Here is a 288,358-nt window from a genome sequence, read left to right as displayed (position 1 = left end):
AAATCAAATCCCTTATGATTATACAGTGGAAGTGAGAAAGAGATTTAAGGGCCTAGATCTGATAGATAGAGTCCCTGATGAACTATGGACAGATGTTCGTGACATTGTACAGGAGACAGGGATCAAGACCATCCCCATGGAAAAGAAAGGCAAAAAAGCAAAATGGCTGTCTGGGGAGGCCTTACAAATAGCTGTGAAAAGAAGAGAAGCCAAAAGCAAAGGAGAAAAGGAAAGATATAAGCATCTGAATGCAGAGTTCCAAAGAATAGCAAGAAGAGATAAGAAAGCCTTCTTCAGGGATCAATGCAAAGAAATAGAGGAAAAGAACAGAATGGGAAAGACTAGAGATCTCTTCAAGAAAATTAGAGATACCAAGGGAATATTTCATGCAAAGATGGGCTCGATAAAGGACAGAAATGGTATGGACCTAACAGAAGCAGAAGATATTAAGAAGAAGTGGCAAGAATACACAGAAGAACTGTACAAAAAAGATCTTCACGACCAAGATAATCACGATGGTGTGATCACTCATCTAGAGCCAGACATCCTGGAATGTGAAGTCAAGTGGGCCTTAGAAAGCATCACTACGAACAAAGCTAGTGGAGGTGATGGAATTCCAGTTGAGCTATTTCAAATCCTGAAAGATGATGCTGTGAAAGTGTTGCACTCAATATGCCAGCAAATTTGGAAAACTCAGCAGTGGCCACAGGACTGGAAAAGGTCAGTTTTCATTCCAATCCCAAAGAAAGGCAATGCCAAAGAATGGTCAAACTACTACATAATTGCACTCATCTCACATGCTAGTAAAGTAATGCTCAAAATTCTCCAAGCCAGGCTTCAACAATATGTGAACCATGAACTTCCTGATGTTCAAGCTGGTTTTAGAAAAGGCAGAGGAACCAGAGATCAAATTGCCAACATCTGCTGGATCATCGAAAAGGCAAGAGAGTTCCAGAAAAACATCTATTTCTGCTTTATTGACTATGCCAAAGACTTTGACTGTGTGGATCACAATAAACTGTGGAAAATTCTGAAAGAGATGGGAATACCAGGCCACCTGACCTGCGTCTTGAGAAACTTGTATGCAGGTCAGGAAGCAACAGTTAGAACTGGACATGGAACAACAGAATGTTTCCAAATAGGAAAAGGGGTGCGTCAAGGCTGTATACTGTCACCCTGCTTATTTAACTTATATGCAGAGTACATCATGAGAAACGCTAGACAGGAAGAAACACAAGTTGGAATCAAGATTGCCGGGAGAAATGTCAATAAGCTCAGATATGCAGATGCCACCACCCTTATGGCAAAAAGTGAAGAGGAACTAAAAAGCCTCTTGATGAAAGTGAAAGAGGAGAGTGAAAAAGTTGGCTTAAAGCTCAGCATTCAGAAAACGAATATTATGGCATCCAGTCCCATCACTTCATGGGAAATAGATGGGGAAACAGTAGAAACAGTGTCAGGCTTTATTTTTTTGGGCTCTAAAATCACTGCAGATGGTGACTGTAGCCATGAAATTAAAAGATGCTTACTCCTTGGAAGGAAAGTTATGACCAACCTAGGTAGCATATTGAAAAGTAGAGACGTTACTTTGCTGACTAAGGTCCATATAGTCAAGGCTATGGTTTTTCCTGTGGTCATGTATGGATGTGAGAGTTGGACTGTGAAGAAGGCTGGGCGCTGAAGAATTGATGCGTTTGAACGGTGGTGTTGGAGAAGACTCTTGAGAGTCCCTTGGACCACAAGGAGATCCAAGCAGTCCATTCTGAAGGAGATCAGCCCTGGGATTTCTTTGGAAGGAATGATGCTAAAGCTGAAACTCCAGTACTTTGGCCACCTCACGCGAAGAGCTGACTCATTGGAAAAGACTCTGATGCTGGGAGGGATTGAGGGCAGGAGGAGAAGGGAACGACCGAGGATGAGATGGCTGGATGGCATCACTGACTCGATGAACGTGAATCTGAATGAACTCCAGGAGATGGTGTTGGACAAGGAGGCCTGGAGTGCTGCAATTCATGGCATCGCAAGGAGTTGGACACGACTGAGCGACTGAACTGAACAGAACTAAAGACCTATAATCTAATAGAACCTGAGGACATGGGAAGGAGAAGCACAAATTCTGCAACATTTCTGTTACTGGGTATCTTGGTGACAGAAACCATTCCTACCCCGCCTTCTTGGGTTCCAGACCTCCTGTATTTTAGCTGTTTGGGCACATAGCTTCATATATTGGTCACTGATTCAATGCATGCGCTGCATTCTATAAGAATGACTCTCAACCATGCAGGATGTTGTCCCCAGACTAATCCTAGCTCTTGGATAATAATCCTGAAAGGTATAGTGTGAGCAAGGAAGCCAAGCACATACACATACACATATTCGTGTAACGATGAACAGTTGCCTCCTCTGTGGCATGAGGTATGGGGGGAGATCTGATGTAATAAATGCCACAAAGTGCCTGGCTGTGTCCTTGAGGATTGATTCTCTTCCCAGGGCTTCATACTGGTCTTTGCTGCTGATGAGGCAGAACCTCTGCAGAAGCAGTAGTTATGTCAGTTTGGTGAGAAGGAGTCAATGCTATTAGGGCCACATATGATTTCTAGTGGGGCTTCTTAGGTGGTGCAGTGGTAAAGAATCCACCTTCCAATGCAGGAGAAATGAGATATGGGTTTGATCACTGGATTGAGAAAATCCCCTGGAGGAGGAAATGATAACCCATTCCAGTATTCTTGCCTGGGCAACCCCATGGCAGGCTACAGCCCAGGGGGTTCCAAAGAGTCACACGTGACTGATCACACATGCACCAACTACCAATGGTCTCTATTCCTACCAAGGCTACTATGTTTACGGGATCATTTCACTAGCATTGAGGTGTCCAGAATAGAAGCCGGCTGACATTGCCTGAGGAGAATCCTGTCTACCTGGTTTTAGGAGCCTCCTCAGTGATAGATGCTCCCTGGCAGACACTAATGTGAGGCAGAAAGATGTGCACATTTATTTCTACTCCTTTAGATATTTTTTTGACTTTTCCTCAAATCTCTTTACACTAAATATTATAATCTTGCTCATTCTAGGCCCCTGATGTATCAGCCAAGTAATTCTCCACTGCACAAGCAAAGATCCTTATGTCAGGGTAGTTCTCCCTCCATACACCAAGTACCTACTTGCTGCTCTGAGAACTGCGAGAGTTTCTCCTTACCACCGTCTCTCAGGGATAACTGTGAACGGGATGTAGTGCAAAAGCAGGCCATTTGCACCTCTACCAACATACTGAGTCAAGATACCTTTAAAACAGACTCAGAATTTTTCCTCCTCTACCACTTGGTCACAGAGAACATCCCATGAGGCCATGGGTGTGGGCTGATAGAGACTCACCAAGGCAACAGAGGGTAGTGACGCGGGAATCTGAACTCTTTTTATGAAATTTACTTGTGTCTTCTAGACTTTCTCAGGCCCCATCCTGTAAGTCTCATTTCTATCATACTATCAGTGGCTGCTGTGCAAGCTCACCTTGTCACTTAGATGACTTGACATTTCTAGCTGCAGTCACTTGACGTCACATAGCCACATTTTCAGTCTCTACCAGGACCCTGGAATATATCGGAAACTGTTTTTCCAATAGTGGGCAGTTCCCTGTAGCAGCAGTCATGCCTCGACTCAGAATCTCAGAGCTCTCAGTCACCACACTCTTGTTAGACATCTCTAGCACCACTGAATCTGTTGGGTCATATAGTCCTAGATACAAGGAGGCTTGCACCCCTGCCTGAACCTGCTGTAGAGCCTTCTCTTGCTGTGGACCCTTGTACTTGTAATTTGGAAAATTTTCTGGGTCACTCAAAAATGGTTTGGAACAGGATATCCCTCATGGTTCCTGCTGCCTCCAAAATGGAAAGAGACCAAATTTTGCTGTGCTTCATTCTCAATGTTAGGAATGCAGAGTTCAGTAACTGAGTATATCCATCCTAGTTATGCACTCAGGTACTGGGACTGTGACCACAAGATGACCTGCAGGCCCACTGGGGATGCCTTGTAGCAGGACTGCATATATCCCCTGGCTTCCTCAAACTCCCACTTTACTGATGGGGCCATGATGGCATTTAGGTTCCCTGTTATCAGTGTCACCCTAGATTCTGTATCTAACAGCCTTTGAAAGATCTGAGTGAATGGTCATAGGTTTTTCGGGGAGAAGAATTGAAGAGTTAATATGTACATAGATACAATGGAGTCGCAGGGACTTTCCTCAAGAGGGATGAGACTTTCCCCTTAGGCAGTGGGCTCAAGGTCTGAGAGCTCTTTCAGATATGGAAACTTAACAAAGGATTATGATTTTCTACTATGCCTGCTGATCCCAGCTTGCTGCTCACCTGCTTTTTTTTTTCTGAATATGAAAGTCAAGTCAAACTTTTGCAGACTGCCTATCTATCTTATCCCTAGGAACACAAAGAGCATCCAGCAATTATTCCAAATCCCTGGGTCCAGGCACCCTGGTTACCCATCTAATCTTATTGCCTATTACAATAATTATGCCTTTGATGTTTAAGCAAGCTACTTGGCCTCTAATATCAAGGAATTTTTTCATTCTCATTGACTCTAGAGACTCCGTTTCTGTGGCAGCATTTTATTCTAGGAACTCTGGTTCATAGACAACAATGACACTGAGCTTTAAAAAATACTAGTGCATTTCCTTTTGTCCTAGTGAAGGGAGTATTCTGAGAAACATAGTCAAATAGTGGTCTCACGCAAAAATCTTATTCTAATATGCCTATCTTGTTCTAATATGCCTATCTCCTTGAGCCTTCTGATCTTTTTCTTTATGCTCTGATGGCAGTTCTGGCATCTCTGCATTGTCTTATCCAGGCTTCAAACTATCATCTTGGCAGTGTTGGGACAAGCTCCGGGTACAATTAAAAGGATGTTAAGCCTTGTGTCATGCTGTACATTCCAATACACTCTCCCCTATTCATCCTTCTATCCCACTCACTATTCAGTTTAACACACTTTTAAAAATTCTTTTTATTCATTTAATTTATGTGGCTGTACCAGGTCTTAGTTGTGGTATGCGGGATCTAGTACCCTGACCAAGGATTGAACCCGGGCCCCCTGCATTGGAAGCGTGGCGTCTTAGCCCCTGGACCACCAGGGGAGTCCCACTTTAACATTTTCTAATCTGTTCCCACAGACCTTTCCCTCATTCCCATGAGTACCTACTAACCAGATACTGTAACACTTAGTTATTTCTTCCCATAGCAGATACTGTACTTCCCTCTTACAGTATTCTAGCTCCTGACTCACATTATCCGTCTGAAAGCAACTGGAGGAGTCAGAGGAGGGTACCCCAAGGAGGGTAGCATCATCTGGCAAGGCCTTTATCTTGGGGAGGTGTCTATCCTCTCAAGGCAAGACGAAGACTGCTGTTCTAGCGAGGAGGAAGAGACTGGCTTCCACAGCCTCCATGACTCAAGAGCATCCAGGGTTCAAAGTGCACACACATTTTCTTACAATTGCTTTCCTTCCAAGTGTTGAGGTCCTGGTCTTTCTCTGCCAAAGCTGTCACTTAAGCAGGGACCTTTAACCTAGGAGAACCTCACGCGCAGACAGAAACCCCCACTCTGTCACTCTGAAGATTAAACTCTGAACCTGGCTTTTACTGCTGTCTGCCCTTTTGCCACAGGGTCTCTTAACTGTCTGTCATGGGGGACTCTGATTTTCATGAAATGCCATGAGTCCATGGTTGGCTGAAATGAACTTCCCTCTCTTCCTGTAAAGCTTTCTTTACGGCTTCTAAAGCAGTTTGGATGGGTTTCCCAGGTGGCGCCAGCGGTAAAAAAAATCCGCCTGCCAATGCAGGAGACTTAAGAGAGGCGGGTTTGATCCTTGGGTCGGGAAGACCCTGGGGAGGAGGAAATGGCAAGGCATTCCAGTATTCTTGCCTGGAGAATCCCATGGACAGAGGATCCTGGCGGGCTACAGTCCGCAGGATCACAAAGAGTAGGACACAACTGAAGTGAATTGGCACGCACAAGGCAATTTGGGCTTCCCAGGTGGCACTAGTCGTAAAGAATCTACCCATCAACACCGGAGACTTAAGAGACACAGGTTCAGTCCCAGGAAGAGACTATGGGCTATGGTTCATAGGGCCACAGAGTTGGACATGACTGAAGAGATTTAGCAAGGCAGTTTATGAAAGCCAGCCAATTTCACTCCATGTTTGATTACCATTGCCCCTTTTCGTTCCAGTATTAGAGATACTGGATGAGCAAAGCTCCCTATTCTGTATCCTATCCACCACACTTGAGAGTTTGGTGCTTATGCCAGAGGTATGGTGAGGTGGCTTAGTCGCTAAGTTGTGTCCAACTCTTGCGACCCCGTGGACTGTAGCCCGCCAGGCTCCTCTGTCCTTGGGATCCTCCAGGCAAGAATACTGGAGTGGGTTGTCATTTCCTTCTCCAGGGGATCTTCCCAACCCAGGGATCGAACCTGGGTCTCCTGCATTGCAGGCAGACTCTACCGACTGAGCTAGAAGGGAAGATGATGCCAGAGGTATGGACATTACAATTACCACCAGCATGGAGTTTTTATTTCCATTTAACTGGTGAATAAATCATTTTCAGAATACTATCTTGAGGCCTGCTTTCTAGGGTTTTATCTGGTGTTAATGTCAGCTTGGGGTCCCTCAAGAGCAGACCCTGAAGTAAGGACTTGAGTTTAGGTAATTAATTTTCTGGATGACTCCAGAAAATAGGAGTATGAACATATTGAGAGAAGGAAGATGAAGAAATCAGTGAATGAGAGAAAATATTTACAAACCATCTGTCTCATAAGAAGTTAATATCCAAAATACATACAAACTCTTACAACTAATTTTTAAAAAAAGAAGCAAAAACAAACCAATTCAATTTTAAACATGGCTGAGGTTATGAATAGACATGTTTACAGATAAGACATATAGGTGGACAACAGGCGCATGAAGAATTACTCAACATCACTAATCATCAGGGAAATATAAATCAAAACCACAATGAGGTATCACCCGACACCTCTTAGGTTCACTATTTTCAGAAAAACAAGAGATAATGGATGGTCCAGGATGTGGAGAAAAGGGAACCCTCCTGGTGCAACCACTGTGGAAAACAGTACAGAGTTCCCTCAAAAAATTATATATATATATAAATGTATTTATATATTATAAATATATATATATATATATAAAATATGGAACTACCATGTTGTTGCTGTTTAGCCGCTCAGTTGTGTCCGACTCTTGTGACCTCATGGACTGCAGCCCGCCAGGCTCCTCTGTGCATGGGATTCTCCAGGCAAGAATACTGGAATGGGATGCCATCTCCTTCTCCCGAACTTTTTTTGGGGTGTTAGTAGTAAAAGGTCTTGTAGGTCTTCACAGAACCATTCAACTTCAGCTTCTTCAGTGTTACTGGTTGGGGCATAGACTTGGATTACTGTGATATTGAATGGTTTGCCTTGGAAATGAACAGAGATCATTCTGTCATTTTTGAGATTGCATCCAAGTACTGCATTTCGGACACTTTTGTTGACCATGATGGCTACTCCATTTCTTCTGAGGGATTCCTGCCCATGGTAGTAGATATAACGGTCATCTGAGTTGAATTCACCCATTCCAGTTCATTTTAGTTCGCTGATTCCTAGAATGTCGACGTTCACGCTTGCCATCTCCTGTTTGACCACTTCCAATTTGCCCTGATTCATGGACCTGACATTCCAGGTTCCTATACAATATTGCTCTTTACAGCATCAGACCTTGCTTCTCTTACCAGTCATATCCACAGCTGGGTGTTGTTTTTGCTTTGGCTCCATCCCTTCATTCTTTCTGGAGTTATTTCTCCACTGATCTCCAGTAGCATATTGGGCACCTACTGACCTGGGGAGTTCCTCTTTCAGTATCCTATCATTTTGCCTTTTCATACTGTTCATGGGGTTCTCAAGACAAGAATACTGAAGTGGTTTGCCATTCCCTTCTCCAGTGGACCACATTCTGTCAGACCTCTCCACCATGACCCACCCGTCTTGGGTTGCCCCGTGGGCATGGCTTAGTTTCATTGAGTTAGACAAGGCTGTGGTCCTAGTGTGATTAGATTGACTAGTTTTCTGTGAGTGTGGTTTCAATGTGTCTGCCCTCTGATCCTTCTTGCCACACCTACCATCTTCCTTGGGTTTCTCTTACCTTGGGCGTGGGGTATCTCTTCACAGCTGCTCCAGCAAAGCACAGCCGCTGCTCCTTACCTTGGATGAGGGGTATCTCCTCCTGCCACCCTTCCTGACCTTCAACGTGGGATGGCTCCATTTGGAACTAACACCCAAAAAAGATGTCCTTTTCATTATAGCGGACTGGAATGCAAAAGCAGGAAGTCAAGAAACACCTGGAGTAACAGGCAAATTTGGCCTTGGAATGCGGAATGAAGCAGGGCAAAGACTAATAGAGTTTTGCCAAGAAAATGCACTGGTCATAGCAAACACCCTCTTCCAACAACACAAGAGAAGACTCTACACATGGACATCACCAGATGGTCAACACCAAAATCAGATTGATTATATTCTCTGCAGCAAAAGATGGAGAAGCTCTATACAGTCAGCAAAAACAAGACCGGGAGCTGACTGTGGCTCAGCTCATGAACTCCTTATTACCAAATTCAGACTCAAATTGAAGAAAGTAGGGAAAACCACTAGACCATTCAGGTATGACCTAAATCAAATCCCTTATGATTATACAGTGGAAGTGAGAAATAGATTTAAGGGCCTAGATCTGATAGATAGAGTGCCTGATGAACTATGGACGGATGTTCGTGACATTGTACAGGAGACAGGGATCAAGACCATCGCTGTGGAAAAGAAAGGCAAAAAAGCAAAATGGCTGTCTGGGGAGGCCTTACAAATAGCTGTGAAAAGAAGAGAAGCCAAAAGCAAAGGAGAAAAGGAAAGATATAAGCATCTGAATGCAGAGTTCCAAAGAATAGCAAGAAGAGATAAGAAAGCCTTCTTCAGGGATCAATGCAAAGAAATAGAGGAAAAGAACAGAATGGGAAAGACTCGAGATCTCTTCAAGAAAATTAGAGATACCAAGGGAATATTTCATGCAAAGATGGGCTCGATAAAGGACAGAAATGGTATGGACCTAACAGAAGCAGAAGATATTAAGAAGAAGTGGCAAGAATACACAGAAGAACTGTACAAAAAAGATCTTCACGACCAAGATAATCACGATGGTGTGATCACTCATCTAGAGCCAGACATCCTGGAATGTGAAGTCAAGTGGGCCTTAGAAAGCATCACTACGAACAAAGCTAGTGGAGGTGATGGAATTCCAGTTGAGCTATTTCAAATCCTGAAAGATGATGCTGTGAAAGTGTTGCACTCAATATGCCAGCAAATTTGGAAAACTCAGCAGTGGCCACAGGACTGGAAAAGGTCAGTTTTCATTCCAATCCCTAAAAAAGGCAATGCCAAAGAATGGTCAAACTACTACATAATTGCACTCATCTCACACGCTAGTAAAGTAATGCTCAAAATTCTCCAAGCCAGGCTTCAACAATATGTGAACCATGAACTTCCTGATGTTCAAGCTGGTTTTAGAAAAGGCAGAGGAACCAGAGATCAAATTGCCAACATCTGCTGGATCATCGAAAAGGCAAGAGAGTTCCAGAAAAACATCTATTTCTGCTTTATTGACTATGCCAAAGCCTTTGACTGTGTGGATCACAAGAAACTGTGGAAAATTCTGAAAGAAATGGGAATACCAGACCACCTGATCTGCCTCTTGAGAAACTTGTATGCAGGTCAGGAAGCAACAGTTAGAACTAGACATGGAACAGCAGACTGGTTCCAAATAGGAAAAGGAGTACATCAGGCTGTATATTGTCATCCTGCTATTTAACTTATATGCAGAATACATCATGAGAAATGCTGGACTGGAAGAAACACAAGCTGGAATCAAGATTGCCACGAGAAATAACAATAACCTCAGATATTCAGATGACACCACCCTTATGGCAGAAAGTGAAGAGAAACTAAAAGCCTCTTGATGAAAATGAAAGAGGAGAGTGAAAAAGGTGGCTTAAAGCTCAAGGTTCAGAAAACGAAGATCATGGCATCTGGTCCCATCACTTCATGGGAAATAGATGGGGAAACAGTGGAAACAGTGTCAGACTTTATTTTGGGGGGACTCCAAAATCACTGCAGATGGTGACTGCAGCCATGAAATTAAGAGACGCTTATTCCTTGGAAGAAAAGTTATGACCAACCTGGACAGTATAATCAAAAGCAGAGACATTACTTTGCCGACTAAGGTCCTTCTAGTCAAGGCTATGGTTTTTCCAGTGGTCATGTATGGATGTGAGAATTGGACTGTGAAGAAAGCTGAGCACCGAAGAATTGATGCTTTTGAACTGTGGTGTTGGAGAAGACTCTTGAGAGTCCCTTGGACTGCAAGGAGATCCAACCAGTCTATTCTAAAGGAGATCAGTCCTGGGTGTTCTTTGGAAGGAATGATGCTAAAGCTGAAGCTCCAGTACTTTGGCCCCCTCATGCGAACAGTTGACTCATTAGAAAAGACTTTGATGCTGGGAGGGATTGGGGGCAGGAGGAGAAGGGGACGACAGAGGATGAGATGGTGGGATGGCATCACTGACCCAATGGATGCGAGTCTGAGTGAACTCCGGGATTTGGTGATGGACAGGGAGGCCTGCTGTGCTGCGATTCATGGGGTCGCAAAGAATCGGACACGACTGAGCCACTGAACTGAACTGAACTCTCCCGAACTAGCATATGATCCAGCAATTCTAATTCTGGGAATTTACCCAAATAAAACAAAAACACAAACTTCAAAAGCGATTTGCACCCCCGCATTCACTGCAGGATTATTTACAATAGCCAAGACATGGAAACAATCTAAGTGTGCATTAAAGGAGGAACAGATGAAGAAAATATGACATAATACTATTTCATCTTAAAAAGGGAAATGAAATCTTGCCATTTGTAACAACATGGATGGACCTTGCTGCTGCTGTTGCTGCTGCTAAGTTGCTTCAATTGTGTCCGACTCTGTGGGACCCCATTCCCCTGTCCCTGGGATTCTCCAGGCAAGAACACTGGAGTGGGTTGCCTTTTCCTTCTCCAGTGCATGAAAATGAAAAGTGAAAGTGAAGTCGCTCAGTCATGTCCAACTCTTAGCGAGCCCATGGACTGCAGCCCACCAGGCTCCTCTGTCCATGGGATCCTCCAGGCAAGAGTACTGGAGTGGGGTGCCATTCCCTTCTCTGGGATGGACCTTGAGCACATTATATTAAGTAAAATAAGTGAGGCATAGAAAGCCAAATATATGATCTCACATACACTTAAATTCAAACAACCAAGCCAAAAAATACAGAAAACAGACTGGAGATTTCCAGAGGTGAGGGACTGAGGTGGGCAAAATGGGTGAAGGAGATGAAAAGTACAAACTTCCAGTTATAAAATAAGTAAGTCGTGAAAATGTAATGTGCGACTTAGTGACTACAGTTATTAATATTATTTGTATTACATGTTTGAAAGTTGCTGAGAGAAATAAAATGGAATAAATTATTGATCCATGATACAACATAGGTGAAATCATGGAATAATTATGCTGAGTGAAAGAAGCCAAACAGTGTGTTTTTTATGACTCCATTTACATAAAATTATGGCAGATGCCCAGCAACAGAGACAGAAAATAGATCAATGGCAGCCTTTGCAGAGGGTAGGGGATGTGATACAGAGAAGCCGCAGGAGGGAGGGTATTATAAAGGAGCGAGAGGTAACTTTTGTGGGTAATGGATATGTTTATTATCTTGACTGAGAAAAGTTCGTTTGTATTTTTCTGTACCATCAGCGTGTATGCCCCTTCTGATTAAATACAATTGGCTTCTCAAGTCCATATTTCTCTAAGACCTCTGACACGCTATTAAGTGAGAGAATTTTTTTAGGTCTTGTTACCAAACAAAAAACCTCTAAGAATCTTAACATACTAGTAGCACTTAGGTGTTAAAAGGCACATAGAATAACTCAATTTTATATATTACATTAATTCTCAGCAGAAAAAGCTAAAGTTATATATCAAATCTTATATCCCCTACTAACTTTTATTGTAATATACTTGGAATAAGTTAATATATTTTTTAAAAGCACAGCATGTTCTTTATCTCAAAGTCTTTTTTTTACAATTTTCCTGTACTCTAAAATCAAGTCAGTAAAATAAGCCAAGTCTATAATTTTATACTCAGCTTTAACTCTTAATAACCGCAGTGAGTACTTTGTCATAGACAAGGATTCTAGAAAAGCAATAATGTGAATAATGTGAATGTGAATTGGAGGACTATAGAAAACATCAAAAGGTCGATCTCCCATTCTGTAAGCGTACAAGACATGTCATAAGTTTCCTTGAATCATCTTAAGATACCCCATTCCATAATCATCAATATTGTATATACACCTGGTCAGTTGAGTCACTCAGTCATGTTCAACTATTTTCGAACCCATGAATCGCAGCACGCCAGGCCTCCCTGTCCATCACCAGCTCTTGGAGTTCACCCAAACTCATGTGCATCGAGTCGGTGATACCATCCAACCATCTCATCCTCTGTCGTACCCTTCTCCTCCTGCCCCCAGTCCCTCCCAGCATCAGAGTCTTTTCCAATGAGTCAACTCTTTGCATCAGGTGGCCAAAGTATTGGAGTTTCAGCCTCAACATCAGTCCTTCCAATAAACACCCAAGACTGGTCTCCTTTAGGATGGACTGGTTGGATCTCCTTGCAGTCCAAGGGACTCTCAAGAGTCTTTTTCAACACCACAGTTCAAAAGCATCTATATTTCGGTGCTCAGCTTTCTTCAGAGTCCAACTCTCACATCCATACATGACCAGTGGAAAAACCATAGCCTTGACTAGACAGACCTTTGTTGGCAAAGTAATATCTCTGCCTTTGAGTATGCTATCTAGGTTGGTCATAACTTTTCTTCCAAGGAGCAAGCGTCTTTTAATTTCATGGCTGCAGTCACCATCTAAAGTGATTTTGGAGCCCAACAAAATAAAGTCTGACACTGTTTCCACTGTTACCCCTTCTATTTGCCATGAAGTGATGGGACTGGATGCCATAATCTTAGTTTTCTGAATGTTGAGCTTTAAGCCAACTTTTTCACTCTCCTCTTTCACTTTCATCAAGAGGCTTTAGTTCCTCTTCACTTTCTGCCATAAGGGTGGTGTCATCTGCATATCTGAGGTTATTGATATTTCTCGTGGCAATCTTGATTCCAGCTTGTGTTTCTTCCAGCCCTGCATTTCTCATGATGTACTCTGCATAGAAGTTAAATAAGCAGGGTGACAATATACAGCCTTGACGTACTCCTTCTCCTATTTGGAACCAGTCTGTTGTTCCATGTCCACTTCTAACTGTTGCTTCCTGACCTGTATACAGGTTTCTTAGGAGACAGGTCAGGTGGCCTGGTATTCCCATCTCTTTCAGAATTTTCCACAGTTTATTGTGATCCACACAGTCAAAGGTTTTGGCATAGTCAATAAAGTATGTTTTTCTGGAACTCTCTTGCCTTTTCGATGATCCAGCAAATGTTGGCAATTTGGTCTCTGGTTCCTCTGCCTTTTCTAAAACCAGCTTGAACATCAGGAAGTTCATGGTTCACGTATTGCTGAAGACTGCCTTGGAGAATTTTGAGCATTACTTTACTAGCATGTGAGATGACTGCAATTGTGCGGTAGTTTGAGCATTCTTTGGCCTTGCCTTTCTTTGGGATTGGAATGAAAACTGACCTTTTCCAGTCCTGTGGCTACTGCTGAGTTTTCCAAATTTGCTGGCATATTGAGTGCAGCACTTTCACAGCATCATCTTTCAGGATTTGAAATAGCTCTACTGGAATTCCATCACCTCCTCTAGCTTTCTCATAGTGATGGTTTCTAAGCCCCCCTTGACTTCACATTCCAGGATGTCTGGCTCTAGGTGAGTGATCACACCATCATAATTATCTACATTGTGAAGATCTTTTTTGTACAGTTCTTCTGTGTAATCTTGCCATCTCTTCTTAATATCTTCTGCTTCTGTTAGGTCCATACCATTTCTGTCCTTTATCGAGCCTATCTTTGCATGAAATGTTCCCTTGGTATCTCTAATTTTCTTGAAGAGATCTCTAGTCTTTCCCATTCTGTTCTTTTCCTCTATTTCTTTTCATTGATCACTGAGGAGGGCTTTCTTATCTCTTCTTGCTATTCTTTGGAACTCTGCATTCAGATGCTTATATCTTTCCTTTTCTCCTTTGCTTTTCGCTTCTCTTCTTTTCACGGCTATTTGTAAGGCCTTCCCAGACAGCCATTTTGCTTTTTTACTTTTCTTTTCCATGGGGATGGTCTTGATCCCTGTCTCCTATACAATGGCATGAACCTCATTCCATAGTTCATCAGGCACTCTGTCTATCAGATCTAGTCCCTTAAATCTATTTCTCACTTCCACTGTATAGTCATAAGGGATTTGATTTAGGTCATACCTGAATGGTCTAGCGGTTTTCCCTACTTTCTTCAATTTAAGTCTGAATTTGGCAATAAGGAGTTCCTGATCTGAGGCACAGTCAGCTCCCAGTCTTGTTTATGCTGACTGTATAGAGCTTCTCCATCTTTGGCTGCAAAGAATATAATCAATCTGATTTTGGTGTTGACCATCTGGTGATGTCCATGTGTAGAGTCTTCTCTTGTGTTGTTGGAAGAGGGTGTTTGCTATGACCAGTGTGTTCTCTTGGCAGAACTCTATTAGCCTTTGCCCTGCTTCATTCTGCATTTCAAGGCCAAATTTGCCTGGTACTCCAGGTGTTTCTTGACTTCCTACTTTTGCATTCCAGTCCGCTATAATGAAAAGGACATCTTTTTTGGGTGTTAGTTCTAAAAGGTCTTGTAGGTCTTCATAGAACCATTCAACTTCAGCTTGTTCAGCATTACTGGTTGGGGCATAGACTTGGATTACTGTAATATTGAATGGTTTGCCTTGGAGATGAACAGAGATCATTCTGTCATTTTTGAGATTGCATCCAAGTACTGTATTTTGGACTCTTTTGTTGACCATGATGGTTACTCCATTTCTTCTAAGGGATTCCTGCCCGCAGTAGTAGATATAATGGTCATCTGAGTTAAATTCACCCATTCCAGTCCATTTTAGTCCGCTGATTCCTAGAATGTCGATGTTCACTCTTGCCACCTCCTGTTTGACCACTTCCAATTTGTGTTGATTCATGGACCTAACATTCCAGGTTCCTACACAATATTGCTCTTTACAGCATTGGACTTTACTTCCATCACCAGTCACACCCGTAACTGGGTATTGTTTTTGCTTTGGCTCCATCTCTTCATTCTTTCTGGAGTTATTTCTCCACTGATCTCCTGTAGCATATTGGACACCTACCAACTTGGGGAGTTCCTCTTTCAGTATCCTATCATTTTGCCTTTTCATACTCTTCATGGGGTTCTCAAGGCAAGAATACACCTGGCGTATCTCAGCAAATATTACATTGGTAAATTAACTACTACTGGGCTTAAAGAGAGACTAGGTAGAATTCAGTAACTCTTCATAAAGGTAAGTTTGATGGATCATATCACCTGACATTGGGTATACTAAAAGACTTGTCAACTATTAATGTCTATAAGGTGGAACAAGTGTAAAAAGTTCTCATTGTGAAAGGTCAGTAAGTTAAACAGTGAAAGGCCTGGTTATCATCCAGAAACCTACAGTGTGTTATTATTTCCTAGTGGTGTTAAGAGCCTAATTCAACTATCAGGACAACATGGTTTTACTGAGGAACATATGGTGAAATAAATGATGTTTATTCTGAAATAGTAATTCTTAATGAAATAAATTATGCTTATTACACTGTTTCCCAGGTGGTACTAGTGATAAAGAATCTGCCTGCCCGTGCAGGAGGTGTAAGAGACATAGGTTCTCTCCATGGGTCAGAAAGATCCCCTGGAAGAGGGCATGGCAACGCCCAGAATACTCCAGTATTCTTGCCTAGACAATCCCATGGACAGAGGAGCCTGGTGGGCTATGGTCCACAGGATCTCAAAGAGTCAGACATGACTGAGTGACTTAGCACAAGCACAACACTGTTTATAAAAGGAAAGAAAGTTGCTAAGAGAGTAATTCTTAGCAGTTTCAAGACAAAAAAATAAATAACATCTGAGAACAAGTGTTAACCAGACTTACTATCTTGATAATGTTACAGTATATACAAACAGGGAATGATTTTACACACCTGAAACTAATATAGCTTATGTCAACTATACCTCAGTAGAAAGAAAGAAAGAGAGAGAGAGAGGGAGGGAGAAAGGAAGAAAGGATAAGGGGCTGCGTAAAGTCAGTGAAAGGTGTATTATTGAGCTGATCACCACTGAGCAAAACAGAGCTCTAGCCTCTGCGCCTCTGCGGAGCCTCTAGTCAATGAGAGGTTGAAACACTTACCCCCCCTCCCCTGCCCCGGCTTCCATGCCCCTTTGGTTGAAGTATGCCTGAGGCGCATTCCTTCCTTACATTTTGAGCTTATCCTGCTCACAGCTATGTAAGCTCTTACTGCTTCAGAGAAAGACTTGAAAAAGGAAGTCAGAGAGATAAAGCGGGCCCTTGGGATGGGACTCTGTCAGCGCGCTTGAGAACATCCACTTCTCCTGTTAGGAAAATCAAAGGTGGGCTGAGTGGGGGTGGCGCAGTTTCCTAAGAGCTTCTACTTCAGCACCAAAGCCAGCCCCATACACCAATAGGTGGTCTCCTTGAATTAATATTTCCATTTTATGGCCCTATTTAATCTTACCAGAGTAACCCTTGTCTCCTCAAGGGCACTGAGTGAGAGAAGAAATGATCTATGTACATTTTATAAAGTTAGTGCTGAAGTTAGGAAAGATCCTTGCTCCTAGGAGTTGAGTGATTGTGTGACTTCCTGTCATGTGTGTGTGTGTGTGTGTGTGTGTGTGTGTGTTAGCCTGTGTTAAGATATTGGAGGAAGTGAAAGTGAAAGTTGCTCAGTCGTGTCCTACTCTTTGTGACCCCATGGACTATACAGTCCATGGAATTCTCCAGGCCAGAATACTGGAGTGGCTAGCCTTTCCTTTCTCCAGGGGGTTTTCCTAATCCAGGGATAGAACCCAAGTCTCTTTATCAGGTCCCCAATCCTTTACCAGCTGAGCCACAAGGGAAGCCCAAGAATACTGGAGTGGGTAGCCTATCCCTTCTCCAGCACATCTTCCCTACCCAGGAATCAAACCTGGGTCTCCTGCATTGCAGGCAGATTCTTTACCAACTGAGCTATGAGGGAGAATTAAGCAGATTATCAGCTGTCCAATCTCTTGCTCCAAAATCCAGTGTCCAGAACATAGAACTCTGGTTCACCTTGCATGACAATATCTGGGGCGGCCTCTTCCAGAGAAGATACTAAAACACATAGATGAGAAATAATACAGGTTTTTCTATTCTTTGGTGACCTTCTGGCCTATCTTCCATCCTCCCAGAGAATGCAAGAAAAGGAAGAAGAATAGTGCTTACGGTTATCATTAGTACTGTGCCTGAATCTAGGCTGAGATTCGGTGTGGGGGAGAGAGCACTTTGGGTAAATGTTTGGATACATGTCCCTCCTCCCCACTTGCTCTTCTCGAGTCGTGGCCTGTCCTTGGCATTATCTATGTGGGCTGGTCTCCAGGCAGCACATTCAAGTTCAGAACTTAGAGACAAAGCTGTACCTATTGGCACATAGTGCTTGAAGCTCTCCCCACCCCCCCACCCCCCACCCCATCTCATTTGAAGATAAATCTTCAAATCATTAAAATGTGTCACCCTGAGGGGATAAGGAATGGGGTTAAGAAGAAGGAATGAGGCGGGTACAAAGAGTAGAGGCCGTAATGAGAAGAGTCCAGATTTAGAAATTTTATATCTAAAGGAATATTTGGGTCAGAACAGCGACATTATCTTCCATCCTTTCCAGCCAGCGGTTCACGCTGCTCTGTCTCACCTCTGCCCCATGACGGATTTTATTCACAACTTGAAACGTACTACTTCCTTTTTCAAAAATGCTTCCTCACTTAAGGAAAGGAGCTTAGTTTTCAGTTCTCCACCTCTTTTCTTCTTTCTTTTTCCTGTCCTACTCTCCAGTGTCTCAGACCAGCTTTATAAAAAGAGCAGTTAAAAGCAAAGACAGAACAAAACGAGAGGCATCACCAAGGAACGCCTGTAAAACAAGTTTCACTCGTCTACACCAAACTTAGAAAATGGAAAACCGAGAGGTCTTCCTTTTAGTTTCACCCTGGAGCAGATTCTGCAATAAGGATTTGGGGACAAGGAGTTTGGAGAAGGCAATGGCACCCCACTCCAGTACTCTTGCCTGGAAAATTCCATGGATGATGGAGCCGGGTGGGCTGCCGTCCATGGGGTCACACAGAGTTGGACATAACTGAAGTAACTTAGCTAGCTAGCTAGCTACAAGGAGTTTATTTGAAGGGTGATCGCAGGCAGCAGGGTGATGGAGGCGGGCAGTGAAACAGCAAATGGAAGGAGATAGCGCAGAACGGTGGACGCTTCCGCAAAGGCTACTGGGGTGAGCAAATGGCCTTCACTGCCACTGTGGCCTCCCTGGGGGATTCTGTAAAACACAGCTGAAATAGTCCCACAAAGGACAAGGAAGTAGAAGTATTTTCTCCTCAAGATCCACTCAGTAATGGTTGAAGACCTGGGAGCCCTCAGGAATCGCTAGAGGTAAGCAAATTGTCTGCCTGAACACAGCTGGCCTCCTGGTGGGCTGAGGGGATGTGAGCAGGGCACTGATGTCAGAGTTGTATGTTTTTATTTTTTGACTGAGTCTTTAGGGTTTTCTATACATAAGACCGTGTCATGTGCAGAAAGAAACAATTTTATATATTCTTTATCTCTGATTTGGATAATTTCATTTCTTTTCTCACCTGATTGCTCTGGTTAGAACATTCAGTATTATGTTGAATAGGAGTCATGAGAATAGGCAAAGTGAAGTGAAAGTGAATTCACTCAGTCGTGTCCGACTCTGCAACCCCATGGATTGTAGCCTACGATGTTCCTCCATCCATGGAATTTTCCAGGCAAGAGAACTGGAGTGGGTTGCCATTTCCTTCTCCAGGGCATCTTCCCGACCCAGGGATTGAACCTGGGTCTCCAGCATTGCAAGCAGACTACTTTACCATCTGAGCCCCCAGGGAAGCTTGAGAGTAGGTAAACCTCTGAATTTTAGAGGTAGCTTTCAAGCTTTCACTACTTGGTGTGTTAGCTGTGGCTGTAAGTATCGTTAGTTTTAAAAGATTAATTTGAGTTAGCAAATATTCTAGATGCCATAGAAAGAGAAATGAGGAAAGGATTGGCTCTCAGGATGTGGAATCTTTATGATAAGACTTAAACCTCTTGAGGGCAAGGATGATGTCTTAGATTTGTATTCCCGTAGTTCAGCATAGTTCCTGATAAACAAAAGGTTTTCAAGTAAATAATCTAAAAAACTGGAAACATTTAATAACACACAGTAAGTATCCAAATGGTATCTCACAGAGAGTATTCCTACAAAGATTCCAAGAATGGGATCTAAACTTTTCAAAGTTTCAAGATGCTAAAATTCACCAGGACTTTCATTATTTTGTTATTTAAATTTGTCCATACTTTCAAAATTGTGAACTCCATTTTATTCACATGTAAAAAGTATATAGCTCTCCACTCAATTGTGAAGTGCACACTTCTTCCAAAAGAGCACTATGGAAAAAAGGGAAAAGAATAACTTCAGGGTGCAGAAACTGACAAACACTGCCTTAGCCAGATGATCAAAATGAACGTCAATGGTAATAAATCATTTTAATAGCACACACCCTTGATTATAGGGCTTCCCTGGTGGCTTAGACAGTAAAGAATTTGCCTGCAATGCAGGAGACTCAGGTTCAATCCTTGGGTCTAGAAGATCCCCTGGAGAAGGGAATGGCAACCCACTCCAGTATTCTTGCCTGGAGAATTCCATGGACAGAGGAGTCCATGGGGTCACAAAGAGTCGGACACCACTGAGCAACTAACACACACCCTTGACATAATGTGATGAAGCGGCACTTTAGTTCTGTGATCTTTCTCTTTAAAATTTATAAGCCCAGGCTGATTGTAAGAAAAGCATAAGGTGAATCTCAATAGAGAGATGTTCTTCAAAATATTTACAAGCATACCTCAAAACTGTCAAGGTCATAAAAAACAAGGGAAGTCTGAGAAATTGTCACAGCCAAGAAGAGCCTAAGGAGACACAGCTATTAAATGTAACTTGGTATCCTGAATGAAATCCTGGAACGGAATACTGACAGTAGGTAAAAAAACCGAGGAAAACTGAATAAAGAATAGACTTTAGTTGATTATGGATGTGCATGTTCAGTCATGTCCGACTCTTTGCAACCCTATGGACTGTAGCCCACCAGGCTCCTCTGTCCATGGGATTGTCCAGGCAAGAATACTGGAGTGGGTTGCCATTTCCTTCTCCAGGGGATCTTCCCAACCAAGGGATCGACCTCTTGTCTCCTATACATTAATTTAAAATGTTAATAACAGAGGAAACTGGGCGGGGAATATTGGGGACTCTCTGTACTGTCTTCAAATTTTTCAGGTATATCTGAAATAGTTCAAAAAATAAAATTAATTTTAAAAATATATGGACTACATTTAAAATGGATAACCAATAAGGACCTATTGTATATCACAGGGAACTCTAATCAATGTTATGTGCCAGCCTGGATGGGAGGGAAGCCTGGGGGAGAATGGATACATATGTATGTGTGGCTGTGTCACTCTGCTGTCAACCGAAAACTACAAAAACATTGTTAATTGGCTATACTCCAATATACACTAAAAACTTTAAAAATAAATGATCTTTAAAATATATATGTATATGCTACAAATAGTCAAAACAGAAATATTAACTTTCTAGTTTCCTGTTTTTTACATTTCATACAAAACTGTTTTTGCCCTTCCAATAATAGAAATACACATAGAAGCATATTCACATCACAGAAATTCATAATAATCTGTACTTTGACAGTAAGTAGCAAATACATTTACTGCCAAGATGTAAAGTAAGTTAGTCGGCAAACATTAGTTTTAATTAACTATGTGTAAGGAGATCCGGGTTCAATTCCTGGGTCTGGAAGATCCCCTGGAGAAGAAAATGTAACCCACTCCAGTATTCTTGCCTGGAGAATCCCCTGCACAGAGGAGCCTGGAAGGCTACAATTTATGGGGTCACACGAGTTGGATACGACTTAGCGACTTAACTACTACTAACTAACCTAAAGACATCATGAACAGCCAAGTGTTAGTAAGTTACCAGTTTTATGTTTAAAGAAATTGTATCACCATCCATGGTTAGAGAATCGTCTTGGCAAGCTTTTTATAAACTGTCATTTGTGAACTGGATATTACCATGAAGACAGATGCTATTAAAAAATCAAACATTTATTTTATAAAAGAATATGTTACACAATAATTTGTATAGCAATTACCCAGAATGTTACCTTTTTCTTCTCATCTGTTTCAGTCTTGTGGTTTTTAAAGTAGGAAGCCAAGTACTGACCATGCTATTAGGTTATTTTCTTATTTCAACTTTTATAATTAGAGGCCATATGAACTATTCAGAGTAAAGTCAGTATATCTACTTAATTGCTTGGCTCCCACCTTAGCTTTAAAACTAATTAACTGGATGAACTTTGGCAAATTATTTACACTTTTTGTGTCTCAGTTTCCTCATCTCTAAAATTGTTGGCTAGTATAATTTCATATGACACAAACTTGTCATGATAATAAGCAAAGTAATAGGCATGAAAACTATATGGTACATAAGTTATCTTTCAGAGTACTAAAAGTTCTTTGTAAATAGAAACACTCAGTGAAAAAAAATTCTCTGAAGTTATGGGAATGGGAAAGATTCTGTAAGGAGAAAGATTGGTAACTGGGAGTAACTTGTTTCAAAAATGGGGGAAAAGCCTCCTATATATTTGTTATACTAATTTATTCAGGTTACTCACTTATATTCCTCTCACAGCTCTCAAGGGAATATCAAACTTTGGGGCTAAATCCATTATCTTACACTTGTAATAAAAGATAATTAATAAAAATAATTAATTGAAAATACTACTTAATGTATAGTAAACATTAAATGTATAAACTGCATATGAAAAAGAATTTCTGCATGATCTCAATTTGCTAAAGCCCTTAACTTCTCTCACGGATACTCATGTTCAAACTACTTTCCTAGGTTGTCATGGTTTATTAATATTAACCTGAATATGAACTCAAGGTTTCTGAAGCAGAACAGACTAATATTTGCTTACAGCAAAAAACTGTACCAGTTCCCTTTTGTCCCAGTTCTTAGCCATACAACAATGTGATGAGAGATGGACCTGGTATCATCACACACATATCAGAGTTTGTAATATGGTTAAGAACTCAGAGAATACAAATCTGGGTGTTTACCTAAAGAGGGACAGCTCTTTCCCCTCCTCTTCTGAAAGGTAAGGACAAAAACCATTTTTCCCTTGAGAAGGATCCTAGGTTGCTGCTCTTACCCTTTGAAATAGAAATAAATCTCACCAGGAGAAGATAAGACTAGCATCTCTGTGGAGGGTTTTATAGCAATTTTATAGCTTCCCCGAAAGGGTTGTCCTGAAATATGAAATGATAAGTATCCCATTCGTGCAGGCTATAAGGATAAAGTTGATGGGCATATTTTTAAAAAGAAAACCAGAGGCGGAATTTCTGTGGTAAGAAGAATGATTGACTAGAGAATCTTCAAGTTTTTCTTGTTTTTGAGTTTATGGTAAAAGTAAAAAAGGCATTGATTCTTTCCTGCTATTCATAGTCTGAGGAAATTGAAGACGTTCAATAAGTAGCAATATTCTTTATAAATATCAACTGAACTGGGAGAAAAAAGGTCAGTCAGGTTAGGGTCTCCAGAGAGCAGAATCAGGAGAGAGTGAGGTCCAGAATCTATGTTTCAATGAGCTCTTCATATCATTCTATATTCTAAAGTTTGAGAAGCACTAGCAATAATGATACGACAGTCACAATGATTTTTCATGCAGAATTTTGCATGATTACCATAATATTCCTTTTCTTATTTTTGGTTAATATAGGGGACGGACTTCAATTTATTGGGCTCCCAAATCACTGCAGATGGTGACTGCAGCGTTACAGTTAAAAGATGCTTGCTCCTTGAAAGAAAATCTATGACCAACCTAAAAAGCAGAGACACTACTTTGCCAGCAAAGATCTATCCAGTCAAAGCTATGGTTTTTCCAGTAGTCATGTATGGATGTGAGTTGGACCATAAAGAAAGCTGAGTGCTGAAGAATTGATGCTTTTGAACTGTGGTGTTGGAAAAGACTCTTGGACTGCAAGGAGACCAAATCAGGCAGTCTTAAAGGAAATCAGTCCTGAATATTCATTGGAAGGGCTGATACTGAAGCTCCAATATTTTGAGTCAGTTCTTGGCCTGATGCGAAGAACTGACTCATTTGAAAAGAACCTGATGCTGGGAAAGATTGAGGGCAGGAGGAGGAGGGGACTGCAGAGGATGAGATGGTTGGATGGCATCTCCCACTCAATGGACATGATTTTGAGCACGCTCTGGGAGTTGGTGATGGACAGGGAAGTCTGGTGTGCTGCAGTCCGTGGGATCACACACAGTCAGACTCGAATGAGCAACTGAACTGAACTGATAGGTAGCTCATCCAGATCTTTTGATGCCTTGGTATAGGATGGGTGAATTTGCCTTGACACCCTTACTAGTTACTTTTTTGTCAAATAAGGATGTGGTAGTGGGAGGAACTGGAGGACTTGCCTAGAGCAGAGTAGAACCATTTATAGCCAGGGACCGAAGGTCTCTACTGTCTACTGAAATGCTGTACTCTTGAGATTGTTTCCTTGGATTTTTGTTAGGACTCCATTTACCTTTTCAAATGGTATGAAAGAAAGCCTCTCAGTCGTGCCTGACTCTTTTCGACCCCATGGATTGTAGCCTGCCAGACTGCTCTATCCATGGAATTCTCCAGGCAAGATTCGCCAGGCAAGAACTCTGGAGTGGGTTGCCATGCACTCCTCCAGGGGATCTTCCTGACCCAGGGATTGAACCCAGGTCTCCTACATTGCAGGCAGATTCTTTATTGTCTGAGCCACTGCTTCTCTTCAAATTGCAAAAACTAGCTAGTTTTCCAGCCCCTCACCATGGATTGGAAAGGACAATGTCCTCTGTTGGTTAGGTTGGTTTCTATTTTGGAAGGAATCAACCAGGACTTCATGGATGGTTTGATGGAGAATGAAGAGAGCTGCTGGTCCATGAGCTGAGGTTCAGCACAAACTTGGGCACCTTGGGATGCTGCTAGGTTATCCAGTGATCAAGGGTTTGAATGGAGCTGGGAATGATAGAACCGATAATCTCTGTTTTTCAGGAGATAGGATTGCATCCTCCTAGTCCCCTTCAAAGCTTTTCCTTCCTAGCTTTTGAGGGCACCCATGAATTGATGCAACACTACAAATCTAAATCTATTTTCACCAATTTTCCTCTCCATCCCACAGAGAAGTTGACTGTGTTCATACCGCTTTGCCTTTCCTTCCCTTTTATTTGGGAAGTTCTTTTTTTTTTTTTTTTTTTCCTAACTGCTCCTTTCACAGTTGCTCCCCCTTTGCCATCCCTTCCATAAAACCTTGAATATTGTTGGTCTTATATTGTCAATTTCTGTAGCACTTATCCCCTGAACCATGTAATTTAACCATTAATTACATGTTGTACCAGATTGCTTGCTCTCGCATTAACATGTCTCAGATTTTTTTTTCTCCAACTAAATTATAAGTATCATGAGACTTTTCACATCTCTCACTTTACAAGTGCAAAACCCTGCTCTTAGCATAGAAAAGAAATTCAGGTCCCAGATTTAGATCTGGTTTTAGCACGTGAGCCTCCACTAGTTCTCCAATTTAATTCTACCAGATGCTCTGATTCTGGAATATTTTCTCTAAACTCTCTTATCTTGCTTTGTAAATGACTCCTCCTCTTTCTCTCTCTTGGATGTTGATAAATGTTCATTTCACAGGATGGATGTGTTAGCTACATACATAGACCACCACATGTTCTTATAAAATACGATAGATTATTGATGGGAACAACATTATCTTGGCCTTATGGCATTTCACAAATGAGTTGTTATAGCATGTGGTAAAATCCGGTAAGTTGAACTCTTTAATGAATAGGGACTCCCACATTCATGAGGATTTTTACGAGAAATATTAAGAAACTCAACTCTACATTTATTGTTTAAAAATGTCATTCTCTCCTACTATTTCCATGGCTAAATGCCACTCCTTCATTTATCTACAGGTCTCCTAACTTGTTACTTTTAATGTTGCACAATGTTGGCCTTAGCCAATTATTTCTAGAGGCGTATCTGCTAAGTCACTTCAGTCATGTCCGACTCTGTGCGACCCCATAGACGGCAGCCCACCAGGCTCCCCTGTCCCTGGGATTCTCCAGGCAAGAACGCTGGAGTGGGTTACCATTTCCTTCTCCAGTGCATGAAAGTGAAAAGTGAAAGTGAAGTCGCTCAGTCGTGTCTGACCCTCAGTGACCCCATGGACTGCAGCCTTCCAGGCTCCTTCATCCATGGGATTTTCCAGGCAAGAGTACTGGAGTGGGGTGGCATTAACTCATCTACCCATCTCAGAATGTCTATCCATCTGACTAAGAGGTTGGGTCTGCTTCACTGGCATAAACTTGACGACGATGATTAAAACAAATAGGGGAATATTTTTCTCACATAACAGGAAGTAGGAAGTCCTCCTGGAAAGCAAGAATCCAGCTAGGGTAGCCCAGGGATGGTTACCACCTCACCTGGGTCATCATCTCCAGGCGCCTTTTCCTACTTTGAAATATCAAGCATGTGCCTTTTGTTTTCCTAATAGTCTCATGGTTACAGTACACCTGCCCCGCATTTTGTTCCCATCCAACTCTGAGGTAGGAAGCCAACAAATCAAGCAAAAATAAAACAATAAAGGAAACAAGGAAAACAATCAGAAAGGAGGAAGAGCCTATATCAAGAAAATAAAACTTTTGATCTGCAGTAGATCTGAGGCTACATGTCAAGGATAGAACTATGTCATGTGGCCTCCTCTGGCTGTAGTGGAGATAAGGAATTATAGGTTTTTTTAGTTGGGTACACTGTCAGCTGGGGTTTTTATTATTAGGGAAGAAGGTGAGAAGGATATTGGATAAGCAACAAGCACTGTCTATCACAGAAGAGCCAGAGGCAATCACTCATGAACGATTTAACCTACTTTCAAAGTTCCAAGACATTGTGGCAAGGAGATTATCATGTGTGTGTGGTTGGCTGAGACATTTCAGGCAAGATTGTTGAAAGCTCTGAGCAGAATCTCAGCCCTTCAGATACTGCTTGCACTGATTCATTAGTCTTCGACATTTCTCAATTAAAGGACGCCTTATTAGTTAAACCCAAATAAATGCCTCAAGAGTTCCTTATATTGAATGCAGGAGACTAGAGAAAAATATTCATTCTACTCTGAAGCGTCAAAAATTAACAGGAAAAAAACAGCTGTCCTTTTGGCACTCATTGTGCTTAGTTTATTGATGTTTGCTGCCACCTGCAGTTTAAACTTGATATTCACTGTAAGGCATATTGACCCAGGAAGTAAAAAGAAAGAATTAGACTAAGTATCTGCCACTGCTGCAGGGGTGTGTTTGTGTGGGTGTGGGTGTAGGTGTGGGTGTGGGTGTAGGTGTGGGTGTGGGTGTGTGTGTGGATGGGTGTGTGGGTGTGTGTTTTCATTCGACTGTTTGCCTTTAGTTGAGTGATTATTTGATATTTAAGTGTAAATTAACTCATCAGCTATATCACTTATACCTGGCTTCATGCTCAACAGATTAGAAGCCTAAATGGATTAAGTGAAGTCGCTCAGTCGTGTCCGACCCTTTGCAACCCCATGGACTGTAGCCTACCAGGCTCCTCCATCCATGGGATTTTCCAGGCGAGAATACTGGAGTGGGTTGTCATTTCCTTCTCCAGGAGATCTTCCCAACCCAGGGGCTGAACTCGGGTCTCCCACATTGCAGGCAGACGCGTTACCATCTGAGCCACCAGGGAAGTCAAGTGGATTAAGGCAAAGTGATTTCTCAAAAAGGCACAAAGATCTGAAATGTCAGTGAAGCTGAATGGTGGTATACGCTGCTTTGCTAAGAAAATTATGCAGTCCCTAACAGAATTTAGCTCTATTTATTATCCTTTCTAAGTAGACTGTCACTTTTTACTGTGACTTTTTTTTCTTTGACAGTTAATTGACCATTCTCTAGTAGGACTATTGCTCTTCTGTATTGGGTTGTGGATCATTAAAGAAACACCAGATGGGCAGCGCTCCTGTATGGAAACACCCAGGCTCAGTGGTCAGAGAAGCGGGGGAAGTCTCCTAAGGGCACGTCCTGCATGAAGAGGGCTTCCGGGGGAGTTCAGGCATTGCCGGAAGATAGAGCTCCTTTGTTAAACCTATGCTATTTACATTGATAAGTTGATTACTGTTCACCCTGTTTGCCAGATGCATAGCTGTTTTGGCCACATAATCTTTGGTAAGACAGACTGGCATTTAGGAAATAAATCTAGGCAGTTATTTTTTTAAACTGTAGAGAAATATATCTGGAAACACTGTTCCTCCCTATTCTAGTTTTAATTCTGTCTGAGTCACCCATTTTTTGTGGGTTTTCACTATAGTTGTAATATGCAGGTGTAGATGTTCTGACAAACATTTACAAAGCACACCCCAAAGCATGAGGTTGAGGTGAAGTGAAGATTGCTCAGTCGTGTCTGACTCTTTGCAACCCCATGGACTATAGCCTGCCAGGCTCTTCTGTCCACGGAATTCTCCAGGCCAGAGTACTGGAATGGGTTGCCATTTCCTTCTCCAGGGCTTCTTCCCAAACCAGGTATCGAACCCAAGTCTCCGGCACTGCAGGCAGGTTCTTTACCATCTCAGCCACCGGGGAACCCCAAGGCATGTTCACTATCAATTGCTGTTTATGGAACCCCATGTCACTGATAAGTAAAATTGGTCTTGAAATTTTTCGTTTTATTTCTTTTATAAATTGAAAATGTTCTTGGCTATTCATAGCCTTAGCTATTCAGTGTTTATGGAATTAAAGATGACAGTCAAATAAAATTTTAATTAAAAAGATTCTTGCTTTTTCATTCGTTTGGTTTAATTGCCTGGCCAATGAACAAGTTAGCAGTCATGTACAGATGTGAGAGCTGGACTGTAAAGAAGGCTGAGTGCTGAAGAATTGATGCTTTTGAACTGCGGTGCTGGAGAAGACTCATGAGAGTCCCTTGGACAGCAAAGAGATCAAATCAGTCAATCCTAAAAGAAATCAACCCTGAATATTCATTGGAAGGACTGATGCTGAAGCTCCAATATTTGACCATCTGATGCAAGGAGCCAATTCATTGAAAAAGCCCCTGATGCTGGGAAAGATTGAGGGCAGGAGGAGAAGAGGGTGACAGAGGATAAGATGGTTGGATAGCATTACTGACTCAATGGACATGAGTTTGAGGAAACTCTGGGAGATAGTGAAGAATAGGGAAGCCTGCTGTGCTGCAGTCCATGGGGTCGCAAAGAGTTGGACACGACTTAGCAACTGAACAACAATAAAAATGGACGAGTTAAATTCTGGCAGAGTTTCTATTACTCCCGTTCTTAGCCACTTGCTTAAAGACTTTTTATCTATGTGTATTAATGATGCAAAGAACTTTACAGTATCAAAATTCATCTTATAAGTTCAACAACTTTTATTGACTGGCAAAATTTTATGAAATTTTTGGATTAAGTTATGCTGGAGCTTATGATAACAACTCTTGAATTTTAAAAGCAAGACAAAAATGATTATACCTAGCCGATTGGCTTCAACTTTGTGCTAGTGATTGCAATTATAATAAAAAAACCTACATTTACTTATGAAATTTTACCTGGGGGTGTAAAAACACCTCATAGTCTATTAGAAAGATGATAGTTTTATATGCTATTAAAATGAGTCATGCTGAAATTATTGCTTACAAGGGGTCCATCTAAATGATAATGGGTACAAAATGCAGGTTACGCTCTGACAGTAGAGGTCTTATTTCCATCTGGCAAATCTAATGATACTTGAAAGATGTTAAGTCATGAACAAACTAATAGCCCAATTAGAACATCAAATAATCCATGACCCTAATGGTTTATTTTATCTTACACCTTTAAAGTACTTTCGGTAACAATTACTAATCTCTATGTTCCAAAAAGATATAACCTCAGGACCTCTATAGTACTGAAGTTGTTTTTAGCTCTCTTGGTGTTATGTATCTGAGGACTATTCATACCTAATTTTGCATAAAAATTCCTGGGATTCATAGCTCTCTAGAAATCCTATTCTGTTAGGCATAGAAAAGAGTATTAAATGAAGTGGAGTTAATTTTACTAATGCTTTGAAAGGTATGATTTATAAATGATTCTTTATAAACATTGCTGTGACTTGATATTCAGAAATTTTAATTCATACACAGGCCATAACATTTATTAATATTTTCTTAGGATAAACCTTCAGAAAATTTGCATACACACCTGGTCTAAGAATTGAGCCAGCTTTATTCTATCATTCAGTCAGTCAGAAAATGTATGGTTGACAATTACTGTTGTGGCCATCTATAAGGAAGTGATAATACAGGAAATATTTCCTTCAGGCGTATTCTCTTACATTCATTGAAGAGCTAGTTATACACTTAGATGGACACACCAATTTGCTCATCAGTGTTGGGGATTTTTGCATTTTCTGGCATAACAAATACATGTCTACAACTTTGCACCCACAATTGGCAAGCTACTTTTGAATGCTCAGATTTGGGTCTAATTCTACAGGGTGTCCATTAGTCAATATTCTGTGATGAGGAATTTTCAGAGTCTTGTTCATAGCACGTGCCACAGGGAAAAAGCAAACATCAAGCCAACAAGTGGGAGATTTTCCCCAGGAGTATGTAGCTCGCGGGAAGTTTGACAGTGGAAGTCAGGATGCTATCTTGAAGAGTTTCTGAGTGGTGAGAGAACCATTCAGGGTCCCAACAAGAAATGGATGGCACACTCAAATTAGGGTAATTTGAGAGAGGTCCACTTACAAAGAGATGGTTCCAGAAACAGAGGTGGAGTAGGGAAATTATTACAATAGTGCGGGAACCTGGGACCGCTAACTGGGACTGTCCCCAGCCCTATGTCTGAGGGCCCATGATGAGGAAGAGGTTACTAGGAGCTGGAAGGGAAAGCGTGATGGAGTTCAGGTCACCTCTGTCTCGGGACACATCAGCCCAGAGTGGCCTCCTGGGATGGAGACAGGGAAGGAACTATCTCTGTGTCACTCTCCTCCCACCTCTGATCTCTTGTTGGGCTCTCTTTTAGCAAGAACCAATAAAACCCCCTGGGTTTCCCAGGTGGCTCAGTGGTAAAGAACCCGCCTGCCAAGCAGGAGACACTGGTTCGATCCCTGGGTCGGGAAGATCGCTTGGAGAAGGAAATGGCAACCCACTCCAGTATTCTTGCCTGGGAAATCCCATGGACAGAGCATCCTAGGGGACTACTATCCATGGGGTCACCAAACAGTTGGACAAGACTCAGTGACTAAATGACAACAATAAAAATCCCTATTGGTCAGCCTCCTGGGGCAGAGAGTGATAACAGATAACAGGGGGAGAGTGGCTTTTTGGGCAAAGTGAATGTTCTTCCACCCAGAAGCAAGATGTCTGATAGCCCTCCTTTTTCAATCACTGATGGTATTTAAAAATTTATGAAAATACCATAGGGGTAGAAAATTTTTCTGTTCTGACCTTTCTCTCTGAACCTCAACCTGCTTTTTCCTCTCCTGAACCGAGTAAAACCAGTTGCTTTAAAATCAGACCCTCTGAGGATACAAAGCATAAACCCCTCATTTTCTATGCTTCCCAGACTGAACCTGAACTATTAGCCATATTCAAACATTTTCCCAAAGTCACTGAGGATCCCCACGGATTTGCTGAGGAATCTAGTATAGTCATTTAAACTTATCAACCTGGGTTCTCTGACTTTTATCAGCTAGTTCATGTGCTTCTCTGTGAAGGCCAGGCCCAGTGGTGGATGAAAGCTGCTAACCGGGATGATCTTGAGAAGTCTTTAGAATTACATCTTGGATACAAAGGAATCCCTGCTGTTTACTGTTTGATGTAATCATATTATCTATGATCAGGTATGGAGAACAGCAGGTGACTGCATCTGACAGTTTATAAGGCTTTCCCAAATCCAGTTGATTGGAATAATATTCAGGCTTTTATTAAAAACCCCAGTGAGCTCATGCATGATCATTAAAGCCAGCTCCAAACTGTCTTTAAAGAAAACTCTTTTTTGTATGTTGAATCCACTTGAGATCATTAGCAGGCTGAACCGAGATCTTTTTCTTCTAGTTAAAAAGGCCAGGATGGAATAGGAAACTATGTCCTGTCCAGATTTAATTTAGCAGACCAGCTCACCTACACCCTAGAAGATTAGACCAAAAGGAAGATTACTAAAGTCTTTAATTTTCAACTGCAAAAAATGGAGGTCCCTAAACCAAACCAAAACCCTCTTAGTCTCTGCCATTATTGCAGAAATCCAGGGCACTGGAGGAAAGATGGTTATAGGCTTAAGTGCTCCAGATGCCTTCAGACTTTTCAATGTCCTCCTGACTCCCCAGTGATGAGACTCTGAAGAACTATAGGGGTTTTTCCCAATCCTTCCCCTTAAACAACTTGGAGAAACCACTCTCCAGATTGGGAATGAATCTTTCTCTGCCTTTATTGGCACTGGAGGTATACCTTTGGTGCTCAACCCTGCTGTTATGAAAGTCCCTGCCTCCGAGTGCTAAATAAAATGGTTCAAATAGTACGGGGTCTCAAACTTGGACAAGTTATTGTTTCTAAACCTTTGGTTTAGGCCCTCTAAGACGTTCTTACCCCTTTCTCTTTAGTTCTTCCACCTCTTATTTATGTATTGGGGAGAAATTTCTTAGAAAAACGTCATGCTGAGATATCTTTCTCCCAAAATGGGGAAATAATTCTAGGATTTGATAGTAGCAACCAAAACAGCCAAACAGGCAAAGCAAATAACCCTTCAACATCCCCTCTTTCCTCTGCCTCTGAACACATTAGAGCTAATTTTAGGAACACTAATCATTTGTCCCCATTGGATCAGCTACCACATTCCTTATCAACAAAATCTGTAACTGATATTGATAGAGCGTACCTTCTTCTGAAGTCCAAATAGATCCCTCAAAGCCTCTCCCCAGAATTAATCAATACCTTACAAATAAAGGCTTCCCTGGTGGCTCAGACGGTTAAGAATCTGCCTGCAATGCAGGAGATCTGGGTTCAATACCTGGGTTGGGAAGATCCCCTGGAGAAGGAAATGGCAACCCACTCCAGTATTCTTGCCTGAAGAATCCTGTGGACAGAGGAGCCTGGCAGGCTACAGTCCATGGGGTCCTGAAGAGTCAATTAACACTTTCACTTTCACTTCACTATAAATTAAGAAGTCCTGCAAGGCATTAATCTGATAATGAAAGACTAAGACCCAGGACTTCCTTATCCTCTTCACTAGTCCCTCCCATAACCCTATTTTGCCAGTGAAGAAACCTAACATCTAAGGATGGATATTTGTCCAGGACCTCTGAACCATAAACAGTATTGCTATCCCTCATCAACCTTTTGTTCTCAGTCTCAGTTTATTAGCCTTCGTCACGCTGAAAGCAAATTGTTCACCGTGACTGATTTATGTAGCTCTTTCTTTAGTATCCCTGTGATAAAGCTGGTCAGTATCTGCTCGCCTTTATTTGGGAAAGAAGATAGACCTGGAAGTGATATCCCAGAGTTTTACCAAAGGCTGTTCTTAACTCTCACCTTGAAAGCAGATTTAGATAATATCATCCATGTGACCTGTTGCCATTTCAGTGTAGAGAGTAGACTAGTTTTCTGTTGCCGTGTAACAAGTTGCTGTTAACTTAAAGGCTTACAAGAACAATCTCTGATAGGCTCACAGTTCTACAGATCAGAAATTGGCATGCCATGGTTATGTTCTCTGCTCAGCGTCTTCCTAGACTGAAATTAATGTGTCAGCCAGGGCTGTGATGCTTATCTAAGGCTTGCAGTCATCTTCCAAACTTATTCAGGTTATTGGCAGAATACAGTGGCTTGTGGTTGTCTGTCTGAGGTTGCTACCTTTTGCTGGTGGCATTGCTCAGCTGCCAGGGACTGCCTATTTGAAAGTCACTTATTTGGGACCCTTGGAGATTATCCTTAGTGAGCTTGACCTAGTCAGATAAGTTACTGAAGGTATTTGACTTTTTCTGGAAAGAGATCCAAAGCGTGAGGGAGATGTGATGGAAGGGAGGGTCTCCGCTGCTGAGTGTGTCAATAGGGAGGAGTCATGTGGCAGGGAACAGTGGGCAGATGTTCGCAGTCACAGTTCTGAGAGGTGGAAGGGAAAGGCTGACGAGGAGGGGAGATGAGCATGCAGTGTGGAATTTTTCCTTACCTCATCCATCCATCCATTCCACAGATAGTCATGTAAGACCACCTACTTTGTGCCAAACACACAGAAGGGCAGCTAGAGAGAATCAAGCGGACAGCCTCTCTGCTTCCTGTCCAGCCAGAGAGACAGAGGCAAGTGGATGCAAGATGGTAAATGTTACTGAGCGGGGACCACAAGATGCCAAGAGGGAGAGAGCAGGAGTCCTCTTTAGGAACTAATGCTTGAGGATTCGGTATCAGCTAAGAGAAGAGGGTGGAAGAGCAACAGAGTGGGAAAGGTGGAGACCTTACTTCCTTCAGGAAAGGAAAAGAGCGCCGATGAAAGGTGGAAGCTTTAATGACTAAAGGCGCATTTAAGGAACTATACTTAGCCCACTATGATCTGAATTGTCTCAGCCCACCATACAAATCATGCTAATGAGTTTGAATTTTTTCTCCTAAGCACAATGGGAAGACACTGCAAGGACTTAAGCAAGAGTAACTTGAAGAGATTGGCACTTAAGTGATATTAATATCAGCCAGGCTGTAGTGTGAAAAATTTATTGAAGAGGGTGGCCGTAGCAGAGTCATTGAGATGACTGCAGATGGGTGGGACCAGGAGAGGGAGGAGAGGAGAAGGCAGATTTGGAAGAGATGCATAGTGCTTGGTTGGACTTGTGTGATGATTTGTATGTTATCAAGTATAGGAGTTGTAGGATTAAATGTGACTGCGTGAACTTGAATTCACAGTTGCCCCTTTATACTACTCAAGATGTGTCTTTTCTGTTATCAAGATCTTTAGGTTGCAACAAGACAGCATGTCTTCCATCCACCTTTGGAATACTTGTTCCATCGGTTTGGAATATTGCACTGGAAATACGTTTTTAAGCAGGACAGAGAAGATCTGGATTGCCATGCCTTTTATTTCCTTGTCTGCTCAATGAGAGGACTGAATTGTAAACCTCAAAGGCTGACTCTAGGACTGACACCCCTGAACTGGGCTCACTCTTGTTTCCACCCAGGCTAGCCAGAGTTTCTGGCTGTAGTAATAGCAGAATTGGCAGTACCCCGAGAACAGTGCATATCTGGATCAAGGGCTGCTTTTGAACTTTTGTACTCCTCCAGTCCCAGGAGTAACGTAAAGAGAGTAGCCAGAAACAGTCAGGTCTACAGATTTAGCTTCATAGCTTGATACCTCTGAAAGTTGCCCAGTGTGTCACACAGGAGGGTCATCCATCTGAGCACATGGGAATATTTAATCACTGTCAATTTCCCTTTAATGTCTCCTCTCTCAGTAGGAGAAGGTGCATTGAGTACAGTGAATGACATGAATTGCGCATAAAATTTATATTTTATGCATATATATATGTAAATTCCATACTGCATTTATAAACTTCACTTTGCTCTGTCCTCAGAGATTCCAATCAGCCGTGGAGTTCTATGCCTGGGCAGAAATGCCTGAATGCACACTGCTGAAGATGGCAAGGGGAGAATTCTGTCTGCAGCTAAAACTACCAGTGCCAACCTGGGCTCTCCCAGCAAAACCTGCTGTGAGGCAGAGATGATGGAGATTTCCACTCTTTTAAGACCCAGACTCATTTCACTGGATGCACATTGCCTTTTTGTGAATGGATCTCATACTTTGTCTTTCTGTGTATTTTAATCTAATTTAACTCTCCTAATGGCTTAGATGGAGAAGGAAATGGTAACCCACTCCATTATTCTTGCCTGGAGAATCCCAGGGACGGAGGGGCCTGGTGGGCTGCTGTCTATGGGGTCTCACAGAGTCAGACAGGACTGAAGCGACTTAGCAGCAAGGGCTTAGATGAATTGTAGAATGTGCGTTTTATTTTAATCCACTAGAGGGAGCCAGAGGGATTTAGACAACGGCACAAAGGGGACAATCAAGCTGCTTAAGGTCTAAGAAATTTAGACGTTTAAACATTTAGAGAAATATCCAGGGTTTCTCAAAGCGGGCTTACTGTCAGTATTACTGGGAGGTGCTTTATGTTTTTGCTTCTTAACTTGTTTGCGTTAAAAAATAGACTAAGAATTTTAGATTTACAGCAAAGCTGATCTAGAGGGGAGTTTTAAAAATATGTAGATTTCCAGACCCTGTCTGAGATCTATAACATCAGAAGCTTTGGGGTGAGGAATCGCTACTGTAAGGGTTGGTAGAATGTCCGGCTTATAAAAAAAATGTATGCAAACTTAAAACCAAGCACAGGGGCAGAAGCGCACTGAACTTTATGTAGCATACACAGCAGGATATAGGAACAAAGACTCACAAAGATTTAAATATCAAAAAAATAGAGAGATTAAAAACTTAGAAGCTATCAATATTTAAACTATGGGTCGTATATTTCTCTAATTTCAACTGTTATTAATAAATATAATCTATGTGACTTACATAGAGTCAAAGGAAAATCTGAGAACTACCATTAGGATAAGTTTTCCAAGCTCCAAGATGAGATTTTTAGGGACCCCCAAATCAGTAAAGAGTATACTGTTTCGGAAATAAGCATTTCATGAAAGACTGCCCGATTCCTGCGGCTCTTACCCAGGGAGTAGAAATAACTGCTCTAGGTCCGATTGCTACCAGACCCAGATGTCCCCACAGTGTCCAGCGCAATCTGTCACACTGGCCCCGACACAAGCAGCTTAAAAAATTAAAGAAAGAAAAGAGGGCACGTGGATTAACAGAGAGAAGTTAACAAATTCTGTCCCCATAGAAAGAAATTTAAAATAAAATGAAAGTAATCGGATTGATGTATAGAAAAGTGTGTTAGAAAACCCAAGTGGTATGATGAAAATTAGCAATCCAGCCCCTTTGGATGCTGCTGGCCCTGTGGATATTTATAGATTCGTTTAAATCAACATCAAATAGCCAGAATCCTTATGATAAGAATTGGTCTTTATAACCGGTGTCTGAAACCTAACTTGAATATCAAATAAAAACTCAGAGCAATGCTTTAACCAACCCCACCAAGGTCCAGCTAACTAGGTTTTCTTTTTTCTTATCTCAATTTATTTATTTGGCCACACCACCTGGCATGTAGGATCTTAGTTCCCAAACCAGAGATTGAATCCACAGCCCCTGCAGGGGAAGGGCAGTCTTCACCGTTGGACCTCCAGGTCATCCCCCTAACTGGGTGTCTACTACAATCTCAGGGTCAGAAGTGCCCTCCTGATGATGAAGCCTTTCCAATGTCAAGAAGTAAAAGGGCACACCTCTTTTTGCCTCTATGTAAAAACAGAGATTCTGAGCACAGTCAAACTTGAAATATTTTTCCTCAAAGATTAAATACGACAGTAATTTTAAAAGGAAAAATGGCAAGGCTCAATTGGCCCAACAGACCCTGATAAGTGTGGAAACAAGATTCTTCCCGAGAAACCTGGGCAGGTTGGCTACTATCTTAAGAGGGCTTCGTTATTTTTTCTTCAAAGGTTTCTTTCCTCTGTAAGGAGGGCCCTCATACTTTTATAACTGAATCTACTCAATCATAAAGTGTAACAGAATTATATTTTATGTTATTGATGTATTTCAACACAGAAATAAAGGGATGTTATGTGATGGAGAAGGAGGTTATGTGTTGGAGAACAATTTAGTAATGTACAGTCAACTCTGAGTAAATCATGCAAATGAATAAAACTCTTTTTAGCTAACTTGATTGTATATCCTTCCTCTATATAATCATGTTCCATTTTGAAAATAAAATTTTAAAGGAATATTTTTGTGGATAAAAAAATTTTTTTGGAAAAATCTTTTGTTTTAAAATAGTGAATAACAGGGAATTCAGGGAACTATGATCCTGCATGCTCTGAGGTATGACTAAAAAACAAAAATGAAAAATGAATGAAAAATTCCTCCTGGATTTTAATGAGATTGAATATAAGACTATGTGCCATTTTCCTCATAATAAAACATAAATACATTTATACTGTTATTCACTCCCTTGATTGCAGAATCATTTTCAGTCCCCTGTCTGCCCTTACCAGCTAAATATTGTTCTCCTATCAGCCTTTGGTTAAAAATGAAATATATCTTACAATAAGTTAGTTGGCTGCAAAACTTGGCAATTCCTACTAGGCTGGCTTGGCTAGAGAACGAGCTCTTGTTTGAGGTTCTGATATAGAGTCTGGCCTTCAAGATCATTAAAATTGTCAGCTGGTCTGCAACAGCTGCCTAGGTCCCAGGTTCAACACCCACACACCAAATCCACATTGTTGAAGAGACAGGTAATTTTAATAGTAAATACCATTATTCTTTTCATTTGCAAATTTCTTATTCAATCTCTGATTTTTTAAAAAATGTCAACCACTTTTCATTCCTACCTTAGTTATGCCGCCCCTGAGAGGCATATTTAATGGATCACAGTTGTTTTTCCCTCAGAATGGGGATGTAGACTTGTAACCCATCTAGCACAGTGATCCATAGTTTCCTTTACTGGAAGTTGGCACTTGTGGTGAAATCTATTTACTACCCTGGCTTTAAGTTACATCTTTCAGAAACATTAGGTTCCAATTAGCTTTTCCCTTGGTGGTAAGGATCTTAGAGGAGGAGTTCAACTGGGACACAGATGCTCATACAATGCTCCTTTCATTTTAATCAACACAGTGTTGAAAATATCAGGGGACCAAAAGTCAAACCTGGCAAGACAGACTTTGTTCATAAATATTACTGGCCAGGAGCTTCTCACTGGGTTGAGAAACTGGGTGACATGTATGATTATGCTTGTTTCTGCTCAATTGTGGATATTTTTGATCCACAATTATCTTGAATGAGTGGAGATCAGAAGATCAGAAACTCATCAGAAGTTTGCAAATTAATAAAGTCTCAGGAGGGAACCTGTATTCAAGGGAGAAATCTTGGCAAGTATTTGGCACAAAAGTCAACTCTGATTGGTTGTTGCCAACTGCATTCTAAAACTCAGTTCCTATACAGGCTTTTTCACATGAGTTTTAACTGATTCCAAATTGTTTTAGTAATTTATTCTGAATTATCTTAATTGATTAAAAGTTAGATAATGCGGTAAATGTTAGATAATGTGGTAGATTAGCTATAACTTTCCTATATGAAACAGTCAAATCTTAGTTTTTCAAAGTCTCTCTTCCTTCCTACCTGCATTGGTAAACTGACATTAAAGTAAGAAAACCCCAAACCTCCCAAACAGAAGAGAAAAGAAGAATTCTGAAAGCTAAGGAAGTTCAAAACAATCTTCACTCTGAGACTGTCAGACCTTTGAGACTTTGAGATCTGTTTGATCAGGGCAGAGAGTAGAGGGCAGTAAATGAAACCTAGCATCTGCTCCAAGTGGAAAACTTGATATGAGGCACTCATACACAGCTGAGTCCCCAGGGAGCTTCACCCTCAGTCTTAGAGTGAATGAGTGAAACTCCTTGCATCAAAGGGGGAGGTGAGAAAATATGTGCCTCTTGACTTTGGCACCAAGGGAAGGGCAAGGAATAACTGGAGAATTCATAACCCTAGACTGTTCTTGAGTGGCTGTGTGTTTTTAATTCATTCTGCTCATGTGGCCACAGAAAGCCTTATGTGTAGGATGTAATCTAATGTGGTTTCAGGCTGGTGGTGCCCCTGGATAACTGGCAGAAACAAATGGCCTCTGGAGAGACTCAGGCTACGAAGAAATACAAATGGAAAGTTGCCACGAAATGATCCTCATTAGAGCCCCAACAAATTGATGCTTTCAAACTGTGCTGCTAGAGAAGACTCTTGAGAGTCCTTTATATAGTAAGGAGATCAAACCAGTCAATCCTAAAGGAAATCAGTCCTGAATATTCATCGGAAGGACTAACGCTGAAGCTGAAGCTCCAATACTTTGGCCACCTGATGCAAAGAGCTTACTCATTGGAAAATACTCTGATGCTGGGAAAGGTTAAAGGCAGGAGGAAAGGGGACGACAGAGGATGAGATGTTTGGATGGCATCACTGATTCAAAGGACACGAGTTTAAGCAAACTCCAGGAGATGGTGAAGGACAGGGAAGCCTTGTGTGGTGTTGTCCATGGTGTTGCAAAGAGTTGGACATGACTGAGCAACAGAACAACAAGAGGAAACTCTGAAATTTCCATTTTTGCTGAGAAGAAGGAAGGTCTGAGATGCAAGAAAGAATGGGGAGCTAAAATATTGCTAAATATGTAGATAGATGCAAACAAGATTGCCGGGAGAAATATCAATAAACTCAGATATGCAGATGACACCACCCTTATGGCAGAAAGTGAAGAAGAACTAAAGAGCCTCTTGATGAAAGTGAAAGAGGAGAGTGAAAAAGTTGGCTTAAATCTCAACATTCAGAAAACGAAGATCATGGCATCTGGTCCCATCACTTCATGGGAAATAGATGGGGTAACAGTGGAAACAGTGTCAGACTTTATTTTGTTGGGCTCCAAAATCACTGCAGATGGCGATTGCAGCCATGAAATTAAAACCTGCTCACTCCTTGGAAGGAAAGTTATGACCAACCTAGACAGCATATTAAAAACCAGAGACATTACTTTGTTAACAAAGGTCCGTCTAGTCAAGGCTATGGTTTTTCCAGTAGTCATGTATGGATGTGAGAGTTGGACTATAAAGAAAGCTGAGTACAGAAGAATTGATGCTTTTGAACTGTGGTGTTGGAGAAGACTCTTGAGAGTCCCTTGGACTGCAAGGAGATCCAACCAGTCTATCCTAAAGAAAATCAGTCATGGGTGTTCATTGGAAGGACTGATGTTGAAGCTGAAACTACAATATTTTGGCCACCTGATGCAAAGAGCTGATGTTGGGAAAGATTGAAAGCAGGAGGAGAAGGGGACAACAGAGGATGAGATGGTTGTATGGGATCACTGACTCAGTGGACATAAGTCTGGGTAAACTCCAGGAGTTGGCGATGGACAGGGAGTCCTGGAGTGCTGTGGTTCATGGGGTCGAAAAGAGTCAGACACGACTGAGCGACTGAACTGAACTGTATAAGACAATATTTTTTCCCACAGATAAAACATTAAGATTAACTAAAAGACTACATAGACAGCAATAAACTTATAAGGTTGGGTCAGGATATACGGGTAGGAGAGTTAAAAGTTTTTTAAGGTTCTTATGTCTTTCAGGAAGGGAATAAAGATATTAACTATAATTTTTAGGTATGTGAATTAAAATAGCTTGAATTGCCTTTAAATGGCTAGAAATAGTATAACTCTTAAAGAAACAGAGAAGGAAAAATGGGATGGTAAAGATATAGCAATTTTAATCAGTTTAAAAGAAGGCAAGAAAGCTAGGAAGGAAAAAAGAAACAGAAATTTAAGACAAAGAGAAAGTACATGATTCAGTGCTAGAAATAAATGCAAATATGTGAAAGTCCCTGATGCTGGGAAAGAGAAGGCAAAAGAAGAAGGGCGTAGCAGAGAATGAGATGGTTAGATATCACCATTGACCCAATGGACATGAATTTGAGCAAACTCTGTGGTACAGTGAAGGAGAGGGAGCCTGGCGTGCTGCACCTCATGGGGTCACAAAGAGTCAGACATTACTTAGTGACCGAACAACAACAACAATATAAATAATTACAACCACTCTCTAGTGAAAGGCAAGTTTTTTCAAAATAAATAAAATTTTGCTGTATGGTCTCTATAAGAGCTATACATAAACATAAAAAAAACACAGAAAGATTGGAAGTCAAAGGATTGAAAAGATACTCAGGAAACAGCTAAATGAAAACTGGCATAGCAAAATTATTACTAGACGAAGTATAATTAAGGGTTAAAGTCACTTTATGATGGGAAAAGTTAAATTGCTCAGGATGATGCAAGTCAAAACTTGTATGTACTTAATGAAGTCTCAAATTATATAAACCAAATATAGACCTGTGAAGATAAATTGGTAAGTCCGCAAGCATACTTGGAAATATTAACTCTCTCATAGTAATAAATCTCTCTCGTGTGTGTATACTCAGTCATGTCCAACTCTTTGTGACCCCATGGGCTGTAACCCACCAGGGTCCTCTGTCCGTGGAATTTTCCATGCAAAAATACTGGAGTGGGTTGCCGTTTCCTACTCCAAGGAATCTTCGACCCAGGGATCGAACACAGGTTTCCTGCATTGCAGGTGGATTCTTTACCACTGGGCGACAGGGAATCTCCAATATCTCTCATAGTAAATAATAAGGCTGACAATATCTGTGAAGATAAAAGATGATTCAAAGAGAAAAATAAAACTTAACCCCCAAAGTGGAACATGCACATCTTTTTGAAGCACAGAAGAAACAGTATGAAAACTGACACTTTGAAAACTGGTATTAAGTTTCCACACCCATCAGTGTAAAACCTCAAGTCAAAGGACTGGTGTCATACCGATCACTTCTCTAACACGAGGCAACTAAATTAGAGATAAGAAAATCCTACAATGTACCCCAATGTTCATCGCAGCACTGTTTATAATAGCCAGGACATGGAAACAACCTAGATGTCCATCAGCAGATGAATGGATAAGAAAGCTGTGGTACATATACACAATGGAGTATTACTCAGCCGTTAAAAAGAATTCATTTGAATCAGTTCTGATGAGATGGATGAAACTGGAGCCGATTATACAGAGTGAAGTAAGCCAGAAAGAAAAACACCAATACAGTATACTAACACATATATATGGAATTTAGGAAGATGGCAATGACGACCCTGTATGCAAGACAGGGAAAGAGACACAGATGTGTATAACGGACTTTTGGACTCAGAGGGAGAGGGAGAGGGTGGGATGATTTGGGAGAATGCCATTCTAACATGTATACTATCATGTGAATTGAATCGCCAGTCTATGTCTGACGCAGGATGCAGCATGCTTGGGGCTGGTGCATGGGGATGACCCAGGAAGATGTTATGGGGAGGGAGGTGGGAGGGGGGTTCATGTTTGGGAATGCATGTAAGAATTAAGGATTTTAAAATTTTAAAAAATAAAAAACTAAAATATTTAAAAAAAAAAAAAAAAAAAAAGAAAATCCTACATATTTAGCTCTTCAAAAAACCACTCATGTCTAAGGGTCAAAGAAAAGATCATAGAGATTAGAAAATGTTAAGCTCTGAACAATGATAAAAGTACTGCCCATCAATTTTGGGGGGATTCAAATAAAGTGGTATTTAGGGGAAATTTATATTAAGAAGAATCTGGGTTCAAAATTAGTAAGTTAAATATCTATCTTAGGAAGTTAAAAAAAGAACAAGAGAATAAAGTGAAAGAAAAAAGTAATGCAATTTGAGAAGAAAATGATGAAATAGAAAAATAAACAAACATACAACAGAGAAATCATCATAGTCTTAAAACTGATTTTTTGAAAAAGAATACAAAAAAAAAAAAAAACTCGGGGAAATTAAGGAAAAAAGGGAGGGTAGTCTCAAAATAAATGTCATGAACAAAAAAAATGCTATGACTAAAGATGTCAAAGTTATGAGAAGAGTAAATTATTTTACAAACTGGATGAAAATATTTCTTATAGAAATACAAATTGTAAAATCTATTTCAAGAAGAATTAGAGAACCTGAACAGTCTTATAACCATTAAAGAAACGAAATAGTTAAAAACCTTTGCAAAGAGCAATTTTGATCTTCAGATAATTCCAGTCTTCTCCAACCCTTTCAGAGACCAGAAACGGAGGGAAATACTCCCCAACTTATTTTATGAAGCCAACATTATCTTGATGTCAAATCTAGACAAAAACATTACAAGCAAAATGGAAGCCCAGAAAACCCTGAAATGAGCCAATCTCAATCACGACCACAAATAAAAATTCTGAACAAAATGTATATTAGCAAATTGGATCTGAAAATGCACAAAGATAGCACATTATGATCAATTTGCCTTCATCCCACAAATGTAATTATCAGTTTGCTTTTAAGTTGTCTATGGCCTCATAAACAATAGAGAAAAATCAGATGATGATTCCAATTGATGCAGAAAAAACATTAGAAAAACTTGATATTCACTTAGATTAGAAAAATTGGAAAACTGAAAATAATCACTGTCATAGCTTGAGTTTCTCAGGAAGAAGTGTCTGAGATGGAGGTTAACATGGAGGAAACTGATTCGGGAGTATTCCCAAGGTTAGGATCTTTGAAAGAGAAAGCAGGAAGTAAGACGGGGCAGAGAAGGGCTGCAGTGTAGACTCAGGGAAAGCTTCACCCAACCCTAAAGAGAGTGCTGAAATGAGGGTAGCCCTTTGGAGTTGGTTTGACTTGGGGTGATAGGTGGGCCTTTACACCTTGTGTCAACCAGCCACCCGAGGTGAGCTACCCCAGGAAGTGGGTGTGATGTGGGCAGGTTGACTCTCTTTAGCCGAAGAAGGCTGACAGTCAAGGGCTATTTGCCAGTAGCACCGCCAGCTGCTGGAAGAATTACTTCAGCTCAGAAAAGAGGGACCGCAGAGGCACATCACAGAGTCTGTTACAGGCATGTACAAAAAGCCTACATCCGATGCCACAGTTAATGTTAAAATGTGGAAAGCATTCCCTTCAAGATGAGAAACAAGACAAGGAAGTCCATTATTACCACTTCTGTTTAGCACTGTCTGGTGAGACAGGATAAACAGAAGGTTTAAGGATTAAAATGGAAATAAAATGAATATTGTTGTAGCCACATATTCCGGGAGACAAACTCACTCAGAAGGACAATGCAGATGGAGTCCAGTTTATTACGCTGGCGGGCCCAAGACAGAGTCTCCTCTTAGCCAAGGACCCTGACCAGTTTTTGTGAAAACCTTATATACCCTAAGTGTAGCTGCTCAAACCCACCTCCCCCGATTCCTTGAAACTAGTCTGGACAAGGTAAAAGAGAGGTATGATCAAAGTCAGCCCATGGTTCATGGGTCACAAGACTAGACAAACAGTGGACATTTATCAACAGGCCTGTGGTCATATCCCGATAAACATAATGGAATTTACCACTTTGTTTGGTTAGAGAGATAATTAGCATATTCTTTTAGGTGAGTCCAAGTCCTAAGGCTCTTTTATCAGAGGGTCTGGTTTTCCATTGGTGTGCCACTTCTATAGACACCGGGCGCAAAGTTCAGAGTCCATTGGGAGGGTGACCCTGCACGTAGCCTGATGTTCACAGCCTGGCCTAAGACGGAGTCCAGCTCTGTCTGTTTCCTCCTTCAATATGATTTGCAGGTGATATGATTGTCTGAAGAAAACAACCTACAAATGAATTATAACAATAAAAAGCTAGTCAGCACTGCTGGATGCAAAGCAAATGTATATAAATGTGTATACATATATGTGTTGATGCCATTTTTATAGATAATTATTTAGAAAACCTTATTCATAAATGGCATTTACAATGGCATAGAAATAGAGTAACTTGAAATAAATCTAACAAAAATGTGTGATACTGAAGAATATGTTAAATAAATATATGATGTTTATGGCTAGTACTCTGTTCTATAAAGATTTCAAATCTTCCCCAATTGATCGATAGATATGAAACTCCAATAAGCAAAAATACTACCATGTTGTTTGTGGAATTTGACAAGCTGATATGAAAATTTACAGGGAAGCATAAAAGACCAAGGAAAATGAAAAGTGAAAAGACTTGCATTACTGGATAAAGTGACTTGTTATCAGATTACATTATTAAGAATAGGATGTTGATGCAGGGATAAATTGACAAGTGAAACCGAGTAGAACAGAGACCAGAAGGAAATCCCCATATATGCACAAATAGAAAAGGGATTTTCACAGATCACTGGGAAAGAGTAGACTATTTTGTTAATGGCTTAAGGATGATTAGGTTCCCATATACTTTTAAAAACCTGAAAATTGATTCTAATCTTATATCATAAGGTCAACTTAGGTGTTAAAGACAATGGAAAAGGCACAACCATACAGTTTTAGACATAGTGTATAGGGACTATCTTAAAAATCTTTAGTAAGTAAAGTTTCTTAAAGAAGACACAAAAGTACAAATTATGCAGCAAAAGATGAATACACTCAAGTACATTAAAAATGAGAGTTCAGATAGTCAAAAGACACAATAAACAACCCCAAAATTAGAAAATTAAAAAAACCCAAAACTAGGAGATAATATTTGCAACCTTTATTATTAACAAAAAATTAGTATCTGAAACATATATATAAACTTTGAAAAACATAAGGAAAGACAAACCAACACAAAAATGGAGAAAACACATGAGCCAGATACTTAAACAGAAAAGGAATACAAAAAGTTCAGAACCATAGAAAATGTGTTAAGCTCAGTAACAGCATATTGAAAATCAGAGACATTAGTTTGTCAGCAAAGGTCAATCTAGTCAAGGCTATGGTTTTTCCAGTAGTCATGTATGGGTGTGAGAGTTGGACTATAAGGTAAACTGAGTGCTGAAGAATTGATGCTTTTGAACTGTGGTGTTGGAGAAGACTCTTGAGAGTCCCTTGGACTGCAAGGAGATCCAACCAGTCCATCCTAAAGGAAATCAGTCCTGGGTGTTCATTGGTAGGACTGATGTTGAAGCTGAAACTACAATACTTTGGCCACTGATGCGAAGAGCTGACTCATTTGAAAAGACCCTGATGCTGGGAAAGATTGAGGGCAGGAGAAGAAGGGGATGGCAGAGGATGAGATGGCTGGATGGCATCACTAACTCAATGGACGTGAGTTTGGATGGACTCTGGGAGTTGGTGATGGACAGGGAGGCCTGGCATGCTGCAGTTCATGGGGTTGCAAAGAGTCGGACGTGACTGAGTGAATGAACTGAGCTGAATAGGGAAATACAAATCAAAACCAAAATAAGCCATGTGAGTTACATTTTCCTTTGCCTCTAAACTTAGTAAACACTTATTATCTCAAAGTTTCTGTGGGTGAGGAATTTGAGAGTGGCTTAGCTAGGTGATACTTGCTTAGGATGTGTCATGAGGTCAGACTCAAGAAGTTAATGAGACAAGGATATCATACAGCCAGGGAATATAGCCAATATTTTATAATAACCATGAATGGAGTGCAACCTTAAAAAGTTATGAATCACTGTGTTGTACATCCAAAACTTACACAACATTGTAGATTAACCATATGCCAATTTTAAAAAGAGAGGAGCATTTAAAAAAGATTTAAATGATCCTCATAAAATTGCCAAACATGACTGTTTGTTGGCAAAAAAAAAAAAAAAAAAAAAAAGAGTAACTTTTAGATGGATTGATATCTACCTAGGACTTGTTCATCAAACCCACCTGTCTGAGTATTGTGACCTGATTGGGGTTTTCTTTAAGTCACTCCTGAAGCATTGTGATGGCTTTGTCTAACATTAATAGATTTTTAAAAATGATATGTCTTGAGGTATGGCTATGAATAAAGGGGAGAATCTGTTGCTATTGCAAACCAATTACGGAAGTAACTTAAAAAGAAAATCTAAATTGTAACTATGTTTCTATTTGTGTAAAATACTGTCCTTACCTTTCAGTCTGTAGTTGATGTGCACAGACACAGCAGTGGCTCTCGGGTTGCTGTTCTGCTATCTTCCTGTCTCATTTAGTCCCTCCATGTGTATATGAACTTCAATGATATAATGGGGCATTTATCAGAGATTGCTATGTGCAATACTGTATTTAGTGTTTCTATTTTAATTTTTCTAGGATGTTAATTTATGTGAAAATAAAATGCATAATAAAAGAAAAAAAAAAGAAAGTAGCTGAGCTGTAGTCTTCTAAAGGCTTGACTGGGACTAGAAGGTCTACTTCCAAGATGGCTCACACACATGGCTAGCAAACTGATGTTGGCTGTTGCCATGGGGAGAAACTGCTTGAGCATCCTTACAATATGGCAGCTGGCTTCTCTCAGAGAAAATGATCTAAAAGAAAGGGAAGCCAAACAGTGATTTCCTTTGTGATCTTTCCTCAGAAATCATAATCCCCCATTTTTTGCAATATCTTGGTGTTTACAGAGATCAGCTGTATTTATCGTGGGAGTACAGTGTATCAGGAGGAGAATATTGAGAGTCAAGATTCATTGAGAACCGTCTTAGGTACAAGTAACTATGGTTACCATTGCACATTTAACAGACTGACAAAATTTTAAGTCTATCACTCTCTGTCATAAAAAAGACACAGTTATGCTCACTAGGATCACATGGGGAAGATTCAAGACTGAAAAGTTAATCATGTCCTGTGTGTCCCCTATCCTCTTATCCTACTGGTGAGAGAGAAGAACTAGGGCCATTGAGCCATGCTGTCTCTCTCAGTCCAAGGGTTTAGAGCATCAAAGACTGTCACCTGCTCGCACATGGGAATATAAACTGGCACAAACATGTCAAAAATATTTGGATTTCCTAGGAGAGTTGAACTTCTGTGCAACCTGTGATCTAGCAATTCCATTCCCAGTATGTACTTTAAAGACAGTTTTGCACATATGCAATAGAAAAACATGTTCACAGAAGTCTACTTTTAAGACCAGACATTTATAAAGAATCCATAAAAGGATAAACAAATTATGGTTACTTATCAAGCAGAAAATGATATAGTAATAAGTGAAGAGGAACTAAAGACCCTCTTGATGAAAGTGAAAGAGGAGAGTGAAAAAGTTGGCCTAAAGCTCAACATTCAGAAAACTAAGATCATGGCATCACTTCATGGGAAATAGATGGGGAAACAGTGGAAACAGTGTCAGACTTTATTTTGGGGGGCTCCAAAATCACTGCAGATGGTGATTGCAGCCATGAAATTAAAAGATGCTTACTCCTTGGATGCAAAGTTATGACCAACCTAGATAGCATATTCAAAAGTAGTAACAATACTTTGTCAACAAAGTTCCGTCTAGTCAAGGCTATGGTTTTTCCAGTGGTCATGTATGGATGTGAGAGTTGGACTGTGAAGAAAGCTGAGTGTCGAAGAATTGATGCTTTTGAACTGTGGTGTTGGAGAAGACTCTTGAGAGTCTCTTGGACTGCAAGGAGATCCAACCAGTCCATTCTAAGGGAGATCAGTCCTGGGTGTTCATTGGAAGGACTGATGCTAAAGCTGAAACTCCAATACTTTGGCACCTCATGTGAAGAGTTGATTCATTGGAAAAGACCCTGATGCAAGGAGCGATTGGGGGCAGGAGGAGAAGAGGATGACAGAGGATGAGATGGCTGGATGGCATCACCGACTTGTTGGACATGAGTCTGAGTGAACTCCGGGAGTTGGTGATGGACAGGGAGGCCTGGCTTGCTGTGATTCATGGGGTTGCAAAGAGTCAGACATGACTGAGTGACTGAACTGAACTGAATTTAAAATGAATGAACTAAGGTACATGCTTCAATTTTAAGTAATCTAAAAACAATATTGAACAAAAGATACAAGTCATAAGGAATATGCTCAATATATTCTTTAGAGACCATACATATGAGATGAAACTATCAAGAGAACAAGAGAATGAATGGACAATATAAAATATAGACTGGTGGCTACTTCTGTGGGAAGGGGATCAGGAAGTAATTCAAAAGGGGGTTTTGGTATTGTCCCACCTCTCAAAGGCCATGGTTCTTTAAATTCTACTGATACATTTTATACAGTCCTTTTGTAAAAAGGACATGTTTCACAATAAAAATGCAAATTAAAGTGTTCTTAAAAAATAATTTTAAATGTCAGGGCTATTTCAGTGAGCAAACAAATTGTTCTTAAATATTCATCATTACACATCAAGCATCTCCCCATCCTCCATGCCTCTTTATCAAAAGAGAAAAGTATAAATGCATCAAGCCCTTCAAGGAGGACCAAGTTTCCTCAATTCGCAAATGTTACCACAAAAGTCATGGTAATTTGCCCCCAGAGCTCCCTCTGATTCATTGTCTGGCTCCACATCTTTGATGTGGGTTTTCAGGAGAACACTGAAATAGACTGAGAATAATAAGCCCAAATTCAACTTCATGCAAAAGAAAAATTAGAATTTGACTAAAATTGATGTCCTAGGTGGATTCTTTTATTCCTCAGGTCTGTGACATCACAGCATTTTAATTTTAAAATGTATATACATATGTGACTTGGACTTCCCTGGTGGCTTAGTGGGTAAGAATCTGCCTGCCAGTGCAGGGGATGAGTTCAGTCCTTGGTCTGAGAAGATTCCACGTGCCTCGGAGCAACTAAGTCCCTGTGTGACACCTACTGAGCCGAAGTGCTGCAGCTACTGAAACCCAAGTGCCTAGATCCTGTACTCTGCAACAACAGAACCCACCACAGTGAGAAGCCCAAGCAGAGCCACAAAGAGTAGCCCCCACTCACTGCAACTAGAGAAAGCCCACGCACAGCAGTGAAGACCCAGCACAGCCAGAGATAAGAGGAAAAAAAGAAAAAAAAAAAAAAAACCAAGCATATATGACCCTCTTTATTCTCACTGTTTTGTAAATACTTCAGAATAAACATTTCATCAACTCCAGATGAGTTACCCAGATGGCCCTAAATATTAGGGTACTCTTGTTCATTAAAAAAAAAATCAGAAGAATATTTCCAGAAACATAGTACATTTTTCTATAGTACGTTAATCACTAAACTCTTTTTTTAAAATAACATTCTTTCCAAACCATGAGTAGCTTTCAAAGTGTATGCATTTTAGTTGCATAATTATACAAAAATAATTCACTGGCATTCAGATAAGATCAACAGCACAGATTTGACAGACCCACGTATCTGTCAGAGTTTCATGGTTGCAAGCAACCAAAACCAATGCTGACTGGTTAAAACTAGAAAGTAATTTATTGTGAGGATATGGGGTGTCACCAAAGTGAAGACATAATTGACCAAGCAGACTTTGGAAATGGCAGGATTCAGTGTAGCTCCAAGAATCTAGACAGCAGAAACTATTAGGCAGTATTTTTCCCTAGGTACTGTCATCAAAACAGATTAGCTCCAGGTCTTCTCTGGTGGTTCAGTGGTGAAGAATCCACCTGTCAATGCAGGAGACACAGGCTCAATTCCTGATCTGGGAAGATCTCACATGCAGCGGGGCAACTAAGCCCGTGCACCAAAGCTACTGAAGCTGTGCTCTAGAGCCCACTTGCCTCAGTTACTGAAGCCCACGCACCCTGCAGCCCGTGCTCTGCAACGAGAAGGCACCACAGTGAGTAGCTCGTGCACAGCAGCTAGAGAGTAGCCCAGGGAGCAACGAAGACCCAGCACCGCCAAAAATAAATAACACAATTAAAAAAAAATTTAGCTCCAATATATTTCAGTCCTTATGTCACTGTGCTCAATTTTCACATTTCTGTGATAATCTGGTCTGGGCCACGTCTTGGCCGTAGAAAGTATGGCATAATTGACAATTCTGCTCAGGCTGCTGCAGTCAAAAGTTTGGGGTGGTAGTGGGAAAAGATTCAGTAGTTCCCAAAGTAAAATCAGGTGCTGTTACTAAAAGAATGGGGGGTACTGATGCTGAGCTGGCAAACAGCAGATATCTACTATAACCCTCTTAACAGAAATTAATTTTGCTGTAATCTTCTTATCCGGAACCACTGCACAATTTAAATTAATGCTATAAACATTTGTGCGTTGTCTTAGTCTGCTTGGACTGCCACAAAAAATAAATAAATAAATCCAATAGATAGGGTGGCTCGCACAACAGAATTACATTTTCTCACAGTTTTGGAGGTGAGAAGTCTGAGATCAGGGTGCCAGCATGGTTGGCTTCTGCGGAGAGAGCTCTTCCTGCTTGCAAATGGTCACCTGTCCTCACATGGTCCTTCCTGTCTCTTTATCTTCAGGCTACCAATCCTATCAGGTTAGAACCCCACCCTGATGACCTCATGCAACCTTGTCTTGTTTTTTTCCATTGACTTGGAAAGTTTCAGTTCATTTTAGCAGTTACTATTTAGGAGTGTTTGCGAAATGATTCTGTTATTAAAAAGTTGTGAACCTACGATATGATGGGTACCATGGGGTTGTGCAAATAAGTAGAAAGTAGATAATTATGTCTTAATAGTCCTATCTCCAAATACAGTCATACTGAGGGTTGGGGCTTCAACATATAAATTTTATGGAGACACAGCAGTTTTTTTTTGGCGGATACCACTATGGGATTCACGATTTGCTAACTCACTTTGATAGTCTTCTTGTCCTCATGCACAAATTTGATTGTAAATTCTGGTGAACTCTTGCTGTTTTCTAAGTAATCTGTCAGAGGTTTGTGGGAAACCCTGCTTCTGCTCTTCCTAGACTAGGAAACACTGTGCTCAAAGCCAGAGGCTCGTGCCTACCGTCCATATGCCAGACTGACTTGTCTGAGTCCTTTTCTGTACTTCCGCTCTGGAGCACTCTCTGCACTGGTCTGGGTATCACTTTCCTGTTTTTTTTGCGAGGCCATGTGGAGTCGTGGAAAGGTGTGGAAGTCGGAACACCTGTGTCTGTTCCTAGCTCCAGCACTTCAAGCTGTGTGACTTTAGGGAAATCACTTACCTTCAGGAAATTCATCTGTGCCACAAAGGTGCCTTGCTTTCCTACTTGCAAATCTGCAGCTAGGTGTTGAGAAGTCAGAGATACATGCTATGAAGGAAAATGTGGGATGCTGTGAGAGCGTGTGGGCGGGGTGAGGAGCGAACAATGAATCTGGTGGTGTAGGTTGCAGAAGGCTTCCTGGAAATGATAACAAAAATGCAGGATGAGCAGGAGTTACCTAGGAGCAGGCTGGGGGCAGTGTGGGGGAGGGAACACTTAAGACTCAGGGACCAGCCTGAGTACAGCCCCTGAGGCCGGAGGGACTGGGCACGCTGAACTTCTGACTGGTCAGAGAGAGACTCGGCAGGAGTGATGTCTGGTGAGCCTGGGCAGGCATGCAGGGGCAAGAGTAGGGAGCTGCCAGGCTGCTGGAGATTCTGTTCTCTATTCCAGTGCCTGGTGGGAAGCGGGGAGAGTAAAGGACACTCCAGCGTGTTTTCAAAAAATCCCTTAGTCTAGAATATGGCCAAGTATTGAGAGAGGAGCATGGACGTCCCTGGTGGATCAGACGATAAAGAATCTGCCTGCAAAGCAACAGACCAGGCTCTATCCCTGAGTTGGGAAGATCCCTTGGAGAAGGGAATGGCAACCCACTCCAGTACTCTTGCTTGGAGAATCCCATAGACAAAGGAGCTTGGCAGGCTTCAGTCCATGCAGTCGCAAAGAGTTGGATGCGACTGAGAGGCTAACGCTAAGAGGTGGCTGAGGCAAGATTAGTGAAGCAGCTGGGGAGGATGGTGGTTTGGAAAAGAATGGGGAGAGTAGAGATAAACATACTAGTCAATTCTTTCCATGTTCAATATATACATGTTTAGCTGCACCGGGTCTTAGCTGAAGCATGTGGGATCTAGTTCCCTGACTAGGGATTGAACCGTGACCCCCTGCATTGGAAGCTTGGAATCTTGACCACTGGGAAGTCTCAACCTGTGAAGTCATTTCTAAACAAGGTTACTGTTTAAGTTACCTGCGGATTACATAATTCTACCTGATTGGCCTAGAGTGATGTTTACTGAGTAATACATTCAGCATATATTGAACTAGACACTTCTCTGGATGCTGAGGACATAGCAGTGAACAAAACACAGAATTTGACCTCTTACAGCTTTTTTGCTAGTAAAATGGCTTGCATTCTACTGAGGTTGTTATAGAGTCCAGACAAGATATGTAAACTACCCAAATGTGAATGGTTACCTTGGGATCTCCAGTTCACAGATTTCTAGAGAATACTGGTTTTCAGCTTTTCCCCAGTATTAGTTTACTATGGTTGCTGTAACAAATTACCACAAACTCAGAGGCGTAAAACACCACGCCTTCGTTACCTTCAGTTCTGGAGGTCAGAAACCTGAAATGCATCTCAGTGGCTCCATCTGAAGATCCTTCACTTAATTACACTTGAGAAGTCCCTTCTATCACATAAGGTGCTGGGGGTCAGCACGTGGACACCTTTGGCAGTGATCATTATTCTGCTGACCCCACTCCCCAGTGCAGTTGCAGTCTGCCCAAGTCATGACGTGGAATCACGTTTTCTCATCTCTCTTTTTGGTGACGTCCCCAGGGTGTTATGGAACAGTAAAGGGAATCACAGGGACAGCCACGCTGGTTCAGTCCCTTTTTCCTGTGTCTGAGAGGTTTAGAGAATCGTGGAGGTTCCCTCTTTACAAGAGGATCTAGTGTCAAAACCCCAGGCCTTGCCCGTGCAGCTGGGGAGGAGGGCTGAGCGGGTGGTTCCTAGTTATCTCCGCTGCCTTGCTGCTCTCAGACTATTCCTGACAGTATCCGGAAATCTTTAACTGTGAGCGGTCTCTCAAGCACAATGTCCTTCCTACAGGGTTACTAGTGGGGGAAAACAACACTCTCAAGAATGTACCCTGATGGTGGCTCAGGTGGTAAAGAATCTGCGTGCAAGGCAGAAGACCCAGGTTCAATCCCTAGGTTGGGAAGATCCCCTGGAGAAGGGAATGGCAATTCTAGTATTCTTGCCTGGAGAATCCCATGGACAGAGGAGCCTGGAGGGCTACAGTCCGTAGGGTCACAAAGAGTCAGACCCAACTGAGCGACTAACACACACAAAAAATATGCCCTGACACATTTTACAGCACAGAGGTAGGAAAAGATTCAGTTGATTAAGAAAAGTTCTGGAACTTGTTTCCTTAAGGGGGAAGCAATTCTAACCAATTCCTTAAAGAATTACACTTTCCCGCAATGCTGCTATTAAGGGATGAGAAAAACACCCCGGGAGATTTATTGGCATTTCTTCATCAGGGACCAGGCTGTAATTTTACGAATCTTTCCCATGGCTGTGTCAGAAGAGCAGCTCTGAAAAAGAAATAAAAGGTTAAGTTAAAAAAAGGTGAAGTTCAAGTTCTCTTTTTTTCTCCCTTCAAGAAAATGACTCTGGTTTCCTGATTCCAAGTAAGAAACTGCCAACTCAGTAGCAGCAAGTGAAAAGTTACCCGCTTCAGATGCACACGTTGTAAGAGGTGGGAGTGAGGTCTGGGCCTGCCGCATGCCCGGCAGGGTCCTTGGCTGCACTTTGCAGGCAAGTTTGATTTGGATCCTCAGCTCCTGTGAGTGAGAGGGTATAAGGGCCAGCAGCAGAGAGTGGTTTCAAGTATGTGGATGAGAAGGGCTTGAGATGGAGGATGGCGACTAGAGTGGTGCCAGAAGTCAAGGCTGTTATCCAATGGAAAACAGGTCCATTTGCCCTCATGAGTTGTTCCCGGTGTGACAAGGGATGGGAGCTGACAGTGGAAAGGTACACTGAGATAGAGGGCAGGAAAATAAACTTTCTGGGCCCGTGTCTATTTTTTTTTTTGGCCGTCATGGGTCTTAGTTGTGGCATGTGGGATCTAGTTCCCTGACCAGGGATTGAACCCAGGTTTCCTGCATCAGGAGGGTGGAGTCTTAGCCACTGGACCACCAGGGAAGTCCCCCAGCCCCATGTCTTTATTGCTTGCCATACACCACACTCATGGGTCCTCTGGTCAGATTTGCTTCTCCAGTAAACAAGATTCTTCATTTTCCCCGGCCTCTGGGAAGGCCCCTGGGAGAAGCAGACAAATGAATTTCAGGAGGGACGTCTTTGAAAGACAAAACCACGAGAGGCCCGCAATCCACACTGTCCACTCTCCTGGACTCACAGTGCACATCTTTCTTCCTTTCTCAGCCCCTGTCTGAACCCTACTCTCTGCTTTCCTTCAGTCCTTGTAATTGCATCATCTTGTCCGCGCCTTTCAGTGGCTGGTTGGCCTCTGTTCCCCGAGCGGCGATATCGGTTTTCAGGGGCACCGGCCGGAGAACAGACGCTGCCTCTGCTGGGAGCTGAGTCTCCTTTCCCAGACTCCAAACAGGGAAATGGGTGAAAGGGAGGTGAGGAAGGGCCTCTCTTTCGTTTTCAAAACCCTGGCATCAAACCCTGCTAGGATTTCCATGCGGTACTTCCTTGTGCATTGCGGACTGCAGCCCGTGTCCTTTCTATTAAAGCTAGAATTGATTCACTAGGTAATGAATGGAAAACTCCTCCCTAGGCTTCCCAGAGAAATTACATATGCTATTAGTAGCATTCAGCAAGCTTTTACAACTGGAGATAAGCTACCCCGATGTTCTGTCTGTCTCAATGTGTAAAAGCCAGGGCTTCACCTGACTTCAGGTGGGTGACAGGGTCAGAGGAAAATGTGGCCGTTTGTGGCTCTGATTCCCAGCGTGGTTTGTTCCTGCGGGGTATTGCTCTCGTTCTTTCACTAGAAAGCATGGCATGTTAAAGCCAACTAGACCCAGAGAGCATGAAAAACACACTTTAAAATTCTGACTTTGCTTTAGGGCTTCGCATGTGACGCTAGTGGAAAGAACTTGTCTGCCAATACAGGAGACGTAAGAGATGTGGGTTTGATTCCTGGTTTGGGAAGGTTCTCTGGAGGAAGGCATGGCAACCCACTCCAGTATTCTTCCCTGAGAATCCCATGGACAGAGAAACCTGGCGGGCTACAGTCCATAGGGTTGCAAAGAGTCGGACATGACTGAAGTGACTCAGTATGCTTGTCGCCTTAGGATTTAGCAACCTACCTAGTCAAATTGCCCTGGTGTTGATCTTAAAGCAAAACTGCCTCTGTAAGTAAATTGCCAGGTGGACCTGTCCAGGCAGCTGAGGAGTTTGTGTCACCGTGTCTGTCGAAATTGCTGTCTGCTGCAGTTTCGACAGTCAGGTGTGGGGTGGGCCCTGATTGTAGGGCAGCTGAGCTGTTGAATGAGGGAGATCAGCTGAACTCCTTTAGAAGTCTGGCTCAGGACCCCAGACTTGCATATCTGGAATTGTCTATGGATAGATATATCAGTAGCCCCTTTTTTCAGTAGATGAGCTCAGAAAAATTTTAAGTGAAATCTTTTATTATTATTATGGCTGGTTGTTCAGTTGCTCAGTCGTGTCTGACTCTTTGCGAGCCCATGGACTGCACAGCATGCCAGGCTTTTTGCCCTTTACCATCTCCCAGAGTTTGCTCAAACTCACGTCCATTGAGTCGTTGAGGCCATCCAACCATATGATCCTCTGTCACCCTCTTCTCCTGCCCTCAGTCTTTCCCAGCATCAGGGTTTTTTCCAATGATTTGGCTCTTCACATCAGGTGGCCAAAGTACTGGAGCTTCAGCTTCAGTGTCAGTCCAGTGAATATTCAGGGTTTATTTCCTTTAGAGTTACCTGGTTTGATCTGTTTGCCATCCAGGGGATTCTCAAGAGTCTTCTCCAGTTCGAAAGCATCAATTCTTTGGCGCTCGGCTGTTATTACGGCTAGTATAGTTTCAGTTAAGGAATTATTTTCATAGTCTCATTTAAGGAATCACATAACAAATCCTTTATAAACACAAATAATCATCCCTTAATTGTACTTCTAGAATTGCTGATTTTCATATGTTGGAAAATGGTTATTCCTCTAGAGAACAAGTTTCAGGGGTAAGTAAGCTGTTTAGCAGCAATATAGTTATTTAAAGTACCGAGAGTGAATAATCTCTGTTCCCTCTCTCAGTAAATCTGTTTTGTGTGTCTCAGCTTGAAGAACATTGCAGAGGACACAGACAAACATCTGAAGATAATATTTCAGCTAGGCAGCCTAAGCTCCTCTGGTGTGCAGTATTTAAGGAGGTGGTGACAATTAGATAAGCCAGGGAAGGACATGATGACCTTGCAGTCCCTATAGTCTTGCTTCCCAAGAGCGTCCAAGCACAACATTTTTGCCTGTCCTTTGGGACAAGGTGGGTAATGCAAAGCAGCAGAGAATGTACTCTTCAGAGATCCAAAGATACAAAAAATACAAAGTGTGAAGACAAGATTTGATCTCCTGAAGTCCACCCTTAATGTTCTTCCTTCTCTTAGGGATGAAAATGACATTGAACATTTAACAACACATAGCGAAGGCAGTCCCAGTTAGAACCAGAGGGGCATTCAATAAGCAAGAATGAACTCAGCAGTCCAGACCAAGAGGCAAAGGGAGAAGGAGCTCCTTACAGTCAGAAGGCACACAAGCTAAACCTCAGCTTAGACATGATACTCCCACCCAGTATGATTCTTCAGCATTTACAAAATGCACTGAATGCTCACAGAGATCCTGGAGGCTAGCTGTTGAGGGTTGAATTGTCTTCCTGAAGGTAATGTTGAAGTCCTGGCCCTAGTACCTGTATATTTGTGTATGTATATATGTATGTGAAAGTCGCTCAGTTGTATTCAGCTCTTTGCAATCCCATGGACTGTACCCTGCCAGGCAACTCCATCCATGGGATTTTCTAGGCAAGAATATTTGAGTGGGTTGCCATTTTCCTTCCCAGGGGATCTTCCTGCCCAGGGATCAGACCCAGGTCTCCCACATTGCAGGCAGACTCTTTACTGTCTGACCCACCAGGGAAGTCCTAGTACCTGTGAAGTGAAGTCGCTCAGTCGTGTCTGACTCTTTGCGACCCCATGGACTGTAGCCTACTAGGCTCCTCTGTCCATGGGATTTTCCAGGCAAGAGTACTGGAGTGGGTTGCCATTTCCTTCTCCAGAGGATCTTCCTGACCCAGGGATCGAACCCAGGTCTCCCGCACTGTAGGCAGATGCTTTACCATCTGAGCCACCAGGGAAGTAGGGTCTTTGCAGATATAATCAATTTAAGATGATGTCATACTGGATTAGAATGGGCCCTAATCCAGTGACTGGTATCCTTGTAAAATGGGGGAAATTTAGACACACAGAGAGGAGAAAATGTCGTGTAAAGACACAGACACACGAAGCAAGACAGCCGTGTGATAAAGGAGCCATGTGACAATGGACACAGCCGGAAGTCAGGGAGGCCAGGACTGCGAGCAACCACAGGAGCTAGGGGACAGACATGGAACACACTCTCCCTCTGAGCTACCAGGAAGGAACCAGCTTTGCTGACACCTTGCTTTGGACATTATAGCATCCAGAATGAAGAAAGAATACATGCTTGTGGTTTTAAGGCAGTTAAAACCTAGTTTACAGTACTTGGTTATGGTATCCATGAGAAACTAATACTGTGGGTGATATATTTCCAGTTGTATGAAAAAAAAAACCCACAGGTTTCAGAGATGTTAAGAAACATACTCAAGGTTATATAGTAAGTAGGAGGTTAGTATGGGCTTTCCTGGTGGCTCATTTGGTAAAGAATCCACCCACAATGCGGGAGACCTGGGTTCGATCCCTGGGTTGGGAAGATCCCCTGGAGGAGGGCATAGCAACTCACTCCAGTATTCTCGCCTGAAGAATCCCATGGACAGAGGGACCTAGTAGGCCACAGTCCATGTGGTCCCAGACTCTGACATGACTGAGCAACTAAGCACAGCATAGCACACGGAGTTAGAATGGAAACTGAAAACCCAGATTTATGACTTTCAATCCTCAGCCCTTCCCTCAACACAGCCTCTGAAACAACTGACATGAAGGTGAATAAAAAAGAGGTGTGTAGATAGCTCATTTCTGGCTATATACTCAAAAGTATTGAAAGCAAAGTCTCAAAGTGATATTCATACACCTGTACTTATAGCAGCATTACAATGGCTAAAAGGTGAAAGCAGCCATAATGTTCACTGATGGATGAATAGATAAGTAAAATGTGGACTGTATATATATAAACAATGGGCTGTTATCCAGCCTTAGAACACAAGGAAATTCTGACTTACAGTACAACACAGATGAGGCTTCCCAGGTGGCTCAGTGGTCAAGAATCTACCTTCCAATGCAGGAGATGTAGATGTGGATTTGACCCCTGGGTCGGGAAGATCCCCTGGAGAATGGAATGGTACCCCACTCTAGTATTCTTGCCTGGAAAATCCCATGGACAGTGGAGCCTAGCAGGCTATAGTCCATGGGATCTCAAAAGAATCAGACACGATTTTGCATGCATGCACATACTATAACATGGATGAACCTGGGGACATTTTGCTAACAGAAATACGTGGATCACATAAGGACAAACACTGTATGATCCCACTTATATGAGGGATCTAGAGCAGTCAAATCCCTCGAGACAGGAAGTAGAAGCCTGGCTGCCAGAGGCTGAGGGAAGGGGGCAGAGGGGAGTTGTTTAATGGGTATAGAGTTCAGTTTTACAAGATAGATGGAGTTCTGGAGATTATTACAACAAGTAAATGTACTTAACACTCATGCACTATACACTTAAAAATGATTATATGATAAATTTTATGTGTATTTTACCACAATTTAAAAAGAGGGAGGGAGCATATTTTGATAACAGGATTGTTCGATTGGATTTGCTGTGAGCAGACAGCTGGATTGAAAGGGCTGGTTTCTTCCCTCAAGAAAATATTGCTTCCCCCTAGGTAGCTCAGCTGGTAAAGAATCTGCCTGCAATGCAGGAGACTTTGGTTCGATTTCTGGGTTGGGCAGATCCCCTGAAGAAGGGATAGGCTACTCACTCCAATATTCTTGGACTTCCCTGTTGGCTCAGAGGGTAAAGAATCCACCTGCAATGCAGGAGACCTGGGTTCGATCCCTGGGTTGGGAAGATCCCTTGGAGGAGGGCTTGGCAACCCACTCCAGTATTCTTGCCTGGAGAATCTCCATGCACAGAAGAGCCTGGTGGGCTACAGTCCATTGGGTTGCAAAGAGTCGGACACTACCGAGCAACTAAGCACGCACTGCCTAGGCCATCCACCTTAAGGGAGGCTTCATATAAGGGGGAGTCACCTGCCTCCCTCCAGGGGGCCTGGAAACCCACCCTCTGAGGGTGCCGGCCTCGCCCTGCAGGTGTGTGCAGGTGCTGGTTATCCGCTCCCGAGACTCCCAGGGTTACGTTCTTCTCTCAGAAGACTTGCACATCCTCAATTTGTTAGTAGGATGGGGATTTTCATTGCTCTGCTTCCTGATTTTGCTGGTTTGTGGTGTAGAAGGGAGGCGTGGGGGTCCTTTGCATGGTTTGTTTCCTTTGTGGTCCTCGCTAACAGAGCTGTGGCCAGGGCTGGGAGATGGCCTCCGTTCCGTTTCCTGGATGGGAAAGCCGAGGGCTGAGCTGCTGAGTTCCTGGGTGGTGGCCCTTGGCCTGTGGGGGGCGCTCTAGATGGGTAGTACATGCCTCTATTTTGTCTGTGCCTTCTCTTGTGTTTGTGTCGTTGACATACACATTTACAGTCTGATTCACTTAGCATTTCTTCCGAGAATTTAAGGGGCAGGATTTAAGGACTATCACATGCAGACAGATAAGCATCACAATATTAGTAAACGTGTTGGTTCCTCTGCATCCAGTCCTCAGCATATTTTTCCCATACTCCTCTGCTGACGTCTAAGGATGACCTGTCCAGTGCTCCCCTTGCCCTCTGGCTTCCAGTTGGGTTTAGCCTCCAGGAAGCACTGGCAGGGGATGACAGGCAGGAGGAGAGTCATTCACGCTAGGTATTTATTCTGTCTGCATCCTCACTGCTGGCCCGTGGCTGAATTCCTCCACTAAGGCCACAGCTCCCACTGGGGGCAGAGTGGAGTGACCCTTCTTGGCTTTGGAGCGCCCAGAGATCCAGAAACAGCCTCCTCCTAACAACAAAACTAAAACATTCTAGTCGTGAGTTTGATGTCCTGTATTCAAGAGAAAGCAGTCCGTGGGCTAGGGGGAATGCAATGCCTCCAAAACAGTGGCACACTCTTCTTGAGGGAATTTAAACAAGAGCCAGTTTTACAGAGTGTTAGAAAAAGCAACTTGGAAACAGGGCATGACTGGCTGGAATTACATATCTGACCTTATTCAGAAAGGTCAAGGGAATAGGACATAAGGGAGAAGGCCATGGCAACCCACTCCAGTACTCTTGCCTGGAAAATCCCATGGACAGAGGAGCCTGGTGGGCTGCAGTCCATGGGGTCGCTAGGAGTCGGACACGACTGAGAGACTTCACTTTCACTTTTCACTTTCATGCATTGGAGAAGGAAATGGCAACCCACTCCAGTGTTCTTGTCTGGAGAATCCCAGGGACGGGGGAGCCTGGTGGGCTGCCGTCTATGGGGTCACACAGAGTCGGACACGACTGAAGTGACTTGGCAGCAGCAGTAGCAGTAGAGTCCAGATTGGCTTGGTGTTTGGGGATTGGATGATGGCTACACTGCATTATGGGTGCATGGAAGTCCAGGCACATCTCCATCAACAGCTCTATTACTGGTCTCTTACATGACTCCTTTGGGTACCATCTAATTCCTGCTGAGACTCTGCCTGATACAGTGAGTGTCAGGAGAAAACAAGAATATTATCACTGAGAACCAAGGGGCTGGGAAAGGGCAGGTAATATAAAAAGCTCAAATCAAAAGTTGATTGATATACTTCGGTTCTCTGACTCACCCACTGGAATTTTTAACATGAAAGGCCCAGCAGCTGCATTGACGAGGTCAACTGCATTTCTAGGAAATCAAATATAGTTTCTCACTAAGATAGAGCAAGGACCCCAAACTCTCAGAGGAACCAAGTTACCCTATGAAACCGTGGCAGGCTCTGTTTCACATCTCTTGCCTCCCTCAGCTGCCCACAGGATGGGCCGCCCTACCGCTATCAGCCCCACTGCCATCAACACCACCGCCACTTCCTCCTCTTGAAGCTTAAGTTTCTTTCAAGTTCCTCATCCGATCCTGACTAAGACAGCAAGTATCCTGACTCTGGGTACATTTCCTCTCTGCTGCTGCCTGCCTACGTGGCCGTCCAGCAGCCCACCCCTGCTCTGCCTCCAGGGGTCTTCTCCATCCTGACTTTTCCTTCCCCAGCACACATGCTCTTGCTGCATCTATCAGACAGAGGACCAGCCAGCCCTGCTCTCACAGGCCCCCCAACACAGCTATCAGTCAGTCTCCCTGCCCGGCTTGGCTCTCGCTGAATTCTGGAAGACACTCAGTGGCCACATGATGGCACTAGAAAGTTGCCGATGCTCTTACAGAGTTGGCGACTGCAAAGCTCCAGGGAGTCGGGATCTGGGCTTTTCTGTTTTTGCGAAAGTCACAAAACTGAAAACTGGTCATGGTCAACAGCTTCCGGAAAATCTTAATATTGTTTCGTCAAGCACTCTTCCTAATCAATGGTTATTGGTGTTTGACACTTGCCAAACGTCAACCCTCCTTCCTCAGCATGCAGCCACACTGCCCAGGGCTCTCTTCTCTTTGCACTCAATACATTTCCGTCCTAAATAGTCTGCCAGTTGCCATGAACCCAAAATTACACACACAGAGATGTAAGAAAGATTAAAATGTCTCACCTAAGCATGACTGAACTGTTCTCTCCTTTTGTTTTGGTTCACGATTATGCTACATGGTTAGATGTCTTTTCCCTTTACACAAACAGAGCTGGGCAAACACGCGCAAATGAAGACTGCCCACATTGAGAAAAATCCCTCGGCTGCCCCTGGCTGATTAGTCATTACATATTTACATAACACAGGCAAGGTTACCGGAGTAATCATACAAACATTTGCTCTTTTCCTGTACCTTCCCTGGCTGATTCAGATTCTTAGGAATCGAGATTTGCTTTGTGCATGCTCTTAAAAACAGCAATGGTGAGATTTACTTGGATGGCTTCTGTTTTAATGCGACTGACTGACAGCCTAACGTTCTCTGAGCTCTGTATCAAAGACAGCGAAACAGAGTGGGGTGGGGGGAGTGGAGTACATCTCCAGGATCTAGAAGGGGGAAGGGAACCCGCTGAATCCTGGCTCAGTTCTTTGCCGCCTTTGCCAAATGTTCTCAGTTTCTTTGACCTTTAATTTGCTCATCTGCGAACTGGGGTAAAGAATATTTGACTTCTGGAGTTGTTTGGGGGGATTAAATCAGATAAGGCAAATATGCACAGAAGGTACTCAGTCATTTGGAGCTATTAATAGCATTCCTGTGATTAGGCTGGATGATCACAGATCCTAACCCACGGTCAAGCGGCTGAAAGGTCAGGAGACGGCCTCGTGCTTCTCCTGAAACGCCACATGGTGATCAAGAGCATGATCTCTTGAGTCAAAAGGTCTGGATTTAAACCGTGGTTCTGCCATTTGTGCAGCAGATGAGCTCGGCAAAGGTAAAATAAAAAGCTTTCGAAGCCTCAGTGTCACAGTTTGTAATCGTAACTGTGCTATAGCCGTTGTAGCACTGAACAAGATAATCCCTGTATTGTGGATTGAGTTGTGTTCCCCAAAAAGATGCTGAAGTCCTAACTCAGGACCTGCCACGGTAACCTCATTTAGTGATAGTGTCTTTGCAGACGGTCAGCTTAAGATGAGGTCATTTAGTTCATTTCACTTCAGTTCAGTCGCTCAGTTGTGTCTGACTCTTCGTGACCCCATGGACTGCAGCACACCAGGCCTCCCTGTCCATCACCAACTCCCAGAGCTTACTCAAACTCATGTCCATTGAGTTGGTGATGCCATCCAACCATCTCGTCCTCTGCCGTCCCCTTCTCCTCCCGCCTTCAATATTTCCCAGCATCAGGGTATTTTCCAATGAGTCAGTTCTTCTAATCAGGTGGCCAAAGTATTGGAGTTTCAGCTTCAGCATCAGTCCTTCCCATGAATATTCAGGACTGATTTCCTTTAGGATGGACTGGTTGGATCTCCTTGCAGTCCAAGGGACTCTCAAGAGTCTTCCTTAACACCACGGTTCAAAAGCATCAGTTCTTCTGTGCTCAGCTTTCTTTATAACCCAGCTCTCACATCCATACATGACTCCTGGAAAAACCGTAGTTTTGACTGCACATTAGGGTCATTAGGACGAGCCGTAATCCAATACAACTGGTGTTCTTACAGAAAGCGGACATTTGAATCCAGAAAGAAGCTCACATGGGGAGAGCACCATGTGAGCATGCAGGAAGAGATCAGGGTGATGTGCCTACAAGTCAAGGAGCGCCAAAGGTTGCCAGCAAACACCAGAGCTAGGAGAGAGGCATGGACAGAGTCTCCTTCACAGCCCTGGGAAGGAACCAACGCTGCTGAAACCTCCATTTCACACTTCCAGCCTCCAGGGCTGTGAGATGCTAAATTTCTGTTAAGCCAGCCCGTTTGTGGCACTTCGTTACAAGAGCCCCTCCCCGCTACAGACTAACACAGTGTGTATGCACTAACCCAGTGGTTGGTACCTCGTAAGCATTCAATAAATCTTAGATATGATTGCTGTGGTTGTTGGCTAATGACATGTCTTACCTTTTCTAACATTAGTTCCTTTGCACACAAATATTCCCAGCTGCTCTCCCCTGCTTGGTTTCTAGAACATGCATTTTATTGTGATGTTTAAACACGTACAGAAAGGGATATACAAATGCAGATTTCAATCAAGCTGTTGTTTGGATTTTTAAAACATGCAAGCACCATGAACAGAGCTTCATTAAATAGACAGCCCAGGGTATAAAGAATGATTTTATACAGGGTGAGGGTGGAACCAGAAAACATCCCTGATTAAATCGTGAGGCATTTTGGCAGGTGTCAGGCCCACGGCCAGCAGGGGACAGATCAGCAGCTCAGAGAGTGAGGATGAGGCATCTCGACTTGCAATTCACACGTTTCCAGGGAGTGGAAGTTCATCTCATGAAAAATACAAGATTCCTAGCGGGGCTCCTCAGTGGCTGTTTTATTTTACACTTGTCCTGTGACAGCACAATAGAAGCAGTTTTATTCTCTCATCTCTTGGTATGACCTGTCTTGCTGATGACAACTACTCAGGAGTCTTGACCGATCTGACTTGTGACTTGGTTTTGTACCTTGGCATTTAAACTGTATCTAAAACCACGTAAATAGCACAGAAGCTCACACAGTTTCTTACTCTCTGTTCAACAATATGTATGTGCTGGAAGAATATGAACTGCAAAAATAAATATGTATTTTACTAATACTTGATCCTTGACCTTAAAGATCATTAGGATGGTCTCACTGGAAACACACTATAAAAGTTTCAGGTGGAAAGCATCGATGGTCTGTCTTTCCAGAGAAATTAAAATTACAAGCGTTCTCTTCCTCTCATACATACAATATACAAACAATCCCTAGAAATGAACTGTCTGGAGTATTTTATTTCTTAATTAATCCAGTTTTGCTATTTGGTATAAATAGGATGATGTTCAGGCTGAATGAAAGAATAGGAAAGTTTAGGGAATACAATCCAAGGAGGAGTTTTAACTCCCTCCACATCTGTTGCTGTATTTTGCTTTAAATTAGATTTTAAAATTAATTTAATTTTTCATTTGAAATGGCTCAGCTTTCCCTCACCCCTTTCTTTTTCAATTCTATAGCTGGTCCTCCTGTCTGTGTCCCCTTGGAGGACAAATACTACTTTCTCCAACACCTGATAGTTCTTTTCCCATCTATTTTTTTTTTAACCATTTAGCTATATTTCTGGAGAAGGCGACAGCACCCCACTCCAGTACTCTTGCCTGGAAAATCCCATGGATGGAGGAGCCTGGTAGGCTGCAGTCCATGGGGTCGCTAGGAGTTGGACATGTCTGAGCCACTTCCCTTTCACTTTTCACTTTCATGCATTGGAGAAGGAAATGGCAACCCACTCCAGTGTTCTTGCCTGGAGAATCCTAGGGACGGGGGAGCCTGGTGGGCTGCCGTCTATGGGGTCGCACAGAGTTGGACACAACTGAAGTGACTTAGCAGCAGCAGCAGCAGCAGCTATATTTCAGTAAGAAGAGCATGACATCAGAAATAGGCTTATTGGCATATAAAAAAGATAAAATTCTCCCCCATGATGTTAGAAATTCCACTTCATAACTCACCTGTTTCTGAAAGCACTGCCCTCTTTCCACATGCAAATACTCAAGGTAACACAATATTATACAACTTGACACACCTTCACCTTAGTTTCCTCATGTGGGAAACTGAGACTCACCATGAGGATAACTATGTCCCAGAACTATTGCTGAAGATCGTATTTTCAGGTATCTATTGATACAGACTCAGTTTTCCAGCAAGCAAGATTTTTTCTGCTGACCACACATATAATACAAGAAAATAATGGTAAAATAAAATTAAGGAACCAGAAACAAGGATGAAATAAGGATATTACATGTGATAGTAGAAAGTCAAGATTGAGTCAGGAAAAATATGTTGGGGGGGTGGGGTGGGCTGGGCCACCTAATTTCTGTAATTAAGCTTTATTTATTTGTTTAATTAATTATATATATTTTTGGCTGTACAGCATGTGAGACCTTAATTTTCCTACCAAAGATGAAACCCCTGTGCCCGGCAGTGGAAGCACACAGTCTAAACTGCTGGACTGCCAGGGAAATCCCTGAAATTAAGCTTTAAATACAACTTAGATTCTTGAGAATTCATGGGTTAAGGGTCAGTTATATGATCTTTATGATCACAGAGAAGATAAGGGTTTTAAGAGATGACGTGTGGAACTTGAATGTCCTTACCCCAACAGCATGTGATGCAATGAGGTCATGTTTTCATGAATAATTCACAACCCATAACTTCTGGTTGTTGATATTAGCCCCTTATCTTCCACTTACTGCTCTCCTCTACTTCCTGCATCTCTATGCTGTCTCCAGTCACCCTTGCAAACAGTAACAACAACAGCACACAAAATAGGAACCACAAAACACAGCTCGTCACATGGTGGAAGGGATGAGGGACCTCTCTGGGGTCTCTTTCATAAAGGATGCTAATCTCATTCTTTTATAAAGGATGCTAATTTCAGCTCATTCAGTTGGATGTGGATGTGACTGGTGATAGAAGCAAAGTCCGATGCTGTGAAGAGCAATACTGCATAAGAACCTGGAATGTTAGGTCCATCAGTTCAGTCGCTCAGTTGTGTCCGACTCTGCGACCCCATGAATCGCAGCACGCCAGGCCTCCCTGTCCATCACCAACTCCCAGAGTTCACTCAGACTCACGTTCATCGAGTTGGTGATGCCATCCAGCCATCTCATCCTCTGTCGTCCCCTTCTCTTCCTGCCCCTAATCCCTCCCATCATCAGAGTCTTTTCCAATGAGTCAACACTTCTCATGAGGTGGCCAGAGTACTGAAGTTTCAGCTTCAGCATCAGTCCTTCCAATGAACACCAAGGACGGATCTCCGTTAGGATGGATGGGTTGGAACTCCTTGCAGTCGAAGGGACTCCCAAGAGTCTTCTCCAATACCACAGTTCAAAAGAATCAATTCTTTGGTGCTCAGCTTTCTTCACAGTACAACTTCCACATCCATACATGACCACTGGAAAAACCATAGCCTTGACTGGATGGACTTTGTTGGCAAAGTAATATCTCTACTTTTGAATATGCTATCTAGGTTGGTCATAACTTTCCTTCCAAGGAGTAAGTGTCTTTTAATTTCATGGCTGCAATCACCATCTGCAGTGATTTTGGAGTCCCAAAAAATAAAGTCTGACACTGTTTCCACTGTTTCTCCATCTATTTCCCATGAAGTGATGGGACCAGATGCCATGATCTTAGTTTTCTGAATGTTGAGCTTTAAGCCAACTTTTTCACTCTCCACTTTCACTTTCATCAAGAGGCTTTTTAGTTCCTCTTCACTTTCTGCCATAAGGGTGCTATCATCTGCATATCTGAGGTGATTGATATTTCTCCCAGAAATCTTGATTCCAGCTTGTGCTTCTTCCAGTCCAGCGTTTCTCATGATATACTCTGCACAGAAGTTAAATAAGCAGGGTGACAATATACAGCCTTGACATACTCCTTTTCCTATTTGGAACCAGTCTGTTGTTCCATGCCCACTTCTAACTGTTGCTTCCTGACCTGCATATAGATTTCTCAAGAGGCAGTCAGGTGGTCTGGTGTTCTTATCTCTTTCAGAATTTTCCACAGTTTCTTGTGATCCACACAGTCAAAGGCTTTGGCATAGTCAATAAAGCAGAAATAGATGTTTTTCTGAAACTCTCTTCCTTTTTCCATGATCCAGTGGGCGTTGCCAATTTGATCTCTGGTTCCTCTGCCTTTTCTAAAACCAGCTTGAACAGCTGGAAGTTCACAGTTCATGTATTGTTGAAGCCTGGCTTGGAGAATTTTGAGCATTATTTACTAGTGTGTGAGATGAGTGCAGTTGTGTGGTACTGAGGACATTCTCTGGCACTGGAATGAAAACTGACCTTTTCCAGTCCTATGGCCAGTGCTGAGTTTTCCAAATTTGCTGGCATATTGAGTGCAGCACTTTCATAGCATCATCTTCCAGGATTTGAAATAGCTCAACTGGAATTCCATCACCTCCACTAGCTTTGTTCATAGTGATGCTTTCTAATGCCCACTTAACTTCACATTCCAGGATGACTGGCTCTAGGTGAGTGATCACACCATCATGATTATCTTGGTCATGAAGATCTTTTTTTACAGTTCTTCTGTGTATTCTTGCCATCTCTTCTTTATATCTTCTGCTTCTGTTAGGTCCATACCATTTCTGTCTTTATCGAGCCCATCTTTACATGAAATGTTCCCTTGGTATCTCTAATTTTCTTGAAGAGATCTCGAGTCTTTCCCATTCTGTTGTTTTCCTCTATTTCTTTGCACTGATTGCTGAGGAAGGCTTTCTTTTCTCTCCTTTCTATTCTTTGGAACTCTGCAATCAGATCTTTCCTTTTCTTTCCTATCTTTCCTTTTCTCCTTTGCTTTTCGCTTCTCTTCTTTTCATAGCTATTTGCAACACTTCCACAGACAGCCATTTTGCTTTTTTGCATTTCTTTTCCATGGGGATGGTCTTGATCCCTGTCTCCTGTACAATGTCACGAACCTCCATCCATAATTCATCAGGCACTCTATCTATCAGATCTAGGCCCTTAAATCTATTTCTCACTTCCACTGTATAATCATAAGGAATTTGATTTAGGTCATACCTGAATGGTCCAGTGGTTTTCCCTGCTTTCTTCAATTTAAGTCTGAATTTGGCAATAAGGAGTTCATGATCTGATCCACAGTCAGCTCCCAGTCTTGTTTTTGCTGACTGTATAGAGCTTCTCCATCTTTGCCTGCAAAGAATATACCAATCTGATTTCAGCACTGACCATCTGGTGATGTCCATGTGTAGAGTCTTCTCTTGTGTTGTTGGAAGAGGGTGTTTGCTATGACCAGTGTGTTCTCTTGGCAAAACTCTATTAGCCTTTGCCCTGCTTCATTCCGTATTCCAAGGCCAAATTTGCCTGCTACTCCAAGTGTTTCTTGACTTCCTACTTTTGCTCTCCAGTCCCCTATAATGAAAAGGACATCTTTTTTGGGTGTTAGTTCTAAAAGGTCTTGGAGGTCTTCATAGCAGTGTTCATCTTCAGCTTCTTCAGTGTTAACTGGTTGGGGCATAGGCTTGGATTACTGTGATATTGAATGGTTTGCCTTGGAAACAAACAGAGATCATTCTGTTGTTTTTGAGACTGCATCCAAGTACTGCATTTCAGACTCTTTTATTGACCATGATGGCTACTCCATTTCTTCTAAGGGATTCCTGCCCGCAGTAGTAGATATAATAGTCATCTGAGTTAAATTCACCCATTCCAGTCCATTTTGGTTCGCTGATTCCTAGAATGTCGATGTTCACTCTTGCCATCTCCTGTTTGACCACTTCCAATTTGCCTTGATTCATGGACCTAACATTCCTGGTTCCTATAAAATATTGTTCTTTATAGCATCAGACCTTGCTTCTATCACCAGTCACACCCACACCTGTGTATTGTGTTTGCTTTGGCTCCATCCCTTCATTCTTTCTGGAGTTATTTCTCCACTGATCTCCAGTAGCATATTGGGCACCTACTGACTTAGGGAGTTCCTCTTTCAGTATCCTATCATTTTGCCTTTTCTTACTGTTCGTGGGGTTAGGTCCATGAATCAACACAAATTGGAAGTGATCAAACAGGAGATGGCAAGAGTGAACGTCGACATTTTAGGAATCAGACTGGAATGGGTGAGTTTAACTCAGAACACGTTATATCTACTATTGTGGGCAAGAATCCCTCAGAAGAAAGAGAGTGGCTGTCATGGTAAACAAGGGAGTCCGAAATGCAGTGCTTGGATGCAGTCTCAAAAACGACAGAATGATCTCTGTTCATCTCCAAGGCAAACCATTCAATACCATGGTAACGCAAGTCTATGCCCCAACGAGTACTGCTGAAGAAGCTGAAGTTGATTGGTTCTGTGAAGACCTACAAGACCTTCTAAAATGAACACCCCCAAAAGATGTCCTGTTCACTATACGGGACTGGAATGCAAAAGTAGGAAGGCAAGAAATACCTGGGGTAACAGGCAAATTTGGCCTTGGAGTACAGAATGAAGCAGGGAAAAGGCTAATAGACTTCTGTCAAGAGAATGCACTGGTCATAGCAAACACCCTTTTCCAACAACACAAGAGAAGACTCTACAAGTGGACATCACCAGATGGTCAACACTGAAATCAGGTTGATTATATTCTTTGCAGCCAAAGATGGAGAAGCTCTATACCGTCAGCAAAAACAAGACTGGGAGCTGACTGTGGCTCAGATCAGGAACTCCTTATTGCCAAACTCAGACTTAAATTGAAGAAAGTACGGAAAATCACTAGACCATTCAGGTCTAGATCAAATGACCTAGATCAAATCCCTAATGATAATACAGTGGAAGTGAGAATAGATTCAAGGGACCAGATCTGTTAGAGTATCTGATGAACTATGGATGGAGGTTCATGCCATTGTACAGGAGACAGGGAGCAAGACCATCCCCCCAAAAAAGAATTGCAAAAAAAGCAAAATGGCTGTGCGAGGAGGCCTTACAAATAGCTGTGAAAAGAAGAGAAGCCAAAAGCAAAGGAGAAAAGGAAAGATATACCCATTTGAATGCAGAGTTCCAAACAATAGCAGCGAGAGATAAGAAAGCCTTCCTCAGCGATCAGTGCAAAGAAATAGAGGAAAACAATAGAATGGGAAGGAGTAGAGATCTCTTCAAGAAAATTAGAGATACCAAGGGAACATTTCATGCAAAGATGGGCTCAATAAAGGACAGAAATGGTAGGGACATAACAGAAGCAGAAGGTATTAAGAAGAGGTGGCAAGAATACACAGAAATGTTCTTCATGACCCAGATAATCACGATGGTGTGATCACTCACCTAGAGCCAGACATCCTGGAATGTGAAGTCAAGTGGGCCTTAGGAAGCATCACTATGAACAAAGCTAGTGGAGGTGATGGAATTCCAGTTGAGTTATTTCAAATCCTGAAAGATGATGCTGTGAAAGTGCTGCACTCAATATACCAGCAAATTTGGAAAACTCAGCAGTGGCCACAGGACTGGACAAGGTGAATTTTCATTCTAATCCCAAAGAATGTCCAAAGTACCACACAATTGCACTCATCTCACACGCTAGTAAAGTAATGCTCACAATTCTCCAAGCCAGGCTTCAGCAATATGTGAACTGTGAACTTCCAGATGTTTAAGCTGGTTTTAGAAAAGGCAGAGGAACCAGAGATCAAATTGACAACGCCCGCTGGATCATAGAAAAAGGAAGAGAGTTCCAGAAAAACATCTATTTCTTCTTTATTGACTGTGCCAAAGCCTTTGACTGTGTGGATCACAAGAAACTGTGGAAAATTCTGAAAGAGATGGGAATACCAGACCACCTGACCTGCCTCTTGAGAAATCTGTATGCAGGTCAGGAAGCAACAGTTAGAAGTGGATATGGAACAACAGACTGGTTCCAAATAGGAAAAGGAGTAAGTCAAGGCTGTATATTGTTACCCTGCTTATTTAACTTCTATGCAGAGTACATCATAAGAAATGTTGGGCTTGATGATGCTCAAGCTGGAATTAAGATTGCCGGAGAAATATCAATAAGCTCAGATATGCAGATGACACCACCCCTATGGCAGAAAGCGAAGAAGAACTAAAGAGCCTCTTGATGAAAGTGAAGGAAGAGAGTGAAAATGTTGGCTTAAAGCTCGACATTCAGAAAACAAAGTCATGGCATCTGGTCTCATCACTTCATGGGAAATAGATGGAGAAACAGTGGAAACAGTGGCAGATTTCATTTTTGGGGGCTCCCAAATCACTGCAGATGGTGATTGCAGCCATGAAATAAAAAGACGCTTATTCTTTGGAAGGAAAGTTATGACCAACCTAGAGATCATATTAAAAACCAGAGACATTACTTTGCCAAGAAAGTCCGTCTAGTCAAGGCTATGGTTTTCCAGTAATCATGTATGGATGTGAGAGTTGGACTATAAAGAAAGCTGAGTGCCAAAGAATTGATGCTTTTGAACTGTGGTGTTGGAGAAGACTCTTGAGAGTCCCTTCGACTGCAAGGGAATCCAACCGGTCTATCATAAAGGAAATCAGTCCTGGGTGTTCATTGGAAGGACTAATGTTGAAGGTGAAACTCCAATACTTTGGCCACCTGATGTGAAGAGCTGACTCATTTGAAAAGACCTTGATGCTGGGAAAGATTGAAGGCGAGAGGAGAAGGGGACAACAGAGGATGAGATCGTTGGATGGCATCACCACTCAATGGACATGAGTTTGAGTAAACTCTGGGAGTTTTGATGGACAGAGAGGCCTGGCTTGCTGCAGTCCATGGGGTCGCTAAGAGTCAGACACAACTGAGCGACTGAACTGAAACTGAATGTCATTGATGAATGCTCCATCCTCATGATTCAAGCACCTCTCGAAGACCCTACTTACTAATACCATGACAGGATTTCAACACTTGAATTTTGGGGGAACAAAAACATTCCATCCATGGCAGGGGCAGACTCCTCCATTGGCAGTGAGGTGGGTACAGACATGGAGAACTCAGATCTCTTTTTTTGTTTTGTTTTCAATTAAAAATGGACTCTAAGTTGCCTTTTGAACACTTGAAACCACTAGCATAGGAGGGATAACAAGACAGTGAGGGAAGTAACATAAGCCAAAATGGGGTGGGTGGGGGGAACCATCAGGAGTAAACCTGCTTTTGGGTTGAAGACTGGGTTCCTGACCAAGAGTCAGTTAGGCTTTCTTTCCTTTTCCTTGGGAGATCTCACACTGCATCCTGTGCATCCTCAGAAGAGCATTAGTCCTATGCTAGTATCATCATCTTCTATTGACCTGTCTCTCTCTGGATTCTGGCGTTGCCTGAGAGGAGACTTTTGTTTTTGTGTTGTCTTTACCTGAGTATCGCTAATTCCTAGTAGATTTTTAGCTACAAGAGGGCAGGGAATATATTTTGCTATCTTCTCTATCCCCTGCTCAGTCTCCAATAAATATTTGTTGCATGAATACATAAATTATTCAGTAAATTTTAGGGATTAATAAATATTTATTCAATTAATGAATCGTACATGGAAATTAAATCATGCTCTGCTGTGCTAAGTCACTTCAGTCATGTCTGACTTTTTGCGACCCTTTGGACTGTAGCCTCCCAGGCTTCTCTGTCTATGAGGTTCTCCAAGCAAGAATACTGGAGTGGGTTGCCATGCCCTCCTTCAGGGGATCTTCCTGGCCCAGGGATTGTACCCACGTCTCCTGCGACTCCTGCATTTACCACTGAGCCACTGGGGAAGCCCAAATTAAATCATATTTTCATGCAATACGGGAGTTAACTGCTTTGAGACACATTAAATATATTGTGTGTTAATTGATTCTTTTATCCACTTAAAATCTCTAGTCTTGTCTTTAGGTTTTCCTGATTGTACAAGTAATATGTACCCTGGACTGAAAACCTAGGAAACACAGAAAATATAAATGACACAGAATCCTCCCACATAAAATTAAGAACTGTTAATATAGCCTTATTCATACAGCACACATAGATTTTTATTCTGCTCTTTACTTAATATTTTCCTTCACTGTCAAGTCTTTTGGGTTAACATCCTTTTTAATGGCTATGCGATATTCTAACTAATTGATGTGCCTTATTTTATTTAGCTGTTTCTCTTATTCTAATGTAGGTCAGTTTTGATTTTTCACTATTATAAATAACATTGCAAAGAGGACTGAATATAAATTCCAGTCTGCATTTCTGATTGTGTGCTTAGAATTGATTTCTAAAAATCTTTTTTTCTCCCAAGCTGTTCAGGGCACTATATCTGAGTAAACACTTGGACTTTCTGCCTTTTATTAGTGACCTTGGGTAAGCAGAAACATTGTTACCAGCTATTAGTCTGCAGATGGTTCTTTCTTCAGGATAGAGACCCAATAATTCCTACTCCTCTAGCCTGTGACTACCTACCGAATTGTATCATTATCTCAGCCATGTTTACAATGCTCTGGCACCCCACCTCTGCCCCTTCCAGGGCTGTCTGAATGCCCTGGACATTTCCTTAACATCCACAAAAGGGTTTTGAAAACCCTGAGATTGATGGGGTCATTCAGGAGTATCCTCTTCAGGACAGAAAGGATGAAGGTAAGGACATTTTTATGACAGCATTCAGTCACCCTGAGCACCTACTAACCTCACCAATCCCCTGCATTCATGCCCCTTGTCACCCTCTGAAGACTACTTTGGACTCTAGCATGAACTCAAGGACATGGTGATTCTGTCAACAGTGTGTGGCAGCAGCTCTCATTAGAAGAACAGATGGGTGCCCCTTAGCCCCAAACATTACATAAAGAATGCCAGTCTCCATAGTCGCAGAGGCAGCTACCTGGACTGTCCCTAGGTAGCCTTGTTGTGGCTAAAACCTGAGTAGCTACAGTAGATTTTTAAACTGGACTGAACAGAAATTGCCATGAGGCTGAAGACACAGAGCTGGTTCTGGTCCCCAGCTCCGCACTGGGGCAGCTCCTGTGTAAATCCCTAGGACTGGCCTGTGATCTCCAGCTGCCACGGGGCTAGAGGCTTAGTGGACTGCATAAGAGGCCTCAGCTATTGGCACATGATAGCCCTCAAGATGGTCATGGGTCAGGAGAGGGTCAAGAAGGTTAGAAGGCTGAGTGCCCACCTCTGCTTTTAGACATTTTCTGGGTTACCATTCCCTGGTGGCTCAGTGAGAAAAGACTCTGCCTGCAACGCTGGAGACCTAGGTTTGATCCCTGAGTCAGGAAGATTCCCCTGGAGAAGGAAATGGCAACTCACTCTGGTATTCTTGCCCAGAGGACCCCATGGACAGAGGAGTCTGGTGGGCTATGGTCCATAGAGTCACAGAGAGTCAGATATAACTTAGCCACTAAACCACCATCATCGATACCTGAGAGACTGGCTGGTCCAGAAGAAAGGAAATCCTTAGAAAGTCAGGGGATCTGTGGTCATGTGTTGGAAAGCTGCATGTCCCAGGCATGAGAGAGGCAGAGAGGCAAGGACAGCGTAGGAAGCATGGTCAAGGGAGGGTGCAGGTAAGTGTCAGCACGCCCAAGTCCATAGCCAATTTCTGGTTTTAGAACAAAAGAAACATTCGATCTGGAAATAGATGACAGGCAGGATTAAAGCAGACACTTATGAATTAACAGTATGAACTTTTAAACCGATGATACACACTTAACTGGTAGCCCAAACACTGTGGTTTAAAAAAAATATCACGTGGCCAACAACCCCTGCCAATATATTTTTACAAGGTGGTTAATACTGCCAACACTCTGTGATGCTGAGCCAAGTTACTCTGGGGTATTGTGGTGCAGAGCATGATGCCGTGTTTTTGTGACAGACTGGATAGCTGGGGAGCAAATCCCTATAACTCAGGAATGTGTACATGGGGCCAGAAGGCACTGGTGGGATCCAGGCCCTCGTGTAGAGCATCTCAGCTCCCTACCTTTGATGGTGGGGCGGGTGGAGAGTTAGGCTGAGTGAGACATCTTCCTCGGAGACAGGGAAACCAAGACCTGGTGTTGGTTTATTAAAACCCCAAGCATGTATCTCATAACTAGAATTGGGAACTTCTCCCGGCCTAATGTTTGCCTTAGCGTGTGATACCCGGTAAGGAGCCAGTGATGTTTTCCAACAATCAGCATGAGCGCTGGCTGGAGCTCCACTTGCAGGAGCCTGGAGCAGGTCTCCTTGAGGTCATCGACCTGCAAACAGGCCCAGCATCCACCAAATGCTCACCGCATCCATGGCCAGGCCAGGCCTGCTGCTGCCTTAATGGTTACCTTCCTCACCAGTGCCGCTTCCCCCACCTCCAACAGGACCGACTTCCTGCCTGTCTGACCAGAGCTCCTCTGGATTCCCTGACATTCAGTCCAGCTGCCTAATGAAGAAGCCACGGTTCAGTCTGTATTTCAGTATAGGAGATGCCAAGGCCTGCGAGTTTGGCTAAGATTCTCCTGGTAACCAAACCAGATAAGAGCTGAGAGGCTGCTAAGTGGGCAGGTGGATTGTTTACACCTGGCTCTTTTCAGAGGTTCTCTGCAGAGCTGACTATTGCCTTATTGTGCAGTACACGGTCTCCCAGGGCTGGCAGAGATGGGCAGACCAGAGCTGGGTGAAGGCAATGAGAGTTCTTGGGGTTTAGCAACCACACAGACCATTAACACAAGCATCTAGCACTTGCCTTGGAGCATGGAGTATGTGCATCCTAGCTATTCATTGCAAGAAGACAGCAATGTTCTCAACAGCGGGTAACATTGAGGGAGAGGGAGAGGGGATGTATTTTTCATACAAACAGTAGTTCTTTTCCCTGCAGCAACCACTCTCCCTACCCAGACCTTCACCCTCTGCAAGAAGTATAATATGGAATATGTAATGGGAAAACATGTCCCTTTCCTTTCTTCTCCAGTAGTTTTTCTAGACTAAGCTGTGATGGGGACTTCTCTGGTGGTCCACTGGTTAAGACTCTGCACTCCCAGTGCAGGGGGCTGGGGTGCGATCCCTGATCAGGGAGCTAGATCCTACTTGCTGGGACTGAGAGTAGGAGTGCTGCGACTAAAGGTGCTGTGTGCAGCAACGAAGACCTGGTGCAGCCAAACGAATGAATGAAAAAAAAAAAAACATTTGGAAAATAAAGATAGACTGAGCTGGGATGCAAAATGGCTGTCTGGGGAGGCCTTACAGATAGCTGTGAAAAGAAGAGAAGCTAAAAGCAAAGGAGAAAAGGAAAGATATAAGCATCTGAATGCAGAGTTCCAATAATAGCAAGAAGAGATAAGAAAGCCTTCCTCAGCAATCAATGCAAAGAAACAGAGGAAAACAACAGAATGGGAAAGACTAGAGATCTCTTCAAGAAAATTAGAGATACCAAGGGAACATTTCATGCAAAGATGGGCTCGATAAAGACAGAAATGGTATGGACCTAACAGAAGCAGAAGATATTAAGAAGAGGTGGCAAGAATACACAGAAGAACTGTACAAAAAAGATCTTTAAGACCAAGATAATCACAATGTAGTGATCACTCACCTAGAGCCAGACATCCTGGAATGTGAAGTCAAGTGGGCCTTAGGAAGCATCACTATGAACAAAGCTGGTGGAGGTGATGGAATTCCAGTTGAGCTATTTCAAATCCTGAAAGATGATGCTATGAAAGTGCTGCATTCAATATGCCAGCAAATTTGGAAAACTTGGCACTGGCCACAGGACTGGAAAAGGTCAGTTTTCATTCCAATCCCTAAAAAAGGCAATGCCAAAGAATGCCCAAACTACCGCACAATTGCACTCATCTCACACACTAGTAAGGTAATGCTCAAAATTCTCCAAACCAGGCTTCAGCAATATGTGAACTGTGAACTTCCAGATGTTCAAGCTGGTTTTAGAAAAGGCAGAGGAACCAGAGATCAAATGACCAACATCTGCTGGATCATCGAAAAAGCAAGAGAGTTCCAGAAAACCATCTATTTCTGCTTTATTGACTATGCCAAAGCCTTTGACTGTGTGGACCACAAGAAACTGTGGAAAATTCTGAAAGAGATGGGAATACCAGACCACCTGAACTGCCTCTTTATATGCAGGTCAGGAAGCAACAGTTAGAAGTGGATGTGGAACAACAGACTGGTTCCAAATAGGAAAAGGAGTATGTTAAGGCTGTATATTGTCACCGTGCTTATTTAACTTCTATGCAGAGTACATCATGAGAAACGCTGGGCTGGAAGAAGCACAAGCTGGAATCAAGATTGCTGGGAGAAATATCAATAAGCTCAGATACGCAGATGCCATCACCCTTATGGCAAAAAGTGAAGAGGAACTAAAAAGTCTCTTGATGAAAGTGAAAGAGGAGAGTGAAAAGTTGGCTTAAAGCTCAACATTCAGAAAACAAAGATCATGGCATCTGGTCCCATCACTTCATGGGAAATAGATGGGGAAACAGTGGAAACAGTGGCCGACTTTACTTTTTGGGGCTCCAAATTCACTGCAGATGGTGACTGCAGCCATGAAATTAAAAGACACGTACTTCTTGGAAGGAAAGTTATGACCAACCTAAGTAGCATATTGAAAAGTAGAGACATTACTTTGTCAACAAAGGTCCATCTAGTCAATGCTATGGTTTTTCCAGTGGTCATGTATGTATGTGAGAGTTGGACTGTGAAGAAAGATGAGCACCAAAGAATTGATGCTTTTGAACTGTGATGTTGGAGAAGACTCTTGAGAGTTCCTTGGACTGCAAGGAGATCCAACCAGTCCATTCTGAAGGAGATCAGCCCTGGGATTTCTTTGGAAGGAATGATGCTAAAGCTGAAACTCCAGTACTTTGGCCACCTCATGTGAAGAGTTGACTCATTGGAAAAGACTGATGCTGGGAGGGATTGGGGGCAGGAGGAGAAGGGGACGACAGAGGATGAGATGGCTGGATGGCATCACCGACCTGATGAACATGAGTTTGGGTGAACTCCAGGAGCTGGTGATGGACAGGGAGGCTTGGCATGCTGTGATTCATAGGGTCGCAGAGTCGGACACGACTGAAATGAACTGAACTGAAGCTGGGATGACCTAATTGAGGAAGAAGCCCTGACCTGGAGGAAGTCATTGCCAGATGGAAATAGGAGAGGAGAGAGCTCCTTCCTCCGTGGGTTGGTTTGGAAGTGACAGAGGACATGATGGGGAGGGCGAAGGTCAGCTGTGACTGTCTGGCCACCATCTGCTGCTGGTGGGTGAGGCTTCGGCAGCATTTCTCAAGTAGTAACAGACCCGGAACCCGCCTCACTGTCCCCCCAACTCCGCCCAGCTCTCTGTGATGAAATATTCCCCCGGCCACTCTGGTTGGAAGCTGGAAACGCAAAATAAAAGAACAAAAATGGAGGGTGCCAGAGTCCTGAGGTCTGTGCTTGCCATCTGTGAATTTTCTGAGTGATTCTGCTTCCAGCCTCCCCTCCAGAGGCAACTGATATTATTTTCATAGGCATAGCTTCTCATATCCTGGCAGCCTTCTTTGGCTGCCAGAAATAAGTCTCAGGGTCGAGAAGCTTCCCCAGATATCTGATCCACTCAAGAAGGGCGTTGTCTGTGGCTGCCTACTCACGGGTGCTGGGGCAGAAACTGTTCCCAGTGAGGAGCTGAGCATGTGATGTGCTGTCTGGTGGGTGGGGTGCAGTGGGGTGGGGGCGGGGGGCGGCCTTATGTGTAATGTGGAGCTGGTCTTTTTCCTTGGCCACATCAGCCCAACACATGAAACCTTCAGTGACCCCGCAGCTCTCAATGGGGAATGTTAGACTCTTTCTCCCACTTCCATCATCCTGCTTAGTCTGGCCCCACCCTGCTTACGCAACGTGTTTTGTACTCATCCACCCTTAGTACCTCATCCTCTTGTCCAGTCACCCTGTTGGCCCTGTTCTTAGATGCCTCATTTTCTGTAGACTCTCCCAGGTCTCCTCCTTTCTGATCACTGCTTGGCACACATTTACTGTACACTCTTCCAAAGCTCACTCTGGTCTCTGGTGTCAGTTTTGTCTCCTTCAGTTCATTCAGAAATGCATCGAGGCCAGTTCAGTTCAGTTCAGTCACTCAGTCATGTCCGACTCTTTGCAACCCAATGAACTGTAGCATGCCAAGCCTCCCTGCCCATCACCAACTCCTGGAGTTCACTCAGACTCACGTCCATTGAGTCAGTGATGCCATCCAGCCATCTCATCCTTGGTCGTCCCCTTCTCCTCCTGCCCTCAATCCCTCCCAGCATCAGAGTCTTTTCCAATGAGTCAACTCGTCACATGAGGTGGCCAAAGTACTGAAGTTTTAGCTTTAGCATTATTCCTTCCAAAGAACACCGAGGACTGATCTCCTTTAGGATGGACTGGCTGGATCTCCTTGCAGTCCAAGGGACTCTCAAGAGTCTTCTCCAACACCACAGTTCAAAAGCATCAATTCTAGGGCACTCAGCTTTCTTCACAGTCCAACTCTCACATCCATACATGACTACTGGAAAAACCATAGCCTTGACTAGATGGACCTTTGTTGACAAAGTAATGTCTCTACTTTTGAATATGCTATCTAGGTTGGTCATAACTTTTCTTCCAAGGAGTAAGCGTCTTTTAATTTCATGGCTACAGTCACCATCTACAGTGAATTTGGAGCCCAAAACAGTAAAGTCAGCCACTGTTTCCACTGTTTCCCCATCTATTTCCCATGAAGTGATGGGACCAGATGCCATGATCTTTGTTTTCTGAATGTTGAGCTTTAAGCCAACTTTTCACTCTCCTTTTCACTTTCATCAAGAGACTTTTTAGTTCCTCTTCACTTTCTGCCATAAGGGTGGTGGCATCTGCATATCTGAGCTTATTGATATTTCTCCCGGCAATCTTGATTCCAGCTTGTGCTTCTTCCAGTCCAGCGTTTCTCATGATGTACTCTGCATAGAAGTTAAATAAGCAGGGTGACAATATACAGCCTTGACGTATTCCTTTTCCTATTTGGAACCAGTCTGTTGTTCCATGTCCAGTTCTAACTGTTGCTTCCTGGCCTGCATACAGGTTTCTCAAGAGGCAGGTCAGGTGGTCTGGTATTCCCATCTCTTTCAGAATTTTCCACAGTTTCTTGTGGTCCACACAGTCAAAGGCTTTGGCATAGTCAATAAAGCAGAAATAGATGTTTTCCTGGAACTCTCTTGCTTTTTCCATGATCCAGCAGATGTTGGTCATTTGATCTCTGGTTCCTCTGCCTTTTCTAAAACCAGGTTGAACATCTGGAAGTTCATGGTTCATGTATTGCTGAAGCCTGGTTTGGAGAATTTTGAGCATTACTTTGGAGTCCCTGCCTAATTGCTCTCTCTGAAGCCCCATATTAGTCAAAACAGACAAGGGCGAGCTTTCGCTGGGGTTCAGGTCTTGTGCCTCTGAGCTAAGACCCAACTCTTAAGAGTTGTGACCTGCGTGGGGCAGGGAGCACAGCGCGTTCTGGGAAGAGGAAGAGGAACAAGGCTGTGCTGGCCGCTGAGTGGGATGAACAATTCCTGGAAGTCAGTAACACGCCCGTGGAACAGGACCTGGGGTGGCCACCCCTGCCCCTCTGGTCGTTCCTAGTCTCTTTTCCCTCCAGGCGGTAAGGTGGGGCTGGAGAGGAAACCCAGGCCTGCGGTCCTGCTGGGAAGGAATCCCCAGCACCTCTCTGTGTTGGTTCCTCCCTGGAGGCGGAGGTCCGTGTGAAGGGGGCACTTACTGCAAGAGACGGTGCTGTGGGAACCTGGCTTCGGTGGACTCCCATCCAAGCACTGCACCTCCATGGTGGGAAGCGGGTGTTGCTCTCTCTTCACATCAGCATCTCACCTCCTCTCATTGGCAGTGAGACATCAGCGGGAGGAATGACGACTAGTTCTCCCTCCTCCAGGAAGTGCCAGAGAGTGGCAGCCAAGCATGTCCTTCTGGGGAAGGCCCCCACCTACCTGCTTGTTGCCCCTTCTTCAGTCTGCCCCCTCCTTCTCAGGGACCTGCTGGTCCACACCTACCTCACTCTTCAGTGTACCCAGTGACACCCAATCGAGGGTCAGGCCCCCTGACCCTGAGCTGCAGGATAGAACCCACGTCCCAGTTCAGGGCCTGGTCAGGCATGCGAGTGGAGCGTGGAGGGAGACCTGGCCAGGGAAGGGGACCCTCCCTGTGAACAAAAGTGCCTACATTTCTGACCCTCTCCCTCCACCCTGGGTCTCCAGGGGGCCTGTGGTGGGCCTGAGCTTGGACTGCTGGCTGCAGGGTGGGTATGGGGGGTGGTGATGGTGAAAATGTTCAAATTTGTTGCAAAAAAGACATCTTGTTTTAAGAAGTTTGCCCTCTGCTACTCTGCTCTGGGGCACAGCTTCCATTTCCCACCCCTGCTTTTGGGCTCATTTACACGAGCTTTGCACCTGAGGTGAAAGAGGTGGAAGGAAATTCTTCTGATCTTAATGGAGCTCCACTTTGTGCTCTGCGGAGCCCTTCAGCCTTATCGCCTTCTCACAGCCCTTCACAGAAGGTGTTTCGTATCCATCACACTCAGGAGGAGACAAGCGCCGAGGGGAGGGGCTTGCTCCCACAGCGGTCTCCAAGCCCCACCTGCAGCCTCTCCTCTTGCTCGTGCCCTCACCCACTCCCCTCCTGGCCTGTCCCCTCACTGTTCCTTGACCTTCATGCCCTGTTGCATCTTTTTTTTTTTCATTGTATATTTTTTAAAAAGTAATTTTTATTGTGGTAAAAGTCACATAAATAAAACATACTATTTTCACCGTATTTCACTGTACAGTTCAGTGGCACTAAGTACATTCACATCGTGTAGCTCTCACCATTGTCCATCTCCTGAATTTTCCATCCTCCTAAACTGAAACTCTGTCCCCTTTAAACACTAATCCCCATTCCCCCATCCTCTCCCCCTCAGCCCCTGGCACTTTCCAGTGTACTTTCTGACTATGAATTGGACTATTCTATTCTAGGTACCTCATATAATGGAGTCCAGCAGTATCTATCTGCACCTACTGTATGCTGGGAATGCATTTTTGAGGTTAACTTGTCCTACAGACAGATTGCTTTTTCCTCCTTGTTATACAGTGGATTCTCATTGGTTATCTGCTTTGTACATACTAGTATATATGTGTCAATCCCAGGCTCCCAAGTTATGTCCTCCCTCCTCCATTGTATCTGAAATCCTTTGCTCTAGCCAGTTGCTCTTCCTGGAACACTCTTCTCCTGGACGACCCAAAAAACTCCCTGCCTAATTCTTCATATCCTTCCTGCTTTTCCACCAGTCTCCCATTCTCCATGGTGGTCCACCCTGACCACCCGATCTTCATCCTACAACATGTACAGAAGGTATCATCCCCGGCTCTTGTGATGTCTTAATCTTGTCCCATTTCCTATCCTCATCTTCTTTATGTTTTCCTATCCTCCCATCCATCAGTTGCTAACTAGTGTCTGACTCTTTGTGACCCCATGAACTTCAGCACACTAGGCTTCCCTGTGTCCTTCACTATCTCCTGGAGTCCGCTCAAATTCATCATTGAGTCAGTGATGCCAACCAACCACCTCATCCTGTGTTGTCTCCTTCTCCTCCTGCCCTCAGTCTTTCCCAGCAGCAGGGTTTTTTTTTTCAGAGTCAGCTCTTTGCCTCAGGTGGCCAAACTATTAGAGCTTCAACTTTAGCATCGGTCCTTCCATTGAATATTCACAGCTGATTTCTTTTAGGATCGACTGCTTTGATCTCCTTGCTGTCCAAGGGACTCTCAAGAGTCTTCTCCAGCACCACAGTTCAAAAGCGTCAATTCTTCAGCATTCAACCTTTTTTATGGTCCAACTCTCACGTCTGTACATGACCACTGGAAAAATCATAGCTTTGACTAGACGGACCTCTGTTGGCAAAATGATATCTCTGCTTTTTAATATGCTGTCTAGGTTTATCATAATTTCTGTATTTATGAAATTTATCATTTCTGCTGGTGGCCTGTTTGTCCACTGCTGTCTCTGAAGTGCTTGGCATTGTGACTGGCAGGTGGCAGGCATTCAGTCCATGGCTGAGGAATCAGTTTAATGAAAGGTCATCCTCGCCTGGATCTAGACAGAGACAGAGCTGGATTCGAACTCTAAAGGTGTCATCTTGCTCTTCCATCTCAGAACCCAAAGCCTGTCCAGGTGGAAAGCAGACTATTGGCTGGTCAAGAGATGCCTGTTAACTGGATTTCCCCATCAGACCCTACTCCTCCACAGCAGGGATATCAGAGGCTGTAAACACAAGGCCTGGCCTTGTTTTTCCTGGTTGACAGGTTTGCTGGCATCCAGAGATGATGGCACACTCTTGGTCACAGGGCACCAAGCTCTGCAGTCCTCAGGAATGTCCTGAATGAGCTCTTCCAAACAATACTAGCCGCTGGGCCCATGCTGCGTGCTCAAGACACAAGCTTGCAATCTCTCCAAGTCAGACACCTGTCAAATCCAGGATTGGCTCCCGGCCTTGCTTGAAGGATTTGCTCTTTAGGAAATGATGGAGGGAAACAGCTGGGGCTTGCAAGGCATGAGCTGGAGGTATCAGGGCAGCACAGAGCTAGAGAGGATGCGAGGAGAAGCCGGTGGAGCAGGGGTGCCAGGTATCTCCCAAGAGGCTGCTCTCTGGGCAGAAAGGCAGCTGAGCCTAGAGGGCTGAGATGAGACAGCGGTTTTGCCGTTTTTGTTTTTAATGAGGGTCTGGGGATGGAGACCATGAAGAAACTATAACGTGAGGGTAGACTTGGGTCAGTCGGGGTCCACTGGCTTAAAGGATGAAGACATCTTCCTGCTCATTTCATAATCAGTTTCCTCAGAACAGATTCTCCCCTGAACTCCATTTACCTGGTCCTTTTACTTGTTATGCTGTGGTTCTGGCTTCTATTTTCTTTTTTCTTGTTTTTGTTCCTGTTATTAGCTGACCTTGTTTATGTTGGCATTAAGGACAGTTTTCTTCCTAATCTCAGTGGCTTGGTAATAGAAAGTTACACATGGTTTGGATTCTGGGTGAAAGGGAACATTTGTATTTATTCTCATACTTACTGGCTATGTTAGTGTTTCTAGGATAGCCCCAGAATTAATGTTTTAATGAACACTCTAACTGCTAGGAACACCATTCTGGAACATATTAACCCAGTTAGAGAACTGCCAGTTAGGCTGGTATTTGGTCAACAACAAGCATTTTCTTCCCCACAAAAGAGAGTAATGGAATTAATTTACCATTTCCTTGCTTATGGCATCTATCTCAACATAAATCTCTATATAGAGATCGATTGCACATATAACTATAAAACAGAGTATTGGGAGAAATATTATGATGAGGAAAATCAGAACAGAAGCACAAATCAGGCCTGGCTGATGACATACAGGCAGCTAATACATGTTCTCAGGAACAGCATTTAGAAAATGGACTTAGGAACTTCCCTGGCGGTCTAGTGGTTAAGACTTTGCCTTTCAGTGCAGGGGATGTAGGTTCAATCCCTGGTCAGGGAGCTAAAATCCCATATGCCTGCAGCCGAAGGACCAAAACACAGAACAGAAGCAATATTGTAACAAATCAACAGATTTTAAAAATGGCCCACATAAAAAAAAAAATCTTAAAAAAAAAAAAGAAAATGGACTATAATGAAAATAAATCACCTCTCTATGATTTTTCATTGCAGATAATCTCAGTATTTGGAATGAGTGTGTCATTATTTCAGTCAGTTCTGGGTAATTCTGGGTGATTTAGTCTTGCTCCCAGTGGATATACATTTTCTGTTCATGAGTTACTTTGTAACAGAAGTGCATCTTCGGATTGAGACTGTCACTTTTTGATGACCTAACAAGTAAAGAAAATAGTTTTTAAAAATAGCATCTTGGTGACCTGAGAAAATCTGCTTGGCTTCCTAAAGTGTATAGCTCACCTGGATGCAGTTTGCCCCTGGCCCCAGACTGCCTGGTCTAGCAGAAAGCACCCAGGGTGTCGACATGGTGGCAATATCCTTCTTCATTTGAGCATCTCTTCCTTGGTATTCTCACAAAAGCTCCCAGATGAATAAAAAAGAGACTCAACTTCTTCACCATATGTTAACTGGGATCACAGAAGAAAACTGAACGATTTTAGCAGAATTCTCCAGATCCAAATAGTGCAATGAACCTACGCTTGAGCGTGCCTAGGTTAACTGAACTGCTTATTTTTAACTTGTTAACTGTAGCATCTATCTGCAACGGTGGTTTCTAGTCTTTTTCAGGTCACAGACTCTCTTTCTCCCACTTTGGGAATCTGGTTAAAGTTTTAGATTCTCATTTCTGAAAAATGCACATAGAGGTATACCCTCATGTTTGAAAGTTCACTTTAGGCCATTTTAACGAAGACTTACATCAGTTCTTGTTTTCACTAACCAGAAGAAATCCAAGGAGGATTTCTGATTTTACAAAAAAGACAGAAAGTGAAAATAGCATTCAGCACGTGTCTTGCAGTGTGCTGTTATAGAGGCAGCTTACACCTTGAGCAGCAACAATGTCACCCCCAAACTCCTTTCCATGCTCAGCATCTCAGCATCCAGGCACCATAGCTTTGAACTGTGTCTGTGAGCATCTGGGCTTTATCTCAGTTTGTGTATCCATTAGCAAGATGCCTCCTAAGGTAATTGCTTCTTTGCTTACACCATTTCGGCATACAGAAGGTTTTTCAGATAACAGGGAATCCTATACACCAACAGGCCCCATTCATAGACTCCTAGGCCAACAATTGCTCATCTGACACCATGCCAAAAATCTCTTGTGTTTATGTTCTTTGGTGTGCTCTCTAGAAATGTGCAAAAACTTGCTGTTTATATTGAAACATGTACACATACTAAATGTATATATACATGAAGACACTTGAGAGTCCCTTGGATAGCAAGGAAATCAAACCAATCAATCCTAAAGGATATCAATCCTGAATATTCATTGGAAGCACTGATAGTGAAGCTGAAGCTCCAATACTTTGGCCACCTGATGCAAAGAGCCAACTCATTGGAAAAGACCCTGATGCTGGGAAAGAGGGAAGGCAGGAAGAGAAGGGGGCAACAGAGGATGAGATGGTTGTATGGCCTCAGCGACTCAAAGGACATGAGTTTGAGCAAATTCTGGGAGATAGTGAAGGACAGGGAAGCCTAGTGTGTTGCAGTCCATGAGGTCACAAAGAGTTGGGTATGACTTAGTGACTGAACTAAGTGACTGTACATATAATTTTGTTTTTTTTCCTTCTAAATTCAATCCATAGCTACAGATGGCGCCCACTCTTTCATGTATTCGACAAATATGTATATTGAGAGGTCTTTCTTTCACAAAAACTTTTCATGAGTCCATTAGTTCAAATTTGATTCTACTGATTCTATAATTTGATTATATATATATGACATTTTCTCTATTAGAATGAATAAATGAAATAATATATGAAAAGATATATCATAAAAAGCCAAATTGAGAATGTTGATATTATTGTTATTATTATTTGAATTGGCCATTTAAAATTCAGCATCAAAACTTTAGCTTCATATTGCAGCAGGCAGTATCTTTTATGGAAACTGCTCTAACATATGACCTTTTACATTCTAATAATTCAGACTGCCTCTTTATTTTTATTTCACTCTAATCAATTATTTAAAAAGTCATGACACACCTGCTCACCAATCTTTGTGGAACAGGTACTTTTGGGGGTGTGTACTGTATATGAAGTCTTTTTCATTTTGTGAAAAAAAAAAAAAAAAAACAAAACACTTCTCCACATTACTCTGATTGGAGTTACTGTAACTCCAATACAGGTCCTGACAAAAGCAATTACATTCTGACCTGAGTTAGAAATCTTATTAATTACACGTAATCGATCAATTGCTTGTTTGTTTTGCTGATTTCTTGTTATAAACTGATTATAGACCATTAGTGTTCATTAATATACCAAATTAGATTTCACATCTTCTTCATTATACACTGGAAATAACACCAGTTCACACTTTGACAGGGTCTGTTAAAAAGAATGCCTGTTGTAACCATACTCTCCTATGTGATTCTGGAAGTAGATAAACCACTCAAGAACAATTTATGAGCTTGCTAATTTTTTTTCTGCTCCTTGCCTTTAGCAGTAATATATAGCTTTGATATGGAGAGCCCTCAAGAGTGCTGTCTCAATGAAATTCTTAGAGTAGGGAGGAAAATAACTTACGAGAAGGATAACTTTATTCCAGCATATGTTTTATGGAGAGTGAGACTTTTCTTAATATTTGGGGAGGAGGGATACTGAATAGGGGGAGCTGGGAGTTGGAGAAATACACAGAGAAGAGTAGGGAGAGAAGCAATATTTCCTATTTTGAAAAATAGCATCACAGTTCAGTAGAATCAAATTTGAACTAACGGACTCATGAAAAGTTTTTGTTAAAGAAAGACCTCTCAATATACATATTTGTCAAATACATGAAAGAGTGGGCGCCATCTGTAGATATGGATTGAATTTAGAAGGAAAAAACACAAAATTATATTTACAGTTAGTCCATTGGGGCTGCTATAATACGATACCATGGACATTCATTTCTCACGGTTCTGGGCTGTTCGAGATTCTGAAGATTCGATGTCTTAGGAAGGCCCTCCTCCTGGTTCACAGATGACCTTACTGCTGTGTCTTCCATTGGTAGGAGAGATGAGAAAGCTCTCTGAGGCTTGGGATCTCTTCTTATAAGGACACTTGCCCTTATAAGAGGTCATGAGGGGCTCCACCCTTATGACCTCATAACTTCTCAAAGCCCCACCTCCAAGTACTATTGTATTGGGAATTAGGTTTCAACATATGAATTTGAGGGACACATATTCAGTCTATAGCACATACTCATTTATTAGGTACTTATTATATACTATGAGCTAGAGTCAAAGATGAATATGCATCATTATAGTATTTTCTATAAAAAGGAAAACATATCTTAAATATTGTTTTCTAGAAATCAATTTTGGACTTCAAAGTTGTTTCAATTTGTTGCCTAGTGCCAGATACTTGTCTTACTTAATCTCCTAAATTGGTATTTTGGTTGTTTCAATTTTTATAAATAACACAGAATAGCAACTAACAGAGAAAATAATTTAGCAAAATGAGAAAAACTCCACTCCCAATTCTGGGAGGAAAAAAAAAAAAAGAACAAAAGAACCTCCCAAAAAACCAAAACACTGTTCTACAAGAAAATGATCAAACTTGGCAACAGTGACTGAGGATATTATTTTTTTGACCAAATTATAATGCAGACTGGCCTTAATTGCTTTTGATAAATTGTTTTGGTCTAAATCACTAGTAGAGAGAGAGAGACTGGCACAAATAACTGCAGTATAATGTAATAAGTACACCCTTTTAGGCTTATCCAGGATGCTAAAACATCAAAAAGAAAGAAGACAGGGTTAGAGAGGGTCACAGGTAACATTTGAACTGGACTTAGCAAAGTAGGCATTTCCATCTAAACCCAGCCAAGAATGCAGAGAAAAATACTCCAAAATGTCTCTAAATAATTTTTTTAATCACAGGATTCTATGATGCTAAGTATTATTAATTTCTGTCCTTTATCTCTAATTTCTTGAAGAGATCTCTAGACTTTCCCATTCTGTTGCTGGTTTTAGAAAAGGCAGGGGAACCAGAGATCAAATTGCCAATATCCGCTGGATCATGGAAAAGCAAGAGTTCCAGAAAAGCATCTATTTCTGCTTTATTGACTATGCCAAAAGCTTTGACTGTGTGGATCACAAGAAACTGGAAAATTCTGAAAGAGACGGGAATACCAGACCACCTGACCTGCCTCTTGAGAAACCTATATACAGGTCAGGAAGCAACAGTTAGAACTGGACATGGAACAACAGACTGGTTCCAAATAGGAAAAGTGGTTCCAAATAGGAAAAGGAGTACGTCAAGGCTGTATATTGTCACCCTGCTTATTTAACTTATATGCAGAGTACATCATGAGAAACGCTGGGCTGGAAGAAGCACAAGCTGCAATCAAGATTGCTGGGAGAAATATCAATAACCTCAGATATGCAGACAACACCACCCTTATGGCAGAAAGTGAGGAGGAACTAAAAAGTCTCTTGATGAAAGTGAAAGAGGAGAGTGAAAATGTTGGCTTAAAGCTCAACATTCAGAAAACGAAGATCATGGCATCTGGTCCCATCACTTCATGGGAAATAGATGGAGAAACAGTGGAAACAGTGTCAGACTTTATTTTTTTGGGCTCCAAAATTACTGCAGATGGTGACTGTAGCCATGAAATTAAAAGACACTTACTCCTTGGAAGGAAAGTTATGACCAACCTAGATAGCATATTAAAAAGCAGAGACATTACTTTGTCAACAAAGGTCTGTCTAGTCAAGGCTATGGTTTTTCCAGTGGTCATGTATGGATGTGAGATTTGGACTGTGAAGAAGGCTGAGGACCAAAGAATTGATGCTTTTGAACTGTGGTGCTGAAGAAGACTATTGTGTCCCTTGGACTGCAAGGAGATCCAACCAGTCCATCCTAAAGGAGACCAGTCCTGGGTGTTCTTTGGAAGGACTGATGCTAAGGCTGAAACTCCAATACTTTGGCCACCTCATGCGAAGATTTGACTCATTGGAAAAGACCCTGATGTGGGAGGGACTGGGGGCAGAGGCAAAGGGGATGACAGAGAATGAGATGGCTAGATGGCATCACTGACTTGATGGACATTAGTTTGGGTGAACTCCAGGAGTTGGTGATGGACAGGGAGGCCTGGCATGCTGCGATTCATGGGGGGTCACAAACAGTCGGACACGACTGAGCGACTGAACTGAAGTATTATTAAACTAATAGAGTCAGTGTTGTGAAAAAAATCTAAGTTCTCTCTCTTGGAAGATCATTTAGCTTTCATCATTTTTATGTTCCACTAAGTAGGATATAAAACTAAGCTGATATATATGGGTTGGCATATAAAGGCTTAGAAAAGTGCTACTATTAGTCATGTGAAAATCTGGAGTTAAGATCAATTGTGATCCAAAGCAGGGTAGCCAAAGTTTAATCACTGACATCTGAAACAATCATTTTGATGGCCAAGCTTTTTTCAGGTTTTATTTCAGGTTCATCTGTCCCTCTGTTCTCTGAGAACAGGTGCTTCATGGACTCACGTATTTCCTTCTCTGAAGCCTAGTCTTTGACTGAAAGCACATGCTAAGCTTTTTGGATCTTTCACGGATGGGTAAATGTGACTTCTCACCAGCAAGTTCATCACTGAGATATGAAGGCTCAAAAATACATTCAATGTTTTTGCTCTGCAGCTCAGGGAGGACTCATGGATTGTTGCAATCAAGGCTCTCAATCTATTAGTTTCTAGCAGCTGGTAGTCTTAAGGCTTATTTTTTTTCAATGAGGATCTCTCAAGCTAAGCGGAGGTTCCAAATGGTGAGTCTAGCTATAGCTAATTTGGTGACATTTACCTGTTTCCTCTCCTATCTCTTCCTTGAGCTTCTTAAGGTTAACTCTGCATTTCAGGGAACTACAGTTCTCAGACTCCCTTGTTCTGTTTTCCTGGTAGTCTTGGCCGTCTTGGCCAATGGGAAGCATTGGTAATAGACTGTGAGGTAGGAGAAAGGAAGAAGCCAGGGCATTTTCCTGCTCATTGTGCTTCCAGCACTGCCTAGCCATTGCTGTGCCACCTTCATGATTCCAGCCTGTCCTGGACCATTCCTTCCCGCTGCGGTCTCGGCTTCCGCTGAGACCCCCATTGTTGATCTAGCTCACGCTCTGGCCTTTTCTGCTCTCTTGCAGCAATGCCTTCACCTTGTGTCTTTCCTCCTCCTGCCCAGAGAGTGCCATATTGCAGTTGCTGATTTCTGAACTGCCATCAGAATTCACCATCCACCGTTTGATGGCTCAGCTCTTCCATCAGCAATGTAACACATTCTTCATGTTAAATTTCTTCTTGTTGAGACTGAGTTGTTTCTGGTTCCCTGGCTGACCCCACTTGTAATAATTACAAAGATAATGACCATAGAAGAACCTGGAGGATTTCTCACTTTAAACAAATCTCTTCACAATGTGATGCCTGCTTCTGAGAATCTAGGGATCTTGTATTATAACCATGAGAATCACAGAAAAAAGAAGGTTTTGCCAACTTCCTTTGAGATGTGGGGCATATCAGCAGTTTCACCAAAGTTCTCAGGAAAGCTCCTGAAATGTACTGAGGAACCACCAGGTAACCTCTGTACAGTGGAGCAATAATTGACACTTGGTCTTGGATTTTTATCTCACGAGGTAAAATACAATCTCATTGCCAAATGGATTTTTTTTCTTGCTTCCAGCTATTTATAAAAATATCATGGGCAAAAATGTAATACAGCATATATTTGTAGGGTAAGGGAGGAGTATGTACGTCTCATTTTTCCCTTCACACCTTTTACTCCAAAATAGAATAAAACAATTTATTTTACAGCGTATTCAAGACTCATTTTAAACAGAATAGCTTCTACAGTTAATCAATAGATAAAGACTCTGGAGAAGTCTTTGCTCTTGCTCAGACGTGCTGAATCTCCTATTTAAAGAATGAGCTGTGTATATGAGCCAAGAATGCTTTTTGGTTTGGCAGTCTTTATCTGATCTTTGGGAGAGGTTAAAAGCCCAGATACACAATGTGGAAATTTTGAAACTTCTCCTTAATGCACTCATCATTGTATGAGGAGACAGAAAGAAAACTAAATCTATTCTATACTGTTTTTACAACAGAAAAATAAATCCAAGATCTTGTGAACATTCATTATATTTATTTACCTTTTAATCATGTTTTTGATGTATTAGATGCTTTTATCTAATGTTTAAAAGAAATTGTGTCTATTGATTGATAATAACGACAGAAGTCGCTTTCAGATTTTCAGGGACTGATTAATCTCTCTGAGATCTCTTGTTTATTCTCCCTGTCAATTTTTGCTCATTTATATTAGCACTTCCACCAGAAATAAAGAAGACAAGAAGATAAGGTTGATGACACTGAACATTCTAGCTAGCCATTTTGTCACCTGTTATTGTTGCTGAAGAAAGGCCAGCTTGGGAAAAGGAAGATGAACTTATTAGGAAGAATATAACAATATAATTATTAAGGGATTTGCTTGACTCCTAAAATCCTTGATCCTATTTCTAGAGAGGATTACAAAAAGGCTGCAGTAGCTAAGAGGTGTTCTTTACCTCACGGACAGTGTCTCCCATGTGTTTCACTGACCAAAAGAAGCCAGTCTCAGATGTGTGAGCAGCCTTTAACTATGATGGCTCAAACAAAAAACCCCCCATCCCCTCTAAAACAAAATAAGCAAGCCTAATCCTAATGATGAGAGAGTACCTGGTGTGTCTGCTGATCTTACCAGCAGTGTGTAGTCCAGATCAATTAAAACGGAGGAATACAGCTCAGGCTCCTGTGGGTTTTCCCTGAGACAACTGATATATTTTGAACATGCTGCTGCTGCTGCTAAGTCGCTTCAGTCGTGTCCAACTCTGTGTGACCCCATAGACGGCAGCCCGCCGGGCTCCGCCATCCCTGGGATTCTCCAGGCAAGAACACTGGAGTGGGTTGCCATTTCCTTCTCCAGTGTGTGAAAGTGAAGTCGCTCAGTCGTGTCCGACTCTTAGCGACCGCATGGACTGCAGCCCACCAGGCTCCTCCATCCATGGGATTCCTTGCCTGGAAACAGGCAAGAGTACTGGAGTGGGTTGCCATGGCCTTCCCCGTTTGAACATGCTAAGAGATGAGAAAACTGTTCTATCTTTGGTGAGTTTACTGTTGCAAGTACAGTGATGAGAATTTTCTAATGACAGCTTATAATTAGGTATCTCACAGTTAAGGTAAACATGAGATTACCCACTAAAAATAGAATCTGCATTCAATCTTGCAGATAGAAGTACCACTTTGTGTTAGTAGGGCCTAGCAGAGGCTGTGTTCTGTTGCAGGCAGACTTAAGATGAAAATTCTGTTTTTATTTTTTCAACAAGAGTTTGAGACTTTTCTTTCATAATACTTTGTATGTGCTAAGTTGTGCCTGACTCTTCGCTACCCTTTGGACTGTAGTTCTCCAGGCTCCTCTGTCCGTGGGATTCTCCAAGCAAGAATATTGGAGTGGGTTGCCATGCCCTCCTCCAGGGGATCTTTCCAACCCAGGGATCGAACCCCGGTCTCTATGTCTCCTGCCCTGGCAAGCAGGCTCTTTACCACTAGCGCCACCAGGGAAGCCTTTAACACTTCGTTCAGTCTTTATGTTCTCTGAGTGCCTTCTAGTGCAGGATGGAAGGATGTAACCAGATTGAAGACAAATACATGCCAGAGGCCACATTATCTTGTATTTTTATTCACTAATAAGCCATGGCAATTTCCTTTTAAAATGTTATATATTTTTGCATATTTGCCCCATTTTCTAGCTCTGTTCAAGCAAAAAGCAAGTCTAACTTGCTCTCTGCTGAATCCCTAGGAACCTGGGATAGTGTCTGAAACACTCTGGGAGCTTAATAAATGTCTGTGGAATGAATGAGTAAAAACTAATGACCCAAGAATGTGATGCATGTGAATAGGAGTTTGTATAAAGTCCTTTGGCGACTCATAAGAAGCAAGAACAAATTGGGGGAAGAGAGAGGCAGATAGGTCACAAACATGTAAATTGAGACTTAAAAGGTGAATAGACATTTTTCAAAGAAGAGTAGAATACAGACAGGAAGGGCCATTTCAGGTGGAGTGCAGAAAAGTAAAAGTCAGCAGCGGTGTGGCAGGGGAGGAGAGGGGAACTGTGCATACTTTGTTAGGCAGAATCTAGGGCAGAAATGCAAGCCCCTCTCTAGAAGTGAACAGTCTGCTTCACTGGCGGGGAGTACTGGATGAAAAGGCAAGTGTCACTCTGACATAATTCATGTTCTCAATGCTACAGAAACTCTCAGTTTCTTTTTTTTTTTCTTTTTGAAGGCGGGGGACAGGTAACTGGACTCTCAATAAAAATCAGTTTATGCATTTGTCTTTGAAAGGATGTGACTAGTTTTAAATCGCTGTAAGTACATTTCCAACGTTTAAGCTGAGGGCTTCCAGTTCCAGATGGGAGAGTAGAAGAAGCGTGCTCATCTCTCTCTGCCAGAGCAACAAAATCACAGCCAGCTGTTGAACCACCATTGACAGGAGGGTGCTAGAGTCCACGAAGAAAAGATACCCCAGTCCAAAGACAAGAAGATGCAGCGAGATGGTTGGAGGCGCACAATCGCGATAAAGCGAAATCCCATAGTCACCAAGTGGGTGACCCATAGGCTGGAGAACAATAACACCAAAGAAGTTCTCCCACTGTGAAGGTTCTAGGTGCCAAGCCAGGCTTCCCAGCCTGGGGATCTGGCAAAGGGACTGGGAATCCCCAGGGAATCTGACCGTGAAGGCCAGCAGGGTTTGATGACTTCCACGGAACTGGGGGAAACAGATTTGACTTTTGGAGGGCACAAACATGTAAGCTGATCTTGGAAGCAATACTGGCTCTTTCAGAAATTATTTCAGCAATCCTTCCTAGTTCATAAAATTGATTTTGTTGGTTTCCAAAGCTACTTTTGGATGAAAACAAAACTATACGTCAATTTAAAAGCAGTTCTTAACTTGCAGTCACTGGTTTACCTTCACGGCAATATTTGAATACATCAATGACACAGCTGATAATGGTGCTCTTACTAGTGCAGCAGTCAGGCAGGTTGATCCCTATTTCTTTTCTTCTATAAATGCTCAAAGAAAACCGCCTGTTCTTTAATAGAAAGTATGTGGAAAAGTCAATTAGTGCAGCACACTGGTGTGAAGGAAGAGCTGGATATTTCTGTCCTCATCTCAGAAAATAAGAGCTACACTCTGACCTTGGAAGATGAGCAATAACATGTGTTTGAAGCAGTCTGATTGAAGGACGGCATCCAGAACAGCCTAGGGTAGCTGGAAACCGCAAGCAAAATAATAGCAAATGTGTTGTCATAACAAAACAAGCTGGAGGCTTCCCAAGGTAGAGGAGAGATGATTCTTTTGCAGGAGATGATTCTTTTTAGCTCTTGATAAAGCAAGAAACAGGGACTGGGATTCAGGGATTGAAGCATAATCCTACCAGGTACAGAGATAAGAACATGTACATATATGAGCTCTATTAGTCCTCATGATGTAGGTGTTATTATTCCCATTTTACAGATGAGAAAACTAAGGTTTTGATGTCTTATAATTTGGGTGTGGTGGTCTCAAGTCCATGCATGGAACATTCCTTGTTTGTGTATTGCGTTTCCTGCTCCACCATCCACAATAGACATTACTGAAGGTACAGCCTAGCTGCTCCACCTGGGCTGATCCACTCCTCTCATTTTACAGATGAGAAAACTGAGATGTAAAGACTTGTTTCAAATCATACAGGAAGTTCATGCTATAGCCAAGTCTGGAACTCAGTTGTCTTGATTCTTAGTGGAATCTGCTTGCCACTGGCCCAACTATACCTATGTTCTTCTTCTCTACTGCATTATATAAAGAAAAGAGACTAGATGTTTTCAGTGGTGGTATTTAAAATATATAAAATTTTGCAGCTCCTGGCCAAGAGTACATTAAGTCACAAAGTTATCCATCTGGAAATAGATAGCAAGGTGAACACTACTTAAAATGTACTTCGGGTTTACTTAACTAGTGAGGCTAAAGTGTTGTATGGACTGGCAGGGTGGTGGTGAGGTTTTGCACAAAGAAGGAAGAGACAGCTTGCTAGTCCTTCTGTCACTTACTAAATAGATGCCTTGGGTCCCAAGAGTCAAAGCTGTCATGCCCATGATACGGGGCCAACAGCACCGTGCCTGCCTTAAGAAGTTGGTATGGTGACTTCTCAGCTTAGTTCTAAGGGGCGATTTGATGCTATGTGTTTCTACTTTCTAGCAACAACTACAAAGATTGAAAGTCAGGAACAAAGTTCCTAAAAATTCGGCGAATGAGAATCATCATTTCTCCTAGGAGAGTCAAAAAACAAAACAGAATAGAACAAACAAAACAAAAAACTCTTAGGTGCCAGTCATTTTTTGGGAAAATGTTACTTGAAAATCAGTACATTTTATGGCCCTTTGTGCAGAATTATGAATTAATGTGTGTTCCTAGCCTAAGGCCAAAATAAGCCAGGATGTGGGAAAGTTGCTCTGCATCCATCGCTGTTCTTCTCTAGGCTTTCATGCTAATTTGCATTCACTGGGGAATGAACTGAATCTGGAACACAAGTTTACGTTAATTTATTAGTAAGTAATGTTTTAAGGGCATTCAAAGTGATCGTAACAATGACAAGTCAAAAAAAATCTTTGGTGATTAGCATTACAATGAATGTAAAAATAGGGCGGGTGGGAGGGGCAAAGGTGGGTGTGGATGGAAATGAAGGTGCTTTTCAGAGGTCATTTCCAAGAACATCTTATACATTTACATCACACATGGCCCACTAGGAATTCCGTGTACTCTGCACAAGTGACAGCCATGTTAAATCTCAAGAAAAACAGAAGAAACAATTTAAGAATTGACTTTAAAAGCAGCTATTGGGAGAAGAAAGCAAATGGAACAGTCACTGAATTAAAAATTGGGGTGATTGAAGTTAATACTTTTAAGATTCCTTCGATAAGAAAGAGTTGTTTAAAAATCCAATGTAAATCTATTTCTCAACGATTTAGGAGTATGGCTTACTACTTAGAAATGCTTTTGTAAAAGGACGAAGCTATGTTTCCAAAGTGATCTAAATTTTGTCTCAGGTTGTTGTTGTTGTGCTTAAACCTTGAAGCAGCAATAAAAATTCAGAAGGTACATACGCTTGTCATGACTTGCTACTTAATTCATTATTTCTTCTGCTGTTTTAGGACTTCCACCTACTTGTAACTTAAAATTGTGGCTCTTGAATTTAGAATGGATGGGAATTACAGAAAGAGCTCACTAAACATGGATATTCCAGGCCACCCTCTAATTTTGATTTGCTTAGTTTAGACCAATGCTCTGGAATCTGCAGTTTAACAAGACTTACAAGAGATTCTGGTACAGGTGAACAGCAGCCGACACCTTGAGAAATACAGCCTTAGACCAGTTTCCAACAGTGAACTCTGAATTTACACCTTTATTTTGGAGTGGGCTGGTTGGATATAATGTACGCTCTCATATATTGTTCTTTCTTATAAGCATAAATCTTACTAAATCTCTGTGTCTGGTAGCACAGAGCCAGGATAGAAAACAGTTCCTGACCTTGGGAGAATTTCCCAGTTTCGTCATATTTAAAATAAAAGAATTGGACTAAATGCTGTCTAGACTCCTATGTAGTTCTAATACTTTATGTGCATATCTGATGCCTGGCAAATATTTCGTAAAGATTATGACTCATGTATTGGCCAATGTAGATGGAATGAACCAGAAGAAACAGAAACCAGTCTTTGGGCCATTAAATCAGTTAAAAAGATTAAAAAAAAATTCTCTTCATCCCCTTCTGAGAACCCCCCCGATGTCAGGCACAACCTAAGGAGCTAGAATAGCAATTAGATATATGAACTCTAGGCTTCAATAAATTAAAAGATCTATATTATTTTCTTAAAAATTTAAGCAACAGTCTACTTATAATTGGACTTCCCTGGTAGCTTGGTTGGTAAAGAATCTGCCTGCAATGAAGGAGACCTGGTTTTGATCCTTGGGTCAGGAAGATCCCCAGGAGAAGGAAATGGCAACCCATTTCAGTATTCTTGCCTGGGAAATCCCTTGGGAAGAAGAGCCTGTTGGGCTACAGTCCATAGGGTCACAGAGTCAGACACGACTTAGTGACTAAACCACCACCACCACCTACACATAATTATCAGAAATTAGATGTATTGATTACCAAGTTGTCATCTCTGTATGGATGGTTGATGTTAGTGTAAAAAAAAAAATCATGCTTAGAATCTTTTAAAGTAATCCTGTCACCAACAGAGTAAACAAAACCAACATCATTTGTGTTACAAATAATTGAATTCAGAAGGTTCCCTTTTGATTAACTCTATGTTAAGTAAAAAAAACAAAAAACAATTTATTTGCTTGATGCTATTGAAATAGGTTCTTTTTATGATATAGTGACTGGGAGAGTAAGTTACAGAAAACAATAGTAGGCTATTCAAATAGAAACACTGAAGAAAACTCAATATTGGAGAAATCGTGACTTACAATTTTTTGGCTATGTATTTTACACAAGACTATATATACACAGTACCTTAATGATATAAACGGTGTAAAAATACATCTGTTGGTTGAAGGTTATTCAATCATAAATACTAATTTACTCTATATTTCCCTAAAACTACTGTGTGTGCTAAGTTGCTTCAGTTCTGTCCAGCTCTTTGTGACCCCATGGGCTGTAGCCTGCCAGGCTCCTCTGTCTATGGGATTCTCCAGGCAAGAATACTGGAGTGAGTTGCCATGCCCTCTTCCAGTGGACCTTCCCAACCCACGGATCAAACCCATGTCTCTTACATCTCCTGCATTGGCAGGCGGATTCATTACCACAGCAGTTTTAAAAGCTGCCCATTCTTGTGATAAGTTATTTAAAACAATAGCAGGTAATACTGGTATTAGTATTTTTTTTTTAATGTACTACTTATTAAGACATTTGTAAATAGCTGTAGCAAAGCCTCTGAATACAAGGTAGAATTTCATTCATGCATTCACCCGTTAACCAAACATTCACTGTGTACACCAGGTATGAGATGCCACGCCAGCACTGAAAACGGTAGCGGGAGAAAGACCCAATAACTTTCTGTTCATATGGAGCTTAAATTCTAAGAGGTCAGGTAGACAACAGACACATAAGGAAAACAAATATGTTACATAACAAATCTAAATAGGAGATAAAACACAGTAAGGGGCAAAGGGTGATTGGGAATTTTATACTTATTTGTGAAGGAATCCACTCTGATAAGGTGCTAATTAAGCAGAGGCCTGAATGAAGTAAGGATGAGCCAGAAAAACATCTAGGAGAGATCTGGGCAGAGAGAACAGCAGCCCACATGTTTGAAACATTTTAAAAAGTACAACCTGAATCTGAAGAACCTAGCCTTTTAAAAAATATTGGACGTTCTCCTGTAGCTTAAGTTATTCTTTTCAATTAAGCCTCTTTGACCACTAAAACCTAGTGACCTCCTTCTCCTCTGAACATCTATAGCAGAATTAAACTTGTCATTAACACAATGAAATGTTTCGTTTCACTGGTGGTGGTGGTGGTGGGGTTTGATCTCAACTGGCCTGTCAACTGAAGAACAAGGACCACCGATGTCTCCCCGGTGGTCTGGTGGTTGACAGTCTGCCTGCTCAGGCTGGGGACACGGGTTTGATCCCTAGTTTGGGAACTGGGATCCTACATGTCTCGGGGCAGCTGAGTCCCCATGCAACAGCTCCTGATCCCGTCGGCCACAATTACTGAAACCTGTGCTAGGCGCCCATGCTCCGCAGCAAGGGAGGCCACTGCAGCGAGAAGCCAGCACACCACAGCTAGTTCTTTTGCTTTTGCTCGCTGCAGCTAGAGAAAGCCCATGCGAGCAACGAACGCCTCATGCAGCCAAAAATACATACATACTAATTTAAAAAAAAAGAAGAGAAATACACTTCATGTTATTTCTGATGCCAACTCCCTGTCTCTGCTCCATGTTGCCCTGGTGTTCAACATATGTCAGATTCTGACCAAAAGTATCTGATTAACCAAAGCGGGTTAGGCAACATTATCTGCAATCTAAAGTTTTTAATGCGGAAACTGTCCTTGGCCCAGTTCTTTGGGTATGGTACGGAATCACTGTTAGGTTTTAATACGTCCATTTGCCATGGTACACACTCATCCCCAAACACCCAAAAGCTTACTTAAATGGAGAAAAACATAACAAATGAGGAGATATATCAAAAGACTTTATTTACAATAGAGAAAATTTACAAATATAGTCTTTAAAAATTATGTGTCAATCTATTATGTTTCCCATTACATTAGAGATTTATATAAAGTTGAAAATGACACAGTGGATTTAAGCACAAACAAAGAGCAATGGGAAGAACTACTAGTACACATGAAGATGTCATGACGAACATCACTGAAGCTCTGTAAACTGCCAGGTAACTTATATGTGCATCACACAATGTATACCAAACATGTGCAGAAACAAAATTAAGTGCTATTTTAATTATTCACCTTTTGGGATGTGAAAGCATATGTAAACATAATTGCACAGTTTTTGCTGAAAATGAATGAAAGACAGCCTCTACCTAAGGACTTCAGTTGTTTAAAATAATTAACACAAAATATAACTTTAATTAAATTACATCACCATAATAGTAATCTCTTATTTTGCTTACATGATTGGTATTTTGGGTCCTAGGCTAAAAATATCCAAGTTCTAGAATTGAAATAACTTTGTTCTTGCTATTGGCTGGGCAACATGTAGTACAATCTTCTTGCCTATTTATATCAGAAAGCAAAAAGTTCATCATAGTACAGTTCTATGTGTTCATACAACCTGACTTTAATATTCTATCTGCTGCAGAAATACCTATCAGCTTGTGCTCTTTCAAATCAGATTGAAAAGCAAAGAAAATAAATTATTTTAAATTGCTAGTTCAAAGACATTCATATGAAAGTTATAATCTAAATACATATGGCCCAATTTTGATGAGAATCTTCTATACTTTGCCTTTAAGTTTTGGAAATAGCAATCATGATGTCCTAAAGGATCTTTTCCACTTACTAACTTTACTGATTTATTTTTTGACATATACCAATGAATAATATTGAAAAAAGGGGCAGGTCATATGCCTTTCAGACAGTGGAAATCTTTTGAAAAGCTTTCAAAAGCTGAAATAGCTAAAACAACTAAGTCTATTGAGATCTAAGAAAATAACGGTCTTAAAAACTATTAGGCTGAAGCATATGAAATTGCTGATATTGAGCAATTTTTAAACTACAAACGCCTTAATTTCATACGCTTCAACCTAATCTATGGGGTTGCACTGATCTATGTGACCGCTGTAGTTGAAAAGTACAGATGGTCAAAATCTCTGTACCTCAGTACATGCATCATATTAGCCCTTTCATAGGAATATATATAAAATATGAACCAATAGGATAGCCTAATCTATTTCTGGAAAACAATTCAAATCTCAAAAAATGTTTTGAAGAATCATTTAATTATAATTATTTTGATCTGCTACAGGACTGAGGAGGATTGGGAGTGTCCATTCCTATGCATTACTTCCAAGTGGAGATTGCTACATTGAACTTAACCAGACAAAGTATACTATAACCTAATTTGGCCTAAAAGTTTATTAGATTTTTCCTCAACTGACCATGAATAGACACATTGCCAAAGATTCTTTGAGTTAAATTCTGCTTTCATAAACTGAAATGAATGACTTACTGTCTGAGAAAAGACCCTTTTCAAACCTGGAAAACCTAAACAAATGTAATAGTTTCTTTTCTTCAAGAAAAATTAAAGATGAAATGTAAACAAAAAACCATATGGAATACCCTCTCTCCGGAGAGTGAGCCCCGATTTCTTTACATATTCAGATAAAAGCAAAAGCTAACCCACTAAAAGTTATACAGTTTCCCTTTAAAAAATATAATTCGGTAATAGCAGAGCTCTGCAAAACCGAAAAGCTCACTTTGTTGTGTGGTGGAGAATGGAAGAAATGAACCAGTACATGATCCAGAGATGACACAGGGCGTTTAAAATAAAATCTGAAAACTATTTCCCAAATTAGGGAACACTAATAAAATTAACTGACAAAAATATACCGTGGATCTGATGAAATGAGGTCGACAGGAGATGATCCTTTGGGGATGATATTCTAATTTGAATTACAATGTGAGTAAAGTATTCTAGAAGATATTCTATCAAATAATGATAGACCCGCATAAGGACACTGTCACAGTTATAAGATCTGTCTCTGGTGGATAGACAAACCCGATTAACATGAAATTGGAAAGGAAAAAAGCTTTTTTATTATTTAATTCATTATTATGGCTTTTTGCAACATGGCAAAACATTACAGCTTAAAGCAGACATCATCTCCTCATAGAGGAGGAAAAAGTTTTGCAGTCAAATCAAAATTGTAATTAAGAGATCATAGGTATACCGTTCTATTCAGTTTACTAAAAATAATACTACATCTTCATAAACTCTAGAGATAACAGATTACTTAAAAACAACAACAAAAAAACCCTGTGATTCACTGGCTGAATAATAAAGGATACAGTAAGGAATTTAGGTCCATCTATATGTATGATAATAAACATATAAGACTGCAAAACAATTTTAAAACTTAGAATAATCACAGATCTATTAATAAAAACTCATCATGTGCCTGATCACCAGAAAAAGAACTATTAAGGTATGCAGTGAAAGGGGTGGAGGAGAGTAAAATACAAAATGTCTTTTTATTTCCCATCGTCTTCAACTTTCTTTAAATTCCTAGAGAGTACAGGGAGAAGATGTGCCTCGGTGTTGAAGATCCAATGTTCCAGAGGAAGTAGATCGTCATCAGAAAATATTAAGTACAAATATCTGGAGAGAGAAACATGGGTATGTGAGGCCTGAGGGACCCGGTTAGTCAGTGAAACCACAAAGACACAGAAAAAAACCACATCAGCGTCTCCGTTCCCCTTATGGAGAAGTGTGGACATCAGTCAAGCATAGCAAAACCTTATGAAGTGCGCTCGTTAATGCTGAGGAAAAGCAGCTGCTGTGTGCTTTGATCCCCTGGACAAGAACCCTACACAGCAGTCCTAAGGGGCTTCCCTGGTGGCTCAGGAGGAAAGAATCCACCTGCCAGCACAGGAGACATGGTCCAATCCCTGGTCCGGGAAGACCCCACACTTGGAACAGCTGAGCCTGTGCACCACAGCTATTGGGCCTGTGCTCTAGAGCCCTGAGCCCGTGTGCTGCAAGGACTGAAGCCCAGGTGCCTGAGAGCTCGTGCTCTGCAACAAGAGAGGCCACCGCGATGAGAAGCCTGCTCACTGCAACCAGAGTGCAGCCCCCCTTACCACAACTAGAGAAAAGCCTGGGCAGCAACGAAGACCCAGGAGAACCAAAAAGAAATAAATACAACTAAAAATTAAAGAGGTAGAACATGTAAAAATGTTAACTTAAAAAAAAAAAAGGCAGTCCCCAGCCGCCAAACTTACACAAGGATGAAAACACACCCACAGCTACTGCCATGCGCGCAGAATGGATTTCGGCAGCAGTCATGTTCGATAGTGTTTACATGCGCTCATGATAAAGACAACTGGGAAGATGTGCTCAGGTATTTGGGGCACACGCACTGAGAATAACTTTTACTCACTTTAGTGTCTCTGCCAGGAAGAAGCTCTGTTGCACGTCATCGTAGCTCTCCTTGTTAAAGTAAACATCCCTGAGGCCGGAATAGCCCCCTTTCACTCTGCAGTGTTTCTCCAGAGCCTAAACCGCAAAGAGGAGGGGAAACATGGTCACATTTCAGGAAACTGGCTGTCATAGGGTTTTACTACTAGACCTTCACGTTTACATAAAATAAGGACTTAAGCTGACCGACTGTGCCACCCCATGGACTGAGGCCCACCAGGCTCCTCTGCCCATGGGAGTCTCCAGGCAAGAATACCGCAGTGGGTTGCCATGGCCTCCTCCAGGGGATCTTCCCGACCCAGGGACAGAACCCAGGTAGGTCTCTTCTGTCTACCTGCATTGGCAGGAGGCCTTTTTTTTTTTTTTTTTTCCACCAGCGCCACCTGGGAAGCCCATGGACAGTATATCTCATCTAACTGGAAACACTTTTACATTGAATTTTGGAATAATTTTTCAGTGTTTTTTTTTTTTTTAAACCATTTCGTCTTATGGTCTAGAGCAAGATTCGTCAAACTACAGACCACAAGGTACATCCAGCCTGCTTTTGGTTTTTGTAAATACAGTATTATGGAACCACAGACACACTCATTTATATATTGTGTATGGCTATTTTTTCACTACAGTGGCAGAGCTGAGTAAATGCTTATGGCCCCCAAGCCTAATTCTCTTTGGCTCTTCCAGAAAGTTTGTTGACAGCTGGTCTGGAAAGACTTGATGTCAACCGGGATTCTAAACCACTGGTTGAGAGAGTGTGCAGGACTGCCGCGGTCCTCAGAACATCTTATCTTTAAAAAATTGATAGAGTACTAACGAGTGATACTGGTGACTGACAGATATAAAAGGAGAAAATGAAAACCAGTGGAAAAAACATGGCTGGCATCTATTTCTGAAATATATTTTTCTTTTCTTTAGACTGAGATGGAAGAAGATGGGATTAAACCACTGGTTAACTACCCAGAGAGAAAGGATCCTACATTCTTACCGCTGACTGACTACAAGTGCGTATTATAGTCAGAGATGGGAAAAGGCAAGGGATGGGCAGTGTGGGAGTGAAAATTTAGGCAACAAAATTTTAAAATGACTTGCTTTCCATGTGTCAGTTACTGCTAACCTGACTGCTCTTTGTAGTGGATATCTGGATATTACACTGGTTTGCTTTACTGGCTACCAGGCACAATCATCTCCAGAAAGTTATTTTCTACTCACTACATCCTATTGATTTTAATAACTATATGGTCAAATAAAGATTCCCACTGTATACAAACTCTTACTGGAAACCTGGTTCTAATTCATAGAATGTGGACAAAAATAATGAAGTGTAAGACTAAGTCCCTTACAATGTTTAATGAGATAAAGGAAACATGAATAAGATAAAGCTATTCTTCAGGTTATTTTTCAGTTTGCTTCTACAGATCACTACCATGTCCCTTTAAAAAAAACTGTATAATTATATTGCATTTTTCTCCTATTCAGCTCAACTACCAAGAGGATATGGCATAGCTCTTGCCATATTAATTGAGAAAAATCTTCATCAGCGAGAGAAGGGTTTAGGAGGAAAGTATGGCTCTAAGAATGTGGAGCCTGGAAAAGGTGAGGTGGAAGGCAAAGGCAGGGAGCAGGAATGTGGTGCTGAGCGATCCATTTCCATCTGCAGACACTGATAATGAGGATATTGATTCCACACCCTAGGGCTGGAGGGCAGAAGGGAGACAGCATTGGTCGGCAGAAAAAGCATTTAATTACCAGGTGAAAGAAAATCTAAGTGGCAGGCTACGTGAACATGTCTCCCAGTGTAGAACTTTTTAAAAGCCCTAGGGAACATACGAACAATCAACTTAAAAAAAGGCAGCTTCGATTATACTCTCAGTTTCAGACAAAGAACTAAATGGAAGGAAAGCCTGAAGAAAGGGACTTTCAGGTTCTATTATATTTTTCCTTCCTTCCTTTTTTGATAACTGTTCTGTTTGATAAAAAGTCAAATGCCAGATACATGGAGTAGGCCAAAAATTATTTGTAAAAAAGGGTAAAAAAATAAAGATTCAGAAGAAGTGGGTAAATTTGTTGTCATTGAACGTAATGAAATCCTATTTCCAGACATTTCCTTAAAAGAAGAACTTATCCACAAAAATTTTTCTTGATTTTTTTCCCTTGAAGTTCTTTGGTACTGTGATAAACTAAAGAGAGGACCAGGTATAATAAACAGCTAACCCTCCTTCCTATAGAAATTTCTATGTGATAATGTATTGGTTGCTTAGTTGTGTCCAACTCTTTGCGACCCCATGGACTGTTCTGTCCATGGGATTTTCCAGGCAAGAATACTGGAGTGGGTTGCCATTTCCATCTCCAGGGGATCTTCCCGACCCAGGGATACAAAATTTCTATAAGCTCCTTCTTTTGTTGTAGAAAAAAAGAGTTGTTTTGGGGCAGGTGCTGCCCAAACATTTTTCATCTTTTCAGTTCACTTCCGCTCATTCTTTTTTCTCTCCCATGCCTAATGTAGTGAACCAGAGTAGTCAAGAACACAATCTGACATTTTAGAGGTGGGGGCTAAGTCCCATCTCTAGACTTCCTCATTGTGGCCTCAGTTTTCTGGATCCAGGGAGCATCCTTTTTCTCAACGTGAGGCTGTCCTGAGAATAGAACAAGATGACACACTTACTATTACTAGCACAGCGCGGGCCTTTCAGAAGTTCAGAGAGGCCTGCCTGTGTGCTAGGTCACTTTAGTAGTGTCTGCCTCCTTGTGGCCCTATGGACTGTATCAGGCTCCTCTGTCCATGGGGATTCTCCTGGCAAGAATACTGGAGTGGGTTGTCATGTCCTCCTCCAGGGATCTTTCCAACCCAGGGATCAAACCCACGCCTCTCATGTCTCAGGCATTGGCAGGTGGGCTCTTCACCGCTAGGGCCACCGGGGAAGCTTAGAGAGGCCTAGCTACTTTAATATTTTGAGGTTTTTGGTAAATTAAAAAGAAAAACAAGGCAGGGAGAAATGCCAAAGAAATATTTTTAACTTTCAAAAAATAAAAAAGCCTTCATGTCAAGTCTAAATTTTAAGACTTCAGAGATGTGAAGCTGGGGACAAGCAGCTCTCCTGGGTCCCCATGACAGTCCCTGGCTTTACTGTTTCTTGACAGTGGAAGAGGCCACGTACCCAGGATGCTTAGTCTGATCAGAACATCATTTCACTACCATCTTTGGGACTCTCAGCCTCTGGACATGGGTTCCTCCAAAAACAGAGCATGAGACATGGGCTGGATGCAGGGAGCTTTGATTTTTACAGAGATGACATCAGGAAGTGATCGAGCTGGTGGGAAAAGTGAAGGAAGGGAGGAGGGCCAGTGAAATACACATGGGGTAGGTCACAGCTGTGTGCATGGGGGCTCACTCCCGCCTGAAACCCTCTGAAGAGCCAAACAGAATGCCTCTCAGAATGATTCTTCGGAATAACTCTTCTGGGATAGTGATGTATCGGTGGCCGAGGGCGGCCCTTGGGGCTGCAGCCTCCCACACGTCCCAGACCTCCGCCAGCTGCCTCGGAAGAGCCTCTGAGTCAGAACAGCTGAGAAGCACTGGCGCTGGACATGACAGGGCCAGCAGGCCAGGGTGTTGTCCCCTGGAGCTGAAGCCAGCACACAGGGAGGGCTGATGGGACGGGACACAGCAGAAGAGGAACAAAAGGTGCTGCCGTACCTTCTGAGTCTATGATCTTCGCAGTTTTTCACAGAAGGCAAGAGGCCCCAGCACTACCACCCTCCACTACATTTCAAGTTCTAACAGAAGGTACCACAGGCAAAACCAGGGGAATTCCTGAGTTGCGACACAAGCAAACAATCTGACATCATATGCTACAGTAAAAGGAGTCAGCAGATAAAAACCCCAACACAACAAACCAACCTTCATACCCTGCGGACAACCCCCTCCCCAAGAACCAAGCAAATCAAAGCTTTCTGCCCACGCGACAAACTACCGTCATACAATTTTTTTTCACACTTAAGCATCTCCAAAATTGGCATGTCATAATTTAATTGGTATTGTTGTATTTTCTTAACAGTATATAAAATAATGGTTTCTTATCAATTATGGTGTTTCATATTTGATGAAATGTTATTACTGAAATTTTTAATTTAAACTGATGCTTGCAAGGGAGTGTTAACCTTAATTTCCTTGCTGGCCGATTGAAGACTAAAATAATTCCCAATTACCAAAGCTTAGCTGAACCTCAATTTTAATATACTTTTTATTCAGAGGAAAAAACATAAAGAAACTGGAATTACAACTGACTAACCATAATTAGAAAATTTTGCAAAAAAAAAAAAAGGCATAAAGAATTGCTATTACTTAAAATAACTGACAACTGGTGATAAGATACATACCAAATGAAAAGAGTAATAAGCAAGATTCATCAACAGCGTCCTAAGATATTAGTCAAATTTTACACAAAGGCAATGCTCATTTTAGATTTCCTAAGAGAAGTTATTCCTAATGGTTTTAAAAGACAGCTAACTTTCTAACAAAGAGTGCTAGACAATAAGAGAATGTATTGATAATTAAAGTGTTTGCCTGTTCTTATCCCCTGAATTTCCTCCCACTCCTTTTGAAATAATAGCTCTTAAAATTAGACATTGTTTGATGCATATCCTAAAGTGCACCTCCTCTGGCATTCAGCACACAAAGTGTTAACAGATTCGTTTAGGAAGATGATACATCATATTCAGCAGGAAGAGATCCATGAAATGCCAAGATGATCCAAATAACACACTGGACAGATAGAAAGCTTACAGCTATTCCAAAGATTCTGAGACCCATGTTGGAATATTCGTGTACAAAGTAGTTCTTCTATAGGTACTGTCTAAAAGTTATATATAAGTAGCTCATTTGCTCTAATTAAAAGCATATATTACCATTATGATGCTCAAGGACTAAAAGAAACATCATACAGTGGTTTCTTGAAACACACAACAGGTAAGGGTGAGTATTCCCAAGTTGCCAGATACCCTTTGTGGGATTAACTGGTCAATGTTTTTATAAACGTGAGAACTTAATTTTATAATAGGTCTTTCTAGATTCTTCAATACCAGAGGAGGTATATTTATATACAAAAAACAGAGCTGAAGGCAGGGATGTGGGATGACTTAACTGAAAACAGTCTTGAATGGAAAGATGGCTGGTCAAAGCTTTAAGCGTCATAGGAGAGTTAATGTACTAGATTGATAGGGATCACTGAGTATTTTTTCCACACACATATTCCCATAAGAAACATAAGCAAACTAAAACGTCACCTCCACAGCTTCCCAGGCCCATTTCCTGTACTTTGGATCATGAGTCAGTCGCCACATGTACATGTAAGTCTCAACAACTTCTGGCCGTAAGATGTAGTATTTCTCATTTTGCCTCGTAGCAATGGCTTCAACACCACCATCAAATCTGAAAGCTTCTGGTCCCAGTTTCACAACTGAAAGACATGCAGTGGGGGACAAGGGTTATTGTCTCTGACAATGCTTAGTGTCTATAACTTAAATGAAAATAAAAGATACTTTAAAACATTCAAGAGGGGTGCCAAAATGCCCTTTTAAGGAATAGCTATATACACTGTATAATAAGCAATAGTCAATATACATTTAAAATTTATCTACTGAAAAGAGTACAGTTAAGAAAGTGGTAATAATCCTTTATTTTCTTTCATTTTACCACCATTTACTGAGTACTCACTGGGTCAGTGCAAAGCATCACCTTATTAGTGAGCTAAAAAATTAGTGTTTGAGAATCCTAAGTCATTATGGCATGAAGGTTACATAGTATTTGTGCATCAAACTTTCATAAGAAGGCAACTAGACTCATCACATGGGGCTTCCCAGGTGGTGCTAGTGGTAAAGAACCTGCCTGTCAATGTGGGAGACCTAAGAGACGTGGGTTTGATCCGAGTCTGAAAGGTTCCCTGGAGGAGGGCACAGCAACCCGCTCCAATATTCTTGCCTGGAGAGTCTCATGGACAGGGGAGCCTTGTGGGTTACAGCCCATAGGGTTGCAGAGTCAGATACAAACGAAGGAACTTAGCACACATGTAGATTCATTGTATATTTCATGGAGATTCTGGGAAGATTAATAATGGTTTATAACATACCAAATTTCTTCTGTATTAGGACAGGGACTCTCGCCCACTGTTATTTACATAAAGCAGGGTCAATAAGTTAGACTTGACCTTTTATGGCCTGGATTTTTGTTTATTGGTAAACTAAAGGTAAATATTTTTATGTAGAAAAGCAATGCCTTTTAAATTAAAAATGTAAATTCCTTTAAGATATTAATCATAATCATCAAATATTCATCAGGCACAGTAGATGTTCTTTTGATGGCAACAAATGGACAAAGTTACTTACTGAATGACATAAAAAGCACAAAGATTATATATGAAGAGTAACAGGGACTCACAGGTGCGATTGTAAGATTCGTGACAGGTCCGGGCAATTTCAGCCCCAAGTTGAAGGTAGTGTTGGGTCATTCCTTCAGGAGCGTCATCTGCCCCGAGTGCAAACATGCCTCCAGCAAAGCAGGTCAGGTGGCCCATCTTGTGTTCCAGGAGGCCCCCTTTCCACTCTGCGATGTAAGTCAGTCCATTACGGGACTTCCGGATCAAGTGAGTCTCAATAGCCTGAAAATAATACTTATTTTCAACATTTTGTAATCTTTTCTCAGATTTATACTAAAAACACATTGTGGCTCAGATGGTAAAGAGTCTGCAATGCAGGAGACCAGGGATCGATCCCTGGGTCGGGAATGGCAACCTACTCCAGTATTCTTGCCTGGAAAATCCCATGGACACTGGAGCCTGGCGGGCTACCGTCTATGGGGTCACAAACAGTTGGATACGACTGAGCAACTAACATACTCACTTTCACTACAACAGTGTGTACATATATATATATATATATACATATATATATATTTAAAAGAATAAAACATCACTCACAATTTGAATTTGGTTCCATAAATACAATTCAACTTGAGATTTCATTTATTGCTCTTGTATATCTCCTCTAATCTATGCTTTGTTAGTTTGGTTCATTGGAATTAATGCTGTTGGGCCAGCCCCGTAGGTTTTTCTTGGTTCCATGATCAAACAGTTGTAGTCCTCAGACCAGAAAAGCTGTCTCCTTTTCAAAGACAGGCCACTGGTATAGTGTTTAGAGCTGCTTTAATGCATTTCCATTTTCAAAAATAACACAAAGCACAGGCTCAGCTCCGAATAATGAACAGAGCATATTTGTGTATAAACCCCAGGCCAGTGCTATTACTCTTCCTTTCCCTCCCTTAGGCTTGAAAGGGTGGCAAAACAGAGTGGAGAAAAAGGAGCTGTTCTTCAGGCAGTCAGATCTTGGGTATGTATGTGCTTTGTTGCTCAGTCGTGTCTGACTCTTTGCGACGCCATGGACTGTAGCATGCCAGGCTCTTCTATTCATGGATTTTCCAGGCAAGAATACTATAGTGGGTTGTCATTTCCTACTCCAGGGGATCTTCCTGACCCAGGTATCAGACCAGTGTCTCTTGCATCTCCTGCACTGGCAGGTAGATCTTTACCACTGCTTGGTCTGGGAAGCCCCAATTTCTTGGCTTCAAATTCCAGCACTGACATTTACTATCTGTAAACTTTGTGGGTAATTTGCTTACTGCATCTTTAAATCTCAGTATCCTTATCCATGAAATAGGAATAGTAGTATCCATTGAGAAAATTGCAACATTTTGTTTATAAAGCAGTCAGTATAGTGATTAGCAGTTGATAAAAACCATTTATTATCATCACATCACCACTGTGGTAACACATGAATTAAATTCCTCCCTAATAATTCTATTAAAAAGGATATTAATATATGATGAATAAGTTTTTTTTTTTTTTAAGAATAAAGGTCTTTAAATTTGGGAGAAATGATTTTACAAAAATGACTAAACATCTTTGGTTATTTCTGCCCCAGAACTGTTGATATTCTTCTGAGTATATAAACAAAATAAGCCTTATTAGAAAAAAACAAAGTTGTGGTGTAAGGGCTTGGCATGACTATTTTTATTACTTAAATAGGAAATACCCCCCACACCCTCAATTATTAATACTTCTTGGAAGAAGAAGGGCTATGACTGTGTCTATAACTGTTATAGTATCATCAAAAAAGAGATTTTAGGAAGCACGGAATACAAGCATACCTTTTTTTATTGTGCTTTGCTTTATTACACTTTGCAGATATTGTATTTTCCACAAACTGAAATTCTGCTGTGACCCTGTGTTAAGAAAGTCTATCAGCATTGTTTTTCCAACAGCATTTGCTCTTTTCATGTCTCTGGGTCACATTTTGATAATTTGCAACACTTCAAACTTTTTAATATTATTATATTCATTATGGTGATTTGTATCCGTGATCTTTAATGTTACTATTATGACTCACTGAAGACTCAGATGATGGTTAATATTTTTAACCAGAGTATATACATTGTTTGCTTTATACATACTGTTATTGTACACTTAATAGCCTAGAGTGTAGTGTAAATATAACTTTATATGCATGGGACAACCAAAAATTTCATGTGAGTTGCTTTACTGTGTTACTTGCTTTATCGCAGTGGTCTGGAACTGAACCCACAATCTCTCTGAGGTATGCCTGTAGTAGATACAGACAAAATTGTGATAGAGGAGAATGAATGAAAATGAATGCAGAGGTAGATAAAACCTCTTTTACCTTTATTGGAAATAAACAAATGAAACCAAGATGGCAGGAAATAAATGAACACGCTACTGTGCTCATTAACTGTGGTTAAGCTAATTTTATTGATGGTCTAGTTATTACATTAATATTTCATTCTTATTTAATGCAACTGAACATCTTAGTTATTTACACTTCTCATAGCACAAATTGCAATAAAGTCCTTCAAGCAGATACTTGTTCATCACCCAAGAAATTATTCTTTCTACATGGCAAGAGTAATAGCTTTGCGCATGCATTAGAGAAACATTATTACCCGTTATGGATCCTGAATAAAGTACTGTATTATTTTTGGCATGATTCTGACCAAGTCACTATCTCTCAAAACAAACTACAGTGAAGTTCTAAGACTTTTGAAACAATGTTTGTGTGGCAATGGGAAAATGTAAATAAATATAAAGGAGGAAAAATTAGTCTTCAGTGGTTTTAAGATACGTTGTGTCACGCCTATAGAGAATTGATTAGGAAAAAAAAAACTTGTCTGTTTTGTGATTTCATCCTTCTATATTTGAAAAAAATTAGCTGGATGTGCCTCTAGAATCCTGAATGCCTAATCCATCACCTGTCCAGATCACTCCAAAGGACTTTCTGGCTGCATGAGAACCTACCACCGTGGATTCTTAGTATGGCTTCCAGATGAGGCCACATAACAGCCAGGTAAAACCCCAAAAGTATCTGTTATTAACACACACACACACACACACAAAACAAAAAACAAACCACGCCACTCTGGGATTAAATGATTTTCAAAAGGCACTAGAAGCCAAAGCTGATGGACTACACGTCCAGTAAATTAACTCTCCAGAACAACACTGCAAGGGATCCTCTACTTCACAACAAAGATCTTTTACAGTACAACCAGGTGGTGATAGTGCTAAGGAACTCGCTTGCCAATGCAGGAGGTGTGAGACATGGGTCCGATCCCTGGATCAGGAAGATCCCCTGGAGGAGGGCATGGCCAGTCACTCCAGTATTCTTGCCTGGAGAATCCCATGGCCAGAGGAGCCTGGCGGGCTACAGTCCATAGTGGCAAAGAGTCAGACACGACTGAAGCCACTTAGCATGCATGCAAGCAGCCGGATATAACCAGCACAAGGAAACTCTAATATGTAAGACATGACTACTTCTTCAAATCGAAAGTGCAACTGTTCTAACTTTGCTTTCTAAGTTGAAAAACACAATATGGATTGGAAGTGTTTTTACTATTAAGAGAAAGAGGAAACACTTTGACTTCATTTGTTCTTAATGGATTTTCCTGTCAATGGTTTGTCTAAATACAATATGTTAAAAGCTGGGTGGGTATAGTTCTAGAAACCAAGGGAAAAGTATTTGAAAGTTGTCTTTCCTGGAACATCAAGATCTAAGGGGGCCATTTTAAGATTAGAATAATTAAAATGTCTGCCAGGACAGTAATTAAAAATGATATAATGGAAACCATACTGTATGGAGAACTCCCTGAGTTAAAACCTGAAACCTCACAGGAATGAAGAAAAAATAAATCTGGAAGAGGGCATATGGACCATATCCTAGTCTGCTTTTAATGTTTACCATGTGTCTTAAAGGCTGTGCGAAGTGAAGGCCACGGTTCTAACTAAGGTGTCTGGTTCCAACATCTGATATATTAAAGAGCTGTATCTGCTCTGTGTAGTAAAGCTCACTATTGACCTTGGAGGGAACCAATGTAATATTAAATCTAGAGAGAGGGGATATATGTATGCATATGGCTGATTCACTTCATTGTACAGCAGAAACTGACACAACACAGAAAAACAATTACATTCCAATTAAAAAGTGGTGATGGGAAAACTGGACAGCTACATGCAAGAGACTCAAACTGGACCACTTTTTCACACCATATATAGACATAAATTCAAGTGGATTAAAGACTTCCGAGTACAATCTGAAACTATAGAGCTCCTAGAAGAAAATATTGGCAGTGCATTCTTTGACACTGGTCCTAGAACCATATATATATTATGACTTCCTTGGTGGCGCAAATGGTAAAGAATTTGCCTGTGATGCAGGAAACCTGGGTTCAGTCTGTGGGCTGGGAATATCCCCTGAGAAGGGAACGGCTATCCACTCCAGTATTCTTGCCTGGAGAATTCCATATATCGGTTTTGATCTGTCACCTTAGGGAAGGAAAATAAAAGCAAACAAGGGAGACTACATCAAACTAAAGAGCTTTTGCAGAGTGAAGGGAACTAGCAACAACAACAGAAGAAATGGGCGCACAGCAGAAAACCTACTAAATGGGTGAAGATATTCGAAAATGCATCTGATAAAGGATTAAACAAAATCCACAAGGAACTCATACAACTCAACAAACAACCCAATTAAAATGGACAGAAAGCCTGAATAGACATTTTTCCAAAGAAGAGAGAATACAGAGAGATGGCCAACAATTACATGAAAAGATGCTCAACATCACTAATTATCAGGGAAATGCAAGGTAAAACCACAGTGGGCTATCACCTCACACCGGTCAGAATGGCGATCATCAAAAAGACAACAAACAGCAAATGCTGATGAGGATATGAAGAGAATATGGTTGATAATACTGCAATAACTTTGTATGGGGACAGATGGTTACTAGACTCACTGTGGGTGATAATTTCGTAACATACGCAAATGTCGAATCATTATATACTACATTTGAGACTAATATAATATCATACATCAACTACATTTCACTTAAAAAAACCCTAAACTAACACAACATTGTTAATCAGCTATACTCCAATAGAAAATAAAAACAAAAAACTATTTAAGGAAACAAACATATTATATATTTATCTAACACACTACTTATTGCACAGTAAATCAACAAATATTTGTTCCCCCTTATTCCTCTTCTATCACAAGGACCTTTGAAAACTATTAACAATCGTCCCTTACAGATTAGTTTGGATAGTTCAGGTTTTTATTTCAAAGTACTGTCCATAATTAAATGGAAGTAGCCATTAGGACTGTCTGTAATCGTGGGTAATTTTAACTTACTTAATTTTTAGAATATAAATTCAGGATTTACAATAATTTCAACTGTGATTTTAACAGGGAACTCACACATGTTTAAGAAAAATACCTTGTTTTCAGATGTGTGAATCTTAGCTGAGGTTTGAACCATGAAAAAACTTCTAACTGCCCTATTAGAACTAAACCATATCAAGTATGATTATTATTGTTATAATTATACTAGCACATATTGAATTCTACCTAACTGAAAATATTTTGTAACCCACTCATGTAGAATTTCATTTTTTCATTAAAGCTTGATTAATATGCAAGTTATAAGTTAGTTGAGTGCCAATAATGATTTAAATTTGTGTTTACCTTAATAGCATCAAAATACATTTTCTTAGCCTGGAGATCTGTCTTGTCAGACATTAACCATGCCTTTAGCAAATATTCATAAAAACTGTCTCCAAGTCCTCCAACTGATACATGATCTGCAAAGAGAAGGAAATGAATTTTAGACTGATTCAGACTTTAATTCAGATAATGCAGTAAAATCACATCAGTAAGTAGGATGCAAAACCCCAAGTCAACAGCAAGTCAATGTTACATTTAAATTCCAACAAATCTCCTATTTGCAGAAAGATATTCTGAAATGAGCAGATGTGCTGTTAATTAATGTGATATACTTTAAATAATAACCAGTGTAGTTTTATAAATATGTAGATAAAAAATAATCAACCCTAATTCTAAAATTCTATTTCACTAGGAAAAAACTAAATTAAAATGTTTCACTATATATATACAGAAATTTTAATTGCTTTATCTCTCAGTAAGATAATAAACCATGTCAAAGCTATGAGTATCATATCTTACAAAAAACAAAAACAAAAACACCCTGGCCTGAAATATAACCAGAAACTCCTCAGTTTCTTCTAATTATTATTATTATTTGATAGCTTTTGTAGTATTATCAATCTGAAGGCTCAAAATTCTTCAGGGGAGGCCAGTAAGAAAGAAGACAGGGCAGAAGTTTTTCTTCCTAATACAGTCACTCCTCTGTATCTGTGGGCTCCCTGTAAGTAGATCCAATCAACTGTGGATTGAATATGTGGAAAAAACATTCAAGGAAGTTCCAAAGAGCAAAACTTGAACTTGCCACGCACAGCCAAATATTATTTTAATAGCATTTATACTGTATTTACATAGCATTTACATGGTGTTATGTATTAAAGGTAGCGCAGTGGTAAAAAATCTTCCTGCCAGCGCAGGAGACACAGATTTGATCCCTGGGTTGGGATGATCTCCTGCAGGAGGAAATGAGAAACCACTCCAGTATTCCGGCTGGAAAACTCTTGTGGAGAGAGGAGCCTCGTGGGCGAGAGTCCATGGGATCACAAAGAGGCCGACATGACTGAGCAACGAAGCACGCACACGCACACAGGTAGTAAACGTACTCTAGAGATGATTTAAAGCATCTGGAGGATACGCATAGGTTACTTGCATATACTATGCCATTTTATATAAGGGGATGAGCACCCGTAAATTTTGGTATTGCGGAGTCCTGGAAGCTATACCCTACAGACAGGAAGGATGGAATGCACTTCATTCCTACAATCCCCCTCCACGGTCATTTATTATGCTAGATCCACTATGTATGTTGCAAACAATCTTGTAACTTGTAGGTAGGTAATCCTCTTTAAAAGTGAGATAAGAGGCTTAGAGGAGCTAAATGAGATTTTAACACTGGTAGGTGCCAGGTGACTCTCCAGCCCCCATAGGGTCTCAAATTTGTAATCACTTGCTCTCCAACATATACACCAACCGTACGTATTCTTTTGCCTACTACTTGAATACATACATTTTCCAAGCATATTTACCTACAAAAACAGAGACATACTCTCTTTGAAAGATCATTCCTAGAGTTCACAGACAATTTGAGCATTAATAAGATGATCTTATTTGGGAAATTCGCATTTGAAGTTTCAAAACTTAAAACTAATTTTATGTATCTATTAAAAAAATCTTTATTTGTTGAATTAGTTACAAAAAAGTAAACTGATTTTTATAACACTATCCAAACAATTTTCTCCTGAGTCCCACCCAACAATGAAACTTGGACACTGGGATCTAAAATTGAAGAGGTGATAAAAATGAACATATTATCTTTCCCTCCTCAACCTTATCTTAGCCTTGATCCCTATCTCACTAAGTGGCACCTTCATACTGCCAGGTCAGCATAAGTCAGACATCAGATGGTCATTCTTTACTTCTCTCCCTCACTCCCATATTCAGAGTTACTGAACTCTACTAATTTTACCCCCGAGGTATCTCTGGAGTCCATCCACTCCTTCCTGTCTTCACTAATACAATTTCGGTCTGAGCTACCACTATGCCTGAGTCTGCAATGGCAAATTATCTTGTCTCCTGCACTGTGACAGCATTTTGCTATTTAAGCTAACTAAAAAATCAGTTCCTCAGCCATACTTGTGCTCAAGAGCTACAAGGGGCCTTGGTCACAGCACTGGAAGGAAGATGCAGAACATTTCCACCACCACACAAAGTTCCAGCGCCAGCGCCACTCCAGTCTATCCTCCACGTTAATGCCAGAGCAGCCCTTGTAACATGTGAATTGAATCATCCCTTTCCTGATGCCTTTAATGTTGAAGACTCAGATCCTGGGTGTCTGGAGACCAGGGAGGCCCTGCACGATCTCAGCCTTCCCTATGTCATCAATCCTGCTCTCTACCCTCTAGATATACTGACCTTCTTTCGGGTTTTCAAAACAATCAGACTCCTTCCCACCTCAGGGTCTCTCAGGGTATTGTTCTCTCTGCCTGAAGTGTGCCCCCTGACTCCTCTCCACTTCCTTTGGTAATCCTTACTCACATGTCATGTATCAGACTGCCCACCAGGCTCTCCATGCACTTTCTCACAGCACACATTTGCCACATCTACGCTTTCATGAAATGGGGACATTTATTGTGTGTGTGTCTTCTCCATGAGATTATGGTTCAGGAAGGCAGGGACTAGACCTGTTATGTTTTCCAGTCCACGTCAACCCCTAAGGAGTATCTTGCACATAGTAGGTACTCAGTAAATAACTGACAAACAAAGCCAAATTCTTTTAAGTTAATTTTATTAAGGACTACATCTATGAAACCTAGAAGGGATTTATTTTTAATGTGTGATTTTCTTTTGCGGAAAGCCCAGAATTACAGTTTGTTTTATTGTAAGATTAGTATTTTTATAATTCTAAGGCTGATTCTTAAAATAGCAGTTTGACATGACCTTTACAGCTTCCTAAACAGACAGCCACAGAAACCTCTGACATTTACAAACTAAACGGACTAAGTACTATCTCATCAATAAGAAGCCTGTTGTTATAAACACGATCACAGGAGACACATGCAAGTGAGGCATGGTAGAGCAAATCTCTGTTCAGTTACTTTCAAAATAACAGGGACTAAATGAAGTAATAGGAAATGATGGCCATGATTCAGACATGTCCTTTAGAGTTAAAGCAATGAGAGTTGAAAACGAACAGCCAGAAGCAGCTTCATTTTCTTCCCCCTTGGGTTATGGTTCTATAATGGAGGAAGAGGCAAGCTTGGACATTTAGTGATTTTTTTAAAAAGGAAAAGGGTTTACATATTTGCTTTAATGCCAGTTAGTTTTCTATTTTTTTCACCTATAAAATTTTTATATTTGGAAAGAATCAAAATAAAGGAACATAAAGGAATATGGAAGAGAAACAAGAAAAATTCTTTTTAAATAATTTAGTATTTCACTCACTAAGCTCCCCCCAACCATGTCTGGATGACTATTTGTGTTGGCAACAAAGTCCTGTGTAAACATCTTAGTGGCTGTAAGAGAGAACATGCCTCATTTTATCAGCAGGAAAGGACTGTCTACTAGAAGGAACATATATGGTATTCTTATTCCCAAATGCTCTAAACATAATGTGTATGACAGCCACTCAAATATTATGCTCTTCTATAAAAGGGGTAATTTATTCTTTTCAATAGGAATAGGTCCCAGAAAAGGATGTCTGCTACTTTAAAAGAGAAAAAAAAAAAAATCAAAAGAATCCAGACAAAAAGGATTATATACTCAATATCTTAACCCTTTAGTTTTATAGACTTCATCTGAATGTGAACTTCTCTCTTCAAAGCAATCCCCCAATGATGCTCAAATGTATAAAATACCACATTTTATCCATCTATATAATACTGTGTTACTATATGTATATATAATATGGTGTTACTAAACACACACAATGTTGCCTCTATTAATTGAAGAAGGGTGACAGTTGTTCAGTTTATAGACATGGAAACCATCTTTGGCCTCAACAGTCATGACATATTATTAATGATCAGGACTAGATGCTGCCTCTCAACCACAGTTGAGGAGCAGGAGCCAAATGGTTCAGAGAGAAAAACAGAGCCATTACTAACAGGAGAGGCAGGAGTTAGATTGGATACATACTGCATGAGTATTCACAAAATTCAAGTCAACTTCTACTAGCTGTAAGACACCATGTGCTGGCTTAACAAATATGACGAAGTCACTGTCCTCAACAGTTCTAGATCCCTAGGAAGATGGATATGTATATGAGCCATTAGGAAAAGGACTGTGATAGGAAAGTACCGAAAGTGTTGGGATCGGGGAGGAAGATGGGGACAAGCAGAGGAGGAGTGGGTGAACAATTTCCAAACAGTGTCTTGAAGAAGGCCACGAAGAAGAAAGGGTGATTGAGTTGGCTCGTGGTAGAGTTAGAAAAACAGGAAAAGGGCTTCAGGGAAAAGGCACAAAAGCCAAGACCCAGATATGGCCAAGCAGAACTTGATTAATGAAGAAAAAAAAGTGCATCTTCCTCGTGGCTGGAACATTGGATGGGGATGGAGGAAGAGAGGCAGGAGATGCATGAACTCTATTTGTTTTTCCATCAGGAAACTGGCCCATAAGCAATTCAATTACAAAGGGCCCTCTGTACCAGGAAGCATGGACAAATACATAGTACACTGGTGACCCAGAAGGTGAAACTGAGATGTTCCAGAACAACTGACTCTTTTTGTCCTTCTTCATAGTGATCTCTAAACCCTATAACACAGGAAGGAGAGAGCAACTCACAGAGACTTTTCTTTAAATTTTGAAATCTTTCATGAGGATAACTTTAAAAATACTTTTCCTTTCAGAGAATCATATCTAGTTATCTTGAATTGAGAAAGTTACTCAAGTTCTATTTTCCCCAAATATTGTGGTGGCCTTCACATTTTTAACCTCAGTATGCTTTAACAATCTTAAAAATGAATACACATGCAGAAGAATCCGTTTATGTAATATCTATCAATATTTGGGCTTCCCAGGTGGTGCTAGTGGTAAAGAATCCACCTGCCAATGCAGGAGACACAGAGGCATTGGTTCGATCCCTGGGTTGGGAAGATCCCCTGGAGGGCAACCCACTCCAGTATTCTTGCCTGCAGAATCCCATGGAGAGAAGAGCGTGGCAGGCTACAGTCCACGCAGTAGAGTCGGACATGACTGAAGCAACTTAGCATGCATGCATATCAATATTTACCGTATTGGAAATTAAAACAGAACTGAAAATATCTTAGTAAAGTAATAATATACCCATTATGTTAATATATAGGCTTTTCAGAAGAATATGCTATATTTTACCAAAAAAAAAAATACTTAGTGGGAAGACAGACACCGTTTAACATTTTTGCAAATCTCTTTAATGTTTGCTGTACTAGAAGACAATTGGATTTCCATATCTGCTGTACATTCAATCTGTTGCTATGTGTTGGTCTGGCTGAAACATATGAAGAAAATGCAGCCTCACACACTTACGTAGTGGGAAAGCAAAGAGTATTTTGATAGTCTTTTCAGATAACTGCAGATCATTTTTTTGGTACTACAACAAAACTGAAAAGTGGTTAAAGTTTTTAACAGTTACAATGTGGAGTTAGAAATCACATCAATGAATTTTTGCACTATTACATTAAAATGCACTGGGCCATTCTGCACTTTGAATGCACTTTTTCTCACACATGATTTTGCAACATCATGCACGGTCATTTGGGACATACTGGTTCCCTGAATTATGCACAGCTTCCAGATGATGATACATTTGATTATATAGCATCAAAAAAAACCCCCATATTTGTTATATCATCACCAATCTTAGCAGAAGAATCTTTTAGTGTTGGTGAAAGGCATTAAGCTTATGGTGGCACGTGGAAAAATTTCAAAATTCTAATTATAAGCTCAAGTTTTATCTTTGGTAGAGACACTCTTTATTTTCCTTGAAGAAACATGCTCATTTTTGTGACATTTACCAATTACCCAAGTCTGAATAATCAGTTTGTCTTCAGCACTTCTTTCAAGTAAAAATGATGACTCATGAAACAGCATGGCAGCTAGTTCAGCTTGCAACTCAAATCACAACACAAGTGCTTTTCTATGAGGTTTTTCATCATGCAGCAGAAGTGTTTTGTGTATTTTTCATTTAATCATACAGAATATTACAAGGATGTGATCTACTCAGTGACTGAGATTTACTAGAATCAGTAAATGTTTTACTTCATTAACAACATTCATGAGCGAAAGTGGCATCTTTTTATTTGTTGTGGTTATCTGTAGTGAAGGACATAACCACAGACAAATCTCAAGTTACTGCCCTTCATTTTATTGCCTGAGTTTGTTAGAAGTTGGAAGTTTGTGAAAACCCTGCATTCATCAAGTCCGGCATCATTATTCCAACACCACTTGCTCACTTCCTGTCTCTGGATCATAGTTTGGTAATTTTCCAATATTTCTAAGTCTTTCACTACTATTGTATTTTTTATGGTCAACTGTGATCAGTGATCTTTGATGCTACTGTGACTTGCTAAAAACTCAGAAAATGGCTAGCACTTTTTACCAATAAAGCGTTTTTACATTAAGGAATGTATATTGCTTTTTAGATATAATATTGTACAGCTTAATGGACTGCAGTATAAACATGACTTTTATATGTACTGGGAAATTAAAAAATTTGTGTCACTTGCTTTATTGTGCTATTTGATTTACTGCAGTGGCCTGAAACGGAGCCGGCAATGTTTCTGAGGTTTGCCTGTTAGTATCTGCTGTCTCTGGCATGATTCTCACCATGGGTTTAGCAGTTTCACCCACTATTGCTTTTGCAACATAACTGCAAATGTCAACATGGTGAAAAGTGTTATTATAAAAATAGCTTTGATTGTGGAGATCCCCTGAGAGGTCCAAAGAACCTCTAATGACCTAGCAGACCATGCTTAGGGTAAGTGGCAACCTTGATTGTGGACTTATGATGTCAATGCCAAGCCTTCCACAGACAATACTAACGCAGACACAGATTTTAGCGCATTTTTTCCTACTAAATTATTTTTTAAGAAAAATACTTGTGAAGTAACAGTGAAGCATACTCATCTAATACCCTATTTAAATATAAAGAAAAAACAATCTTGAGTAAAATCTCAAGGTGTCGCTAACATCCTTGTCACTGCCAGGCATCTCATTTAGGAGTCTTCATTTGCTCTCAGGTGCTGCTTAATCTACCACTGTTTTCCCCAATCAGCCTGAGAGCATTTCTTTCAGCTACTCTGAGTCTTTATAGCCTTGGTCAAAGTCCCTAAAGATCTTAAGTGAGGACTTCTAGCACAATACTTTCTCCTATGGTAAAGGTAGCTCTCCTGGCGAGAAGCCTTTATCTGCCGCCTTAACACTGACTAAAGAAAAGTACCCTGTTTGCTCCTTCAATTTCTCAGCCCTGAAAGATTCAGGCTCCGCTTTCATCCTGTAGCCAAGCAGAAAGAGAAAATGTTATGAAATAGAATGCTCTAACTACTCTGGGAAAATCCTGCTAGTCATTAGCACAAAGGAACAATTTTCTTATCTGCATAATCAGTTTGTTAGAGGCTATCATCCCCACACTACCCTGACCAGATCTGCCTTTCTGATTAACACCTTTAAATGTGCTTACAGATAATCAGGCTCACAGTTATGCATGAAAAATAAAACAATATAGCTCCCCTGGTAACAGTTATAGTCTGCCTTATGACAGAAGCTTATTTATGAAGGGAACTTTCCTCTTTTCTAAGGATTCTCCAACAAGATTTGGGCTATTTTGGTGTTCCTTCTCTCTGTTACTAGAACAGTGCTGGGTACTATAAAGAGCTAAAACAAGGCTTAACTCTTGACTTACATTGAGCCCACTGTCCACTATTGGGATTCAGATAGTTAGGGTAAAGGCCTTCTGGTTTTTCCAGGTTGTTCAGTACTGTTCGAATATTCATTACCTACAATAGAAAATGAAATGTTACTATGAAAAATCTAAAGAAAAAAGTTTGGTGCCATTCTTCTCTTTCTTGATTACCTTTTTTCCATGTTAGAATAAAAGTTGATTTAAACGATGCAGTATTAGAACAACGATAGTTGCCACCAGCTTACAAATAATTACAGTAAGTGAATATAGTCACACTGATTACCATATGTGAGATACCATATAAAGAAGTAGAATATATCAGTGGATACACTGGATAAACAAAGTCATTACTGTTTTGGAGTTTGCATCCAGTGGAGTGAGACAGCTAAGAAACAAATACGTCAAGTGGTAATAAAATCTATAAAAAATACAAAAGGGTAATGGGACAGATAGGAGGTGGTGAGGCTGCATTCCGTTAGGGTGCTCTGGGGAGGGCACTGGGAGAGTGTTTAAGCACAAATTTAAAGGATAAAAGAGGAAGCAGTGCAGAGCAATGCAGGAGCAAGTACACAAAAGCCCTGAGAAGAGAGTGGGTTTGGCAAGACCACCGAGGCTGAAGGTGAGGAAGCAAAGGAAGCCAGGACCCACACTGTGCAGGCCTCTCAAATCATATCTTAATCTGAGGAAGATGCAAAGCCATTGAAAACTTGTATTTTTACAGGATCAGTGTGACTGAGGGTATGAGAGGAAGTGGTAGTCAGACAGCTACTGCACAGTCCAGGTGAGAGATGATGGGTCCCTGAGCCAGGGTAATGCACAGGGGATGGGATAGAAAAGATTTCCTGCTGGTTTGGACCTGAGGTTTATAGAAAGAGAAGAACCATGATAACTTCAAGAGTCTTGGTCTGAGCCCTTGGGTAAACTGAGGTGTCTTTTCCCAGACAGTAAAGACTAGAGTAGAAGCAGGTGTGAGGCGTTTTAAGTGGGACTTGTCTGAGCGACCTCACAGTGCAGATGTTGAACAGGTACTTGGCTATAGAGCTTGGAGTTCAGGCGCCAGGTTGGGACTGGACTTACAAACGTGGAGGCAGTCAACATACAGATAAAATGTCAAGTCATGAGACTGGGGAGAATAATGGAGAGAGTGAAAGTAAAAAGAAGAGCCCCCAGTTTGAGTTCTGGGCTTTTCCAGTGTTTAGAGGTTGGGGTGATAAGGAGGATCCAACAGAAGAGAGTGAGAAGGAAGCAACCTAGGGGAGTACTGTGTGTCTGCATCCAGGGCCAGAGAAAGCCTCCTCGAGAAGGAAGTGATCCAGCGCATCAACGCTGAGAGGGCGAGGAAGACGGAGAGAGACGAGAAAGGTCCCTGGATGTGGCAACAGTGTGGCTTGGAGAAAAGCCCGGCAGGAAAGCGCTCCAGGGAGTGGGAGTCAGGCAGAGACGACAACAGACACAGACAATGCGCCCAAGGGACGCTGCTGTAAAGGGGAGCCGACAAAGCGGGGTGAAAGCTAGATAAGGGCAGAGTGGTGGCGTGGTGGGTGTGTTTCTTGAAAATTAAAAATCAATTCAATTGCTACCTTGCATTTGTAAAACTGAGCTTAAAAATTCTTCCACATGTATGGTTCACATAGTCCACAAAACACTGTTTTTGAGAAAAGGGAAAAAATTCAGAGAGGTAAAGTTACTTACTGGAGGTGCAGAGAATCAGACATGTAACTCAGGCCCTCTTGCACTGTTAGAATAGTGCCATGAAATAGTGCTTTATAGTTTGGTTACAAGCAGTGCTGCATGTAACAAAAATTCACGAAGGGCTCCATTAGACTTGGTTGTTCTTTTCCACATTCCATATGCCTAAATCTCCCCAGAGAGGATATTTTTCTATAAGTACTCTCTTGCAATGCAGGTTCGACTGGAGAATCTCACCTTATCAGCAAAGATGGGGTTTCCCGATAAGTAGCTCAAGTGCATAAACTCCAAGTGCAGAGTTCCAAATTCTGCCAAAATACTGCTTCCTCCTGAGGCCCAGGGCCAGTTCCTTCCAATCCCACTACAGAAGAGAAGAGAGTGAAGAGTTATGGGTCAGACTAATTCCATGTTTTTGCAGCTCTAAGCAGCGGAAGCTAAAGAGACAGTTCTTGAATAACAACATTTCAGCTAACAGATCACTTCATATATTTTAAAATATTCACTGCTATTTTCCTTGGCTACTGGTTTCAAGCTTTGACCCTTATCTCCAGATGGAAAATTACTTTTGATGTAAGTCAGAAAGAAGTTGTGGTTTATCTTAGTGAGATGCTTTTAGAAAGAGTTAGTCCCGAACGTACACTGACACAGAAACGCATAAGCGACTCCTGAGACATGGTCATACCCTTGGGTATAGTTTATTTGGGGAAGGCTATTTAAAATGTCAAACACAGGTGATAATTCAAATAAAGAATAATGCTAATGACTCTACTGACCAATAAATTCCCTTGCAGAAGCTGAAAATCCATATTTTGGTTTTCATTCAGGTTCACATTTATTGTATGCCTAATATGCAGATGACACCACCCTTATGGCAGAAAGTGAAGAAGAACTAAAGAGCCTCTTGATGAAAGTGAAAGAGGAGAGTGAAAAAGTTGGCTTAAAGCTCAACATTCAGAAAATGAAGATCATGGCATCTGGTCCCATCACTTCATGGGAAATAGATGGGGAAACAGTGGCTGACTTTATATTTCTGGGCTCCAAAATCACTGCAGATGGTGATTGCAGCCATGAAATTAAAAGGCGCTTACTCCTTGGAAGGAAAGTTATGACCAACCTAGACAGAATATTGAAAAGCAGAGACATTACTTTGTCAACAAAGGTCCGTTTAGTCAAGGCTATGGTTTTTCCTGTGATCATGTATGAATGTGAGAGTTGGACTATAAAGAAAGCTGAGCGCCGATGAATCAATGCTTTTGAACTGTGGTGTTGGAGAAGACTCTTGCGAGTCCCTTGGACTGCAAGGAGATCCCACCAGTCCATCCTAAAGGAAATCAGTCCTGAATATTCATCGGAAGGACTGATGCTGAGGCTGAAACTCTAATACTTTGGCCACTTGATGCGAAGAGCTGACTCATTTGAAAAGACCCTGATGCTGGGAAAGATTGAAGGCAGGAGGAGAAGGGGTGACAGAGGATGAGATGGCTGGATGGCATCACTGACTCACTGGGTTTGGGTGAACTCCAGGAGTTGGTGATGGACAGGGAGGCCTGGTGTGCTGCAGTTCATGGGGTCGCAAAGAGTCGGATATGACTGAGCGACTGAACTGAACTGAACTCTTTGCCAGGGACTACAGTAGGACATTGGGTTCAAAGGATTTTTATAGTGAACTAATCACTCTTAACTGCCTTCTAGTATAATGGGAGAGAAAGACCCAAGCATAAATAATTCTAATCACTTACGATAAAAACTAAGTTAAATGTGTGAAGTGTTCTGAGCGCCTAGAGCCAGGACATGCAATTCAGCATGGTAGTGATCAAGATGGCTTCTTCAAGAAGAGTCTTGAGTTGATTCTTGAAAGGTAAGTAAGAAATAGTGAGGGAAGAATGGACAGAGAATCCAGACAGTGAGAGACTCATAACAGAAGGGCTAGCCAGGAACTGGAGGTAGCTCCAGAGACTGGTAAGTGGGGGGAGGGGAAGGCGGGAAGGAGAGAAGGCTACTAAGTTGAAGCCAAATCTTGGAGGCTAGAGAGCCTCTTGATGAGGATGAAAGAGGACAGTGAAAAAGCTGGCTTAAAACTCAACATTCAAAAAACTAAGATCATGGCATCTGGTCCCACCACCTCATGACAAATAGATGGGGAAAAAGTGGAAGCAGTGACAGATTTTATTTTCTTGGGCTCCAAAATCACTGTGGACAGTGACTGCAAGTATGAAATTAAAAGACAGTCACTCCTTGGAAGGAAAGCTACGACAAGCATATTAAAAAGCAAAGAAATCCCTTCCCTGACAAAGGTCTGTCTAGTCAAAGCTGTGGTTTTTCCAGTAATCATGTATGAATGTTAAGAGTTGGACCATAAAGAAAGCTGAGTACTGAAGAACTGATGCTTTCAAATGGTGGTGCTAGAGAAGACTCTTGAGAGTCTCTTGGACTGCAAGGAGATCAAACCAGTCCATCCTAAAGGAAATCAACCCTGAATACTCATTGGAAGGACTGATGCTGAAGCTGAAGCTCCAATACTTTGGCCACCAGATGCAAAGAGCTGACTCACTGGAAAAAACCCTGATGCTGGGAAAGACTGAGGGTAGGAGGAGAAGGGGGTGACAGAGGATGAGATGGTTGGATGGCATCACCGACTCAATGGACATGGCTTTCAGCAAACTCCAGGATATAGTGAGGGACAGGGAAACCTGGTGTGCTGCAGTCCACAGGGTCACAAAGAGTCAGACACAACTCAGCAGCTGGTCAAAAACAACACCTGGAGGCTTGTGGATTTGTCCCTTTCCTCTCTTTCCAAGTTGGCTCCACTGACACCCTGCTCCTGGTGGACCCTAGGTTTCCCACCTGCTTTGTTTTTCATCTGAGGCATTCACAGCCCTGGGTAAACCCTTCTGTTCTGTCACTGCTTCTGCCGCGGGGCTTCTAAGGACACTCAGGAAAAGGAAAATAATGACGACAAACTGGTATCTGACATGGCATGCCTTCCTCTTACTCCCTGTTTCTTTTTAGAAAAATCTAGGTTTTGTTTCTAAAACACAGATTTATAGTAAGCCTAATAAAAAGAAATAAAAGACAGAGATCTGAAAATATTTATTTTAGAAAATGCCTTACACTTACTAACTTCTGGGACTAAGAGTCAGTTTTTATTTTCATGGTTGGCTTAGGTAAAAGGAATGGCCAGCCATCCAAATAGGATGAACAGCTACTTTCAAGTTTTATTAACATATGGCAAATACATAGAGTAATTGGTCATTAATTTGCTGTCATGACATATTATTTTTTTATTCTAACCGTTCCATCACTGACCAAAGTCAATAAGCCTATTTAGCAAAACTACAAATTTCCATGTTCCAGAGAATCTATAAAAAACAAAGCCACAAAATCAAGCAAGGGGGAACAATGACTCCGTGCTAGAGAAGGAAGAGGACGGCACATTTCCAGATCTTCAGGGACTAGTTCAAATTCAGGGTATCAGAGGGTGTGGGAGGGCACTCAGATGCAAAACAAGCAGTGCAGGTTCTAAATAAAATTCAAATTACTTTTGTATGCTGGTATTTGCTCTCTGCTATTAATGTGGTTAATCAAGAGAATATCACATACACACTGAAAATTTTTCAATATGTGAAAAAATAAAGATTTTTAAAAGGGTTTTATATATATATATACACACACATATATATATGTTCTGTCTTTCTCTGTCTTTGCACTCATTCATATCAGAAGGAAAACAGTACTGTATCACTAATTATACAGGAAGCAAAACATTAAAAGCGCTAGCAAAGGATGTGTCATATGAACAGAAAGGAAGCTGGGCTCCAAATGCATGTATTATGCTTATATGAAAGTATAGTTTTGGTTGCCATTCTTTCAACCTACAAAATTAATATATTTCAGTAAAATTATAAGATCAATGGTTACACTGGCTCGTAAATGTAAATCCTGAAAGGGTTTCAAGAAATCAGATAAGGCATCATTACATCTTTATATTAAATAAGGTCAAAATGAATTTCATTTGAGAGCGTAAGGGATTTTAAATATCTTTACCTTTAGTTCTGTTGTCACAGTATCTTAAAGGAAATCATCTTCCTTATTTTTATTTTACAAGCACTAATATTTTAGAAAAGTGTTTTAAAGATAAAATAACAGTTTGTGCTCAGAAACTATAAATTCCATAAGGCAAGCATGAAAGGAAAGAATACTTAAATACTGCCAATCTTGTTATAGTGACTGCATATTAAGCCAAAATGATGACTCAGCATATGGAAATACATACAGAAAGGCAATTAACATGATGTGAAGAGCTGCTAAGTGTTTGGTTCAAAGAATCCTAGAATAGAACTTCAAACTTTGGTATCATCCTAATTTCATTTATCTCTGTTTCCTCCAATCTTCAGTTCTTCCATTTTAAAGTGGAGTATTATTTAATACATGCATCTCAACTTTTAATTTAAAACATCACAATTCTACAAAGGTAATAATTCTTTGAAAATAAAACATCACATCAGAAAATAACTGATTTTGGCAACTGCAATTAGAAACATGTCTTTTAAAAAACTGAGCTGCTATGATTCTTTTGAAAATATGGATTACTGTTTTGTTGCTTTAGAGACTGTAATTTGAATGTGGTTTATTAGCAGCTGTAATATACTTCCTCATTCGATCGCACTCAAAAGCAAGAAGGTATAATTATTTACTGAACTTATAACTCTGATAAGCAATGGGCGTTATGTGTTTCCATTCTTTCTCTTGGGAATAGTTAACAGCACCAAAGAAAGGAAGTACAGTAGTAATGATGCTATTCTACTCACGTTTGAATCCTGTGAGATTCAACTCAAAAGAGATGCAAACTCTTTTGCCAGAGCTTATAATGAATCAAGTAGCTGGAGGATTGTTCAGGATTGATGGTATACCCCCTCAAATTAATCTTAAATCCAGGTACCTGAAGTTATATGTTATAGTTACTTCCCAGATACAATTTAGAACATTAACAAATACACCTGTTTTCTTAATATCGTCAAATGTAACAAAGAATTTATAGACCTGAACAATTCTAAAAAACTGCCAGATGAATATACAAGCAAAACATTAAACGGTTATAAAGTCCTGTTCCAGACTTTAAAGTTACTCTTCCTTCCTGCCTGCTCTTCTTTATAAAATGGGAAATGGGCCAATAAAGACATTTCTTGAGGATTCTTGCCTGAATAATTTCTGATTAGCTGATTAGTAAACAAACTCTTTCAAGTTCACAGTCCAAAATACAGCTTATTCCTTGGGGCTATAGAGTTAACAAGTTTTGGAAGAAAAAAAACTTCCCATATTCTATATATCATTGTAAAGCTTTACTTCTGTTTGCAAATGAAGGGGCACACGAGGATATTTAATTCAGAACAGCAGATAATCCAATATTATTCCTTTTGGATTTTAGCACAAATTAGGAAAAAATAATTAGAAAGTTCATGATGATTGTTTCATTTAAACGAATTCCCAAAGCTAATTGATTTCCAGACTAAGCAATTTCAGCTTCACTTATTACAAATGCTTCCTTCCTGCAAAGGTTCGCACAGTGCCAATCTTTCAAGTTTCTAGCCTAAGACCTTATTAAGACTTGGACTACAATTCCAGGGACTAAGACTAGACATGATTCCACTGTAGCTCATGCACAGAAATTCTGACTGGGGAGCACTGATCTCCTGAGGGCTATCCTTCCAGGGAAAGCTGTTTTAATAAAGGGCAGTCACTTGACTGAATTAATTCATAATTCAGTACTTAACTGTTTCTGAATACTAGCATGTAGATTATACCTCTAAAGAATTTTCATACTTAAAATTTTTTAACCAAGGGCCCACATAACTTTTTAAAAATTATCCAGATCTTGTTCCACTTTGCAGGTATTTAGTTTAGACAGAATTGGAACTGAATAGTTATTATTTTAGTTTATTCTCACCCTCAATACTGCTGTCCTTGTACTTGACCATCTTGGATTGGAGGATAAGCTCAGGGCTACAAAGACTGAGATGTTAAGTCCTCTCTAATTCCATAACGGATTTGCTCCCAAGATTCAAAGATGCTAAAACTCTGTTTTCCAGCTGCTCTTTAGGTAAGGCCCCCCTCCTAACCACTTTCAACAGACTGAAAATAAGCTGAATGTACTTTCTTCCCCATTATGGGGCACATGGAATATCCTACCATTAGGTCAGGGAACCCCACCAAAAGGCAGTACTAACGAGAAAATATTCCAGTGACTTTAGGATGTGTGAGCATGCTCATATATTTACTTTATCATACTTAAAAAAATCATATTCTACTTGTTTGCTTTAAATATACATATTTTTTCACAGACATTTCCCACGCCAATCAATGTACATCATTGTTGTTGTGGAGTACTGAATGCAAAGTATCTGACTGAATGGATATATTCTAATTTACTTAAATATACACTTACTGACTCAGTGACATGAGTTTGAGCAAATTCCGGGAGATAGTGAAGGACAGGAAAGCCTGGTGTACTGCAGTCCATGGGGCTGCAAAGAGTTGGACATGACTGAGCAACTGAACAACAACAAAAGACCCTGATACCGAGAAAGATTGAGGGCAGGAAGAGGACGAGGTGGCAGAGGATGGGACAGTTGGATGACATCACCAACTCAGTAGACGTAAGTTTGAGCAAACTCCACGAGATAGTGAAAGACAGGTCCCTACTGATGGACACTGAAGCTAATTTATTTTTTATTTATGATTTTACCACTATAAATAATTTGCTGATAAGTACAGACCTTTGATAAAGCTAACTTACTTTTACATAAAAAATGTTGACATCAATTCCAGCTGGAAGCTGTTAGCTTGTCTGAACTGATAATGAGGATAGGCTTGGGAATGTATACTGGAGGCATATATGTCCACTGTTTACAGCAGCACGCCACGCTTCGCTGTCTTTCACTCTCTCGTGGAGTTTGCTCAAACTTATGTCTACTGAGTTGGTGATGCCATCCAACTGTCCCATCCTCTGCCACCTCGTCCTCCTCCTGCCCTCAATCTTTCTCAGTATCAGGGTCTTTTCTAATAAGACAGCTCTTCGCAACAGGTGGTTGGAGCTTCAGCTTAAGCATCAGTCTTTCCAATGAATCTTCAGGGTTGAAGTCCTTTAGGATTGACTGGGTTGATCTCTTTGCAGTCCAAGGGACTCTCAAGAGTCTTCTCCAGCATCACAGTTTGAAAGCATCAATTCTTTGGTGCTCATTCTTCTTTATGGTCCAACTCTCCCATCTGGTACATGACTACTGGGAAAACCATAGCTTTGACTAGACGGACCTTAGTTGGCAAAGTAATGTCTCTGCTTTTTAATATGCTGTCTAGGTTTGTCATAGCTTTTCTTCCAAGGAGCAAGTGTCTGTTAATTTCATGCCTGCAGTCATCATCTGCAGTGATTTTGGAGCCCAAGAAAATAAAGTCTGTCACTGTTTCCACTTTTTCCCCATCTGTTTGCCATGAAGTGATGGGACCAGATGCCATGATCTTAATTTTCTGAATGCTGAGTTTTAAGCCAGGTTTTTACTCTCCTCTTTCACCCTCACCCAGAAGTTCTTTAGTTCCTCTTCACTTTCTGCCATAAGGGTGGTATCATCTGCATATCTGAGGTTGTTGATATTTCACCCGGCAATCTTGATTCCAGCTTGTGAGTCATCCAGTCTGGCATTTCACATGATGTACTCTGCACAGAAGTTAAATCAGCAGGGTGACAGTATATGGCCTTCACATACTCCTTTTCCAATTTTGAACCAGTTTGTTGTTTCTACCGGTTCTACCTGTTGCTTCTTGTTCTATACACAGGTTTCTCAGGAGACAGGTAAGATGGTTTAGTACTCCCATCTCTTTAAGAATTCTCCACAGTTTGCTGTGATCTAGACAAAGGCTTTAGCATAGTCAGTGAAGCAGATGTTGCGTTGCAATTCCCTTGCTTTTCTATGATCCAGTGAATATTGGCAATTGGATCTCTGGTTCCCCTGCATTTTCTAAATCTAGCTTGTACCTCCAGAAGTTCCTGGTTCACATACCGTTGAAGCTGAGCTTGAAGGATTTTGGACATTACCTTGAGAGCATGTGAAATGAGTGCAAATGTATGGTAGTTGGAACATTCTTTGACACTGCCCTCTTTTTCTGCCTTGCATTGTATGGGTCTATGGCTCATCTTGGGGCTTCCCTTGTAGCTCAGTTGGTAAAGAATCTGCCTGCAGTGCAGGAAACCTGGGTTCGATCCCTGGGTTGGGAAGATCTCCTGGAGAAGGAAATGGCAACCCACTCCAGTATCCTTGCCTGGAAAATCTCATGGACAAAGGAGCCTGGTGGGCTGCAGTCCATGGGGTTGCAAAGAGTCGGGCACGACTGAATGACTAACACTTACTTATGGCTCATCTACAGATCAAGACCAATGAAATCAGTACAGACCCCAAGTCTTTGATTCTCTGTATGCTATACAATAGTCTCTTTCCATAACCAGAATGGCCAGGATTTCTCCCTTCTACCTGATTCTAAATCCTTAGGGAGACAGATTCTGCTTTATGCACCTGTGCAACCTCAATGTCTAAGGCACTGCCAAGAAAGAGAGGTGCTCAGTTCAAGCTTCATGTAATAAAATTGAAAAAAAAAATTAACAAAAGGTGTTTTTTATATAATCCTACATTAATGTCACCATATACCTGCCCGCTCAAAGCCAAGTTAAGAAAAAACATAGTCGCTGGATTAATCATATAGTTTTCTACCATATACTTGAGGTAGCCTGAGGTTGTGATTTCTAAGAACTTAGAGGTGAAATGAGGAAAATATGCAAAGAATGGTAAATTTTATGAAGGCTAAATTTTATTCAATTTAATGACTTTTTAATTCTGAATCTATGTCTTTCCTATTTTTGTGATGTTAAGCTTATCTTTTTCTTCCCAAATGGAATAATGATGATAGGAGGTAGTTTTCCTTTTTGTTTTCTTGAGCATCTTTTTTTTTTTTTTTTAAAAAAAAAAAAAAATGGTGGCAATGTAAGGCTGGTCTCTCAATAACTGGGGAAATTTTACCAGGTCCATGAAAGCTAAAAATCTGGCACCACTAATTGTAAGATACAGTCAAAGCTACACAGCAATTACTACTGGAAAGCTCACTATCAGTTACACCAAAAAATGGATGATATCGAGGTAATCAGGGCTAATAACCAATGCATTCTTTTAAGCAACATTAGGTAAATTTAGATATTTTTCTTACCATCTAATGGAAATCTAACCAGCCCAAAGAAACTAGATGGTTAGTTAAACTGCTTTATCATTGGAAATGGTAGTTTTCTTAGTTTTGAATTTTTGCATAAGAAGTATCACACAAACAAAAATGTGTGTATAGCTTGTGGGAAGAACAAACAGACTATGGGATTACTCTGAACAGATGCTGGAGAATAAAGCTACCAGCTACTGCATTCTCATTTTCCTGCCTTCTGCCTACAACGTATGCTTCCAAGACTGTGGAAAATGGTGTTATGAAATAGTGTGGCAACTAAAGGTTTGAAAACATAAAGATAAGGAAAAATTAAGACAAAAGAATAAAGAGGACAATACAAATAAAGAGGAAGCATAAATTGTTGAGGAAAATTCAGCAATAAAGACAGGTGTCCTCAACGGAACATTACCTACTACAATAAAATCAACGTCTGTTCTGTTCTGACTCTCACTGACATCCTTATATAAAATAGAATTGTGCTAAAGAATCATCTGTGTATAATTAGCTGTATGCTGCCTGGTGACATCTTCTTTGTTATTTATTTTTCCACATGCTGAAATTCATCTCTCTAACCAGAGAATAAGATCTACATGGGGAGAGAAAAATCTTTTTTTTTTTTTAACCACCACTCCTCCTTCAAAGAGATACTCACATAGTATAGGCCATAATTTGATGTTTGATGCATTTATATATTAGGGTAACAAATTTGCTTCTAATATTACTGTAATTAAAATTCTGAATAAGGTTTATTATAATTAAAATATTTATATGTATTGATACTTTCAGTTTATGTTTACCTTTAATTTACAAGTGTGAATATTTTCAGTAATTGAGATTCTTTTTATTATAGGAAAAAAAATACTAAAAAAAAGTAATCTCCTAAAAACTTTCACAAAGTAAAAATAATCAAAATGGGTAAACTACATGGTCTGAACCTTTGGTAGTCTCCTAATCCTGATACGAACATTCACAAAATATTTCAAAATACTAAGCAAATAGTTGGTGGAACTTTGATAGTAAAACTGCCTGTTTCCCAGTAGAATATTCAAAATATGAGCACTGACAAACACAACTAACTTTTAAAATCTATAATGTGTGTTAGTTCTGTAAAATGCCACAATGAATACATGAGTATAATATTTTGAGACCATTCAGTCATATTTATTTTGCCATTAAGGAAATAATCAGATAAATGAGTGCCATCACAAAAATGTAGCTTTTGATAACTTTAACGGTAGAAAACATTATAAAATGCTAAAATGAAAATATCAAAATAGCATTTCAAAGTTAGAAATAATAGCCACCCTCATTTTATCTATTTCTGTAGTTGCTAAGTCATGTCCAACTCTTTGCAACCCCATGAACTGTAGCCTGCCAGGCTCCCCTGTTCAAGGGATTCTTCAGGCAGGAATACTGGTTGCCATGCCCTCTTCCAGGGGATCTTCCCAATCCAGGGATCAAACCCAGGTCTCCCACATTTCAGGCAGATTCTTTAACATCTGAGCCACCAAGGAAGCCCAAGAATACTGGAGTGGGTAGCCTATCCCTTCTCTAGGGGATCTTCCCGACCCAGGAATGGTTAGGCTTTATATTTCATATAAGGTTCAGTGCAAATATGATGGCTCAGAGAATTTTATGTAATTAATAGGCCCCAAACACTGCTTTTTGGATCTTCCCCTGTAGCTCAGTTGGTAAACAATCTGCCTGCAACGCAGGAGACCCAGGTCAGGAAGATCCCCTGGAGAAGGAACTGGCAACCCACTCCAGTATTACTGCTTGGAGAATCCCAAGGACAGAGGAGCCTGGCAGGCTATATAGTCCATGGGGCCTCAAGAGCTGGACTTAGTGACTAAATCACAACCAAATACTGCTGTTCTTAACCCACTGAGGATAGGGTTTGGTGATGTTATGAAAAGAATATATAAGAAACAGAGGAATCTGGAATGAAGGGGAGAGACAAGACTTAGGACAATCAATATTAGACTAAGGTTAAGACCACACTTTCCAGGTAGATCTGGTCTGAAATGAGCTGTTGTGAAATAAAGCAATGAACTAGTAGGGGGATTCCAGGTTTTATGGATTGGGGTTACTCTTGGTATAAAATAAGTCTTAGAGCTCTGATGAGTGTCGTCTTGTTCCATGAATGCCAATTTAAAAACAATCACAATGTTTATGCTCTCTTCCCTGCCTCCCTCATTCAAAATGAACATGCTCTCCTAAGGTCCTTGGGGAAAACGTACTTTCTTGGAATTTAAGATGACCGACTTCAGTTAAGGGTAGGATTCCAATGTGGAAAATGGCACAATTATCATGTAATGTTAAGTACCAAGAAGAGAATAAAACAAGCTGATGAGACAGAGTCTGATGGGGAGCCATTTTAGATGGGTTTTTTGGGAAGAGCACATTAAAGAGGAGATTTTCAAGTGCAGATGAGCAAGATAAAAATCAATCTGTCAGTGAGGACCTGGGAATGGTTTCTGCAAGTGCCCTAAACGGGGACATGACTCTGCAAAGCGTGAAAACAGGTTGTGTGGCTGTAGTGGCAGATCACCCAGGACTGGTAGGACAAGCAAGCAGGGCCTTATTCTAAGTGCAATAGGAACTCACTTAGGGTTTTAAATAGGAAGTGACTTGCATTATTAAAGTTCACGCTGGCCACTATGTGAAACCAAGACTGGAAGTAAGCAAGCAAGTGCAGGTGTTCAGGCAAGATCAAGCTGGTGGCCTGCACGGGTGCTGGCAGTGGGCATGGACAGACGAGGGATTCTGGCTATGTCTGGAGGAGGAAATGGATTTGGGGATGAGTGAAGACCAGAATTAAGGCAGATTTTTAATTTTTTGGATTTAGCAGCTGAGGGAGTATTGATGCCACTTAAGAAGATGCAAAAGACTGACGTAGGAGAAGCCATGATAAAGCATGAGTTCTCTTTTTCGGAGTTTGCTATAATAATCATCATTTATAATTAGAAGGACAAAGCCAAATTTGATCATTTTAACTTTCCTTTTTTAGTTTTTTTATAAAGATCAATTTAAGGAACTTTTACAATGCTTTTCCTGAACTCTAAAAATTGTGGAAATAACATGAATATGGCAAAAAGTTGAAAACATAGAAAAGAATATGTAATCAAAACAAAATCTGCATCATCTTCTAAGTCATAATCCTAATGGATGGAGCAGCCTGGCAGGCTGCAGTCCATGGGGTCACAGAGTCAGACACGACTGAGCAATAACACCTTCATTTTCACTAATTATTTTTCAGAGAAAATACCATCAGGAATTTACTGAAATCTCGCCCCAAATTTCCTAATGCATGGTCACTAGACAAACTTTTTAAAAGTATAAGTGGAAGTATGCTATCTGCTACTGCTACTGCTAAGTCACGTCAGTCGTGTCTGACTCTGTGCGACCCCACAGACAGCAGCCCACTAGGCTCCCCCTTCCCTGGGATTCTCCAGGCAAGAACACTGGAGTGGGTTGCCATTTCCTTCTCCAGTGCATGCGAGTGAAAAGTGAAAGTGAAGTTGCTCAGTCGTGTCCGACTCTTAGCGAGGCTCCTCCATCCCCACCAGGCTCCTCCATCCATGGGATTTTCCAGGCAAGAGTACTGGAGTGGGGTGCCATTGCCTTCTCCGGGAAGTATGCTATACATATTACTATACACTGTGCTTCACGGAAGATTTAAGTATCTTGGTGTTCTACCATGTTACAGCTGCATAGTATTCCAGGGTGTGGGTATATAGTTACTTATTCAATCATTTGTCTTTGGTCTCAAGTTTTGCTATTATAAACAATGTTGCACATTCATCAGTAGGTCTAAAGAATAAAATCTTACAAATGGAATTTCCAGGTCATAAAGAGTATGTTTAAAATTTAATGAACACTACCCAATTACCTTCTAACAAATTGTCCCAACACATATTCCCTTTAAGGGTGCATGAGAACATTCTAGCTACTAACTCTGGGCATTTATCAAAATTTTGAAACTTGGTAAATTTGCTAGGTGAAAAGTAACATCTTAATGCTATTTTAATTTGCATTTCTTTATTTATGAGCTTCTGATGTTCAATGGACAATTGCATCTTTCTCTGAGAAACATGTTTATGAAATTGTTTCATGTACAGATTGGACAAAATGTTCTCCATTATCATTTAAATGCAGCTTTTTTTCTCCTGTATTAATGGGGAAATATTGATGAAACTACTAAATAGTTTAATAGTTTAGTTGCTGCCTCTATTTCTGTTACTTTTTAGAAATTAAAAAAGTATACAAGTATTATATAAGAAACAATGTAAAAATGAATTGAGAAACAGTTAAACATTGAATCCCTATGCTTAGTTGCTCAGTCCTATCTGACTCTTTGTGACCCCATGGACTGTAGCCACCAGTCTCCTCTGTCCAGGAGATTCTCCAGACAAGAATACTGGAATGCATGCTCTCCTCCAGAGGATCTTCCCAACCCAGGGATCGAACCCAGGTCTCCCACATTGCAGGCGGATTCTTTACCATCTGAGCCACCAGGGAAGCCCAACAACACTGGAGTGGGTAGCCTATCCCTTCTCCAGGGATCTTCCTGGTGCAGGAATCAAACCGGGGTCTCCTGCATTAAAGGTAGATTCTTGACTAGCTGAGCTACCAGGGAAGCCCACTGAATCTCTACCCCCTTGTAATGTTTCCCACCTGTGAATCCTAGTTAACCAGTGTCTTCCAACCACATGCATACAAACATACAGATATATATCTATACAGATATATGTCTCTCAAGGATTTGTGCTTTTCAATAAAAGAGATTACTTTTACATAAACTACTTTGTGAGGTACCTGTCTTAATTAACAGCTTATCACAGACACTTTCTGGGATAATCATTTTTAACAGCTGCATAATAATATTCCATAGAATGGATAATCACATTTCATTAAGCCAGTCCTCTACTGATAAAACAGGTAGAGCTCTTCAAATTTTTAAATACTGCAGTTATGCCATGTTAACCATCCATATTCATACTCATGCTTATAGGAATAGCTTTTTACACATTAGGAAAACTTGCTTTTTATCTAGCATGTGTTTTGCTAATTTTTCCCCAAGTTACTGTTTGTCATTTGATTTGGCCTTTTTTTTTTCTATATTATTTTTATTTGGTAACATTTTCAATTTTTTCCCTATATATTCAATAAGTTCTGGCTTCTGTGCCCTATTTATAAAGTCTTCTCGCTCCAAAATTATGCTTTAAAAATCCTGAAAATCTGGGCAATAAATCCTTTTTTAAAAAAGTTAGATTCAACAGTGAAAACCAAAGTATTATTGTATATAAGTAAGCATAAAATTTACATTTTAAAACTATAAATATTTTTGCTTCTTAGGTCATGTAATACTTTAGAAAAACTGTAATAGGGTCACCTGTTCAATAGCTTAGCTAATTATAGCTGTTGAATATTTAAGTTTCTAAAGTTAATTTTCTTCAGTATTTTTTTGGATCCTACTGCAAATTTAGTGATTTATTTCCTCCCTATAGAGATTTAGTAGTTTCATCAATATTTCCTCATTAATAAAGAGAAAAAAGCTGCATTTAAATGTAATGGAGAACATTTTATCCAGGAAAACAACAGAGAGGCTATAGGTAAATCAGAGAATGGGCCACAAAATCTTTAAACCTTATGTATTTAGAGAATTTGCAGGTGTAACCATAGCCAAGGCCCTTAAACTCTCTAAGGCAGCCATCTTTTGTTTTTTAAAACAAAGTAACACCTGTACAACCCACCTCCTATGATTTCAGTGGGATCACATGAGATAATACACATGAAAGTACATAGAAAACATAGGGTTTAGCCCAGAAAAGTATTTTTATCTTTTGCATTAAGCAACTGACATTTAGCTAACCAAATGAAATCTGTTTGGGGTTTTTTTCTCTTCAATTTTAGAGATATGTACTCAATAAAAATAAATTAACCAAATGTTCACTTGGAGATAGAAACTATAACACAAGTAATAAGGAAACAAAATAAGGCATTCCCAAAACTTAAAAATGTAACAAATTATAACCATTAACACTCAACTTCCTTAAAGCAACTTAATTGCTGTAAAGCTACCAAATAAGCAGCACTTTAAGAAAGCTCTTATATGTTGCAAGTCCTCTAGAAAAAGGGAATTCCAAAAATATTTCCAGGAGTAAGAGACAACTGCACAGACCTATGACATATATATAAGAAAACATGAAAATCCCTGAGTGATTCCTCCACCCCTACTCCAGCCCCAGCCAAAGGTGAGAAATCTTCATTTGTTCTGGACAGGCACAGTATATCCCTTCTGCAAGCTGGATAAATAATCAATTATGAGTCTTTGAGGAATCATCATTTTAAAAATTCACATATTTATAAATATCCATATACACAGCAAATTATTAAAGATTATTCTCATAAATTATCCCCTGCCAAAACAGAACTTATATAACAATATCCATTTTAGAATGATTTCCAAAAGCTTACAAGAAAAATCTTTCTTAGGCCCAAACTTGCTCATTATGCTAACTACTTTACTATATAGTAATGTGTAATATCTGTAAAGAGTATTATGATTTCTAGATCTGCTGATCTAATCAACTGTGAATCAGTGGGTTAAACCCATTAGAAAGTTTAAAGCTTAATTTTAAAGGGTAAAGATTTGATAACTCAAAAATTTATTTTACTTGGCAAGCTTGAAGAGTCATTGGTATAAATAATTTTTTGAAGTTAACATCAATTTTTAATTTAATTAAACTTACTTTCATTAAACTTAACTTTGCAAGCAAAACAGTTTAAATTTCATTCTTGTTAGAAGTATCCGTAAATAATGAAGCACTGCAATCAATGTCAAAAACAACAGCCTTTCACAGACTTTTATTTTTGACATTGGTTACACTGCTTCACAGACATATCGGTAATTCACAGTAAAAAAAAACAAAAGCAAACGTATCAGACAAGGGGTAATCAACTTCACCTGTGGAAAGACGACGAGACTCTGGTAATGCTCAGTTCAGTCGCTCAGTCATGTCTGACTCTTTGTGATCCCATGAATCGCAGCATGCCAGGCCTCCCTGTCCATCACCAGCTCCCGGAGTTCACTCAGACTCAAGTCCATCGAGTCAGTGATGCCATCCAGCCATCTCATCCTCGGTCGTCCCCTTCTCCTCCTGCCCCCAATCCCTCCCAGCATCAGAGTCTTTTCCAATGAGTCAACTCTTCACATCAGGTGGCCAAAGTACTGGAGTTTCAGCTTTAGCATCAGTCCTTCCAATGAACGCCCAGGACTGATCTCCTTCAGAATGGACTGGTTGGATCTCCTTGCAGTCCAAGGGACTCTCAAGAGTCTTCTCCAACACCACAGTTCAAAAGCATCGATTCTTTGGTCTTCAGCCTTCTTCACAGTCCAACTTTCACATCCATACATGACCACTGGAAAAACCATAGCCTTGACTAGACGGACCTTTGTTGACAAAGTAATGTCTCTGCTTTTGAATATGCTGTCTAGGTTGGTCATAACTTTCCTTCCAAGGAGTAAGCATCTTTTAATTTCATGGCTACAGTCACCATCTTTTTCAGAGCCCCCCAAAATAAAGTCTGACACCGTTTCCACTGTTTCCCCAACTATTTGCCATGAAGTGATGGGACCAGTAGACATGATCTTTGTTTTCTGAATGTTGAGCTTAAAGCCAACATTTTTACTCTCCTCTTTCACTTTCATCAAGAGACTTTTTAGTTCCTCTTCACTTTCTGCCATAAGCGTGGTGTCATCTGCATGTCTGACCTTATTGATCTTTCTCCCGGAAATCTTTTTTTTTTTTTTTTTTAAAGCACCTAGTTTCCCCTCTTTATTTTTTTTTTTTGTTTTATTTATTATTTTTTTTAGCTTTATTTTTTTTTAAATTTTTTTTTAAATTTTAAAATCTTTAATTCTTACATGCGTTCCCAAACATGACCCCCCCCCACCTCCCTCCCCACAACATCTCTCTGGGTCATCCCCATGCACCAGCCCCAAGCATGCTGCACCCTACGTCAGACATGGACTGGCGATTCAATTCTTACATGATAGTATACATGTTAGAATTCCCATTCTCCCAAATCATCCCACCCTCTCCCTCTCCCTTGATTCTAGCCTGTTCTTCCTCCAGCCCAGCATTTCTCATGATGTACTCTGCATATAAGTTAAATAAGCAGGGTGACAATATACAGCCTTGACATACTCCTTTTCCTGTTTGGAACCAGTCTGTTGTTCCATGTCCAGTTCTAACTGTTGCTTCCTGACCTGCATACAGATTTCTCAAGAGGCACGTCAGGTGGTCTGGTATTCCCATCTCTTTCAGAATTTTCCACAGTTTCTTGTGACCTACACAGTCAAAGGCTTTGTCATAGTCAATAAAGCAGAAATAGATGTTTTTTTGGAACTCTCTTGCTTTTTCGATGATCCAGCGGATGTTGGCAATTTGATCTCTGATTCCTCTGCCTTTTCTAAAACCAGCTTGAACATCCGGAAGTTCACGGTTCACGTATTGCTGACGCCTGTCTTGGAGAACTTTGAGCATTACTTTACTAGCGTGTGAGATGAGAGCAATTTGTGTGGTAGTTTGAGCATTCTTTGGCATTGCCTTTCTTTGGGATTGGAATGAAAACTGACCTTTTCCAGTCCTGTGACCACTGCTGAGTTTTCCAAAATAGCTTGCATATTGAGTGTAGCACTTTCACAGCATCATCTTTTAGGATTTGAAACAGCTCAACTGGAATTCCATCACCTCCACTAGCTTTGTTCGTAGTGAAGCTTTCTAATGTCCACTGGACTTCACATTCTAGGATGTCTGGCTCTAGGTGAGTGATCACACCACCGTGATTATCTTGGTCTTGAAGATTTTTTTGCCCAGTTCTTCTGTGTATTCTTGCCACCTCTTCTTAATATCTTCTGCTTCTGTTAGGTCCATACCATTTCTGTCCTTTATTGAGCCCATCCTTGTGTGAAATGGTCCTTTGGTATCTCTAATTTTCTTGAAGAGATCTCTAGTTTTTCCCATTCTGTTGTTTTTCTCTATTTCTTTGCATTGATCGCTGAGGAAGGTTTTCTTATATCTTCTTGCTATTTTTTGGAACTCTGCATTCAGATGCTTATATCTTTCCTTTTCTCCTTTGCTTTTGGCTTCTCTTCTTTTCACAGCTATTTGTAAGGCCTTCCCAGACAGCCATTTTGCTTTTTTTGCATTTCTTTTCCATGGGGATGGTCTTGATCCCTGTCTCCTGTACAATGTCACGAACCTCATTCCATAGTTCATCAGGCACTCTATCAGATCTAGGCCCTTAAATTTATTTCTCACTTCCACTGTATAATAAGGGATTTGATTTAGGTCATACCTGAATGGTCTAGTGGTTTTCCCTACTTTCTTCAATTTAAGTCTGAATTTGGCAATAAGGAGTTCATGATCTGAGCCACAGTCAGCTCCTGGTCTTGTTTTTGTTGACTGTATAGAGCTTCTCCATCTTTGGCTGCAAAGAATATAATCAGTCTGATTTTGGTGTTGACCATCTGGTGATGTCCATGTGTAGAGTCTTCTCTTGTGTTGTTGGAAGAGGGTGTTTGCTATGACCAGTGCGTTTTCTTGGCAAAACTCTATTAGTCTTTGCCCAGCTTCATTCCGTATTCCAAGGCCAAATTTGCCTGTTACTCCAGGTGTTTCTTGACTTCCTACTTTTGCATTCCAGTCCCCTATAATGAAAAGGACATCTTTTTTGGGTGTTAGTTCTAAAAGGTCTTGTAGGTCTTCATAGAACTGTTCAACTTCAGCTTCTTCAGCATTACTGGTTGGGGCATAGACTTGGATTACTGTGATATTGAATGGTTTGCCTTGGAAATGAACAGAGATCATTCTGTCTTTTTTGAGACTGCATCCAAATACTGCATTTTGGACTCCTTTGTTGTCCAAAAGAGTAATGCTACAATATGTTAATTAAATTTTTATTCACAGAAAAATGAAATAATATGAGGATCCTAACTCATATCCTAAAAAGCTAAATGAGGTGCTGGCTGTAAAAATTCCTTGAAAGCTTCATGTTATCAAATTGTAATTGTTCTGTTTATTTGAATTTTTAAAAAGTGGTCCTTACTTGTTTGTTTAAAAAAAAAATAAAAATAGGCAATGGGCGCTACCTTTAAATGAGGGCGGACTGGAAGGAGGTTGTTTATATAATTGAGTTAATCTTCACTACAACCACATAGGTAATGTTACCCTACTGTTTACCAAAGGAAACTGGTAAGATTAAGAGACTTCTCTAAGGCTTTCAGTTAAGTGGCAGGAATGGGTGGGTTTCTAAGCCAGGTCTATTTCTATAGCGTGTATTTCAACTCATTTCACATAATACATCATGTCATTTTTCATGCTGCTAAAAATGGTAGGGCCATGAAAATAAGCAAATTACCTGTGTCTAGGACAGCAAAAGGAATTTATTAAGTGAAAATTGAGGAATGACCAATCAGTATTCATTTATCTGAAACAAGACAGTGTTTTAAAAAAGAAAATAATACCTACAAGATGACTCATAATATACTTTTTCTTTAAAATAAGACTCCCCAGTACAAATATACTATAGAGATACAGAGAAAAATGACGTTGATATCTTGCAACAAAATAAAACAAGTTCAGTTTTTTAATGACTCCAAAGTAAACTAAATGTCCAGGTCAATGACAGTTACTAGATCTATAAGCCTAATGCTTTGCCAAAATCTAAAAAGTCTTTTGGGCATGAAAAAATGTTTAAATTTTTTTTAGGATCCAATTCTTAACGGCAATTTAGGACATAATCTCTCTCTTTTAATGTATATTTTTGTTAGATATAAAATGTTTCAAAATACTGAAAAGCATTAAAAATGAAAAGTTTGACTTTCAATTTGTGCCTCATCTTCTCTTTTCCTACTCTTTCTCCTCCACAGAGAATCACTCCTGTCTGCTGAATCACTTTTACAGAAATTTTTTGCATATGCCAGCAAATATGAATAAATATTCATTCCTTTTAACAGAAATAGAGCTTCCCCAGTAGCTCAGCTGGTAAATAATCTGCCTGCAATTCAGGAGACCCTGGTTTGATTCCTGGGTCAGGAAGATTCTCTGGAGAAGGGACAGGCTACCCACTCCAGTATTCCTGGACTTCCCTGGTGGCTCAGCTGGTAAAGAATCCGCCTGCAATGTGGGAGACCTGCGTTTGATCTCTGGGTTGGGAAGGTCCCCTGAAGAAGGGAACGGCTACTCCAGTATTCTGGCCTGGGGGACATGACTGAGTGACTTTCACTTTTACAAGACCATACTCTTGTTTCATATTTAGAATACTCACTGCTCTACTTTTAAAACTTAATTTTTAACAAAAAGTGTTGAATACAAAGACAAGGTGAAGCAAAAGTTCAATAAGCACATAGATTTATCTGTATGCCCACCACCTAGATGTAATACTATTAATATTCATATTGTTATTTTGCTTTACTTATCTACCTATATGTAAGCATATTAGTGTTCTTTTGGGGAATTACTTTAATAAAATTATAGATATCTAGTCACAAAATAGTTCAATATTCATCTCTAAAGAGAAGGGACATTTTTCTTTAAGTCATGTAATGCCTAGTCATAATCCAATCTCATCAACAAACTGACCTCAACGTGTAAAGAACCATTACTTTTTAAAGAGCTCTTTTTGCCTGCAGTACTGCTGGCATAAGAGAAATATTACAGTCTTCATCTAATACCAAAAGTTTACAGTGTTTATTTTTCATTTTGGTTGTTGTTGTCAATTTATTTTTATTAGCACTTTTCATCTCTATTAAAAAAGTACTGTCTAAACTTCACTTTGACATTGACATAGGAAGCTGTCCTCACCATATTTAGTCTTCTGCAGTTTGACACGCACAAAATTGCCTTAAAAATGTTATTTATATAATCATAGCTAACATCCTGAGCAGCGATAGGAAGTGCAAAGGAGAAAGCCCAGTTGCTCTTATGGCAGAATCTTCCTTCTCTCTCTCCCACAAATTCTCTACTCATTGACCTTGCAGGGAATTTATCGTACATTCTCAATTTATTAATCAACAGGAAGAGTGATTAGTGGTGGTGAAATCTGCACAGCTCTGTGTATATATACTAAAAAACTTTGTATACTTTATATGGGTGAATTGTATGGTACGTAAATTGTATGTTCATTAAAGCAGTTTTAAAAAGAGAGGGAATATATGTACAATTTATTCTAAAGTATGTGCTAAACAGAATTACTTCCCTAAAGTGAAATTCAGGATTTTTCTATGTATATTCTTAGTACTAAAAAGAAGCCTAATAATTAAACTAAATGAACTAAAGTTCCTATTTATTCTACTATTTTGATTATGTAACCATATTATAACTATGATTCTTACAAATGTAGGCATAGTATGCGGAGACAGTTTATAAAAGTATTGTTGTTTAGCTGCTAAGTTGTGTCTGACTCTTTGGGACTCCATGGACTATAGCCCGCCAGGCTCCTCTGTCCATGGGATTTCCCAGGCAAGGATACTGGAGTGGGTTGCCCCTTCCTTCATCAGGGATCTTCCCGACCCAGGGATGTAACCTGAGTCTCCTGCACTGGCAGGCAGATTCTTCTAGCCACAAGGGAAGTCCATAAAAAAAAGTACAGTTAGAAACAATCTTTAAAGCTGTGTGACTTGAAAGGAAGTAAGTAATCTTACTTTCACAGGTAACACTGACAATTGGTACAATCATTCTGCACGGGTGTTTGTCAAAATATATGACAAATATTTATAATAGTCATACTCCCTAATAATTCCATTTCCAGAAACTTATCCTGAAGAAATAATTTTATTGTCAAATATAAACACTTATATCCCCAAATATGAATAAATGACTTGTATATTCAGGTACTATTTATACTAATATAAGACTGAAATGAGCTTGGCTATCTAACAACGAGGAAAAGTTTAAAAACTATAGAAGATCTTATAGTATGCAGCCATGTTGTTAAGAAAATGTCTAATAACATGGAGGACCCTTTTTAATATATTTTTTTTTACATGAAAGGACTTCTGACTTCCAGCAATGGTGAAGGGAGCTGATTGGCAAATCCTCCAGTAAGTAACAATTATAAAATCATGTTACCTATCTGTCTATTAAAGGCTCCAGAAAGTCACCAAAAGCAGGCTTAATATAAAGGAAAAGCTGACCACTGCAAGACACCACTGCAATGAGCTAGGGTTCAGGTCAGTGGCTTTCCCCCAGATCGCATGGCGTTTTCCAGGGGGCGCAGTGGTAAAGAATCCACCTCCCAGTGCAGGAGATTTGATTCCTGGGTCAGGAAGATCCTCTGGAGGAGGAAATAGCAACCCACTCTAGTATTCTTGCCTGGAAAATTCCATGGACAGAGGAGCCTGGTGGGCTGAGTTAAAGGTTGGTAGAGCTGCTGAAAATTTGTGTGTCTGTGTCTCTGCGGGTGTGGGGGCCTAGTCCATAGATGCCATAGAGGATGTGGGACTAAAAATCTGAGTATACTGTCTGCCCAAATCCCTGCTGGACCACTAAATAAGATGGCACTGGGTCACCAGGAAAACAGCTAGCAGAAACCAGAGGGACATTTACCACTGAAAGGCAGAACTGCACTAGATCTGTGAGATCTCTCTGCATGCGATCTGTGAGTTCCTGGCTTTGTCTGACTCCTGAATCTATGCCTGACTTGGGAAGCAGAAAGCTAAAGCCTCACTGATTTCAAGTGTCAGCGGACAGAGATTACTGGTGGCCTACCACAAACTTTGCCCCAAACCTGACTGAATGCTAAATTGCACAGGTACAAGAAAGTTCCCCGGGAGGCCAGATTGAAAACAATAACATCTGGAAACTAAAAGAACTGAGCAGAAATCTCAGCTGTTGTACACTGCAGGGTAGATAGTTTACGGTTTGAATGCAAAGGAGCTAGCTGCTTACTAAACGACAAAACCATTCTCAGAAGGACATAAAATGTCAAAGATCATATCCACAATATCTAGTTCTCAACCCCAATTCACTAGATATGCAAAAGAAATAGGAAAATATGATTCATACTCAAAAGAAGGATCTAGATGCTGGATTTAGCAATGACTCCAAAGCGACCATTTAAATATATTCAAAGAACTAGAGAGAAACTTGCCAAATAAATGGTCAGAAGAAACAGAAAACTTGAAATTATTAATAAAAATTCATCTGTCGAACAGAAAGAAGACATCTAAACATAAATTTCGGAGTCCAGAGGAGAACATTTAGAGGTCAAACAAGCGTAAAAGAGAGAAGAGTGGAAAAAATATCTGAAGAAATAATGGTTGAAAACGTCCCAACTTTTTTTGAAAAGCATGATTTGCGAATCTAAAAAATGCATTGAACACAAGCAGGATAAATACAAAGAAATCTATACCTAGCTAGGTACATTAGGGTCAAACTTATAACAGCCAAAGATAACGAGAAAAAATTAAAAGCAGTCAGAAAATAAACAGCAAATTACATAACGGGCAACAGTGACAAGGTAATAGCTGACTTATTATCAGAACCAGTGGAGGCCACAAGCTGAATGAATGATATTCAAAATGTTAGTAAGATTTGAAAAGTAAAAATTCTATATCTGATAAAGACTTTCTCCAAAGGTAAAAGAGAAATAGGTATTTTCAGATAAGAAACAGATTGTTTGTGGCCAGCAGCAAAAACAAACAAAAAAACCCTAATACTAACACTCAGAGATTATGAAGGGCCAACTACACTATGCCATTTTATGTAAAGTACCTGAGCATGAAAAGGACCTCAGATTTTGGTATCTGAGGAGGATGCCGTTGGATACCAAGAGCTGACTATATACTGTTGGAAAGTTCCTATATTTTACCTGAAATAGAATATTAACTCTAAGTAGATTGTAATTCTTAGAGCAATATACATGATATCTAGATAAACAGATTATATACCAATGTATAAAAATATATGTTCACATATAATAATACAGGAAAGGGGAACAGGAGGGACAGCAGACAGCATGCACTTCAATAGGGACATCAGTTCCTCTGTCTTCACGTTCCACAGGGGTGACACGCAGAAACCTGAGTGGATGCTACACATGTGGTTGGCTTGTATTCCTGTCAAGGAGCTTTAACCTAATAAGCTTGCTCAACGTTTGCTCCAGAACAAGACATTATCTTTGCTATCCTGAACAGCAAAAACCACAACAAAACTGTACACACAGAACTGCCCACTACCCTAGAAGACACGTTAGATACTTTATCTTCTAAGGTTGTTGAAAAGATCTTTGAAAACAGAGCCAGGAACAAAAACTGGTATGATTCAACAATTCCATTCCTAGGTATTTACCCTAAGAAAACTAAATAACATGTTCATGTAAAGACTTCAACTTTCATAAACAGCTTTATCCATGATAACCAAACATTGGAAATATCATAAATGTCCATAAACTACAGAATGGATAAAACCATAGTACATCCATAAGACACTATTCAGCAATCAAAAGGAACTATTATACACAGAATAATATTAATGAACCTCAAATACTATGCTATATGAAAGAAATGAGAAAAGAGCATTTATTGTATGATTCCCTTTGTATAAAATTCTAGAAAGGGCAAAAGTCATCTATGGTGACAGCAATGTATCAGTGGTTGTTGATGGTCAGATGAAGGGGAGTGATGACAGCAAAGGTCACAAGGAGAGTTTTATGAGTGATGAAATGCTGTATGCCTTGATTGTGGTAGTTACAAAGTATATATATTTGTCCAAATTCATTGAAATTTATAGTTAAAGTGGGTACATTTTTGCCTATAAATTATATCTCAAAAAAGTACATGAAAAGGAAAAAGAATAAGAGAAAAAAGTACAAGATTTCAGTGTTGCTGCTGCTAAGTCGCTTCAGTTGTGTCTGACTCTGTGCGACCCCACAGATGGCAGGCCATCAGGCTTCACCATTCCTGGGATTCTCGAGGCAAGAACACTGGAGTGGGTTGCCATTTCCTTCTCCAGTGCATGCAAGTGAAAAGTGAAAGTGAAGTTGCTCAGTCGTGTCCAACTCTTAGCGACCCCATGGACTGCAGCCTACCAGGCTCCTCCACCCATGGGATTTTCCAGGCAAGAGTACTGGAGTGGGGTGCCATTGCCTTCTCCGGATTTCAGTGTTGACTCCTTGAAAATGAGAACTGAATGATTTTTAAAGTATTTATTTACACTGGATTGAAATTGTGATTATTTTATTTTTTCTATATTTTCTCCAATTAATTCAGTTTTTTCATAATAAGAGAAAAAGAAAATATAGTTTATTAAAAACAACAGGCTTACCAAAGATTATTTTACTAATTAAAATTATTTAAAAATATGTTATCTAGAGAGAAAAACACCTATAGTATTTCACTGCAATGGCACTAGTGGTAAAGAAGCCGCCTGCCAGTGCAGAAGACACAAGAGACACAGGTTTGATTCCTGAAGTCAGGAAGATCCCTTGGAGAAGGAAATGGCACCCCACTCCTGGATTCTTGCCTGGAGAATCCCATGTGCAGAGGAGCCTGGTGGGCTACAGTCAGTCCATGGGGTCACAAAAAGTCAGACACCGCTGAGCAACTGAGCACGTGACATGAATCTAATGTTTAGAAAAAATTTTTCTAAATATGCAAAAATACCTATTGGACTAAAAAAGGAGACATGAAAAACGGCTTGATTTTCTCGCTCTTAGGTTAACATATTCAACTGAATGTTAGACAATGTTGGAATACTAAACGTACTAGACTTGTGTAAGTGACATGGTTCAGAGAGACCCTTGTAATATAGCTCTGGGGTAATTACTTATTGATTGTTTGCCAGCATATTTATCCCTTGATAACTTAATTGAAGAAAGTTTTATCTTTAGTTCAGAAGCAAAGAATCTGATTAACTTCATTCTAACACTACTGGTATTTCATGTTTACAATGAATCCAAAGCTCTGGTCAATAAAAATGATTACACTTTGAAAATATCATGATATTGTGGTATTGACTTAGGATTTTCTTTAATATATATTGATAATTCCCAAACAATTTTTAATGACACTTTTAATACCTTTTTTTTTTTTTCTTTTTTGCTGAGAAACTCAACCATCTTAACTGACCATTCAAAAATGCATCATGGAATAAATTACTAGCACACAAAAAGTAACTGTAATTCAGAAGAAGAGTTTCTGGAACAATACACCTTAAATTTTTCTTATAAAATAAGTCAGATTTTTTTGGGAAGCTCAAGACTCTTAGAAAACTAATTGTTAAACTAATATCTTAGTCACAGGATTACTGGAAACTGAGAATAAATCTAAAGAGTTTTAAAAAACAAACATGGAGGCAATACTACATTTTTTCTAAATAAAAATATAGATGCTTTACCTACTCATAGACGAAAATGAAATATAGTTTGTATCAATCTTATACCTTTTAACCTCCAGGGTTCAAAGCTCTCACTGAGGGCAAACATATGAGTCTGTTCCTTTTTAATTAGAAAGCATCATAAATATAAGCAATAAGACTAATTTTCTACAGTGGGTACTTTTTGAGATTAAGATTTCATATTGCTAAACACATGTTACTTTCATTAGTAGTTAACATAAATGAATAGTACATGACATTTCAATTCATTTCCAAATATATTCTGGGCAATAAGTTTATCATACTAGAGTAATGATATATTTATCAAGATGACTATGTGAGGAACATGTAACAACATTCATCTGAATCACTAATTTACGAAAGTGCATTCTGGAGACAGGAAATGTAGATCAGAAATGGCAATAGTTGTTCTGGATAAAAGAGGTTCCAAGTGAAAGAAGTCTGGGAAACAACGTTATAAAAAGCCTGAACCCTAGTTAACTGCTCTGAGAAGTTTACAGCGAGGAAGACTGTGTAACATACTGCTTACATTCACCTACAGAGCTGTTTTCTCTTCACAGATCACCTATTAATATCTCACGACATTATATTCTGTGAAACACAGTTTGATATTACTATCAACATAACATCAATAAATTCTGCTGTGCTGATATAAAGATATAAATTTCACAAATGTGGCTGAGTTGCAAGCAGTTTTGATTGATAATCAACAGCACACACTTACGGTCTCTGAGGAAAAGTGCTTTACCAATACCAGAAAAGAATGCTACATCTTTTATAAACCTTTCACTCATTTTTCTGCAGTCCTACTTCTCTGCCACATTCTCAACTCATGTAATTCCCTCTTCTTTATCTATTTTAAACATATGTAAGATGAGCTGATAAAGATATGCATATAGACCTGCACCTTCTGAGTTTAGGCTTTTGGTAGCAGGACTCATCCTAAGCTACAGCAGTTTTGAATCTGAACCCACTATGGTGGTTTCTTCTACAAATAAATGGAACAGGTTCCTTTTTTCAGTCTTCATTTTTGACTAACCGAAACAAGTAAACAGAACTGAAAAATACAAATTCGCTAGTGGTGTCAAACACAGGCTTTTTCTCTCAAGTCAAGTCGTTTTTGGTAGCAGTCCCTTGTAAATAACCTGATTTCACAGATTATTTCAACTGAATGGAAATCTTGGAGACTGTTGCTTGATGGCTAAACTAATGACAAAAGATCAAGTTTAAAATTGTTCCCAGCATTTTAAGGACTGGCAACCTACTCCAGTATCCTTGCCTGGAGAATTCCATGGACAGAGGAGCCTGGCAGGCTACAGTCCATGGGGTTGCAAAGTCGGACATGACTGAGTGACTAACACATGACTGACTGTGAACCTCCACATGCAGGACTTACTTCACAGGTTTGTGTTCTGGGGAAAAGTTAAATACGAAAGAGGGAAAATATAGAGATCCCAAACTATCAGCTCCTGTAAGTGGGCACGATTTGGTCCTATGTTTTATGGCTTTCAAGACAAGCAGAGCAGTAAATCTAACTCAGCTAAGCTCAAGCCCCATTATGTAGCTCATCCTGCTTAAAATCTTCCACAGCTTCCCACTGACATCAAGAGAAACATGAAACTCCCACGAGGAGCCTGCTGTTGCTCCTTTCCAGATGCTGCTCTGGGTTCCAGGCAGCCTTGCCTTTGTTCTGCATCTCAGCCTTACCCTGCTCCTTTCTGACATGGAGATTCTCCATCATGGGCCCCACTACCTGGATGGTCCACTCTTTCCTCTTCCCCTAGATTTCATCTACACATCCCCTCGATCTCACCTTGAAAATCACTTCTTCAGGATAACTGTCTCCGATCTCCCTGAAATTTAATTGTGTTTGTGATTAATTAATGCTTGTTGGTCCCATAGACTGTAAATTCTGTTAAGAGTCACCAGGAATGTGTTTGTGTTTACCAATCCATCACTCACACCTAGCCCAGGATCTATAATGAAGAGGATGGTCACTTGATGATTGCTGAGTAAGTGAGCAGGTTCCTTTAACTCACCGCAATGGAAGCACAGGTCTAGTTCTCAGACCACTTTCCTGGAGCAGGTTCTCTGCACCAGTGCTGCCCTGGTTTAATATGACTATAGTGACTATGACAAATATATAACTGGACCTCAGATAACAAGCACAAGGATATTTCTTGGACCACATGGTCCTTCTGCTGATTCTACAATTCTGTGCTTGCTCAGCACCAGCCTGCTTACTTTCTTGTCTTGCCAAAGCATTACTGAACTTATTTCACCTGATCATGAACCCTAGAAACAGCCTATCAAAATGCTCATGAAAAGTAGAGTCTTACTGGATAAAGAAATAAGATGGTATTTTTGAGTCTTAATTTTTCATATGAAAGGCAAAGGCAAGAGAAATGTTGTGCTGGACCACAGTCTGGGCACAGTGATTAACAGTGAGTATTGCCACACTGCACTGTGATATTCCACTTTGATCATTTCAGATGCACTGGGCCAAAGATTCATGCCTAGACATATTCTTAACAGAACTTACTTTCTACCTCATCTTCTAATTAAAAATGCTTTCCCACTAAAAAATTATGAAGAATATTTTTGCAAGGCGGTCTCTCTACTTTTTTCCACAGATTTTATTATTTTCTTAGAAATGGACTATAATTGCTTTTGCTTTACAATGTTGTGTTAGTTTGTGTTGTACAACATCATGAATCAGGCATATGTATACACATACCCCCTCTCTTTTGAGCTTTTAAAATCAGCCTAACTGAACCAAACATCTTCCATCCCATTCTTCTTATATCCTTGAAGTATGCAGATATAATTTAAATCCTTCCTATGAGTCCTGTTTTCTGATCATGCCAGAATAAGAGAATCTAAACGTTATTTAGATAAATCACTGAACTTGGTATACCAGTTTTTAAGGTTTAGATGGTGGGATGGCCTCAATCTCTTCTCTAGCTATGTAAAACAGGAAAAAAAGTACACAGTGAAACACCATTTTGTAAAAAGCTGCCTACACTATTTTTCACTACATAATTAATGTCATATTTACACAATAGAGATCGACCAAAAAGACACTTTTGGTAATTATACCTCTATGTACCATTTTTTGTTTTAGGGGAGGAAAATGATCATATTACTTCTTAGTTCACTGTGGAGCCTTCATCTCTATGCATTCAGCACACAGGCAGAACTATTAGAAATCTCACAACTAAGTGGTATAGCTTGTATTTGTAGAAAGAAACAGAATGTTAGGAGAACAAAGAAAGGAATGTGATTAAACTTGTCCAGGGTGGGGAAGGGACAAGGTAGAAAGGAACCAAAAAAAAAAAAAAAAAATCTTCCCCAGAATAAGTAATATAACTGGCCCTTTAAAAACTGCAGACACATGATCCATCAATCCCACTCCTGGGCACATACCTAGGCAAAAGTATAACTCAAAAAGATACATGCACCTCTCTGCTTATGACAGCACTGTTTACAATAGCCAAGACTTGGAAACAACCTAAATGTCCATCAACAGACGACTGAACAAAGAAGACACAGTATACATATAAACGGGGTACTACTCAGCCATAAAAAGAATGAAATAATGCCATTTGCAGCAACATGGATGGACCTAGGGATTATTATACTAAGTGAAGTAAGTCAGAAAGAGGAACATAAATTCTGTATGACAGCATTTATATATGGAATATAAAATACAACACAAATAAACGTATCTATTGAACAGAAACAGACCTACAGACATAGAGAATAGATGTGTGGTTGCCAAGGGGCAGGAAAAGCGGGAGGAAGGACGGATTGGGAGTGTGGAGATTAGCAGATGCAAGCTAGTATATGTAGAATGGATAAGCAACAAGATCCTACTGTGTAACACAAGGAGCTATACTCAGTATTCTGTGATAGAAGTCACAATGGAAAAGACTAAGGAAAATACACATATGTATAACTGAGCCACTTTGTTGTACAGCAGAAATTAACACAATATTGCTAATCAACAATATTTCAGTAAAATTTTTTAAATGGCAGAGTTTTGTTGAGGGTTAAGAGGGCCCTTTCGGGCAAAGGGGAAATATACATAAACATGGGGGTCTGAAAGCACAATACCTATTTGAAGAAAAGCTCTACAGCTCTTGAAATTAAAAGATGCTTGCTCCTTGGAAGAAAGCTATGACAAACCTCGACAGCATATTATAAAGCAGATACATTACTTTGCCGACAAAGGTCTGTATAGTCAAAGCTATGGTTTTTCTAGTAGTCATGTATGGATGTGAGAGTTGAACCATAAAGAAAGCTGAACACCGAAGAACTGATGCTTTTGAACTGTGGTATTGGAGAAGGCTCTTGAGAGTCCCTTGGACAGTAAGAAGATCCAACCCCAGTCAATCCTAAAGGAAATCAGTCCTGAATATTCATTGGAAAGACTGATGCTGAAGCTGCAGCTCCAATACTTTGGCCACCTGATGAGAACTGATTCACTGGGAAAGATCCTGATGCTGGGAAAGACTGAAGGAAGGAGGAAAAGGGGATGACAGAGGATGAGGTGGTTGCACGGCATCACTGACTTGATGGACATGAGTTTGAGCAAGCTCCGGGAGTTGGTGATGGACAGGGAAGACTAGTGTGCTGCAGTGCATGGGGTCGCAATGAGTCGGACACGACTGAGTGACTGAACTGAACTGAACTGAACGGTTCTTGGGAAGCTGTTAAAGATTCTTGAGTAAGGGGAGAAAGTGTGGAGAGCAGACGGATAACAGTTTGGGAAGATTCCTCTAGCTATGATAGATAACATGCATGCACTCTAATTGGAGGGAAGAGAGACTGTCAGCCAGGAGAGTGTTTCCAAACCTACTGCTCCAGACCAGAACTGAACTGACCGAGCGCTGGTGAGAGTGGGCAGGGGGGCGGGGATGAAATAATGGGAAGGGAACCTGGCTGTGAGAGGGGTCAGAAATATTACAGAAATAGAGTACATGGGATCTGATGACAGACTAACCATCAGAATAAGTATTTCAAGATGTCCTCAGGATGCACTGAGGTTACTGGTGTAACAAAAGGTCAGTCTGGAAGGGACACTGGTGTAGAGAAATAATGCAGATGACTTTCAACATTTAAGTTTAGGAGCTATCTGGCACTCAGCAGGATATAGGGATTACATTCTGTAGGGAGGACTGGGCTAGAGATGTGGATCAAAGGATGGCTACTGCCATAAATCTACGGCTTACCAATAGAATATCCAGATGTTTCTATCCAGAGAAGGCTCATAGGCAAGTATCATAACATCTCAACGGAGTGGGGAGGATGAGGTGTAAATAAGTAGGTGGTGCGAAAGATGAAGAGGAAAAGACTGTTGCCTTGAAGAGACAATGTAAGAGAGGACGCAAAGACCTCCTTCACTGCACGGAGGGCCTGGACACTGTACTAAGAGAGGCAGGGAGAGACTGAGCCACAGAAAAATGCTTCCACCCTTTCTACACCCCTAAGACTTTCAATGAATGTAGTTCCAAATTCTGATTATTTTGACATTATCACAAAGATGAGGAGGACATACAGGAGAAGAGTAACTAAGATGGTAGAAGAGAAGAAAGTGTATTTGTAACAAAAAGGGTTGAAAAGAATTCAGGTTCTACGTAAGACTTAAAAATATATTCCTGTAATTTATCAAAGTATGTCTTTCAGTTGATTCTACTTGCAACATAATTTCTTTTCTTTGGGAAAAAAAGAATACAGATTCTTTACTCTAAAAGAGGATTAAGGGAAGATTTACATAATCCTAGCTCTTTCATCCATGTAAGAAAGATGCTATGCATATAATTTTCCATTTTAACTCTTTAGAAAGGAGATTATATTTATTTACATTTACTTTTATCTTTAAATAGTGAAAGTGAGTTTAACAAAAGATATAGTTCTAATAGTAGGGTACTGGTGAAATTTCATTCTGGGAGGTATGTGGAATTCTATCAGACCCAATGAATACACTTTTAATAGCCAGGAAGTGCTCAATGATCAATACAGCACAAACAGACAAACACGGTGATAGCCTATAATGGCAGTAAAATATCAGGACAGTTTTCTATTCCCTGTCTTTCTGAAAGCGTGAAATTATTTCTTTTTTCCTGAAAAAAAAAATTTCTTTTTATTCCAATTGTTAACTATTTCAAAAAGAAATCTGAATTATAGAATTGGATATTTATGTCTGTGCCAGACTAGATTAAATCACATTAGTGAAAAATTTAAAACATACATCTTGTTTGGGACTCCTCTGTAGACTACTTAGAACTGCAGAAGCATAAGGCATTAATATTAGCTTGTCTGGTGGCCTGTAGCTTATACACTCATAATGCCTCTTGCTTCCCATCTCCTCCCCTTTACATCTTTTCCTTTAGGATCAACAAAATAATAAATGAATTTTGTAGCACCTTTAGTTTGAAAAGAGACCCTAGGCTTTACTGTCTTTGGAAAAACTTGAAAAAGCAAATGTATTATTCTTAATAGATCTATAAATTCCAACGTTAAAAATTTCTTTAAAAAATATAAACACGAAATCATTTCTCCTTATAATCCTCAGAAACTCGCATGAGTGAAATCTATAATTCGAAGTCCTTTGACTCTTGTAAAAATTTTGGATACTAGCACTATATATGTTTTTCATTTAAAAATACCACTCTGTCAGTACAGACTTACACCTTCAGCCATTTTGTTGCATAGCTAATCAATATTAAAGATTAATGTCTTTAAGCACTTTCTGACCTATTTCATCTTAAAACCAATAACTCACCTAAGAAAAGCTCTTGATCTAATTAACAACTTTTTCAGGCACACTTCCATGGTTGGCCCACTTTAAAGTGGAGAAAATTAATACCACAAGATTATATAGTCTTATAATATTTAGATCTAGTTAAAGCAATTTAGAACTTCTCTTGAAGCCAATTTTAAAAATATTCTCAAGAGTAATCTAAACAGGATCAAAGTCCACTTAATATATTAAGACAATATGCCCATTATAAACTGCCAAATGATAGGACATTGGTCCAGGCTTGATAAAGGCAAATGGCATTTAGACATTTATTGTTTATGGCAGCGGCCTTTGAAGCAGAATGCAAAACTCTTAATTAGAGTGCAGGAAGAAACTATCAAAGCTGCTGTTTCTAAATTTTTTATCTAAAAGAAAAAAGCTTTATTAAATTAAATATTCAGATATACACTATTCCCCTCCCTTGGTGCATATGTAAAAGGTTTCATATAAGAGATTTTCAGGGGTTTCCATAGAGACTCCAAAATGAGGAGAGGTCGGCAGTGGGTCCTTTGCTTGTCCTACAGCTTTCAGGGACTGTGGGTGTAGTGGGATTTATGAGCACAGAATGACATTGATGCAGTTAATTTTAAAATTCGAGATCTCTACACAGTAGAAAAATGATAATATCATAACAGTTTGTAAAAGGATGGAAAGCGACCACACAAATATTCTACACTAAACAAGAGATTTTTTTGATTGTCTTGAGGCAAAGTATTTAATCAAGAGTTGACATTTCACAAAAGAAACGTGTCCCTATTTGCTGATGTTTTCTAGTATAAGTAGCTGTTTGCAGTTTGCTACCTACCAGATAATTAAAAAAACAGAAAGAAAGAAAATGGAAGAAAAGAAATAGAAAACATGCTTAACCCATCATTTGAAGATAAAAGTAACATTTGACGTGAATTTAAAAAAATCGGAATTTGAAAGAAAGTTTTTCTAAGAAAAGATCATCTTGAAATTGGAAATTTATGAAAATGTGTGACTGTGACTCACCTTTAAAATTCATAAAAAAATACAGCAAATTTATACAAATTGATCAAAATTTGTGTCAAACTTGAGAATGGAATTTGCTATCCTGCTTTAGAATCGTCCAAAGGAAGAGTTCCAGAGGTTTTTCTTATTTTCTATTAGTTTGCAAGAAAAGATAACAAGAAATACTGAAATTTTCCAGCAGAGTTACAAGAATATTCTTTGCATAATTAAAGAATAGGATTTAAAACAAGCATCATGTTTTTAGATCAGCCAATACCACACTTCTCTCATCAACACAACTTTAAATCTTTTCCATCTGGACAAAATTAAAACCAAGTTGAAATAAACACAGAACAAGAACTTTGAATCACTTACTGTATCACAAGCATTAAACTGAATTAAAAAAATCATATGACTCACTAAAAATAACTAAAAATTTATTTCCTCATCTGTATCTTTTTACAATTTTATTTTTTGGAGTGTTTTAAAGTGATCAGGACATTAATATGCTGGTATTTGCAAATAAAATTTATAAGTAAAAATACATGCTCTGGGGTAAGTGCTCAAAAATATATTACTGATAAGAGAGCAGAAAAGCTTAAAAACCATGGACTTATGGTACAGACATAATTGTGCAGTACAAAATTACATGTAAATAAATGGCTAAAAGTGATATATTTATATATCATTCACATTAATTTTTCTCATTAAGGAACCATAATTTTTATACCTCATGATGAATGAAACTGCCACAATTTTAGCCCTAATTTTAGCCCTTATTTTATAGTATCCCATAACTTAAAAATAACCTTTCTTCAGCTGGGCAGTTCCACTGTGTACTTCCCTTTGTGGTCCCTGCTGCTGCTGCTGCTGCTAAAGTCACTTCAGTCGTGTCCGACTCTGTGCGACCCCTTAGACGGCAGCCCATCAGGCTCCCTGCCCCTGGGATTCTCCAGGCAAGAACACTGGAGTGGGTTGCCATTTCCTTCTCCAATGCATGAAAGTGAAAAGTGAAAGTGAAGTTGCTCAGTCATGCCCGACTCTTAGTGACTCCATGGACTGCAGCCTACCAGGCTCCTCTGTCCTTGGGATTTTCCAGACAAGATTACTGGAGTGGGTTGCTTTTGCCTTCTCCGCTTTGTGGTCCCAGATGATGACAATTATTATGAAGCCTTATTAATATTTCCCTTGTTTGAGGAATGGCAGAAAGTGAAGAGGAACTAGAAAGCCTCTTGATGAAAGTGAAAGAGAAGAGTGAAAAAGTTGGCTTAAAGCTCAACATTCAGAAAACGAAGATCATGGCATCACTCCATGGGAAATAGATGGGGAAACAGTGGAAACAGTGTCAGACTTTATTCTTTTGGGCTCCAAAATCACTGCAGATGGTGATTGCAGCCATCAAATTAAAAGATGCTTACTCCTTGGAAGGAAAGTTATGACCAACCTAGATAGCATATTAAAAAGCAGAGACAATACTTTGCCAACAAAGGTCCGTCTAGTCAAGGCTATGGTTTTTCCAGTGGTCATGTATGGATGTGAGAGTTGGACTATGAAGAAAGCTGAGCGCTTAAGAATTGATGTTTTTGAACTGTTGGAGAGTATTGGAGAAGACTCTTGAGAGTCCCTTGGACTGCAAGGAGATCCAACCAGTCCATTCTAAAGAAGATTAGTCATGGGTGTTCACTGGAAAGACTGATGCTAAAGCTGAAACTCCAATCCTCTGGCCACCTCATGGGAAGAGTTGACTCACTGGAAAAGACTCTGATGCTGGGAGGGATTGGGGACAGGAGGAGAAGGGGACGACAGAGAATGAGATGGCTGGATGGCATCACTGACTCGATGGACATGGGTTTGAGTAAACTCCAGGGGTTGGTGATGGACAGGGAGGCCTGGCGTGCTGCAATTCATGGGGTCGCAAAGAGTCGGATATGACTGAGCATCTGAACTGAACTGAACTGAACTGATGAATTTTAAGGGATTCCCAGGGGACACTAGTGGTAAAGAACCTGCCTGCCAGTTTAGGAGATATAAGAGACGTGGGCTAGATCCCTGGGTCAGCAAGATCCCCTGGAGGAGGGTGTGGCAACCCATTCCAGTATTCTTGCCTGGGAAACCCCATGGACAGAGGAGCCTGGAAGGCTACAGTCCACGGGGTTACACAGAGTCAGACATGACTAAAGCAACTTAGCACACATGCATGGATGGGTTCTGTGGGGAGAAGTCTCACCCAGGGAGCGGATGAGCTGCCTGGGAACCGTCTTCCCAATCAGAACTCCAGATGCGCTTTGACACTGGACTTCCCCGTGCTGATTAAGTCTGGATGTTGGTCAAAACCCAATCTGGTGATGCATCCTCTATCCTGTTTGATCCCTAGGTTGGGAAGATCCCCTGGAGAAGGGAAAAGGCTGCCCACTCCAGTATTCTGGCCTGGAGAATTCCATGGACTCTATAGTCCATGGGGTCGCAAAAAGTCAGACATGACCTAGCAACTACACACACACAGATATACACATATTATACTCACACACATAAAAAGACATACACTCGTTTACTTGAAAATCCATTCTTCTCTCCTAACTTAAACACAAGTGACATGGACAGCTACCATAAAGATGTCAGGGTTCTGAAATTCCATAATGATCCCCTCTTTTGTATCTAAAAGACCCCCAACTTCTCAAAAGTCTAAGGGCCTGTCATAAACATTACCCTTGTAAAATTGAAACTATTTATTAACTGCATTTAAGAAATGAGAAAGCCAAGGCTGAGAGAAAGAAGAGATGTGATCCCATTATTTTGTAATAAAAATATACTCAGTAAACACAGCATCTTAAACATATAGTTTGATGTATTTTTGAGAAATAAATCACACTGTTAATGTAGCAGAATTGGGACTTAGGTTCCTATTCCTTCTGCTGCCATTTTCTTACACACAATCAGCCAAGTTCTAGAAACGCAGTGTCAGATACTAAAAAATTATGGCACATATGTAATTCATAATTCATTTATTTTCAGAGTCCATTTGCAGAGTGCTAGCCAAAAAAAATCACCACTCTGACAGCAGTTTGGGACAGAGAGAGTGGGACAGGACATTCCCTAGCTCTCTAAGGAGAGAGAGTACCAACCCCAGGGTCTAGGCACAGAAAATAGAAGTGAGAGAACACAAGAACGTGTAATAGGTTTGTCCAAAGCATATAGAAGATCATTTATAAAATCATATGCTTTAAGGGTTTGGCAAGTAGATTCACTGACCTTTGAAATAAATGCAATCATATTTTAAAAGAAAGAAACACAAAAAATCCAAGCTCTTTGTACAGTGTACTCACACACAGCTATATGAATGATACCCACCTTAAAATAGCTTATGTAACTTTTATTGTACTTCCAGGGGGATGGAATAGATTTATGCTTAAATTTTTGGAAAAACTGCTCACTGATAAAGCCATTATAGTAATTGCACTGGGTCTGTTTATTAATTTGTCACAATTAAGTCAATAAGAGCTTTACTAATGTCCTATTACTTGATTAGTTTTGAAAGTGATTATCTTAAGAACTAGACTTAATTGGAAGCCTCTCAATTTACAAGGTACATTAAACTCAGTAGCATCTTAAGATTATTCAACATATGCAGGTCAATTACCAGTAATCACTGTTTTGTACAAATGTTCCATAAAAACTATAGCATGACATGACAAAGAGGGAGAGTGAGATTTAATTAATAATGCCAGACTCCAATTGACATTTCCAGGATAAAAGGGCAACATGAGCATTCATATAAAGTCTTCCTGAAACTGGGTCTGTTACTAAAAATCAAATAATGGAAAGCTAGCAACTCTACACCTTATGGATGAAGATAATTTGTCATGATTGCTAAATCACCAAATTGCACTGCCTCTACTCAGGCCCAGCTGCATATTAATTTCTAGATTAGTAAATTACAATTAATTCTTACTATTGCTCCATCACTTTTCCATTTAATAAAAGAGACTTCAATTAATTATTGTCCATCCCTGTTTTCAGAACAGATCAACCTACAGCTATTACTGCATAAGCAAGAAACCTGGAGTGGTTAATGTATCGACCAAGATTGTGAGTTCTTTAAAAATTATTGGCTGTAGCATAAATATTTTATATTGATCTTCCAATTTCGACTCAAAGATTCAATGTGGTCAGTTGAATATCTACAGTGACTAACAATTATAAGGTCTAAGAAAGTACCTTGAGACCTAGGCTGATTTTCAAATACCTATTCAAACAATTTCATAACTTTTAAATTAAACTTTATTAGATATTTGAAAGGTCTGCCCCACACTAACAACATGAGCCTGGTCTTGAGATTCATCACAAGAAAATTGATTGCTGCTTCATTAAAAACCTGGGATTGTAACTCCTTGAGAAAACTATTCCACTGCTGACTTGTAAAGGCACCCTATGAATTATGTGTTCTGACTTGTTCCTAATCTAAGTTCTGTACACAGAATACATTTCAAATTGCCAAAGCTGATTTGCCACCAATTGTGTGAACACAGTGAACAAAGCTGAATCTGCAAAACACTAGTTCTGTGCATTTGAAAATCTTGAGATGAAAGGCGCTTTGAGTTTGTTGCATTCAAATAACTATAATTGCCCTTAAACAAAAATTTCCTGGTGCGTTAACCACTTAAATGGTGGGGATGCTATGGGGAAAGTCATGGTCATATTTAACCATCCAATTCCATGGATTTTGTACCAATAATCTATCTGCCTAAAATAGAAGAGTGAGGAAGGTCTCTTAACAGACTTCCTACACACCACAAGTCATTTTTTTAAGGGCTTTAAGCAATCCTCGTAGGATAGATTGTCTCTAAATGGCCTACACATCACCTCTGATACATTTCTGGACTTTACGCATTTGCTGTAATTGAGCTTTAGAGGCAGGACATTATGAAAATGGACAAAAAATATTTTTTCAATATCTGATCCATGCGTGCGTGCATGCGAAGTCACTTCTGCTATGTCCAACTCTTTGCAACTGTATGGACTCATAGCCTGCCAGCCTCCTCTGTCCATGGAATTCTCGGGCAAGAATATCGGAATGGGTTGCCATGTCCTTCTCCAGGGGATCTTCCCGACCGACCCAGGGGCTGAACCTGTGTCTCTTACCGTGGTTGGGTAAAATAGCCAGTTTATTCCATTCACAGGTTATTTTTCTGTTCCTGTCCTACCAGAAGCACACAGAGGCGGTCTATAGCAGATGCAGATTCATGGAGAAAGAGGGTGGGTGATGTGGAGAGCTTAGGAGGACTGTTAGCGCCTGTGTTTAGAGACAGATTACACCTGCTTCTTCCTCCAGGGAACAAAAGACACTGAAAACCCCATTTACCTGGGCATTAACTTCAATTATGACCAGAGGAATGGGATAAAAGGGAACAGTCTGCCTTCCTTTAGGCTCTTCAAATTCCGTCTGCCTCACAATGAATGTGTGACTAAGAAACAGCAAAGCATCTTTTGCTCAGGATTGCTTGTCCCTTAAGTCCCAATAAATGAGGCTATACACAAAGTGCATTTAAATTAAGTGCTGCCACCCTTATTGTCCACTTGCAATAAATAAATGCCTTGAGCTTGGTCAAGCCACTGAGTACCTGGCGTGGACTTAGTGATCTGAAGCTGAGAGGATTAAATGATTCAGAAAAAGCCTAGACTCCCTCTTCCTTTGGTGGAAGGATAACCTTAGCCTCTTTTCATGGGTGTGGAATGTCCGCAGGTACAAGAACTGGTTGCCAGCTGCTGTTAATAAAGTTGCTTTGCCTTGAAGCAACAAGAAGGTTCTTCTTTTTACAGTTGCCCTGAGTTCCTTAATTAAAAATGCCTTTCTTTCCTCCTTCTATGCTAAAATGGCCCAAATCTTGCTTTCTAGTCTTACAGGATTAAAAAATATATATTGCAAGAGGACACAGGCGATAAACTCTTTTTTGGTAATTAATGTTTGGAATTAGCTGTTTTCCAGAAGAAGCAACAAACTGCTTGGGGATAAGTGAAAATACTGGGCAATTATTAACAAGAGTTAATTAATCATAGAACTCCCCGCCCCTGCCCTCCTGGCCCAATCCCTCACTTTCACCCTATGGAAATTTGGAATTGGCTGCCCCTCTGAGCAGCTCTGAGATTTAAGAATCTAAACAGCTTGGATGTCTCAGTCAATTCTTCTATTACAGTGCTTCTCAAAGTGTGGTCTCTGACCAGAAGCATCAGTCAACCTCTGCATCAGCTGAGACCTGGTTGTTGTTCAGTTGCCAACTTTTGGCAACCCCATGGATTGCAGCACGCCACGCTTCCCTGTCCCTCACCACCTCCTGGAGTCTGCCCAAGTTCATGTCCACTGCATCAGTGATGCCAATGTAAATTATCATACCTGACCAAAAACCTGCCCAATCAGAAACTCTGTGGGTGAGGCCCAGCAACAAGAGTTTTAACAAGCCTTCTAAGCAATTCTTGAGGCTTCCCAGGTGGCTCAGTGGTCAAGAATCTGCCTGTGAATGCAGGAGACGCAGGAGATGTGGGTTTGTTTCCTGGGTCAGGAAAATCTCCTGGAGGAGGAAATAGCAACCCATTCCAGCACTCTTGCCTGGAGAATCCCATAGAGGAGCCTGGTGTGCTACAGTCTACAGGACTGCAAAGAACTGGATAAGACTGAACACGTATGCATGCTAAGCAATTCATACAGACTCTAAATGTTGAGAATCATTGCTCTGTTACAGCTGGGTGTTTTCAAATCAATTGTCTATTTATTTCAATAGTTGAATTGGCCATCAATGGGGAAGGAAAGGTTTCCAAAGGTAACTGAAAACAGAAATGAATCTATACTTAGGATAAAAATATTAGACTTCCAACAGTAATTCTCAAACCTAGATTAATAATGGAATGGCTGAAGAGCCTAAAAAATGCCAGGATCTTACTCTAAGCCAACTGAAACAGAATGGAGGGTAGAGAGGCAGTGATATTTAAAAAATGCACAGGTTAGTCTATAGCACAGGGAAGGCTGAGAATCACTGAGAGAACATAACTACAGTAGTCAGACCCTTACTAGAAGTAGGACAGCCTAAGAACTAGAAAATAGGGCTATGTGGATGTTTCTAGCAGAAATATATACACATTTTCATAGACTCATGTCATATTAATTAAGCACTAACTGGCATGTGGGACGTGGGAAAATAACATTACATTTTATTGGCTCACATGCTTCTTAAACCTCATAGGTTGAACAGTTCCTCTTTCTAGAAGAGAAAATTCACCAATAAATATAATTTGAGAGAGGTATCTGGGTTTTGACCCTATAGACTGATTCTAAAATAATTTTCAAAATAATATGTTGGAGCATAAAGCCCCCACAATCCTACATGGACTATGGGGACACATTCCACACTTCTAGCTGGTTCTACTAATACCAATTCCATTTCTGACCTAGAAAATGGGACTTGAGTTTGAGAATGGATTAGAAGCACTGAATGACTTAAAAACAGAAGATTATCATAAAAAGGCATCAAAACCAAGTCAGTTTTAGTTATGTATTATTTTATTGCTCTATACACACATTATTTTATAATGAACATTTAAAACAAGGCCATAAATTAATAATTTCAATTTATATTTATTTCACAGCACTCTGCAATGACTAATCTTTTACATATTAATTCACTAGATTTTCACAAAAAATGCCTTATGAGATCATCAGGACAGATACTATTATTGTGGCTATTTTAGTTTTACTTAAGAGAAGAGAAACTCAAATAAATGAATTATCCAAGGCTAACCTGGTGCAAAGAACTGACTCATTTGAAAAGACCCTCATGCTGGGAAAGATTGAAGGCAGGAGGAGAAGGGGACCATAGAGGATGAGATGGTTGGATGGCATCACCGACTTGATGGACATGAGTTTGACTAAGCTCCTGGAGTTGGTGATGGACAGGGAGGCTTGGTGTGCTCCAGTCCATGGGGTTGCAAAGAGTCAGACACGACTGAGCAACTGAATTGAACTGAACTGAGCTGAAGAGCTATACTGACAATCTTAACAAGTAGCAACTTTAACTTTGATATTTTGATGTCTGATATTAGTAACTTCATGCATGTAAGTTTCAAACCTCAAAATATGGTTATTTTTATTTTCAGAAGAGTTCAGTTCAGTCGCTCAGTCGTGTCTGATTCCTTGTGACCCCGTGAACCGCAGCATGCCAGGCCTCCCTGTCCATCACCAACTACCGGAGTTCACCCAAACCCATGTCCGTTGAGTCGGTGATGCCATCCAACCATCTCATCCTCTGTCGTCCCCTTCTCCTCCTGTCCCCAATCCCTCCCAGCATCAGGGTCTTTTCCAATGAGTCAACTCTTCACATAAGGTGGCCAAAGGATTGGAGTTTCAGCTTCAACATCAGTCCTTCCAATGAACACCCAGAGCTGATCTCCTTTAGGATGGACTGGTTGGATCTCCTTGCAGTCCAGGGGACTCTCAAGAGTCTTCTCCAACACCACAGTTCAAAAGCAGATGAGTATAAATGGCCAAATGAATTAAAACAGATAAAAGAGGGAAACCCAATAAAATATCCAATCAGAGAAAATAAAAACCTAGTTTAGCATAAATACCTGGAAAGACTAACTTCTTTTTTACTTTTCTAGAGTTGGTAGAACTTATTTTCAAATTCTTAACAGATCCATAAAACATATAAAAGATAAACTGTAAGATATAGCTCTAATTTGATACTTAGGATATATAACTGCTACAAAACATGTCTAGGATAACTAAGTACTATTTTGCTTCTTAGAATATTAGCAAATCATTAAATAAGTTTGATTTCCTCAGGGCAGAAAATTTGTTTCTTGATATTTAAAAAATTTTTTTAATGATGTTAAACTATAGAATTGTATTCTGCTTCATTTTAAAACAATATACCTCTTTCAAATCTAAAACCAGATACTTTAAAAAATGGTTAGCAAATTTAAAATGTAGATGTTTATATATCAATGTCAGGTAAAAATGCAGGGAGATATATGGAAAATACTTTTTAAAATATTTAACCTGATTAGTCTGTCTTTCATAGTTTGTGTCTATTAAAACTAATTATGATTTAATATTCAAGCATTTTATACCACCAAAGTATTAAGAAACCCCAAATGGGGGTTTATTACCCTACACAAACTACCTACTTCATAAAGGATAATGTTTCACTATTAGAAAACATTAAGCTATGTACTATTCTTAATTAAGCCCCCAGTTCTGTTAAAGTAAAGCAATTTGCAATTTAATTATTATAATGCAAGCTAAAATGTAACTAATGACATAGTATACATTTGTGCTGGATAATTAGAGTAGTCAGTAAATAAAGCTTTACAAAGCAGGAAATAAAAACAGGTGAGGGAGCTGCGGCTCATTCATGGCCTTGCTTGGGCTTCCCTGGCGGCTCAGACAGTGAAGAATCTGCCTGCTATGCAGGAGACCTGGGTTCAATCCCTGGATGGGGAAGCTCCCCTGGAGAAGGGAATGGCGATCCATTCCAGTATTCTTGCCTGGAAAATCTCATGGACAGAGGAGCCTGGCAGGCTACAGTCCATGGGGTCACAAAGAGCTGGACACGACTGAGGGACTAACACATGTAGCCTCGCTTACTAATGAGAACTGGAGTAGAGATCAGTCACTCGCCAGCACGTTTCCCTGATGTGTGCAATAAAAGCGCATGCTGTAGACTGACCTGCTAACCTAATATAACCACCAGGTAAGTGTCTGTTCAGGAAAATCCACAAAGAGAAACAACTGAGGGAACAGCATAAACTAAAACTAACTCGCAGGAAAGACAGAATAATCACTAGGAACACCCTAACTATATGCTCTGTGATATAAATGAGTAACAGGAATATTAACCATACTTTTTAAAATTAAGAACACTCAAACTTCAAACTACTACATTTATCCTATTTAGGCTTAAGTTATAACTAGAAATATGGAAATGGTGAAACATTTGACTTTACAAACCACAGAAGTGATTTTTCTTCTTTAGGTTGGGGAAAAAAAAATGCATAGAGTCTCTTACTAGTAGTACTAACAAGATCAAACATCAAATTTTGACATTTTCACAGTAGCGAAATTGAGTTCTACCAAAATCTAATCTGTGAAAAAGGCAATGTTTTCCTTTTACCAGAGGTGTTACATAATGTATGCATTCTCATTCTACTATTGTACTGGTGAAGCAAGCATGTTATTCTAATCAAGTACTCTGTGTAACACCCAGGTGTTTGCTCCATCAAATTACCACTTACTATCAATTCATAGTTTCAATTAACTCACAACTTCATATAGCAACTCTTGAATTAGGAATTCATTATAGATGTAGCAGAAGAGATAATTTAAATTTTTTTTTTTGTGAATAGACTTTTTGGGACAGACTTTCTAATGTAGGATATGCGTAAATTATTTAGATTCTCTGGTATTCTCAGTTTGCAGAAATACTGAAATCTAATTCGGTTTATTGGTGTTTTGGCTCCAAATACATAAACCTCCCCAGTTCAAAATACTGCTTGCCTTAAGTTCAAACTGGTAAAACCTAAATACTAGAGGAATGTGAACAGATAATACCAGTAAGTTCACATTTCTGTTAACCTATAGGTTCTGGCAAAGAGTAGCCTCCATAACTACTTTCAAAACTGAGATGGAAGAGCAGAATTATGTTACAGACAGCACATTGTGCCTCTCCCATCATAATTATTGCCGAGAGTTTCAAAGCCAGTCAATAGTGAATATTGTGAATATCAGAATATGAGAATAGCTATTCTAAACAGCATTCTTGAACACTTTATTTCCTCTTGAGCGTCCTTCCATTGATACTCCCTAAGTTTAAGAAGGTAATTAAGAAAATATTATTTTGCCAGATATATTTTTCCCACCTCTTTTGAAACTTCACTGGTGACAGGCTGCAAAAAACTAGAAAATAAGCCCCAAACCTGCTGTCCTTTGTCCTCTGGCCCATATTGTGAAAATACAGAGATTCAGAGAAAACAGCAGATATGCACTGGGTGATATCAGTAACACATCCTGAAATGTAATTATTGCAGATAAATATCAAATGCTGTTTTTGTTCCATAGAGAGAAAATTCTTCAAGACGATAAATGAAGCTGATTGGGCAAAGGGTAGGATGAATTTCAGGGGTTGGTATTGCTATTAATTTTGCCAAGACTTCTTGTGTAAATTTGGGTAAGTCACTGCTATTTAGTAAATGAGATTGAGAGTGGATAAAATAATAAAAATTTCATACAGGTTGCCAGGAAGAAGTTAAGAGTGTTCCTGTCAGTTGTAAAATGGTTACCTAATTTCCTCTAGTTCAACATGAAAACATCACAGAATACATAAATGAAATGGCACATTATTTCTGAATCAAAATAATTTTCCTGTAATACTTAAAAATCAAACATAAGTTCTAAAGTACAATACTGTAAAATAATGTACAATACTGTAAATTTGAAATAAGTTCTGATAAAAAAAGGTAAAGCCCCAGTTAATGAATTTTCAGGCGATATAAAGATAACAAAGGATTCAGTACTGAATAGTTTTTAGAAATATTCCTTTATGCATTGAAAAATATCTCCACTGTACACAAAAGATAGATTTAACTAAGGAAAAAAATCCTCTTGGCTATAAAAAGAGACACTAAGTTAAATATGTTTTAAAATAATCTAATTTCTTATAAGTATTTCAAGAGAGGCTAGAACTAATTAAATGATATCAGCACCTTATAATAATTGACTTAACTTTTGCAAAGATGTAGGCCCACACCTCAATTAGTTTTAAGAGCCTTTATCTAATTCCATTATCTTCCACAAAGCAATAAGAACTACCCTTATAGCATCCTGGGCTTCCCGACAGCTCAACGGGTAAAGAACCTCCCTGCAACGCAGGAGACACAAGAGATGCAGGTTCAATCCCTGGGTCAGGAAGAGGCCCTGGAGAAGGAAACGGCAACCCACTCCAGTATTCTTGCCTAGGAAATCCCACGGACAGAGGAGCCTGGTGGGATACAGTCCATGAAGTCGCAGAGTCAGATACAACTGGAGCGACTTAGTATCCATGTACATACTTAGAACCAGGTCTCTTGGTAACCAGTTAAGTTAGTGGGTTATTATGCCCATATCATTCCTCTCAGAGGGTACAGAAAACATGTGTTAAATGTGCACCAAGTTTTCATAACTAGATCGTATTTTCAAGTATCAGAGAAGTTTCTAGGTCTGAATACTATCTGTATACTATCTGAATACAAAGTCTGAGGATACAGACAGTATTATAGGTGATCTACATGAGCCAAATAAAAAGCTCACAGATCTCTAATACCATGCTGCTCAAGCCAAGCATATATACCCACTTCCACCTTAAGACGCTGGAACATGTGCCATGATCCCCAAGCTAACAGAGAAAGCCTGAGGAACCCAAAGGGAAGAATGAATCCTGAGATACCACGTTATACAACAGAAAGCAACTTCAACTTAACATGGCCCAGGGGCGTGAACTCTGCCCGTCTCATCACCTCGACACCTTTGCCTCTGCCCCAAACACATGCACTTACACAGACAGAGACACACACACATACATAAAATTATAGACAGGTACGGGGTGATTTCAAGGTACAGATATAACATACAGACAGAGCATGACATTTAACTGATACATTAGCCAATTAATTTCATGATTTTCCATGATTAATTTTAGGAAGGAATGTCACTAAAATAAATAATTAAGGAAAAAGGTGCATTAATCTTGCCAAGTTGCCCTGTGCATCCTCTTGGCTTTTCTAACATAAGAAAGCCATTTAACTTTTGCCTATGAATCCATGCATCTGAGTACTCTGGCTCTACCATTTACACACGGCATGGTGTTAGGCAAATAACTGTCTCTGTGACTCAAGTTCCTGATTAGTGAAATGGAGATAACAGTAGTACTGACCTTATTGGGTTGCTGCGAGGATTAAATGTGGTAAAGTGTCTACACAACACTTCATATTTTATGATGAACAAACAGCTGTCATTATCATCATCACAAAGAGACACATGCAATTAATTACTTATGGGGAAGAAGGAGTTAGAAGGGAGCTTAAGATAAAACTATTTACAAAATGCTCAGGCTATCATGAAAATTCAAACTATTAATACTTCCTGGGAGAATATGAGAAATTCGGTTTAGCCCAAGTTTTTCTTGGGGCCACGTTCCTATGAACTTGGCATGCCAGGGTTCTCCACGCACATGGGATGAGGAGGATGGATTGATCTGGGTCAGTGGGGCAGTTCCCTTCCCTCCTTACAACTGTGGGTGAGTAGCCTCAGATGCATCCAGTCTTCAGTTACACTTAGCTCGTCGCGTGGTTGTTCCACTTGTATGTGCTGATCTACACCTTGTATTATGCTGACTGATCTACACGTTATATCTTAGCAATGCCTCTGACCAGCAGCTTAATTGATGGAAGTGATCTAGGAACTGGCTTCTTTTGAGAGTGAAATGCTTTGATGATAAAGCGATGTTTTTGGAATTTATGGAGAGACAGTATCAGTGATAGAATGTCACCATGAAACAGTGAAAACCTTGAATCATGTCTCATGTGGATGACTTTCTTGAGGTCATTTGATCCCATGATGGGAACCCATGGAACACTGAAAAACACTAATAACTTCCAACACAAGGACGTATGCCAAGACTTGCAATGGTATCAGTCACCAACACCATTCAAGTAAATATCCATCTGATGTATGTTTGTTAGACCACAATCTTGACTATTTCAACTTAAAACATGTTGTTGAAATGAAGAGTTTTACCTTTTTATATTCAGCAGTGCCCAAGGTATTCCAGAGGGTGTTTGAAATGCAGGTAGCAATTTTACCCCAAGTTCCACTGCTTTCTTTCGAAATATCTGAAAAGTTAAACAGTTAAGTAAGCTACTGTTGTAAGAAAAACAAAATGTGCTATTCTACTTCCCCACATTGAGTATATTTCTACTTAACATTAAAAAAAAAAAAGTTTTTGAACTTAATGAATTACCCAGGAAAGTAAGAATGGTCCAGGGGCCACCGTGCTGTGGAGTATTTATTACTAATGCTGGGTGCACATTAGACTCATGTGAGGAGATCTGAATAATACTGATGTCTTGGTAGTACTCCTGATATTCTAATTTCTATGGCTTGGGGGCTCCCAGATCAGAACTTTTTAAAGCACCACCTGTGACGTCAAGTGATTCCAATGTGCATACCCAGGGGAGAACCATCAGACGTTCTGGTCCTGTTCTGGTTTCACTTATTTACTAGGGCACAGAGAAGGGAGAAGTTGTAAAAAGATATATTATCCTACAAATAATCTCTAAGTCCTCTTAGCCCTCTGCAGTTTTAACTTCCTCTTATGGTTAAGTGCAGGTGACATGGAAAATACAAAGTTAAAATAGATACAAATTCTGCTCAGAATTTAGTAAAGAAAGCAATGTATGAACAGATATCTGACACACAGACCCTGACATAAAGTCGTCTTAGAGTTCCGATGAGTTCAGCAAGGCTGCATGCCATTTAGATGAGGATTGTATGCAGCATGTGATGGGGGGTTCATAATTCTAGAGACAGGCTGAGAAGGAGAGCGAGCATTGTGAAGGTATCAGTATTAAGCACTGATGCAGCCAAGTGGGGGGCCTGCAGAAGAAATGGACCAGGCTCTCTTCCCTGTCCAGAGCCAAGAGGGAATACTGGTAAATGAGGTCTGGTATGCACAGCATGGGCCCAAATCACAAAGGGTCATAAATATAAGGCTAAGAATCTTATTCCATTAAAACGGAAAAATATTGAAAGTTTTGAGCAGCCAGTTCACTTAATCAGAACTGTGCTTTAGGAAGATTGATTAAACGACAGCCTGTCACAGTTTTAGGTCCAAAGAAAAGCACCGAGTTAATTTATTCACTGAAGGAAGGACTGCTGCAGCATTCCCTGCTCGAGCTGTGGCCGCTAGCAGATGCCCTGTCCCTTCTCCCTGCCACGCTGTATGACTGAGTGTGGTGGGCTGGGAACTTACTATTTCCTTCTGTCTCTTCCTCAAACAAGAGAGATGTGAGAAAAGCTGCGGGAACCCTGAAAAGCATGGAGGATGAGCCAAGTCCTCTCCCAGCCTGGGAAGGGGTTCGTTAAAGCCATGGTCAAGGAAGCGTTTTATGGCTTCTCCAGAGGCAAGGGTTCCAGTCCTTGGAACTCCTGCTGCAAGACCTAAGCCCCCCACAGAGAAGTCTAGGCACTGGGGCTTCCGGACGGAGAAGAATCCAGTGATATCAATATCGATGCTGCTTCTGAAACCCTACTCTTTTGGAAACTAACTCCTACTCTGTAATGAAAGTTGAGAAAATAATGAGTTTTAATGTAAGAATTTGGCTGACAGTCAGTTTAGGTAAACTAGCATTCTTGGAATACAAATGAGGACAAAGACATTTGTAGTATATAAGGCACTAAAGAAATAGAGATATCATTTTCCCCATAAAATATTGTAACTCTTTGAAGTGGACAATTTCCTGTTTCAACAGCTGACAGTGAATGGGAGAGGAAGAGAAAGAAAATAAGCCAAAGGTATATTCTTTATTTCCAGTCTCTTAGTCTAGAGAATTCCAAGTTCTCTTCTGCTGTAAGGAATTATCCAATCACTGCCCAGCCATCTGCCAACTTTCTAGTTTCCACCCAACTTTTAAAACTGTTAATTAATTAACTCCTTTACAAGAAACTTACATAAGACTGGAAGTCAGACTTGTAATTAAAACACCATCACGGATATTATAGCCATATGGCTTGGGAGTTAAGGGCTCGGGCTTTGAAAACACAATGCCTGTGCAGGAATCTCAGTTCTACTTCTTCAAATGGGGTAATCTTGGGCAAACTGCTTAATCTACCTATGCCTAAACTTCTCCATCTATAAAATGGGGATAGCCATGTCCAAGGCCAGCTTCCCTAGTTCCATCACTGACACTACTGTTGGGCCAGTCCCTAGGGCATGAGAGAGCACACATTCTGACTTTCATCACCTTTCGGTTATTAAACATCAACATCGAAGTTCCCAGAAACATCTCATTTATGGCTCATTTCCTTTCCGTGATGTGAACACAGTCCATATTTTCATCACCAGGCACAATGCAGGGGCATGGCAGCAAAGAAGGTCTTCCTACCTAGGTCCCCATTCTCTAGGATTTCATCCTATCGCCATTAGCCTCTATCTATTCTACCATGTTTTTCTTTTTACCATGTGATTTTCTTATTCAAGAAACTATCATGATTCCCTCTGTCGTGTAAAACATCAATTCAAAAACTAATGTACTGGCTAATCTACTGACCTCTATGAATCCGACCATCTATTATCTTCCGTTTTTACAAAGGCCATCCTGGCTCCAGCTTGAGTCTTCAGGGTCTCAAGTACTCATTCAAGTTCAGTCTACCTTAGTATCTTTAAAAAAAAATTTTTTTTTCCTTCAGATCTAGTGAGATATAATTGACATACAACGTTGTGTAAGTTTAAGATGTAACACATGATTATTTGATACATGTAGATATTGTGAGATGATTACCATAATGAGGTCAGTTACCACTCTCATCCTCTTGCATAACTATCTTCCATATGCATGTATCATGCCAGCTTAATATATTTATTTACACGGTTTTCTCATCCTAAAACATGCAGTGCTGCCTCCAGTTGGCTAATCCAAACTCACCCAATTCTCTAACACCTTCAGTGAACTTCTGCTTGACAATTGGCATCAGCCAGTGCAGCATTTGATTACAGAAGGCAAGATCTCTGTTTTCCTGTGTTACTCTCTTATATCCTCAAGTACTTTTCTTCTTCAAAAGCAGAGAAAAAAAATCTCCATTTCTCCTTCACTACCTATTATACATATCCAACCCAAATTCAAGTTATTGATATCGCCACAGTATTCCTATGAGTAGTAGGTGGGAAGACATTTATAATCTTAGTTAACATACAGGAAGGAAACAGCAACCTTCCCCAACCCAAGGTTTTTGCCTTTGCTGTTTTCTCTGGCAGCAATGCCCGTTCCCTAGCTCTTTGTACACCTGTTTCATCCTTAACTTCAGGAAACTGCTTGAAAGTCCCCTTTTAAGAGAAGTCTTTCTTAAAAACCCCAAATAAAGCTGGCCATTCTCATCATTTATCATATCACCTTATTTTGATCCCACTATCACACTCTAATTATCTTATTTGCTTGCTGATTGGTTGACTGACAACCCCACTAGATGTAAATGTCATGAGGGCAGGACTTCTGTCTGGTTCCTCCTTGCTGTACGTATACACCTAGTATCCAGCAAAGTGGCTAGTCCTCAATGAACGTTCATTTAATAAAGGAAAGAATCAATCAAATATTAAATATATCTGGAGCACTCTAATGAGAAACCACTAATATTATAGTGTCTGCAAAGTGTGTGTCCTATTCCATGAATTTCTATCATCTTCAATGTCTACAAGTAATTATATCAAGTACTCTGCAGTCTCTATGTTGGGCACAATTACAAAATAGTTTTTGGATGAAAACATTAATTAACCTATTGATACTTTAAATGAAATCATATGTGAGCCTAAATTAATTCCAATTCTTAACGTTTGATTTGTTACCTCCTCTTGAGACATGAAGAGAGGTTAGTTACTTGGAGGAGGAATCCAGATTCTCAAAGAGAATATCTTTCTACCCAAAATGGTGACTAATAAAATTCCAATTTAGCTTACAAAGTTAACACTGTTAAAAGAATGAAGGAGCAATGTCACAAATCATCCTGAAGGGCAGTTAAGTTTTAACTAGCACGTCTTAGTTAATGTGCTCAAGAGTAAAAGACCACAGAAAGCACACTAAATGGTACTTCAGTGCCTCTTCCCAGGCGGCAGGCACGATGGAGGGTGCGCTGGACCCAGGCCCGCACTAGGTCCCAGGACGGGTTTTACTATGGCTCAGTAGCAGGCCTGGGCCTGCCACTTAACCATTTTGATCTCAGTTTCCCGAAATAGGAGAGCGGGGTTGGTAACTTCTAGTTTGGACTTATTCCTGAAAAAACTAGCATCAGAAGTCACAAAGCTAATATTAAAATGAAACTGGCAAAAAAGCAAAACTATCATAATTTTTTTTATAAAGATAGAAAGTATTAATGTGCCACCCAATTCTTAGTCAATCTTGGTTTGTTGGTACTTACATTGGGTAGGGTGGATTTTATAAAGTTAAGAGGGAAAGATGAAAAATGACAGGTAATAAAATATAATCTGTGCTGATAATAGAAGACATACTCTTAAAAAAAAAAAGACCATTAAAACTAAATATGTCCTTGGGTAACCTGCAGCAATCAGCTTGAAACGGGCAGATATCTAATGACCCAAAAGGAATCTTCAAAAAGATTCTGCATTATAGAGACTCTGATTATATTCACATCAAAAAAATTCAAAACTAATAAAATTTACTAGAAGGGTGGTAAAATATTATGAAATAGCTTCTGAAATAATCTTTCAAGCATGTAACTAAAAAATAGATTTAAATAAAAACATTTATGGTCTAAAGTTAAGAATTTCAAAATAACTACAACCAAACTGTATATTTTCATTATGCTTAAATAACATCATCACAGTCTTATTGCTAGAAAATTTCAGATTTTAGAATCTATCAAATAAAAACATTTATCTTTTTACTTTACCCTTACAGATAGGATTAGACAGGCTGTAAACAAGATGTATGGCTTTCTTTGCCTTTCTAGTTTGCAGATCCCTGAAGAACTGCACAAGAATATTTACACACCAGAGCAAAGAATAAGGAAAGAAGAAATGAGTAACAACAGACGGCTCTAGAAAGAACCAGTTTCAGTTCAGACATGCTTCGATTTGAAATGTACAATTAATATAAAAGCCTTTCTTTAAAAGCTCCTGCTGCAAACTTCACTGTTAAAAGATCAAACACTAATTCCCCATTAGTACAAGCAGAGTTTACCTATTACTCATTTCTGCTACATAAAGCTTTCAGCACAAGATGCCGTTGATCTCATAAATATCTTTGGCTTAAAATAACTGAAATAACCCACATATCATTAGCTGAGTTGATTAACACATATAATATGGGCCAAATTTAATCACTCAACCAATAAGCTACTGTATTGAGCTACTCTGGCTTTTGAATTTAGAGTGGAACATGGAAAGGTTTAAATATTTGAATAAAGATATAAAAATAGTTAATCCAGGAGAAATTTAGAGCTGAGAGGGACATCAAAGGTCATCTAGTTACATAATCTTGGCTTACAGATGTGGAAACTGAGGTTCAGAGAGGCCCCATTCCCCTAATTAAATGTTCGAAAGTGGGATGGCTTGGTTAGAACTACAGGCAAGTGAATGCCAGTTTCATGCCATCCCAGGTACATGTAATTCTTCTGATCTGGGGGGATCGCCCCTGTGAGTCCCTTATGTATCAGTGTGTACACATCTTTCATTGCTTCTTTCTAATCTTTGCATTCTCCCTACAATTAAGCAAAATACTAAACTGAAGTTTTTCTAAATTATTTGTTGTATTTGTCAAACTGTACTTTGAACTTCATTGTTAAAATTTATAAATTTAATTAGATTAAAATTGTTATCAACTGTTCTTTCTTCCCTGTGATTCAGTACAATTCAATTTTTAGCCTCTAGGCCATTAGATGAAAAATGTATTCTTCACTTCTTCATTCTTCTGCAGAATTAAAGCACTAACATCTTCCCAACTTGTGTACTGAATATAACAAGGATATGCATACTAACCTACCAATAATCACAGGTTATAACAAAGAAGAACCACAGGTTTTAACAGGTTATAATCACAGGTTAAAACAAAAAAGAATAACTCTATCTTAGACTTGACTTTCTAAAGCACAAAGTTTGAGTGAAAAGAAAAATTTTCTGATAAATTAAAAAAAAATCTAGCCATAGAATGCTCTTACTGAACAGGCATTTTAGACTTGCAAGTGAAGTCGCTTAATCATGTCTGACTCTCTGTGACTGTACAGTCCATGGAATTCTCCAGGCCAGAATACTGGAGTGGGTAGCCGTTCTCTTCTCCAGGGGATCTTCCCAACCCAGGGATAGAATGCAGGTCTCCCACACTGCAGGCGTATTCTTTACCAGCTGAGCCAGCTTTTAAAAGATCATTATTATGAAATAGTAACAGCTAGTGAAACTTTTTAAAGTTTGCTTTTATACTATCCCCTTGTCAAAATGAAATAAATGTTGATAAATGAATTAACAAAATTGCATCCTGATACTGATTTTTTCCTGAAGGTTCAATCTCATTCTCTAGCACGGAAGGTTTTACAAAGTTGAGAGAGCAAGATGAAAAATGGGGAGACATACTGGAAGAACTTCAGGCTATTGTTCAAGGTAGACGTCACTAGCATCCACGCTGGCAGAAACCAATGCCACCTACTCATAGAAGTGGTCCTGTATTTTTCTTGAGCGTAAGCCATAGTCAGGGTGGCCTGGTAGCAGACACACTGAACAGGGCCTGAGTTCTAGCTCAGGGCCTACTACTTACCTGCTCTGTCACAGTAAAGATGCATCATTTCAGTTCTCTAGTTAGTCTTTTTTTTTTGTAAAATGCGGGCACTAGATAAGACACTTTCTAAGGTACTTTTCTGCTCCACAGGAAGTGGGTTTAAAACTTAAGAAGAACTTACTACATGCTTCTCAGTGTGGTAAGGGCGATAAGGGAGATACACAAGAAAAAATAAGATCCCTGATTCCAAGAAGCTTAAATCCAGAAAGGCAAGTCAGTTATATAAAACTAGATAAACATAAAATACACACCAGAAAACAACCGTACGAACCAACACAGAAGTAGAGAGTAAACTCAGTGATATAGGCTGTAACTAGGGGAATAAAAAAGACTGAGTTAGGTCATGGGGAGAGAAGACTGAAGATGGTGCTTCTGTGGGTGCAGATGTGGATTCATTCGGGGGCTGGTATGCACATATTTGTGCACACTCTGGGTTAATATCGTGGAGGACGGGAGATACAGCAGAAGGGGAGAGGAAGGAGCCTGACCAGAGGCGAAGATTAACAGGGTCTAGAAAACGAGAAGACAGAAACGGATGAAAGCAGGCAGGCTAATGACCTTAACTGTCAGGGACAGAAGTTAAAGGGTGGTTAAAAGGGCACATCAGTTGGGTCAAAAAAGTCCCAACACTTCTGATCTTGGTTCCTCCCATTTACAAGTGGAAGGACTTCTCAGTCATCAGGGTTCTGAGAGACAGGGCAGGGAGAAAGGCGGTGGTTCTCACTGGGAGCTTTTCTTAGTTGTAAGGGCAAAGATACATAAATGACAACATCGAGAAACATTACATTGTCTGTGTGAAGGAAAGACCTTGAGAAGTAATTAGGGTCCTTTTAAAATAATGTTTTCTTAAGAAGAAAGTATACATGTGTTGTAGAGATAAATGTGGCAGGGACTGGGAAAGAGGAAATAGTGTGATAATCAAAAGGTATATGTTCTAACATACACTCAGTATGAAAGTTAAAAATGCACAGTAAAGGAGAAGAAAATCAATGGCTAGATAGTTCTCACACTTAGAATTATTGTGAGGTGTACGACAGATTGTGTTATCTAGATGTTCTAACTCCTAAAGCACTGGCCCAGGAACTGTTATAAATAACAGTATAACAGTCCGAGCCATTACACAGGGCTTAAAGATAGATTTCTGAGCTGATCTTTCCAACTCAATTTAAGTTTAAAAAATCGGCAAGCTGCCAACATAATGTTTGGAAAATACACAGTTTATTGTGTATTTAATATTAGGTAAGCATGTCAAATAGTTCCTGAACTATTTTGCATCAAGAAGAAAAAATTTTTTTAAAGAAAACACAGAGACAGGAAATTATGAAAACATGAACCCTATCTGGTTATTATTTCTAAAAGAATTTGTGTGAACCATCACACAAAGGTTGTTAACATGTGAAATCATAGTGTTAAAATAGGAACTGTTTGGTTTACTATTATGTTTATAGGTAAACCTCACAAATCACTTGAAATATACAAAATCCAGGCTTAGAAACCTTTGTTCCAAAGAAAGAAAAGAGAAAGAAAATGAGAGCCTCATCCAAGTAAATACATTGTGATTTTCTGGCATTTTTGAGTTATGAGGCATTCTCTGCTAGTGAGTTTTTCCAGATACTGAATCTTACTTCTAAAGAGCATTGAAATATTTATAGTTTAACCTTTTTGTCTCAGTTTTATAAACATGTTTATCTGCTCTTTTGATTTAGTGCAATTACACAAATCCTGTCTTGATGACTCAGCATCAGCATCACATGAGTTGAGGCTAGAAGATCTAATTCTTGGTCATCAGCTGACTGAGCTGTATGATCTCGAGCAGCAGTCCCTAACCTTTTTGGCACCAGGGACTGGTTTCATGGAAGAAAATTTTTCCACAGACTGGGGGAGGGGAGAGGAGGAGGATGGTTTCAGGATAATTCAAGCCACATTACATTTATCATGCACTTTATTTCTATTATTATTACATCAGCTCCACTTCAAATCATCAGGCATTAGATCCCAGAGGTTGCGGACCTCTGATCTGGAGAACTCACTTAACCCCCTCTTTGCCTTAGTTTCTAAGTATGTGAGTAAGGATCATTCTTGCAGATCACAAGATGATTAAATGCATAAGTGCTTTTTAAAGGGCATAATAGTTACCACTATCATTGTTCTTCACTATAGACACTGGTTCCTTCAGGAAAATGGAAGCGTATTAGACTTTTTGTCCACACACTAAATGGTCCAAAAAACTGCTGAGCGTTTATGTCTGCTTTCTATAACTCTACTGTTTCTTTTGTTATTAGATATCCATTAATTACAATGAAGACTTCTCACTACAACAGCCTGCAACAGTAACTGTCTGCTTTCCCCTAAGTTGCAGACTAATTTTTGTAAACAGCTGTCCGTACCAGGGCTTAAGGATAAGTCAAACGTCTCTTCTTATGGTGCAGGGTGTGAATTTCAGGAAACATGCCCTCTTCTTTGTCAGATGACTACATTTGAACTACTAACTCTACAGGTATGAAAAAGCAATTAATTAGTATATTATTTAGGAGTAATAGTTTGCAAGTTTACAAAGTAAACTAAACACCCATATCTCCATAGATTTTGTTTTGCTTTTGGTTAAAAAAAAAGTGCAAAATGGAAGCCACTCCTTTTTCATTTTATCTAAGCAAATGTAAACCTATCTGGTTGTGCATCTATTCTCATTAATCGAGTGTTTTTTGATTTCTGCATGACCTGCCTTTATTTATTATACATGGATACCTCCACAGTACCTATGGGCACAGAGTGCATAATTTCATGTCAGTTGATCGATGAACATTTTAACTTATCAAAAGGTACAAGATTTGGAAGCAGTGCTATTTTTGTCTTATGCTTGTGTCCCTCAAAGCAAGGTGATTAATCTCTTTTAACCTCAGTTTCCCTGTCTACAAAATAGAGAAATATACAATTGCATTCTAGAACCCAAGAGAATTTCTTTTTTCTATTCTTTTTCCCATGCCAAAATCTAAAATTTTAATTTTCTTATTATGCAATAAAACTATCTTTATTATTGAAAAATCATAAAATTAGACAAATAAAAAATAGAGCCACATTAATCCTATCTGCAAAGAGTTGGACATGACTTAGTGACTGAATAACTACATTCCTATCCACCCAAACACAATTATTGTTAACATCTTAACTATCTCTCTTCTAAATTGATTGTATTTCTTTTGAGAAATGGCATCTTTCCATATACACTATTTTGCAATGTTTTAAATTCATCCCCAGCAACTTAATCAACATTAAATACATCATTCAACATCAGAGGTCAGCAAACATTTTCTGTAGAGGGTCAGACAGTAAGTATTTCAGGCTTTGCCAGGCACATATCTCATGTCGTGATTTTTTAAAATAATCTTTAAAAATGTAAAACCATTCTTAACTCTGGTAGTACAAAACAAGTCTCAGAGTGAATTTGTGCTGTAGGTTGTTGACTTTTGTTCTATATCAATGGATAGATTTCTGTATACAGGTGTATGGATATGTCAGAACTTAGATACAAGTCCCATACCATTTGACACTTAGGTTTCCACTGTCTAGATGTTGCAAACAGTAGTGAATAAACATCCCTGTACATACTTATCTATATGCACAATTATTTCCTCAGGTTAAATATTTGAATGTGGAGTTTCTGGTCAGAGGGCATGTGCTCCTTCATTTACTCATTAACTCTAGTTGTAGGGTCAAAGCAGCCATGGACAAAATGTAAATGAATGAGCATGTCTATAGTTTGCCAATCCCCGGATTATACTAACTTGATTGAAAGCATCAAGCATTAAATAATTTTCATTTAAATGAAGAGATTTAAAAATATATTTATAAATCCTACTTCAGGACAACACTACTGTGTTTTTAATAGATCAGTGTTATATTCTTACAGTACCATAAATAATTCAATGAAACGTCTTGTATTAACAGATCAGAATACAAAATGCCACGTAACTCAACAGTTTTCTTATTAGAAGACGTTTGAATATATAAACTGAAATAATTTGGGAGGCATTTCCTCTTTAAAATATGAGCATAAATAATAACACTACAAAACATAATTCATCTTGTGAATTGTGGTCACTCTTGTACTATGTGAATGTTTTAAAAATGATTACACACATAGACACACACACAGATACACACTTCAACATAGTTTAAACTTTCTAAATTATGAGCATTCTAAAAGGAACCTGTACTATAATTTTGACCTTTTAGAGATGTCAAGTCATTTATTCAACAAATAGCTATTAAACGCCTATGAACTACATGTCAAGGTTCACAAGGTATGGAACACAAAACTAAACAAGAAAGCTGTGGTCAGTGACTCGGACACTTGCTTTTGAAGAGCGACAGTCGAAAAATATTCAGAGTAGTATTTTCTGATACACAGGGGAGGCTAAAGTAATAACTTCTATTTCTTCTTCAAACAGAAAATGGATACATATTTTAAAGGTATTAATGGCAGAAGCTGTGCTTCAAGAATGTGAAGCAGAGCAGAAGGCTATGGTCCTGCCTCAGCATGTCCTCCACCTGTCTTTAGGGGAAAATCATTAGCCGAAGGATAAGCTTTACCAGAGAATTATGAAAATGCAGAAATAAAGGAAAACAGTCAAAGGAGGCCAAATAAGAATAGTTTAGTCATTAAGCATAGTCAGGGACTTTTAGTATCTTCACAAAGGCTAATAATATTCCGAGCCATATCCTGTGAGTTGTCTTGTAAAGATACTGAAACCCCCAACAGGTGGAGGAGGTTAACTACACGATGTTCAGACTGTGGCCACGATGAAAGGCACCACCATTATGAGAACTGGCCTCGAAGATAAGGGAACAAACTGACCCTGGAACTGAAGATTAATTACACTTAAAACAATCAAGACGACACTGGGCAAACCAGCACCTGCATGACCAATCTTTCAAGATTACTGTTAGAGCTGAGTGTACTGTTTCTACGTGTAGCCCCCTCCCCCTCCATCTGTAAGAGCGCTTGCCCGTGATTTTTTGTTTTCTTGGTGGTGGGTGGAGGCAGGGCAGTTGGCTTTTGGGCAGGAGTCTGCCCTCCTCCCCAGTTGCTGGCATCCAAAATAAACTTTCCTTTCCAAATAAAAAAGACAATAAAGACAAGTACAATACCGTTGCATTACTTCACAAAGTAATCAGACAAATCCTTGCCATTCGTCTGACCATGCAGAATTGGCAAAGGTATCAGATATGTGGAAAAACTACTGTACAAAACTGTAGAGAAGGCTACCGTTTAGGTGTTTTTGAAGACCTCAAATTCAGCTTTAGACTAAACTGAACACATACGTTTGTGTGTGTGTGTGACTAGTCAACAACTTGAAGGTTATCATTTAGATGGGAATCACCTACAGGAGTTAAGAATTGACCTATTAGATCTGTAAAAAGAACTAGCTCCAACAGAAAACATTGAAATAGTCTTTTAGAGAGACTCATGGACAGGGAAAGACTATATATCATTTATATGTGGAATGTTACAGAGCTGAACTCAGAGCAACAGAGGAAGGGGGCAGGTGGGATGATGGGAAAGTGGGAAAATGCTGATCAAAGGGCATACAAGATGAGTAAGTTCTGGAGGTCTAGTGTATGGTATGGTGATTATGGTTAACAACACAATATTATTAATATATACTTGAAACATGCTAAGAAACATGCTGAATATTCTCACCACAAAAAAATGATAATTATGTGATGGAATGTAGGTGTTAACTAATCCTACTGTAGTAATCATTTTGCAATATATAAATGATCAGATCAACACTTTGTACATCTTAAATTTACACAATGTTAAACAGTATCTCAAAGAAGCTGGAAAACAAGTGAGACTCAAAGTTCTGAGAAAGCACCGTGGAGAAAACACGGCAATCAAAAGATAAAAGAGGAATAAAGCAGTCCAGTTGAAGGGCCATGCAGCAGACCCACAGAATCAAGATGCAAAGGAAATGGAGTCAAGTTCATTTAACATGAAACAAAAGCAATCCCCAAAAGAGTCAGACACGACTTAGTGACTAAACAACAAAGAACAATGCAGTGGGTTGAAACTTGACATGAGAATAGTAGTTTAGTTGCTAAGCCGTGTCCAACTCCTGCAACCCCACGGACCGTAGCCTACCAAGCTCCTCTGTCCATGGGATTCTCTAAGAATACTGGAGTGGGTTGCCATTTCCTTCTCCAGGGGATCTTCCTGAACCAGGGATCGAACCCAGGTCTCCTGCATTGTAGGCAGATTCTTTACCAACTGAGCTATGAGAGAAACCCAACATGAGAATGGATACATGTGTATGTGTGGCTGAGTTCCTTCACTGTTCACCTGAAGTTATCACAACATTGTTAACTGGCTACACCCCAACACAAAATAAAAAGTTCAAAAGAAAAAAAAACTTGACATCTATGTCAAAAATTTCATCTGTAACAAAACAGTAAGAGTGGGACATTCCTGAGTCACTTAAGAGGCAGTACTGTTGAAGACAAAAGACTGAGAATCCTAGGAAAAAACAAATGTCTCTTTTAAAGGGTTAGAAAACAGAAACTATTTCTTTCTTAGAGATAGACGAAGAAAAACAAAAATTCTGGCCAGGTCCAACACAGATCTTGGACTTTGAGGAAATAAGATTTCAAAAGGCTCTTAAAAGATCTTCATTATAAATTAGAGTAATGATAGAAATTAGTGTCACATATTCCACGGGGATTATAACAGGGTTCTTCTGCTTGCTTTATTCAAGTAGAGTTGTCCTTAATATAAATGAAAACCCAAATAGCTTATGCTTCCTTTGATACGATGCTTATCAGTTTTCAGGAAAAAAAAGCTTTATTATAATTCTTTATCTTTACCAATTCTTTATCTAGCAAATTAGGACATGGTTTCCTTACCAATGGTGAAGGCCAAATTTGGATGTCTATTTTCTTAGTTGATTTTTTTGAAAAAGAGGAATCCTATTAATTGCAAGGGGTCAGAGGTTCTCCAATCAGCAGCATTAGCATCGCCTGGGAAAGGCAAATTAGCAGCCCTGCACTGAGATCTACAGAATCGGAAACTCTGATAGTGGTGTTGTGGGAAGGGGGGACCCTACAGGGCCTCAAGAGGGGGCTCTTGTCTAACACTTGTAAAAGAACTGTCCAAGGAGACACTGCTGACCAAGCAAGAGATTTTAGTGGAAAAGGGCACCCAGGTGGAGAGCAGTAGGGTAAGGGAACCCAGGAGAACTGCTCTGCTGCGTGGCTCGCAATGTCGGGTTTTATGGTGATGGGATTAGTTTCCAGGCGGTCTTTGGCCAATCATTCTAATTCAGAGTCTTTCCTGGTGGCACATGCATCGTTCAGCCACGATGGATGCTAGCAAGAGGGATTCTGGGAAGTGGATGGACACGAGGTGTCTCCTTTAGACCTTTCCCGAACTCTTCCAGTTGGTGGTAGCTTATTAGTTCTGTATTACTTATCAGGATCTCCTGTCACAAAACAACTCATGCAAATAGTTACTATGGTGCCTGGCCAGGGTGGGTGGTTTCAATCAGTGTGCTTCCCCTAACAGTGGGGCCCACAAATCTGCATTTTAATAAGGTTTCCTGGGAAATCTGATACATAGCACAGCTTAAGAAGCACTGAACTAGGTGAACTCAGGTAATTCAATAAGAATGGGAAATAAATTGATTGGAATGAATAATAACATTTATTGCCATGGGTATGATGTACACTGTTTCTGTAGTGAACTAAGCAAAAAAATCTTTAATAATCTTCAAGTTTAGCAAACAGAAGAGGTATTAAGCCACGTGATGCTGAATCTGCAGTTTAATAGCCAATTCTCCATTTGCTGCTAGCCTGATATTTAAGAGCAAATGGGACAGCCAACTCCTAAACGAATAGCAGTCATCATGGCATAATTTCAGTCTTATGTGCTTTGCCACTGTGGTTTAGGAGCTTATTTTACTGTTAAGCCATGTCTCTAAGTCACTTAATAGCATTAGAATGGAAAGATATGGTCAAATTTATGAGGCCAAGAATGAACCTCCTGTGAGTACTTTACACCACATTGAGAATCTAATTATTGGTTAACAACACAGCATTTATTAGTTTTCTCTCTCTTCATACAGACTCTGAGGCAAATCAGCACACTATAGTATTGTTTTAAAGAGTCATTTATACGTAAAATAGCTCTTGTATCTGTTTTTGGTAGTTCACAGGTTAAAAAAAATCCCCGTTTTAGGGTAAGACTTGTCATACAAGGTCAGACACAGTAGAAAACAATAAAATAACTATTTTTCAACTGTGAGAACTATGCCAATATCATAGATTTGAAATCACATAATTGAAAAATGTTTGTAAAATGCATATGAACAACGGGAAGAAGATTTACGTTCAGCTTTCTCAAAATATATTTTGGGCCTTTTTTTTTAAAAGTTCTTAATAAGGAAATCAACAAGAAAGAAATGAAAACTAGTGGAACATATGTAAATATTTCTTGATGTCTAGATTCCTTAGAAAACTTGGAAAAATTAAATATATAAATATTTTTAGGTTTCCTAAGGCCTTTCCAAAGGCTAGGCTTTACTTATCAACTATTGGTTAGAATGTAGAATTGGGGTGGAGGGGTCAAACATATTGGGTTTGTGCTGGTTGAATAATTTCTTACATTCAAAAAAATCACGATAAACATTTTTCACTAAAAAATACAAATACAGCTAAATAAAAGAATCACACAGCTAATTATGATCATGGACCCCATGCATCTCAGTAGACTGCAAATCAAGTGTTTTAAGGCCACTCCTTTTCCCCGTGAGTTGTTTTCTTTCCTCCCCCCTTTTTTCCTTTTTGCCTTTTTCCTCCTTTCCTAAATATCTTCCTCTTTTATAGCTCTTGCAATAATATATACTTACACTGTGAATCGATAACATTTCACGATAAAAAGAATATAGAGGTTTCACCCAAACTTACCTCTAACATGCTAACTGTAAGTAAATATGCAGACATAGATGATAAAATCTGAACAAAGTGCTTTGTTTATATTTCTGTCCTGTAAGAAGTCACTTAAGTAGGATGCGAACCTCTGAGAAAACACATTTAGTAAGAACTCTCAAGTTCAGGGATGCTAGGAATGAGAAAGTTTAAGTGGGCCTTCAGCCATATAATTTCCCAAAGACTGATCTGCATAAATGACCTTGGCCAAGTAATAAACACCTGATGCCTATGTAGAATTCACTATATTCCAGGGACGCTTCTGAATGTCTGCATTTACTAAGTTGCTCTATCCTTCTACAAGGCTTCTGAGGTGGGAAAGGTTATCATCCCTAATTATGTTCACACAATGCCAGCAAGAAGCAGAGAAACAGAGACTGGAATGCACAATCTGGTCCCAGAGTTTATGGTCTTGACCACTTCTCCACACTGCTGAAACTAAGTGTTGTTCACAATTCTGGACAAAAAATCACATTTGTTGTAAAATGAGAAACGAATTAATTAAAAAATTGTTCAGTGTTCTCTATATATGTTATAGTGAAAGTGAAAGTCATCAGTCGTGTCTATTTGCGACCCCATGGACTATATAGTCCATGGAATTCTCCAGGCCAGAATACTGGAGTGGGTATCCTTTCCCTTTTCCAGGGTATCTTCCAAACCCAGAGATCAAACCCAGGTCTCTGGCATTGTAGGTGGATTCTTTACCAGATGAGCCACAAGGGAAGCCCAAGAATACTGGAGTGGGTAGCCTATCCCTTCTCCAATGAATCTTCCCAACCTAGAGATCAAACTGGGGTCTCCTGCATTGCAGATGGATTCTTTACCAGCTGAGATATCAGGGAAGCCCTTATATCATAGTACATCCTGTTAAGTATATAGTATGTTTATGACTAGAAAATTTACTACCAAACCTAAAACTGGTAAATGAAAAACTGTTTCAAGTTATTTGGACAATCTGTTTCATAAAATAAAAAGATGAATGCTGTAAGTCAAAGTATCTGTTCAATCAGCACTTTAGGACAAGTATTATAGAATGAATATTTTTTGTTGTTGTTTAGTAACCAAGTCATGTCCTACTCTTTGCAACCCCGCAGACTGTAGCCCACCAGGCTCCTCTGTCCATGGGATTTTCCAGGCAAGAATACTGGAGTCTGTTGCCATTTCTTTCTCCAGGGGCTCTTCCCAACCGAGGGATTGAACCCACCTACTGCATTGGCACGGAGAAGGCAATGGCACCCCACTCCAGTACTCTCGTCTGGAAAATCCCATGGATGGAGGAGCCTGGTGGGCTGCAGTCCACGGGGTCACTGAGGGTCAGACACGACTGAGCGACTTCACTTTCACTTTTCACTTTCATGCATTGGAGAAGGAAATGGCAACCCACTCCAGTGTTCTTGCCTGGAGAATCCCAGGGATGGGGGAGCCAGGTGGGCTGCCGTCTATGGGGTCGCACAGAGTCGGACATGACTCAAGTGACTTAGCAGCAGCAGCACTGCATTGGCAGGAGGGTTCTTTAACACTGAGCCACCAGGGAAGCCTGTATAGAACATTTACATTTACTTTACACTTGAATTATGCTTGTTTTATATGTGAAATATGCTCTCTAATGTATACACATCAAGCTAATGCAAATACATTAAATATTCTTTCAAATAAAGAATATTCTTTCAATTAAGAAAGAGATCCAAAATAGATCCCAAGATCCAAAATTGATTCCATCAAGCTTTGACTGTTCTTCTAGGTAATCTCTTATTATTGATATGTTTAAAGCATATTTAAATTCTAAACATACACAGAGGTGTAAACATATCTTCCCACTCACAACACACATGCCTACAGAATGCATAACTAAAGACACACAGCCTAGTAATTACCATCTAGGTCAAGAAACAGGGCTCTGTGAGCCCCATTAAAAGCCATCTATCTGTGTACCTTGTCCCAACCATTACTCCTTCTCTCTCTCCAAAAGTAACCACATCCTGGCATTTATTCTTAACATTTCTTTATCAACCAACAGCACATCCTTAGACCCTATAGTCAGTCTTGCCCACTTAAAAAAAAAAACACACAAACTACTTAAGGGTCTCTTTTAAACCATAAGCTGCCCCCTTTCCCCTTTCATTTCTTTTAGTTTATCTGGACAAATTTAAGTCATTGCAAATCTAGGAGCCTCATTCTGCACATGTATAGTACAGTTCAATACATTCTTCTCACAGTGTTTCTGACAGATTACAAGCTGGATCCAGAGTCTTGGTTCCTTTGACAAGGTTCTAGGTGATACGTTCTTTTATCAGGAGGTTTGTATGTGGTTTGCTTTCGAGAAGTCAGCAGCTTTGATAATCATGGCCTGGATCCATGAACTCATCAGGAGTTGTAAAAATGGGTCACTTTCATTTATTAACAGAAATAATTTTATTAAGACACTTGGCTTATCTACCGCTTGGTTTCCTGTGATACAGTTCACATAGGAAAGGCAAGTCAAAGGCTTGGTTCTTTTTACCAATTTTCATGGTAATAAACTGCTTTCCTTTCATGCTTTGAAGGTGCCCAATTGTTTTTGATTTTTAATATCATTAAGAACTTACAGACTTAAATGTATTTGGTGGGTGTTAATCTGTTATATTTCTTATTTATACCGAAACTCAAAATGTCCATCTTTTGAAGGAGGGAGTCTCTTTTAAGTTAGCCCCTGGGTTCTTTTGACATTGCTCTTGTAGTCTTTGTCCGTGTCTTTGTCATGGACAAAGTTCGACATGGTTCAATGTTTCAGAATGATACTGTACGTTTTTTATTTCAGCCATTTCTCAGAAGCCCTGGTTAGCAAGGAATCAGAATTCAACACCCAGTCTGGGCATACTTCACTGTTTCCAGGCCTTTGCAGGGGATACACACACATATTTATATATTTTAAGCTATAGTATCTCCTAAGTTCTTACTAATATTTTCAATTAAATTTCAGAGCTATGGTGTTTTTCTTTTTAACATTTTCATCATATAATTTACCCATTAAAGTATACATTTCAGTGGTTTTAGTATAGTCATACTAAATTGATTCCCACAACAAATTTTAGAACATTTTTTATCACCCATCCCAAAGAAGCACCATGTTCTTTAGCAGTCACTCCTCATTTCCTCCAACCACTTCAGTCCCATGCAACCTCTAATCTACTTCCTGTCTCTACAGATTTGCCGACTTTTGACATTTCACAAAAATGGACTCATGATGCATGCTCTTCGGCTGTCTGAAGCTTGTTGCTTGGTATATTTCGTCAGGAAGGGCTCTTTGAAACAATACTCCCCAAGTTTCTGCATGAAGATAATACTCTGTCAGTGCCCTTTACACCTGAAAAGTCAGTTTTGCTGGGTATAAATCCTTGTTTCTCATTCTTGCTACAGCTGCCAGAACTGCCTTTGAGTTTGTCATTGAAACGGGAGCTCTGTTTATAATGAAAAGCAATCTGCATTCAAATTTTGCATAAGGGAGGAGTTAAGACTGTGGGTGTTCATAAGAACCAGTGCATATTCCTCACTGTTTCTGTGTCTAGAGAAGTTTCTTGTTTTCCTTGCAGAGCTTCTCTAATTCTTAGCATCTCCCTTCCACTATCAACCAGCCAATTCATGTTCCGTAGGACACAAGCTTTTTCCAGAGCATAAAGAGGCTCAACTTTCCTATTTCTATTACACCCCCAGGTATTTACATGTCTGGATAACCTACGAAGCACAAATCTGTATTTCACCAGAAGGAGTTACTGAATTTACACCCCAAAACAAGTTAAGAAGTTGTGAGTTATGAGGAGGAAACTTCTCCCACACACCCACTCCTCCAATTTACAACATTCTATGAACTTGAAAAATCCATGTTTCATAGTTCCAGAACACTGCATTTAGAGGATACTTAAAAGACATTTATTTCCCATTCCATAACAGCAAATTTATGGAAAAAAAAAATCTGAAAGTGATAAAATGGCTTGTTCAAGGTAATGCAGTGAGGCAACCACTAATCAGGGTCTGAGAAGCCAGGATTCCAGATTCTAAGAGCAACGTTCCTTCCACTCCATATGAGCTACTTAAGCTCACTTGGTAGATGCCTCCCAAACAATGAATATTTCAAGTAGCCTCCTGTTTACAGATGGTTTACCTGTAGGCCCCAAATGTAGCAACTTTCCTGAGAAATACAATTTTAACTAATGAGAGCCTCAGATCATTACACAGACGTCTACTCCTATTACAGGGTCACAGGGAGCAGCTAATCCTCATAAATGGAAGGAGAGGCAGAGTTTTAGGGTGAGGAGAGAGTGAATGAAAGAAGACAGCTGGCTTTTCATCACATCTATAAACTCCTCCAAACATTTTTTAAAAGTATTTTAAAAATATAGAAACTGCCAGTATCTGTGTACCCATAAGCAAGTTCTATCAATTCATATAGTCACATTTGCTTTAGATTTTGAAAAACAAAGGAAAATATTACAAATTTGAAATAGTTTCTAATTACCTTGGGTTTCCATCATAAAGTGAGTCTAGGTTTTGATTTGAGAAGTCTCACGAGTGTCTGGTAGTCTATACGCTCCCCTTTTTATAGTCACTTTCTTTACCTCACAGACAAGGTTTTCCTTTTTCCCTGGCTCATTACTGAACAGCTTTTCTCTTACTCTCTTCTTCAAGCAAGCATGCATGTTTTTGAAGTTTCTTAAGGATATTTACTGCTGTAACAACAGGAAAAAGGCTCTCTGCTCTGTCTTCCCTAATACCTTCTTTCAATTAGATCCTGTAGAGAAAGACAAAGTCACAGATTGAGCCAAATGCCTCAGGAGTTCCAGATTTCCTTCTTTGCTAGTAATGAACACAAACTTTATTACTGAATCTATAATAATAATCACAAGCAATTCCACTCTTTTGACTTTTAAATGGTTGAGGATGGAAAATGCAGAGATTTCCCATGAATGAATTTTTTTAAGAGTATGAAATACTGTACATACTATTTTGTATCACTTTAGATAGGCGTGTGTAACAGAAGAGTCTTGTTACTATAATCAGCTTTTGTCTTTTTAAACTGCTTTTGAAAATATAAAGATTAAGGATTGATGACCAATCTGTTTACTTAAACTTTGTGTTACCTCCATTTCCATGTGAACTGAGGATGATACTAGCATCTAATAGATGTTGCTGTAAATAAATCCACCATCTGAAATGGAAGTCTATAAATTGACTATAAAGAAGGAAATTCAATTATCACTGAGCAAAGTAATTTTCTTTATGAAACAGATGTCAGAAAGGGAGAAAGGTGACTTTCAAGACTTCACAGGCTGGATTCTTATAAGAAAAGTTTAAAATAGTCAAATTTTAAAAAAGGCTAGAACAACTGAATCCTGAGGAACTTTAGGGGGAAAAGTTTGGTAAGGATTTTTTTCAAGTTTATTGCAATTTTCTTTTAATATTTTTCTGATCCTAAGATTACTACTAGGTCACTCTGAAAAATCTGATTAGCAACACAAAAAGACATGGGAAAGATCGTAACAATCATAAGCAAATATTGTTTACATTTAAGAATAATGCCCTATGTAGTTATTCTATCTTTTTATAGCTGAAAACAAAGAAACAAACAAAAACACTAAGTTCACAAATATAGAGATCAGAATAGTAGCTGCCAGAAATGGGTGATGGGAATCAAAAACAATCATATACACATTAAATTTTGTCTTTTGTTTGTCAATATCTATGTCATCAAATAAATTAACAAGCATAAATGTTAATGGTTGCGCAACATGACATTATGTGAGCATTCCATGAACTGCTCCACCATTTTTTTACTGTTGGATATTGCAGAGTCTCTTCCTATTTTACTGTTTATATAAAATGCATTCATTAACTGCTTTGGCATAATAAGATTACATTTTGGATTACTTCCTTTGGTAGATTCCCCAACGCTGAATAACTGGAACTAAATAAATGCCTTTAGAGTAAGGATCTTCCTCTATGCATAGTACTTAATTGCTTTTTGGAGCAACTAAATCTAGTTACATTTCCTTCAGCAATGTTGAGCCAATTTTTATCCTATTCTCACCAAATTGAGTATTAACATGTTTTTAGTCTTTGCTAATTTGATAGGGAAGAAAGAGGGGGAGAAAGAAGTTGGAAGTGTTGCTACTTTATTGTGACTTTGTATAAGGAGAAGTCAGTGATCATTCTGCATCTGTCTGGATATGTGAGTGGGGAGAATGCATTGAACAGGTAACCAATACTGGAGGGAAGTGCATGCCAGGCAGTGGTGACAGGAGGCTGGCAATCTTTGAAAGTGTGGCAACTACCCATTTATCTGAGCACTGGCTAAACCCCATTATTTGAAGTAGCATCCTGAAATTCCATAATGGAATGAACTCCTAGGAAAAACTGGAGAAATGTCAGGTCCCTGGATCTAATCTTAGTTTAACTCAAGGGCCCTGGTTTTGAGTCTTATCTTGTGACAACAATTAACTTAATGGAAGGAAAACCTACTAGAAAACGGTTCACTGCACGTCTTTAATGACTGTGAGAAGTAGATATTTTAATCACTTTTTGCAGTTACTTTTATGATATATGACAATAAATATGAGCTTTCCTTCTTCTCTTTGTCTAATATAAAGAGCAAGTAGGCAACTGTATTCCAAATTTTTATTCTCAGTCAGGAGAAATTTATTAAAGTGTTGTCAACATATGGTAGATTTATGAGCTATTTCTAAGTTCTTTTTGGAATCCTCTAATTATATAAAAGCATTTCAATTGTATTGGTAAACCTTCACAATTTATGTGTTAATAAAGCCAAACTATTTTAATTTCATTTGAAATGACAACGTACTACCTTTTCCCTTCATATTTCTTTATCAAAAAATATGATTCAAAACTTGAAAGTAATTATTCTTTTTTCTAAATTGTATATATGTACATCATTCAGTGCTCTCAACTACTATGGTTCTCAAAATATATTTTATTCTGAGGAAGAGGGTGAGAGAGTGAAGAATAAAACCACGGAGAAGGAAATGAGAACACTTGCAACTCAAAGAACTATTTGGAAAAATTCAAGGAAAAGTTTGTTTTGGAAAAAGAGATGAATATGATGAACACATACTTTCAAATATGATTGGATCATATCATAGCTTAGTTTTCATATATCAATTATTCCTTGTTGCTCAGAAAAGTGGAAGATTTCATGGGTTTCAGAAGATTGCAGCTGGCTCATTACATGCTGAACTGATAACCAAGTAAATAAGAAAGGAAGATTGTGGTAACTCTGGATTTGGGAATATGTGGATAGGGTCATTGTGCAGACAGAGCAGGGTCTAATTCCAGTTTTCTCACTTACTATATGACTCAGGAATCAGCCAGTCAGACCTTCAGTGTAGCTACAATACGGAGTTCATGAAATCTCTCCAGTATTGATACTGTATACCTGGCATACAATAACCCGAAGATAATGGTCTTGCTACCACCATTATCATCACTACCACTGTCCTCCTCCTCTTCTCTGTTCCAAAGAAAAGAGAGAAATCTACTATAAACTCTGAATTCTTAGGTTCTTCTGTTTAGATTGTTATTTTCTCCCAATCTTCAATGGTGTCATTCCAATCTGAGATCCATTTCATGCTAAAGTAGTCCTTGTCCCATCCATCTCTGTCACTCTTTATCCCATGATTGAATTGTATTTTCTTCATAGCACTTACTGTTATCTGACATTATACTGTGAACTTATTTAATATTTTATCTCACTAGAATGCACATTTCACGAGAGCGGGGACTTTGTCTAATTTGTGCATCACTGAATCCTCCAGATATAAGAACACACTTTGGCACATAATAGATGCTCAAAATTATCGGAGCTGGCACATAGTATTTGCTGAATAAAGATGCGAACCATAAGCAACTAAACATGTTAATAACTGCAAGCCTGACAAGATGAAAGAGCTTTAAAGTTCACTATATCTCATTTTTGAGAGTTAAACTCCAGGTTAATATTATTCTGGGTTTCCCTGGTAGCTCAGATGGTAACGAAAAGTCTAGTTATATAGCACTATATAGCACTCTATAGCTATAAAGGCTAGATAGCAGAAACTCAACACACATACTACGGTTGTTATTTGAATTAATAGTTAAATCTAAATTGAATAATATGTATACTTTCTACCTGACCAGAGGAAGTTCATGAGACACAGTGGGTTAAAAAAATTTTTTTTTAATAATTTTAATACCAAGTGAGCTGTAAGAATTGAAACAGAAGTTAGCAGCAATTTATATATTAGAGTAATTGTGATTATTATTATATCAAGAACTTAAATATGTTAAAATAATATTAAACAAATAAATGCATTAACCAAACAGAATTTAGAAGAAAAGGTGACAATCTCTTTTACTTATCTGTTCTAACCCTAACTGTCTACCTAATGGCATGAATGAAAAACAAAAATGTTTATAACAAAGAGCTGTGAGGAAATTCTTGGGTTCTCTGCCCTATTATTAAATCTCTTGGATTTCCTTATTTTGCAGGACCCTGGAGTTAGTCATTATTTGTACTGCTTCAGGAGAATTGGATAACCAATTAGTAAGTTAAAAACAAACATTACCCTCAAGGCTTAGGTTCTCTTTATTATCAATGGAAAAGAATTTTCAGCTAAATTATAAGACGAACTTCCAAATGCAAAATTAATGGTGGTATATCCAGAGAAGGGCTTCTCCAGTGGCCCTAGTGGTAAAGAACCCACCTGCCAAAGCAGGAGACATAAGAGATGTGGGTTTGATCCCTGGATTGGGATACATAAACAGATCTCTCTAGGAGAAACACTTCATGATGTAGCAGAAACGGCTGCAGTTACTAGGATAGTTAACCCTAAAATTTGTCAATGAACTATCTTCTAACATGTTTTAAAGGAAAAACTTTAAAGAAAAACATAAAACTATACATCTACATCATAAAGTGGTAACACAGAAAGCTTTTTAAATGAAATCTTCAATGACTTACTTTAGAAGGCACTTGCTATACACTGAATGTGTCCTCTCCTCCCAAAATTCATACGTGCAATACTAATCCCTAATGCGATGACAATTTGGAGACAGGTGGAGGCTTTTGGAGGTGGTTTTGGATGAGATTAGTGCCTTCATAAAAGATACCCTAAAGACCTCTCTCAACCCTTCTGCCACATGAGGACGCATAAAGAAGATGGCCATCTATGAAACAAGAAGCTGACCATCAGAAGACACCAAAATCTTCTGGTACCTTGATCCTGGATTTCCCAGCCACCATAACTATAAGAAATAAATGTTTCTTGTTTATAAGCCACCTAGTTTATGATATTCTACCATACCATTATAGCACTGTGAATGGACTAAAGGAAATTGAAAACAAACTCACATCACTACAATTAAATTTACTACAGTTATCATAGACAAAATTTCATCTAGTTATAGCTGAAAAGAAATAGCTTTGCACAGGTACATAGTTGCATTAAATCTGACTAGTTAATATGCATTTGTTTACATTTCTACTGCCAACTCCAATCATCTGTACTAACTTAAGGCTCTATAGTCATGAATGTTTACCCAACAATCATATATTTAAATTTCACACTGCACGAATATTCTTCTCCTTTTTGTTTAAGTAGTGACCTTTGTTCAGTACATATTTCCATATGGATTTATAAATATTATGTAAAGTGTTTATATCTTAGGAAATTTAAAAATAAGTTCACTGATGCTTGGAAGGTTTTTTTCTTTTTAAGACCAGTTATGTTTTTAAATTAAAATACATTGCACAGGAAGCCATGCAGAGCTTCTGGCAAAATCTCCTTAGTCACTCGTCCTTGTGATGTCATCCTGGATTATGACATCACTCAAAACTGCCCTATTTTTTCGATCTCTTATTTATACATTCCACTGTACAGCCTTAACTTCCAGAATGTCTAGTTATTTGCTAAATTACTGCTACTACTGCTATCCTACTTCAACTAAATAGGCAATTTAACCAGTCGATTTTCTATCAATCACCTGATTTTTTTTCATACTGTCAAAGTTGTTCTTGGACTTCATGGTCTATAATTTTAATACTCTTTTTTTTTTGACAATACCATATAGAGTCCATGCCTTTTTTTTGATGTCTCTGTCTCATCCGTCTAGCAAAACTCAACAAAAACAAACCAGCTACCTTCTCCATGCTTGTATCTGAACTGCTGAGCACTGCTGGAGAAACAAGTATCATACTCCTGAGGACTGATGCCACCATGAATTCACGGTCTCCCACCAAGATGCTGTCCAGAAACGCTACCATGTTTCTCTAGTCAGCCCTCTCTAGGATGACAGTCTCAAAGTACACAAAGTCATCTGAAATGTCTACTCTCTCCTCGTGAACCTTAGCAACACCCTGTCTGGTAATTCTTCTTCACACAGTTAACAAGGACCATTGGATAATAAATATCTCATATGTTTGCCCCCAGATCTGCCGAGGCACTCACACATATGCCTATCTTCTCCTCTGTTCTCTCATACTGCAGCGGAGATGGAAACACTCTATCAAGTTGTCCTCTGAATCCTCCCCTCCGCTACCTTAAGGATCTCCTCTTCAATCAAAATCAATCTGGATTATATGCTATTACTCTACCAAAAGTACTTTCAGTAGAGTCATCCATGACCTCTATATAGCTATGTCCAAAGATACTTTTCAGTCCTGAGACATCCTACCCTAGCAGCAACCTTTGACACAACTGAATATTTCCTCATTTTTAAAATATCACTTTCCCTTTGCTTCTGTGATAATCACATTTTATCGGTTTTCCTCTTACTTCTGGGATTACAACTTCCAACTTCTTAGTCTCCTTTTCTAGCTCCTTTCTCTCACTAATGCCTACATGTTTAGGCTATCTCTTTTCAATCTATATATATTCTTAGCAGCCCCATTCCCTTCTATCCATTCAATTATCATTTAGCTGTTGATGACTCATAAGTCTGGGCTTCCCAGGTGGCACAGTGGTAAAGAACCCGCATGCTCATGCAGGAGCTGCAGGAGAAGTGGGTTTGTTCCCTGGGTCAGGAAGATCCCCTGGAGTAGGAAATGGCAACCCACTCCAGTATTCTTGCCTGGAAAATTCCATCCATGGTCAGAGGAGCCTGGAGGGATACAGTCCTAGGGTGCACAGACATGACTGGGCACCCATGCATGACTCATAAGTTCAAGCCTAGAGCCTACTTCTAGCGCCTATGTTTGAGATCCCTAATGTTTGGCTGCTACTTGGTATCCTAAAGCTAGACTGTCCAGCTCTGAAAGCCAGCTCTGCTATTTTGTATGCCCTTGGGTAAGTTACTTAACTTTCAGTGCTCTGTTTCTTCCTATATAAAATGAGGATAAAAACAATATCCACTCTTACTTTACAGGGCCGTTGTAACATCTGGATTAATGTTTGTCAACGGAGACTACTTCCCTTGTTCACTGTTTCTGCAGCACCAAGTGCAGTGCCTCAAAGTAGGTATTCAATAGCATATGCTGATTCACTCGATACATGAACTCAACAGATGGTAAATTATCCCAATTCTCAGGAATTTTCTACCAGTCCCATTAAATTTAAAATTCCTTGCTATAGCTACCTCATGATACCTTTCTAAAGGACATCATAGTAATTTCAAAGAAAAAAACATATACGGAAATATTCCTGGAAAAATATAGCATTTGTTTAAATCACACACATATATACACATAATCTGAGGTTTCCTTGGTGGCTCAGACGGTAAAGCATCTGCTTTCAATGTGGGAGACCTGGATTCGATCCTTGGGTGGGAAAGATCCCCTGGAGAAGGAAATGGCAACCCACTCCAGTACTCTTGGTTGGAAAATTCCATGGACAGAGGAGCCTTGTAGGCTACAGTCCGTGGGGTCGCAAAGAATGGGACATGACTGAGCGACTTCACTTCACGTATATACACATACAAATTTAGTATTAGAAATCCATGTCAATGTAATTCAGGCAATGAAACTGATTTGAAGCACTGGTTTTAACAGGTATTATAAATTATGAAACATTTCAACATAAATCTAAATGTAAACATATTACCTCATTTTTTACATTAGGTTTTATAAAACAAGAAATACCTGGCCTAATGAAACACTTTAACGGAAGAGAACAGTGGCTGGACAAAAACCACCAGGTCCACAAGGAGGGCTCAACACAGCAGGGTGATGCCAAAGAGCAACGATCCGCTCGCCCACCAGACGACTCAGGGCTGCTGACAGGTGCTTCTGTTCCATAAAGTACTTTACCTCTGTTTTTCAACTTTGCTGTTTGAAATTTGGAAAGTTAGAGGAGAAGTCTAGAAAGAAGATGTTTCTTAGAGAAACAGAATTTTTGCACACATGTGCTAGAAGAGTAGCCTTTTACTTGAAAAGTTAGTGAAGATATGTATTCCTATCCTATGATGATTCCTATTCCTATCCCTATCTCTACTTATTACCCGAGGGCCACAGGATGGAAGTCTTTTCCTTGTGGTGCAGGCTAATTCCAGTTTGGGAACCCTTGAAACAGGTCTCCTTCTCACAAATTCCTATCTTCTGCTTCTCCTGGCAGTTGGGAAGGCTACACAGTTTAACCCAAGTCAGTGGCCACTGGGGCAGTCATTAACACTATTTACTCCCAGGCAGGCAGAGGAACCAGAGATCAAATTGCCAACATCCACAGGATCATTGAAAAAGCAAGACAGTTTCAGAAAAAACATATATTTCTGCTTTTTTGACTATGTCAAAGGCTTTGACTATGTGGATCACAAGAAACTGTGGAAAATTCTGAAAGAGATGGGAATACCAGACCACCTGACCTGCCTCTTGAGAAACCTGTATGCAGCTCAGGAAGCAACAGTTAGAAGTGGACATGAAACAACAGACTGGTTCCAAACAGGAAAAGGAGTATGTCAAGGCTTATATTGTCAACCTGCTTATTTAACTTCTATGCAGAGTACATCATGAGAAACACTGGGCTGGAGGAAGAACAGGCTGGAATCAAGATTTCTGGGAGAAATATCAATAACCTCAGATATGCAGATGACACCACCCTTATGGCAGAAAGTGAAGAGGAACTAAAGAGCCTCTTGATGAAAGTGAAAGAGGAGAGTGAAAAAGTTGGCTTAAAGCTCAACATCCAGAAAACTAAGATCATGGCATCTGGACCCATCACTTCATGGGAAATAGATGCGGAAACAGTGGGAACAGTGTCAGACTATTTTTGGGGGCTCCAAAATCACTTAAGATGGTGACTGCAGCCATGAAATTAAAAGATGCTTATTCCTTGGAAAGAAAGTTATGACCAACCTAGACAGCATATTCAAAAGCAGAGATATTACTTTGCCAACAAAGGTCCATCTAGTGAAGGCTATGGTTTTTCCAGTGGTCATGTATAGGATGTGAGAGTTGGACAGTGAAGAAAGCTGAGTGCTGAAGAATTGATGCTTTTGAACTATGCTGTTGGAGAAGACTCTTGAAAGTCCCTTGGACTGCAAGGAGATCCAATTAGTCCATCCTAAAGGAGACCAGTCCTGGGTGTTCACTGGAAGGACTGATGCTAAAGCTGAAACTCCGGTACTTTGGCCACCTCATGCGAAGAGTTGACTCACTGGAAAAGACCCTGATGCTGGGAGGGATTGGGGACAGGAGAAGGGGACAACAGAGGATGAGATGGCTGGATGGCATCACTGACTCGATGCACGTGAGTTTGGGTGAACTCCGGGAGTTGGTGATGGACAGGGAGGCCTGGCGTGCTGCAATTCATGGGTTCGCAGAGTCGGACACAACTGAGCGACTGAATGACTGAACTGAACTGATGTGGTGGTAACACTGCATCCCCTCCCCCAACCCTTTAAGTTACAGTGACCAAGTGACTTGCTTTGGCCAATGAGAAGAGAGCTGAAGTAACAGGTGTTTTTCCAACAGCTGCATCAAAAGACACTGCGTGGTTTTCTAGGTTTTCTTTTGCTACCTCCCCACCCTCCAACACCCTGACTCCTGTCTTGGCAAATGCAAATGACTCAGATGGCAGCTGGTCCATCTGTGTCTGGGCCCCAGAGGGAGGTTGATGAGAAGCAGAGTCGTGGGCAGACCATGTGGCATGCACCAGACAGAAAGTGGGTAGAGCATATTCTTTTAAACCACTAGGATTTTTGAGGCTGTTACTGTATCGTTCTAGTCTCTTCTAACTGATGTGAATTTGCAGTCCTATTTCATAAAGAAACAAGTTAATTTTCTGAGTTTCCCTCTCCTTTAGGTGCCAAGCCTATCATCTTGTTTGGTCTATCATCTTTATCAATCAGATGCAAATCTATACCAGCTTCGGGCATTTATATATTAGCCATGAATAAGTTTTAGAGCTGAAATTATTGGCACACTGTGGAATTGCTTTCATGAATTACTGAGATAAAGTTCTCATAGCTAACAAAATTTCTGTGCTTTCGAAAACAATCATAAATACAGGATAGAGCTCTGTACAGAGTGAGACATATAGCAAACCTGAGTTAAGCAGCAGGGATGATTTCTATAACTCAACGTAGGACAAAAAAAGTAGTATTTTCATTTGACTAAAGTGTACATTATTTTAGAATCAATTCCACCTACTCCTAGATCCCTTTTAAAGTATAAAATAAACTTCCAATCTTAATAAAATATTCAACATGAAACAATTTAACTCATTAACCATGGAAACAATGACACATTTAAGCAAAATTACTGTCATCTAGTATCATTTTGCTAACTTAAACATTTTTAAATGAAAATATTACTTATTCAGTTTATCATACTCCTTTATAAAAGTTTCAATAGTAAATTAATATCTAAAGTATATGTAAGGAACATCACTAAATAAACTCTACAAAATTGATGTCTAGCCCCAGTAAGCATCCCAAATGCCTGAATCCTATTATGAGATTAAAAAAAAAAAATAGATTTTTCTACCACTATATTCACATTCTCAATCTAATTTCCCTCCTCCCCACTCCACAATCCTTCCCCCTTCCTTTAGGTTTACCCCCTTGGTATTCTTAAAATTACTGATATTAGCTACTTCTCTTTTTCAGGAAGCTCTTTAGCAATCTTTCCTACTGGTATGTCTGGAGCAGTGGATTTCTTTTGGTTAATTTGGGAAAACATTCTTTTGCAGCCTTCAAAATGAAGGTTATCTGAGTAAATTGATCTAATGTAAAAATCCATTATACATGTTTCCCCAGTCTTGGAGCAGATGCCCTTCTTTCTTTTATTCACTGGAAGCTCATTCAATCTTTTTAGCTTTGATGAGTTGACTTTTTTTCTACTTCACACACTTAAACCATATTAACTGAATGTTTCCTCTGAGAACGAAATACCTCGTCAGTACTAAATGCTCTCTCTCAATTTATAGTTTTTCAAATCAGGAAAAGCCTTCCTAAATATTTTATTAAATTATCAGTGTCCATAGAGCTTGTATATTTCCTCTGATCCTCTTATCCACCATAGTGAAATTATGTCCTTTTTTTTTTTTAAACTCCCAAACATTTTTTGTTCATACCCTTCCAACAGAGCCTCAATTTCCTGTTTAGAAATTATCTATATTTGGTCTTCATGGGATACAGAATTCAAGCCGAATGGAAGACTCCTATCATATCCTCTCTTTCATTTCCCAAGACCCTCATGGGGCCACATTAACTAAAACAGACAACTGACCTTTCTGATAGGGCTTTGTGTCTTGACAAGGGTAGAAAAAAACCAGTGATTTATTATTTCTAGGATGTCCCAGAGTGATTGTTCAACTATAAAGATCCTCTCTGGCACCTTGAGAGTGTTAGGCTCAATTTGTTCTTCAGCCTTTTTTTACATGTCTGCGACACGACTGTATCCCATTAAATTAACTTTCTGCTCAGCACAACCATCGATTTCTGTGGTACAACTAACAATAATATTTGATATAGGCATACATGTTATTTTCTACATGTATCTTATCTCTTGAAATGCCTTGTTTTGCATTTGCCGATCTTCAATGTCACTTTTGCTTTGGTTACTCTTAATCAACATTTCCCAAAATTTGTTCTGGGAAACAATGTTTGTAACTCAGTGTTAGCAGATGTTACATTAAAAAAAAAAAAGAGTTTGTAGTTAAGTAAGTATGGGAAACACAAAGATAAATAAAATTAGTTTCTTTTTCTGTGACTTTGAATTTCTAAGAAAAAATATAGGATGTAGTTTTTCCTATTTTTTAGAATGTATACAGATACAGATTTATCCTGCCATATCTAAGGTGATCTGTAGAATATAATTTGGGGAATGCTATTCTAGAGGCTGCTATTTACTATCTTCAATAAAGACTTTAGTTTCCCTCGAACTTGTAATAATACAGCAATGCTATCTCTTTTATTTTTAATACTATTTAGTGTTTGGTATTCATCTTATTCTTATCCCATTGGTTTATACATTTTGTGGTTATCTGTATCCCTTATAGACTCTGGAAATCCTGTGACTTGGTTTTAAAAAAAATGCTACAACATATTTTAACTGAGCTAGGGCATTTTAAGTTTTGAAAATCTACTTCATGTGTCTATCATTCTTTTGGTAGGTTTAGAAATTCATTGACATTCTCCACTATTGCTCAGTGTTTCTAACTGTAATTTTCCTGAGGCATGTAACCCAAAGCAGTGGTTTCTCTTCTGTTTTTGCAGCATAAATTTAAGAATCTTGAGCTTATATCAATGTAGGCCTATATACTTCTGAAGGTGATTTATAAGATGTTCTCAGAATACGCCTGAACCTCAGCGACGAAAGGAGAATGTTAAATTATGGTGATTTAGCAGTCCCTCTATGAGATAATTTAGGAAGATGAATTTTCCTAGACTATCTTAGTAATACCTTGATCTACATAAAAGTGTGTAGCATAGAACTTTATCAACAATCAAAAACCAACTAATTCATAATGTGGCCATTGATGTTCTTTTTATTCAATGAATGCCTAATTTTTCATTTTGATATGGAAACAAATAGATCAAGCTCAGACTTAGGGTAAATAATTTTTCCTTGATCCTGTTCCTGACAGCCAATTCTCCTGAGTGCATTGGTCAAATGAAAGGTAACTATCAGTGATGAGGTAACGGGTAGGAAAAAAACAGGAGATGATGGTAAAACAGTTTAATACTAATTGTTTCTCATCTGGCAATCCCACTTTAAAGAATAAATGTATTTACTGGTTGATTATAGCTACATTATTCAAACTATAGGAATACTGAAAACAACCCAACTGTCCAACATTTAGGGAACAGTGAAAACTGTGGTGAGAAGATGAATCTTTAAGAACTAAAATTAAAAATATATTCTATATAAACACACAGAAGTATATAAGAAAGGAAGTTAAGCTAAGTTAATTTTTACCATAAAATTAAAATACAGAAAATATAGATAAAATTAACACAATGTTTTTTGCACATGAATAAGGACAAAGCATATATACTAAAAGAATAATTATTTTCAATGGAAGTGTTCTTTAAGGTCTTTTGCTTACTACAGTTAGCTAAGCATAGAATTTTAAAATACTCTTACAAGGTCCTAGGCAAATGATTTTATCCAGGCAAACTGTCAGTGGGTATTATATTTTTATCAGTAAATAAGTATATGTCTCTAATATGAATACTCATATATAGAAACAAACACATAAGCTTAAGACACTATTATGATTGAAAAGTATCCCAATTTACATGATAAATATTTAGAAGAAATACATAACTGTTTCTCTTTGCATGCTTTATTACCCTATCTGAGTCCAGATACAATGAAGTAGTCCTATTTCCTCCAAATTGTCTCACCCCCACAGAAATGAGGACGAGAGTTAAAACCAAGTATGCCACATCAAAAGGAAGAAAATATGCAGACACTGGGTACGCAAAGACACAAATGCTAAAAGCAGAAATTTGTTCAGTAAAAAACCAGTAGCTAATTTTAAGTAGGAGTTTTAAAAATTATGGATTCCCTTGCTTAGTGTTTAGAACATCCTAAACCAAAATGAACAACTGAAGTTATTGGGGACTAGAAAAAGGGAAGAAAAGGGATAACGAAGAACAGGATTTAAAACAAAGAGGACAGGTTAAGAGGAGTGTAGAAGCCTTCTCTATACTTTGAAGACCTCTATGGCAGAATAAAATCTAAAGTGAATGGCAAGCTGTTTTGCTATTACTAGGAAAGTGCCTGAGAGACAGAACAAAGGAACGCAGTCTTTCTCATTAAGCGTTTACTGCTCTGCTTCTGCTTGTGTGAAGGAGCACAGAACCACGTGGACTAGTATACTAGGTCAGATCCACTCCTGCCCCAGCCAGACTGCTGAGACTAACACAAAGCTGATTGATACGCAAAGGAAATATGTGACTGTTCTTCCTTGATGTCAGCTTCTAACACTGTTGACATTGAAAGTGAGGTCCACTAATGACTCTTAGTGGACACTTAGGTTGTTATTCATAAAGTTGCCCAAAGCCTCTTGAGGAAATAGCATCTATGCTTTTCATGAGCATGATATAAAAATCTCTTCTTAATCTACTGATAAAAAGCAGCTAAAAATGAAAAATTTCTTCTTTGCTCTGAGTAGCAGATAATTAATGAAGCTTAACCTAGGAAGAGCTGCAAAACACTTTACAAGGACTTACTGGCCTACAGGACTTCTAACTGGGAAGCAGAATATCTCACTCATTTTCTTAAATACTAGTTTTTATATCTCACTTGCCAAGCTTTCTTTATTTCAGATTTTTTTTTAATTAAGCTAACATACTAACATGTCTGATGGCTCAGTGGGTAAAGAATCTGCCTGAAATGCAGGAAACATAGGAGACAGGGGTTCGATCCCTAGGCTGGGAAGATCCTCTGGAGAAGGAAATGGCAATCCACTCCAGCATTCTTGCCTGGAGGATCCCATGGACAGAGGAGCCTGGCAGGCTACAGTCCATGGGGTCACAAAGAGTCAGACATGACTCAGTGACAGGGATATATACTAAAATTAAAATAATTTTTAAAGAAAGAAATCCACAAGCTTGCCACTCTACTAAACCTGATGACTTTGTCCACAGGCATATATAATTTGTAGTTTTAATCACATGATACGTAACCTAATGGAGCCAGGCTTTTTTAAAGGCATTGTTTAACATTTTTTGACATGCATGTTCTGCTGAACTTTCCCAGTGTGCTCACTTAATTAGTACATAATAAAAGGAATTCAGTATATGCTAGAGGCCAATCAAAATGTGAAAATTTAATGGATACCACAAAAGCCATATAGAAAATATGATTTTAAGACACTTCATAATTCCCATTTATAAGCCACTTTCCATCTTACCTCTGCTCCAGACAGATAGTAGGCTGAGATTAGTCCACCAACAAAGCGTATATTTACTTCAAAAACAGAAACTTCAGCATTCTGTGGGAAACAGAATAAAGGATGTTCATATGTAAATGGTACAATACAATTGAGAAAAATATCACCATGAAAAGTGCATGAAACATTTAAATTTTGTTCAATCCTATATGCTTGCTCAGAGAAATTTATACACAAGAGGAAAAAGCTTTGTCTTTTAACTGTCAAATATATGTAAATATTATAGGTAATTTTGACTCTTAAATACCAATTATAAAAATATTTATAAAATGAAGTTATTTCCTCCTTCTATTCAGTAGAGGTTCAGTTCAGTTCAGTCGCTCGGTCGTGTCCAACTCTTTGTGACCCCCATGGACTGCAGCACAGCAGGCCTCCCTGTCCATCAACAACTCCCGGAGTTCACTCAAACCCATGTCCATTGAGTCGGTGATGCCATCCAACCATCTCATTCTCTGTCGTCCCCTTCTCCTCCCATCTTCAATCTTTCCCAGCATCAGGGTCTTTTCCAATGAGTCAGCTCTTCGCATCAGGTGACAAAGTATTGGAGTTTCAGCTTCAACATCAGTCCTTTCAATGAACACCCAGGACTGATCTCCTTTAGGATGGACTGGTTGGATTTCCTTGCAGTCGAAGGGACTCTCAAGAGTCTTCTCTAACACCACAGTTCAAAAGCATCAATTCTTTGGTGCTCAGCTTTCTTTATAGTCCAACTCTCACATCCATACATGACCACTGGAAAACCATAGCCTTGACTAGACAGACTTTTGTTGGCAAAGTAATGTCTCTGCTGTCTAGGTTGGTCATAACTTTCCTTCCAAGGAGCAAGCGTCTTTTAATTTCATGGCTGCAGTAACCATCTGCAGTGATTTGGGAGCCCCCCAAAATAAAGTCAGCCACTGTTTCCCCATCTATTTGCCATGAAGTGATGGGAGTAGATGTCATGATCTTAGTTTTCTGAATGCTGAGCTTTAAGCCACCTTTTTCACTCTCCTCTTTTACCTTCACCACAAGAGGCTCTTTAGCAGATGTGACAGGCTCAGGGTATTCTAGTATTCTGTTCTGTGTTCTTTTATTTTACTCATTTTCCTGTTTGGCCATAAAGGCTCTTTATACACTGGCTGGTAGTTCAACATTATTCTATAACTCTTCCCGCATCATTTTAGGTATTAATAGCACAGCTAGAATGTTAAATAGGATCTGAAGTTGGAGTGGCTTGGGTTCTAGTGTTGGATCTCAAATATACTGCTTTTGATCTGGGATGGTCATATTTCTTTGAGAGTAAGTTTCATCTCTAAGTAGAGGATTATATGTTGGACTTCCCAGGTGACTCAGTGGTAAAGAATCCTCCTGCCGGTGTAGGAGATGCAGGAGATGTGGGTTCGATCCCTGGATTGGGATGATGCCCTCGAGTAGGAAACGGCAACCCACTCCAGTATTCTTGCATGAAAAATGCCATGGACAGAGGAGCCTGGTGGGCTATATAGTCCATGAGGTTGCAAAGAGTCAGACACAACTGAGTGACTGAGCACTGAGCAATAATAAATGTTGAACCTTGTTAAATTAGCTCTTACATACACCAATAATAGCTTGCTTTTATTATTATTTATGAAGTACTATATCCTGCATTATAGAGTCATATAGTCTCTTTATATGACTAAGTCTTTTAATCCTCACATCAACTATATGAAATAACTGCTATTCTTTTGTCCATTTTACAAATGGAGAAACAAAGTTATAGTGGTTACTGTGACTATTTTAAGGTCAGACAACTAGTAAGTGGTTGAATCAGGATTTAAACCTGAGTACTCTGATTCGTGGTCTCTGTTATCCTCACTCCTGTCACCTCACATGATAATGCATCAGGTACCTTTATTAATGGTCATATAATTCTGGCATATAATTAGTAATTATTGCCAACAACTGTTGCATAATATTTGACTATTACATTCTATTATAGATAATTTAGCCCAGCTAACCTACAATAGAAGTTAGATACACTTTGTTATCCAACCAAACTTTGGGTCTGCTTGCCCACACAACAAAGCCAGTCCACTGACACCGGGTTGCAGTGAAGGGAAGTACAGTGTTTACTGCACGATGCTACTGAGAACAAGGGCAGCTCATGCTCAAAAGACCTGAACTTTCGATGGCTCTGAGGGGAGGGGTTTTAAAGGCAGTGTGAGGGAGGGGACTGCAGGGTGCATGATCAGCTCATGCACCATTCTCAGGATTGGATGGCATCAAAGTAAAATTTCAAGCATCATCAATATTCTGGTTTCAACTAGACTAAGGTGTATGTGCTTACAGTCAGCAGTTTTCATCTGGGGTGGGTCTGTTCCCTGTAAAAATAATGTGAGAATGTGTGCCAGGCCTTTATCTGTATCTTTCAGGGACACTGGGAGTTCAGTGATTATGCTATGTGGCAGATTAATAATCTAAATAGCTACCACATTCCAGGCCCAATAGCTATTTTTTGCTTCTACATTTTCACATTTCCTAATCATTAACTCTTGAGCCAGCCTTTTGAGACTCAACAGAGGCCTGGAAGACTAAAGCAAAAGTCTTTTGCTTCAAAGGAGACTGCATGTACACCCGTGGTGGATTCATGTCAATGTATGGCAAAACCAATACAGTATTGTAAAGTAAAATAAAGTAAAAATAAAAATTAAAAATAAAAAAAAAGGATAGGGACACAGGGGCTTGTATGTTGCTTCAACTCCAAGCTTTCGTTAGCTTCTTTACATGGTCATTGGGCCTATGTGATAATTGTTCACTTTTGCCTAACATCAAATCAGTCACCGAAATCACAAAGGCTAATAGCAAACTAATATATGGAGTCAATATCCAGCAGATGAGCTTAGTCACAATTTTCGGAGAAATTATTTCCCTTAACAAACATTTATTAAGCAACTACTATGTGCCAGGCACTGTCCTAGGTTCTAGGGACACAGCAATGAAACCTCAGGTCCTCAAATTATGGAGTCTACATTTTAGTGGGAGTCTACATTTTCAGGAAAAAAAGGGTATGTGATTTCATTTAATTTCCACATGTTCTCTCTAAAAAGGTGCAAGGGTCTCACAAATTAAAGCTAAGTAATTGCTTAAGTTACAACTTCGTTTTCCAAAAAATTTCTTGCAAAAGGAAGATCATGAAAATTACTTAGACAATAACTAGGTTAGAGTTAGGGAAAACCACCATAATATATGACTCTCTGGTGAGTTCATTTAGTTGTATTCCCTAATTTGTAATATGTACCTAAAACCTAATATAATTTGATTAGAGAACTTTACATAGTAATAATTTATCTGTGATGTGTATCCCTCTAAATGAGTATCATACAAACATTGGTAGAAGCTTTAATATTAAACAAAATTCCTGATAAGGAAAAAGGAAGGAAATTATTAATTTATTTTTGCTCACACAGCCCCACTTATGTCTAAAGGTAATAATGTCTAATAATAAAATCTAATAAATAAAACCCTCAAATCTTATCACTCTCAATTTGAACTTGTGGATTTTAGTTTTTAAGCCTAAGAAGAGTCATCCACATTTCTGCCTATTGAAGCATGCTGATTTTATATTCTTATTCTAGCTTTGGGTTCATTTGCTATACATTTCCTTTTCCTCCTCTGAAAACTTTGGATAACTGGGACTTTCATATAAATATCTGATATAACGTATTGCAAAGTAGAGGACTGAGCCATGTCAAACACCATCATAAATATATCTTCAGCAAGACATCCGTCACTTACAGGGTACAGCTGTTCAACCAGTTATTGATCCAGCAATGTGTTCTAGAACCTAAATTCTATTTATCTTCCTCTGTCCGAAGATATTGAGAGATGGTTTTGCAAAGTGCCCTGCTCAAGGTCAGTGCTTTGTCTTTTGAATTTCTCAGATCTAATAGTTTGGTGAGCCCGTCCAAGAAGCAAATCTGGCTTGTTAGTGAATCCATGCAGGTTCCTAGTTCCTTGTGTTCCTGTCTTTAAAGTTCTCATTCAGGAATGTCAAATCACCATTAGTCATACACAATAGTTATCATATTTACCTTCTTTTGGGGGCCAAAACTACATTTGAATTCCCAATATATAATTTTTCATCCTTTTTTTCCCCACAAAGTTAAATCCAACTTATTTGAAACCTAAGTTTGAGAGCTTTTAACATTTGGGGGTTTACTATGCTTTAGGTAAGAAGAATGAAATTTACATACTTTAGGTCACTCTTTACAGATCTGTAGATGAAAAGGACTAAGAAGATAAAAACATAACATCTTGCTTGGCTATAGTGGGGGCAAAGACTATAAAAACACTGCTCTAGAGGCAGAAAGACCTGGTATCAAAGGTTGGTTCAGGAGACAGCTAAATGTGAGATCCCAGGCAAACCACATATTCTGAGTCTTGGTTTTCTCATTTGTAAAAAGGGACCATGCACTTCTTACAGGGCACTATTAGTCCATGCATTGCACGCACTGCCTGGCACAGGTGAAAGTAGTCAGTAAAGAGTTGATGCCCTTACACCGGACAAACCTCAGCTGAAGTAAACCAATAAGGCCTCGCTTCTTCAGGGATGAATAGCAAATCAGAAACTGCAGAATCATAATCTTCTAAATACTAGAATGCAAACTGATCCTTTTGGGAGTCATGTCCCATACCCGTATAAGTGCGTTATGTTTCAAATCCTCTTTTTGAAATATAGTATCCTGACCAAACTTCCTTTTGTGCTTAAAGTACTTTATACAATATCTGGATTTTCCAAAGTGAGCTTCTACAATCTGTGGGTTTAAGGCCAATTTTATAAATGTCTTGATTCTAATTTACATGAGAATAAACTTATTAAATTTGAATGAAGATACGCATCCTATTAATATTAATGCAGCATCTTTTCAGATGCTCCAAAACTTCTCCAGTGATTCACTCTAATGACAGAAGAGGGGTCTGGGCAGGGAGAGAACAGTATGTGAAGGATGGGAGCCCCAAACAGCCTGTAACACTAGAATTTTGTGTGATTTATCTTAACAATGTAGATTTTGTAATCTCTTTTAATCTGTTTGGTTTTTTTTTTACATATGTAATCTTTAAAAAATCTTAAAAATGGGAGTATAAGTGCTTTAAATGTTGTGCTAGTTTTTTCTGTACAACATCACGAATCAGCTACATGTATCCGTATATCCCCTCCCTCTTGAGCCTCCTCCTACCTCCCGACCCCATCCCACCCCTCCACATCATCACAGAGCATCAAGCTGAGTTCCCTGTGCTATACAGAAGCTTGTGTTTATTTTAAATGAGACTAAATTCCCTAAATCTTTAAGTAAGGTCACATTTCAGGAACACGCCCTGTGTATTCTATGGTGTCCAGTACACAGTGAGTGTACACAGGTGAGTGCCAGTTTGAGAAGTAGATCCAGTCTTTGTTAACTGTATGCACAATGGATGAGCAAGGGGAAGCTGGACATTTTCAGCTTAAAGCCTACCCACAAAACTATGTGGGCTGGAAAACTGCTCTTTCACTTTGACTTTCCTCTACCAACAGCTGTTGAATCAAAAAACACACTTAACCAGAATCACACATAAATTAAATAAAATATGTAGTATAATTAAGTTTGCAACTAAAATCAAGAGGTAAAATCATGCAAGAACTAGGCTTCCCTACTAAAGTCTCATATTGCCCAGGGTGTCTTAGACTGGTAATTTCCACATTAAGTTAACCCCTTTCCTTAGTATTGCTGTTCTCTGGCATACTAAGTATGTGTATATGTGCTTGCTATATACAAATATAAATAAAGTGAAAGTCATTCAGTCGTGTCCGACTCTATGCGACCCCATGGACTATATAGTCCATGTAATTCTCTAGGCCAGAATACTGGAATGGGTAGCCTTTCCCTTCTTCAGGGGGTCTTCCCAACCCAGGGATCGAACTTAGGTCTCCTGCATTGCAGGTGGATTCTTTACCAGCTGAGCTACAAGGGAAGCCCTGCAGCTTAAGAGAAAGATAAAAACGTCTGACACTTGCAGCCTATTTTCTCCGTTTGGGGGCCCCTAGCCTTCCTGCCTGTTAGCCTCTCATTCTCCCCTTTTCTTTTACGAGAATTATGTTGCCAACGGAAAGGGGTGTTCTCATTCCGTAACTGCTTCTGCGCTGATAAGGGGCATTGTACCTAAACTGGTGAGGCAACATATTCTCCTAACACTCATATTGAGGGTCTCTGATCCACACATATATATTTCAACCTCCTCCTATAAGACAGGATGGCATCTTAAATAACTCAAAGAAACTTATTAGGTTGTATTTTTTATAAGCAACTTATTCACTTTTATAAGCAAATTATAAGATGATGTATGGATGTAAGAGTTGGACTGTGAAGAAAGCTGAGCGCCGAAGAATTGATGCTTTTGAATTGTGGTGTTGGAGAAGACTCTTGAGAGTCCCTTGGACTGCAAGGAGATCCAACCAGTCCATTCTGAAGGAGATCAACCCTGGGATTTCCTTGGAAGGAATGATGCTGAAGCTGAAACTCCAGTACTTTGGCCACCTCATGTGAAGAGTTGACTCATTGGAAAAGACTCTGATGCTGGGAGGGATTGGGGGCAGGAGGAGAAGGGGACGACAGAGGATGAGATGGTTGGATGGCATCGCTGACTCAATGGACGTGAGTCTGAGTGAACTCTGGGAGTTGGTGACTGACAGGGAGGCCTGGCGTGCTGCAATTCATGGGGTCTCAAAGAGTCGGATATGACTGAGTGACTGAACTGAACTGAAGATAATAGATTTTAATAAATAAAATAACAGGCTTGCCCATTTGAATAACAAATTAAGGTTGTAGAACAGATTCAGCTATGGATTTTGATTGAGGAATTATAGAGGCACAGACTTTCCTTGATAGATACATTGCTCCTTTGCACCTTCAGGCTTTAAGATAATTATTTAGAATCAAACCTGCATCAAGTTTAAGGAATTCTCCTTAATTCTTAACTTATGTTCCATATAGCAGGACAGACTGGATTGCTTTAAACTGAAAAAGACTTCTTAGAAAAGAATTTTTATTTCCAGAAATATCTTAATTTTAAATATCTTAATCCTATTCTCGATTCCAATTATTAGGTTTTTTTTTTAGACTAATACTCTGAGCCTTAATATCAGAGAATACTTCTCTCCTAGCTATTCCTCTAAACTTCCTGTCAGTTTTCTACTCAATGAACTATAAGCAAGGAACAAGCAAGTATTAATTAATACTAACATGTGCTAACCTAGACAGCGTATTAAAAAGCAGAGACGTCATTTTGCTGACACATTTCCATATAATCGTGGGCTTCCCTGGTGGCTCAGAGGGTAAAGCGTCTGCCTACAATGCAGAAGACCTGGGTTCGATCCCTGGGTCAGGAAGACCCCCTGGAGAAGGAAATGGCAACCCACTCCAGTACTCTTGCCTGGAAAATCCCATGGACAGAGAAGCCTGGTAGACTACAGTCCATGGGATCGCAAAGTTGGACACGACTGACTTCACTTTCACTTTCCATATAATCAAAACCATGTTTTTTCCAGTAGTCATGTATGGATGTGCGAGCTGAGAAGGCTCTCAGAGCCCAAGAAGGCTGAGCACCGAGAAATTGATGCTTTTGAACCGTGGTGTTAGAGAAGACTCTTGAGAGTCCTCTGGACAGCAAGGAGATTAAACCAGTCAATCCTAAAGGAAATCAACCCTGAATATTCGTTGGAAGGACAGATGCTGAAGCTGAAGCTCAAGCTCCAGTACTTTGGCCACCTGATGCGAAGAGCTAACTCACTGGAAAAGTCGCTGATGCTGGAAAATATTGAGGAGAGGAAGAGAAGGGGGCAACAGAGGATGAGATGGTTGGATGGCATCACTGACTCAATGGGCATGAGTTTGAACAAACTCACAAAGATAGTGAAGGACAGAGAAGCCTGGCATGCTGCAGTCCATGGGGTCGCAAAGAGTGGGACAGGCTGAGCAACTGAACAACTATGCTTTATCTTATATTTATGTTTATCTGATCAACTATGCTTTATCCACTTACAGTGGAAACAGCATTAGACTTTTCAAGACAGGTAACTACCCATAAGCTTTGTCTATGTTTAGGCTTAGCATACACATTCACTTGTATGTGGTACTTCAAAGTGTGTGTTGTAGTAACATCTTAAAGATTACATTTCCTCTTAATAGATTAAATTACAATATTAAACAGTATAGCTTAGTATAATATGTGTCCAAGCAGCTTTTAACTTCATGTTTAAGTAACATGATAGACCTCTTAAGATGAACAAAGTACAAATTCTTCGGGCAACAAAGATAGGCAAATCACCTTCTTCTCTCTGTTAATAGGTTAGTTTTACCAAGCAGGTCCAGAAAGGCCCTCAAGTAGCAGTCCACTCTATCACTGATTACTGTCAGAGGGATCATAGCTCAGTATCCTTACAGCCAAAACCGAAATCATCTCCTCTGGCAGACAGTGATTAGCGTTCAGAGAGAAAACACTGAACAGCTCCATATGACAGGATAATTAACTCAGTTATCTACACCATCGGCTGTAAAGGCTGCTCGAAAACAGAGCTTTTATAAAAGCAATACTAAGGCAAAGGTCACTTCTCTTATACTCCATGGTATGGAGCTCTGGACCTAAGCCAAGGACTCATTCAGGCACTTGAAGAGATCCCAATTTGCTTCTTGAGGTCAATTTACAACCTTCAGATAGAGAACCCTACAGCTTATTTTCTAAAAAGTAGGATGGCATTCCAATTGTGTAAGAGAATAATCTGGATCTTTAAAAAATACAGTCACTGTTGCTACCAATACCTCTGTTATCTAAAACATATGGTGTTCATTACAATTAAAAAGCACAATTCAAGTGTTTGCCAAAGATCAGTCTCACTGTGTTGCTAGTTAGGGTCTGGAACAAGCTAATCATTAGCTTAGTCATTCTCAAAGCTCATCCTCTCATACAGAGATATCACTTTACCTCAATGCAGGAAAAGGCTTTTTAATAATAATTTTAATATAGTTTCGATTTTTACTGAGGGTTTATACAAGAAATTGTTATACGGAGAAAATGTCTATGACATAAAATTCATTATGGAAGTCAGTTATCAATATTCCTCATGGAAGCATCTAGGTGATCAATACTTCTTTAAAGTCATAGTAGAGAGGAGGAAGGAGAAGGCAATGGCACCCCACTCCAGTACTCTTGCCTGGAAAATCCCATGGACGAGGAGCCTGGTAGGCTGCAGTCCATGGGGTCGCTAAGAGTCAGACATGACTGAGCGACTTCCCTTTCACTTTTCCCTTTCATGCACTGGAGAAGGAAATGGCAACCCACTCCAGTGATCTTGCCTGGAGAATCCCAGGGACGGGGCAGCCTGGTGAGCTGCCGTCTATAGGGTCGCACAGAGTCAGACACGACTGAAGCGACTTAGCAGCAGCAGAGAGGAGGAAGTTCAGAACTGAGTCTGCAAAGGCCTAAATATGAAACTCCCGATCATTTGTTCTTAGGTTAATGATCCTTCCGTATCAGGAGCCACCAAAAACCTGTTCTGGAAGTAGGTTAGGGAAAAACAAGCACATCACTTGCACCTGAACTGCGGATCATTTCTAACTATTTAAAAATATGGCACAGCACAGTGTCATACTCCATGTTCTACCCATGTTCCACGTCAGACTCTCTCCTAGCTGAGTCTGGCACAGTTTGTCAGCAAGTAGGACAAGGTAACAACATCTCATCATTTCATTAATCTTTAGTGAATACCTATGGAATGATACATCCTAATGAGTACTGAGATATCAAGATTACATGCCTACTTTTGAGGGACTCAGATTCTTTGGCTGCCTATGTTTCTCAACTCTTGGCAGTTCCTTTCCGCTAAAAACGGTACTGAGTTAGGCATGATCTTATTAAAAAGCACAGGTCTTATCTAATGCATGATTTGCAGCAGATTAATTAGTTACCTCTTCATCTATAAAAATAGGGAAAACACCACTTACCCCCTGTAATGTGTCACAAAGATTAAATCAGGTAATCTATGAAAAAAAAATCACCTCGCATTAATACTCTGTATGTCTCAGTACTCTTTAAATAGTAATTTCCTTTGTCCTTTCTTCATTTCCTAAAAAACCTGGCCTGAGCTAGGTAATTTGACTATTATTCCTGCTAGATTATAAGCTTCATTAGGGTAAGAACTTGACAATTAAAAGGTAATTACTATAGCTAAGTTTAAAATGGATAACTAAAAAGAACCTACTGTATAGCACATGGAACTCTGTTCAATGTTACGTGGCAGCATGGATGGGAGGGGAGTTTCGGGAAAAATGTATACATGTATATATAAGGCTGAATGCCTTTGGGCGTTCACCTGAAAATATCACAACATTGTTAATGAGCTGTTCTCCAACACAAACTAAAAGGTTTTTTAAAAGGTAATTAGTATATAATTAATACATGCATGAATTAATGAATGAGTAATAAGTAGCCGAGGATCTGCTTCAGATTCCTTGTCTTAGGATTACTTTGAATTAAAACCAGAAAACTCAGCCACCAGAGTCTACCCTTATAGTTTTCTTCCCAGACCTTTGTGCCTTTAGACAACTGGAATAAATACAAAGCTCTACCTGAAGCCCTCGATCCTATAGATTATCTCAGTGATTTAAGTCAGTTGTTACAGCCATTTGAACTTTGTACTACCAAGTATGCAGATTCATCAACTTGCTATGCCTTAATTAAAAGAAAATGAGTTTTGGTTAATGACAGTATAAACCAATAAAAAAACACGTACTTTATACCTGTAAGTGATGCAAATTGAATATTTCACATATAAACAAATTTATTCTTGACTGTAAGATTTGTTTATACTCAGGAGCACCACAAGATAAAACAACTCTCAACAACAGTGGTTCTATTTCAGTTTCGTTCTTATTTTTCCCTTGCGATAAGTTTGGATGCATTAACTTTTTTTTGCATTACCTTTATACTGTCAATTAAAATACCTTATCAGGGAAAAGCGTTAATTTGAAAACAAGCAATAATTTATCCAGGCTGGAATGATACTATATGTTATCCATAAAAATAAGTTTTCTGTCTAACTTTTCCAATTTCTCCTTCCTTTACATAAATGGAACAATGTTTTCAGCATTTTCAGAAAGAAAACTATAATTGTTGACACAATTGCCAGAATCTCTGGGTAGAACAACTGAATACAGGAAAGATTCTTTTATGGGACATAATAAAACCAACTAGAAGACTGCAGCTGGAGCACTTTAAATCAATATAGTTGTCCTGAATTTATATGTGTTATTAATTTTAATATGGGAAGTATTATCATTTGGATGTTACTGATAAACTTTTATATTTTTAAAGAAAAATATAGCAATACCCAAAGTTGTTGTTCAGTCACCCAGTTGTGTCCAACTCTTTGCAACGCCATAGATTGAATACTCAAAGAGAGAACTGCAAAAAATACGTTTCAAGACCTCTCACATTAGGAATAGTAAAATAAACTGAAATTTGAGACCCGTGGCTATGGTTTTTAAAGTATATTTTGAAGGGTATAGCCCAAGATTATCAATAACAGTTCTAAATTATATTTTATATAAAAGTCTGTGAAGTCATTAAAGAAAATCTTACAGAAATACAAAAATACAATTTTAAAGAAACAAAGCACAGTATCTTAGGCATCATTCAACTGATAGTCTAATTCCTTTACCTGACAAGCAAGGAAGTCAAAGAATTTGCTCTTCGTAAGTTCTAAATAGCCTGATAGCCCCTATTAGATTCCCTTTGCCTCCTCACAGGCTCCTACGGTCCATGGAGCACATCCATGTCACCTGGTCATGGTCTGAGGCCAGCCAACTGCCTTCTGTTACCTTGACTATTACTGTGTGAGGCTTTTGTGCTTCACCCTTTTAAATAAATGATTTCAGGGTTTCTCAGACTACCACTGGACAGGAAAAGCCAAGAACTGCTGCAGTGTTCGGGGAAACTTCTGGGCAGCTAAGGCATAAGTGCCAAACAAGGAACCTGCACACTCTTTAGCCTGTGTCACCAAGGTCTACTCTCCTGGAAGAATCGAGGTCTCATTCTCCTCCTTTTCCGGAAGAGAGGATGGGGAGGGAATACATTCTCCATTCTCTCCTCCATATATAGTCGAAGACAGTCCATAGTTCTTTACCAGTAGGTAGCTGAGTTTACGCAAAAATAACGTGGCAGGGCAAAAATACTATTAAGAAAGAACTGCTTTTGTTGTTCAGTTGCTAAGGTGTATCCGACTCTTTGCAGCCCCATGAACTGAAGCACAACAGGCCTCCCTGTCCTTCACCATCTCCTGGAGTTTGCTCCAACTCATGTCCATTGAGTCGGTGATGCCATCGAACCATCTCATCCTCTGTCGTCCCCTTCTCCTCCTGCCTTCAGTCTTTCCCAGCATCAGGGTCTTTTCCAATGAGTCAGCTCTTAGCATCAGGTGGGCAAAGTACTGGAGCTTTAACATCAGTCCTTCCAATGATTATTCAGGGTTGATCTCCTTTAGGATTCATTGATTTGATCTCCTTGCTGTCCAAGGGACTTTCAAGAGTCTTCTCTAGCACCACAGTTTAAAGGCATCAATTCTTTGGTGCTCAGCCTTCTTTGTGGTCCAACTCTCACATTCATATAGGACTACTGGAAAAATCCTCAGAAAGAAACCTTTTGGTTCATTGCCTTAATTTTTCAAACTCAGGTCTACTAGTTATATCTGAGCTACCACAGGTCATATCCAACCAAAAAGCCATAGAATCTTACAAAATCACTCAATCCTTGAGCTTGTTTTTTCATATTTAAATTAAAAAGACAGAACACGTCAATTTCCAAGGTCCCTTTATGTTGGAATACTGTGTCTTTTATATTCTAAATTCAGTTATAGGCAGACTAAACACAAACTCATCTGATTCTTTAACTCAGTGATTTCCAAAGTGGGCTATTTATGGCAATTAATTAGAGGGACAGGAATATGTTTTTAATTCAAAGAGGCAGGAAAAGGACTCAGTGTTATGCTGCCTTTAATACTCTGGATGGTGCTGGTGAGAAGAGCTCCACAATGCAGAGGGGTCAGCAGGGAGACACACTTTCTCTGTCCATTCTCAACATACAGCATGGTACTCGTGCCTGGCTACGGGGATTTACAGATATTAGCAAATGCTTAGCAGATAGAAAGAGACTTATAAGAATTTCTGCAAAGTAATCTCAGATTAAACATAATACAGTGAAATAAGTCAAATACCACATGATATCATTTATATGTGGAATCTAAAAAAATGATACAAATGAACTTATGAATCAGAAACAGACTCACAGACACAGAAAACAAACTTCTAGTTATCAAAGGAGAAAGGGGGAGGGAGAAACTAGGAATTTGGGATTAAGAGACACATACTACTGTATATAAAAAAAACAACAAGGACTTACTGTATAGCCCAGGGAACTCTTTTTAGTATTTTGTAATAAACTATAATGGAAAGGAATCTGGAAAAAAGTATGTGTGTGGGTATGCGCATGTAACTCAACTTAAAAACATACCGATGATGCAAACGTAAGTGAATGACTAAAAATCACCAGGGCCAACTTTTCCTGTTCTGAAAACAAGTTCTTTGTTAATCTCATTACGAGGGTAAAGGAGGGACTGTGGAATAAGATTTGCTCTGACAAGATGTAGTCCCAAACTATCACGAAATGTTCACTACCCATAATTATGAATCTTTTCCTTGATGTACAGTGGGTACTAAGATTTACTAAAAATGATAGCATGTGTACAAAATTTTAAAAATATTTCATATAGAAACTGATAAAAGTTTATTTGGGGAATTCCCTGGCCATCCAGTGACTAGGACTCCGTGCATCCACAGCAGTGGGCACAGGTTAGATCCCTGGTCTGGGTACTAAGATCCTGCAAGCCCCGTGGTACAGCCAAAAAAACAGGTCTACAATCAACAAAGTTTAAAGCCTTATTTATGGGAAAGTGGACGCAGCTGAAGCTGGATGCATATGGTGTGGTCAGATAAGCTTCTTCACGGTATTACTGACTCGGCATCCATTTAGTTCGGCTAAGTGGCTGGCAGGGGCTTTAAATGAACACTGGCCCCTCAGGAGAATCCCAGGGATGGGGGAGCCTGGTGGGCTGCCGTCTATGGGGTTGCACAGAGTCAGACACGACTGAAGTGACTTAGCAGCAGCAGCAGTCCCTCAGGCCAGAGTGTGCCCTTGATAACAGCCCCAGGGTCACAAGTAAATGTCAGTTCCTGGTAGGACTCCCTCTTGTGATCATGTTTCCCCCACCCCCAGGGCCCGCCCTCTGTGTGCCCTTCAGAAAAGACCTTGCTGGAGCCTACTAAGTTGGTTTGAATTGACCAATTCGGCCTTACCTTCGGAACCCTGAAGCACTCGATCTACCGTCACAAAGGCATGTGCCCCAGGTCCTCTCTGTCCATACTCGGCCTCCCTGTGTGGCCCCTGGAGGTGAGTCATGTACCTTTTCAGGACCTGTTAAGTAATAAACCTCTCTATTTCAATTTCTCTTGTGGTCTTTCATTGAACTGCAGCTTACCATATAACACCCTGGGTTCTAGCTAACAAAGGTTCATCTAACAAAGTCGCAATATTGCACCATGGCGCAGCGCAGAAGCACAAGGCTTTTGTGGGGCTCACAGCTCTGATGTACAACTATCTGTGTGGTCTAGAGAAGCCCCGAGGCTCTTATTTCTAATCTGTGAAGGTGTGAAAATAATACTCATTTCTTGGGGTTACTGTGGGACTTGAACAAGAATACTTGGCACGTGTAGGTCTTAATAAATATTAATTTCTTCATTCTTACTCTTAATTTGCCAAAAAAAAAAAAGATGTATTTGTGTAGTAAGGAAGGGAGAGAAAGTTAAGAATATAGTATGATACTATTTAAAATTGCATTATTTGTTTCTGCTAGGGTACAACACAATAATTTGCCCCACAGGAGAATTTATCCATGTTAACTGAGATTTAAGAACTGAACAGGCAGCTTTTGTTTAACTTACCACATTAAAATTTAGATTTTCTTCAACCCATGCTTGAGCCTCTTCAAATTCATCTTTCATATTCATAATAAAAAGTGTATCCAGGGCATCTACTATTGTTGCTCCTTGGATATTACCTGAAAATATCAGAAAAATATTTACTCAATAAAACACCTTTGACAGATCCATACATCCACACTGAGCATACCTTGGACAGGAAGTGAGTAATACTGAATTTATTAGTAAATAAGAATATTGAACACAGTCTAAAGTTCTTTCAGTGAACTTTAGAAAAAGTTGTATCAAACCAAACTAAAAATTATCACAGGCTATAGACTGGTACACTAATCTTTAAAGTCTTTTCTGAGTTGCAGAAAACAAATCTCTTACAAATTTCATTTGTGATCACATTCTCTAGCAAAAAAAAAAAAAAGACCTGAAACCAAGGAGCAATACACGTATTAATTTTAATGTAATTACATCAAAGTGCACCTGCACAAAACTGTTTTAATTATAATTAGATCTAAAATTGTTTAGTGATAGCTCTAAGAAACCATTACTCAAAACTGGAATTCAACCCCCTCTCTGCAGCTCTGACTGATCCTAACCTCTCCTCCCATGTCCTAACCAGGCCTGACTCTCATTTATTTCCTCTCAACTCCCTCAGCAGGAAGACTTTACATTGCTCTTTCACTCATCACTTTCTATCTCCCACTGTTCCTACATATATGCATCTCCTTTCAGTCTGTGAAGTTCCTCAAAATAGAGAAGTCATGTCTTATTCACCTCCGCATTCCATGCTGAAAGACTCAGAATGTTTTTAAGGCTTAACAATAAATTTAAAAATCATCACTGTATTAACACAGAACTACAGAATCTCTTCGATAAAGATTATGGCAAATTTACAACTAAAAGACTTCTTAATGGTATGAACAACTTTCATAGAGATAAAAGCAAAACTGGAATTATTTTTTTTTAAGTTATAGTAAGCAATAAAAAAAATTAAGAACTCTGAGTCTGCATAAAGTGTCTGGGTTTCTCTCTTTATTTACCATCACCCATGTTAACTGGTCACTACGTCCTCAAACATACTTTAGAATTATCTGAAGCCACATGTACTGCTACCACTCCAGGTTTGATTCTTTTCACGTCTAAAGTGAGTTGCTGTGATGAACCAACCAGCCTTTCCCCCTACTCATCCAGTGCTCCCTAACTGTTCCTGCAATGTCCTTCTCCCTACCAGAGTGTCTACTGTTTTTCACAACTTCCAATGATTATCTACTGAATCTACCCAGTCCAGTTCAGTTGCTCAGTCGTGTCTGAATCTTTGCAACCCCATGGACTGCAGCATGCCAGGCCTCCCTGTCCATCACTAACTCCTGGAGTTTACTCAAACTTGTGTCCATTGAGTCAGTGATGCCATCCAACCATCTCATCCTCTGTCGTCCCCTTCTCCCGTCTTCAATCTTTCCTAGCATCAGAGCTTTTTCAAAACGAGTCAGTTCTTTGCCTCAGGTGGCCAAAGTATTGGAGTTTCAGCTTTAGCATCAGTCCTTCCAATGAATATTCAGGACTGGTTTCCTTTAGAATGGTTTGGATGGATCTCCTTGTAGTCCAAGGGACTCTGAAGAGTCTTCTCCAACACCACAATTCAAAGAATCCACCCAGTCCTTTGGTAATTCACTATCTGTACATACGTCTTCTGCACTAGGTCATAAACTTTGCAAAGATTTGTGTTTATTAATAACAGTGCTGGAAAGGGAGCCAAACAAATGCAAAGTCCTAAATAAATGGAAAAGTATAGTGGGGTGATTAGGAGCAGACTCTGACCTTAGCCAGTCACATGTGGGTTCAAGTACCAGTTCAGCCAGTTAGTAGATGGCTAGCACTGGGCAAGCTGTTCTCTCAGTTTCATATTTCTCATCTATAAAATGCATGTAATAACAGGGATCAAATGAGAAGATGCACAAATGGCACTGTGGCACCTAGGGTCAGCTGATACTGTTATTTGTTACAGAATGTGATCTATTTAACAGGGGGCTTCCCGGGTGGCGCTAGTGGTAAAGAACCTGCCTGCCAGTGCAGGAGATGTGAAAGATGCAGGTCTGATCCCTGGGTCAGAAAGATCCCCTGGAGGAGGGCATGGCAACCCACTCCAGTATTCTTGCCTGGAGAATCCCATTGACAGAGAAGCCTGGTGGGCTACAAGTCCACAGGGTGGCAAAGAGTCAGACACAACTGAAGTGACTCAGCACACACGATGATATAACAGCTTCAGTTAAAAGATAGAACATCACCTTTTCCATGGTGATTTCAGAAGTATCAGACCAAGATTCACATCCTCCCCCCGCCTTTCATCCTGTTACTTACAGACCAAACTGTGAGAACTGAAGAGGAATGGAGTTCAGGGAGAAGGGCGCTGGGGAGCTCTGTGACCCAAGGAATCCATCTAACACTTCTGTTACTTAGCTTCTGCACCTCCACTACGTGAATGTTATTAATACGTGGAGAAGGTATTAATCACAGCAGCAGACTGTGAGGACCCAAAGCAATAAAATGATGCCAAAGTGGATGAATGGAAGTTCATGTAACAGATGACTCCATCCTCCCTTTCTCTCACAAACAAGAGGAATTCAGAGCCAAAGCTGAGAGTCACTGAGACACAGTGAAGGTCACCACGGCTGGCTGCCTCGGCCAGCTTATTGATAAAGACACAGCTTTTATCTGACAGGAAGCAGTTAATGCAGCCAACAAATACTCCTCTGCTATGTACCACATGGGAGCTAAAAATCAGGATACTGTGCCCATGCCCATTAAATAAGGATCTCTGGAAGTGTGCCCCAGGCATCAGTATTTTTTAAGGGACGCAGGTGGTTCCAAAGTGCAGTCAGTGCTATGTCTGAAGGACACACTATGCACAACCCCTGCAGACAACTCCATCAGGTGTACAAGTCTCCTAGCAACACAATCTGGAGGGTCACACAGACTTTCTCCACCACCCACAAGTGCAGTCGATTGGAGAGAAGTTACTGCCAGGAATGAGCCAAAGCACATACTACTCACCAAACAAACTGCTTGAATGGCCTCCTTTTGATACAGGCTTCAGTTCATTTTTACCCCAGGCATAACGTTTATAATTTTTCCAAGCATGTTTCATCATCTGAGAAAAGAAATAAAAATGGGATTATAATTTGAATTTGAGACGTTTTTGCTGCAAGATAGATCATACATCGAAGATCTAAAGGTTAAAACACTAAAACTCACTGCTCAGTTAAAAGGATGATGATAATTAAAAGGGGGACAATGGTATGAATAAGCTGGAACACACACATAACATACAAATACACATCATCCCTTTATGTCTACAAATGGAGACTTTTTAAATCCATTTAATCTTATTTCACATATTAATACATATCATTTTCAAAAGTCAGTTCCCAGCAACAGATAGTTTATCATAAAAGGGTGAATCATTCTTAATAGATAAGTCTAAGTAGATAAATCATTCATTTATCTATTTCATCCTCATAATGCATAAAATCTGTAAGGATTGTATACTTAAAATTCCCCCTTTTCTTGCAAAAAGTTCTCTGTACTTAGTGTACAGACATCCAAAGTTATTACTTTAAACACTGATGTATCTTGACCAAGACTATATGGAGAAATATTTTTAAATAAATATAGGAAATGAAAAAAAGAAGCTAATTCTATATATTCCCAACCTAGATGTCTTGTACTAGGAATGTTTTTAAAGTCCAAAACTCTCTGCCATAAATTAGCTGTATACATTTTTCATTTTCAAATTTTATTAATTTTAACAAAATTAGTTTACTTACATATAATGAAAATCAATCAACTATTCCTGGCTTAGAAACTAAGCTCTGACCTATTATGCTAGATATTAACTATAGTAGAAAATGAATAATAGTCAAGGAAAGAAATTATTCTCTAAGAGCTTATCAAAACAGTTGTATAACTATTATAGAATAGTTGTACAGATCTTTTTATGACTCCAAGAATACACTGCACCTGTTTTTGTATACATTTTTTTTTAAAGGGTTGAGGACTCCTCACCTGTTCGGAATTTATTCATGCCACTATCCCCAATCCATTAGCAACAGTAACTAAAATATGCACATAATGGGGAAATATTCTAATCTGGCTCCGTATTTTAAAATATCTTAAAAAGCATCACTAAAGTCATACATACTATATACAGGCTGTTTATCACTAAAAATCTTCAGTGAGATCAGTACGATTTTATTAATAAGAAAGTCTTCCTATGTCCCCCCAAATAACAAAGCACTATCTTCAATCACTCTGTATCAGTAAAGTATCTTCCTAACTCACCACTACTGTTAGTAATAACAGCTACCAAAAAATCTGTACTGTCTGCTGGGTACTCCACTAAATGCTCTATGTTCAGTATTGTATTCAATTCTTGTTACCACTCTTTGAATGACGTTGTATTGTCACTGTTTGCTAGACGAAAAAATTGAGACTTTGAGAAGTTACAACACAAACATGTTTGCTCAGAGTCATGCCATTTCTCCACAGCTGTGGAGCCAGGGTTCATCCCTGTGTTGGCCTGACTTCAAAGCCAGTGGCATTAATCATACACTGTATATACTTCCTTTGATGAGTCAGCAACAGACCCTTCCTATGATGAACCAGATTGTTGCTCTTCTAACCATCAACAGAATGTGTATACGATGGTGTTTTAGAGATTTTCCTCCTTATGAATTAATTTTGTTGAAAAGTATACTAGGTTTAAAGGGAAAATAACTTGATTTACAATGACTACCAATTACTCACACAATCATGGATGAGTCAGGCTTTCTTTATGGGAAAATCTGGGATAATTCCTCACAGGATGCATGTAAGGATTACATGAGCATGACCTGTGTGGTGGCACCCTGCGCACAGGGTGAATAATCGCACACCTACTGAATTTAAGTCTATATTGAGCCCAATTAAACTCACGTCACACAAATAGAAACCAATGAGCCTCTGAAAAGACAGGGTACATGAACACTAGGTACAGAAACACCTTGAGATTACATCTCAGTTCGATTTGGTCTTCCCATTAAATGCACTGTATTTGGTAAACTCTTTATTCCTGTTTCAAAGATACTTTATAAATCCAAAAGCTTTTGGAATACACCTAATACAAGAACAGAAAAAAAAAAAAATTGTTACGATGATTTGTTTCCACTCCAGGTCTGAATGGAAATCTCTGCCATGTACTACTAATGACTCAAAGACAGCATAAAGCTTTCCTATAGAAGACTGTTGTTTAGCCAAACACGACCATTTATACAATGTACCACTGGCATAGAACCTCACTGAGTTACTACTGTAATACATATGAACTTTCCTTATCTTTTTTTCCCTAAGGGAAAATCAGACACTAATTGCTTATCTGCCTGTATTTCAAAAGCTGCTGTGACCCATTTCTCAAAATGGGTTCCTCATCCCATGGGATTTTCTATGCGTTAAAGTTAGAAAAGAAAGAGAAAACAGTGTGGTCAAAGTGCCCTGTATGGAGCTCTAATATCGGTTTCTCCAGGAATCTGTGAAATAAAGAGGAAGAGCCATCCCGTTAAAGGATTCCAGTGGTTGGTCACCTGGGGTGAAACCATGAGGGAGGTGGAAGGCAAGGAGAGAGAGAGAGACTGGGAAGCAGACGGCGGGGGCGGGGGTGGGGGGGGGGGAGTGGGGGGGTGGTCAGTTATTTGCATGGTGCCCAGGGGAATTATGTCAAGCTTGTAGAGCTGCTGCTGCTAAGTCACTTCAGTCGTGTCCGACTCTGTGCGACCCCATAGGCAGCAGCCCACCAGGCTCCTCCGTCCCTGGGATTCTCCAGGCAAGAACACTGGAGTGGGTTGCCATTTCCTTCTCCAATGCATGAAAGTGAAAAGTGAAAGTGAAGTCGCTCAGTCATGTCTGACTCTGAGCGACCCCATGGACTGCAGCCTACCAGGTTCCTCCGCCCATGGGATTACAGAACTGCAAACAATGCTGCTGAATGCTCAATGTTGATGAATTATCTTCCTCTCCTCCATGAGGTTCTTTTCCTGCTGAGACTGTTTACTTACTGCCCAGTGGTATGTCCTCTTAGAAAAATCCTCTTGTTTACTGCGGAGGAATGTATAAGAGCAGGTCACAGGTACAAGCATTTTAAAAAATGGGTTTACATCTGAGCTCTGCCATCATTGGTGTGACTCCAAGTGAGGCAATTAATCTTGAGTCCACTTTCCATACCCATTAAGTGTAAACAAACAAACGTACCAGTCCAGTAGACAGCAAGGAGATCAAACCCATCAACCTTACAGGAAGTCAACCCCAAGTACTCTTTGGAAGGACTGATGCTGAAGCTGAAGTTCCAGGATTTTGGTCCCCTGATATGAACAGCTGACTTATTGGAAAAGTCCCTGATGCTGGGAACAATTGAGGGCAGAAGGAGAAGAGGGTGTCAGAGGATGAGATGGCTGGACGGTATCATTGATGCAATGGACATGAACTTGGACAAACTCGGGGAGATGGTGAGGGACAGGGAGACCTGACGTGCTGCAGTCCATGGGGTTGCAAAGACTTGGATACAACTGAGTGACTGAACAACAACAACCAGTTCAGAGACACTCACATTCCAGCTATTTCAAAGGACATGGAAGGCTACACTTGGTTCAGCTGAGGACTAGCAGAGAAAGGGGGAGGGTGTTGAATCTTAAGGTAGAAATTGATGGCCTTCGCTCTTAAATTTACATTTACAATCGATGCTTTGAACAAACTGATTTTAAAAGCCTGTCAGTAATTTCCACCAAACTTTGACATTACTTGTCACATGAAAGTAACTTCTGAAACATCCAGATCAAAATCTCAACTGAAAACGTTTTTAGGATCACTCTCTCAGTCTTTAATCTTTGGTGGAACAGGGACATGGCAGCAGGGAAACAAGATAAAAAGTAAACTTCAAGAAATCAAGTCACAGCTTGGCCAAACCCTGCTCACCCACTGGAAAACAACGTCTAAATTCGTGAACACGAGACAACGATCGAGCCGGCCCTGCCTCTCACCTGGTGCAGCCCGGCTCCCTACATTCCTGTGGGAAGAAGGCTGAGGACCAGAAGGAGCACTGAGCCCCCAGGAGACTCTGTGCTGTGGATGCCGTCACAGGGAGCAAGGCAGGCGGGCTTCAGCTGGGGGAGCTGGAGCCCTGTTGTCTAACGGTCGGATCTCTCAGACCCTCAGTTTCTCATCTTTAAAAACAACAATCAAAGGAAACAAACATCCCACTGCAGTGCAGGATGTTAACTGTGCGGGAGGATTGGGTTGTGCTAGGGCAGGGATCTATGGGAATACGCCACACTTTCCACTCAATTTTGCTGTGAACCTAAAGCTGCTCTAAAAATTACCGTCTACATGAAAAAATAAATGAATAGCATTATCTTCCTCACATCATGGTCAGGAGATCAGATCTGATAACGTCTGGCTACAGGGAGACATCTGAAGAGTGTTCCTGGCTTTCAGGCCGACCTCCACCTCACTGCCCCACCCGGTGCAGGAGTTTAAACAGAGATAAGCAAGAACAGCGCAAAGGAAAGCGGACACAGAGCTACGCACACAGTGGACAGGGCAATTCAGCGGGAGGGAAATTCACAGGGGAGGGAAGAGGTCAGTGTCACTGAGAGGTCACAGAACGCAGAGCACAGTATGACTCGGCACTCACAGACACTGCAGGCCTGGAGTCTACCACAATTACTGCATTTGGCACCCTGTTACGCTAAATGGAACCAGGATGCCGCCTAAGACAGTCCTGGGAAGATTCTCCCCTTAAGACGGTATACTGGGCAAGGTCCGAGTCCACCCACCTTCTATCTGTCCTCGCTCTGCACAAAGAACCCTCCCAGCCATGAGAGCTTCCAAATTCACCCCGTATCAGATTAAAACACTCATTCAGCACTTTGCTCAATTTATCTCTTTCCAAAACTGAAATACATCAGTTCTCTCTCCCTTTCCATCGGACAGTAAAGAATCCACCTGCAATGCAGGAGACCTGGGTTTGATCTCTGGATCAGGAAGATCCCCTGCAGAAGGAAATGGCAACCCACTCCAGTATTCTTGCCTCAAGAATCCCCATGGACAGAAGAACCTGGCAGGCTCCAGTCCATGGGGTAGCAAAGAGCTGGACATGACTGAGCGACTAACACTTGCTTTCTCCCTTTCCACAAGGCTGTTTGTGTGGCTGTGCTCAGCTGTATCCATCTGACTCTTTGTGACCCCGTGGACTGTAGCCCACTCCAAATTCAACACAGTCCTGTACTTCACCCAGCAGCCCCTGGACAGAGGGATAGAATACATTCAGTTGTTGGTTCTGGGTCCAGGGCCAGCTCCCTGGCTTGTGCCCTGCTCTGCTCTGGGCTCCGAAGAAGGACTGAAAATTCAAGGGCCAGACAGAAATAGAATGGCCAGGTTTAGGGCAACTGAAAATGATGGGGGAATTTAGCCAAACAAGAGTGAAGGCCCTGGCTAAAGCCATTTAAAGAAATACTCTTTAAAAAAAAATACTAAGCTTGCTTTCAAGGTTTGAGCTAGGTTTTCCAGGGGTCTAGAATAAAAACAGTATACTAGTGAAAGGGAAAAAATATCTGTGAGCCACAGATGGCCCACAGACCAGCGGTCTGCACTGCAACCCCAGGTTTAAGGGCACATGTCTAGACCTGACTACTCTGTTCTCAGGCCTGTGGGCATGACGCTTCCCTCCAGGCTGCCCCCCCAGCTCAGGGAGCAGTGCCTGGCCCACTTCCAGCCCAAGTTGCCTCAGTGCCTGCTCTTGACCGTTCAGGGCCTGTCAGGACATCGGTGTTGACTCTGCCCAGAATTAGTGAGTCCTCAAGACCTGAGATGTATAAAGCACTATGCACATACCTCTCAGCAATTCTCTTCTTGCTGAAAGAGAGGTAAGCTGCCATTTCAGAAAGCATTTGTAATTCTAAATCCTACACCATTCTACACATACAAGTGCAGAAGCTGTAAAGAAGAAAGTGACTTAACTTTGTCCCACAGCTACAGGCACTGGGGGAGGAGCCTGGTAATGCTCTGCCACACACTTAATCCTCCTTAACACCTCTGGGGTCAGAGAAGGCAATGGCACCCCACTCTAGTACTCTTGCCTGGAAAATCCCATGGGTGGAGGAGCCTGGTAAGCTGCAGTCCATGGGGTCGCTAAGAGTCAGACACAACTGAGCGACTTCACTTTCACTTTTCCCTTTCATGCATTGGAGAAGGAAATGGCAACCCACTCCAGTGCTCTTGCCTGGAGAATCCCAGGGACGGAGGAGCCTGGTGGGCTGCCGCCTATGGGGTCGCACAGAGTCGGACACAACTAACTTAGCAGCAGCAGCAGCAATGCCTCTGGGGTACTATTAATCCCATTTTACAGAGTAGGAAGCAGAGGCCCAGCATAGCACAGAGAAAGAGCAAGGTTGTGAACTCTCCCATTCTGATTCTTTCTTTTGCATCACTTAGAATGCCGTGACTTTTTGCTGCTTGCAGACCTTAAGACTGAGCTCCCCTGCTGCTCCAGGCACAGGGGGCAGCCCTACCTGGGGTCCAAAGGGACACGGCCGGGTCTCGAAGCAGAAGGGCACACACCAAACTGGACTTGTAAGCTGGCTCCAGGACGGGTCCTAGCAGCACCAGTTTTTCTCATCTGCATTGAATCCTTCAACCCTCAGGACCTTCGTTCCCTCTGCTTCAGCTCTCTCTCCAGCTCTGAAGCCCAACTCCTCTCCTCCCACTGTGTAGGCTACTAGGGTGGACAAGATGGCTCTGCCCTCCTCCGACCCCGCCTGTCCCTGGATTTATGGAGAACCGTGAACTCTTCTTCATCACACTGAGCTGCCAACTGCGCTGACCCCTGATCTTTTCAGCTGCAGTATTTCGTGAGCTTTATCACCACCTCTAGGGCTAAAGGTGGCCACTCTTCTTTTCTCCTCTCCACAAGCTGACTTCTTCTTCCTTGTCCCAGTGTGTGCAATTAGTCACCAGGCACCCCAGGCTGCCTTATAACCAAGGAGTGGATAGATGTGTGACCACATTTTCTTCAGATTCAGATGTCCTGAATTCTCCTACAGCCGATTTAGTGTTGTTGTTGTTTTTTTTTTAAGAAAGCAGGAGATACATAAAGGAAGAGTAATTATTAATGCTATTATTGTATGAATCCTAATGGGCTACTAAACATTAATTCCTCGAATTGAAACAGCAGTTAGAGCAGCAATCTCTTCTGAAAAAGACTCGGAATGCCTGATAAAGTCAGTTTTAAAAAATGAGAAGTCCAGTTAATCACCACTTATAGAGGACAGATTGTCCTGTTTCTAAGAAGTATCTCATATCCTAAGAAAAACCCAGTTTTTCTATGTCTAGCCCAGAGAACTGGGTTATAAGCTATTTAATGGTTCTTTCTCTGTGACCAAATTCTGATACTCTTTTATAAAATGTCTGTGCTATTACCAAATGAAAGAGGGTAGAGGACACCCCTTTCAAGCCCCCTCCAAACTTGACTACAATATAAATATTCTAAGAAATAGTAATTTCGCATCTGAAAAGTTGGCTGTTAGAAAAAGATTTGTTCATATATGACTATCTAGTACACTCCTTTTTTTGGAAAAAAGTATTTATTAGTGAGAATATTTTCTTTATACAGACAAGCTCTGGATCAGCTGAGGGTCTATGACTTGCAGTTATTCCCTTCTCAAAAATATCTGTCTTGTGGTCAGTGACTGTGGTCTCTTCCCACAAAGTTCAAACATGCAGCATCAGAGTTCTTGGTTTTTCTTTGGTTGATTTTAAATTGATCTAAATCTGCTTCCATTAATTACCCTTGCTAAGTAAGACCTCTGTGGTCAATGGGAGGCTAGCAAGTGGTCCTTTGCAGGCCAGATGCCAACTGATCTTCCCTGCGCAGTTCCCAGGCAAAGGCCTAGTAGTGAGTGCTTTTCCAAACCTGGGAATCATCAGTGACTACAAGGCAATGGCACCCCACTCCAGTACTCCTGTCTGGAAAATCCTACGGATGGAGGAGCCTGGTAGGCTGCAGTCCATGGGGTCGCTAAGAGTCGGATACGACTGAGCGACTTCACTTTCACTTTTCCCTTTCATGCATTGGAGAAGGAAATGGCAACCCACTCCAGTGTTCTTGCCTGGAGAATCCCAGGGACGGGGGAGCCTGGTGGGCTACCGTCTATGGGGTCACACAGAGTCGGACACAACTGAAGCGACTTAGCAGCAGCAGCAGCAGCAGCAGCACAGAGCTTTTAGCAGGCAAGAGAAAACGATACTCCCTGCTGGGATACCACGGACCTTTGTTTTATTCTAGAAGGTCTCAAAAACGTTTCTTCATAGGAAACAAACCTATTCTCAGTGAATCTCTTCTCTCAAAAGACATTTTAAAAAAAATTTTAGTTTTAATATTTGTAATAAAATAAGCTTCCCTGGTGGCTCAGTAGTAAAGAACCCACCTGCCAATGCAGAAAATGTGAGTTCAATCCCTGGATTGGGAAGATCCCCTGGAGGAGGAAATGGCAACCAACTCTAGTACTCTTGCCCGGGAAATCCCATAGACAGAGGAGCCTGGAGAGCTGCAGTCCACGGTGTTGCAAAAGAGTCGGACACGACTTAGCAAGTGACTAACTAAACAACAACAACAAAGCAAGTCCAAACATCCTTTTAACTCATGCGTGTCACTCTATAGCTTCAAATTGTCACTCCATTTATCTTTCTGCAGGTGTGACACAATGTTTTAGAATAAATATGCTCTTTAAGGGATCTGTTTATAAGATCTGTCAAGTTCATGAAGACTAATAAACTTTTTATTGGTTCTTTTAATACTCCTTTTTTAAAATGTTACAAATACTATGAAGTTAGAATATAATTAATGAGAAAGAATATATAAATAATAAAAAATAAGCAAAATTTTTCTAAAAATGAGCAAAAGTTAGAGATAGCTGCCTTTTAAAATGTACATTCTTTTCTTCTTATTTTCTTAAGCAAGCAGAGTTGCCTGAGAGAGTCCTGTTCTGCTTCAGTTATCAAGAGGAGAGTTGCAGGACACAGCATTTCTTTTTTTTCTTTTATATGTATGTGTTTTTAATAGACAATTTTTTAGAGCAGTTTTCGGTTCACAGCAAAATTAAAAGGACAGTATAGATTTTCCATATACTCCCTATGCACACACGTGTAGTAATACTAATAATATGATGTTTCTGAATGATACATTTGTTACATTAGTGAGCCTAAACTGACATGTCCCATCACCAGAAGTCCATAGTTTACATTAAGGTTCACTCTGGTTATTGTACATTCTATGAGTTTTGGCAAATGTATAGTGACTTTGTATCCATCATTATATCATCACACAGAATAGTTTCGTTGACCCAAAATCCTCTGGCCTCCACTATTTTTCCTTCTCCTCCACCCCACCCTACAACCACTGATCTTTTCACTGTCGCCATAGTTTTTCACTGTCCAGAATATCATACAGTTGGAATCATATAGTACATAGTCTTTCAGAATGACTTCTTCCACTTGGTAAATATATACTTAAGGTTCCTCTATGTCTCAATGTTTATGACTTAGTACCTCATTTCTTTTTTTAATTTAAATATACATTAAAATTTTTACAATGTTGTTGTTTCAGCCCTACAACAACACAAATCAGCCATAATTATACATACATCCCTTCCCCCTCCAGCCTCCCTCCCCTCCCCCCCAAGCCCCATCCCTCCCAGTGAATAGTACTCCAGTGTCTGCATGTATCAGTCTATCTATTCACCTTCTGAAGGACATCTTGGTTGCTTCCAAGTTTTGGCAATTATGAATAAAGCTGTTATCAGTAGGAGAATTGCAGGGCACAACTGTTCCCTTTTCAAATTAAAACTAGAAATCACTATCTTAACTAAAGGATTACAAATTATTGGTATAATTTTGTAAATTATTACTTCTTGAAGGTAGAATTCACACTATATTGCTTATAAAAATGTCACATATTATAGGGAAATTTTTTTTAAAATTTCTGAAACAATTACCCTTAAGACTGTCCATTGTTAATAAATAGCTGGGATACTCCTTGTCATTTGAGAGTCTACAATATAATATTATGAAAGTAATTTTTTGTATACTACAGATAACCATTTTAAACATTAGTATCTAGTATACCAATAAAAATGTTCTATTTTATAAATTACCTATGAAATGTCAGCTATATATATTAAATATCAAAAATGCTGGTTCCTAAGTATAATCTTGAAGTAGCAGCTAATCTTGTCTTGCAGCTTCTGTAAGACATAAAATTCATAATTGATGTGTCACAAAAAGGTATTTTTCTTATCATCCTTAATAATAGAGAGGGCCAGCATTCATTGAACACTTATATGTCAAGAAATATGTGAAACATTTACATATTCTCCCAGTCCTTCACAACAATCCTACAAGGAAAGAAGTCTCTCCACTGAGAGTCCCATCAACACAGATGAAGAAATCAAGAGGTTAAGTAATTTTTCCAAGGTCAGCCCTCCATCAGGGTGGAGGCTCTGAATTCAGGCTGACTCTGAAGCCTGTACAGTGTCCTGAGTTAAACATGTGACCCATGAAATCTGGGGAATATGCCTTACAAATAAGTTTCCAAACAAACTGTTAACTCATGTGTTATTGATACATATAATGCATACTTTCTATTAGTTATTTAATTATCCTGGATAAATTCAACTTCCAGTAGTGAGACTTCAGAAACAGGCTATGCAAAACCATCTTCCAGTTTTTCCATTTTTAAAAACCTTGCTGACACAGGAGAGCAACATTAAATATATTGGCAGATTGAGAAACTAGTATAAAAATGAGAATATCTCTTGCTTCTGACGCCCTGTGGGAAAAGATACCTTACATACACAGAAAAAGACTTTTGCTTTACATATTATTGTAGTATCTAAAATTTCCTTCCAGTGACAATATTAGTTTATTTCCTTCTGCACATCCTACAGTGTTAGGTCATAATCTTTATTCTTGGTTTCACAGTATACAACATTTTGTCACCAACAAAACCCTGGTAATTTTGTTTATTGAGAACTGAAAAAACATGTTTTGCTCAGAATGAGTTTAAATGTCAATACCATTCTATAAATTTCCCCTAAATTGGAGACATCAGGTTTTTGCCCAAACACCTACCAAAAAAGTATAGCAATACTGATTATTTTCCAATGCTCGATTACAGGTTTATTTAGACTACTGCTATGTTTCTAATACTGAATATGGCAAACAATGACTTTGGACTATATGTGGTACCACTGTGAAGGCAAGCATTAACATATAATACGGTCGTATCCTTACCATCCGATAAGCCATATTTTCTATGGGTTGAAGATCATCTGTGATGTTTTGCAAGTGATGGCAGTATTTCCCTGGGCTTAAAAATGCATTACTCTAACCATTCTGTTGGAACTCTAAATTCTGGTAAGGCTAGAATTTTTTTCTTTTGGAAGGAGATAATCATCATTCATTCTACAGTTGCTGGATGGCAAGTGCCCAGAATTAAATGTACACCAGATTCAGTGACCTGTTAAAGTAGATGGTATTACTTAGTATTAGCTTTGGGTACAATGACTTCCAATTTTGTTCAGCTATTTCACGGCTTAAAAAATTGGGCAAAGACCTTCATAGATTTAAGAAGGAAAAACAAAAACAGTGCCAAGTTTATCAGCAGAGGTCAACTTATTTCATTGTTCATAAAACTACAAAACAATAATAAAGCAGGAAAATGATAAATATATATTCTATCTATTGCAGACTGACTCACCCCACACCCCAATCTCCTTCTACCTGCTTGTCCAGAAGCTACAGAAGCTGAATGTGTGTTTCCCTAATCTCTCTACAGCTAGAGATGGCTATGGGACAAAGCTCAGGCCAATGAGACGTGAGTCAAGGCTGACCAACAGCCCTGCTGCTCCCCTTCTTTCTGTCTTGAATGGAGGTGTGAGGCAGGCCGACGCGCTGCCACTGTGGCTGTTCTGCTACCATAAATGAGTGTAAATCCCGTACTACAGGGCATCGTCCTGAAGAGGAGATGGCGATAGCCTGCCTCATTATGTTTTATTTATTTTTAAAATTAATTTTATTTTTGGCTGTGCTGGGTCTTCATGGCTGCACACAGGCTCTCTCTAGTTGTGGCGAGCAGGGGCTACTCTCTAGTTGGGGTGGGTGGGTTTCTCATTGTGGTAGGTCCTTGTGTTGTGAAGCACAGACTCTAGGGTGCGTAGGATCAGAAGCTGCAGCTCGAGGGCTCCACAGTACAGACTCAGAAGTTGTGATACACGGGCTGAGCTGTTTTGCAGCATATGGAATCCTCCCAAACTAGGGATCAAACCTGTGTCCCATGAATTGGCAAGTGGATTCTTCACCAGTGGACCACTAGGAAAGTCCCCCGTTATGTTTCAAATTCAAACTAAGGTTATTTTGTCACTTACCTCACTGATTACCAATCACTGATGAATTTAACATGTGAGTAACTACCGTTTTAAAAACCTGAGTGATCAGATCAAAATTGGACTTATACCATACCCCCAATCTGGGGAACTAGGAAGTTTTTCTCTGCATTATTTCTTTTCATAATATTGTTTCCTAGCTGAAACTATTCTGAAGGTTTGTTCAGAAAAGTTGCACAATAGTAAACAGTATGATTTGTCAAAGAAATTATGGGAGCTTGAGTCCTTTGTTCAAGGTTTAAAATACCAGTAGGGGGACATGCATAAATAATTTAAAAAAGAAAAATTATGTAGTCAGGGTTCTGGGATTTACCCAGAAGACAATAACTTCAAGGGGCAATCTGAGTTGTTTTCATCCACCTTCCTTGAAAAAAATAAAATATCTGTTCAAAATGGGATAAACTGTTCAAGTAAATACTGTTATCAAAGAAGAAGATTATATTTTTGGATGAAAATCCCAAATATTAGTTCAGGCATCTTCTATAATAGAATTTATCCACAGTGGTAAAAACTGAATTACCTTAATAGTTGCATCACATTCTTATCTTGAAAAGGGCTCTGATTAATACATAATATAGTGTTTTCACTAAATATTGTGCTTTTGTGAGTAAAACTAACAATACTAGTTGGAATGTTTAATTTTTATCTACTTTTATGGAGTATCATAGCTGAGTTACAATTTCTTTCTCTCAAATATAAAATTTATCTCATCGCCCTCAAATATATGTGTGTATATGAAAGAATACAGCTTTTTCCTATTATAACTACACCAAATCTTATTTAAAATAGGTCATGTATTTGTGATCTTCAACTATCAATTTCCATATAAACCAACTGTTTTATACTGTGTATTTTCTTCTCATTGTTTGAACAATATTAGAATTCCATATCCTTCATTTCTGGAAACAAGACTGTTGTTCCAAATAGAGAAGTATGACCTTCTACTGTCGACAGAAAATACCTTCCTAGCACTGAATATAAAACACTGTCCTTGGCTTAGGACTCTCTACTATGATTTAGAATATCCTTGTTTAAAATGCATCTCAGAACCAGGAGAATATTCTACGTTCTCCCAGGATGCTCTGTCAGGACTTGTGAGGGATGTGTCCCTCCTGCCTGTTCCCTCAGCCCTGTCTTAGAAGGATACCTTCCTAGGAACTAACTACTCACTTTAAAATTTTACTGGCAAAGATCTGAGGTCTTGGAACATAGTAAGAGGTCAAACACATAACCGGTAAACAGGTACCCTGGGCAATAGTGAGGGCGGTGCAGTAGTCTTAGCCTTACCATGCTAGCCGCTAGCCGGCTCCTGTAGGACGTGCTCACAGAGAAGGAAGCATACCCAACCCCTGTCAGCCAGGCAGAGAGCAAACTCCAGAACAGATACAGTGGGGCAGCGGGGTGCAACCGCTCCCATACAAGACTCTCTGGACGCCAAGTCCCAACTTCATTCCCACCTGTTTTCTTAGAGACAGGCTGAACTGCTCATTTCTTTCACGAGCATCTGCGTGCCTATAGCTACACGACCAATGCTGCGTTCACTTCCTGTCCACAAGGGGCTAACCAGTACACAGCTGTCTGTCATGTTTTAAGTCTTATCAGTGTTAGTAATTGCTGGAATTCTGGTCCTGCTGTTTTCTCCTCTGACTTGGACTTCTGGGTCCCAGGCTCTGCTTAGCTTAGACCCAGGACTACTATCATATGCCTCGATGCTGGCATTCTTCTTCAAACCTGGATTCACAGCTTAGCTCCACCCTTGGGACTAATGGTAGACAGTTCTTGAACTGCCTTCCTAGCATGATCTCTATCTTCAGCCCAGATAGAGATCTTCATCTCTGTCTCTACCCCTCAAGCCACTGGCTTGGTCTATCACAAAAAAATGCCATTCTCCACACTACACGAGCAAGAGGCATGGTCCTGTGACATCTGCTGCGGAGCTAAGCCTGTTTACCAGTCCTTTCCGTAGAAGAATACGTGTAAATGCTGATTCATTGTAATCCAAGGTCTCCCTCCCCCAGATCAACTAATTCTCCAGGGAGAAACTTAAGCATTTCCCTATTACCAGTTTCACTGGTAAAGCTGTTAAAGAGTTTTTCCACAATGTCTTCATCACAAGGCTCTAAATTATGAAGTGGCCAAATAAGATTCAGGTAACAGTCATTTCAAAACTGAATGAAGGAAGGCCTTAATTCATTTTCAACTGCTGTGTAGTTTGATCTTTTAAGGTTCAAAGATGCAGCTAAGTCCATAGCGAGGTGGCCTCCGACAGATAAAGCTCTCTGTTCTAACAGTCTGAGGTCACAGAGATGATCCAAAGCCTTGAAGGATGCCAGTTACTCCTAACACTAATCCCTCTTCATCATGAAGTCTGTGAAGAATTAGTTATCACAGTTCTACCACTTCTAAAGAGTGTTATAAAAACGAAGTTTTGAAGTTTAACAAAAGACCACGTTAAAAAGTGTAATTCTGCTGTAAACTGCTTTTTCCAGTTTCTAGCCCTGAAGACAAAATATGGCTGATATGGTGTATATTCAAAAACATTTTGTTTGTTCCTTTTAAATGAAGTGTCTGGGTGTTTCTCTTTGAACCTCTACAGGTACATAATACCTAATATGTGAAAGCGTTAGTCACACAGTTGTGTCCAATTCTTTGCGACCCCATGGACTGTAGCCTGCCATGGAATTCTCCAGCCAAGAATACTGGAGTGGGTAACCATTTCCTCTCTAGGGGAATCTTCTTGACCCAGGGATTGAACTGAGGTCTCCTGCACTGCAGGCAGATTCTTTACTGTTTGAGCTACCAGGGAAGCCTAATACATAACGTAATGACCCAAAAAAGGACAGAGTGGATGTCATCCTCACTGCAAGGAACACTCCTTTTGCTGACACTTATGAGCCAAGAATTTGTTAACTGCAACAAGAAAAATCTATTTCTATTACATACAATCACAAGTTTTACCAATACTTAGCATGTATATCACATCATGTAATCAAGTATTTCTGAGCACCTACTAGTACCTACTTGGTGCCCAGCATGACCGTAATGATTTACAGCTGCAGGCTGTTGTGTTTCTGTCCTGTGGTTCTCAATTTCGTCAGGCAGACAACAGAGAGGAAGCTAAGGGAACGCACCCAGATTCTTTGCTTTCCCTCCTGGAGGTCAGTTTCCGTAGTTCCCTGCACCCTAGTTGCAGTGCAGATGTTGAAGACTAACTGACCCAGTCATGAAAAGGACAAATTCTGTGAAAAGGGAGAATGGATAAATATAGTCCTGGATAGTGAGAAAGATGGCTTAAGTAGCCAAACTTGGGGTAAAGGTAACAAGGTTGGGGGGTAACGGAGAGGAAGGACTAGCTGAAGCATATTCTAAGTCATCTGATATATGTAAGAGGGAGGTGGGGAGTGAAGACAGCACACAAGCTTTATGTCACAGTAGAAATAAAAATGACAGTGGCGCAACTGTTTCTGGCCTTTCTAGACCATACACTACAGTGTAGGTAAATTCTACACTGGTAGCTATAATGGGTATTTATCTTGTCTGTACTCTGTTTCAACATACATGCTGCTGCTGCTAAGTCGCTTCAGTCGTGTCCCACTCTGTGAGACCCCATGGACTGCAGCCCACCAGGCTCCTCCATCCATGGGATTTTCCAGGCAAGAGTACTGGAGTGGGTTGCCATTGCCTTCTCCGTTCAACATACATAGTAACAGCTAATATCCAAATTCAAGTCAAACTCAAGTAATTTCTTTCCTATAATCTTCAGAAAAAAAGCTCACTGGAAAATTTGTAAATTAGGCAAATTAGAAATTCTGTCAATTTCTTCACAAGAACAAAGTATATCTTATACCTAATTGTGTATTCAGAGGTTAAGCACATTCTTGTAAACTTTGTGCTACATATAAAAATAGACAAGTAGATTAAGATCTTTTTTAAACACACTATTATTATTATTATTTTACTGTAGAACTCAGAGCTCCATGGCTGTCAAGGATGAAGATATTCAGTGTTAAAAGTCACTAATGAAACATGAGTATCTCATTTGCAAATGAAGGTGTTACTAAAACCATATAAGGTCACTGGTTTAAAACAGGGCTTCAGTCTCTGCTTTACTGACATTTTGGGAAGACAGAGTTCTGTGTTGCAGGGGGGCTTTTCTCTGCATTGCAGGATGTTTCTAGCAGGATCCCTGGCCTCTATCCACTAGACGCCTGGAGCACATAATCCCACTGTGACAGCCACTGTCTTGGGGGAGAGGACAAAATATCCTTGGTTGAGAAGCAATGATTATAACAAACTGTTTGATTAGAACAATAATCCTAATAGTTACACAGCCCATGTACTAGGCTCAACTCCATCTGACCATCAATGACAACTCTGTGAAGTAGGGCTTATTTTACAGATGAGGAAACCAAGAGGTTAAGTTAGTTTCAGAGTTAAGTTAGTTTACAGAGAGGTTAAGTGAGTTTCCCAAGGTCACTGGACACATAAGGGGCAAACAAGGAAGTCAAGCCCAAGGAGTCTGGCTCCAGAGTCTGTGCTCCTAACTCGTATACTACACTTGCTATGACATATGGAGAACAGACACAAATCAGAAATACTTTTCACTCAAGATTTTTAAGTCTATAACGTTGGGTACTACACATATCCGAGTTCAGAATACTCATTCGTAAAATAACGATAATGAAATTAAAATAAGGTACTTTATCAAAGGCTTCAAGAAAAGCTCTAAGAATAAAGAGTAGAATATTTTTCTTATTTACCAATACTCTTTTACATGTGGATGCATCTCTGGTTTCTTTTTCCTGTTTACCTGCATACAGCAATTAGAGTTGGGTATACCTGGTGGCTCAGCAGTAAAGAATCTGCCTGCAATGCAGGAGACAAGGGCTGGAGATGTGGATTTGACCCCTGGGTCAGGAAGATCCATTGGAGAAGGAAATGGCAACCCACTCCAGTATTCTTGCCTGGAGAATCCCATGGGCAGAGGAGCCTGGCAGGCTTTACAGTCCATGGGGTTGCAAAGAACTGGACACGACTTAGTGACTAAACAATAGCAACATACACAAAACAACTATAAAACCTGGTTTCTTTTGGTTTGCTTTCCTCTACCCGTAACCTGAGGCACAAAATATCTCCGAGGTAACAGCTTGGTTGATCACAAACCATAGCAACAGGCAATTCACCAATGGCTGTGAGTAACTTTTGTATGTAAGGGGCTGCATGCAGTTAGTGCCACATACAGGATCACACATAATACCCATGGGTGGTTAGAAGAAATCCCCCAAAGAGGCTCATTCCCTTGGCCTGTAAATATGTTGTTTCACATGGCAAAAAGAAAGTGCAGATGTAATGATAGTTATAGTAATGATAGTTAAGACAACCTTAAAATACAGAGATGAGCAACCTTAAAATACACAGTATTTGGGCACACCTAATCTAGTCACCTGAGCCCTTAGAAGCCAAAAACATTTTTCAGCTGGAGACTGAGGAGATACATACTGCAAAGGGACAAGTCAGAGGTTCAGTGAGAGATTCGCCACACTCAATGTGACATCGCCAGTTTGAAGATGGGGGGTTATCTCAATGTGAAGGCAGGCAGCCTCTAGAAGCTGAGAGGCTCATGGCTGACAGCCAAGCAAGAAAGTGGGGACCTCAGCGCTACAGTTACAAGGAACTGAATTTTGCAACAAATTTGAATGAAGCTCTGAGAGGCTCCTCCTCTAACGTCTGCAGATAAGACCCTGGCGCCTTGATTTTGGCCTTATGAGACCCAGTGCAGAGAAACCCCAAAACAAGCCCACTCAGGCTCTGTGAGAGTGACTCGTATTGTTCTAAGTTGCTATGTTTGTGATAATTTGTTGCAGAGCTGCAAGAAACCTAATTGCACAGGATACGCTGGAGACAAGAAAGAACAGTAATCCACCCACTTCTATGCCACAAATTACCAAGCGGTAGATAGGGGTTTTAGAAACTTGGTTCTTCAACCTCCAAACTATTTCCTTAAATAATCAATATCTGCATCATAGTGGAGGCAAACAGTTTTGCATCCACTCATCACTGGGTCCTAACATCCAAGGAAGGCAGGCATTATCCTCCCTTTTACAGACGAGAAAGGCTCAACGAGTTGTGTACTTAACATAGGGTAAGGCTGTCCATAAGTGACATAGCCACGAGCTCCTTCATCTCACTCTCTTGCATGTGCTGCTTTTAACAGTAAAAGTGTAATAAACATAGTATAGAGAATTAAACAAAGCAGGTCATCAGAGCACAGTAACACAAATGATTTTCGGCTGAAGGGGGATAGGAACAGGTTAGAATTTGTGGAACTGATAACATTTAAGTTGTATTTTGATGGGCAGGTAGGATTTCAAAAGAAGATGACTATTAGGACTTTTTCTTGTTACTGTAAACTTGGAATCAAGGCAGCAGTATGGTAGGCTATTAAAGAATGAACATCTCAGGGAAGGTTTGGCTCATGAACTGGTATTTTTCAGGCAGGTTTATATCACAGTTACTGGAACAATATGAAGATACTAATACTTGTGTGTGTGCTCAGTTTCTAAGTCCTGTCTGACTCTTTGCGACCCTATAAACTGTAGCCTGGCCAGGCTTCTCTGTCCATGGTATTTCCTAGGCAAGAATACGGGGAGTGGGTTGCCATTTGCTCCTCCAGGGTATCTTCCTGATCCAGGGATTGAACCCGTGTCTCTGGATTCTTTACTGCTGAGCCACTGGGGAAGCTGGGGAAGTCCCGGTGATACTAATACTGGTGAACTATAATTTCATGACAGTAGAACTTTCTGTAGTGAATACACAGCAGAAATCCAATCTGCCTCTAACAAGCAGTCCCACAACAGAGAAACTTCCAATAAGAAAAATGCAGCTGGGTGCAGCAGAGATGATGGAGATCTCCGTGTAGCCAGGCAACCCTCTTCTCCCCAACGCTCAAGAGGCTCTGCACCCTGGCTGTGCTGGGGCTAAAAACCAATTCTCTGCCCCCTGGCCACAGCTGATTATAGCTAGATCTGATTCTCTATTCTGGAAATTTGGAACTGAATCTCTGAGATGCTTTTTAGAACCTCTATCAGTCCTTTAACCCACTGGCCATGTAAATTTGTTTGCAAAGGAAAGAATAAAGCAGGTATGTCTGCAAACGATCAAGCAGCCCAGGAGGAATAACAGGCTTGGTTTCAAGTGTCCTGCAGATTCATAATTTCAGGCCCTCTGAGGTTTTGGTGCACCACCTGACCTGGATCCATGAGGTTATTCCTCTTATCTTTATAATATATCTCTCTCCTTATTTTCTCTAACCTAAGGTGACTGAATTTATATCCTTATAAACATGAGACTCTAACAGATTCTCTAAAAAAGCACTTGGGACCATGCATCTTCTGTTTCAAACACTTAGGGAAACCCCAAGACTAGGTCAATCTGTTTTGCCCACCTTCCCCAAATATGGCAGAGTGGCTGAATCCTGCTAAAGGACAAAAAAGAGAAAAACCCACCAAGTGAGCAGATGGGGCCATAACAAATCCACGGCCGCTAGCCCCACATGTGTGCTCAGCAGGGCCCAGCAGGCTACTTCGTTTCTCTCCTCAGCCTTCCCCTTGCCCGTTGTCATCTCGCAGCTGCCATCCCATCTCTCTGTCCTGCTCACGGCAGCCTTCCTGTCTCTGTCCTTCTTTACCTCCATTACAACAAGGCTCCCACCCCAAACAGGCCACTGCAGACACTCCAGCCTTCTACCTGCTTGTTACCAAACCCAAATTCTCAGCCCTCTTGCCTTTCAGCAACATTTGACACTGCTGAGACTCACCACTTAAAACAGAAAATATCCAAAAACGCTCGAGGGTGTCATACCCTAGTTTATGGCTAAGGTTTTCTGTTGCCTCTTTCTCTCTGCATCCCTTACATGTTGTGTTCTTCAGACTTCAGGCCCTGAACTCTAACAGGACTCTCTACCCTCAACGGAACTTATTTACTTCCACAGATTGATGCTCTTAAGATTGATAACTCTAGTTTACCCCTCTCTTTGCAGGGCTTACTGTGTGCTTCCAACTGCCTGTGAGACCTTCTCCACATGGATATCTTTCCCATTTAATGCAGAACACCCGAAATCAAATCACCGTCACCAAAACTCTTGTGCAAGCCAGGAACCTGAGAACCATTTTTGACCCTGTTCCCCGCCCCCCACCCCCAATATAAATACAATGTTCTGTAAATATTAAAAAATATATCTCAAGGACCTGTTCACTCTATCCTCACTACTTTTGCGCATTTAGGCCATTGTTACCTCTCACCTAGATTGCCGCAGAGTCTTCTAACACTTGCCCCTGACTCCAGTCTTATCCAAAAATGCAAATTTGATATTATTTCCCCAACTTAAAACTTCCCATGGCTCCCAGTGATCTCAGGATAAAGTCTGAACACCTTTCAAGATCCATTCTCTGTTTTACTTCTCTGGACCACTTCTTAGCATTCTCTTCTCAACTGCCATGTCCCAGATTCAGCTCCTTGGCTGGACCTAATAGCTATTTTCTACAAGGAAACAGCCCTTCAGCGGGCTAGGTCCTACTCATGATCAGGTTTCTCTAATCCTTTCCTACTTTTAGAAAGAATTCCTGAACCCCCCAAACCTGAGCTTACTGTCCCTATCAGATCCCCCACCACACTCTGCAATCCGTCCCCCCCCCCCCACCCAAAGCATTTATCCTTGCTCTTTATCCCTCTGGATTCCAGACACACAGTGGTTCCATCTGTCCTGCTTACTGCTGTTTCTCCAATGCCTTGCACAGCATGGTACTCCTAAATAGTTCTATGAGGACATTGTTGGCTAACATTTCTTAGTTTATTAAAGGAAAATGATATTAAGGTTATTTGTTAAAAAAAACATTCACATGTGTATGATTACTGCATTGACCCACTTGCATATACTTTTAGAAAGTGTTCTAGGACCTGGTGTATCATCACAGAATCAATTAAATAAGTCTTTGTGATCATTCCTATATAAAACTTGAGTGTCAAGTCAGTAATGATGTGTTGTGTTACTCTGACTCACAGATCTGTTTTGGCAATAAACCTCATTGTGAATTTAAAATTCACATCTCATTTAATATTGTCACAATGGAAAGTCTCTCTTGAAAAGTAAGTTATTGCAAGATTATTCATTCTAAAATTTAAGATTTGTCTGGTGGTTCAGCGGTTAAGAATATGCCTTGCAATGCAGGGGACACAGGTTTGATCCCTGGTCTGGGAAGATCCCACATGCCGTGGTACAACTAAACCTGTGTGCCACAACCACCAAGGCTGAGCTCTAAAGCCCACAAGCCCCAGCTACCCAGCCCACAGAGCAACTAAGTCCGAGAGCCGCAACTACTAAGTTCAAGCACCACAACTACTGAAGCCCATGAGCCTACAGGCCATGCTCTGTGATGGGAGAAGCCACTGAAATGAGAAACCCTCCCACCCCAACCAGAGAGTAGCCCCCACTCACTGCAACTAGAGAAAGCCTATGTGCTACAATGAAGATCCAGGGCAGCCAAAATAAATATAAAGAAACGACCACATCATCACCACATCCAAAAAAACTTAAAAGAAATAAACTATAGGAGTCATAGTTGCCCCAAGATGAGAGTGAGGAAGGAAGCAAGTTCAGACTTTCTTTCAGGGACCACTTTTCCTCTCCACTTTGATTTAAACAACTTTCCAGAACTCCCAATTTCTTCCATTAGTGCGTCAAGTATTATTTAGATAATTATATACATACACATACATCATCATGTATTTATATATATTGTGCATATACATATTATTAATATCTACACACATACATTAATACACACTAATTAACTTATGCTTAATGTCGGATATAATATTACTCTTAAGAAAAGCATTTCCAAATGAACTGATCATGGGTTTTACTTTGAGAATTAAATATAAAAAACCCAAACAAAAACAAAAATCCCCTGAACCCCAGCATGCTTTTTGCCACAAGCTGAGATGGAAACAGTGTCAAGCTTCACACTCCTGCCTCCCCCTCCATACTTCTCAGGCAGAGGAGTGACTCTGCCACAGGTGTTCCAGGGCTTTAGTCCTGGGTAAGATCCTCAAGGGTCTCAAGGCATGGGGGTCGGGGTGGGGAGGCTGAGGGCCACTGACTGTGGCGAGCACAGTGAGAGTGGGACGTGTGCCCGGATAGCCAGATGAGCCACGTCCAATGCCAGGTAAGGACCCAAGAGCTCTGTAACCCTGGGCAACCTGCTTGACCTTGTCTCCCTCAACTTCCTGTATCTAAAACTGGGAAAATACTGAACTCACAGGGCTGTTCTGAGAATTAAATGAGTTTATGCATGGAAAGTGGTTAGCACTGTGCCTAACAAGAAGTAAATACTCCACAAATGGTATCATGCAATTTACTTTCATATATCTCACCACTCTAGAATTAAAATAGCAGATAAAGGAGAGACAATCTACACAAAGATGAAGACTATAAAAATCTAGTTACTGGTTGTTTTAATTATATATAGATCAAGCTACACAGAAAATCACTTACGGAGAGAATGTTCTCAGAACAAGGAAAGTTAACACATGCATTCTATTGGGAGAAAGAAGGGAGCATCTTTTAGAATATAACTGAGAAGCTGTATTTTTTATTAAATATTTAGTCTTGACTGCCATTACAATTTTAAATCTAGAGAAAAAGTGAAAATTATCAGCTATGTTACAGTTGTTATTGCTATTCATAAGGAAAACATACCTTTTCACACTGTTCAGTTTTATACATCAGGGTCTTACTTAGAAAAGACCCTGATGCTGGGAAAGATTGAGGCAGGAGGAGAAGGGGATGACAGAGGACGAGATGGTTGGATGGCATCACTGACTCAATGGACGTGAGTTTGAGCCAGCTCCGGGAGATGGTGAAGGACAGGGAAGCCTGGCGTACTTGCAGTCCATGGGGTCACAAAGAGTCGGACACGACTGAGTGACTCAACAACAACAACAACAAAAACATACCTGCAAACTAATAGCTAAGGTTTGAGTCAACTACGCAATTAAAAAAAGAAAATCTCATTTTAAATATTAAGGCAAAGTGTTCGTCACTCTGTCGTGTCTGACTCTTTTGCGGCCACATGGATTTTTTGTAGCCTTCCAGGCTCCTCTGTCCGTGGAATTTTCCAGGCAAGAATACTGGAGTGGGTTGCCATTTCCTCCTCCAGGATTAAGGCAAAATTTGGTTTAATAAAGAAATAGCTAACTTGGGGTCTTGTTATGTGAGGATAGAAAACCAGAGTGCATTATATACAGACACTCTTCTTTTAGGATCACTAATGTGTGCTGTGCCCCTGGGGTTTGTGAAGACAGGATACTCCAGGTGAGGTACAGGTGCTGTAATCTACCTGGAAGTAGAGGAAGAATCTTCCCTCCATGCCAGTTTAGTTTACCGCCTTCACATCAGCTCCTGAAAGTGCTGTCTGCAAAAATCCTCCAGTGTTTTGGAAAATTCGAGCAACACTATGATGATGCCTTAGATTTCAAATCAATCAAAGGCATTGCTTCTTGAGATAGCTTCCAAGCAATTCCATTGAGAGCCAAAGACCCACAAACATGTTAACCAATCATATAACTGGACAGCTTTCTCCCTCAGGAATTCTAAAACCTAGCAGCGAGTGCCGGCAGGTCAGGGAAAAGGTGATCTGTCTGTGTGCAGTGCTAATGTTTGGAATCCACTTCTTAAGGTTCCAAGAAGCCAGAGTGCTCCTTGGACCTGGCTGATAAGCACAGTCCCTTCCGGATTAGTAAGGGCACTAGTAATGTGACATGTACTATGTGTAATCCTATTTGCGCTACCCTCTGCTTCTGCGTCATCGGCATCACCTCTCCAAGGGAAATAATAAAGGATGGATGACGAAGAACAGCACGGGTTAAAAGAATGACAGAAAAACACAGCTATGTTAAGCTCAGTTAAGACAGCTAAAACGAATACCTGAGTACTTGTATGGTGTACTTAGCCCTAAAATCCTAAAACTCTATTACCAGATCAAAGTCAAAGTAGGGGATTTAGGTCAAAACCTTCGCTTATCAAAAACACATACATGCAGAGAGTAGTTTTCCTGATCAGGAATCTGCAACTAGTTAACTCACCCTGGTATTACAGTTTATCAAACTTCTTCCTACTCCCCACAGAAGTCCCTTCTAAATGTCCAAATTCTAGTGCCTGTCCCTTACAAAAACCTAGAGTGTAATTCTCCAGATCACAGGTGGGTGGAGAGCTACAACCACAGAAACACATACACAGAAACCCCAATTTACAGGCATATTCTAGAGAAACTGCATTAAAAAAGCATTAAGAAAGAAAGAGATGAATAGCGTCCCTCTTCCCTACTCCACTAAGGGCAGCTGTTCCTAAACTTCTGTATTTAAGCTTATCACACCATGTTATATCTTGGAATAGGACTCTTTCCTATTTATAAAATTAGGATTATCTATTGGTTTTCAATTTTAGAAGCATTTGACAAGGCATGGGCAATGCAAATGCCTCTTGATTTTAACTTTTCCTATTTTCCTTTCTACCAATGGCAAACAGGTTTAAATACTAAGATAGGGAAAAACAGATGGCCTGGGAGGTGGGGGTGGCATGAAAAAGGGAAAGCTAGAAAAAAAAGTAGAGTAAATAGACTTATGGCAAACAAGCATACCTTTACTTCTCAATTGTTTTTATTAAACAGATTCTGCTTTGAAAATCTAACATAAAAAAAACTTATAGATATCATAGATCGAAAGTTTTCTATTGTTGTAGGTTGAATCATTAGAACTTAGATATCACTGCTTATGTTAAAACTAAATTCAGCCAAAACACTCTTCAGAAAGTCTTTAATATAATGTTCCAATAAAAAAAAGTAAAATGTAAGAACACTAGTTGGTATTCTGTTTCCAAATCTAATCCTCCAGGCATAAACTACAAAGTTAATAAAGAGTAGATTAAAACTAACCAGGAATAAGTTATTAATTCCGTTTTCCATTTCACTCTTCAATTCTTGTCTTAAATGCTCTAGGAATCTCTGCTGCTGATGTAGTTAAAGCTGCAGCAGCTCTAATAATCAACGAATCTTATCACACAGGGTGTAGATACTTTCTAAATGAAAGCACCATATGCCTAATTATTGAGCTAAATTTATACCCGTAGCTATCTCTGAATGAAACATTTTCAGCTTCTTCAGCTCACAAAACATTTCTTTCTATGCCCTTAAGGCATTTTAGATTTCATTCTTCTCCTCCGCCTTTTTTCCTCCCCGCAAATCTGAGTGTTTGTGTGACACCAGACCAGGAACCAGAGGTAACTGGCCACTACTGAATGGATGTCCTCTCCCTGGTTTTCCTAAGCATGGGTATCACTTCTGTGAGATAACAATTGAAAAGAGGAAAAGAATGCTTTCTTCCCCACGACAGGAAGCAAAGATTTTGGCAATAACATCTAAGAAGGGAGGTAACAACAGAAAATACAAGCTATGGGTTAACACGGCAATACTGCAGTTCAAGCTTCCTTTTCTTTCCTGGAAGGGGCTTCTCAAGACCAGTTCTCACCAACAACCTCTTTTCTCAACCCATTCCTTGAATTAATCCCTACTTGCCAGTAAATACTATTATTGACTAATGCTATGTACCAGGAATCATGTAGAGATTCATCTTCTACTTTAATTCTTAGAAGAAATCTGCAAAAGGCAACGACCCACCACTTCCATTTCACAGGTGGAAAGGGAAGCACAGAAGGGTTTCTACTCTGCCATCGTGCCTCACCATCTGAGTAGATTGTAAACAATTTTGGTGATATACTTGTTTCTTACTTTGGTTATATTTAAGACACACTGTCTTCCACTGTTAAATTCTGGGCCATGAACCCATGCAATAAAAAAAGGTGTCTCCATACAGAGGAGGAGTTTAGACTCTAGTTGGAAGCTAACCAAGCCCATGAAATTAGCAACACACAGGTCAATGACAGAAACTATCAAAGCCACGTGATTCTGGAGATAGCAGAGACCAGTAAAAGTTGGGAATGTGAGAGAGCTCCATGGTGGCACAGAATTTGAGAAAATGAAAAGACATTCCATTTGAGAAGGATAAAATAGAGTGTGGTTTGGAGACAGTAACTATGCAAGTTTTGCTTTTCAGCAAACACAGAATCCTTCCTAATTTAAGGGATGTGACTCCAGCAAACGGAGCTAGATTTGTAGAAGATAATGAATGCCAGCTAGAACAATGTTTTTTAAACTTTAGTTAGTTAAGGAACCAGAAGTATCAGCATCACCCACAGGAATATGTTAAAAATGCAAATTCGATGTGGCCCACCCAGATCTAGTGAATTAAAAATTTTGGAAGCACCAACTTGCAATCTGAGTGCTAATGTGCTTTCCAGGTGACTTTAAGCTGTCTAAAGTCTGAATCAGTGCTTCATAGGAAATGAAGCCCACTAAAACCTCTGACTTGGGCAACAGGAGGGAAGGGATATTTTTGGAAGATGAATCTAATATGCAGAATGAATTGGAAAAGTGACCATGTACAAATTCATGAAATTCACAAAGCCTCTACCATGCAATTATTTATATGAGATAACACTTTTCAGGAGATATAACATGAAACTGGGAAACAGAAGAGTAAGGTTCTTTCTCAAAATACTACACCTCTTACAGAGAAAGTTTTATTAAATTCTAACTTCTCTAGAGGAAATGATATTTAACCCATGAGTTTTCATTTCAATGTGATATTGTAGGCACTATTTATAAAAACACCATTGTCTCTCAAAATTTTTTGCAGAGATAGGAAAAAAAATCCACAACAACTTTATTAGGGTGTAACATGTATAAAATTGAAATGTAAGAAAAATGACAACTCTTATTAAATGTAGTCCACAACTTTAGATAATAAAGAACACAAATGAACAAGGATTACCTAATTTAAAAATCACAGACCTGAAAAACAAAATGCTGGGTTGTAAATGTAAAGTAGATTAACTTTTAAGCAAAAGAGAACTTTTTATATTCAAGTGTTGACCTTCAAAAAATCTTACAGATATCTACATTTATTTCAGTGATGTTACATCTGCTTAAAAGATTTTTTTATGAACCTCCTTCCCAGCCAGTTACAAGTCACATAAGGAAATGAATACAGCTTTTCATTTTATAAATCATTCTAAAAACTTTAAAACTAGAGAGCTGTTTCCCATTTTTAGACCTGCTTCTGTATGACTTTTGACTGTTATTAAAATATTACATCTCCCCTCCAGACAAGGGCCCTGAGAACAGGTAGCAAAGGTTCCAAAGATGCAAGGACACCACTTTTGGAATACATGATTAAACAGGGGCGGGTGTCACACTTAACCTAAGTAACCCCTCTTGGTTGTCATTTAGTCACTAAGTCATGTCCGACTCTCTGGGACCCCGTTAGCCCACCAGGCTCCTCTGTCCATGGGATTCCCCAGCAAGAATACTGGAGTGAGCTGCCATTTCCTACTCCAAGGGATCTTCCTGACCCAGGGATCAAACCTGCATCTCCTTCACTGGCAGATAGATTCTTTACAAGCGAGCCACTAGGGAAGCAATTCCTCCTGGTACGCTTGTTTAAAAAGGTGCATTCATTCAACACATATTTACTGGTTCTATTATGGGTGAGGCCCAGGGTTAGCTGCTCAGGTGGATGAATTTGGGGAAGCACTTTGTCCTGCTCTCAACAGGACAGTCCTGCTGCAGGTTCATGACTATGAAGGGCCAACATCACAAAGACTCTGCACTCTCAGAGTAAGTGAAAACAGGAGTATTTCCAGCCTCTGTGGTATCTTATTACTAATAGAACACTTAATAAATCATAATTTTTATTCACCCTAACTGCTAGAGCAGCTTTTCAACAGTAGTTAATAAACCATCTTCGTTTCTTTATGCTCCTCCAATTGTACCCCTCCCACCCCACCTGCTTTGTTCTCTTCATCACCCATTCTAAGTTAAGTGGGCCCTGTGTGTGTGTGTGCTCAGCTGCCCAGTCATATCCAACTCTTTGTGACCCTGTGGACTGTAGCCCGCCAGGCTCCTCTGTCCATGGGATTTTTCATGCAAGAATACTGGAGTAGGTTACAATTTCCTACTGCAAAGGAACTTTTCGACCCAGGGATAGAACCTGTGTTTCCTGCATTGGCTGGCGGAGTCTTTACCACTGGGCCACCTTGGAAGCCTAACTAAGCCCCTAGGAGGATTAAATAATGAAAAATAGCCAAATACTTAATATGAGTGAACATATGCCATGTATTAAATGCACATCAATTATAAAGTACATTTTTTACTACATAAACTTACTAAGAATGCCTTATAGAAATGCTGACTCAGGCTAACTCTTGAAATCACAACATGGACTGCTGAAGCACTTCTAATCATGAGATGAAAACCTGTAGTTCTAACCATGGGATGAAAACTTGCAGTTGACTAGACACATTATAACACTCCACACTGCTAGCTGACTACAGAAATAACATGTCTCAGAGAACAGCATCCTAAACAGTCTAAAATTACTATCATCTCAAACCACAATTTATAAAAATAATATAGTATGTTTATGTCCATCGTTATTCACCATGTTAACTCAAAGCGAAATTTAAACAGTTCTGGCATTTGGAAGACTTTTATGAACTAATCAAGGTTAGAGTACAAATAACATTTTGAGATGTGCAGCTCCTCACTATATCAAAAAAGCATGGCTAAAAACACATTTATTTAAAGAAATTGGCCAAAAATAAGAAAGAAAAAACCCAAACTAAACTTCATAATCATGCTTTGCTTTTATACTATAAACAAAATACCTTAGACAAAATGTGGATTTATCCTACTTAAGTCACCAAAGGCCTCTAATATACAAAAGATCAGCCTGCTCCTTCAAACATAAAAATGTATGTTGTTTTGAAATTTTATCAACAATTTCCCTTCGGTTAATTTTTCTTCTGTAAGAATTCAGCTTTGTAAGACTTGCCATCTTCTGGAACCACTAGGGGGAAAAGGTCACTTCTGAAGTTCTATCTGGATTATTTTTGAGCTTCAATTATGACCTTAAAAATATTAGGAAGCCATCCTGGTGAATTCTAAAATAGAAGATTCCCTCTCTCTTTCCCCAGCATCTTCCTCAAATATCTGATGCAAAAACCCAATGATAACAGTGAAGAGGAGCCAATGCGAGTTGGCGGGCTGGGTCTTGGCTGACCGCAAGTGGGCTGTTCTAGTGTGCTTGGCAGATACTCATATCAGTAAAGACTACTTATAATTCTAGGGATCTAGCCCAGGAAAGAAGCAAATTTTGTTGTTGTTTTTTTAAATAAAATGCTGTCTACTGCCTTTCAGGACTTTGCCTCCTTCAGGAGCCCATGTGTCTCTAGCCAGCTGGTTGGATCCATCTTCTCTGATGTCCCACTTCTTAGGTCTCCAAGCTCTGTCTTCATTCCCAAGCCTGCTCCTTTAAAAACTTCCTTGTCCTGTACATTTCACAATGAGGAAATCCAACTAGTCAACCAACACAGGGAAAAGTGCTGCTCAAACAAGGGTAAACTAAATACACGTGATACTGTTTCATCACCCATGAAAATCAAAAAGAGTCAAGACTAGGTTCATTACATTACAGGTGGAAGTATAAGAAAAATCACCCCTCAAAATGTACTGTGATTCTTTGACCTATTCATTTCCCCTATAAGAAATTTAAGACTAAAAATCCTACTTATGGGGTAAGGGCAATGAAAAACCAGCTGGAATCTTAATGGACAAAGATGTTTATCCCAACCTAAGATAAAAACAAAAAACTGGAAATAATCTAAATGTTCAGGTCCCAGGGGAGGGTTAAATAAACTATGATGATTCTATTTCATATATTATGCTATCATAAAATGATACTTTAAAAGAAAAATTAAAAAAAAATGTATCCATAGTGCGGTTTTAATTGTAAGAAAAAATAACACATATGCTAGGGTGGGAAGTGTTGACATTGCTTGGGACTGGGTGATTGAACTATGAAGAATTTTTCCCCTCCTTTTTTCTACTCCTGTGTACTTTCAAAATGTTCTTTCCTAAGCTGGTATTACTTTACAATGAAATAACACAATGGAAGATACTTGCTTGTTTTACAAACTCATTCTTACCCTTGCTAAGATAAACCTCAAAGAATAATATTTTCTGCTGGGCAAATTTAGTGATATTGTTTTAACAGGAGCCTTTAAGAAGTAATACATGATTGAAAGGGAGGCAGTGATGGTGAAATTTCAGGCAGCTGGGAATGAGATTTTTGAGACAGGTATACACCCTATGCTGCCTTCATCATTCCACAGATCTGTCCTTTTGTCTTGTGGCCCAACAGACAGACAGACAGTGAGGAAATGCAATCTTTTATCAGTTGCAGCACATATTCTTGTGAAAGAGGAACTAGAGTTAATCTTGCCCCAAACATCAGCTCAGAGAAGGTGGACGTGGCCACCCCGAGTGTGAGCCACGAGTCCCGGACTCCTATGTCTGAATCCTCTCATCCCTCAGAAGAAACAAGTGCTCTTCACAGGACTTTACAAAGACCTTTCCATGAAGAAGGATTTGACAGGTACAAAGACCCCAGCAACAGCTCATGATCTCTGGGTGGCCCAAGTTCATGTCTCAACCAGTTATTCACAGGTCCATCATTATTACTGTTGCGCCTTCTCTCATAAACTCCTGGCCTTGGCAAACAGATATCCCCACCAGCGTTGCAACAAAGGTTGTTTCAGGGTGTAGTGTGCTGTATTATTGAGCTTCCCTGGTGGCTCAGCTGGTAAAGAATCTGCCTGCAATGCAGGAGATCAGGTTTGATACCTTGGTTGGGAAGATCCCCTGAAGAAGGGAATGGCAACCTACTCCAGTATCCTTGCCTGAAGAATTTCATGGACAGAGGACCCCTGCAGAGCTTGGCGCTCTTGACCATGTTTTTATCCCCTCCCTTTACAGGCCCACTCTCATACTAAGCCCCTTCATACTAGACACTGGAGACAGGACAATCGAATGGGAGACCGACTAATAATTACATTAAAAAATGCAAATAAAAATTAATACAGTATGCCTGCGTATCATTGTATGGAAGGATGCAGAACAAGGGGAACCAGAGTGCATCGGAGCAAATGAGGGACCAGGTTGCTGCTAAGCTTAAGAGGGAGGGAGACTAAGAGACCAACAATTTTTAAAAAGGAAGTGACGGCGGCATTTTACTGATAGTTATAAAAGTCAAGCAAATACAAAGGCTACATGGGCTTTTTAATCTCATTATCTCTAGTCTGGATTATCTGCAGGTCTGCTAGGCTCTAATGTGCCTAAAGCAACTGCCAGAGTATACATGACAGAAATGAGGGCTGTGACTTCTAAATGCTCTTAAGCCTTAATCTCATTTGGTTTTCTTTCAAGTATGTAATGATCACAGAAGTCTTTACAGGACTCAGTGGGGGTGGGGCAGCACCTCTGCATTCTGCAGAGCAAAGAAACAGCCAGGATTGCTTTCTTAGGCAATGCCTCACCAAGCAAAGATCTTCCATCTCCTTCTAGGATACTCTCAGTGGGGTTTCTAGCTGCCGGCCTGCTATTCAGGGCTGAAGAGGAGGGAGGGCCAGGCCAGCCAGCCTCCAAAGCATATGTTCTCATTAGAGTCAAGACATCGTAGGCGGAGCCGGCCTGAGAACTAAAGAGGCAGTTCCCAGCTCTGTAGTAAACCCACTTGGGGAATCTCAGGAGCTCAGGGCTCACAGAGCCCTATTTTTCATATGTAAAGTGAGTATGGGCTTCAGGATCTCCGAGGTCCTTCTGGGCCGGATACCTTAATAAATCTAAATTCAAAGCTCTCAAAAAGGCCACGATCTAGTTACAAACTAGACAGGTAACACGCTGAGCTCTGATTATAGAATTGATCATAATTACATACATTTTTGCTACATCTAAAATAATTTTCTTCACACTTCTTAAAAATATTCCTCCAAAGACAAAACGGGTTAAAATGCATTTTACTTCATCCCTCTTCTTCTCCACCTTGGAGAACAATTTCAAGGCTTAAGGAGGCAACTCGAGAACTGCGCTCATTCTGAGAAGATGGTGCTTCAGGAACAAGCACATGAGACTGTGAGAAAGAGACAAATGAATTCTTTCACACATATTCTGAAGTACAGAAGCTGAAAAAGCATGCAATTTTTAAGGATACCAAAAGTTTTTTGGACTTGGCAGGAACATGAGAAAATCAGAGTTGACAGTAACACAGTAAAATCATAGCTGTCTGAAAGATCATCCTGAACTGGAAATGTACCCTTTAAGCAAATCTACTTTGAACTTTGCTTTTGAAAACTTTTTGAAACACCATTACCCACTTTCCTGATGCATTAAACAGTGTCTGAAACAATGTAATCTTGGCTTGATGGCTTCAGGTAGTGACTACTAACAGTAACAACAGCAAGCAACATGTATTATACACTCCCTGTGCTTTATAATAATGTGTGCTAAGTCACGTCAGTCATGGCTGACTCTTTGTAACCCCATGGCTTTCCAGGCTCCTCTGTCCATGGGGCTTCCCAGTCAAGAATACTAGAGTGGGTTGCAATTTCCTATTCCAGGGAATCTTCCTGACCCAGGGATTGAACCCGAGTGTCTAACGGATCCTGTACTGGCAGGCGAGTTCTTTACCACTGGTGCCACCTGGGAAACCCATGTATAATAATAATACCATTTTAAGTGCTTTGTGTGGATGCTCACATTTAAGCTTTCTGATCCAAGAAAGTGCGTACTTGATTATCACTGCCATTTTACAAATGAGAAAACTGAAGCTCTGACAGATTAAGCAACTTGCTTAAGGTCACAACAACTAATATACGGTAAAAGCTAGATTCAGGCCCAACTTGTCTGACTCCAAAACTAGCCCTTCTCACCATACCATGTTGCTATAAAAGAATGTAGCAGGGGCAGGTAAAAGCATCCGGGGAATCTCCAGAACCTTCTTGGGTGAAGAGATCCCAGATTGGTGCTTTTTAAATGTATGTCTACTTTTTGTTTTTTTAAGGTAAGTATAGTTAACATGCAAAATTATATAAGTTACAAGTGAACAATACAGTGATTCACAATTTTTAAAAGTTATACTCCATGTATTGTTATTATAAAATATGGGTTATATTCCTCATGTTGCACAGTATCTCCTTGCAGCTTATTTCATACCTAACAGTTTGCGTCTCTTAATTCCCTATCCTTAGATTTCCCCTTCCCCCTTCCCTCTCATCACTGGTAACCACTAGTTTGTTCTCTATACCTGCGAGTCTGCTTCATTTTTGTCATACTTCATGAATCCCACAGATAAGTGCTGTTATTAAATATGTCTACTTTAAAAAATATATACTCTGTCAGGGAATGGCATGATATATTGAAAGCGATGAAAGGGAAGAACCTACAACCAAGAATACTCTACCCAGCAAGACTCTGATTCACATCTGATGGAGAAATCAAAAGCTTTACACACAAGCGAAAGCTAAGAGAATTCAGCACCACCAAACCAGCTTTACAATGAATGCCAAAGGAACTTCTCTAGGCAGGAAACACAGAGAAGGAAAGGACCCACAAAAAATAAACCCCAAACAATTAATAAAATGCTAACAGGATCACACGTATCGATAATTACCTTAAAGGTAATGTAAATGTAAAAAATGTACCAACCAAGAGACACAGACTGCGGGGTAGATGAATCCCACAAATTGTATGTGATTATTTTATATTGTTAGGTTAATCATGTTTCCATCATGGCTTGCAGCTGTAATTATCTGGGTTTTTTTTCTTTGGTCTGGCTACTATTGATTGTGAAAACTGATAAACATCTTTTACTATTGTGATTCAGTTCAGTTGAGTTCAGTCACTCAGTCACTCTTTGTGACCCCATGAATTGCAGCACGCCAGGCTTCCCTGTCCATCACCAACCCCCGAAGTTCACCCAAACTCATGTCCATCGAGTCGGTGACGGCATCCAGCCATCTCATCCTCGGTCGTCCTCTTCTCCTCCTGCCCCCAATCCCTCCCAGCATGAGTCCTTTCCAATGAGTCAACTCTTCGCATGAAGTGGCCAAAGTACTGGAGTTTCAGCTTTAGCATCAGTCCTTCCAAAGAACACCCAGGACTGATCTCCTTTAGAATGGCCTGCAAAGATGGGCTCGATAAAGGATAGAAATGGTATGGACCTAACAGAAGCAGAAGATATTAAGAAGAGGTGGCAAGAATACACAGAAGAACTGTACAAAAAAGATCTTCATGACCCAGATAATCATGATGATGTGATCACTCACCTAGAGCCAGATATCCTGGAATGTGAAGTCAAGTGGGCCTTAGAAAGCATCACTATGAACAAAGCTAGTGGAGGTGATGGAATTCCAGTTGAGCTGTTTCAAATCCTCAAAGATGATGCTGTGGAAGTGCTGCACTCAATCTGCCAGCAAATTTGGAAAACTCAGCAGTGGCCACAGGACTGGAAAGGTCAGGTTTCATTCCAATCCCAAAGAAAGGCAATGCCAAAGAATGCTCAAACTATTGCACCATTGCACTCATCTCACACGCTAGTAAAGGAATGCTCAAAATTCTCCAAGCCAGGCTTCAGCAATACGTGAACCGTGAACTTCCAGCTGTTCAAGGTGGTTTTAGAAAAGGCAGACGAACCAGAGGTCAAATTGCCAACATCCGCTGGATCATGGAAAAGCAAGAGAGTTCCAGAAAACATCTATTTCTGCTTTATTGACTATGCCAAAGCCTTTGACTGTGTGGATCACAAGAAACTGTGGAAAATTCTGAAAGAGATGGGAATACCAGACCACCTGACCTGCCTCTTGAGAAACCTGTATGCAGGTCCGGAAGCAACAGTTAGAACTGGACATGGAACAACAGACTGGTTCCAAATAGGAAAAGGAGTACGTCAAGGCTGTATATTGTCACCCTGCTTATTTAACTTCTATGCAGAGTACATCATGAGAAACGCTGGGCTGGAAGAAGCACAAGCTGGAATCAAGATTGCTGGGAGAAATATCAATAAGCTCAGATATGCAGATGACACCACCCTTATGGCAGAAAGTGAGGAGGAACTAAAAAGCCTCTTGATGAAAGTAAAAGAGGAGAGTGAAAAAGGTGGCTTAAAGCTCAACATTCAGAAAACTAAGATCATGGCTTCTGGTCCCATCACACTATTGTGATTCAGTTCAGTTCAGTTCCTCAGTCATGTCCGATTCTTTGCGACCCTATGAATTGCAGCACACCACGCCTCCCATCCATCACCAACTTCCGGAGTTCACTCAGACTCACGTCCATCGAGTCATTATTATTCATTTAATACCACTGTATCATGACTGTGTGCTCAGTTGCTCACTCATGTCCCACTTTTTGTGACTCTATAAACTATAGCCTGCCAGCCTCCTCTGTCCATGGAATTTTCCAGGCAAGAATAGTGGAGCAGGTTGCCATTTCCTCCTCCAGGAGATCTTCCTGAATCAGGGATCGAACCCACGTCTCTTGCATCTCCTGCATTGGCAGGCAGATTCTTTATCACCAGTGCCACCCGGGAAGACCATATCAACAGAAATCAGTAAAATTCTATATCCCCAAAACTACCATTTAAGAGAAAAACCTGTACTTGCTTTTTTAAATCCAGATGCACACTAGAATTATCTTGGAATATTTTGAAAAATACAAATGCACAGGTGTTGTTTTTTTCTTCAAAGCTCCAGACCTGATTCTAATGAGCAGCCATGTTTAAAACTACTGGACTACAGATTATGTTTTAGTACTATGTAGTTTGTTTCATTTTTTTCTATTTCACATTCAGTGCTCCTATTTTGTTTATGTTTTCCAATTTCTCCATCTCTCTTTTTTGTTGTTCTTTCTCAAGCCTTCATGAAGTGTAACAGAAAGCTTTTGTACACATGCTGCTGCTGCTACTGCTGCTAAATCGCTTCAGTCGTGTCCGGACTCTGTGTGACCCCATACATGGCAGCCCACCAGGCTCCCCTGTCCCTGGGATTCTCCAGGCAAGAACACTGGAGTGGGTTGCCATTTCCTTCTCCAATGCATGATAGTGAAAAGTGACAGTGAAGTCGCTCAGTCGTGTCTGACGCTACATATATGTATACACACACATATATACATACACACACATGTATACATACATATATACATACATGTATGTATACATACATATACATACAAAAGTATACATATATGTACAAAAATAGCATGCACAATATATTTAATTTAGAAAATTATGAATTTTTGCCTTGCTAAAAAATTTACATTTTGATTCTGCTTGTTTGACTATGAACAGAGTGCTAGATTTCTAATTTACATTCACTCAAAACTTTGATATAGTTCCATTTATTCTGGCACCTAGTATCACTGCTAATAGTCTAGAAAGCTTATTATCTTGGTGATTTTAAAAAAAACATTTTTTTTGAATGAGGCTTGAAGCTTCTAATCCAATTCTGAGAATATAAATACATACTATGTTGCAAAAAGAAAAAACCAGGAAAGTAACATGTGATACAGTATTATTGTATCACATTGTATTATAAAGTGAAGATTTTGTTCAAATATCAAAAAACTTTATATTAGTATCCATTATTTGTTTTCATACCTTATACAAGATTCCATATTGCATTTAGTTGCATTGAGCAGCTTCAGCCTCATGCAACAAATTCTGATAACTTCTCTTTTCATTTTTATTCTGTCACAAATACTTTCTAATTTCCCTTGTTATGGTTTCTTTGATACACTTATTTAAAAATAGACATTTAATTTCCAAACACATGGGGTTAAGTATTTTTTATGTTAATTTCTCATTTTGATATTCATTTCTCATTTAAATCCTTTTTTCTCTGCAATCACCCTCTTCATTTTTTCAATCTTATGACTTTATTGAAGCTTTTTACTTGGCTAAGTAAAGATGCTCTTGGTAACTGTCACATTGCACATGAAAATATGTGGGTTATTTTCAAGTATCTTTCAATATTGATTTCTAACATAATTCCATAGTGATAAGAGAACAGACTATATGATTTCAAGATCTTTAGACCATGAAATTTTTGCATCTTGTTTTATGTCCCTGGATATGTCCCAGTGTCTCCAGGTTTATAGTCTATGGGAACTAGAATAGAATTTGTACTCTGTTGTGTGAAAATTATGTAAATCTTAATTACGTTGAATTGATTCATAGCGCTTTTTCAGTTCTACTATATCCTAATTTTCCGTCTATCCATTCTATTAATTTTTGAGAGTTTGATATTGAAACACCAACTAAAAATCTTAATTTATCTACTTTTAGAAATAATTATAATACATAGTGGAACTATATATAATTGCTCTTTATTTTCCAAGTCTCTGTAAATGTGTTAACATATTCACAATTTAGAAAAAATATATACTTCTTCAGGTTAGCTTTCAATTCTTCTGTTATGCATTGTGCAATGTCAAAAGAGCACCTACATTTCTGGTTTGAAAGAACTCTTCCACGCTGGTACACCCCTTTCCTGTTTTTTTTTTTTCTCCCCTAGCTCTCTTTGAAAAGAATGCCCAATTGAGTAATTACTAATTCCTCTGTCTCCCTGCAAGTATCTTCATAGGAGAAAAAGATATCATCAAATTTCCCAGGATGGCTTTAAAAGGAAGAGGCCTTCTTAACCATGACCCTAGTAAGATCTTTTTTAAAATTACAATAGTTAACATAATTCATATGAGACCAAAGTTATAATACTACAGGATTGTACATGTTTTGCAGTTACTTGACATTAGTGTCTGCAAATAATGAATCTGAGAGTCAATTTATACACCTCCTTGACATTTTACTTAGGAGGCAAGTCATGTCCAGATAATGAGCAACATTCACCCAGAACTGGACTTCCATGCTCAACTCTACCACTAACTAACTAGTAAAATGATTTTCAGGGCAATCTTTGTGTCTCAGCTGCCTTTATGGTAGCTATCTCTAACGTCTCATTCAGATACAATATTTTATGGCTTCGAGTACATTGGAAAGATTGACGCCAGGAGGAGAAGGGGATGACAGAAGATGAGATGGTTGGATGGCATCACTGACTCGATGGACATGAGTTTGAGCAAGTCTCCGGGAGTTGGTGATGGACAGGGAAGCCTGGCATGCTGCAGTCCGTGGGGTCACAAAGAGCCTGACACAACTGAGTGACTGAACTAAACTGCACATTTACTTTCAAAAATCAGAGTTATTTTTATAGCATTTTTTGATAATAGGAAAAAATTTGGCAGACTTGTTTAAAGGACCTTTAAACGTATTTAATAGTAAAGGGTGGGGGACTAGAGGTAGCTCAGTTATTAAATACTGCACAAGACATTAGACAAAGAACATTGAGGGAAAAGTCAAGGCTTAGTTTCCCCAAAGAATCTCTTAAAATACCAAACACTGGCTTGTCCTTTATCATTTCTGCCTCCTTAGGGGAAAGGCATCTCATGGTATCCACAGAGCCCAGCAGGGGAGCTACTCCTATAGTGACCAACCAAAACTCACCTTTGACAAACACATTTTTGTGGTTTTTGTAGGTTATAAAGGACTTAAAAGGCCACCAGTTCTCTACTGGGTTATGAGATATAAGGGTCCTATGCAGTGCTGATCTACCCATGTATATACAGCCCTCATCACTCATACTGACCTGTTGGGTTTCCTCCTGTCTGACCTTTAGACCCATGCTTTAAACTTGTTCTGATAATGAATTTGTATTACCATAGCTTATTATATAATTTAATACAAATAAGTTAACTAAGCTGCTTAAGTCCAACAAATTCACTCATTCAAAGACACTTTTTACAAATGTGAATCATCAGCATAAATTTCTCAGAGTGGTTTATTAGCTCACTTAAGAAATAAAGATGCATTTACTTGAAAATACATTTTTTAACCTCTTTTCCACTGAATTAACTAGGTTCTAGATCCTATATAGAGCTCCTTTATATGAATGTTAAGTTACCCAGTAAGAGAAAAATACTCCTCCCAGAGAAATTATCAGTAGCTTACAGAAAATTGAGCTGAGCATGACTGATTATCCATTAACAATCTTTTCCTGCATTTGTACATATATTAATGTTCAACACTCAGCATCTACTCTAATACTTACACTGCTGAAATCTTAAATTTATTCATTTACTTGTTAAAGAGAGAAATTTTTACAAATGCTCCGTGACCTACTTGCTCTGAGGAAGGTCCTAAGAGCGGGAAAATCTTGCATTTGCTCCTGTTCAATGTCTGGTGTGTTTCAGAACTTGGTAAGCTGAACAGGCAAGGTAACCCAAGGCCTTCCAAGCTCCTTCAGAGTCAGGTCTTCAAATGGTGGCCTTTATTATTTTGCAAATATTATTTTCCATACTACTACTCATACAAATAAGTTTCAAAATAAAAATGCCTTGTTTTAATATGTCAAGGTAGATTATTCCTATGTCTGATTTTTAGTAAAAGTTGTCAGTAGTTAACATAAATTATAGACTCATGAACAACCTAAGGCTAGTGTGTCAGGCATAAAAATATATCTTCACCATTAGCTATCAATATGAAAATTTTCTTTCAACTTTTAATTATGTAACAGTTCTGGAATTAAAAACTAAAGCCTGTTTTGAGAAACCTAGAGAAGAAAACTGTGACCCAACAGTTAACTGGTCCTAAAACCATACTTGATAGGCCCAAACCTGGCTGTCAGCCTCCCCACTCCCATCCCATTTAGACTGGTGGGGGTTCCAGTCTAAGAAGGGAGGGATCACATTGATAGTTTGACTGTCTTCAGGCCCTATTACTCAGAGACCCTCCCCATAATTACACAAAAATGGGGGGGAAAGTTCATACTCTAAATTAGGATTAAGGTTCTAATTCTAAAGGATAGTGTGGATGCTTTGTGTAGACTCCCCCTAAAAGCTTCCTGATTTTTAAAAAAATGTTGGGGTAGAAAAAGAAATTACTATTTTTCTAAAAATTCCATGGTGCTCTTTCACTTCTGTGCTTCATTTGCTTTTTAAAGTTAAGGGCAACTTAAAGATCAGCCTCCTGGGAATACGTACTATGTATGTATTATAAATTTCATGGAAGTCCCAGAGTTCATTTATTTATGAAGTTTTCATGGGTGGGGGATGTCCTAATTTCAGTTTTAAGTTTTATGACAAATATTTACCATCCATCCAGTCAGTACTAGAAAGCATGTAGCTAGCACCTTTTGTGAAGAGTGCTAGGCAATAAACATCCTATTTGAAATTAAAGACTGTTTTCCCTTAACACAAATTTTTAAAAAAATTTACCACAATACCAGTAACACAACTGCGTTGGCAAAACAAAAAAGCACTGGCTGTTTTTAAACCAAATTTACAAAATGAAAGTTTGGCTCAGAAATTATAGTCCAAGCTCCCAATATGTTACAAGACTTGCTTATATCAATACTTTCTAAATTTTACCTATAACACTGTTAGTACCTCCAGGTGTGATAGAGAACCTAAGTAAATAAAAAGAACTAGAAAAAACAGGAACAATAAAAATAAAGATCAAGGCAAAGATCCATTGGTTCCTGACAAGGCATACATAGTATCTGAAACTGAATCTAAATGTATCAAGTTGAAGTCCATTCATAATGGGCAACCACTCTTCCCTCTCTAAAACTGAATGTTTACAGCACAGTTTTATAATAGCATGAGTTAACCTTTTTTTTGGTTTACAAACGAACACATCTGCCTGAACTAATCTGATGGAAAACCATAATCCATTTCTTCCCATTAGTCTTTGACTAAATACTAAAGCTAATCATGTTGGCTTTCTATGCCCACCTCCACAACCCCCTTGGATCTCAGGGCAACATGAAATTTTAGAATCCATTTAGTTCCACCACTTTATGCAAGACTGGGCAGTTTCAAAACATCCAGGTACAAAGATGTTAGCATCACACTGATACAGAAGGCTACATAAATTTCCTTTACATGGTTAATTAAGATCTTTTGATCTACAGACAAAGATAATGCTGGATCTAATAGCAACAGATACGTGAGGAACATGTACTGTTAATATTCTGTCCTGGATTGACTGCTACCACCCCAGTGCTTCTGATCTAAATGCACTTTTACTCTGTACTAATCGGTACCAATAGCTTTTTCACATCCACAGATCTATAATATTTAAAATAATATCCTGGGACAATTGTGATCTGTACTGTCAGTTCATAGGAATTCAGAAGCATGAAATGTGAATTACACTGCTTCAAACTTAAGGAAAACATAAGCAGATACAGATTTGGGGCTAATTTATCTATGGGTTTTGGTGGGATATTTTCAAGGAGGCTGAGAGATGAAAAGGAGAGGGAGATGACTGGTGAAAGCAGAGCTTTTTTCCATCTTCCTGGAGAGTGGGAGAAGAGTTTCATGGAGAAGGCGAACTAGAAAGAAGTTGTCACAGGGAGTACAATCCACTTCCCCAAGTCTGGGAAGGTTTTATGCCTGAGGAAGGGTCCCATAGTTAAAAGGCTGATGGGCTATGGTACAGGAGGGATGACTGCAGGCAGTCTGCCTAGGATAACCTGAAAGGGACCCAAATCCACCTTAACTTGCTCAATTACAGCTTAACCAAATTCATCTGGTCGTCATATTAAAATCACAAATTCTACAACGATCAAGCTACCTCCAATCTGCAGCCACTTCAGCTAAGTACCTCTTCACAACCTCAAAACTCTTTTTATGCTCTGAAAATGGGGGAGGGGGGACCCAGGAAGCTTCCTTTCCTGAGTACCTGGTCCAACGTCAAAACACAGCATTTATTTTCAAACCCTGTGAAACTTAAAAAAAATGAAAATTCATAGCGTATTTCAGAAATTGGAATCAAAATTTGGGGTAACATGCTTTTAACATGGTCTCTACAGTTGTTGGATTGTGCAAAAAATCCAGAATGGTATAGTTTCACAGGGAAGAGTAGCTGAGAAAGGAGGCTTGTCCACAGACGGCCTGGTGACAAGAAGTCTGGGCTTCAAGTCCTGACTCAGTCACTAGCTGGTTCTGGGGCTCTGGGCCTTTCAACGTTCATTTTTCAAATGATAGTCTGAAACGATTTTTAAGGTCCTCTTCAGCTTCAAGCTAAGCACAAACTGACCATATGTTTCCAGTTCCAACCGAAAATTACAGGAAAGAAATTATGAAAGACTTAAAGTCCATGTTTGCCCGAGATTAAGTCTGTCGTCATTGTGCTGCTGTGGAGGAAAACCTGTTGCATCACATGGAATACTCTTTCCAGCTACACTAGAAACGCAAGAAGCAGCAGGCTGGCTTTTTACATCTTTTTTTTTTTTTTTTTTTGTGAAAAGTAAACAACAGTGTGCCCTCTATGATAACAAGTTCTCAAGTTTCACCTTTATAGTCTGTAAGTACACACAGGATGCCACCTGGCGAAATGGGGCCACGTGACTGAACGCGGGCTGGGCTGGCCTGCTGTTGGAACATTTCTGTGATGCGTGATTGATGCTTTGCGTTTACATTCAAGCTTCATTCCAAACCCACGTCCAAGCTTTATTAGAAGGCTGTTTGGGACCTTCACTGTTGCTGTTTTCAGGGACGTTTAACCACCTATTGGCCAGTGGAAGAGGAAGTCTGCACAGGATCTGCCCATGTATTTAATACCTACTTCGTGTGGTTTATGCTCACTGGAGCATGCAAGTTAAAAACAACGGGATTCAACCTCAGATCCTAATCGGTCACCTCTACTCTGACAATAAAAGGGAAGTGAAAGAGCCTTTGACACTGCATCTGGTGGAAGTGGAAAACCTCCCTGTCTTCCCCACACGGATGTTACAGACCTGCCCTCCGCCCCCCTCCCCACCCCCAGCACTGTAATATCACACAGTTAAGAGTTTCAAAGGTCTGTCATTTCTCCCAGAAAAACACCGCGGGTCTGGAGGGATTTCTAGCTGGGCGCACTCACCTCTTTGATCTTTTCCCTTTTCTCGCGGATGGCGGCGTCGGCGGGTTCCCGGTCAATCGCCCCGATTGTATTCAGGGGTGCTAAGTACACGGGGGGCAGCCTTCTGAACCCCGCCCTGTTACTCAGCTGGTCCTGGGCCACCTTCTCCTTCTCCATCAGGATGTCTCTCTGGATCTCCTCGGGCAGCTTCTGCAGGGTCTCCTTGGCTTCCCTCAGAGCCCGCTCGTGGTTTTCGCGGATCCTGGCCAAGTTGTCCTCTAGGGAGGCCGCGGGGTCTCCCGGAGCGCCCTCCTCGCCGCGCCGGGCGCGCCCCTCCGCCGCGTCCTCGGCGCGCGCCCCGGGTCCGGGCTTGTGGTCGGCGGCAGGCTGCAGGGCGGGGCTGGAGTGGAACAGGACCCCGCTGAGCAGCTTGGAAGAGTCGGGCAGGAAGAAGATTGCCCCGAAGCAGAGCGTGATGAAGGCGCTGAACACCAACAGCAGCACGAACTTCTCCGTCAGGCGGAAGGCGGCGGGGCCCGAGCCCTTCCTGCCGCCGCCGCCGCCGCCGCCGCCGCCGCCGCCAAGCCCCCCGCCCAGGCCGCCGCCCGCCGGACTACTGAAGAGCGGCAGGAGGCCCCCCACGGGCATCGCGCCCGCCGCCCCGGCCGCCGGGTCGCCCGCTGTCCAGTGGCCTCGCGCCGCGCCGCTCAGCAGCCAAACTTCGCCGCCGCCGGGCGTCAGCGGCCGCGGGGCTGCGTCCTGGGCATCCAGGCCGCCCAAACCCCCCGCCCGGGCTGCAGGTATCCCCCGGGGAGACAGCTCCCCTCAGGGTCTTCTCCCCGAGGCGGCTCCTTTGGCAAACGACGCGCGCGCGACAGACCTCTCGCTGCAGCCCCTGCGGGGAGAGAAACAGTAAAAACACAGAAATTAACCGGGATGGTGATAAAGTTTCCACCGGTCTCCACCCTCCGACGGCCGCGAGAGCCGCCAGGACAGCTCCCCCGGCACGGAGTCCGGAGTCCAGCTGCCGGCACCGCCCTCGGAGCCCACTCTTTGGACTTGGGGGTGAAGTTGGCGGGTCTCGGGGGCGGGGTGTCCCGCGCACACCTGGAGCAGGGCCGCGCGCGGTCACCTCCTTGCAGAGGGCAGCGCGGGAGAGGCGCAGCAGGGGTAACGGTGGGGGACTCGTCAACTTCGCCTGCTCCGCATCCCGAAGATGGGACCGGCTGTCTCTCCGCTTCCCAGGTGGCGTCTGAGCGTGCCTCCCCGCAGCCCCGAGCACCGCGCGGCTGGGCTAGCGCGCCGACCCGCGGGCGAGTCGGAGCTAACAGGGCAGCGCGACACCCTCCGCCGCGGCCCGGCGAGCACTAACACCACTGCCGGTCTCGGGGCGGTCGGAAACGAGGGCGGTGACGCGGCCGGAGACTGACGGCGCGGCCGGGCCAATCACGCGCCGCTCAGGGCCCCCCGGGGGCGGGGCCGAGGCGGGGAGGGGGGCCGCGCCGGGAGGGGAGTTTACGGGAAGCGCAGCCTCGCGGGGGCCCGGCCGGGGGCGGGGAGGTTGCCGGGGCCCCTGAGGCACGAGGCGGGCGGGAGAGGCGGCGGGAAGCCGGGCAGCCTGACCCTCCACTGAGGCCATGGGCCGGAGGCGGCGGGCAGGACCCGGGGTCCGGGAGTTTATCCCGCTCTGGCCTCGGGCCCGGGTCCCAGAGGATGGCTGGTCTCGAGTTGCGGGGGTGGCGCCTGGGCTGATGCAGGACCTCCTTGCTGCCCCCTCGGACCTGCGCCTGGCCGTGCGGGGCCCGCTCCAGGAGGGCCGAGAAGGACGGGATCTTGCCAAGAATTGCCAGATCTCTATGAAGCATGGTTTCTCTTCTTTACCCAAAGCAGGGATTCCGCCAGTGCTCGGTATCAGTTAACCCAAAAGTCCCTTGATGAGAGGCTGTGATTTGGAGAGCTCTTGAGCTCAGCTTTTGAGCTCTTTGGTCGAACATCCTATCACCTAAGAGCCTTAATGGTTCTGTGGTTGCTCCGAAATCTTCGACTGAATCCTCTTCCCCTTAAAAAAAAAAAAGTGGTGTAGCTCCCCCACCCACCCCCACTTTCAAAAGTCACCTACCTCATACAAGTTGGTCATATTTTCCACTTAAAGAAGAAGTTTTATGCTGCCATAGCTTCAAGTAATAAATTTCAACATTGTTGAAATTGACTTGGATTTGACTACTTCCAGGGAAATAAGGAGTTGGTCCAACAGAGATTGTCTTTTAGACAGCATTATTTTGCAAAACGTGTTTGTAATTCCCCTGTTGCTCTGCAAATAAAGGGTTATCAAAGAGAAGAAAGTTGACTACCTTCCCATTTCCTACTTCTGAAAGCTAGTTGATAGCAGGCTTATCTTCTATCCCGCATGCTTCTCTAGAAAGGTGATTTTAGATGTTTCTGCTTGTTGTCTTTAGAAGAAAGGAAACAGCTGACACCTTTCAGGAAGGTGCCCACAGCATAGTTGTTCTCAGGATTTAGGCTGTGTGAGAAAATCTAAAATAAAACTTAAAAATCCTTATTACAGATTTCATTTTAGTATTCATTTTAACCACCATTACAGTATTTGTTTTGTGTAAAACGAAAGTTTTTGTTAATGGGAAATTATTGTTCGATAAAGCCAACTGTATGGCTCTTTTTTTGGATAACTGCTGTGAAATTCTATGCCCAGAAGAGTGCAGCATATCCAAGCAGGGTAACAAAGTTTAGAAGGACTGAAAAAGAAAACAGTAATTTTCATTTTTAATGATGGAAGGGTAATTTTTGTTTCAAACTACAACTTGTAGATAGGTTGGAAAGTTAAATCATTGGGAATTAAGGTCTCTTTATCATCATCTTTTGTGGAATGCTTTATTATTTCAACTATTGAATTATTTCTTGTAACCACAAAATATTTAGAAACATTAAGATTAATGTTACTAAGTATTTTAGAGAAGCAATAAAATCTTTTAAGTGCATGTTAAAGTGATGAAGAAAGGAAGTTATAAATCTAACGCCATTTCTTTAATTTTGATATCAAACCAGTTTGAGTTTAACCCATATCCTGTAGTGGAAACATTTAAAATTTAGTGTATGGACTTAAAGATGATTTTTTCCCTTAAACACCTTAAATTTTATTTATCTATATTGCGATTCATGGGGTGGCAAAGAGTTGGACATGACTGAGCGACTGAACTGAACTGAACTGATACTGTGTTTAGGGTTTCCCCAGTGGCTCAGTGGTAAAGAATTTGCCTGCAGTGCAGGAGATGCAGGAGAGGTGGGTTCAATCCTTGGGTGGGGAAGATTCCCCTGGAGGAGAAAATGACAACCTACTCCAGTATTCTTGCCTGGAGAATCCCATGGACAGAGAAGCTTGGTGGGTTATAATCCATAGGGTCGCAAAAAGTCAGACATGACTGAGCAATATTGTGTTTAAATCTTTTACAGTGGCATTATTATTCATTTGTGTTTACCTTTATGTAGCTTATTTTAAGACTGCTTTCTTACTATATATTTTTCTTATGAAACAGATTTATTAAGAGTGAAGCCTGCTTTTAATGACTAGTTAAACCAAGAAATTAGCATGGGTGCTTGATTATGGGATACATATTAAAGGGTGCCAGTCCGTGTTAGGTAGGAGAAAAACATGTGGGAATGCTCACATTTGGGCTAAAGCAAGTTTTAAAAAAATTCACAGAGAAGGTATTTGAAGAGACATACCAACTAAATCAACAACATTAAAACCCTGAAAACCAACCATGTGTATTCATGGTAAGGAAGGAGGACAGAATGTTCAATAAGTAAAAATGTACATTTTGTAGAAGTGAAATATAAGACTTTGCCCTGATTTCAAAACCATACACACTCTACAGTTGGAATCACAATACTTTGTATCCTCATGTATAGCAAAAATAAAGGAGACTGTTCTGGTCTCCAAATAATAAAACTTCCTGTAAATCCAGACTCCCTGCCTTGCCTACCTGAAGACGGATGATCTTTGTGAATGCAGTGATTGTGATAAAGTTGCTGTTTTCTCATTATGAATAGTCTAATGTAAACTTAGCATCCTTAGGAATTTTGTGCAGTTTTTCTGTTCAGATGTTTGCTGTGTTTTCTTACATGGCCAGCTAGTCCTGAAGCAACTCCATTGTACTTCTTGCAAGTTTGCTTGCAAACTTAATTCTTAATCTTTCCTTTTCTAGAGCTTATATCTCTGTATCTTTGACAATTTGTAAAATGTTTCAAGATAAAATCTTTAGCATCAAGTAATTTTTTAAAACTTGATTTTGGTTGGAGACATCCTCCAAAGTACAAAAAATCTCCAATTTATTTGACTGCTTGAATTTCTCTGTTTCTAAAATAACATTTTTAGCAAAGGGTAGATTTAATTTTTACACAGATGTGCTAAAATTAAATATAATGATAATTATAAACAGGATTACAAAGGAAAATAGACAATATTTTTATGAAAACTGTGGTGAATAAATGTTTTTGTAAAGCTATAAGTTCTCAAAAATTAAATTGCAAAAATCTTTTCTGACTAGGAAGCTTCTAGAAGGTGCTTCTTGTTTTATGGAAAAATCTTTTTGACATTCTTTGTTCTCTAATTTAAAAATATAATGTAATCTAATGAAAGAATTTAACATATATATAATAACCAATACTAAGATGTTCCAACAAGTTAGATTTTTGATAAAAATAAATCTTCCTATAGCTGATTTTCTAATTGTCTTCAAATTCCAGTTCAGAATAAGTTTTTACTTTTATTTTTAAAAAACCAAAACATAAATATGAAAAATTGTTCATTTGTGAACATTAATCTTGAAATTTCAATAATTCAATTGGCAATGCTGAATTTTACATGAAATGTATTATGATGAGAATAAACCAAAGTATAAAATAAGCTATCAATAATATTCTTAATTATTTGAGGAGTTACAGTCATATATCTGGCCCTTTTTCATTCTCCTCCTCAGATTACTTTGGAACAGCTTGAGTAGTAGATTATTTTTATAGAACTTCAATCACGTTTGTGTGTGTTTGGGGCCAAGGTTGGGTGAGGGGTAGGCAGGAATAAGAGGCTGAATCAAGGAGCCCCCTCTGTCCCTACATGCTCCTGTTGAAAAATGTTTTTGTTTTCAAAACTCATTTCATCAATATTAGCAGTTTCCAACTGAAAAACATTGTGTTCTACAAAGTATTTGGGCATAGCTCTTGGAAATTTTAGAGCATTTCTCTCCATAGAAATAAAGTTGTAAATGGTGCTTTGGTGCTAGTCTTTGAAGATCTAAAACCCTAGGGAAGAATAAAACATTGGAAAAAATAATGTTGCAATGCTAGTAATCAAAGTATCATTAAATTAGAAACTGTTTTATTTATCGAGACTGTTGGAGCCTCAGGACAGATTTGTCTGGAAGAAGCAGCAATATAATGATTGTTTCAGGAAGATTCTAAACTAACTTGCAAGGTTGTAAGGTTTGTAGAAGCTCTTAGGTATAGTTTTCCTCCAAGTAGATTCCTTTCCATTTCAAGTGTATCACTAGTGCTACCCTTAGGGTGTTTTGTTTCTGTTTTCTTTTGATTTGATTAACAAAGGAACTAAAAGAGATAAATAAGTTCCTGGAGAGGTTTTCCTGAAGTAATTGAGCACAAGTTTGAGAAGAGATAAGAAAGCCTTCCCCAGGAATCAATGCAAAGAAATAGAGGAAAACAACAGAATGGGGAAGACTAGAGATCTCTTCAAGGAAATTAGAGATACCAAAGGAACATTTCAGGCAAAGATGGGCTCGCTAAAGGACAGAAATGGTATGGACCTAACAGAAGCAGAAGATATTAAGAAGAGGTGGCAAGAATACACAGAAGAATTGTATAAAAAAGATCTTCAAGACCAAGATAATCATGATGGTGTGATCACTCACCTAGAGCCAGACATCCTGGAATGTGAAGTGAAGTGGGCCTTAGAAAGCATCACTATGAACAAAGCTAGTGGAGGTGATGGAATTCCAGTGGAGCTGTTTCAAATCCTGAAAGATGATGCTGTGAAAGTGCTGCACTCCATATGCCAGCCAATTTGGAAAACTCAGCAGTGGCCATAGGACTGAAAAGGTCAGTTTTCATTCCAATCCCAAAGAAAGGCAATGCCAAAGAATGCTCAAACTACCCCACCATTGCACTCATCTCACACGCTAGTAAAGGAATGCTCAAAATTCTCCAAGCCAGGCCTCAAGAGTATGTGAACCGTGAACTTCCAGATGTTCAAGCTGGTTTTCGAAAAGGCAGAGGAACCAGAGATCAAATTGCCAACATCCGCTGGATCATGGAAAAAGCAAGAGAGTTCCAGAAAAACATCTATTTCTGCTTTATTGACTATGACAAAGTCTTTGACTGTGTGGATCACAAGAAACTGTGGAAAATTCTGAAAGAGATGGGCATACCAGACCACCTGACCTGCCTCTTGAGAAACCTGTATGCAGGTCAGGAAGCAACAGTTAGAGGTGGACATGGAACAACAGACTGTTTCCAAATAGGAAAAGGAATACGTCAAGGCTGTATAGTGTCACCCTGCTTATTTAACTTCTATGCAGAGTACATCATGAGAAATGCTGGACTGGAAGAAGCACAAGCTGGAATCAAGATTGCCGGGAGAAATATCAATCACCTCAGATATGCAGATGACACCACCCTTATGGCAAAAAGTGAGGAGGAACTAAAAAGCCTCTTGATGAAAGTGAAAGCGGAGAGTGAAAAAGGTGGCTTAAAGCTCAACATTCAGAAAACTAAGATCATGGCATCTGGTCCCATCACTTCATGGCAAATAGATGGGGAAACAGTAGAAACAGTGTCAGACTTTATTTTTTTTGGCTCCAAAATCACTGCAGATGGTGACTACAGCCATGAAATTAAAAGACGCTTACTCCTTGGAAGAAAAGTTATGACCAACCTAAACAGCATATTCAAAAGCAGAGACATTACTTTGCCGACTAAGGTCCGTCTAGTCAAGGCTATGGTTTTTCCTGTGCTCATGTATAGGATCTGAGAGTTGAACTGTGAAGAAAGCTAAGCACCGAAGAATTGATGCTTTTGAACTGTGGTGTTGGAGAAGACTCTTGAGAGTCCCTTGGACTGCAAGGAGATCCAGTCAGTCCATTCTGAAGGAGATCAACCCTGGAATTTCTTTGGAGGGAATGATGCTGAAGCTGAAACGCCAATATTTTGGCCACCTCATGTGAAGAGCTGACTCATTGGCAAAGACTCTGATGCTGGGAGGGATTTGGGGCAGGAGGAGAGGGGGACGACAGAGGATGAGATGGCTGGATGGCATCACTGACTCCATGGACGTGAGTCTGAGTGAACTCCGGGAGATGGTGATGGACAGGGAGGCCCGTGTGCTGCAGTCCATGGGGTTACAAAGAATCAGACATGACTGAGCGGCTGAACTGACCTGAACTGACCTGAACTGACACTACCATGTGTAAAATAGAAAGCTAGTGGGGATCTTCTGCATAGCACAGGAAGCTCAATTCGGTGTTCTGTGATACATAGCTGATTCACGTTGTTGTGCAGCAGAAACACAATGTTGTAGATCAACTATATTCCAATTTAAAAAAATAAAATGGGAAAAAACTTTCATTTCTACCAATAATAATAATATCCACCAGAGGAAAAGTGGGGGAAAGAGCCCCAGGTTTTCGGGAGAGAGTCCTACAGTGTTTCCTCACTCTATAAAAATAGGACCAAAAGGGTTACGAAAGAATCAACTTTATATTTCTTAAACTTGAGAAAATATGAGTGATGGCAGAGTCTGAATGTAAGGAGAGTGTTATTACTGCTCAGTGCTTGAAGAATCAGGAAAAGAACAATTCAGGCAGAAAGCCTGGCTAGAGAAGGCCAACAATGGTGTTTCAGAACTCTGGTATATATATATTTGAATTTTATAACTTGAAGAGATAACCTTTTATTTTTTTAGAAGATATACTCTTGACTGAGTGAAACTGAAGGAAAAAAGTTTTCTTCCTATGACTAGAGAAAGAGTTTTCCTTAATTTTAAATTCAGTTCAGTTCAGTCCCTCAGTCGTGTCCAACTCTTTGTGACCCCATAAATTACAGCACGCCAGGCCTCCCTGTCCATCACCAACTCATGGAGTTCACTCAGACTCATGTCCATCGAGTCAGTGATGCCATCCAGCCATCTCATCCTCTGTCATCCCCCTTCTCCTCCTGCCCCCAATCCCTCCAAGCATCAGAGTCTTTTCCAAGAGTCAGCTCTTCACATGAGGTGGCCAAAGTATTGGAGCTTCAGTCTCAGCATCAGTCCTTCCAATGAACACCCAGGACTGATCTCATTTAGAATTGACTGGTTGGATCTCTTTGCAGTCCAAAGGACTCTCAAGAGTCTTCTCCAGCACCACAGTCCAACGCTCACATCCATACATGACCACTGGAAAAACCATAGCCTTGACTAGACAGACCTTTGTTGGCAAAGTAATATCATTGCTTTTCCATATGCCATCTATGTTGGTCATAACTTTCCTTCCAAGGAGTAAGCGTCTTTTAATTTCATGGCTGTAGTCACCATCTGCAGTGATTTTGGAGCCCCCCAAAATAAAGTCTGACACTGTTTCCACTGTTTCCCCATCTATTTGCCATGAAGTGATGGGACCAGATGCCATGATCTTAGTTTTCTGAATATTGAGCTTTAAGCCAACTTTTCACTCTTCACTTTCACTTTCATCAAGAGGCTTTTTAGTTCCTCTTCACTTTCTGCCATAAGGGTGGTGTCATCTGCATATCTGAGCTTATTGATATTTCTCCCGGCAATCTTGATTCCAGCCTGTGCTTCCTCCAGCCCAGCGTTTCTCATGATGTACTCTGCATAGAAGTTAAATGAGCAGGGTGACAATATATGGCCTTGACGTACTCCTTTTTCCTATTTGGAAACAGTCTGTTGTTCCATGTCCACTTCTAACTGTTGCTTCCTGACCTGCATACAGATTTCTCAAGAGGCAGGTCAGGTGGTCTGGTATTCCCATCTGGAAGTTCACGGTTCACATACTCTTGAGGCCTGGCTTGGAGAATTTTGAGCATTCCTTTACTAGCGTGTGAGATGAGTGCAATGGTGGGGTAGTTTGAGCATTTTTTGGCATTGCCTTTCTTTTGGATTGGAGTGAAACTGACCTTTCCAGTCCTGTGGCCACTGCTGAGTTTTCCAAATTTGCTGGCAGATTGAGTGCAGCACTTCCACAGCATCATCTTTCAGGAAATTTATTTTAAAAAATAGCTTTTTTTTTTTTTTTGAAAAATAGTTTTTTTCTCTCCATTCCATATTCCATAAAGATCACAATTTTCCCCAGACAAGTCAAACTCAGAAAATGAGAAAAATTATGATACGTTACTCTGCCGAAGTGAAAACTTTTTCATGAAATAAAGCGAAATGAAACCACATGTGCTTGTTCCTATTCCTATTTTGGAGAAACTCTCTGCAGCTATGACACGACAGCACTTGTCTTCCCAATTTTATTGCATTATAAATGTGCTCTTCGCACTACATATTTGGTCTTTCATATTGCCCTTTAGGGCAGAACTTTTTCTTAGCTCTTGGTCTCTATAAATGAATAGGAGTTCACTTGTGGTTCTTTGTCCATAGAACAAAATTCACTTGAAGCACTCTCTTGCAACATATAGTTTCATTTAGGGGCTAAAGTTGAAGCAGATTTGTTGCAGAGAGGACCTGAACAAATTATATCTATTGAGTGTGTGACTGGTAGTCTGATTGTTTGGTATAATTAATAGTGGTCTAAGGTTCGTCTAGTCGAGGCTATGGTTTTTCCTGTGGTCATGTATGGATGTGAGAGTTGGACTGTGAAGAAAGCTGAGCGCCGAAGAATTGATGCTTTTGAATTGTGGTGTTGGAGAAGACTCTTGAGAGTCCCTTGGACTGCAAGGAGATGAAACCAGTCCATTCTGAAGTAGATCAGCCCTGGGATTTCTTTGGAAGGAATGATGCTAAAGCTGAAACTCCAGTACTTTGGCCACCTCATGCGAAGAGTTGACTCACTGGAAAAGACTCTGATGCTGGGAGGGATTGGGGGCAGGAGGAGAAGGGGACGACAGAGGATGAGATGGTTGGATGGCATCACTGACTCGATGGATGTGAGTCTGAGTGAACTCCGGGAGTTGGTGATGGACAGGGAGGCCTGGCGTGCTGCGATTCATGGGGTCACAAAGAGTCGGACACGACTGAGCGACTGAACTGAACTGAACTGAGACCGTGGGAATGGGAGGGACATACTCAAATTAACATAGGAAAAGAGAAGGGAAGATTTCCAAACCACTGACCCATATATCGATTAGACTTAATGGTCTGAAACTGACTGGGTCTCATATAGGGTTTCTACAAATTACTGGGCTTAAAATGTGTTGAGCTTGAGATACGCAATCTGGCTGTTAGATTATAAACAGCTTTTGAGCGTCCACTGAAATCATTTGATTCTCCAGTTTCTCCCAAATATTAAATAGGCATGATGTATTTTACTATTATGATGTATTATAACCTGAACAGCAACCAACAAACAATGAAAGTATCAGGTGTCTTAACATGCCATTCCTTTAAAAAAATTCTTAGCATTAAAGCCCATCTCTCTCTTTCTCTCTCTATTATATATATACCAAGAAATTAATTTCAGTGTTTTTAAAAGTAAGAATTTAGTTTACTTAAGAAGTAATTGATTGCCTTAGTCTGGGGTCCTGAGATAATGAAAGGTCACTGCTGAAGGATATGAGGTTTCTTTTGAGGGCATGATTGTGGTGATAGCTGCATGACTCTGAATATACTACAGTTGTACACACTAAATGGGTGGCTTTTATGGTATGTGAACTATATTTGAATAAATTTATTATAAAAAAAAGTTTTCCTTTCAGAACTCATTTATAAGAATCTTGAGAACTTGGAATACCTTAAGCAAAAAAAAAAAAAAAAAAGGTAAAAATAAAAGGATGAAGCTGACATCGTACAAAATGGTATTAAATATTTGAAAAGTAGTAAGTGGAGAGTATAAAGTCAAAAAAGATTTTCAAGTACCTAGAGGAAAATGCTATAGATTCTCAGCTTGAGAAGTATATATTTTTACTGAGTAGTCAAACCAAAGTAAGATTTTAAAATTCTGAATCACTTCTACACTCTACACTTTTTCCTATTAAGTAAAACATGGATAAGTAATATCATTCATATTTTTTTGTATACATGGAAAATTGCTATTAAATTAACTGTACTTCACAGCACTGTAGTGACCAAAATGTTTCCAGAAGTTAACTGCTTAGAGGAGCACTTTATACTAAGCAAAATGATGCAGGGGCAAGAGAGCTGGATTAGGAATCAGAAGACCTATCTTTAAAACTAGCTCTGATTTCTGTGGATTTTTAAACACTTAGCTTCCATTTTTTTTTCCTGTAAAATAATGGGGACTCCTAATTGAAAGAGTTGTTATGATGATTAAATTAGATACTGTTTGTCTATCAGAGAATGTTCTATGAGTATAAGGTATTATAACAGCTATTAATAATACTATTAACACAATAACATACATTAATAGTAGATAATTATTATTGTTAATCACGTACCAATAACCTCAGATATGCAGCTGACACCACCCTTATGGCAGAAAGTGAAGAGGAACTAATAAGCCTCTTGATGAAAGTGAAAGTGGAGAGTGAAAAAGTTGGCTTAAAGCTCAACATTCAGAAAACTAAGATCATGGCATCTGGTCCCATCACTTCATGGCAAATAGATGGGGAAACAGTGGAAACAGTGTCAGACTTTATTTTTTTTTGGCTCCAAAATCACTGCAGATGGTGACTACAGCCATGAAATTAAAAGACGCTTACTCCTTGGAAGAAAAGTTATGGCCAACCTAAACAGCATATTCAAAAGCAGAGACATTACTTTGCCAACAAAGGTCTGTCTAGTCAAGGCTATGGTTTTTCCAGTAGTCATGTATGGATGTGAGCGTTAGACTGTGAAGAAAGCTGAGCACCAAAGAATTGATGCTTTTGAACTGTGGTGTTGGAGAAGACTCTTGAGAGTCCCTTGGACTGCAAGGAGATCCAACCAGTCCATTCTGAAGGAGATCAGCCCTGGGATTTCTTTGGAGGGAATGATGCTGAGACTGAAACTCCAGTACTTCGGCCACCTCATGCAAAGAGTTGACTCATTGGAAAAGATTCTGATGCTGGGAGGGATTGGGGGCAGGAGGACAAGGGGACGACAGAGGATGAGATGGTTGGATGGCATCACCGACTCGATGGACCTGAGTCTGAATGAACTCTGGGAATTGGTGATGGACAGGGAGGCCTGGCGTGCTGCGATTCATGGAGTTGCAAAGAGTCGAACACGACTGAGCGACTGAACTGAACTGAACTGGAGAATCATCTAGCATCAGATTCTAACACGATGTCATTGAGAAGACTAACAGGGTAAAATTTGTATCTATTATATAATTTCTTTCTTTCTCCCTTTCTTTCTTTCCCCTATCATCTATCTTCAAGATCTTTAACTCAAAAAGCTCAAATATTTTAAAGAATTGACTACTATTATAATTTTTTAAAGAACTCAGAAGTATTTAATAGGATGTATTATAAAATTTGTAGCAGAATCTGTATCTGATTCTTCTATGTTCCGTTAATTCTACCAAAACAGAAAACAGTATTTCTTCAAAAAAAAAAAAACACCCAGACATTCTGAAAAATTTTCTGTTTTTCTGCTTTCATATACTATTCATACACCTATTAACTATATATTTTCTACTCAAATTGTTTTTACCTTTTGCATTTTTATAGTTTTATTAGCTTATCACAAGTATAATACATGTGTTATAGAAAATTTAGGATATATGGTCAACAAAAAGAAAAAAAATTAAAATTTTTACCACAATGACACTTTTGTACATCTCTTATGTAGAGAAGGAAAACTGTTCCCTTTTCCTTTCTAGCTTCTTTGGCAGGTTTAATAATTAAATTGACGTGAGATAAGATTAACAGGAGAAAAGCAAATTTAATTTCATATTTATAGGAGCTCGTAAAAATATGAGACTAACCAGTGCAAGCAACTTTTATACTTTTTAGATAAACTATTATTTGTGAAGATTTGACAGAATGAAGGGGTTTAGGCTCGGGGTAGCAATTTAATAAAGAAGTAATAAGCTTTCTTTATATAGCCTTCTCAGCCTTGAATTTCCTATCTCTGGTGATAAAAATGCCTTCTACCTTCCTGGTATAGGAGGACACTTTCACATGGGACATTTATTTCTGGCATTCAGGGAGACAAAGAGAGTCAGAGCGTTCTTCTTGCACTGGCTATTTCTTGAATAATTTTAATTAAGAATAATCAACATGCCAAAGTGGCATATTTTGATGTAGCCTATTTTGTTCACCTTCAATCCTGCCTTTGAAACTTTCTCAAGAAGTTTCACTCTCATAAGTTGTGCTGGTAGATTGTTCCATCTCATTGAACCAGTCTTCTATTCCTAAGAATAGGTTGGTTCAGATAAATTCATTTCAGGAACTGGTGATGCAACACGTGTATGCATGCTCACTAGTGTCTGACTCTTTGTGATCCCATGGACTGTAGCTCGCCAGGCTCCACCGTCCATGGAATTTTCTAGGCAAGGATACTGGAGTGGGTTGCCCTTTCCTACTCCAGGGAATTTTCCCAACCCAGGACTCGAACCTGCATCTCTGCATCTCTTTCATCTTCTGCAATGGGAGCCCCAAATTAGACCTATATTGTGCTAGCTCTCAGGCATTTAATAGAAGGCATGTCTATGGAAACAAAAGAAAAACAATGATTAATGACTGAAGTAGATCATACATCTAGTTTCTGAGTTCTGCAGAAAACCAATAAAGATTTCTAGATATCAAACTCGAAGCATTTTCAGATAGATGAGGGCAAGTAGTGGCAATTTGATAAATTTTCCTGGTTTGTGGATTGAATATCTGTGATGATCTGAATGGTTCACAAAGCAGCAGGTGCAAAGACTGTCCATATATGAGCTGTTGTGGTAATTTCTCTGAAGTTTATATCAAGTTGTCCTACCTTAGCTTGCATGGCTTCAGGAAAAAGGGCAGTTTTAGGTTTCAATGATTTCAAGTCAGAAAGGTGGGGGAACAATTTGGAAATAATAGTTTGGAGAGTTGTAGTCAAATATTGGAGAAAACGAAAATTCAGGATTCAGTCCAGTTTACAGGTAGAAAACAAAACCTCAAAGACAATTAATAGCACTGATCTTTGATATCCACAAAGATGTAGTACTGAAACATAATTTTTCTCCCTATCATCACTCCATTTCTATCAAAGAGAACCACAATAAGACTAATTCGCTTGCAAATAATTCTAGTTTAATAAACTTGACCTGCTTGTTTACATATGTGTAGCAAGAATGGTGAATGACCATATAGGCTCTTGGAATATGCTGGAACTTTTAATAAAAAGACTCATATTGAACTCTATAAAGCCTCTTGCGGCTAAGAGCCAAACTGGACTTTGCGTGCAGTACCTATAGATATGGGTACATTCCTCTCTTCTTAAGGTCCCCCAAATCCTGAGCTTCCTGAAACTGTCACTTCCTGAAACTTCCTTCCTCACCTGATAAAGCTCTAGGAACCCTGTAGGCAAGATATCAGATTGTTTTTCCAAGTGACTTTATTGACTTCATTAATTCTATCTTAGTTTCTTAAAGCTGTGTGGTCAAATTTTAAGTCTATGCATATCTCTCTTATATGTGACATTCTGGTCAAAGCCTTGATAATATGACTAATGTTTTCAATTGTGTCCTGTTGCAAAGAGAAGAGATTCTTAATTGAGCTTATGCAAATAACTATATTGCAATGAAAATAGGAATGCTCATTGAGAACTTTCAAATTCTAGAGTGATCAGGTAGAGAGAAAAAGTAATTGTTTTCTTTGTTCTCAAGAGTATACTTTACCAAGCTGCTTTAAGTTAGCCATAGCCTGAAAGAAAACAGAGATATGTTTTCTTAAATCAGAAAAAAATAAATAAATAAAGGAACCAACAACTTTTCAAACAAAAATTCATGAAAATTATAATCATCCTCATCAGTTCATTCAGTCCCATATAATTATTCCTTGTTGATCTTGATCTTTTGTTAGCAGTTTTATGAAGCCATTAGTTTCTCCATTAGAGTTTTGTAAATTCTTACCCAATTCGGTGGTATGATCTGTAAGTTATCAGTATTCTACAGTACTTGTCAGAGTCCTTTCCATGAGTCTCTCTGAAGATGAAACATTTTTGCAAAATCATCAGGGTAAAATACTAAATGCAGAAGACTTTAAAATGCCCACGATTAAAGATCTGATGAAAGTTCATGACAAGGTTCTTGTCAAGGAAATTTTAGTTATTTCTGTGACATACATTTTAAGATAGTAATTAAGAGTTATAAGTGATAACATCATGCTAGAACATATTGGATTTGGAAGTATGTTGTACTATTTCTGGAGCACTTAAGACATATGCCTATACAAATACAACGTGAAGAAAGCCTAGTACTATTCTCTTCTTTGACAAAATAAAATTGTATGTCTGCATTATGCTTAATAACTCTGAAGACATGTCTATTTTAATCAAATCAACTTAAATTCGTTTCTATTTACCAAAGATTATCCCAAATCATATAAACTTGAAACATATTTTATTTTCTCTATTTCTGAGTTTTAGGTATGTTTAGTTTCAGTTCAGTTCAGTCGCTTGGTTGTGTCCGACTCTTTGCAACCTCATGAACTGCAGCACGCCAGGCCTCCCTGTCCATCACCAACTCTCAGAGTCCACTCAAACCCATATCCATTGAGTTGGTGATATCATCCAACCATCTCATCCTCTGTCGACCCCTTCTCCTCTTGCCCTCAGTCTTTCCCAGCATAAGGGTCTTTTCCAAACAGTCAGCTCTTTGCATTAGGGGGCCAAAGTACTGGAGTTTCAGCTTCAACATCAGTCCTTCCAATGAACACCCAGGACTGATCTCCTTTAGGATGGACTGGTTGGATCTCCTTGTAGTCCAAGGTACTCTCAAGAGTCTTCTCCAACACCACAGTTCAAAAGCATCAATTCTTTGGTGCTCAGCTTTCTTTATAGTCCCTCTCACATCCATACATGACCACTGGAAATACCATAGCCTTGACTAGACAGACCATTGTTGGCAAAGTAATGTCTCTGCGTTTTAATATGCTGTTTAGGTTGGTCATAACTTTTCTTCCAAGGAGCAAGTGTCTTTTAATTTCATGGCTGCAATCACCATCTGCAGTGAATTTGGAGCCCAAAAAAATAGTCTGACACTGTTTCTACTGTTTCCCCATCTATTTCCCATGAAGTGATGGGACCAGATGCCATAATCTTCGTTTTCTGAATATTGAGCTTTCAGCTAACTTTTTCACTCTCTTCTTTCACTTTCATCAAGAGGCTCTTTAGTTCCTCTTCACTTTCTGCCATAAGGGTGGTGTCATCTGCATATCTGAGCTTATTGATATTTCTCCCAGCAATCTTGATTCTAGCTTGTGCTTCTTCCAGCCTAGCGTTTCTCATGATGTACTCTGCATATAAGTTAAATAAGCAGGGTGACAATATACAGCCTTGACGTACTCCTTTTCCTATTTGGAACCAGTCTGTTGTTCCATGTCCAGTTCTAACTGTTGCTTCCTGACCTGCATATAGGTTTCTCAAGAGGCAGGTCAGGTGGTCTGGTATTCGCATCTCTTTCAGAATTTTCCACAGTTTCTTGTGATCCACACAGTCAAAGGCTTTGGCATGGTCAATAAAGCAGAAATAGATGTTTTTCTGGAACTCTCTTGCTTTTTTGATGACTCAGCGGATGTTGCCAATTTGATCTCTGGTTCGTCTGCCTTTTCTAAAACCAACTTGAACATCTGAAATTTCATGGTTCACGTATTGCTGAAGCCTGGCTTGGAGAATTTTATACATTTAGTTCATAAACACTTAATTTAAGCCAATTAAATAGAGTTCTTTTACAAATTAATTGGCAATATCATCTGGAAAATAGAGAAAAATGCCATATCTGTAATGTACATACATAAACATATGGGCACAGAGATCTAAGCTTTTATTCTAGGAGTTCCCTGGTGGTCCAGTGGTTAAGAATCCATCTGCTAATGCCAGGGACAAGTGTTCGATCCCTGGCCTGGGAAGATTCCACAGAACATGGGGGCAACTAAGCCTGCACGCTACAGCT

At 40.1% G+C, this 288,358-nt stretch overlaps 1 protein-coding gene and 1 long non-coding RNA gene across 2 annotated transcripts; both read right to left on the bottom strand.

The window, feature by feature from the left end:
- Positions 1 to 54,271: 54,271 nt before the first annotated feature.
- On the bottom strand, positions 54,272 to 62,865 carry LOC121820229 (uncharacterized). Its single transcript, XR_006060715.1, has 2 exons — positions 62,790 to 62,865; positions 54,272 to 54,381 (listed from the first exon to the last, which is right to left on the bottom strand). It is a non-coding gene; the product is annotated as an uncharacterized LOC121820229 (long non-coding RNA).
- A 38,246-nt stretch (positions 62,866 to 101,111) lies between these two features.
- MAN1A1 (mannosidase alpha class 1A member 1) lies at positions 101,112 to 272,457 on the bottom strand. The gene is made up of 13 exons (XM_015097327.3): positions 272,196 to 272,457; positions 271,110 to 271,983; positions 227,656 to 227,752; positions 224,614 to 224,729; positions 209,534 to 209,614; positions 174,472 to 174,566; positions 126,459 to 126,582; positions 124,533 to 124,626; positions 116,681 to 116,796; positions 111,030 to 111,249; positions 109,880 to 110,052; positions 104,562 to 104,677; positions 101,112 to 103,780 (listed from the first exon to the last, which is right to left on the bottom strand). The coding sequence occupies exons 2-13, from the start codon at positions 271,734 to 271,736 to the stop codon at positions 103,654 to 103,656; spliced, it is 1,986 nt and encodes a 661-aa protein (XP_014952813.2). The 5' UTR covers positions 271,737 to 271,983; positions 272,196 to 272,457; the 3' UTR covers positions 101,112 to 103,653.
- Between the last annotated feature and the right edge of the window lie 15,901 nt (positions 272,458 to 288,358).

The sequence above is a fragment of the Ovis aries genome, chromosome 8, assembly GCF_016772045.2.
Source record: "Ovis aries strain OAR_USU_Benz2616 breed Rambouillet chromosome 8, ARS-UI_Ramb_v3.0, whole genome shotgun sequence".
NCBI lineage: Eukaryota > Metazoa > Chordata > Mammalia > Artiodactyla > Bovidae > Ovis > Ovis aries.
This window is presented reverse-complemented; position numbering and strand designations above follow the sequence as displayed.

What these genes read in the sequence shown, in the direction of transcription:
- MAN1A1 (XM_015097327.3), bottom strand. Translation starts at nt 271,736, where the DNA reads ATGCCCGTGGGGGGCCTCCTGCCGCTCTTCAGTAGTCCGGCGGGCGGC. An exon ending in ACTATCTGTCTGGAGCAGAG is followed by an intron (nt 174,567 to 209,533) that starts GTAAGATGGAAA and finishes TTAACTTTTCAG; the next exon opens with ATATTTCGAAAGAAAGCAGT. An exon ending in TGTATTTTGATGCTATTAAG is followed by an intron (nt 111,250 to 116,680) that starts GTAAACACAAAT and finishes TATTATTTTCAG; the next exon opens with GCTATTGAGACTCACTTGAT.